Below are 217161 nucleotides of genomic sequence, written 5' to 3'. Positions count from 1 at the left end.
ACAGGCCTGACCAGAGCCTTTATCCTCAGCGCCATCTCAATGGCCTATTGGAACTTTCTGTTGCACATTAATATAAAAGATAAATACATGTGTTTTTGAAACAGGGTCTTCTTGTGTAGCCTATGCTGGTCTCAAACTAGAGATCTTCCTGCCTCAGGCTTCCAAGTGCTAGGACTATAGGCGTGGTGTGTGCTCTTACCCAGCTCTCCTGTTGATTTTATTCATGAGAGAATTTTATTCCATGGCTCAGGTTGGCCTCAAACATGGCAACCCTCTGCTTGACTTCCTAAGGATTCATTTACCAGCTCTAGTGACCTAATTCTCTCTCCCTCTCCCTCCCCCCACCCCCGCCTCTGTGTGTGTGTGCCTGTGTGTGTATGCACGTGTGTGTGTGCATGTGTGCACGTGTGTGCGTGTTGTGTATGTGCACGTGTGCCTGTGTGTGCACATGTGTGTGCATGTGTGCACGTGTGTGTGTGCGTGTGTGTGTGTGTACACCCGTGTGCGTGTGTAGGACCGAGTTCCATCTTAGGTTTCTTTCTCATTTGCTCGTCGTATCTTTTTCTACCGTCTTCGTGTGTACACTGTGTCTAGTTGCCAGGTGTGGTGATACAGAGTCTAAGGATACCTTTAATCCCAGGACTCAAGAGACAGAGGCAGGGAGCAGGGTCTCTGCAAGCTGGAAACCAGTCTGATCTACAACATAAGTTCCAGGCTCGCCAGACCGATAGGCCAGCCTGGCTTAAGGGGGCCGGGGAAGGGGGAGGGGGGTATTGGAGAGATATCTCAGCGGTTAAGAGCACTGACTGCTCTTCCAGAGGTCCTGAGTTCAAATCCCAGCAACCACATGGTGGCTCACAGCCATCTATAGTGGGACCCAATGCCCTCTTCTGTCTGATGCTCTTCTGCCATGCAGACACACATGCCAATAGAGTGCATATGTACATACATACATAAATAAGTCTCAAAAATTGATAAGGATGCTGAAGTGTGGCTCTCTACAACTGATGGCTTTTGGCAGGGGAGTGGGTGGAGAAGGGCTCATCTTCCCTTGTGGGGCTGGCCACTGGGAGTCTGTCCATGCTTCACTGAGTATACAGACAACACGAAATGGACTTGTTTTTCTCTTTCTTTCCCTTCTCTTTCTTCTGCAGGGCAAGGTCACAAAGGAGGGGGATTGGACCTGGGGGGCCTTGGAAACAAGCATGCCGGGGCCCGTGATGTGACATTCCCAAATAATTCATAAAAACACTGTTGGAAAAGGAAGAGGAAGGAAAAGGGAAAAAAGAAAAAAGCAAAGGAAGGAAAGAAAAGAGAGAGAAAACAAAGCAGAGGCTAGAGAAATGGCTCAGTGGTTAAAAGCACTGGCTGCCAGCAGAGAGCCCAGGTTCAATTCAGCACCTACATGGTGGTTCATAACGGTCCGTCACTGCAGGGATCCGAGCCCCTCTTCATCCTCCTGTGACACTGAATGTACCAGAGGCACAGACACACATGCAGACCAAACACCCAGACACATTAAATAAACAACTTTTAAATGTGTGTGGCCACATGTATGCCACAGTGAACAGCTCTGTGGAGTTGGTCCCCTCCTTTAACCTTTGATGTGGCTTCCAGGGAGCAGTGCTAGCTCTCCAGATGCCTCACCCAGTCTTTACCTAGTGGTGGAGACCTCAACTCAGACCCTTGGGCTTGCAAAGCCAGCCCCCCAACCCCTGAGAATCCACTGAGTCTTCTACATAAATGATCACTTTTTTTTTTTATTTCTTTTTTTTGGAGCTGGGGACCGAACCCAGGACCTTGTGCTTGCTAGGCAAGCACTCTACCACTGAGCTAAATCCCCAACCCCATAAATGATCACGTTTTATAGATGTTGTTGGCTTCTTTTTAAATTTTATATCATATTTATTTCCTTATGTATTTGGGGGAACATATACATCCCACACCACAAGTGCGGAGGTCGGAGGACAGTGCTAGGAAACCAGTTCCCTCTTCCCACCACGTGGGTTCTAGGGATCAAACTCCAGTCCTCAGCCTTGGTAGCAGGCACTTTACCCAGTGAGCCATCTCACTGCCTCCGGATGCTCTTGGTTTGTCTTGTCTTACATTGTCTAGAGCAGTGTTTTCAACCCTCCTAACCCTGGAACTTTTACTACAGTTCTTCTTCCTAATGTTGTGACCCTTTAATATAGTTCCTTATGTTGTGGTGACCCCTAACCATCACATTATTTTTGTTGCTACTTCATAACTGTAATTTTGCTACTGTTATGAATTGCAATGTAAATATCTGATATGCAGGGTATCTGATATGGGACCCTTGTGAAAAGTTGTTTGACCTGTTGTCTGCAGGTTTGGAAGTTTAGTTTTTATCTTCTAGAAGTTCTGACTATTTTGTCATTTGTTTTTTGAGATTGGGCTCAGAAGGAGCCCAGACTGGCTTAGAACTCACCTGGTAGCCTATCTAGCCCAGTGTGGTTTACTCCCAGCGCTCAGGAGGCAGAGACGGCTGATCTGTGAGTTCATGCCAGCCTGGTCTACTTAGTAAATTCTGAGACAGCCAGAGCTGTCACAGAGAGACCCTGTCTCCAAAAAAAAGCTGACCTTGAACTCATAACCCTCTGCTCCTACCTCTTTCGTGGGTCTGCAGGAGTATTCCACTACACCCAGGGTTTCAGTAAAAGGTCGTTATCAGACTGGAGGCATTCCATTCTATTTCTAGTTACCCAGAGATTTCATCAAATATGAACACAGAAATAAAATGCTAGCAAGGCGCTCTTTTCTGGCTGGAACCATGCAGGCCTTTGCAGGGAAGAAAGAGAATGTTCCTGCTGTGCCAGGAACCTTTAAAATAAAAACAAAGGAATTTTTGCAGAGTTGAAGGTCAAGTGCCTGTAAAAGAAATTTTCCCAAAGGTTGCTTTGAAAGACAAGGAGAAACTTATCTTCGGGGGTGGGGGTGGGGGGGGAATCTAAGCAGAGGACTGGAGAGACTGCTCAGTGGTTAGAGCACTGGCTTCTCTTCCAGTGGTCCTGGGTTCAGTTCTCAGCACCCATGAGGTAACACATTTCTGGTTCCAGGGAATCTGACGACTTCTGCCTTCAACAGGTGCCAGGCATATATGTGGTGTACAGACTCACAGTCAGAGTACCCATGCATATAAATGAAAGGAAAATAGAAAATAAAAGGCTAAGCACTGTCACAAGGTGCACTAGCAAGTGTGCAGAATTGAGAGGTGAAAGGACAGAAAGGCAAGAATGGTGGTGTGTGGACAGTTTCACTGATGAGCATACTCCTTGCCTCCGGAGGGCTGAATCAGCCACCACCATCTACCATGCCCACAACTTGGCTCTCCCTGGCCTTTTTATTTTTTTAAAGATTTATTTATTGTATGTATATGAGCACGCTGTAGCTGTCTTCAGAAGATTACACTACACTACACTAGAAGAGGGCATCAGATCCCATTACAGATGGTTGTGAGCCACCATGTGGTTGCTGAGAATTGAACTCAGGACCTGTGGAAGAGCAGCCAGTGCTCTTAACTGTTGAGTCATCTCTCCAGCTCTCTCCTGGGCTCTTATTTCTTGCTCCAAGCCTAGGAAAGCCTCTTAATCTATCCCTTTGCATGTGTTCCCCTTACCCATCAAAACCATCAATGTCACCCTTCCATCTCCCTAATCAGACTCAGTCTTCCCTGTGGCGTCTCCTGCCCAACCCCTACCCTGAGCCTTGTCCCACTATTATCTGCCCATCACAATTACTGGCTGGTCCCCTCCATGGATCAGTCCTCCCCTGTATCTCATACCATGTTGGAAGGTCAAGAACTATGCCCTTCCAGAATTCCGCTCAATTCCAAAGCCCTTCTGCCTCCCTTACATTGTGCCCCATGAGGGAGGGTCGCTCAGCACCAGAAGCTAAGAAAGAGAGCTGACACCTGAGTTAAGAGAACAGGAGTCTTTCTCAAGTGCCAGTGCCTAGGCGTCCAGTTAAGTGTCTTTGAAGTGGCTGCCCAGGCATGGAGGTAGGGTGTGGACTCCCAAAGAAGGTTCTGAGCCTATGGCAATTGTGGCCTTTACAACAGGACCCTCCAGCTGAGTGCAAAATCCAGCTCTCTCAGTAAGTGGTGGTCCCCACTGGGTGGGTTTTACAAGCTCTCTGAATCTGCTCATCTTTAAAATGAGGTAAGGGGGTGTGGGGCTGGAGGGATGGTTCAGTGGTTAAGAGCACTGACTGCTCTTCCACAGGTCCTGAGTTCAATTCCCAGCAACCACATGGTGGCTCATAACTGTGTGTAATAGGATCCGATGCTCTCTTCTGGTGTCTGAAGACAGCTACAATGTACTCATATACATAAAATAAATAAACAATTCTTTTTTAAAAAGTGAGGTAAGGGATATAAAAATACCAGTCTATAGGAAGTGGATGTCCTTAAGGGAGTGGTTCGAAACCTTCCTAAGGATTTAACTCTTTAATTAAAACAGTTCATGTTGTGGTGACCTCCAACCATAAAATAATTTCATTGCTACTTCATAACTGCAATTTTGATACTGTTATAGACCATAATGTAAATATCTGATATTTAAGATATTTGATGTGTGATCCCCTCTGAAGGATCGTGACCCACAGGCTGAGAACCACTGCCTTATGAGATCCCTGTTTCAAGCTATTGTTGTGCTAGGTGCCCTGTCAACTCAAGGCTTTTGCTCAAGGGTTCCTCCCAGGTGGGTGATTCAAAACTTTACCTTGTGAGTTTGGGTCACTTCTGTAGCTGGGACTATTTGTTTATATGCCTCTGCTCCAGATCCAAAGAAAGAGTCCTACACAGTGGGGACCATGCTGGTCTGTCTAGGGAACCCTGGCTGCCTTCCCAGTGAAACTCCCCTCTGGTCCCTGGTGCCCTGGGGGAACTGCTGTCTCTCCTCTAAGCAGACCCCATGAGAATTCACCCATGCCTGCTCAACTTCATGGGCTCATGGCCTGGTGCCTGGCAAAGGCAGGTAAGGGAGAATAGCATAGGCCAGAGTGAGCCAGGTTTATTTGGGTTGGGTCACGCTGAGGTACCGGCTTCTCCCATCTCCCTTGTCTGTGAGAACTGAATCTATGTGGAAATGAAGGCAGGGTGAGCACCAGAAGCTTGCCCTGGGGAGAGCATGGAGCCACAGGGCGTCATATCATCCACACGATGTGGCAGAAGATGCTGGCCACTGGTCAACCATTCCATTCTGTGGTGAGCCCGGACACCCATTGCTCTGCTGGCTCCCGGCCAGGCACGTCACTGCAGTTCCTGGCATCCAAAGGGATACAGAATTTACCTTCCTTACCGGTTTCACACAGTGCCTGTGACGAGCCCAAAAGTAAGAAATCATGAAAAGCTATGAAGGTGCAAGGGGCTGGTGCACTGGTGACAATTCCTGTGGTGACAGCCTTTCCTAGGGCCATCCCAGAAGACAAGAACCACAGACCCACTCCCACCAGTGACACAGAGACCTGTCCAGGCTTTAGACTCAGGTCAACCTCTGCGGGATTCATCCCAGTCATGTACAGGGCAGAGTGGGGCCCATACCTACCCCAATACCCCAGATTTTCTTTGTTTTGTTTTGTGTCCTTTTGAGACAGTTTCTCTGTGTAGTCCTGGCTGTCCTCAAACTCACTCTGTAGACCAGGCTGTCCTCAAACTCAGAGATCTGCCAGCCTCTGCCTTCTGGGCACTAGAATTAAAGGCTTGCACCTCTACCGCCTAGTTCCACTCCCAGTTTGTCCAAGATGTCAGGGAAATAACCAGTCTCCAGCTCTAAGCTGTGCTCCAAGGAGGTTTATTAGGATTCCAGGGCTGAGAGCTTACACACGGGGAAGCAACACCACCACAGTTCTGCAGGCCTGCCTTACCATGCGCATGGTAATGTTTCTGTCTCACGCAAAACTAATGCATTGGCCTTTGCCCTGTAAGTGTCCTCTCCAGGGAAGACACACACACCGGAGGTTTCTTTATTTGCCATTACCCACGAGCATCCTCCTCATTCCTCTGGAAGTTTAAAGCCAGACCGTTTGTCTGTTTTCTGACCTCAGCCGGGACTGGGCACCCACATCTGGTAGAAGCAGGGTTCGCCCGGTCCATCAGTCTCTGCTCACCCCTCAAGCCTCAGCGCTGAAGTTTGGCATGAATAAATTCCAGAAGGTTCTCCAACTGATCCTCCAGGCACTGTTCATCTCCGTGGTTCTCAATGACCCAGTCAAAGTCCCCAAAGCTGTCCAGGCCACATTCTGACTCAGCATCGTCCACCCCTGGGAGGAAGAATAGGAGTCAGGCCCCAGCCCCACAGACAGCAGGCATCCACCCTGTGCCTCTCCTCTGAAAACCTCCGAGAGGTAGGCACGGCCCCCCACCATGGCAGCCCCTGAAGAAATCACTCTGCTCTGGTCATCGCCTACAGAGAGAAGACTGGATCAACAACGCAGACAACCCAAAGGGGTGTCACACTGTTTGGCAAGCCTGGCATACGCTGGACCGGAGCCTGTCGGGAGGCATATGCTGTCCTTAAGGCTGGAAGCAGGGTGAGAGTGTGGCTCCTCCCACTCTTCACGGCCTTGAGAAGGAAACCTGACCTTTGTGGGCCAAGGTGCTCATCACCAGGAACACGGGAAGAGCAGTGTCCACACGGTAGCTGTAAAGCATGGGTCTCTAAGAGGGGGCATAAGAAGCACCACACACAGGCTGGCCAAGAGATACACTGTTAGCTCTCACACTCACTAGATCTGAGTGGATCTAAGAAACAGTGACCTGGGGCAGAACAGAGGCCTGAGCCGCGCTTCAGAGCTATCTGCAAAGCAGGTCCTCGGCTGGTGCCACTGAGGCCTCTGGAAAACTTCTTGTCTGGTCCCATGGCTTATCCAGGGTTTGTTTGGCTTGCTCACTGTACTGGCTGGTTTTGTGTGTCAACTTGACACAAGCTGGAGTTATCACAGAGAAAAGAGCCTCAGTTGAGGAAATGCCTCCACGAGGCCCAGCTATAAGGCATTTTCTCAATTAGTGATCAATGGGGGAGGCCCGGCCCATTGTGGGTGGTGCCATCCCTGGGCTGGTGGTCCTGGGTTCTATAAGAGAGCAGGCTGAGCAAGCCAGGGGACGCAAGCCAGTAAGTAACATCCCTCCATGGCCTCAGCATCAGCTCCTGCTCCCTGACCTGCTTGAGTTCCAGTCCTGACTTCCTTTGGTGATGAACAGCAATGTGGAAGTGTAAGCTGAATAAACCCTTTCCTCCCCAACTTGCTTCCTGGTACTGATGTTTGTGCAGGAATAGAAGCCCTGACTAAGACACTCACCAACCACTATCAGTCCCCAAAGCCTAAGGGCCAAAAGAATGGGGCCTAGCCAGACAAGTTCACTGGCCTTAACAAGGCAGCCAAAGAAGATACCCTATGACCTTGACCTTCTGCCAACTCGTTCCCTTTACAGCCTCTCACTCACTCACTCTAGGCCTAGAGCACAGGGGTGGCTGAGCTGTGTGCTGAACCATGGGGACAAATGCTATTTGCAGCCTACCTCGTGTGAACACCCAGCCCCGTTGCTGTCGACTCTGCTCCGAGGCTACTACTCGGACGGTCTGTGTCAAAGCCCCGTAGGCCTCCTGAAACCACTGGATGTCAGACATCCTCCGTGTGTCACTCACCAGCTGCAAAGAAGAGACACAAATAGGTGACCATTAGGACAAAGTGCTATAGGGAAGGAAGGCTGGGAGGCGGGGAAGCCAGAGCAGTGGTGCAGCTCACTGAACACCTCTGAGTACTGCCACCTGCCAGACAAGGCTATCACTCAGCCGCAGTTCTAAGTTAGGAGCACTGCAAGAACTTACTGTGCACTGTGCCAGGCACCGAGGATGGTGTCATACGCAAAACACACCCTTGCCCTGCTCTCTTGGCGCTGAAACACACAATAGAGCAGGAGATGCAATACAAGACACACAGTAGCTTTTCCAAATGGGACCACAGAGCAGTCTGATGAATGTTAGCCCAGACATGGCTGAAACATAGTTCCTCACCTCCTGATCCCTCCAATCCTGACCCTTCCTGCCTCTGCTCAGAATAAAAATCATAGTCCTTCTGCCCCAGAACCAACTCATCACCCACTCGACTCCTAATGGCTCTATCCTTAAAATCCATGTAAGAGTTCTCAAGTCTCTCACAGCTCTGAGGCCAGCCTGTCACTGACGGATCATCTACTGGGTCGGACCGACCATCTACTGGGTCTCTCTGCTTCAGCTCTTACCCGCCCTCCCGCAGCCAGAGAAAGCCCGTTACATCCTTTCTTTGGTTTTGAGACAAAGTATCACTATGTAGCCCTGGCCCGCCTCAAACTTGTTACATAGGGAAGGCTAACCTTCAACTCCTTGCCTTTGCTTCCTGTGTGTTAGGATTACAGGCCTGTGCACCACATCTATAATGCCAGATGTAGGAGAGGTGTGTGTGTGTGTGTGTGTGTGTGTGTGTGTGTGTGTGTGTGTGTGTGTGTAAATAATTCAGAGGAGTCAGTTTTCACCTTCCACCATGTGGGCTCTGACAGTGGATGTCTTTATCCACTAAGACATCTCGCCAGCCCCGCCTGACTTTTTTATGTGGGTTCCAGGGGATCTGAACTCCAGGGCTTTATCCATTGAGCCATCTCCTGTCTCAGGTTCTTAACCACACTCCTTCCAAGAACTATATCCAGATACTAAAACATGCTCCATCATTGGCCTACACCCTAGTAATTAAATTGCCCCTTAATTCCTAAACCATGTCTTTCCTCTTCTCAGAACTTCTCAGTGACTTCTAGTCTCTTCCAAAGCCTTACATGATTTGCTCTTAACTTCCCACAGGCAACCACAATGGCTGCTTTTCAGACATACCAGGAACAGGCCCCTCTCCAGCCCTCGAATTCTGGTCCTTCTTTCTAGAAAGCTCCTTCCCTTACTAGCCTTTCAGTTCACTCCTTCACTTCCTTCCTCATGCTCCGACCTTGCCTTAAGAAGGAGGCCTTTGGGCTGGAGAGATGGCTCAGGGGTTAAGAGCACTGACTGTTCTTCCAGAGGTCCTGAGTTCAATTCCCAGCAACCACATGGTGGCTCACAACCATCTGTAATGGGATCTGATGCCCTCTTCTGGTGTGTCTGAAGATAGCTACAGTGTACTTATATACATTAAATAAATATAAATAAATAAATAAATCTTTAAAAAAGATTTAAGCCTTAAAGCCTTCCTATGCCTTAAAAAGAAGTCCCTAGACAGCAGGCTTTAAAGAGCATCCTTCCCGGGCCTGCCCGCACCTCCACCTGTCTTGTTCACCCTGCCTGGCACCACCTACACTTATTTAGAACATGGCTCCCCAACTCCTAACTATAACAGGAAGTTTCTTGAAGGTGAACTCTTCATTCCATTTTGTACCAGCACATCCTAAGAACCTAGAAAGGTGCCTGACAAAAGGAGACACTCGGAATTTACCACAAGTATGAATAAGGAAGGCCCAGTGTAGGGTGCTGTGGGCTAGTTAAGACCTGGGGAGGTGGAAGCAGGAGAATCAGGTGCTCAAGGTCATCCTTACCACCCAGAGGTTCCAGGCCATCCTGGGTTACATGAAACCCTGTCTTAGGAGGAAGGGAAAAAAAGAAAAAGAAAGAAAAGACAATGATGTATGTCAAGGAAGGCTTCCCCGTGAAGGTGACATGAAAAGTGTCAGAGTAAATCGGGTAAAAGGGTCAGGAAAGGGCAGCCAGGCAGAAAGACACGCAAGGGCATGTGTGGTGGTGCATACATTTAATTCCCGAACTTGGGAGGCAGAGGCAGGTGAATCTCTGTGAGTCTGGGGCCATCCTAGTCTACAAAGTAGCTAGCCAGGGTTATATAGTAAAACATTGTCCAAAAAAAAGAAAAGAAAAGTAAGGAAGGAGCTGGAGAAATGGCTCAGTGGTTAAGAGCACTGACTGCTCTTCCAGAGGTCCTGAGTTCAATTCCCAGCAACCACATGGTGGTTCACAACCATCTGTAATGGGATCTGATGCCCTCCTCTGGTGTGTCTGAAGACAGCTACAGTGTACTCATATATAATAAATGAATGAATCTTTAAAAAAAAGAAAAAAGAAAAGAAAAGAAAAGAAAGGAAGGAAGGAAGCAAGGAAAGAAGGAAAAGAAGCAAAGTCACGGGGTTGGGGATTTAGCTCAGCGGAAGAGCGCTTGCCTAGCAAGTGCAAGGCCCTGGGTTCAGTCCCCAGCTTCAAAAAAAGAAAAAAAAGAAGCAAAGTCCCTGCTGCATGGTTGATGTAAGAGAAGCTGGTGGCCTCAGCTCTGTTAGGATGGAGGGGAACACAGGAGCCCCAACATTCACAGCAAAGCTAGGACTTTGCTGTGAGAGGGTGGGAGGCACCAGCACTTCTAGATCTGCCAGTGATCTATGACTTGCTTTGAAAAAGCCACTCTGACTCACAGAGGCAAGAGGCATCAGAAGAGGACTTCTGAGATGCTAGCAACGTGTGCAGAAGGTGGCAGTGAAGATGAGAGATGACCACAGGAGAGATCTGGGAAGAGCTGTTTTGTAAGCCAAGGCAGAGCCCCCTTACCCAGATAGGCTGGGACACGCCTTCCACAATCTTCCGGCAGAAGAAGCCTGGGTCAGCCTGGCGCTTCTCCTCCCCCCAACAGATCATGTCCCTCCGATAGGTCTCCTTGTAAGTGCTTGCGTCCAGAAGTTTCTGGAAGTCCAAGCCATGCTCCTGCAACACACAGTCCATCTATGACACAGTCCTTCCTAAAATGGGAAGAACCAGCCCCTCCTGGCACCTCCCTGCAGTCACTAGCCAGCTTTGAGAGTGACAAAGCAGCAAGGAGGAGAGCCCTACCAAGGGAGCACCCCAAGATACTCAAAGCTGGGAGGTCTTAAATAATTCCAAAATTGTTTGACATGTGTGGTGTCATTTTTCTCTTCTGAGAGTTTCATCCTCCCAATTATTTCTGGCTTAAACTAATCCCGAAGTGAATTTGCAACCCCTGGGCACAGCCTTAGTCTATTGCATTCCAATAAGAAACCCTGTGTCCTTTTGCATCCACCAAAAACCCCAGAGAGAGATGTCTCCCCTTCTTCTCCTTCCCCATACCCAAAGTCCTCACTTGGCTGACCTAGCATTGCTTCATTTGGCTCTGGGCATTCCTAGGACCTTGCATACCTAGAGAAACCCTTAGACTGGAGGGACTACTCTGACCCCCAGGGAGCTGTTTCTAAGCCTTCCCTCCCCTTCTCCAGAGACAATGACAAGCAAAGGCTCTATCCAGAAGGCTCCAGAACAGAAAGGCATTCTCAAAAACATAACCCATAACCAGGCAGTGGTGGCTCACACCTTTAATCCCAGCACTCAGGAGGCAGAAGCGTGTGAATCCCTGTGAGTTTGAGGCCAACCTGGTCTACAAAAAGTTCCAGGCCAGCCAGAGATATATAGCAAAACCCTGTTTCAAAATAATAATAATAAAATAATAATAGTAATAGTAGTAGTAGTAGTAGTAGTAGTAGTAGTAGTAGTAGTAGTAGTAACAACCAGAACTCAAAAAAGATGCATTTGTTTACAATAAAAATCTCTTCTCCCCTCTCCCTTCCTCTTCCTGTGGCAGCCAGCACTGTAGTTCCCATGGTGTCTTTTCTAGCAGTGCAGAAACTCACATCTGGAACATCCCCCACAGCTGGAACAGTGTTCAAACACTGTATATATGAACTGAATATAGGAGCAAATATAATAATAATTTTTTTGGTTCTTTTTTTTTTTTCGGAGCTGGGGACCGAACCCAGGGCCTTGCGCTTCCTAGGTAAGCGCTCTACCACTGAGCTAAATCCCCAGCCCCAATAATAATTTTTTTGAGACAGGGTCTCACCCCATAACCCTGGCTAGCCTGGACTCTCTTTGTAGACCTGGCAGGCCTCAAATTCACAGAGACCTACCTACCTCTGTCATTCAAGTACTGAGATGAAATATATGCACCACCACCTACGATTCTAATTCTCAGTCATTAGTATTGTTTGTCCCCACCAAATCTCCTATTTAGCCTTGCCCCCAATATGGTGGTATAGGGATATGGTGCCTCTGGGGGATTGTGGCTCTCAGGGAGGACTAATGAGTTTCCACTTCTGTGGGACTGGATTGGTCACCCTGAAAGTAGGTTGTTATATAAGGATCCAGGCCTCTCCCCTCAGTCCTCTTACCCTGTGATCTTTCTTTTGTCCACTGTCCTTCCACCATAAGGCCTTTACCAGAAGCTAAGAGGATGCCAGCACCCTGGCCTTGGACCTTCACAACTGTGAGTTATATCTCTTTTCTATATGAAAGTACCCAGTCTCAGATGTATTATACCAAAGCCAAACTGATTAGGGCATCTGCATACTGCGCTGCTTCTGCCTGTCTGACCACGCGTTTGATAATTCATGTGACTATGCACCCGTTCATCTGCATGTGATTGGAGGTCGGCAACCTCAGGTGCTGTCCATCCACCTTGAGGCGTTTACTTTTGTTTTTGAGATAAGGTCTCCCACTGGGACCTGGACCTCACCAATTAGGCCAAGCTGGCAGGCAAGCAAACGACAGAGATCTTCCTGTCTCTGCCTCCCTGGTGCTGGGATTACAGGTGTGCAATGCCATGCTTGGCTTTTTATGTAGGTATTCAGGATAGAACCCAGGTCATGGCAAGCATTTTATCAACTGCACCATCTTCCTTCCCAGGCCCTGAGAATTCCAGGGTTGCATCAGGACAGCTGGGTTTGAGAACGGGGATTAGAGCACAGATCCTTATTAGTTACGTGGCATCAGAGCTACCAATTCAAGCACCTACAGCCCTTCCTGGACCCCTTCCTTTTCTTAGGGCCTCATACCTAGACTCTCTTGAGCCACTGACTCAAGCAGCAGCCATTGCTCCAAGAGCAGGTTCCTCCCAGCACCCCCCGATGCCACAAGCCACCACCTACCCGAGCGTACTGCTCCTTGAGTGGACCAGAGAGCCGCAGGACAGCACAGATGTTACCTCCAAGTCTATGGGACAAGGAATCAGAACCCGGTTAACCCTGTGCTGCCGACAGTCTCCAGTGTCCAGAAGAGGAGTCCAGTGCCTCTGTTGCTCATCTCTACCTTAGGAATTCCTACTCTCGGCCTCCCCTCCCCTAACCGCCTTTGCTCGTTTATAATAATGGCATCATCTGCCCTACAGTCACATAGGATTATTGCAAAAGCCAAAGAACTATCACGGAGCCCTGAACTAACAGCAGAATGTATTAAGTAAGTGCCACGGGAAACTCCAGGCCTGCTGAGATTCTGGTTGGATCAGCTTTCTGCTGGGACCCCAAACTCATTCACTCAGAGCCACAGAGACCTTGGTATGCATTGACCTGGTCACCGCAACATTAATAATTTGCCCTCTGAGTCACTTGGTGTACGTATTACCATTTCCTGTGTGCTATACTTGGATCCAAGCAATACCAATGTAAGAGTCACAGTTTCTACCTGTCCCTGAGATGCCCAGGAGGGCACTTAAATGCCTCATGGTGAAATAGGTGCCCCCCCCCGCCCCTGCTTTTAGAAACATTTCGTGGGGGTGGGGAGGAGTCAGAGGACAACTTTCAAAGGTCAGTTCCCTACTTCCATTGAATCGGGCTTGACAGCCTTTGCCTGCTGAGCCGCCTCACGGCCCTGGTTCTTGTTCCAGATGAAGAAAATGAGGTTGAGTGAAGAAAGTTAACTAAAAGTAACATTGTGGGTAACAAAAACAGGGAATTAGCGGACACTGTATTCCCGGCCAAGAATCACTCTAATTCTAGTGTTGGCTCCTTTAATTCTTCTAACCATCCCATATTACACCCACTTAGCACGAGGCAGAAGTGGAATAGAACGGGTAAGACGTCTGTAGCAAGTCATGCAGTAAGCACTGGGGCGGGCCGTGAACTCCTAGCTGTCTAACCCCAGCTTCTAGGCTTCTGGGTGGTCTCCAGACTATCTGTGGAGGTAAGAGCAGGTAAAATTTACACATTGATGGTGATTATTTAGTGATAAAAGTTGGACCTCTTAGAACAAATGTGGTCCCTAACACTTGTCCCATTGGCCTTGGAGAGGAGCCTCACTGTTCTCTCTCTTCCTTCTCTGCCTTCCTAGTCCAAGTTCCTAGAAAAAAAAAAAAGTTTCCCAGAACATCTCATCACTTAAGAAAAGTAGAAGGCTAGGGAAAAGGCGAGCCTCATAAGCCGGATGATCTTAGTTCAACCCCTAGAACCCATGCTTTTTAAAAGCTGGAGGTGGGCCAGGTGTGGTGGCACAGGCCTTCAATCCCAGCACCCGCACGAAGGCTCACAACCATCTGTAACTCCAGTTCTGGGGATCATGTGCCCTCTTCTGGCCTCTTCTTGGTGTGAACACCTGCACACACAAGGCACAAACCCAAACCCATAGCATAAATACTTCTTTGAAAACAAATAACTAGAAAGGAAGGACAGAACAAGTGAAAGGTATTACTTCAAGGCAAAGCTGAATTTAAACCCTCAATTTGCTACTTTATAACCCTCACAAATTTTAACACTTTAATACTCAAAAAGTCAGCATGTTGTTGTCCACTCTGGCCTTGAACTCCTAGGTGTATGAACTTTCCCTGCTGCTGGAACACACACACACACACACACACACACACACACACACACACACACACTGGGTTTTAGCTCCTAAGGGCCCCTGCTTCTGCATCTGTGACATGGGAATGCTAATACCACTATTTGATAAAGGGGCTATGTGGGTTAAATGAGATGATATAGACGTATAATGCCTGGCATAGAATATTCCATAAATTCCTGCTATTGCAGGGTGTTCTGGGAAGATTCTCTTTGGAACAGACACGCTCGTGGTCTTGAAAACCCCTTAGAGTCACGTTAGTCTCCTTATCTACACCAGTTACCTCCCACCAGAATCATGAAACAGGAATGGCACGTTTGAAGGTGCCTGGATGTAATAGCAATCCATGTTTCTTGACGACAGAGTTCTTCTGCAGAAGCAGTCTCCTGGTTCCTAGAGGGGTACATGTGCAGGCTGCTGTTTCACTGACCACGAGGATCTACCTTCTTCCCTGTGTCATCCTGTCCCTCCTTGCCCTCAGTGAGCTCCCTCCATCAAGCCCTCCCTCCATCACTTGAGGTAGCGCCCTTCCTCGGCTTCCCTGTACCCGCGGACACCTGCTCTGCAGCCTCTCGGTCACGAAGTCCTTCCCGGATTTTCTCTTCCCGCTAAACAGCAACACCAGACGCGGGGAAGCTCCGAGCGGGGCCATGGGGCCACCAAGCTTCACCAGGCCTACAGCTGACACTTCGGACCCCTGAACTCCAGCCAGGCACGAAGTGGACTCGCCCCAGTAGGAGCAGAAGGGAGGAAGGATCCCGCCCCTTCTCCACACTATACAGCCCAGGTCGAAACCAGCGCGCAGAGAAAGGGCGCAGAAACCGGAAGGGAAAGAGCCTTGCAGCCTGGTATCTAAGAAGTCTCCCCCGCGGCACGCACTTAGAACAGTCTACGCCCGCCCAGGTGTGACGTCATGGCCCCGCCTTCTCGGCTGACACCCTGAACCGAGAGGGACACCGGGTGGAAAGACTAGCCTCTCTTTCTCTTCTACACAACCGTACAAACATAAAGAAAAATAGTAATGTTTAAGGCATTTTCAAATCTGCCTTTTAATTTGTGCGTCATAACACCAGTTTATGTTCTAAAGCAAGTATGTGTTTGCTCGCACTAAAAATAGCTCTTTCCAAAGAAGTAGCCAGACAATGACATGATAGGGTGTGTTTCCTGATGTCATAGCGAGGGAGGGGCTTATTGAACAGTATGCTATTTCACTGCGGAAAGGTTTTGTAACTGCTGAAGCCGCCAGCCAGAACTAAGTGATCTCTAGCCGTATCCTCCTCTCTAAAGCTTTTCAGAATCTAGGGAACATCGGTGACATTAGTAGCTTAGGTTAAGGAGCTTTGACGCCACTCTAATCAAGATTACCCAATTTCCTCCGGAGACTAACATCCAGCCAGAAGTTGAGAGACAGAATTAGGAGTGTTCTGACACACACGTGCTGTTATCTGTAGATAGAAATTACTGTCCTGCCTTTTTCTAAGCTTATCAAAATAAACCCTGCTACCTATGACATTTCCATTGTATGACCTCTGCAAAGTCTTGTGAAAACCAAAGTGAAAACCATGAAGAAACCTCTTAGGAAAATCATTTCCCTGCATATTCCAAAGAGGCTTGGAAGGGTTAGGGATTTAGCTCAGTGGTAGAGCGCTTGCCTAGCAAGCGCAAGGCCCTTGGTTTGGTCCCCAGCTCCGAAAAGAAAAAGAAAAAGAAAAAAAAAAAAGATTCTGTCCCAAAGAGGCTTGGAGCGGAAGAGATGGCTCGGCGGTTAAGGGCATTGGCTGCTCTTGCAAGAGCACCCACCTGGCTGTCCATAGCCAACTGTAACTCCAGTTCTAGGAACCCTAAAGCCTCTGGGAATTGCATGCACAAGGTACACAGTCATACGGGCAAAACACATAAAATAAATCATTTTAAAATAAAGAGGAACAGGAGTGATCAGATCCAGAAGGAACAGACTCCGAGAATCACCAGAACTGCACTCATGGGCTGAGGCTGCCCCTCACTTGGTAGAGTACTTGCCTAAGCCTGAGGGAAGCCCTAGGTTTGATGGCCAGCACTAAATAAACTGGGCTTAGTGGCAAGTGCCAGCACTGGAGGTGGAAGCAGATAAGTTCCAGGCCAGCCTGGGCCATAAAATAAAATAAAACAGAGAAGGAAGTGAGAGGCTGAGTAAACAGAGGGAAACATGACTGTACAACAAAATGCTTTATAAACTTTAAAGTGTCCACTCACAGCCGGCTGCTTACTTGGTTTAAGCACTGTGGTTTCACAGTCTGTAAGTCAGCACATTGTCCAGCCCATCTGCAATAAACATTTCTCTGGGTCCCACTGAAAGCTGGCCCTCACCAGGCCAGTAAAACCTATATAGGGTAAAGTCACTCTGGCCTCCTACTCACTAATCCTCACTCAAAAGAAATCAGAACTTCCACCCAGAATTCTGAACTTGCCTGAATTGAATAGTTTACCCCTCCCTCGGCCACACCCTGGAATCAAGCTTTCTTGGAATTCTAGTCCCAATCACAAAGCTTCCTAATTTATTCGCCTAAGCCAGGCAGTGGTGGCGCACACTCTGGATTCCGGCACTTGGGAGCCAGAGGCAGGCAGATCTCTGAGTTCGAAGTCACATGGTGATTCACAGCCATCTGTTACTCCAGTTCCCGGAAATCTGACAGCCTCTTCTGGTCTCCACAGGCACTGCATGCATATGGTGCACAAACATATATGCAGGCAAAACACACACACACACACACACACACACACAAAATGAAGTAAGAAGCTGAGAGACTTGTGTCAAGGTCTAGACCACTAAGTGATGAGACCAGCTCTTTCTGGTTCCAAAACCAGATGTTTTCCAGTCCAGGCATGGACATCTCCAGTCCTGGACATGCCTGTCCAGCCTTCAGGGGCAGGCCCAGCCCATTCCCTCTGCTTCTTCCCCCAAAACTGCATCCCATGCCTTCCTCGGATGCTTGAAACATATCAAGTACTATCAAAGGCAGGGCCAGGCACAATGTGGGTAGAGTCCCAAATGACTGGTCAAGAAATGAAGGAATGTTGGGGATTTAGCTCAGTGGTAGAGCACTTGCCTAGCAAGCGCCAGGCCCTGGGTTCGGTCCCCAGCTCCGAAAAAAAGAAAAAAAAAAAAAAAAAGAAAGAAATGAATGAATGAATGAATGGGTGCTCCACAGGGGAGACTAGGAGGACAGGACTGTCCCCCTAAGGTTAGAGGGGACCTCTATGGATGGATATACCCAAGACTAGGTCTGTGCAATCCCAAACCCAATTGCTCAAGGTCCTGGGGCAGCTCCTTGAGGCACCTCCTTCCCTGCCTCCCTCCCATTCCCATCCTGAGCAAGTCCCCACCCACCTTCAGCCTGACCTGCTGCTGCCACCCTGTGGTCACAACCACTCTTCTCTGCAAAGAGCTATCTGTAAGGAACAAGAACCAGGAGGAGCCTGACCTGTGATGCATACTCCTCTGGACTTCAATTCAGAGCCCAAACTCAAAGGCCATTGTGTATGTGTGCGTGTGTGCGCGTGTGCGTGTGTGCATGCGTGCGTGTGTGTGTGTGTGTGTGTGTGTGTGTGTGTGTGTGTGTGTGAGAGAGAGAGAGAGAGAGAGAGAGAGAGTATGGTGTGCGTGTGCGTGTGTGTGTGTGTGGTGATGAGTGGGAGGTAGAGATTTGGAGAGGAGAAAGGAAGCACACTGCCCTGGGCTCTTGGCCTAACTCTCTCCTAGCAAACTTTGGGAGCCTGCACAAGTTGCTATTCTCTGGGCCTTTCTCTACCTCTGAAATGATGCTCAGAAGACTGTTCCAGAGCTGACCACCTACCCACAAGCCAGAGCCACTGAGATGGAAGCTGGTAGACAGGGAAAATGGCTTCCCTAACCAAGAGCCCAAGGAGCAGAGGTTGAAGCTTCTTTTGTTTCTTCTCCAAATGGCAAGTGACACAAATAGATCCAGGGAGTCAGAGAGAGCATAGTAGGACTGAATGAAGCTCAGGGGAATTTCTGGCCCTGAGCCAAGTAAGTCAAGGCTCTGGGTTCTTGCCCAGGCCCTTGCAAAATAACTACACAGTGTAAATTCAGATCTGACTGACTGCTCGACTCTGTGAGAGATGGAGAGGCCACGGTCCCCTGTGGTCTACACACTGCCTGGGTCATTGCTCACCTCTCTCTCTCTCTCTCTCTCTCTCTCTCTCTCTCTCTCTCTCTCTGTGTGTGTGTGTGTGTGTGTGTGTGTGTGTGTGCATGTACATGCACATGTGTATATGTGTTTCTTCCCCTGTTAAAATAGTCCTGAGTTCAATTCCCAGCCACCAACATTCTGTAACTCCAACATCTGACACTCTCACACAAACATCCATGCCGGGAAAACACCAGTACACATAAAATAAAAATAATTAAAAGAAAAGGAAAAAAAGGAAAGAGAGAGGGGAAGAATAAGGGAAGGAGAGAGGAAGAAAGGAGCCTAGTGTGCCACACATGCTTGGAATCCTGGCTCTTGGAGGCTGAGGCAGTCGGATCAGGTCAGCTTTATCTATACAGTGAGTTCAAAGCTAGGCTGATTCTAGGAGAGCCTGACTCAAAAACAGCAGGGCATGGTGGTGCATCCCTTTAATCCCAGCACTCACTTGAGGCAGAGGCAAGCAGGTCTCAAGCAGATTTTTGTGAGTCCAAGGCCAGCCTGATCTACATAGTGAGTTCCAGGACAGCCAAGATTACATAGTGAGACCTACATAGTCTCACCGTCCACCCATCCTAACCACACACACCCCCCCAAAAAAAGAAAAGAAAGAACTGATGCAAAAGAAAATGTTCTGAGCATGTGCAAGGGTTTTCCTTGTTATTCCCTAAACAATACAGTGTAACAAACACTTAGTGTTTAGATCGATCACATTGGGTAGCACCATCAGTAATCAGGAGATGTTCCAGCTGCACAGGAGGTTCTGTGTGGGGCATATGCCAGCGCCATGCCCTTTTATATAGGGGACTAGAGCATCAACCATGGGTAAGCATCCACGAATGACCATACTCCACCACTTGAAGAGCCCTGTCATGGATCTCACAGTGGCTCACTAAAACGGGGCACTGCCACTTCTAACTTGCATGAGAGTCTGGCTGAGTCCTAAGGGAGTCTGGACATCTTACCCAGGGCCTGTAGGTGATCAAGTTGGAAACCTGACACACTAGGTTTTCCAACCCCAAACTTACTCAGCCAAAGTTCTAGTTAGGTCTCCTGGGCCGGACACTGATAGAAAAGGAAGCCATCCCAGGGTGCGGGGCCAGCAGACTCAGAAGTCTAAGTGGGATTCTGTGGCTCAGGCTGATCCGAGATGAAGCAGCAAAGCTGGGAGAGACCTGGTGTGTCTGGATTCAGGACATCACTGCACTGAAATGGAGAAGCACCAAGGCCCTTGGTGTAAGCATGTGAAGGGACCAGACACATCTGTGACCTAGAACAGGGATGAATATAAAGAGCTTCTGCACCTGGGTGCCTTTGAGAGGTTACCATGGCAACACCTAGCTAGTCCTGAGGTCTGTCCTTGGGCCCAGCAGAGGAGACTGGGAGCATGGAGGGGGTCGGGGGATGACAGGCATAGGCTGGTGGTAAAAGGCTGGGTTGAGGCCATGTGGAGCCATGTGGAAAAGTTGTGGCCCCTGGGAAAGCAGTTTTGGGGGCTGGCTAAATGAAAAAATGTTTTCCACTTAAAAGTAGAAGGCCCTGAAGAGGGTGTGGTGGTACAGGAATGTAGTTCCAGCCCCACAGGCCCCAGAGGAGGAGGATTCAAAGTCTGAGGCCAGCCAAGGATATACAGTAATATCCTGTCTCTAGATAAAAATGGCAAGAGGTGGGCTGGAGAGATGGCTCAGTGGTTAAGAGCACTGACTGCTCTTCCAGAGGTCCTGAGTTCAAATCCCAGCAACCACATGGTGGCTCACAACCATCTGTAATGGGATCTGATGCCCTCTGCTGGTGTGTCTGAAGACAGCTTCAGTGTACTTATAAATAATAAATAAATAAATCTAGAAACCTTAAAAAAAAAAAATGGCAAGAGGTGCCACTGGGAAATAAAGCCTTTGCCTATCACACAAGGAGTCCCGGGTCTGATGCTAAAAAGAAGGGGAGGGGTAAGGAGGGGAGAAAGAGAAACAAGACAGGAGATGGGAGAGAGAAGTATAGGTGAGAGAAGAGAAGGGGTGGGGAGAGGTGGGGGAGGAGGAGGAGACATCGGAGAGGAGAGGCCCGACTACCCTCAACTCCAGTGACACTCTCACAAAGCTCCCAAGGACACTCTAAGAGCAGCAGCCCCCAGAGAGAGGATAGAAAGCCAAACCAAACACCAAGAACTTCAACTAGAAAAGCCCCAGCACAGACCCTAAGGAGCCAACGGGGACCAGCGGCAGCACCCAGTACCTCCGCTCTCAGGATCACTCTGCCCTGCAGTGCTGTCAAGGTTCTCAGGCACCGTGGGAAGGGAGCAGAGACATTGCCTCCAGCCCTTCTAAACACTTTGTCCCACACACTGGACCCATAGTCAGAGGAGCGCCTGTGGTCACTCTTCAGTGTTACTGTCGGTCATGAGGGTGACAGAGAGAGGGGCTTCAGAGCCATGATGGGGGTGAGGCCCTCCCCATGGGTCCCAATGTACCTGATTCCCTGGCCTTCCCCAGCAAGCCCCTTGGGTTAATGGCTCACCCATCTTTCCTAGCTTGGCAGTTGCAGACCCTGCAGTTCAGCCTATAAAGTCTTGAATGTGTAAGAAGGGGAAGGGGCGGGCTGGAGAGATGGCTCAGTGGTTAAGAGCACTGACTGCTCTTCCAGAGGTCCTGAGTTCAAATCCCAGCAACCACATGGTGGCTCACAGCTATCTGTGATCAGATGACCTATTCTGGTGTGTCTGAAGACAGCTACAGTGTAAAATAAATAAATAAATAAATAAATAAATAAATAAATAAATAAATATTTTAAAGGGGCTGGGGATTTAGCTCAGTGGTAGAGCGCTTACCTAGGAAGCGCAAGGCCCTGGGTTCGGTCCCCAGCTCCGAAAAAAAGAACAAAAAAAAAAAAAAATAAGGGGAAGGGGCTAGAAGGACCCTGAGACTCCAAAACTTATTATCCACCAGAAATGAGCCCTTGACATGGAAACCAGAGGTCAGAGAGTCACATACCAACACCCTCTAGGAAACAAGGCAGGCCTGTGTTCTCCCCGTCTCCGGGCCCAGCACCCTGACAGACTGCCATCCTGCCTGCCTCTGGCTTTGAGCTCTCTCCCAACCACCAAGGTCACCACAGCTGTGTAAGCAGGACAATCTTTGAAGACCTTCTATGGAACAGCAAAAACAGGGTTAAACCTGCCTTACTTCTGAGGGTCACCGGTCCAGAGAGACATGAAATACAATTGTCTTTTTTTTTAATTGTCTTTTTTTAAAAGATTTATTTATTGATTTTATGTACATGAGTACACTGTAGCTGTCTTCAGACACACCACAAGAAGGCATCAGATCCCATTACAGATGGTTGTGAGCCACCATGTGGTCTCTGGGAATTGAACTGAGGACCTCTGGAAGAGCAGTCAGTGCTCTCAACCGCTGGGCCATTTCTCCAGACCACAACTGTCTTTCTAAAACAGAAGGCTTCTTCCTGAAGCCCCCAGCCTACAGCACTAACCTGTGTAAGGTAATGTTCCTTAAGTCTAACCAGAGCTCCTCCGGCTGCAGAGTCTGTGCATATTAAAGGATCTACAGTCCTAGGGCCTCACTGGCTCTGTCTGATACACAATAGACTTTTTTTTAAAAAAATGTAATGGGTGTTTTTGGTTTTTTTGTTTGTTTAGGGTTTTTTTTTTTGTTTTTTTTTTTTCTTTTTTTTTTTTTTTTTGGTTTTTTGGATGTATGTGTACTGTGCTCGCCTAATGCCCAGAAGGCCAGAAGAGGGCATTGGAACCTGGAGACTGAAGTTGCAGACAGTCCACGAGGGTGCAGGAAGTCAAGCCTGGGTCCTCTGAAGAGCAGCCTGTGCTCAGTGGCTGAACCATCCACCCATCCCACACAATAGATGTTTAAACATTTGTGGACATTTGTGGAATGAGCCACCCTTGTTCCATTTCCACCTGGCTTGTCTAGCACCGGAATTAAACAAGCCATTGCACCTAAAAGCCTCTGAACAGTGACACGGAAGTATTGCTAAATAATTCAGAAGTCGATCCCAGCACCTTTCTAGCGCCTACAGTCCCTAATCCCCTCCTTAATTGACCTGGCCTGAGTAGTCACTGACCCCACCCCCACACCCTGGGAGATTTCCAGGTCTAGAAGCCCAGTCAGTGTGCTACCAGTGGTGTAGAGATTAGAATGGAGGGGGGGTTCCTAAATAACCAGGGGGGTTCTGGGAATTCTTAAGAGCTGGTCAGTGGGTAGGGGTCATCGGTGTGGGGTAGTGACCAGTCACAGGAGGGAGGCAAAGTCTAGGAAAAGGTGGGGCCAGAGCGCCACCTAGTGGCTCCCTCGCCTCTGTAGACCCAGGCACCAGGCTGCGCCTGTTCTCTGCCCTCCCCATCACGCTCCAAAAAAGGGACCAACTCTTGTGTGGCAGAAACAGGATGTTTGCTTCCTTGCTTTATTGACTCCATTCTCAGCCCTTCAGCCCTCTTTCAGAAGATAAGAATACCACACTGTGTATTGTGAGACAATTGGTGGCTGGACTCAAGGCTAGATTCCTTGGGAAAGAACATGGGGAACAGACGGGAAGGCTGAGGGCAGAAAGGCAAAAGGGTTGAGTGCAGTGTCTAGATTGTGCCCAAACACTGGAGTGGTGGCTGCAAGGTGTCCCCTTGCACTTAGAGACCACCTCAAGTGACAGAGCCCTATCATGGTGTACAGTTCAGGTGGGGAGGTGAAAGCCACAAGAGGCATGGTGTGGGCTCCTCAGGCTTAGCGACAGCTGTCTCCAAAGCTAACAAAAACCCCCAAGGCAAGTCCGGAGCTAAGTCTCCAACCAGTAGCTCCAGTGCAGGGTGGTGGTAAGCTGTGCTGTGGACCCAGGATAGCCACAAGAAAGGACAGCTCTCTGGCTTCAGAATAAGAGTCCTCCCCAGCAGGCTCCTACAGGATGCTTAGTACCCAGGGCCTTTATCATTTGCATACATTTGTTTAAACAGTTCAGTAGTGTCAACTACGGCCTTTTTTAAGCAAAAGTGGTACCAGTGCAGGGCCGAGTGCTTTGCTCTCTTCTGTGAAGGACGTCCAAGGGCACTAACGAGCCAGGAGGAACCCACTGGACAGTGTGAGCATGGGTCACATAATTCCAGGGATCTTTAGCTGGGTGCATGCCAAGGCCGGTGGTTGCAGCAGGAGCAGGGCTCAGCCTTGGTGGTAGTGGTGGGGATGGCGGCTGTGCTCTTCCCTGGGCCCCACAGCTCTGTGGTTCCAAGGCTGCTTCTCCTTCTTCTTTGACCTATGGGGAGACAGGGCAGACAAGGAATGGTCTTTAGGAAACAATACCAGGTACTGAGATAGGACACTAAGGAGAAGGAGCCCTGTTCCTCAGGTGGAAGCCAACTCAGGCGGCGGCCACCAAACCTGGGAGACACCTGGGCTTCAGGATGAATCCTTTGGGGCAGACAAGAAGGGGCCCTCTATGTACAGGCAAGGTGGGGAAAAGGGGGTCCTAGCTCAAAAGGATATCCCTGAGGACCACCGTAGCCCCTCATGGGAAGATAGGAAGTGTACCCAGAAGCCTTCTCTAAGGCCTGGGGATCAGAAATGAAGAGAGAGACTCAAGCTGCAGACCTCTGCAATCAGGGCCCAATGCCTTCAAACCCCTCAGCTACTCCCTCCCCCGCCGACCCCCAATTCCCACCTCCTCTTCAGTGCCTTGTCTCCAAAGAAGTGGCTGAAGATGAAGTCCTCAAAGTCATCCACTTCATCATCGTCACCCGTTTGTTTCAGTGCCACCTCCTCCAGGCTGTCCTCCAGGGCATCCACAAAATCCCTGAAGCGAAGGCGGTCATGCCTGAAGATGCCATCTTCTCCAAAGTAAGCAGGTGAGAGGGGCAGCTCTTTGGTTAGCTGTCCGGCCCAGGGCAGCCGAGCCAAGTATTCCCTCAGCACAGAGGCCAGCTCCTGCTGCCGCACAGGGGCCAGCTCCACACCAAAGAGGGCCAGGCCCTCCTGCCGGGCACAGTCGGCCACGCCTGAACAGCCCTGAGGGGGCCGGTACTTGCGCCTTAGCAGCTCCTCCCAGGACACAGAGTCAGGGCTGTTGTCTTTCCCCCAAGAATGCTTCTGCCTTTCCCCAGAGTGGGAGTTCCCACTTTTCCTAGGGTGTACCTTGGGGTCCTGTCGCTTGCTGTCCTTTCTGCTCCCCGATTCTTCCGCCCTCGGCCTGTTCTCCTTCCAGTGCCCCGTGAATTCCCTGCCCTCATCCCTCCAGCTCTTCTTCCTGTCCTGGCCAGATTCCTCCTTCTTCAGCTTCCAGTGCTCAGCCTTCTGATCCCTCTGCCCCCCACGCCACTTCTCCCTCCCACTCCACTCCCTGGGATGCTGGAAGCGAGGCTTCTTCTGGTGCCAGGCCTCGGAGTCATTGGAAGATCTGCCAGTGTTAATACCCTGACTCTCTAGGCCCTGCAGTGTCTGAGCCAGCATGTGACCAAGTTCAGCCAGGCCAGCGTGAGCTGGGGCTCCTTGGCCGGCATCCTGCAAGCCCCTCTGCAGGTTGCGGTGCACAGAGCCCAACAGCTGCCACTGTTTCTGCAGCTCCTGCCTTAGGGCCTTGGCCTCGGCCTCAAGCTGCTTATGCTGCTCCAATAAGCTGGTGTCTGGTTCCTGCCCCTTGTGGCCTTGTTCTGTAGTGGCCTTGCCACCCTGTGGACTTCCACCCCAGTTGAGACACACCCCATCCACACCCCGGACACAGTTAGCCTCAAGCCCTTGGAGTCGGGCCCTTAGCTGCTGCAGTTCTGACTCTAGGGCCTGGTGGGAGGTCTTGCCCTGCTGCAGGGCTTCCCGGAGCCGGGCATTCTCCTCTTCCAGCCCTTTGGGCTGGTGCAACAGGCTCTGAAGCTCTTCTTTCTGAGCCTAGAACGTAGTTAGGAACAGAAGAAAACAGAAGAAGTCCTTATCAGGACGGGCACAATGCCTTCTACCCCGATTCTATTCTATTAGAGTGGGCAAGGCCTAGAGATGGAGTTCTGTTGGGAGTGAGCCTGCTTGGTCTGTGCAAGGCCCTGGGTTTGAGCCCCAGTGCTGCCTTGGAGAGCCAGAAGGGTTCCTCCTCCTCCTCTCCACCCCTCATCTGAGGAACTGTCCTGAGATGGTCAAATTCTACCCAGAATGTATGTCCTTACACAGCAAACACTTACTCTTTAGACCCAGCATAGCCACTATCTAGCCCTCCTCGTCCCTCTCCCACCCGCCATACCCAGAGCAGACACTGTGCATTGATCCTAGCACTTAGTAAGAGTCGTGGTTTGTTCTTCAAATGGGAAGATCATACTCGTCGCTCAGAGGTGACCTGACATGTAAAACAGGTATACCAGTCCCAAAATAGCCCTTAGCATGAGGAAAGTCAGCCAGAACAAGAAGATGCCCTTACTACAGTGGCAAACAGGGAGGCTCCAGGATCAGATGAATAGGGAAAACTCCTTCTGGGGGAACCCACTAGGACATACATAGGGTAAAGGTGGCCAGATGAAGCCCTCCCTCTTGCTAGGGCCCACCTGCAGCTGAGCCTGCAACAGCCGGATATCCTGGTTCTCCTTGGCCAGCTTGTCCAGCAGAAGCCCCATGCTCTGCAGGCTGGGGACACTGTCAGGTGGTACTGAGGCCTGCAGCTGCTCTACCTCATCCTGATGACAGAAGAGCAGCTACTCCATGCTCCCTTCCAGGTAGAGCAGCCCAGCTCCTCCCCACCGGTGCTCCCTCGCCCACTATGGAAACCTATACGAACCTGCCTGTTCCCCACGGTCTGTACCAGCTCAGTCTCTGGAAAGACCTGCAATTCGGCTTCCTCCACGGGCTCTGTAGGTAAGTGAGCATCTGAATCTAAGCCCCCGATTCCACAGAGCCCATCACCCCTCTCCCAGTCATCTTCCTTTCCCAGAGCACACCCCACGGCTCCTAGTCCTGCGGACAAGTTCAACAGCTGAAGAGATAACAGGCAACTCTGGGCACCTTACCTGAGAGCCACTCCCCATACAACGCACATTACCGCCCAACCCAGAAAGAAAGCCAAGGCAGAGTCTCCTGCTCACCAGTCTCGGGCTCCAGCAGTGCGCCTGGAGATGAAGACAGTCTGGTAAGGCCTCAGGGAAGCAGCGAGAGGTAAGGGCAGACACGGCAGCAAGGCCCAACCAGTAGTACTCACCAGAGAACAGGAGGATCCCCAGGCCCAGAAGAACCAGGGCCCCCAGGAAACACATGTTGAGAGAGATGCCCAGCTCTCCTATACCCTCGCCCTTGGCCTGGTCCTCTCCATCCACAGCTGCCGTGGGCTGGGGTGGGCTAGGCTCTCGGCCCCTCCGTCTCCGAAGACCCTCCACATCTACATCAGTGTCATCATCACTGCTAGAGCAGCCATGCTCTTTCCAAACTGGAGGAAGGGAAGGGACAGGGCAGTGAGACAAGAAGAGATGAGCATAGGGAAACGGGGGAGGAGGGGGAAGAGGAAGGCACAGGGAGGCCCAGTCCTGGCCACCGAGAAGGCACAGAAGACTGCCCATCTAGGCCTGGGTACTAACTGACTGGCCCTGTCCAGTCATTGACAAACATCTACAAACACAAGAGCCATGTCTATCCTGAAACCCTCCCTCTCCCAGTGTGCCTCACATCAAGTTTCTACACAGGATGCCACCTTCCTGCATCCCCTTTAACCTCCTTGGCTACTGGGCCATTTTGGCTTTTCCAGTCCTAAGGCTAATAACTCCCCTCATAACTTCTTACCCACTCCACTGACCTCCCCTCTGTGGCCTTCCCAGTGTCCTAGGCTTGCCTCTCTGACTATATGTCCTCTAGCCATATTCTTCTGGGTACCGCCGCCCCCAGGAGGAAGGACATCACTGCCTTTCTGGTTAGCCTCAGTCTTCCCTCTCTATCCCACGTCAGATGGACGGCTCTCCACTTGATGGCCTCACAGTCAGTAGACTCTCTTTACAGGCCTCGCAGGTCTTCCGTCTGACTCCTGCAGCTGCCCCGTTAATGGCACCTGGCTCCGATCTCTTCCTCCCCATGGCCATTCGACAGAGATGGAGGGTGTGGGGAGGTGTGTCTCCTGTCACCTCTGCCACTGCCTTGAACAGACCATGGACTAGTCCCAGGCTTCTGTCGATGCCACGTTCTGGGATGTTTTCTCCTGACCTACTTGATGCTCAAGAATCTTCTCAAATGGCACCTCCAACTGTCCCTGCCTCTCCCTCACTCTTACCATCACCTGACCGAGCTGTCTCCCTCCCACTCCTTCAGGAACTGCTGAACTGCATGCCCTTTCTGCATCCCTTGTGGTTTGACTGGATCTTTGGCTCAGGCCACTCAGCTTCTTACAGAGTCCCTGAGCCTCTCACCATCCCTCATCGTGGGTCAGAGCCAGCTCAAGGAAATAAAGGGTATGTCCTAGGGCAGGTTCTCAACCTGTGGGCTGCAACCCTTTGGGAGTCAAATGACCCTTTCACAGAGGCCACCTAAGACCACTGGAAAACATAGATATTTACATTATGATTCTATTACACATATGCAGTAGAAATGAAAATAACTTTATGGTTGGAGGTCACCATGACATGAGGAACTGTATTAAAGTGTCACAACATTAGGAAGGTTGAGAACCACTGCTCTAGAAGCAAGAAAAGAGGACGCATTGAAGAAAAGAAAGAATCAGGCAGCATGGGCCCTCATTCGAGCTCCCTAACTTCTCTTGTCTGCAGTTACAGACAGTTTTGAGCTGACATGTGGGTGCTGGAATTGAACTCAGGTCCTCTGGAAGGGCAGCTAGTGCTCTCAACTGCTGAGCCACCCCTCCACCCCTCCAGAACAGAAGGCAAGATGGCCCCTGACCTGCTCTGGGACTTGAGGGCAGGTTCTGTGGGTGGATATTTCTCTCCAGGTCCTGTGTGTCTGGTCCAAGGCTTGTCACCATAGGAGTCTCCTGCAAATCTTCCTGGACCGCTGTGTCTCCTGGGCGCTTCGTCCCATGACCGTCATCACCACCCAGAGCACCCTGATGTGGATGGAACTATGAGCTGTGCCCTCTCCACCCTCCTCCCCACCCCAGGGAAGCTCCTCACCTTGGCCTCAGACTCTTCTGGCAGCGCAGCACCTTCGCCCTGGGAACTTTCCGTCTGGAAAAGCATCTCTGCAGTGCAAGATAAAGCCCAGAAAAACCCGCTGCCCTGAACTGAACTACAGGGCAGCCCTCTAGCACCCTCAGGCCCCAACCACTTCAGTGTGGCAGCTCATAAGGCAACACTAGCAAACAGTGATCACCCTTCCCCCAAGTAAGAAGACAAGAGGAGAGGCTACGCCCAGCCCTCCAGGAGCCCCATTACCTTCTCCATTCAAGGTCCCAGCTGATTCTTTGCCATCTGCCTTGGAGGAGTCCTGAAGGGCCTGGGGGGCTTCTTCTGATTCTGGGTCCACCCTGGACTCGGGGCCCAGAGTCTCTACAGGGAGAGTCTGGCCAGAGGGAGACGAGCACTAAGATACGTTATCAGGACAAAATCAGGGGTGGAAATTCCCTGACAGGATCTGAGGGGCTAACAGCACTCATACTACAGCCCACATCTCAGAAACTGCAGCCTGCTCTACACCGGTGCTGTCCAAAGTGTTTATTCTACTCCTCAACTCCCCACCCTTCCCCCACTGCCCCAGAGGCCAGGCTTCTATAAAATCATAGCCTCAAGCAAGGATCTGGGACCAGGGCATTCACTCAGCAGTCCCTGAGGGAGGCCAACAGCCCCCTATCATCAGTGTTGTGCTCCCCATAAACCAGCAACCCAAACCCAGACCCAGACCCAGACCCAGACCCAGGTCATGGTAGTTACGCTCTCAGCTGTTCTCTCTTCTGCCCACCCACACATCCATCTTGAGTTCTCTGGCCTTTCCCATTGGCCTATGTGACCCCAACGGCCATTTCCCAGCAGCTACTGGCAGAGGCCCAACAACTGCCCCCAGCCACAGCCAGCCTGGCCCTTGGTGTTGGCTCACAGCCTGGTCCCGTGGGTATGTGGCAAGTGCTTTACCACTAAGCCATCTCCCCAACTTAAAAATATATATATTATTAGTGTGTGTGTGTGTGTGTGTGTGTGTGTGAGAGAGAGAGAGAGAGAGAGAGAGAGAGAGAGAGAGAGAGAGACTCTCTACATAGTCCTGGCTATCCTAGAACTCACTATGTAGATGAGGTTGGCCTCAGGCTCACAGAGCTCCATCCGCCTCCTCTGTCTCCTGACAGCTGGGATTAGAGGTGTGCACTCCATACCTGGCTTAGACTGACTTTTGACCTCAGTATGCTGTTTGGCAATTTACAAATCACGTTTATTTTTCTCAGGTTACCCCTGCAAGGCAAGGATCACAAGGCTGGTTTATAGTAAAGGATGAGCAGGTGAAATATTGGCCCAGGTCCCCTGCTGTCAGCAAAGGCACCATGACAGGAGACCAGGCCCCACTGAGCACAGGGCCTATCTTACTCCCCACCATTGGGCACTGGTCCTTGTAGTCTACTCTAGGGTCACTGCTGAGGTCAATTCCTCACCTCCTTCCCCTGTTGGTCGGTCTCCTAAAGGGCACCTCAAACCCAGCAAGTCTAAATGGAGTTCTGTGGCTTCTTTAGCTACCGATTTTTATTTGTTCCTTTATGATACAAGGTCTCATGTATCCCAAAACTTGCTATGTAGCCAAGGATAACCCTGACCTGATCCTCCAGCCTCCATCTCCCAATTAGCATGATCGCAGCTTTTGCTCCACTCTGTCCAGCTCCTCCTAGTAGTTTTATTTTTTTCTTTTTTTTTCGGAGCTGGGGACCGAACCCAGGGCCTTGCGCTCCCTAGGCAAGTGCTCTACCGCTGAGCTAAATCCCCAGCCCCTTCCTCCTAGTAGTTCTAAGGAAGCCTGAGATCCTTCGACCCTTCCTGTCATCCCTCTCTAGCCAATCCCCGTACCAGCAGCCCTCCTGTCTCCTGCCCTAACCTGGGAGCTGTAGGAGCTCTGAAAGCACTGTCCCTGTCCTCACCCAGCCACACAGAGGCTTGGTCCCCTGCCAATGACACTGAATGTTAGGCTACTCTCCAACTCAGCAGCCCTGCACTGTCTACTCATCAGATGACACATGTGCTGGCTAATTTTGTGTCAACCTGACACAGGCTCAAGTCATCTGAGAGGCAAGAACCCCAGCTGGGAAAATGTCTTCATAAGATCAGGCTGGGGTTGGGGATTTAGCTCAGTGGTAGAGCGCTTGCCTAGGAAGCGCAAGGCCCTGGGTTTGGTCCCCAGCTCCGGAAAAAAAAGAACCAAAAAAAAAAAAAAAAAAAAAAAAAAAATCAGGCTGTAGCCAGTCTATAGAGCATTTTCTTTCTTTTTTTTTTCCCCCTTTTTTCCTTTCTTTTTTTTTCAGTATTTTTTATTGCATTTTTAATTTACATTTTAAATGTTATCCCATTTCTCTGTTTCCCCTCCATAAACCTGCTATCCCCCCACCCCCCCACCCTGCTTCTATGAGGGTGCTCCCTCACCTACCTACCCGCTCCCTCCCACCTCCCTGCCCTGACATTCCCCTACACTGGGGCATCAGTCTTGACAGGGTCAGGGCCTCTCCTCCCACTGATGCCTGGCAAGGCCATCCTCTGCTACAGATGTGGATGGAGCCATAGGTCCATCCCTGTGTTCTCTTGGGACGGTGGGTTAGTCCCTGGGAGCTCTGGGGTGGAGGTCTGGTTGGTTGATAGTGTGTTCTTCTTATGGGGTTGCAAACCCCATCAGCTACTTCAGTCCTTTCTCTAACTCCTCCAATAGGGACCCTGTTCTCAGTTCAATGGTTGGCTGCGAGCATCCACCTCAGTTATTTGTCAGGCTCTGGCAGAGCCTCTCAGGAGACAGCTATATCAGGCTCCTGTCAGCAAGCACTACTTGGCATCTACCATACTGTCTGGGTTTGGTGGCTGTATATGGGATGCATCCCCATGTGGGGCAGTCCCTGGATGGCCTTTCAGTTTCTGCTCCACACTTTGTCTCCATATTTCCTCCTGTGAGTATTTCTGTTCCCCCTTCTAAGGACTGAAGCATCCACACTTCTGTCTTCCTTCTTGAGCTTCACGTGGTTTGTGAATTATATCTTGGATATTCCAATACAGAGCATTTTCTTAATTAATGATTGATGGGGGAGGACCCATCCCATTGTGGGTGGTGCCGTCCCTGGGCTAGTGGCTCTGGGTTCTAGGAGAAAGCAGGCTGAGAAGCCATGGAGAGCAAAGCAGTGAGCAGCATCCCTCCAGGGGTACATCAGCTCTGGCCTCCAAGGTCCTGCCCTGTCTGAGTTTCTGATCTGACTTCCTTCCCTCAGTGATGGATTGTTACCTGGGGTATAGGCTGAAATAAACCCTTTCATCCCAAGTTGCTTTGGTCATGGTGTTTCATCACCCTCGAAGAGGCCCTTCCAAAATGGTGTATAGCAGGTCTTCCCCTGATCCTAAGGCTCTTCAGTCTCAACACGGCTCCCCTTTGTCACCTCACGACCCTACTCTTGCTGGGGTTACACCAGAAGTCCCTCTCTGCTTCTCTCAGCCTACCTATCTGGTCCCTTCTTCCCAGATTAGCCCAAGCCCCACACCAGAGCTCTGTGCCAGATCTCCTCCCTCCTCTGGAGCCTCAGGAGAGCCAACAGGGACTCTGCCATGACCATCCGGACTAAGAAAACAGGACAGATCCAGAAAGCAGTGTGGGCAGCCAGGACAACCCAAGACTGATCAAAGGACAAAGGAAACTTTAGTTCTGTGTCCCTGTTCATGAACAGACTTGGCAATGCTTGTCTAGGACTAGAGCCAGTGTCTTGAAGGCGTCAAGGTTGCAGTTTCTGGTGATTTGACTCTTTCCCCTAGACTGTGGTTATCAATCCCAAGGCAGCGGTGTCTGAGGTACCCTGTGTTCTTTGCCAACACCGTCTGATTTAGCTTGCTGCTGACCTTGGCCATCTCCCTGTAAATTGTATGTACGACGCTGTACTTCTGAACAAGCTCATTTCGCGGCAGTCATCCACTGTGTGAGACCTCTTGGTCCCAGATACTGTGTCCATCTTCTTCAGTCCCTAATCCCTGGTGCTCTCACGCAACACCTTGCTCTTCTGGACACTCATTCCTGCAGGTTCCAGTCAAAGCAGTCCACCCCTGTAGGAATCCCCTCTCCCATGGAGTTCCCAGGCCCACTCTTCCTACCTCAGAGCCAGCAAGCACCCAGCTATTATCTGAGTCCGGGCAGGAGGCCATAGTTGTGGAGGTCCAGTGCAGCTAGAGTGGCCGCCTGCAGAGAAAAAAGCTCTCTTAAGAATGGAGTTCCTGGGCATGGAGGCCTACACTTTTCATCCCAGTGGCTCTTTGAGTGTGATGCCAGAGTAAGTTCCGGATAGTCAGGGTAATGCAGATGAATTTTGTTTCAAAGACGCAACCAAAAAAGAAGAAAGAGGAAGGAAGAAGGAAGAAAAAGAAGAAAGAAGAGGAGGAGGAAAAGGAGGAGGGGAGGATAAAGAGGAGGAAGAGGGAGAGGAGGAGGAAGGGGGAGGAGGAGGAAGAGGGGAAGGAGGAAAAAGAGGGAGGAGGGGGAGGAAGAGGAGCAAGAGGGGGGAGGAGGAAGAGGGGGATGAGGAAGAAGAGGAAGAGGGAGGAGGAGGGGAGGGGGAGAGGGAGGGGGAGGGGAGCTTCCTTCAGGAGAGGCAGACAGCGGCAGCAGGATTCCAGGCATCAAAAGATGTGCAATCTCCTCAGAAACCCAGGCTGGTCCCAGTCCTTCTGCCCTGCACCCCACAGCTTTCCTGGCCGTGTTCACCTTAACAAAAGTCACAGAGAAGCTACCTCATTCAAGGATCCATAGGGCCTTGGGAAACTGCACTGGCCTTAAAAATTCAAAGAAGACAAGGGTTGAAAAGTCCAGCCCCTGGTGTTCTGGCCAGGAAGGAGGAATCTCACAGGCTGACTGAATAAAGAGAGACCTGGGTCCTCCATAGTCCCCAGTGTCCTCCCACAGAGCCCAAAGAGAAGCCTACCAACCTCCTTAAGGCCTAAGTGTCCCAGTACCCATCCACCATCAGTCCTCCATGCACTTGGTTCAGTGCAGCACTTTCTCAATCTGTGAGTCGACACCCCACAGGGCTTACATGTCAGATGTCCTGCATATCAGACATTTACATTAGGATTCATGACAGTAGCAGTGTCACAGTTATGAAGTAGCAATGAAATAATTTTATAGTTGGTGGTCACCACAAGGGACTGTATTAAAGGGTCACAGTGTTAGGAAGGTTGGGAACCACTGGTTTTGGGGTTCTCAGCACTAGCTGTGCAGGGCTCGGCTAGGATCGCCACTGAAGTGAGCAGGATCAGGTCAGGCAGGAAGCCTTCTAACACTGCAGGGCCCAGTGGTCCACCTGGGTCTCTCTCAACCTTAAAGTCTAGAGAGTTTGATCTCAGGGATCTTAAAAGTAATTGGGGAGAAGGGGAGGGGTGGCAATTACCATCAATAAATCACATTAAAGTCTGCAAAATGGGAGGGGGCAAAACTGGGTCTCTGATCTTGTCCCTTGCTAATCATCTTGGAGGGCAGCTGGGGTTAAGGTATCGCCCCCCACTTCCAAAGACCAGCGTGAAGCAAGGCTGTGCTAGGGAAGTGCAACTGGGATCAAGCAAGAGGATGGAGTGACAGACAGCTGACCCACAGAGTCCTGGACTGTGATTCAGACACAGGTATGTGACTGCTTCCCCAGTGGCATAATGTAGAATTTGACTGTACCAGTCAAAGGCTCCCCATCTACTCCAGCTGGGTTTAAGTCCTGTTTGATTACCTTAAAAAATCCTGTGGCTCTTGTTGGTCAAGATTCAAGCCCAAGATAGGTAAAGGACATCTAGTGGCATCTTCCTCAATGCTCATGTCTCCTAGACACCGGCACCCATCCCACACAGGGACAGAACAATTGCAATGACTTCCCTATACCAAGTCCCAAAAAAAAAAAACGAGCTCCCCACACTCCTTCTTCTAGTGACACCCACACAGCCATCTTCCTTCAGCTTTCTGCTCTCACCCCTCCACTGTCCTGCTATCCCCAGTTGCTATGTGTGACTGTTAACAGGTGGCAGCAGGAAGGAAGTGGCCACAGCCGCTTGAGCAGAAGTCCCTGTTTATCCCTGGCTGTTTACAGCCTGCTCAGGTCCTCCAGAACTAAGCCCCATGGCAACCAGGGTGATGTCAGACCCACTGTCTCCATGGAAACCGGCAATGGTATGGTATTTGGGTCAACAAGACAAACCTAAAACCTAAGAAGACTTCCTAGAAGCACTGCTCTAGGGGTCCCAAACCTTGATACCAAAAAGCATCCCCGCTCTCCTAGGCCGCCACATCGATACCTTATTAGGAAGCTGGTCTAAGAAATCTAGCGGCTACTTAGCTGCCACCCTTCCCAGCTGTGATTTTAGGGCGCTTAGTCTTTGACCTCTATGAAGAAAACACACTCCCTCCTCTCCCCTCTTCACGCAGACAGGAATCCACAAAAACTTCTGCTGTTTTAAAAACACGGCTAAAAAGAGAGTGTTCCCAGTCTGCACAAAACTGGGAAGTCTGGTTTGATATGCCCTTGATTCTCTCTAACATCCTTCTCTGACCTTTAAAGGGAAGGACCTGGGACCACAAAAACTTGCCTGAGTTCCTGCTTCGGAATCATCTGTCTCCCTCCTTCCCCGCCCTTCGGTCCTGTGTTGGGCAGTATGTGGACGCCTGGGGTTTATACAACTTTGCCCTCCTTTGTTATCTGGGGATAAAAGTGGGAGTCTGTCGGCCCCTTCCCAGTAAGGGATTTACCTGAACCAGCTCTCGCTTCAATCTTCTGCTTTAACTTGTTGCAACCTCCCCTGCTTTCCAGCCCAGGAAGACAGGAGGGGAGTCACGTGGCTAGTGTTTGACCAGTGAAAAGTCGACTTCCCCGCGGGGGTGTGTGAGGGGGAACTTTTGACCAATAAAAAGCGGGACTCGAGCGCCTAGGGAGGGGAGAGGAGATCTACGCAGTACTTCTCTCTTGGTTTATCTTTTGGTGGGCAATTGTGGTCCCCAGCAAAAAAAATTTGGGGGGGAGCTCCCCTCTTTTCTCAATGTCTAGTGTCTAGTAGGAAGACCTAAAACCGAAGGTACTGTCTGATAAGGCAGCAAGGACCAGGGGCCATGTTGGTCCCAGGATAGACAGAGACAGCTGTAGGATGGGGGATGGGGTCCGATGTAAGTTGTGGGTTTAGAAATAGCCCTCCTGCCACTCCTATCCGCCCCAACCGAGTCTGAGCATGCCACTACTTTGGAAATGGAGGATGGCCAAGAGTGGTGGTGCACGCTTTTAATCCCAGCCCTTAGGAGGCAGAGGCAGGTGTGCAGGTGGGTCTCTTGTGTTTAAAATCAGTCAGATCTGAATTCCAGGCCAGCGAGGGCTACATAGTAAGATCCTGCTACAGCCGTTAAGAGCACTGACTGTTCTTCCAAAGGTCCTGAGTTCAATTCCCAGCAACCACGCAGTGACTCGCAACCATCTGTAACGGGATCCAATGCCCTCTTCTGGTGTGTCTGAAGCCAGTGACAGGATACTTAACATACATAAAATAAATCTTAAAAAAAAAAAAAGATTCTGCTACACACCCTATAGGATGGCTCAGGCCAGAGGAATGTCTCAGCTGGGTAAAACCTCCACATGTGTACATGCCTGCACCTCAACATGTCATACAAACACAAGGTAATACACTTTTAAGCAATCAATGGAAGGAGGTGCTATAATCCCAGCCCTTTGGAGAATGAAGAAGAGGATGTTAAAGTCCAGCCTGGGCTACAAAAGTAACACTGCACAAATTCCAAATCAAAAACCAAACTATAACAAAAGCAAGAAACTCAGACAAAAACAACAGGAGACTGAGGCAGAAAAGCATCCAGAAATTAAATGCAGGGCTGGATGTGACTTAGTGGTGAGCACTGTGGAGAACGAAGCACTTAAAAGCTTTCGAATTTTTATATATATGGTGTTTTGCTTGCATGGCTGCAGATTCAAATTACAGATGGCTGTGAGCTTTCATGTGGGTGCTGGGACTTGAACCTGAGTCCTCTGGAAGACTAGCAACTGCTCTTAACTGGTGAGCCATCCAGAGGACAAACTGCTAAGTCAGTTCTATCCTCCCACTCCGTGGGTTTGGGAGATCGAACTCAAATTCTCAGGTCAGCCCAAAGTATCTTCACCTTCCTGGGCACCCCAAATAAAATTTTGAAATAAAAATCTAGGCGCAGAGGAACTGAAAAGTTTAAATCCAGAGCTCAGGCAGATGCCAGAGGCCTTGGTTCCAACTCCTTCTGGCTTCCAGACTAGCCCAAAAATTGCTCCAAAAGCAGAGGTCCCCATATTGAGGACCTACAAAGTGGAACAGGGAAACCAGGGGCCTCCTCCGCTCAGCAGCTTAGAGCGGGGACAGCCTCACCCTCTATGCATCCTCCTAGCAGTGGCTTATCCCAACGTTCTTTGAACATTAACAAAGGAGTCCTTGTTTGGATTTTCATGTCATTTTATTAATCCAACCGTACAAAAAGATCCTGTAACAGCATCCCTGCCAACCCACTCTCTTCCAAAGAGCAGCAGAGAAGAACAAGGGGATGGGCCCTCCCCGGGAGCATTTTACAAACCATGGAGACAACACAAAAGTAGTGGCAGGTAACAGGTGCGAACAAAACCACAGCACAACACAGAGCTAAGCAGAGAGGCTTAGGAGCTGAGGGGCGCAGAGTAAGAAGCAGGTCCACCCTTGCCGCCTTCAGCTTCAAAGGCTGCCAACTCTGAGTGTCTTCTCTCTCCCCATGCAGGAAGCATGAGGACTGAGATGGGACGTCCCAGAGGGTAGCCTTTATCATCAAGATGGGCACCTCTGACTCTCTCAGGAGGGCCACACCCAAGCCTGCCTTCCCCACCCAGTTGAGGAATGGACATTGGGGTTAGCTGGAGAGAAGAGCAGCTGAGAGGGTCTCCTGATCAGGCCACAATCCCATTGCTGGCAGAGAGTGGTACAAAAATAAAAATACACCAAGCCTAGTTGCTGGATCACCAGGCCCAAGATGACATCGCAGGATAAAAAAGGGTAAGAGAAAACTTCGGGTTCTTTCAGCTCATAGTGTCATGGCTTTGAGGGTCCTACTGCCCAGCCTGTCCCCAAAGCCATAGCAGGGCCTCCCTTGGGTCCTTTCATCAGGGACGGAATGAGGTACAAGGTACATTTCCCCAAGAGAGACAGAGAAAATGAGTACCAGGAGCTGAAGAAAAGCACTGTCACACTGTGCACCAGACAAGCGGGGACAAAGGGGCTTAGACCTCCAGTCCAGATTTCCAGGGGAGCCCAAACTTCAAATACTCTGGTCACTCAGACCACATATCCCAATTTTTGGCAAAACATATGGTCACTGAGAGAAAACCACAAGAGAAGCTGAGAGAGGACCAGTGACTTTGGTATGAGGAAGGTGTCTTCTCAGCATCTTACCTACAGTCTTGAAGCCCCAGACAGACAATTGCTCTGGTCAGGAACGCTCCTGTTTCAAGGTATTTGGTGCTCCACAAGGAATGGAGTAAGTCAGGTCCAGGGGAAGCAAAGGGACAGAGAGAAGAGAGAAATCCCCACTTTTGTTTCCAGGACTGAAGAAAGGGGCTCTATCTCAGGGAGCGAAGAAACCTTGAACGCATGACTCCAAGAACTACAGCAGCAGCCATGGGGCTATGCAGGGATTGTAGGCACGGGTGTTGGGGTCATCTGCGCACAGGACATCCTTGCCCTCTGAAACTTCCTCCAGCCCCTTTTCTCTTGCAGCCTCGAGTTGGACTCTAGGAATGGCTCTGCTCAGCAAGACTTGTTTCCTGTGTCTTGGGAGGTACTCAGTGCACAAGTTCCCAGAAACAAACAAACAAGCAAGCAACCCAGGCTCTTCTGCCTGCCTGCCTGCCTCAGTTCCTTTTCTGCTCCCAGGAGCCATGCTTCTGCTCCATGGGGATGGGGAGCCAGTGGAAGACAGGAGCGAGAGTCACCCTGCAAGAGCATGGTGGAGATGTACACTTCCCCAAGCCATCGCACAGTCACCCATCGTTGGCAGCCACCAACTGGCCCATGCCCTCACGGATGTAGACGGATTGGATCTCCTTGGTCTTGAGGCAGAGATCACAGGCCCAGACGGCAGAGGCCTCGGTGGTCAGCAGGCCGTAGGCACTCTCGGTCATGCCGGTGCACTCACGGTGAAACCACTTCTGGCAGGAGGCCTCACACAAAATGGCATCCTGGTCATCATTCACCTCGCTCCGACAGGCACCGCAAGGGTACACCAGGCCCGGGGGAGGCTGGGGCCCTGAGCCTCCACCTGCCTTGCCTGGAGGTGCCAGACTGTTGGCATCTGGAGTGCCCCCACCTCGACCGCTGCTGCTAGGGGGGAAACTGGGCTGATTCCCATTAACAGCAGCAGCTGGGGAGCCTGAGTGGGGCTCCTGGGGAAAAGCAGTGGGGGCGGGTGGATTCAAGGGCTTTCCACCATCTTCACCACCAGGGCCAGGAAAACCAGGGTCTGGACCAGGGAAGGGACTTGTGTTGGGAGGCAGGCTGGGGAGTCCCTGACCAGGTCTCTGAAGAGAAGGACCAAAGGGTGCTCCTGGTTGGGTAAAGCGTTGGGGGAGAGGAGGAGGACCGAGCTCGCCTCTAGGGGGCTGCCCCATGGTGGGTGAGATCATGGGACCAAATCCCCCCACCGGGCCTGGTATCATTTGCCCACCAGGTGGACTAAAGTTTTGGCCCAGAGACTGGTTGAAGGGCTGACTGGGAAAGTTCATATTGCCTGGGGGCGGATAGCCAGGGCCCTGAGGAGGCATATTAAAAGCTGGACCCATAGGGTTGGGAGGAAAAGGAGGTGGCTGCCTACGAAGCGGCTGGGGACCCCCTCCTCCTCCAGTGCCATAGCCTGGGGGGACCTGGCCTGCCATGCCCCCCTGTACACGAAAGCCTCCAAAGGGTACAGGACTGCCAAGGAACGGAGGGCCCGCACCCCCCATCTTAGGGGCTCCGAAGTCATCCTCAAAAGGGTTAGAAGCGACCAGATGATCCACCATGGGGGTCGGGGGTGGAGCGAACTCCGTCAGATGTGAGTATGCAGGACCCTAGTGAAAACAGGAAGAAGATGAGAGACAGATGCAAACAAGGAGAGCACCTCAGACACAGCACACTCTCTGGAAGCTGACACAGCTCGGATCCAAAACTCTGACTGACATTAGACATGCTAGAGGGGGCAAGGCAGAGCCTGCGGTGCAACGACACTGTTTTTAAAAAACCAAAACACCGGGGTTGGGGATTTGGCTCAGTGGTAGAGCGCTTGCCTAGGAAGCGCAAGGCCCTGGATTCGGTCCCCAGCTCCGAAAAAAAGAACCAAAAAAAAAAAAAAAAAAAAAAAACCAAAACAAAACACCAAAAGGCAGCTCCCTTCAGGAGTTGTAGTCACATACACATATGGCTAAATACAACAATAATAATTTAAAAAACACCAAAAATCTCAAAAAATACAAAACCCAGGTCTGACCCCAAAGTAATTTTCTAAAATTTTTAATTTTGAGACAGTGTCTTATATAACCCAAGCTGACCCTGAACTTCTCACTCTCACCATCCTCCTACCTCTTTCTCTGGGGTGCATATATCTGATTTATGTGGTGCTGGGGTTTGAACTCAAGGCTTTGTTGCATGCTAGCTAGGCTAGCACTCACAATATTTAACTTTTTTCTTTTTATTCTTTTTTTTTTTTTTTTTAAACAGTTTCTCTGTATAGCCCCCTGGCTGGCCTGAAACTCACAGAAATCTGCCTGCCTCTGCCTCCCAAGTCCTGAGATTAAAGATGTGCACCACCATGCACAGGGAAGTATTTAACTTTTTAAAAGCCTTGTATTTTCTAAACTTTTATAAGAGAACAACTGTCAAAGCACTGTAGCATTGTGACACTTAGAAAAGACTCAGTAAGCTGGGCCTGTGATACATGCCAGTCATGCCAGCAGAGATAAAAGCAAGGCTGGGCACCTTGTCTCAAAAAAAAGTAGAGTGCGGGCGGGAGAAATGGCTCGCAGGTTTTGGGCCCTTGCGGCTCTTGCAGAAGCTCTGGGTTCTATTCCCAGCACCCACGTGGTAGCTCCTAGGTGCCCTTCTCCTCCAGTTCTGGGGAATCTGACCCCTTCTTCTAGCCTCCTAGGGCACATGCACTCATCCAGGGGGTCCCCAGCACTGCAGAAACTGGTATGGTGTTGCACGTCTGAAATCCCATCACTTTGGAAAGCTGAAGCAGGAAGATCATAGAAACCCAAAGTCATTTGGCTACACAGCAAATATGAAGCCAGTCTGGGACACATGAGACCTTGTCTCCAAAAGGAAGGGAAAAAGGCTGGGCTAAACGTCATCAAGACAGAACTAGGACCCAAAAGGGAAAAGAGAGAAGAGTATTTCCACTTTTTCTTGATCCTGCACCTGATGGAAAGCACAGAAGAGCAACGGGGACACACTAGACAAAGCAGGAGGGGCTTCTAGGAAACACTCCCACCACAGACCTCCACTTACCTGAGTATTGGACTTTCTTCGCTTCTTTTCAGGGCTCTTCATTTGCAGACCTGGAAGAGCAGCAATGGGCAGACGGAGGCAAGTTTTCCTGAGGTTTCTACAGTCTCTTTCCTCCCAGCCACTCTCCAGACTCTAACTTCCACGCACACTTGCTTACTTATTTAAGAAACAGGGGTGAAATATGAAAAATGGCTAGTATGACTACACTCTCAGCTACATCTTCCTTCAAATCAAAGATGACCCAATCTCTTCAAAACTACCAAGTTTTCTCAATTCAGTGTCCTCCAAAACCTAAAGTGTTCTGTGACACCTGTCCCCAACCACTGACCCTTCTCCCCTGAGGCTACCTCCAAGCTTCTAGGCAACTTCCCCCATCCCCCAACCATTCCATCTGAGGTTCCAGGGTCCTAGGCCTCCATAGCCCCTGCCCTTCTCTGCGCTCTCACCGGCCTTGCCCTGCTTCCTCCCGGTGCTGGGCGGCGCGGGGGGTGGTGCGGGGCCGCTGCCTCCCTCCAGCTTGTCCGGTGGGGGCGGCGCCGAGGCGGCCATGGATTGGGGGACCCGAGTCAGCGTCGGCGGGGGATGGAGGCGTCCTCAGGCCGCACCATCGCCCAGACGGGAGTCAGGGGCAGCGCAGCCCCCCCGAGCAGCAGCAAGCCCTAGTCACGCCGAGGGGGAAAGCACAGAGCTGGAGCACCAACTGCGCGCCTGCTCCAGACTCACCGCCCGCCCGCAGCCACAGCAACCGGAACCGGAACTCCAATGGGTTACCACCACCAAGCACCGTGAGGAGGGAAAGCTGGGAAGGGACCAGACGCCGCACCCAGGAAGGCTGGGCCTCGTCACGCCACTCCTCCGAAGTGCCGCTTATCGCCACCCTAGCTGGCTGTAGTTGTGTGAGACGTACCACTCAACAGGGGCAGCGTAAGCTCCGGGTGGGCCTCGGGGCGGCCCGGACACGCCCCTTCCCGCTGTGAGCCAGTAGCCTTGCAGACACGTCCCCACCGCACAGCCTCACAGCTCCCCACTGTCCCCACTGGTGTTGAGCGCTGGCTTTGAGCCCACTCAACCTAGCCCCGACGGGGTCTGCCGCCATCTCCCACTGACAGCCCCCATCAATCAGACTTTTCAGAGGTGTTGAGAGGCCGAGGTAGAAGAAATACGGACTTTAATGAAGACTATTTCCCTTTGGTATAAGACATCCAAACCAAAAATAGGCGACAGCCAAGACTGAAATCCAGTCGACCACTCCTTGTCCAGAAAGCCTTCAGAGTAAGCTTGCAAGGTTTCTGTGCTGGCCTGGCCGCATCTGCCCTCAAGCAGAAGGGAGGATCTAAAGCTATCACATAATTCCACAACACTGTTCAGCCAAATTTCTGCTCAGGTGTCTTGAGGAAGAAGGAGGCGGGGGCGGGGGGTAGGGGGAGGTACGGGACCCTGTCCTAGTTAGGCCAGGGAGTAAAATTCCAACAAGATGTTTTAAAAAAAAAAGTTTGGAAACGTCAACGAGGTGATGTATAAATGTAATTGATTATCATAATTCTGTGCTCAAAAGTCAGCAACGAAAAACAAAACTAGGAAAATAAATCTACAGCCCTAAAATGTATACTTTTTTTTTTCTATAAAAAAGAGAGAGAGAGAGAGAGAGAGAGAGAGAGAGAGAGAGAGAGAGAGAGAGAGAGAGCGAGCGAGCAGTTCCAGACCTGCAAATGGTATTGGGGATTGTCTACTGCTTCAGTCTCCAGGCCTCCATAAAACCCACTTGGACTGCACACATACTGGAGGCCCAAGTGAGCCACACACACCTGTCCCAAAAGAGGGAGACTGATGGGGTTACAGTAACGGCTACACTTTGGCTGTAGACTATAACACACATGCAAACATGGGAGGGGTGGGCTTAAGAAATGTATACAGACCCCTTGGAAGGAAGGCATTGAGGTCAGGAGGCACTGAGCAAGATGAGTCCAATCCTGCCCCTCCCCAAGGCTCTGGGGGTAATTGTTCTTTTTGGTTTTTTGGAAACAGGTCCTCTCTCCATAGCCCTGGCTGTACTGGAACTCACTGTTGTAGGCCAGGGTAGCTTCACAAATCCTCCTGCCTCTGCCTCCTGAGTGCAGTGATTAAAGGCATGTGTCACCACATCCTGGCCTGGGGCAACCTTTAAAGGGCTGTACATCCAAAAGCAGAGGAGATGGTGGCCACTCCTGCCCTATTCTCCCCAGACACAGGAAGGGATGCTGAGCAGAACAGGGTTCCAGAAGTCAAGGTGTCAGTAACCCCTGTCCACATCTGAAGAGCCTGAGAACTCTGCATAAAGTATCTGCAGACCTATGATAGTCGAAGGCACAAAGTTTTAAGGAGATGCATAGGGAGTAGGATATGTTAAAAGGGGTCTGGGGTACCCTGAAGACCAGGAGTAAACCAGAGGTATGATTATTTCCCTTCCCCCAAAGGGCAATTACTCCACTGGGTCTAACACCACAGGGTATTTTCCATTATAAAACCCACCCTTTTGGGGGAAGGGCATCAGGTTGGCACAGGCAAGGCCCAGACAAGGGACCACTCTGCACATTAATACTTTGGTGAGGTTTGGGCAGAAGAAGGATGCTTTCCCAGGCTCCTAAAAATCCTCTCTCAAGTGGGCACTAAAGCCGTGTCCTTGCCGCTCAGTTCCCACCAAGCAGCGGCCCCACGAGTACACGGTAGAAGGGAGTGGAGAGCGTCCTCCAGGAGAGGCTAAGAAGGATCACACTTTTCGATCCACAGGTTGCTGTAGACACAGCTCACTGCCTGCAGAGATGATGGGTAAGTGATTGTCCATGTGGTAGCTGATCAGGTGACTGACACTCTCAAAGCGGTGATCCTTTGTCCGAACCTGGGAAGGGGCAAATAAGACGGTCAGTTCAGGAGAAGAGCTCAGTAAGACTTTAGCCTCCAAGACTGAGGAAGATGGGCCAGGTCAGCCATGATTATCTAGGTTTCTTTACAGAGAAGACAGTCACACAGGTGGGAAGGGTGACCAGAAGTCACAGAAGCCGACGGTGAAAATCCTGACTTGAAGGAAGCTGGAGTCTCAAAAGTGAATACACAATGCTGAAACAATGTGGAAAGAATGCTGAGAAAAGAAAAGCTGGGCAGTGGTGGCACAGCCTTTAATCGCAGCACTCGGGAGGCAGAGCTAGGGGAGCTCTTGAATTCGAGGTCAGCCTGGTCTACAGAGTGAGTTCCAGGGTTACATAGAGCACCCTGTCTTGAACCCACCACTACTCCTCGCCTAAGAAAAAGAAGAAGAGGAGGAAGAGGAGGAAGAGGGTGAGGAGGAGGAGGAGGAGGAGGAGGAGAAAGAAGAAGAAGAAGAAGAAGAAGAAGAAGAAGAAGAAGAAGAAGAAGAAGAAGAAGAAGAAGAAGAAGAAGAAGAAGAAGAAACCAAGGTTGTATGAAGTAGTACAACAGGTTAGATTTGTTAAAAAGAACACTGAGTGTGAGGCTAAGGGGCTCCATCCAGAGATTCCGGACTCCTCTTACGAGAGGAAATTTGGAGTCTCTACCCCCTAACCATCTGACACGGGGCATCACTACCTTTCCAGTGTCATTTCCTCACTTAGTAAAGAGGGTTCAGATCAAGTAAACACTCTGTAGGTCAGGTAGGTTTCACTGGGATTTTTTTTTTTTCCCGGAGCTGAGGACCGAACCCAGGGCCTTGAGCTTGCTAGGCAAGCGCTCTACCACTGAGCTAAATCCCCAACCCCTTCACTGGGATTTGAGGTCTGGTCAGAACTGAAAAAAATACAGCTCAGACTCAAGGACAGCAGGGAAGGAACTTTGAGCCACTGCAGGCTGATGCAAGTAGCTAGCAGAGCAAAGGAGGCCCCCAGAAAGTCTCTATTGAAGAAAGCCTAGAAAGCAATAAGGAGAGGGCAAGGTACCTTTCCTTACCACCCCCTCCCATACCTGTCACACTTACCACACCTTCAGGGTCCACCAGAAGCAAGTGCTTGGGCTGCCCACTCTGCAGACCAGTGAGCACGTACTGGCCAGGTGTGGTTGTACTCTCTCGCACCAAGAAGTCACCGTTGAGCTGCAGCAGCGCCTCAGCCTCCCGCCGGCTGAGTTTCCCATGAAACCAGGACTCCCCTTGGAGCTGCTCAGCCATGGACATGGACTGGGGAGCTGGCGGCACCCGGAGTGCATCTTCGAAGGGCTCTAGGGGTGTAGAGATGGCTAGGAGAGCGAGCTTGCCCAGTATACACCCAAGACCCAGGCTCAGTGGGGAAGCCAGACAGGAGACAACAGGCAGAAAAGAAGAAACAACAGAAGGTGGGGCTACAAGAGACTCACTCACTCATGTCAAAGAGGTCTCGGGGTGCACTGCCATTAACAGAAGGATTTGGGGGTCCAGCCCCACCACCAGCTTGCCGGGCCTTGTCTAGATTCTGGATGTTGACATAGGAAGGATCATCGAAGAGTTCTCTGCCTGTTAAGGATAAAAAAAGACAGCATCAATCCCAGCCCTGCCTTCTGTACTCCTCTCTGTTCTATCAGCAGTGTTCACACCTGGGCACGGTGGTGGAGGCAGCATCTGTTTACGGACTTCATGGTCTCCTGTAACATGCTGCCCTATTGGCTGTAAAAAAAAAGAAAACTGGGTGAGAGCAAGGCCCTAGCCAGCCATTCCCACCCTGGCCTTAAGTATCTCCACCCTGGCCCCTTACCAGTGTAGCTCCCAAGTGGCTGGGCATCTGGGTACTGGGCAGAGTGGGTCGAGCAGCCCCTTCCCGAAGCCTCATATCTACCACTCCACCAAGAGGGGGTTCCTTCCCTGGGAAGTCATTGTAGTACTGATGGTCAGGGGGCTCTTCTTCCTCCTCATCCCAAGCTGAGCCATCAAAGCCAGCCATCCTGAAAAAAGAAGGAGCGAGAGAAGAGGTAGGTGTAAATACGGAGCTAGGAGACCCAGGGAGGGAGGAAACCAGTGACCACATACCAGCATATACTGTGGTCAGCTCTAAGGCTTGGTGCTGTAAGACTGGTATTCCTTCCACAATTTAAGAAATTGCAATAAAGATTGGGGTTGGAGAGATACATACAAGGTCTCTCAACTGAAAGGAGATAGATTTGAGATTTAATTTGGTTTTGAATTGAAAACTCTCACTTTTGACAGCTATGCTACCTCCAAAGAGGGATGGGAGCTCCATCAAACAGAGAGGGATGGGAGCTCCATCAAACAGAGAGGGATGGGAGCTCCATCAAACAGAGAGGGATGGGAGCATTATCAAACAAAGGGAACATCCAGAATGATTTCACATACAAAGCCCCTGGTGGCCACATTGTTTATCTCTTGTGACTTTAAGAAAGCAGCCTGGGGATCTCAGGTCAGAGGTGCTGGGGCTGGGGCATAGCTCAGTTGATAAAGTCTGAGGGTCAGAATTCAGATCCCCAGGTTCCATGTGCAAGCCAGACCACTTTTCCAATGGTGGCCACCTATAACCCCAACACTCTTGAGGCAGACAGGATCCAGACCAATCTGGTTGCTGCTAGCTAGATCTAGCGAGCTCCAGATCAGAAAGAGATCCTGCCTCAATAAAGTGTGAAACACCAGAGGAAGACACCTGACATCAACTTCAGACCTCTACACATACACATACAACATATGCCCCACACAGACATGCACACTCGCACACACGCACACACACACACGTACATACAAAAAAAAGAAAAAGATAGTCTCTTAAACCAGATTCTTTTTTCTTCCTTTCTCTTTCATTCTTTCTTCCTCCCTACTCCCTTTCTTTTTTCCTTACCTTCTTTTTAGTTTTTTTTTTCTTTTTTTTTTTTGTTTTTGTTTGTTTTTTGAGACAGTGTTTCTCTGTGTAGCTCTGGCTGTCCTGAAACTCCCTGTGTAGACCAGGCTGGCTTCAAACTCAGAGATCCACTGTCTCTGCTTCCTGAGTGCTAGGATTAAAGGCCTGATTACGATCCAGACTCATTTGAGTGTCAGAGGCAGGAAAACACAGAACAATGAACGGGGGAGTACGGTGCTCTGGGGTTAAGAAAACTGCTGACGTTGCAGAGGACCCAGGTTTGGCTCCCAGCACTCACATGGCAGCTCACAAACACCTGTAATTCCACTTCTAAGGGATCCAATGCCCTTTTTTGGCTTCCATAGGCAATGCATACACTTGTATATGCAATAAATTACACATATGCATAAAATAAAAATAAATCTTTAAGAAAAGTGAAAGTGTACAAGAACACAGGGCTAGGCCAAAAATGAGGAACTTAAAAATTAAATGTTGGGGGGCTGGGGATTTAGCTCAGTGGTAGAGCGCTTGCCTAGGAAGCACAAGGCCCTGGGTTCAGTCCCCAGCTCCGAAAAAAAAGAACCAAAAAAATAAATAAATAAATAAAAATTAAATGTTTATCCAGTAAAAAAAAGCAGTCTGCTGAGAGGTGCTGGACTAGAACTCCACCTCAGGCAAACAAAAGATAGAAAGTGTCCCTGCAGCAGGCCTTCAAGTCTTTCCCGATGAGCCAATGGAGAGCTAACACAGCAGGAACAGGGTCATATAGGTCACATCTTTTCTGAACCCCTTGTAGCTCAAGCAGGAGAAGAAATCCACTTCTCAACCCCAGTCTGAGGCTCAAGAGCTGCCTCATCCTCTTCCACAGCTCACCTGTCATGGGGGGTGACCAGCTTGGGTGGATTCCTGAGATACTGTTTGAAGCGCAACTCAAAGGCCTGCCCGATGGTGCTGATGACGTCCTGAGCAAGTCCTTCAGGACACTCCAGGATATGGCAGGCTGGGCACAGTGGAGACGCCAGTGAACTGAGGCAGGGTGCTAGCAGAACATGAGGGCAGGAGCCCCACCCCAGCCCTTCCCAGCAGGATAGCCCTATCGAGTATAACTGATCACTTGCTTCTCAGAGAATTGGTCCCACCCAGTGCTGTCCCCCACGCCTCACCTCTCTGATTCACAGGGTCTTTGGCAACATAGGCAACGTACTCAGCTGTGTCCTGGGGAGGGCAGATCCAGGAGGCCAGTTAGCTAGAGTTTACCTCCTGACCCACTAACTCTGTCCTTTTTACATATTTCACAATCCTTGTGCACCACTTCTTTAGCCAGTATTTTCTCCCTCCCTCTTTTGGTTTTTCAAGAAGGATTACTCTGCATGGCCCTGGCTATCCTGCCTCTTGAGTGCTGGGATTCTTGTGTGGCCACCACTCCCAGCCTCTAGCCAGCATCATTTCAGCCCCTAGTTTCTTCTTCCCCACCCGTCTTTTCTCTGTTCCCCAACTCACCGGATCCCCACCAGACGCGAATGAGATAGATTGCATGTGATGGTTGGCAATGATCTGATGAGGGCAGGGTGGAGAAGGAAGGAATGGTAAAGGTCAGGCAGCCTCAGGGCTCCACGTGAACCCACCCCAGCATAGAACCTTGGAGCCCCGGGATCATTCTCTTGGCCTTTTACCCTGCATTCTCCTAATTTCTTTCTTCTTTTGGTGGGGTGAGGCACAAGGTCTCACTATGTAGCCCTGACTAGAACTCAGATTCCTCTGCCTTGGCCTCCTGGGTGCTAGGATAAAAGGTATCACTATACTCAACCTTCCTAACTTCTTCCTCTTCTACTCTCCAGTTCTTCCTGAAGACTGCAAGTTTTTGGCCTCCAATCCCCACTTGATGCTCCCATAACTAACTATCCCTGGTTCCTTCGAGCAGCCTACCCACCTGTTTGCAGTCTGCTGCCATGAGGTTAAGGCTGCTGGTAGACACAGTGAGAGTGATCGGCATTCCAGCAAACTTCAGGTTACTCCTTCCCAGGATAGAGCTGAGTGGGCGGCTGCAGGGCTAGGAAGGGCCCAGAGTCTCAGAATCTGAGTTTTCCCAGCATAAGGAAATACTCACCTTCTCCCGACACGCCCTGCACATGCCTTCCCCTGCCTCCAATCACCCAGCCCCAACACCAACCACACATACCTTTCTCCTCCTCATCGCCCCTTTGGCACCAGGCACAGCTTCACACACCAAACTGATAGCCTCCCTGGAGAAACAGGAGTACTCAGACCCACCATGGGCCTCCCCCTGGCTAGGGCTGCCACAGAGCTGGGGGAAGGGAAGACCAGGCCAGATTCCCAGAGCACTCCAGGCTCTTTGTCGTGGTGGATTGAATTAAGGGCCTTTAATATTTGATGACACTGAGGGGCCGCTTCCTGGCTGATTGGGTTAGGGCCTCAATGGCTGCAGCTCCACCTCTTCCCAGCTCCCGAATGTTCCATCTCCTTCCCTAAAGCATCAGCAACCTCCTACCCCTGCTGCCTTTTCTAGTCCATCTTCCCACAGTCTCCAAGGCTGGATAGTTAGGTGAGGTGGTGCTCCACACCAGAGCTGGCTCCTTCCAGTCAGAACTACTTCTGTAACTTTCAGTTCTCTGACCACCCACGAGAAATCGCCATCAGCACCACCACCAAATGCCCAACTTCCTCCTCTCCCTGGCTGAGATTTCTGTAACTTCAATCCCCACTAACCTGGTGACCTGAGTCCGGGTATTGAAGTCAAGGGCTCGCATTGACTGTAAGACCTCCACGCAACCCATGTACTGTAGGGGAAGGAGGGAAGAATGGATCAGCTGTCCCCATCCCCCACCCCACACTTGCCAGCCCTTTGCAGAAGGTTCTAGGGCTTTGCCTTATCCCTAAGGAAAGTAAAGGTGAAGTAGCTTTCCTACTGCCTGGGGCTACCACCCCATAGGTGTACTGTGAAGGGGAAAGGGGAAAGAGGAAAGAAAGACCGCAAAGAGGAACTTCATGCACCACAGAGACATTATGAGAGGAGTAGCAGGTATTGGGTAGGATGGAGTGACATCTCTGGAAAAAGGAGGAGTCTAAAGGGAAGAATCAAGAAGTCATTTTCATTCAACTTTTACCAAAAGCCTCTGATGTGCTTGAGCATTGTGTAAACTGGGGAGTGGGGACCAAAGGAGGAAAGGCAGAAGATTCGCAGGCTAAATTAAGGGCAGAGAACTGGAGAAGGAATGCACCAGGTTTAAGAACTAAGAGAATGGCACAGATGTTCCAGGGGGAAGAGCAGGAAGTCCCGACAAATCTGGAGGAACTGGAAGGGGTATGGGGAGAGTAGAAAAGGGGATATGCACTCACCCGAACCAAGTAGGAAACCCCAGGTCCCATGACTTTGTCGTTGGGATGCAGCCAGCCTCGTGTGGGCTTATTGACAAAGCTCCCGTGTCTGGTCCACTCCTCGCCCCCCAGCTGGCCCCCTTCTACCCGAGTCCTGCGCCCGCCGCCTCCACTCAGCTTGTTCATGTCCTGGAGGAGGGGCAAGAGGCCTGAGTCCCGAAGGGCTGCTCCTGCACTCCCTTCCCCATCTTCTGCAGCTTTTCCTGGCTCCCCTTTAGGTCCCAGGCGCCCCCCAGCAGGATTGGCCAGCTTCAAGTTGCTCATCCGGGGAAAGAAGGAACACAGGGTAGTCGGGCTATCGTCCCCCGGCAGAGGAGGCAGAATGGGTCCCAGGGATGAGGCTGATGGGGAAGGCAGCTCCTCCGGTGGAGTAGACCCTGAAGCCCCCTCCTCCAGCGATGACAGAGACTCATTCCGAAGTGGGTTGTACTTCGGCTTGGGGGGTAGAAGATCCATGGCTGGGGTGAGAAGGGGGGCTGCTGCCCGGCCCGGCCCCCCTGCCAATTCAGGCAAGGGGGCCAGGCAGGGGGCATCCCCAGACCCTTAGCCTAGTCTGACCTCGGCAGCCGGGTGATAACAGAGGACCTGGGGAGGCGAAGGACAAGTGACCTCTGCTCTCCCAACTCAGACCTAGACAGTTTCAAACCACATCCTGGCCCAGCCCAGCTAGGAAACCTCGTCTGGCTGAGGAGTACAGGCTGGACCCAGAGCTGACTGGCTCCTCCCCAGGGGCGGGGAACTAAGGAGAGAAACCAATCCCCAGGACAGTGCTGACTCACAGGCTCAGAGGGGTTGAGACACCTCCCCACATAATTTGTGTTAGCCAGGCCACTCTCCCCAGCCCAATACAAACAACTAGTGATCTGTCTGGGAAGGAGGAGGTGCCGGGCAAGAAAGAAAGGAAGAATAAGCAAAAGAGAAAAAAGAAAGGAAGGAGTTAAGGAAAACTCTGGACCAATCCAAACAGACCTGGGCAAGCCAAAGAGAGCAGGAAGACCGGGAAGACTGGGAGGGATAGGAAGGAAACAGAAGCTGCTGGGCGGGGAGTGGGGGGAGGGAAGTTGTCCCTCAGAGTTTAGCATTTCCTTTCCAGACCCGGCTGAAGACGTGAATCCCTCACCCCCTAGCCCAGACCACCCCCACCCCCACCATACAGTGAGTGAGGTGGTAGCTCCAGGGAACCTGGGCCATTAGCATCCACCCCAACAGCTGAGGACCAGAGTTGAGAACCAGGAAGGGAAGTAGTCCCAGTGGATGTACTGCGAGGCCCAGAGGAAAGACAAAGCTGAAATAGGAATAAAGGCTAATTCGGGTGGTGCATCTGGGAGCTACCAGACAAGAGCTAGAGCAAGGCTGTTTCTACAAGTCACCAAGGACCAACAGACTTGGGGGTGGGGGTGCTCTTCCAGAGGCCTAGTGAGGAAAGCCCCCAGAGGATATAGAGATCTGGCCACCCCTTAGACCTACAGATATACTTTTACGCCTTATAGGCTACACACCCCACCAGACAGTGTACTTCACACTAGTAGAGGAGTTGGCCTTGGAGGTAGGAGAAAGAAACACACAGAACTGGTGCCTACAAGCCACAAAGGGATAATAGGGCCATAAACAAATCTGTGTTAATAAAGACAGGAAGGAGAAAGGGATATCAGAAGCTGGAATCTGGCCATAAGTGCATAATAATACCAAACCCCTATTTCTTTGCCCACAGTTTCCTGCCACAGCTCTGCTGAAGGCCATTCAGGAAGTTAAAGAAAGTGACCAATCAAAATAGCTCCGGATTAAACTATAGCTTTATTCACTTTTTAAAAAGTAACCAAACACAAGAAGTAAAAGGTACTTTTTTGTTTGTCTGGTTTTTCAAGACAGGGTTCGTTTGTGTAACTACATTGACTGCCCTAGAACTTGCTTTGTAGCTCAGGCTGGCCTCAAACTTACAGAGAATCACCTGCCTCTGTCTCCTAAGTAGTAGCACTTAAAGCAGGTTAAATATCATGCTTCATTCGTTCACCTGTCCTTAGTCCCCATCCCAGAAAAGCTGTTACTGAACACCACGCCTCTTCCTTAAAAGAAATTCTGTCATTCCGTTTGCTAAGACCTCAGCTCTTAGGCACAAGAGGAAAAAAAAATCTGCCATAGCCTTACACTCCCAATCACACAAACACACATCATGCTGTTATCTTGGGAGATGGCTTTCTGTGGTAGCTTTCATATCCAAAGGTCAGGAATGATCAACAGATGCGCACATGTGGAAGAAAGAGTAAGCACAAGCCTTTAAATTTACTTAGAGATTGCCTACTGAACCAAAGGCTAGGTAGTGGGGGCAGGGGAAGAGCCGGGTCAAACACCTCAGCACAGCAGGGAGGAAGCTGGAGTGGCAGGAAATTGCAGGAAATGGCGAAAGCCTCAGGAATGTTTCCAGCAGGGAAGGTTAGGCAAGTGGGGCCAGGATGAATGCCAAACTCGAGTATCTGGTTAGGGGGAGGGGTCTTGTAAAGGACACTAACCCCTACTCCTGTCTCCAAAACAGTTTTTCTTTTGACAGCAGAAAAACTTCCACTGCTTTTAGGCTCACACAAACCATGCTAAGTCCAATCCAAGGAAGGCGCCACCTATGGCTGTCTTTAGGATGGGGTCTGCCCAAGAAAGGAGCAGAATCAAGAGTCTCTAGAAAAGCCACTCCTTCATCCACGCTCCAGCCGTAAACGAAACTCAGCCCCTTCAACTTAATTCACTCTCGTACGTTATAGGAGGGAGAAACGACGCTGCCTATATGCTCACTCCTTACAACCACAATTTTCAACCTCCCACCTTATAGAGCACCAGAGCTCAGGAAAATTAAGCCCAAGGCTTAAAACAAGGAGAGAGATATAGAAAGCGGATGAAACGTCCGGAATTTAAGACCTGGGTTTTGCGGTACTGACCCAAGCCCACCAGGAAGGAGAGTTCTGAGGGGACCAGGTCCCTAACAAGGAGTACGGCACATTTCCCAGGGTCAGACGTGGACAGTGGAAGAGGCGGGTACCAAAGGGGCGGGGTTCCAGAGAGGCGTCACTTTTACAAAGTCAATTCGTTCTTTCTAAAGCAAGGTTTTCCCCCTTTTGGAAGCCAGGCTTTTGATAGACTAGGTTTAGCCGAGAATTCTGAAGAAGCAGTTTCAGAGAACCAGAAAGACTAATCTTGTGGTGCTGGGAAGCATGTCTGGGGTTAGATTCCCAGGGAAGTAAGACCACAGGGTGTGGTCACGATAATAAGAGACAAGTCGGGGTTCAGGGAGCCCCTTGAAGTTGGAAGGTGGGACTTCCGGAGAGGGGTCTCGGGGGCGGGACTTAGACAACAAGACCGGAAGTAGGGTCCTGGGAGAGGGGTTCCGGGGTGGAAGAGGAGTGGGTTGCCCCAGAGAGAAGTCTAGACTTACCAGGGTCTCATGGAGTCTCCGCACCGCACCGCGGGCCGATCTGGTTCCGGACCACGCAACTGTCTGCTTAAGTCACCGCCCCAACTTTCACCCCGGCCTGGGCCTCCCCAGACAAACTTTATTACACTCACTTCCGGCCTCACTAACCCCTGACCCCCTACCTCGCCGTCCCTCCTTTACCCGTCTACTTTCCAAAGCTGGCCAATGACTGCGCGAGCAGGCTCAAGGGGCGCAGTGAGAACCAATAAGAATCCTAGTTTGACCCAGCTCATTCTTCAGAAACCTGAGCACTGCACTCCATTTACGACTTGAAGAGACGCCAGTGCAAGCCAATCGAGGACTTCAAAATGGAGCTGTCCCGCCTTCGGCCGAAGAGACCAATAGGAAGTGCGGGCGGTGTGTTTGAAAGCGAGGCCAAAGAGGGTGGGAGCGCGTGCTGCTGGGAGTTGTCTGGAGGCCAGCAGCACAGGGCTGAGCGCCTTCGGGCAGAGCAGTCATGTCTCACAAACAAATCTACTATTCGGACAAATACGACGACGAGGAATTCGAGTACCGGTTAGTGCTGGCGCGGGGACTACATCCAGGTCGTGCGCCTTGACCAAAGAGAGCACACGAGGAGTTAGATACCTAGGCCGGAGGGGGCGGCGGGGGATGGGGGGGGGCGAAAAACAGTGTAGAACCGGCGCGTGCGCAAGAGATTAGCGAGGAGTGGGGTGGGGGTGGGGGTGGGATTGGGTGCAGCAGCGAAGCGCATGCGCAAAAGGTGGCCGGAGGTTGTAAAACAATGAAAGGGAATTTGGAGTTGGCTGGCTGTTAAGTAGAAGCACGTTGTAGTTCTGATCAGGGAATTCACATCACTCGCACAACCTTGTTGTGGCAGGTTAATTTCCCTAATAGCAAACTGCTCGCGTTGCTGAAATCTCAAAGTCTTCTAAGAGACAGAAGGTAGCCAGTGCAGAGCTGAAAGTTTCGTGCTCTTGATGAAAGGACGGTTCTAAGAGAGCCTCAGTGTTGGTTATTAGCTTACGAAAAAGAAGAGTGGTTGTCAGCCTTGTTTTAGATAAGAGTTTACAGGACTTGAAGTGGCATGAAGACTGTGGACGTAGGGTAGATACCTTTCAAATAACCTGAGCATTCGTGGCGTGCATAGAGGTTTCAAGTGTTCCCTTAAGGTGCAGGGTAAGCTGGTATGATAGCTCACACCTTTAATATTTTCTGGAAATGTGAAGTAATGCCAAGGACAAATTTCAAAATCCGTGGAGTAAACGAACTCTAGAAAGAACCTGACTGGTGAGTATAGGGGTGTAAAGCTAGGGGAATTGTGCTAGAGGAGACTCCTGAGATGAGACCCTGAGAGAACTCGTGTGTGTGTGGTCGTTGGAGAGTCTAAATGCTGGCTATTGGCCAAGAACTGTAAGAAATTCTTGCACCAAATGTGCAAGCATTTGTGAAAATACCATGTCCATGAATTTGAATTGAAGGCGAGGGAAGACAAGCTTCTACAAAGGTTCCTTACTCTGGTGTGTATCGCTTGTAATACTTAACTTCCTAATTTGTATTATCTCTCCTGAGAGAACATAAAAACTACCATTTCAGTGTCTCTAGACATGTTCTACTTCAGACACCCCGGAGAAGTGGGGTGTGTACTGACAGATACAACCATCCTTTATTGGCAAGAAACACCCCCCACACACACAGGGTTGTACTGACAGTCACCTGGGTCAGACACTAAGCCTGTTAGGCTGCTTTGTTATAGGGTGGGATAAACAACCACATGCTTTTTGGACCCAGTTAACTTTTGTACTGTTTTCCTTGTGTGTAACAATGTTACACTTAAGAGTATTTGCCTGGAGGAGAAATGAGCGCTTCATCCCCGAGAAAGCTGAACTCTAGCCTTGCCTCGGGCATTTTGTTTTTAAAGGAGGGGTTTGTTTGGGTTTCCTTTTTGCGGGGGGGGGGGGGGGGGGGTTCTTGTTTTGTTTCTGTACATCAAAGTCACAATTGTGTGCTTGGGACATGTTAGAATGGAAGTTCTTTTCTGACATTTGGATGACATTATGGGGAAGGCTCTTGTTATTACTACAGATGGAGCATTTAGTACATCTTCATTGAGCGTGATAAAGTAAGTCTATTTGAGGGAGTCTGAGTCAAGTCAGGTAATTTTTCGCCATAAACTTTTGGTTGGGGAAGCTTGGGATTTCCCAAGGATAGTAGCACATCCTTAGAGGTGTGAACATTTGCATGGTTCTCTTCATACTTGTTCTGTATCCCCACTCCATTATAGACCTTTCCTCTCCACACAGTCCTCCAGTAGAGTGGGTAGAATGGGGAATCAGCTAGAGGACAGTAAGACCTGTGAAATCAAAGGCTATACAAATACCATCAGTGTCTTATACCCAGTCATCCATTCCAGTTGTTCATTTGTGTTTTTAATAACTTTTATGAAAAATGTACAAAATCCTTGGGTGTTTTTATTTTGGTTTTGGTTTTATTGTTTTTGTTTGTTTGTTGTTTGATTTTATTTATTTATTTATTTTTTGGTTCTTTTTTTTCCGAGCTGGGGACCGAACCCAGGGCCTTGCGCTTCCTAGGCAAGCGCTCTACCACTGAGCTAAATCCCCAACCCCTTGATTTTATATTTTTGAGACAGGGTTTATCTGTGTACCTGTGGCTGTCCTGAAACTTGCCCTGTCAACGAGCCTGGCCTCTGAGATCCACCTGCCTCTGCTTCCCGAGTGCTGGGGTTAAAGGAGTGCACCACCACACTGGGCTTATTTTCACAGATTCTCTGTAGCCCAGGGTAGCCTCAAACTCCTGGTAATCCTCCTGCCATATCCCTGAGTGCCAGGATCGTGGCACATTTGCACTCTTCCTTTCTCTGCCTCTCTGTGTATGTAGGTCAGTGTCTGACAGACTGCCAACTCTGATACAACGCTGACATCCCCATGTTTCTGTTACAGGCATGTCATGTTGCCCAAGGACATAGCCAAGCTGGTCCCTAAAACCCATTTGATGTCTGAATCTGAATGGAGAAATCTCGGTGTTCAGCAGAGTCAGGGATGGGTTCACTATATGATCCATGAACCAGGTCAGTGAAATGTAAGGCGGCATCTCTGGCTGAAGGAAGAAGATTACAGAGCAGAGCAATAGAGGGAGGAGGGTGTCATTCACTGCTGGGTCTTTCCCACACTCAGTATGCAAAGGGACCACAGTAACAAAAATGAGTAAGACATGTAGGAAGATGGGGGATGAGCCTTCTTAGAAAGAAACAAAAGCAATTGCAGCCTTTCATTGAGCCAAAGGGGACACTTTAAGGCCACTTACACCCCAGTTATGGCCCCTGGATAAGCAAAAATAAGCAAAAGTGATCCTATTTCTTGGTAAGACAGTTCCAAATAAGCAAAAGTGATCCTATTTCTTGGTAAGACAGCAGACACCCAGCTGCCAGGTCTGATCAAAGGATACACGAGGCTATGTAAACCAGAGGAGAGACCTAATACTTCTGTACGTGCAGGAAGGCCAGGCTTGTGGGGCTGCATTCATCTGCATGCGGTGGTGAAGCGTGAGTGGCACTGCACTGCACAGTAGCATGCACTGCTGACTGCTCAGAATGCTGGGAGTTTCTTTCTTAGATTTCACTGCTTTTTTTCAGAACCTCACATCTTACTGTTCCGGCGGCCACTGCCCAAGAAGCCAAAGAAATGAAGCCAGCAACCAACTGACTTTGGGCCTCGAGCTTTACACAGCTGTCCTTACTCCCCACCATCTTTCTGATAGCGTGACCGTGTTGCTTTCTTACTTCTCACTTTGATATGTAAAGGATACACTGTTTGAATGTGCTGGTACCTGCTTTGCTTCTGGAGTTGAGCCACCAATGCCACAGCCCTGTCAGATGAGTGTGACCTCAAAGCCCCAGTGTGCTCGGTATCCAGCAGGCCATTTTGCCATCCGTCAGAAGCATGTGAAATCAGATCATGGCTATTACAGGGATGGTGTGAATTTGCTATTGTGGTTTTTACTATTGGGTATTGTATTTATGATGACTTGTGGATTTATGTTTCAATGTATTGGAAACTTTCCATTTTAACTGACAAATCTCTTCCATGTTACAAGCCTTGATTAAAGGAAGTTTTTTTTAAATAACCTTAAGGCTGTGGTTATAAAACCGTCCTATCCCTGTGCTATTGTGTGCCCCTCACCCCTTCATTCCCTCTGAGTCATCTCCCTCCTGCAACCAAGGTGATTGACTGGAATCATTCTGATTCTTACACCCTTCAGGTGGATAATGGAAACCTGACTCTTCACAGTAATGAGGTTTAGTTGAATATTGCAATAACAAATTTATACTGTTTTAATTGGACTTGATGTAAAAACATTCACTGAAATGTATTTCACTGACTACTAGCCTATGATAATTATTTTATTGGAACTGTCTTACCTCATCAAAGCAGATGAACTGTTGTACAGAGTCTGGTCAGTGTTGTCATTTACACAGCCCCAGTGTTTGAAGCGTATCCAAAGACATGAGAGTGGGATTAAGTACCACACAAGACTCTAGCCTCTGAATAGTGGCTGGAGCTGGATTTCAAATGGAGTTGATATTAGAACTGTCATGGACAGTTTCAAGTACTGAGACCACCAAAGTCATTCCTGGAGTAATCCTTTGGCGTGGGCTAAAGACAAGGCTGAGCAGTTAAGAACACTAGTGCTCCTTGAGAGGACCTGAATTCAATTCCCAGCAACCATGTAGGAGTGCTCACAACCACTTGTAACTCCAGTTCCAGGAGATTGAACACCCTCCTCTGGTCTCTACAGAGACCAAACACACCTGGCATATCTATAAGCTTAAAAGGGGGCGGGGAGGGGGGAGTGGATAGAGAGAGGGGTCAGTGGTTAAGAGCACTGACTACTCTTCCAGAGGTCCTGAGTTCAATTCCCAGTAACCACATGGTGGGTCATGATCATCTGTAATGGTATTTGTTGTTCTCTTCTGGTATGTCAGTGACGGTATACTTATATAAATAAAATAATTTTAAAAAATGATTTTAGAAAAAAATCGTGGCATGTAGACTGAGTGTAAGAATGTCTAGCCGGTAGTTATTTACTAAGCTTTGAGAAAAAAGATGTCAACTAGCTGTTTAAAGAAGTGGCTGGAGGGGCTGGGGATTTAGCTCAGTGGTAGAGCGCTTACCTAGGAAGCACAAAGCCCTGGGTTCGGTCCCCAGCTCAAAAAAAAAAAAAAAAAAAAACCTCACTTTGGGGTTGGGGATTTAGCTCAGTGGTAGAGCGCTTACCTAGGAAGCGCAAGGCCCTGGGTTCGGTCCCCAGCTCCGGAAAAAAAGAACCAAAAAAAAAAAAAGAAGTGGCTGGAAAGATGGCTCACCGGTTAAGAGCACTGATTGCTCTTCCAGAGGTCCTGAGTTCAAATCCCAGCAACCACATGGTGGCTCACAACCATCTGTAATGAGATCTGATGCCCTCTTCTGGTGTGTCTGAAGACAGCTCCAGTCTACTCATATAAATAAAAATAAATCTTTAAAAAAAAAAAAAAAGACCAGTGTTTGAGGGGAGACGAGATGGCTCAGTGACTTGAGAGCACTGGTTGCTCTTGCAAAAGACCCACCTTCGGTCCTGTGCTCACAGCCATGCACAACTCCAACGTTGTATTTATGGTACAATGCCTACATGGAGGCAAAGCATTTATACACATTCAAATATAAGAACTTTTAAAAGATGGCTTAGCAAGAGGGCGTTCCTGCCACCACTTCGACCCACTGGTGCAAGGAGAACTCTTAGACTGTTCTCTGACCTCCACAGGTGTGCTGTAGCACATGGACACATGCACAAACACACTCAATGTTTGAATTCTTTTCTCTCCAAGTAAATTATTTTTCATTTCCTTACATAAGAGAGATTGTCATCATTGTTCTTTTATTCCTAGGTAAACTGTCACTATTTTAAAACTTTTTTAAAGATATATTTGGTTTTGAGACAGGCTCTCACTCTGTAGACCAAACTGGCCTTGCCTTTGCCTCCCAAGCACTGAGATTGAAGCTTTATACAACTATACCTAGCTTCAGGTTCATATTGTATGTGTCAGTATTTTGTCCTCACATGTATGTGTTCACCATGTGGTCCCTGGGCATCGGATCTGGGCCTCAGCTGGCCTGGAACCTGGTCCTCTAACAAGCAACAAGTGCTCTTAACTGCGGAAACATCTCTCCAGCCCAACTCACAAACCTCAAGGCATCCACATCTCCTGGAAATGCTCAAAGTGCAGACTCTGGGCACAGTGTTCATGAAATCCTGAGAAATGGCCTAAGCAATGTGTTAAAAGTTCAGTGGTTCTAGCAAGCACTTAAAAACTTGGAACACGGGCTGGAGAGATGGCTCAGTGGTTAAGAGCACCCGACTACTCTTCCAGAGGTCCTGAGTTCAATTCCCAGCAACCACATGGTGGCTCACAACCATCTGTAAAGAGATTTGATGCCCTCTTCTGGTGTATCTGAAGACAGCTACAGTGTACTCATATATAATAAATGAACATTTGTTTAGGAAGAAGTCAGCATTTTTTTTTTAGTAATTTGTTTAAAGATTTATTTACTTAATGTATATGAGCACACTGTCACTGTCTTCAGACCCATCAGAACGGGTACCAGATTCCATCACAGACAGTTGTGAGCCACCATGTGGTTGCTGGGAATTGAACTCAGGACATCTGGAAAAGCAGCCAGTGCTCTTAACCGCTGAGCCATCTCTCCAGCCCAGCATTTTTAATACAATAAAAAATACCATGTATTAGGCAGTCATTAGGCAAGTGGATGTTTGGTGTGTTTTTAGTGGTATTTTTTGTTTATTATATTCTTTTTAGAATTATTGTTGTTTGCTTATTTTGTGACAGGGTCTTACTATATGGTTTTGGCTAGCCTTGAACTCATTCTGTAGACCAGGTTGGCCTCAAACTTAGATCCACCTTCCTCTGCCACCTGAGTGCTAAGATTAAAGGTGTGTACCACCACTCCCAGTTTAAGAATTTCAAACAAGGGCTGGAGAGTTGGCTCAGTGGTTAAGAGCACTAGCTGCTCTTCCAGAGGTCCTGAGTTCAAATCCCAGCAACCACATGGTGGTTCACAACCATCTGTAATAGAATCTGATGCCTTCTTCTGGTGCGTATGAAGACAGCTACAGTGTAGTTATACATAATGAATAAATACATCTTTTTAAAAAGATTTTTTCAGGGGTTGGGGATTTAGCTCAGCGGTAGAGCGCTTGCCTAGGAAGCACAAGGCCCTGGGTTCGGTCCCCAGCTCCGAAAAAAAAAAAGATTTTTTTTCAAACAAGTCTATAATTCTGGTTGCACTCTTCCTCCACCCACCCATCCCCCTTTTAGCTGCTTATTTTTTTTCTTTTATTAAACTAAGGAAATCCCACAGGACTTACTACTTAAAGCTGATCTTTCATTCACTGTAGCATTTTTAAGGTTGTGTGGCACCCCTTGACCTTTCTGAACTTATATCCAACAATATATAATTCTTTCTCAGTCCTGAGATATGAACTCAGATCCTCCCAATGTTAGACCAGTGCTCACCACTAAGCCACGTTGCTAACATTGTTCCTCACGTGTAACAGAGCATATTTATCTGAAAAGATTTTGTGGAATAAAATATGGCCATTTGTGGTTTAGCACACCTTCAAGTCACAACAGAAAATCCCGGGGGAAATGTAGATCTCAGACCCATCCAAATCTACTGCATCACAGTTTACATAACCATAATATCCAGGGATAGTGAGGTGGTTCAGCAGGTAAAAGAGTAAGGTTTGGCCACCCAAATTGGACCACCTGGGTTAGATCCCAGCACCCACATAAAGGTGAAAGAGAAGGGACACCAGAAAGTTGTCCTCTGGCTTCCATATGCCTGCTGTGGCATTGCTGCCCTCCCATCATACAATAATGGTAAAAACGTTTTTGGTTTTTAAAAATCGCAGATGATTAAGCTATTTTCCCCCAGCAAAGCAAAGGGTGGAGGGGCACCGAAATAGGAATTCGATAGGATGTTATGGGTACCCAAAGTGAATACAAGTTACTTCTACTTACTCCTTCTCTGCAGGGGCCCATCACTGAAAAGTGATGTTCTTCTGGAGGGGGTCGGGGCAGGAAAGGGTTTTTAATTTTTAGTGTCAGAGGCTTAAGTAGTTTTTACGTTTATATTAGAAAGAAACGAAGATATCACACTCTGCAACTCACACTCCATTGTGAGATGGATAAACACCGTCTTCATCTTTCTGCTACAAAACAGAACCCCAGGTTGGCGCACTATCTTGGGCTGCCCATCCCAGGGACTCTGAAAGGAAGATCTCCCTCAAATATAAGAGGCAAAACCGGGGGTTGGGGATTTAGCTCAGTGGTAGAGCGCTTGCCTAGGAAGCGCAAGGCCCTGGGTTCGATCCCCAGCTCCGAAAAAAAAGAACAAAAAAAAAAAAAAAAAAAAAAAAAAAAAAAAGGCAAAACCGGGCGGGAGTGGCATACGCCTTTTAAGTCCCAGAACTTTGGAGGCAGAGTCTGGAGGAGTTAATAGGCCTGGTCCACAGAGCGAATTCCAGTTAAGCCAAGCTACACAGAGAAACCATATCTCGAAAGAGGAGAGAGACAGAAAAAGAAATGTGGATGCGACAAACAGTAGTAACACGCGCCATGAATCCCACCACTTCCCAACCAATTCGAGACCAGTCTGATCTGTATAAACAAGTTATTTCCAGGGCTATATACTGGGGCTCTGTCTTAACTGTTTTTTAATAGTTGAATGAAACAGAATCAGATCACAAAGCCGCACCCGACAGTCCTTAAAGCACTTCCCAACATTCTCCTTTCCCGTACCAAACTCTTTAAGTCCCGCCTTCCATGGGCTAAGGGCAGGCCCCTATTTTTATTTCCGGGCAGTGATGACTACGTGGTGTTGCCAATAACAACTTAGCATTTCCTTAGCGCCTAGGATGAAGCGCATGAGCGATTGCCAAATAGACCAATAGAACTATTGTTAAGAGTAAGCGACAGCCAGAGTAACCAATCAACATGAAGCATTGTTAGGTGGGACTTTGAGTTACGGAAGCTGTCCTAGGACATGCGGGAAGGAAAGAGCGAATGACCCTGTGAAGGGGGCAAAATAGAGGTGGAATGATACAAGATCAGCGATCTGAAGCCTGGTGAGAAAAACAGATTTCGGGATAGAAAGGGTGCAAAAGTAGGTTAAGTCCTGGTGAGTGGTGGAGGGAGGAAAGAAATGCATTTAAAGGGACCCTAAGGCCCAGAATAAGGTAGACATTTAAAGGGGCAGGTGATCCGAAGAGAAGAGAGACATTTAAAGGTGCAGATACCCAAGACAGAGCAAATTTCAGACCTGCTCAGCAAACGGAAATAGCTAAAGTGGTAGGTCTTGGGAGAACATGGCACTTTTAAATAAATAGGAATCGAGACGCTTTTAGGAACCTGGGCCTTAAGAATACGTTAAAGAGACCAGAGTAAAGGTGACTAAAGAAAATTGAGCCTTCCTCCAAGAAGGAAAAAGTTACACTCCTGCCATCTTCATTGTCCTTTCCGGCTCTTCCAGGCTCCCTCAACCCCGGACTGAGTACTCAGGGTATGGCCTCCAGTATCCTGTAGACCTGTAGACCTGGCGGCCTCTCAGTACTTACGACCCCAATTTGGGGTTCTGAGTGGCTACTTGAAAGCCTTGCAAAAAAGCAGAGAGAGCAGGACCATGGCATCTAGGGCCTCTGAACTGCCCCCAGGACGCAGCGTGACAGCGGGCATCATCATTGTTGGAGATGAGATCCTTAAGGTGTGTCTGGAATGGAAGAGGGGAAGAGTGTGGCATTCTACTGCTGTGGGCTCTCTTTCCGGTGAAAGGAGGGAAACCAGAATGGGAATCCCCTTTCTTGTCAAAGTAGGGCCCTGGAGTGAGTTCTAACATATTGGAGGAAAATGACCCTATTGGAAGAAAATTAGTTTTTTTGTTGAAAGATGGATAGTAACTTTCCTACAACTTGCCACGGAGAAGCAAAGGGGAGCAAAGTAGCCACATAATTACAGGAGGCAGGGCAAGGAGAGGAAGCACAGGTGTATGTGATGTGTATCCCACGTGTTTTTAAGTTATTCAAGGAGCTCAGCAGACTGGATAGGTGAGCTAGAAGGAAGGTACTGGAAGAAAGGACTCTATTCTGAATGGCCCCAGTGTGGGGAGGTGGCAAGCATAGGTTTCTAACAGTAATAGTTACCCTGATCTTTTTTATTGTCTACCAGAGGCTGGTCTGCACTCACTACATCACATGAAGCCTTACAAACCGCAACAATTCCGTGCAGTTAGGTTTTTTATTACAGATCTCTATAGATTATGAAACAGCCTCAAAGAAATTAAGAAACTTATCCAAGGTCACAAGACTACAAGGTCCTAGGAGCAAGGTGGCACATGCCTTTACAGCACTTGGGAGGCAGAAGCAAGTGAATCTTCATGAGTTTGAGGCCAGCCTGGTCTGCAGAGCCAGTTCCAGAATAGCTAAAGCTACACAAAGAAACCTTATCTCAGAATAAATAAAAATGAAAATAGTGGGGGCTGGAGAGATGGCTCAGTGGTTAAGAGCACTGACTGCTCTTCCAGAGGTCCTGAGTTCAAATCCCAGCAACCACACAGTGGCTCACAACCATCTGTAATGGATCTGATGCCCTCTTCTGGTGTGTCTGAAGACAGCAACAGTGTGCTTATATATAATAAGTAAATCTTTTTTAAAAAGAAGGAAAGAAAGAAAGAAAAAATAAATAGTGGTAGAGATAGAATTCTAGCCCAATTCTTTCTTTTTTTTTTTTTTTTTTTTTTTTTTGGAGCTGGGGACCAAACCAATTCTTTCTTACTCCAGAGCACAAACTTTTTTTCAGAGATTGGGTATCCCAGGCTGGCTTAGACCTCTCTCTCTCTCTCTCTCTCTCTCTCTCTTTTTTTTTTTTTTTTTTAATGTTAACCAGGCTGGCCTTGACCTCACAGAGATTCACCTGCTGTTGTCTCTGCCTCTGGAGTGCTGGGATTAAAGACATAGGCCACCATATGCCTAGGCCACCATATGCCGGGCTTAAAGATGTTAATTTTATGTTTATATGTCTGTGGGGGAGGGGGAGTACTCACAGAGGCAGAAGTTATAGATTCCCTGGAGTGGGGCTTAAGACTCTTATGAGCTGCCCAACCATTCTGAGAGCCAAGCTTGGGTTCTCTGGAAAAGCACTCTTAGTTACTAAGCCATCTCTTCAGCTCCAGAAGATGAACAAACTTTTCATTTATTTTATTTTGAGATAGGGTGCAACACAAACTCTTTAACTACTCATCCCTCTGTAGAGAGAGAAGTAGAAGCTAAGGTTAGGAAAGAAGACAGGGCACACAATATAGCCAGCCAGCTTTAATGATTGCAAAAGAATTTGAACTTTATTCTGTATGCAATTGGAGACAACATGTTTCTGAGCACAGAAGTGATTCGGCGAACACAGTGACGCATTAAAAAGGTCACTTAGAAGGCAGGGAGCAGAGTTTGATGGATCGAGATTGAGGTCTGGGGGTGGGACGCTGGGGGCTGGAGGTGGGGGTGGGGAGTTGGCCAGGAGGCTGTCAGCATCACCCAGGAAGTGAGAGTGTGGAGTAGAGAAGATGGGGAGGGCTTTTAGAAGTGGAGATGACAAAAATGAAAGGCCTGACCATGACTGTGTCCGGGATGCCACTGAGCAAAATAACCAGGGATGTGGTGAGGCTGTCTAACAGGATCCTGAAACTGGGGACCAAAACTGAAACTGTTGGGGTTGGTGACCAAGTCCAAATATCCACACAGAATTAATGACTGAGTGTACATCAAGTCAAGATCAAAGTGTGCAGAACTGACTATGAAATCTTTAAATCCAAGTAAGGCCAAGACGAATGGACAGCCCCAAGGAGAATGCCCTCTTCTCTACATTCAAATGGGTTTTCTCATTCTCACTCCGGTTCCAGAAACAATCCCCCCTTCACTTGACAGACGTAGCTACCTCCCCATCTGCCCTCATTCTCCAGCACTGACAGTCTCATCCTTCCTCCAATTCCTAGGGACACACGCAAGATACCAACACTTACTTTCTTTGCCGGACGCTGCGCTCCCTGGGGGTCCAGGTGTGCCGAGTCTCTGTTGTACCTGATGAAGTAGCCACCATTGCATCCGAGGTCACCTCATTCTCCAGGCGCTTCACTCACGTCCTCACCGCGGGGGGCATTGGTCCCACTCATGACGATGTGACCTTTGAGGCAGTGGCACTGGCTTTTGGGGAGGAGCTCAAACCACACCCTGAGCTCCAAGCAGCCATCAAAACCCTAGGAGGGGAGGGTTGGGAGAAGCTGTCGATGGTGCCCTCCTCTGCCCGCCTTCATTACGGTACAGATCCCGGAACTGGCCACCCCTTCAGATTCCCGCTGGTCTCTGTCCGAAATGTCTACCTCTTCCCAGGAATTCCGGAGCTGCTGCGACGAGTGTTGGAGGGACTGAAAGGGCTGTTCCAAAACACAGCCGTGCAATTCCACCTGAAGGAGTTGTATGTGGCTGCATCAGAGGGCTCTATCGCCCCCATCCTGTCTGAGGCGCAGGCCCACTTTGGGCGTAGGCTTAACCTGGGTTCCTATCCTGACTGGAGCAGCAACTACTACCAGGTGAAGCTGATTCTAGACTCCGAGGAAAAGGAGCCCTTGGAGGAATGCCTGGCCTATCTGACTGCACGTCTGCCCCAAGGATCACTCATCCCCTACCTACCCGATGCTGTTGAGAAGGCCAGTGAGGCTGTTTACAAACTCGCTGAGTCAGGTAGGAGCCTCCTTGGGAAAGGAGTCTGAGTTCTCTAGGTTTAACAATGCTTTCAGAGGGCTTCCCACAGATGCAGGAAAAGGTCGAAGAGAGTTGCTGTTGATCTATTTGTTCTCCCAGTAACTATTGATACCTCCTTTCACCAGCGCTTTGCTGGGTGTCGGGGTTGGTATAGCTTGTCAGAACTGCTGTGCTCTACCACACGGGTTAGCTGGTAAACCAGTGCTTGTAGCTGAGATGTGATTCTGCAGTGGATTCCAGAATTCCACCAGCTTTGATCTGGGGGAGGAGAAGGGTTCTCTGGACAAATAAGCACCGAGGGATGAGGATTTGGTGGCACATGGAGGGAGGCAAGCGCAAACAATATGAAAAGAGGCTGGCAGGAAGCAGGTGGGGCTGCAGAGGGTGAAAGGAAGCCATAATACCCCATACTCCCAGCCCTCAGTCCCTACCCGAGAGGAAAGACTTAAGCCATGGTCATGGGAGGTAGGGTTGAAGAGCAGGCAGGGAGACAGACGATGCCAGACAGCATGGAAGAGTTTGGTCCCAGGACATGGGGACAATAGTGACTCTTTAAGCAAAGGTCACATAACTTCTCTGACAGCCGTGTATACCTAGCTGACATTCTCTTCCCTGCCTGCATGGCAGGGTCTTGTCTGGGGAAAAAGGTAGCAGGTGCCCTACAGACCATTGAGACTGCCCTGGCTCAATACCACCTCTCCCAGATCTGTGTGGGCTTCAATGGGGGCAAGGACTGCACCGCCCTCCTGCACCTCTTCCATGCAGCTGTGCAGAGGTAAGCCTACCCCTGGGAGGCAGGGCCTCAGAAAGACCTACTTGAAACCTCTCCAGCTCCCGATCCCAGAAAGCAGAGCGACAGGGTGTACAGGTGGCGCTCAGGAGGAAGGTAGCTAGGTGATCAGTCAGTGCCGGTCCCCCATATTTATTGAACATCTGGCATATGTCTGACCCCAGGTCTAAGTGTGGAGTCAACCACAGGGAAGTCACCGGCAGTCATAGAACCTGGCTTGGTCGCAGTCCCAGAAGTCAGGGAGTGAGCTTGCTTCACGTGGGTTCTGGGATTGGAACCCAGATTTTCTGCAAGAGCAACAAGTGCTTTTAACTGCTGAACTAACTCTTCAGCCCATGAGGGTTCTTTTTTAAAGCCCTATCTTTAAAAAATAATAATAATAATAATTCTCAGCTGGCTGTGGTGGTGCGTGCCTTCAACCCCAGCAGAAGCAGCAGAGGCTACTGCTATGACTTGAGGCTAGCCTGGGCAACCTAAAAGCCTGTGGAACCCAGTTTTCTCCTCGGGACAGGAGATGTTTTTTAATCTTATTAACAACAGAACTGACCCTTAGGTTTAAAATGAGAATAAATTAGGCAAATTGGCACACGCCTGTCATCCCAGCTCTCGGGTGGTGCAGCAGTAAACACTATAAGTTTGAGGCTGGCTCCTACATAAGGAATTACAGGCCAGCCTGGGCTACACAGCAAGACCCTGTCTCCAAACAAAAGGAAAAGAAACCTGAGCGGGTGTCTCAGGAAGTGGGTGTGAGTTGGCTGGATGGAAAGAAGGGAAAGGGAGAGGTATGGGTATTGGTCCCACGTCCCAAGAGAATATTGAGCTCTCTGGAGAACAATATTCTTCTCCATACTGGCAAGTCTATGGATCCTTACTCTCCCCAGAAAATTTCCTGATGTTCCAAAACCTCTCCAGATCCTGTACATTCGCAGCATCTCGCCCTTCCCTGAGTTGGAACAGTTTCTGCAGGACACCATCAAGAGGTATGGGGACCTAGAGGACTGGGCTCCCAGAGGGGCTCGGTAGAATCCCCTCTGGTCCTCATCCTGTCTGCTTCCTCCCCGAGGTATAACCTACAGATGTTAGAAGCTGAGGGTAACATGAAGCAGGCCCTGGGTGAGCTCCAGGGAAAGCACCCCCAGCTGGAGGCTGTCCTGATGGGCACTCGACGGACTGACCCCTACTCCTGTAGCCTCCACCATTTCAGCCCCACCGACCCTGGCTGGCCTTCATTCATGCGCATCAACCCGCTGCTGGTAAGGAGACAGGACTGACTGCTTCCGGTCCCTGGACCTTCCCAGTGCCTGACCAGTCTCCCAGGGCAGGCAGGTGCTGTCCATTCATCCTCAGTTTGACCAGTTAAACTGAGCACTAATTCAGTGGCAGGCAGTGTGCTTTTCACTGTGGGCAAAACAGTGACCTGGGCCTGTGCTATCCAGTATGACAGCAGTCATTTGTCCATACTTGCAATTGAACTGAAATACAGATTTTGGGGCTGAGGATGAGTTCCTTTGGTGTAGTGCTTGCCTGGCACACCTGAACATCATGTGCTTATGCCTATAATGTCAGTCTTTGGGAGAATCAGGAGTTTAAGGCCAGGGCCTGCTGCCAGGCCTGATGACCTCACTTTATCTCCAGGACCAAGGTGGCAGGAGAAGGGAACTGACTCCCACAACTTGCCCTTTGACCTCACACAGACCTTGCCTCCCCCCAAAACACAAATAAATGAATACAATTTATTTTTTAAGGGTCAAAGAAGGCCTTGGTAACATAGTGAGCCAGTCTAGCCACGTGACCCTATTTCAAAAATAGAAGAAAGAAGAAAATACAAATGATTAAAACCACTGAGAGGGGGGTTGGGGATTTAGCTCAGTGGTAGAGCGCTTGCCTAGCAAACGAAAGGCCCCGGTTCAGTCCCCAGCTCCGGAAAAAAAAGAAAAAGAAGAAGAAAAAAAAAAAAAAAAAACCACTGAGAGGCTGAGGTAGGATTGTATGAGACAGCCCAGCCCTATCTCAGGAAAACAAATGCCCTGATTTATTTACTTTCAGAAGATGAAATTTATGGCATGTGATTCATAATGTCATTTTTTTTTTTTTTTTTTTTTTTTGGAACTGGGGACCGAACCCAGGGCCTTGTGCTTGCTAGGCAAGCGCTCTACCACTGAGCTAAATCCCCAACCCCGTCATTTTTTTTTTTAATTAGATAAAATGCAAAGATCAGTTCCAAGGGCTGGGATGGGCTTGGTTGAATCCTTGCCTAGCATGGACAAAGCTGTAGCTTCAATTCTCAGCACCACATAACACAGGGAAGTAGCCGAGCTGGGGCCGAGCCTCCCTAGATGCACAAAGCCTTGGGTTCAGTGTCTCCCACCATGCCTGCCCGAGCCTGCCCAGCACCACTCTAAGTACAGATCACTGGGGACTTGGGAGGACAGAAGTTCAAGGTCATTCCCAGCTCTACAGGAGTGCAAGGCCAGCCTAAGATGTGTAAGACATGCCTAGTACACACCTTAACTCTCAGCAGGTGTGAAGATTAAGGCAGGAGGATGGCCATCTTGAGAACTGTATGAGGTACACAGTAAGACCTCACTACAAAGATTTATTTTATGTTTGTGAATACACTGTAGCTGTCTTCAGACACACCAGAAGAGGGCATCAGATCCCTTTACAGATGGTTGTGAGCCACCCTGTGGTTGCTGGGAATTGAACGCAGGACCTCTGGAAGAGCAGTCAGTGCTCTTAACCGCTGAGCCATCTCTCCAGCACCCCTGCTAGAAAGAAGGGGAGAGGGGCTGGGGATTTAGCTCAGTGGTAGAGCGCTTACCTAGGAAGCGCAAGGCCCTGGGTTCGGTCCCCAGCTCCGAAAAAAAAAGAACCAAAAAAAAAAAAAAAAGAAAGAAGGGGAGAGAGAAAAGCAGGAAGGAAAGGGGAGAAAAAAATTAAGCCAATATTTTATGTATATGGGTGTGTCCTTACATGTATGTCTGGCTACCATGAGCACACGGGGTGCTTGACAAGGCCAGAAGAGGTGTCAGTACCCTGGAACCAGAATTACAGATGATTGGAGCCACCATGTGGTTGCTGGGATTTGAACTCAGGACCTCTGCAAGAGCAGTCAGTGCTCTTATCCGCTGAGCCATCTCTCCAGCCCACAACTCACATCTTAAGTTATCCTAGCCACATTTCAAATCCTACAGTGTGAGACAGCATGTGGCTAGACACTTCTACCATGGCAGAAAGCTCTATCCTTAAACACAGCCCTCGCCATGGTGTGGGGTTTATACCGCAGGGTCCTGGGATAGAATCAGTCTGGGTAAGGACTTTCTCTGGCTCTCTACTTAGCCCACACAGAGATCCAGACAGCAGGCCTTCCTCACAGCTAGGGGAACAGAAGTACCTGGATGGCCCATTGCTGGGGATGGTAGTGGTAGGTGTGACTGGGGCCAGTTCTAGTGACTGTCATTTTCCAGGACTGGACCTACAGAAACATCTGGGAATTTCTGCGGCAGCTGTTTGTCCCATACTGCATCCTGTATGACAGAGGGTAAGGTTATTGAAGGGCTGGGGTGAGAGGATGCTGAGATAGAAAGAACCCACACATCACCCACGTGCTCCTGTTTCAACACTCCAGGTACACATCACTGGGGAGTCGGGAAAACACAAAGCAGAATCCGGCCCTGAAGTGCCTGAGCCCAGGAGGGCACCCTGTCTACCGCCCAGCATACCTCCTGGAGAATGAGGATGAGGAAAGGAACTCCCGAATGTGATCTCACACAAGCTTGGGACAAGACAGAGGGAAGGGGGCTGGCCTGGGGTAACCTGTCATGTCAGTAAATTGTACCTCATGTACCACTGTTGGTGCCTGTTGCTCTGACTGTGCCTTCCTGCTCTGAGGTCAAGGGAGGCTGCCAGCTCCCGAACTGGCAGTACTCACTCAGGAGGGGGGAGGGGGCTGGAGGAAAGGTAGAACATACTAGAAAGGAGCTTCTAGGAATGAGCCTCAATGTCAACCAAAGGAGAGGAGGCAACCAGGAAGAGCACTGCCTGCTCGCAAGGGAAGCTGGGCTTTCCTGGCTGTGGAGGATAAAGGATGGGGTGGCCAAGCCCTCCCTTCTAACCACCGTCCCCATCTGAAAGGCTGACTCAGCCTGCTCCGAGGCCCCAGAACCTTCTTTTGCTAGACCCTAGAGCCTTTGTTTTTAGTCATGAGGCCTGAGGGGGTGGGGACAGTGGATAAAAGGTCCCAAAGGCAGCGTCCACACCCCTCTGCCGAGCTGCTGTCCACATGAAGCCACCGATGCAGCCCCTGACCCAGGCCCTGCCCTTCTCTCTGAGAGATGCCCTTCAAGGCACTGGTCTCCGCGTGCCTGTCATTAAGATGGGCACAGGGTGGGAGGGCATGTATCGAACCCTGAAGGAAGTCGCCTACATCCTTCTTTGTTGCTGGTGTATCAAGGAACTGCTGGATTAATGGTGGCGGGGAACACCTCCTGTCATCCCTGACACCAAGACCTGCATCACTCAGGTGGGGAGGGGAGGGGAGAGTGTCAGGAGGTGTGGCTGCAGCTTCTGGGCTGGAACCTGCAGCTCAGCTCTCCCCTCTTTTCTATAGCCCTAAGACTCCTGGAGCCTGCCGGCCTTCACCAAGGATGGAGCGCAAACAACTGAGAGGGAACCATGAACCTTGCTTTGAGCCGTTTATGCGTCTGACCTGCCTCATCCTGGGGCATGTATCCTGGGCTCCTGTCTCTGGTGTGGTTCTGGTACTCATGAGCTTGGCTTGCCGCCTAAGACTCCAGTGAGACTACAGCAGGATCTAATATTCTCCAAAATTGGTACAGTGACCCCACCAACCCACACACTTGAAGAACCAGGAATGGACTGCCCCTAAGATACCTGGTAATCACTCAACTATATAATAAATAGGCCTTGAGGCCAAAAGCTCTCTACGTGTAAAGGGGAATTGGGGGCATGTGTGCTTGGAAAGGGCTCAGAGACAGAGAGCAAGAAGGAAGAGTGAGACTGAAAACCAGCTTTGCTGACTCTCTCTCTGGTGCTAGGATAGAAGGGCAAACCACAGGTTCCTCCCAACCTTTGTGTAGAGAGGAGGGCAGAAGGGGTAGAGCCCTGTCCATTCTGTGAGGCCCAGGATGCTAGGGTGAGGGACCGAAGACTCGGCCTTCTCCCAAAAGGAGATGTGACCTAGGCAGCTCCCTGTCCCTAAGGGACCTGGGAAGTGTACTCACTGGTCCCCAGCTGTGAAAGGAGTCTCAGTTCAGACACAGCTATAAGAGAAAACACCTGTGTGGCCACACCACCCGTCAAGCCTATCAGCACACGTGTGACAGGACACAGTCCGAGTGAGTAGACCACCTCCTGACTTCCCCTTGGCAGCCACCAGCTCACTTGTTCTTTGAACCATTCATTAGCAGTCTGTGCGCATGTACAGCAACTCGCTCATGCCCACTTTCTCTCAGAGTGGCACTCTTTGGCCTACCCGTTGCCCACCTCCTTCTTCCCTGCAGCACTGTCCTGGAGGTAGTACATCATCCTGTCCCAGCCCCCGGAGCCAGCACTTCTTTGGCCTTTCTCTTAGTTAACTCCTTTCTCTCTGGGTCTCTTTGTTTTTACTGTTGGTTTTCTGGTTGGATGGATGGATGGTTTTAGTGTTGGGAACTGGTCCCAAGGCTTTGTACCTACCTATACCACAGCCTGATTTTTGTTGTCGTACAGATGTTATATGTACTAGTTGTGGCACCCCACACCTTTAATCCCAGCATTTGGGAGGCAGAGGCAGGAAGATTTTGAGACCATCCCGATCTACACAGCACATTCTTCAGTGAATATGAACTGGATAATCAAACCTTAAAATTAGTGAAAGGAGCAGGAAAAACAAAAAGGAAAAGGAATAAAAGATTTTGTCACGGTTCCTCAGCTCCCTTATCGGAGCCAGGGCTACATCATGAGACCCTGTGGAAAAAAGAAATAAATAAATACCTTTTAAAGAAACACTATATGCCTGGCACTCAGGAAGCTGAGACAGGAGTGTCCCCAGTACAACACCAGCCTGGGCTGTACACTTCCAAGCTATCTCCATCTCAAATAAGACAAAAATGTTGGGATACAGTTCAGCAGTGGAGTGCTGTGCAAGGCCCTGAGATCTCAGCATTGTGCATTGTGTGTGTGTGTATCACATGACAATGTACGACTAAAGTAAAGAATTCCAACCATGCTGGGTAGTGGCTCTTATCTATAATCCAAGCATCTGGAAGGCCGAGACAAGAAGATTGCCTCAAGTTCTAGGTCAGTCTGGGCTAGAGTGAAACCCTGACTCAACAAACAGAAAACAACAACAAGAAATTCTAATAGCAACAGTTTCTCCAAGCCCCCATTATGTACATAATGTACATAAAGATGACATCTCTATCATTCCAAAAATATAACTTTACTGTATACTGGTCTGGGTGTGTTGGATAAACAGGAGCCAAGCCATGAAGGATAAGTTAGAACTGGAGCCTTTGCGGACTTGTTTTTAATTATGTGTATCGTGTGTGGGTGCTAGAAGCACTGGCTCCTCCTGGAACTGGACTTGCAGGCAGAGCTGCCCGAAGTGCAGAGAATCAAGCTCAGATCCTCTTGAGGAGCTGTATGCGCTCTTGACCACTGAGCCATCTCTACAGACTCTGTAACTTGAGCTTTTGTACAGGGCAGAATGGAGAGGTAAAGCAAGGTGCTGAACATGAGCTCATTTGAGGATGCACTTTAGGGAGTAAGCACAAGATATAAGGCCCATTAGGAAGTAGTAGAGGGATGCAGGCTATAGGCTAGTGGCTCTCCTAGAACAGAGAATGGACTGGATTCTCTGTGTGGTTTATGGTTAGTTTGGTTCTTTTGAGACAAGGTCTTACTATGTAGCCCAGGCTAATCTTGAAATGCTAACTCCATACCACCATGACTGGCTTTGGACTGGACATGTTTACTGGTTGGCCCCTTGCATTTTCTGTGAGCTTTGCATAGGATATCTTAACAGTACATTTAGTGCTTAATGCTTCCTTCCTTTTTCCCTTTGAGACTTTCCAAGTTGCCTGCTTTTTTTTTTTTTTTTTTTTTTAAACTAGTACACCCTTTTCTTTCTTCGGTTTGACTTTTGGTTTGTTTTGGTTTTTTGAGACACAGTTTCTCTGTGTAGCCCTGGCTATCCTAGAACTCACTGTATAGACAAGGCTGTCCTGGAACTCACAGATCTACTTGCTTCTACCTCCTAAGTGCTGGGATTAAACATGTGTGTCACCATGCCCAGCTCATTGGTTTGATTTTAGAATCAGGAGTCATAGCTGCCCTTGAATTTGTGGCAATCCTCCTGCCTCAGCTTCCCCAGTCCTGGGATTATAAGGATGAGCCACCACCATATCTGCTCCTCTAAACACCTGCATATTACAGGTCAGAACTGCTGCCTGGCTGCTTCTGACCCCCACCCTACCCCCCTTTGCCCCAGAACACCGCAGAAAGGTCTGGCACAGGTAGGGAGAAGCTGGAGTTCGGGCAGAGATCCTACCTTCTCTTTGAACCTGGGCTCTCCTTTTTCCTGAGTCTGCACTCTGCCTGGCCAGCACTTGCTGCTCCCTAATTCAGCCCATGCTTGCTACCTTCTTTTACTCAAAGTCTTACTCGCACTAAGCTGAGCAGTAGAAGTTGATCCCAGAGTCTGAGGTCTGGCACAAAGGCTTTTGCCAGAGGAGAGGATGTCTGGAAAGGGAAGTGAGTGGTACACAGAGGATGCAGAGCCGAGAGCTGCATGCTGTGGTGGGGACAGGTAGTGGGGAGCTGGTGGACGGAAAGAGGCTCAAGGGGAGCTGCAGCTGGAAGAAGCTGTCACAGGGGAAGACATGTCACACAGCCTGGAAACTTCCTAGCCGAGATCATGCTGTGATCCTTCTCCCTACCGATACTTCAGGCAGGGGGTAGTGCTCATGTTTAGAATCCAGTACCTGGGAGGTGAAGACAAGAGGTTACCTCCAGTTTGGGGCTAGCCTGAGCTATATAGTAAGTTCAAAATTAGCCTGGGCTAAAGAGTGGCCCAGTTTCGAAAAAGCAAAGTAATATTTTATTTATGTATGTGCGTATGCTTTCTTCAGACACACCAGAAGAGGGTATCAGACCCCAATTACAGATGGTTGTGAGCCACCATGTGGTTGTTATGGATTTGAACTCAGGACCTCTGGAAGGACAGCCAGTACTCTTAACTGCTGAGCCCCAAACTAACCAAAAAAAAAAAAAAAAAAAAAAAGAGTCTCACTGTGTAGCTTTGTCCCACTCATCATGTCTATGAGGCCAGCCTCCAGCTCATAAAGGTTGCCTGTCTCTGCCTGAGTACCTGGCTTAAGGATTTTTTTAAAAATTACACTTCAGGGTTGGCAAGATGACTCAGTAGATAAAGGTGCGTGCGGTCAAGCCTGATCACTCCAATCCCCAGGGCACACGACGGAAAGAGAGAACCAAGTCCTGCAAGCCGTCCTCTGACCTCCACACCTGAGTGTCTGTGTGCTCAGGGGGAAAAGTAAACTTCAAAAGTAGGCGGGCTTGAGTAAATGGTGAAACCTTATCTCAGAACCAAACAACAAACAAAACCCACACACACATACACACAGAGAACAAAAGTAGGCAAGATAACATTAAAGGGAATTATATCACATTAATTTGAATAAACAGGTCCCAAAAAGGTGAAGTGATTCATCACAAGGTCAGAAGAACAACACTCTAGTAGAACAGACACTCAGTGAGAGCTTTTCAGATCTCGACTTTAGGGCCTTTAGGGCCTGCCAGGCTGGTAGCACACACCTATTTCCTCTTCTATTCTGGGAGGGTTGAACCCAGGAGCTGGAGAACAGCATGGGCAATAAAGTAAGACTCCTGTCCAGAAAAGAAAAGAAAAATCAAAACCAGGTTCCTCATTAACCTTCCTTCCTCTTCTGATAGGAATGGTTTAATTGAGCCAGGCGGTAGCGGGATAGCCTTTAATCCCAATATTCTTTAATCCCAGCATTCAGGGGGCAGAGAGACAGGCAGATCTCTGTGAGTTGGAGACCAATCTAGTCTACAAAGTGAGTTCCAGGACAGCTAGAGCTACACAGAGAAATCCTGTCTTGACAAACCAAAAAAGAGAGTTTAATGGGCCAGGAGGCAGAGGCATCCCTCCTAAGCTGCACCTGATTCCTGTCAGAGCTCCAAGATCACTGTGTCCTTTGCTCTTCGGATCAACTTAAAGTCTCATCTAAACACCTTTTGACTAGAATATAGTTTTCCTTACCAACGACTCTCCCATTTTCCTAGAAGAGAAAAGGAAATGCAGCAGTGTCTCTCAATGCTTTCTCCCAAAAAGAGCTACTCAGGTCTTAAACACTCAAACTGTTGCTTCAGGAACTCATGTGTGGGATAGTGTGGGTAGAGAAGCAAGATAAGACAGAAAGGGGAGTTACTGCCTACCCCTGGCTCCTTGAAGCCCTCTAGCAGGCATAATCGGTAGGAGACTAGTTGGAGTTGAAAGGAGCTGACTAGACCAACAGGTGACCTTCAAGTATCACAGCAAAAGAAAAACCTATCCAAAATTTCTGTAGATTACATTCCAAGTAGAATCTGGGTACAATGTGAGAAAAGAGTTGGGGGTGGAGCACAAAGAGGTAAGAAATCACAGTAAAATGAGTCTGAGAGCCAAGGGGGACAGTCCCACACTTTCACAGTTGACAGAGGCGATCAGACACCAGGGGACAGACACCCCTAGGCACAAGGAACAACACCCTCATTTGCATTTCATTTACGTACGAGTTATTTTCCCATCCCTAAGGAGAAGCCTTGCCCCTTTTCCCCGTGGCTCTCAGACTTGAGCGTCTTTTCCCAGCCTCCTAAAATATATCCATTTGAATCAGTAGCTATCCACAGCTCCTTACCTATCTCTGAAGAACCGCTACCCTAAAACCCTTAACTGGGTTTAGGAGCCTTGCGCCACCTAGTGGCGAGTAGGAAGCAGGCTACGCGCAGAGGGTTTCTGTTTTGCCTGTCTGGGACCTGGAGTTTTGGAAAATGTTCCCCGGAGCTTCCTGAAGCTAAATTTACCTCCCCCGGCCCTGGGGGGCGCAGAGATCCCAGCGGCGATTAGCCCTGCGCATAGCGGGCTCCAGTCGAGAGGCCCAGAATAGGCGCGCAGTTATAAATAGTGCTACCCGCAGGTGTGGGGGGAGTCGGCGGGAGGGAGTACCCCTGGCAGCCACCGCCTCTTCAGGTGGGTTGGGCGGTCGCGGTAGGGGTTCTGGGGGGCGGCGGGAGGGAGGGGGCTGCGGTCTGAGCGCCCCCAGCGGTTTCCTGGGCGGCGGGTTTTTCGAGGGAAGCGGAGGCAGCCGCGGGAAAGGGGCGGGGGAGCAGACCGAGGCTCTGCTTTCAGCTCAGCGCCCCACCAGAAGCAGGCCCCCAGACTCAGTTTAGGACCCGGACATGGAAAGCCTCGCCTCCAGCCGCACACTTCCTCCAGGACTCTGCAAACTTGAAGCGGCTCCACAGCCACTCTCTGTGTACTTGGACCAGCCAGCCTGTCCCCAGCTTTAGGTATAAAGTCCTTGCTGGGGCTTTTATCCTTCTCAGGGCAAACACCTCATTCTCGGGGAATTTATTCACCTACTTTCCTTGTACATTAAAGTCTAGAATCTAGAAAGTTGCCTGAAGATTTAAGTCTGAATGTGAGGATAAGGGACGCTCACCAGGAAGCCCCTGTAAACCCACACTTGCCTTCCAGTTCCAGCTCAGGTATATAGGGGGGATTGATATGGGGGTGAGGGGCGATGCCAGATTCCCCATAAGGGGACAGGGTCCCACCAGCACTTCTTGGCCTCTGTCTCTGGTTTGGTAGTTACGACCTAAAATTGGGGGGAGGGCAGTAGACAGAAATTTCAAGTCGGTGTTTCCCCAATATGAAAGGAAACTATTTGTACCACAAGAAAAAGAAAAACATGGAATGGAAAAGAGCCACTGAAGAACTAACAGTAGATTTCCAGGAGTACTGGAGAATGATAATCCAGCCGCAGAAAGATCCGGGTTGTGTCTAGCCAGACTCAATTCCAGAGGCAGGGGTGACACAGCAGAGCAGTTCGTGTCTACGTCCCTAAACAGCTAGTGACAAGACCCTCGCTCTTCTGGGCCCCTTTCCTACCTTCCCCCAAATCCTTTTCCTAGGTCTTGTACCCTTCTCGTGGAAACAGTCTCCCCTCTACTTAGGTGTCTAGCACTGCTGCCTTGCTTCGGTACGGCTTATTCCCTCCCTGGTCAGCGAAACCCTGACAGCAGAAGGAAGGGAAAAACCCTAGTCCAGACACTTCAAGCTCGGAATCCTTCCGACAAGAAACAGTCCTGCGGGGCCGCTAAGAAAACCTGGAGCAAAGATCAGACTTGACCTAGAGCGTGCTGGTGTGGGGGGCGGGGGAAAGCGGGACAGAAACGATAGGAAAACCCGGACCGGATTGCTTGAGCCAGAGTTCTTCGTGCTAGCCACTGGTCCCTATTGCCCCCCTAATTCTCCAGTGAGATAATGTCTGGGGTGGGGGGCTGTTTGGTTTGGCTTGAGCCCTCCGGGGCGTCTCACACTTTCCGCCCCTGGCTGAGGGGCAGAGCAGCGGCCTCGAGGCTGAGTCACGTCAGGGGGAGAAGGAGAAGGAGGGAGGACCGACTCCACCCCTCCCCCTGCTTGGGGATCCCGGGTCAGCCCGGGTGAGGGCCAGGGCCCCCCTGGCACCGCCCATTGTGGTCCAACAGGTTGAGCTGGTGTCCTGCGGAGCCACCTGCTGGAAAGGGAGGGAGGCCCCCTGCGGAGGGGGCTGGGGAAAGAGAACAAGTCCGACCCGGTTCGGCCTAGCCAGCAGCAGAGAGCAGAACCTGGCCCTAGAGAGCGAGATCTGATTCCGTTTGAAACCAGTGGGAGGGACCCTTTTGGGGTACATAGCATGGTCAGCCCAGTTGTAAGAGTCCCTCAGAGGCTACCATTCTCTGTTGGACGGGCACTTAAATACCGGTTCTTCCCAAATCCACTTAAGCAAACACCCTAAAACACCCAGGACTCTATCGTCACCTGGGGGTCTGAGTGAATCTGCGCCAAGACCCCTCCACTGTAGAGTCTCAGTTTCTCCAAAGTACCGGCGGGTTGAAGGCAGAGCGCCTGAGCCCGAGAGAGAGCGCACCTCCCCCTTCCCAGTCTCAGTCCCTCCCCTTTGAAAATGCCAAGGCAGCAACGGGCACTGGCTAGAGCGCAGAGGCTCCTTGCCCGGGGCACTGTTCCCTCCCCGCGGGGCGCCGTCACGCGTGGGGAGGGACACTGAGTGCCCGCAGCCTTAACTCCCCCGCTCCTTCTGAGGGGGAGGGATGGGTCAAGAAGTTGCAGCTCAATGTCTAGAGGCTTTCTCCCTTCCCTCCTGGGGCTCTGACCTGGTTAAAACCCCTCGGCGGGACCCCACTTTTTAAATTCTAGGTTTTCATCCCCAGCAGCGTATCCGTAACCTCTCCTACCCTTCCCTCCCCAGGTGGTGACCCCACAGAAGCCCCTCTTGAAGGAGAGGAAGTCCCTGAGGGGGCTGCTCCATTCCCTGGCCACTGCGGACACTGTCTTCGGCCTCCCTCCCCTTCTGGTTTCTGGCCAGCCCCAGGCTCCACCCCTCCCTGGATGAACCTTAGGCGCGTCCCACTTGGGATAGGCGGGTGTTCAGGCCAATGGGTGGGCAGGGCGGTGGCGTGCAGTGGGTGGAGCTGGGCAGCAGCAGAGGGCTGGACGGGGGTCGGAGGCGGAGCTCCAGTTAAGGTGGACTGGAGGAGATAGTGGTAGAAAGCAGAGAGGGAGAGGGATCGCGGCAGGTGAAGGGAGATTGAAGGGAAGAAGGGAAAGGAAAAGGGTGGGAAAGGCGTAGGGAGCGAAGCAAAAGCTCGGAGAAAGGGGGCGAAAAGAAGGGAGAGACCCACATGCTCCTTGCTGGAACTAGCTGTTGGAAGAGGTGGAAGTTTATGTCCTTATTGGGCGGAGGGAGGGGGTGCCTGGGGGGGGCGGATGAAAAACCAGGAAGTGACAGAGGGTGTTGCTAAGGGTGGGGGGGGAGTTTGGGGGTGGCAGGGGCGGGGGGAGGGAGGGGAGGGATGGGGGGAAAGCAAGAGAGAGGACAGGTGAGACAGCAGGACAGGTGAGGCGGGCCCTGGGGGGGGCGAGTGGGAGCCAGGTGAATGTACGGCTCTCCGCGGCCAAGGGGGGGCGGGCAGCAGGAGGAGGCAAAGGGTGGCGGAGGAGGAGCCCCCCAGCAACGAGCAGCGAGCCACTGACCGCGGCCTTCTGACCAGGACCGGAGCAGGGCCCCAAGCCCCCCAGCCTGGCGGGGAACGCGGTTCTTCCTACACTCAGTGCCTCTGCAACACCAGCGAGCGGACCCGACGGCTGAGAGGTAAGTGAACCCCACTTTTGTCCCTTGGCACGGGGTCCACTAGACTCGAGCCTACTGCAGTGTCCTTCGTGCGTCCTGTGAGACCCCTGTACACACACACACACACACACACACACACACACACACACACACACACCAGATTTCAACCAGTCGCATTCCCTGTAGCTTTTTTGGGTCTTTGGAATTGGTTTTAACTTGGAGGAAAGGTAGAGAACTATGGCCTCCCCCCAACTCTGAGCGGAGGGTCTCCAGAAACTTTCTTTGCACTTCTAATATCAGACAGACTGTGAGCTACGGGATGGAAAGAGGGTAAGCTGCACTGAACTTCCCCCCAGTCGCCTTTGTGACTTTAGGGAGAGACCCCAGACTCGACCGAATGGGGGAATAAAAACCCTGACGGACTTTAACTAGGACAACGCGTGTCCCCACCCACCCACCCAGCTCCGCGCCCCCCTGGCACGGTAGGCTGGACACAGGCCAGTGGCATGGCGGGTTGGGGGCGGCGGGAGGAACCGCGGCTTGGGGGAAAGTCACCGGCTGGACTATTCGGTTTCTTGCGCTTCCAGAGCCGCGTCGTCTCTCCAGTGGTAGTACGGCTCAGCAGAACGACCCTCCTCTGCCCCTCCCGCCCCGCAATCACATTCCCTTCTCTCAAGCCGCAGGCCCACCGCCACCTTTTCAAAGTCAGCTTTTGCTCTTACAACTCCTGTGCGCGGCTGGGTGATAAGAACTCGACCTACCAGCGGTCTTGCCGCCGGCGCCGGCGCACCTGCCCTAAGCAGAGTGGGGGTCGCTGTGTGGTCGAAACCTAGTGCGCACCGCGGGCTGAGGTTGGCCATTCAAAGGGGCGGGGGGCGCTCTTTCCATTCCCAGCTTTCTCTCCCCTCCTCCCACCCCACCCAAGTAAGAGAGCGACGTGTCCTGGCCAGAGCGGGGGGGGGTGCGGGGGGGGCAGCGTGGGCAGCGGGTTGTGCCCGGACACGTGCCTGCCCAGGCGCCCCGGCCCTGCTAGTGTTTGGAGAGAGGGCGGGTCCCCTGCCCCCCGCCCCGCACAACCCCCATGTATCAAAGGGCGGCTGAGACGTGGTGAGACCTCGGGGCGCCCTGGGGGGGCGGGGGGTAAGGCGGGGAGCCTGGGTCCGGAGCAGGGGAGGGGCAGAGGCGCCGGTGCTAGCTGACCCACAGGAAACGAGCACTGCTGACCTAGTTTGGGACACCGGAAGTGGGTGCTGGGGAGAGGGGGAGACCGGCAAGCTGTCCTGGCTTCCGGGCCAGGTGGAGGGCGTTCTTGAATTGACCCCCGCCCGAATGCCTTGGAGACCCCTAGCTGCAGCTGAGAATGGGAATGAGTCAGCGCAGCTATTTCTCCTTCCCCCAACTTATTCCTAGAGGAGGGGACCGTTTATCAAGGGTTAGGGGGAGACAGATTGGGAAGTGAGGAGTTAAATAAACCAAGATAGGAACTCTCTGTTCCCTGGGGCAGTGTGTGTTTTGGTGGGGGGGCGCTAAGGCCTGGAGGATTATGGGTTGCGTTTTTGCTACCCCACACACACCAACTGGTTTGGTCACCCCTGTACCCTCCTGGCACTGTTTATGGAGCTGGCATAGAGTGGACATTAGATTGGGAGGAGATACTGGGCATAAGAAGTATTGTGCTGGGCAGCAGAAGGGTATATTTCTGACTTGGTTTGGATGGTAGTGTTCCTCCTTCGTGGTAACTGGGGAGAAGGACAGGGGGCTCCCCCTGGAGCAGCTGATGAAACAAGAAGAAATCTCTGCCAGTGCCTCCTGTCCCTGGCCCCCGGGACCCCAGCTCCCCCAGCGTGCCTATTACATGGTTGCTGTAGGCACGCTGTTGCCTGCTGACACCCCCAGACACTGTCCCCCTCCCTTGGGTACCACCATCCCCAGCTTGGGGTCAGGAAGGGGTTAATACCATCCGAAAGGGGCTCTTGGGAAGAAAGCAAGCAGTGCCCACTAGGCTCAGGTGTCAAGGAGACAGGCCTGCTCTAATGGGGCCCTCTCACTACTACTCAGTCCAGGTGCTACAACCCCGGTGTCTGGGAGACAGGTGCTGTCCTCTTACCCCTTCGCCATGGTGCCCCCTGGCACCCACCGCCCCCAGCTCCTCCTTGGCCTAGTGCCTGCCCCAGGAGGGCGCGGCGGGCAGCGGGGGCTGGGCTAACAATGCACCATCGGGCCCTTTGTGTGCTTGCACTTGGCACCCTGGGGAAGAGTGGGGGAGGGGACCCAGCAGGCATGGGGGGGTGGAGCACCTCTGGGGTGGGGACAGTGAAGGCTTGGGGAGAGAAGCTGAGAGTGAAAACAGGTGGGGAGGAAAGGGAAGTAGGTCAGATAGAGTGTTAGCCCCCCATTCCCAGCCAAGGCTAAGATGAATGGGATCCTGAATGGCATGGTGTTGGTACCTGAGGCCCAGCCCAAGAGTGGACATTTGGTGATCAGAACTTACTAGGCCAGCAGACTGCCCAGGTGGAGGAGGAAAGGCCCTCCTCTTGATGGCTGAGAGAGACCCAGTTCCTTTGGCCCAAGGCCAAAGACCTAAGCTGGGGAGTAAATGGGCTTCAGGCAGGGCACTGCCCTCTGATAGAAGCCTCTGGGCCTGCTTCAGGGCTTCCTGCCTCCAGCCTGCTTGGCTCTCTGACCTTCCTGAGAGTTAAGACAGCCTTGCCACCAGGCCTTGGGGCTTGTGCCTGTTTTGGCCTAGGGCTAAAAAGGAGGGTGGGGGAGGAAGGTGGAGACAGGCAGATGGATAGGACCCTGGCATGGGGTGTGCCTGCTCTGTCTGTCCTCTTCCCCCTCCTGCTGCTGAGTAAACTCGTGAGTAAACTTGACGTTTTGCCCGGACAGTTTGAAGTTGCCTTGCTGCCCCCCCACCCCCTCCAGTCCTGCCAACCCACAAGTGGCCAGGTGCCAATGCGGGCCTGGGGGAATGAGGAGAAGGGATAGAATGACTGATCCACCATCAAGAACCAAAGGGTCAAGAAAGACCCCATTCCCACCACCACTAGCCAAGCTAAGGCCTGGACAATAACCTTGTGGCCTGTCAGCATTTGTCCCAGAACTTAAGGAACCCCAGAAAAAGTGTTCTCAAAGTAGGTCTGTTACCCATTTCTGACCTCCATCCCCACCAGGGAAAGACACCCAGCCACCTTCTGGCTTCCTGAGGTGCCATATCTTTTATGTTCACAGGCTGCTAGTCCAGGTACCTTTAGTAAATGCCTCAGTGAGGCCAAAGAAGGTTTCCTTCTTTCTGGCCCACCGCCTGGGATGGGTAGGAAGCAGGGTGAGACAGGGACCCTTTAGCTGTTTCTGGCCTGCTCTTGCTTGGCCTCACACCTGGACCTAACCCTAATACCTGCCTCCCTCTGCTGTGCTCACCATCAGCCTGAGCCCTTCCTTGCCCCAAACTCTTCCTCTGTCTTTTAGCCTTCCTAGTACCTCAGAGGTTCCTGACCTGCAAACACCTATACCACATCCAGACTTTGAGGGGACCCTTGGCAAAAGAGGTTTGATGGCAAACAAATGGAGCTAGTCTCACACACACACACACACACACACACACACACACATTGGTTAGCACTTAGCATCACTAATTCTTCCTAAACCTTTGCAGGTCACCAGAATGGTAGGAGAAATGCCTTCCCAGTCTCTGCCACACCTCAGAGTGGGGCTCCCCCAAGACCTTGCTTTCGACTTCATGTCTCTGGCTTTAGTTTCCTTCCTGTTTCCACTCCCCCCCCCCCCCAGCTCCTCCCCAACCATATACCCCTTTCAACAGACATCCTCTCCTCCTTCCTTCCTCCTTTCTTTCCTCTTTGCCTGGAGTAAGGGGGTCTTCTCTCTCCATCATGGACCTACTAACCTGTCTTACTTTTCTTAGTGTTCAACTTAAAGAGGTCTGTGACCATTCTTTCTCTAACCTACCAGCTAAGCTCTTGGAAAGAGAACCCAGAGCTTCTTAAGGGAACTACAACTCCCAGAGCACATGCAAAGCAGTTGTGGTGCACACTGGGAGTTGTAGTCCTTGAGCTCTCGGTTTGACGGAGTCTAAGAGTGTTCTGGGTAAGGGTAAAAGTCAGTACTGGAGTGGGTTGCAACATAGAGACCCTCTATTCTCCTTACTGTGTTCTTGTTACTGCATTCCCACATGACACCATGTATTGATATCCATCTCTCATTGCTGAGACATACTACCCATCCTCACCTTAGGATGAGCCCCACCCAAGAGATGCCCACACCCTGCCCTGATGCCCCTGGCAGGGGAAATGAGGGGCCCCATGAACTCCTTCCCTGCCCCCTGCCCTCCAGGCTAGTTCCCTCCCTTTATGGGGATCAAAGGGCAAGGAGCAGCCCCACCCTACTCCCTCACAGGCTATAGGCATTAGACTAGAGATCTTAGGAATCGCAGGGACTTTGGTGCCCAAGCATTTGTAAGGGGATTGCTGGGAGCTTGGCACCTGGTGACAGGAGAGACTGGTCCCCACCTTGGGGTGTGGATCCTTCAGTAACTGCTCATAGGCCTAGCCATTCTCTGTATCAGTCCTAGGCAATATGCTTCCTCTTAAGGAGGTGGCTTAAGGACAGGGGCTTGGGGCTTATCTATAGGACCTCAGGGGCCCGGGCCCGCCTGCCTGGCACCAGGGCACAGAAATGACCCTCCCCCACCCCAGGCCCACAGTTGGCATAGGGCACTGCGAGCAGGGGGTAGGAGGGAGAGGCGGGCAGGACTGCCAGCATCCTGGTGGGTAGCTGCCAGCCAGGCCGGGAGCCGGTGAGGAGCAGCAGGCCAGCGGCACCGAGCCAGCAGCTGTTGGGGGTAGCAGGGAGGGGGTATCTTCAGGGACATTTCTGCCATTCTCTCTGAGCCCAGCAGGATGGCCTACTGCTTAGAGGATATTGGGGTACCTTTCATTCCAAGAATAAGAAATCCCAGGAGTTTCATGACATTTGGTGGCCCACCCAGTTCATCTCAGAGCTTTCCTGAGTTGCCCCCTGAGGCCCAGGCGGGTCCCACCCAACCAGCCAGGGTAGCAGTAGCTTGCGCAAGGGGTGGGGCAAGGAGCTTCCCAGCAGATGCCCCCTCCCAGCTCCTTCCTCTTTCGGTGCCTACAGCTCCCCCAATATGTCTACCCCTCCTTGGCCAGCTCTGTCCCCCTGGTCACTGGGGTCTGGCATGAGTGCTGCCCCCTGGCCTGGTTGGCAGGGCTGGCGCCCTGGCGAGGAACTGTGGTATGTGAGTGGGTTTGGGGTGAGGCTATGAGGAGGGCGGGTGCCGCCTTGCCCAGCCCCTGAGGGCCCCAGCCTGGTACAAGGTGAAGAGAATCCGGACAGCTCCCAGAACGGGGCCAGAGCTTACTTGGGTCTGAGGGGTCTCTAAAGTTCCCCTAATCCCACATACCTTGAGGGGCTGGGACCTAGGCACCTGTCACCCCTGGCACTGACTGTCCAGAGTTCCCCTCCTCCCAATTTGGCCAAGGCTATCTTCTGTCCCCTCCCCTCCCTTCTTCCTTCTCCTGGTCCCACCTCCAACAACCTCTCCCATCGCTCCTCCTCACCTCTGTCCTCCTGGACTGGGCCGCCTACCTTTCCTACCCTCACCTTTTTCCCCTTTTAGGACTGAGTAAGGACAGGCGGGGGTGGGGACAGCTGGGGCTTTGGGCACTGCAGGCAGAGACTCTGGGGCCCTCTCCCACGCTGCCAGTCCTTTTGTAACCCCTCCCTCCAAGCAGGGGGGAGGGGGCAGCACCAAGAGGGTTAAGGCTGTAGGGGGAGGGGCTGGGCCAGGTCGTGGGCGGCCCCTTTGAAGGAGGGAGCTGGAGTGGGGAACAGTTACCCTACCCCCCCCCCAGTTATCCCTCCTCCACCCCTCCCAACGTGCTGCCCCCAGGGGCCAGGAGGAGTTGCCGGCAAGGCCCCTCAGCGTTCAGGTGAGTAGGCCCAGCTCTGGCTCAGGAGGTCAGGCCCCAGGGGAGGCTCGGAGGCCTTGAATTGGCCAAGGGTTAGAGAAGTACTGAAAAAATAGGCTAGGAAGAGGGTGCCCAGATTTCACTGGAGGCTTTAGGGAACAGAGGAGCTGAGGTGCTGGAGTGTGGGGCGGCCTTCAGAGTCTAAGGGATCCAAGAGGACAGAAGGCAGAAGGGTCCTACGGAAGCTGTGCTTGCTGGGCCCGGCCAGGAGGTTGGACAGGCTGGCAGGGAGCTGGGCTCCGGGGACCCAGATGGGGTGTCTTCTGGGGCTTGGGGGGGCTCAGGTTTCTGCCTGCGGCTAAGCGGGTGTGGGGTTACCAGCCAGCTTGGCTACCCAGCCAAAGACATGGCTGGGGGGAGGGGGATACAAGGTAGACCCTGGCACTTTGTGCAGTCTCCTTAGCCCTAAGGAGAGCTGGTACTGCCCAGTCAGACTGCTGGGAACCCTGCTGACCAGGGCCTGTCCAAGCAAATAGTTACCTGGCTCCGGGTGGGCACTCTAGGGAAAGTCCAGCAGCTTCAGGGCTGGAAACTCTGACAGGCAGAGAGGCACTCACTATCCCCCTTACCCCACATCCGCTCTCTCTGCACACCCCATTTCTGCCCCCTCTTTTCTCCAAGCGGCTCCCAAGTTTTAGTCCTCTGCTTCCTCCAAAAAAGCAGGTATGGGTCCCCGAAACCCAGCCATCTCTTCATAAGACCAGGCCTTGCAGAACAAGCCCTGGTCTTGATTCAGTTCCTCTGACCTCTCTTCTCCATGGCGGCGTGGAGGGATGCTTGGAGCATGGTAAATGTTGAGGCTTAGGAGATGTTTCGGTGAGGGAAGTAATGGGAAGAGGGAGAGAAACCCTGTGTGGTGGCAATGCTTCCTAGTAGAAGTCCCAGGGACGGGCACGGTGGAGCGGTCATATGGTGGAGAGCTGGAAGGGCTCAGGAAGGGAACCAAGGTTCAATCTTGTGCTGGGAAGACAAGGCCCACAGAAGGTAGGAAAGAGTTAGAAAGAAGAAGAGAAGTCCAAGCAAAAGCCTAAAAGTAAGGGGCAGCCGATGAGCTAGGGTTCCCAGAGGTGGTGAGATGAGGCTGGAAAAGCGGTGCCCCGTTCCTTTCTCCGCCATCTTTATCTTGCTCCATTCTCCTTGATGGGCTATAAAGAGCTGTGTGCTAGAGTTGATGTTACAGAAAGAAAATACAGAGGAGCAGCTGTGGTGTCCCTCAGTCTAGAGCCCCTACACCAGGATGGGGGACTTGGTGGGAGCTTAACCCCCACGGCACCGGGAAGCAGCCGGCTCCCCTCGCCTCCTTCCCCCTTCGTGGCTTGCGGTCTCTCTTCCCCGCCTCGGCCCCCAGGAAGTGTGAGTGCTGGGGGTGGTGAGGTTAGGAGGGGGGAAGCGTCACATGGGGGATGGGGAAGGCTTGTAGTTTAGAGGGGCTGGAGGGGAAGGCTCCGTAAGTGTCTTAGGCATCCCTGCACCCAGGACCTGTCTTTTGGCCCCCTCTGTGGAGACTCTCCCAATCCTCTAGTGACATGTGGCTTGGCCACCTCACCTGCCTGAGACTGGACAGTTCAGATAACTGTGGTTCTCTGGCCCCAGAAGTCTTGAGAGAGGATGGAGGGAACCATGGGCTAAGGATTCCTGGGTCCCTGAGGACTTTGGATTGGCTGTCCAATTTCCCTAGCCTTCTGGTCCAGCCACAGGCCAGAGCCCCAGCTTCGTGCAAACTGGGTTCCAAAAAAACAGGAAGAGAACCTGAGGCTGGAGCTGGGGTGGGGGGTGGGGGCAGAAAGGAGAAAGGAGGGGGAGGGGTGACCAGCCCAGGCACCAGGAGCACTGGGCATTGCCTTGGGTCTCAGTCATCCCTAGCAGGAAGGTGTTTCAACCTGGCACTTGCCCTCTCGGCCTCCAAGCTACTGCTCCAGAAAAAGCTGGGCCAGGCACCACTCTGGCTCCCTGGCAGAGCTGGGAGAAGGGGCCTTGGAATGGGCGGAGGGGGTGCTCTGTGCACCCACATCTATTTTCTACGCCACTAATCCTGCTTCTACTGGCTGCCCCCCACACTAAGCCTCAGTCCCTAATCCCCAAGGTGGGGAGAAGGGGGGCCAGCTTTACTCAGCTGCCCCATTCAGGGCCTCCTATGCCTGCCCTTCAGCTGGCTCAGGCCAGCAGGGTTGGCTCTCGAGCCCCTCAGCCCTAGTGTGGAAGCTGCCTAAGGTCAGCACCTGGAAGGTTCTTGTTGCCTTTGTCTAAGTCAGCCTGTGCTTCCACCTCTTGGTGGTTTGATGGTGGACACCGTCTGGCAGGTGCCTTTAGGTACTGGGGTAGGTGATCATGATCGGGACTCTCATCCATAGTCAACCCGAGTTTTCCCCAACCAAAGATGGTGCAGGCTTGACACAGGGCCCGGTTTCAAGAAAGCTGCCCACTGGCTTGGCCGGTCTAGCCGGCCTGACAATGAGGGGAGCCTGGGGGGGTGGTGTCGAGAAAGAGGGGAGTGATGGGGCGGGGCCCCCAGTTCTTTCCCCTACCAGGCAAACAGACCAAACAGACCTTGCCTGGTTCCCTGGCATAGCTGCCCCCCCAACTACCACACACACCCATGCCCACAAGGTCTTAGCAAGAGGGGGCATGCCAGGCTGGGTGGGGATGGGCGGCCTACATGGGGCGTCAGGAGACTGGGCCCTCTGGGATACAGATGTGGGAAGGGTGCCCAAGGTGGGGTGGGCATACTGGCACCAGTGCCCCACCCTGGCAGAAAGAAGGGGAGGCCTCCACCCCACCAACTCCTCCCATATGATAGGGCTAGGAGTGCCCCCTTGGCCTGGTTGGCACTATCGTAGTTCCAGGTGGCACCTCAGTCGTATAGGTGCCAGGACTAGGGGATTTCCCAGAACACCCTCTCCTGTCCTGTCTGCCATCTGCGTCTCTAGTCCTTCCTCGATACCTTGTGGCCATGGGCATTGGATTTGGGCCGAAGGAGTTAAAACACCCACCCTTGCCCAAGCCCTGTGTGAGCTGGTAGTGAACTACTCTGAGCCTGTGGCCTGACAGCAAGATCAGCCAATTGGTACAGTACACCTGCCGAACCAAGTTGCCACAGAGATCAGCCCTGGGCTGGGAGAAAGGAGGCAGGTTTACCAACGGGAATGGGTGGGGTAGGTAGGAAAGGAGGGTGAGGCACGTGCCTCCGGGTACCCAGCTCTCAGCCAATGGGTAACAAGGATAGCTACCCTTTAAGATGAACACTTGGACCCTGGAGGGTGCCCACTGCTGCCCACCTGATTTTTACTTGTTCTTAAGTTCTGGGGCCATTTGCCTCTTGTACCATATGTAAAGTACTGGGAGAGGAGCGGACTCCCAGACTGCTCTCCCCCCCACACCCCCTTCCCCGGGGGAGGGAAGTGGTTTGGGAAGTTAAAGTGGGAACAGGTGAACTATGTGAGGATTCCCAGGTGTAGCTTCCAGACAAGTGGATAGCATTCACTCAGTGTTCCTCCCATGCAGGCGCTCTGGCTTTGTAGGGAAGGTGGCCAGCAGGTAGGCCACTGTGACAGTGTTGTGTCCTACAGAGGAAATATGTGCTCCTGACTTACACCCCTGTCCCCCACAACGCTTTCCCATAGATGGCCAGGGTTAGTCAGCCGGACTTACCCTAAGGATCGTCTGACTAGCCTTTCTTATTGCAGTTGAGGAGGAATAGGCCTCTGAAAGGAAATGACTTGTCCAAGGTCAAGCAGGTCCCTAGTAACCTGGCCCCCTCAGGGTACATTCAGGGAGGGAAGAAGCAGCCTTGTCTCCTAGTAGTTTTCTCAGCTGAGGCCATGTGTGGTGTGCACTGGAATCTGCCCTGCGGCCAGAATACTGACTGAGCCCCTACTGTGTGTGTGTGTTAGGTATCATACCACACCTGGCCTGATTTACCCCTCGCCACAACCCCTGCAGTCAGCTGGAATTACCCAGTATTACAGATGAGGAAAGAGGCTCAGAGATAAAATCACTTGCTTAAGATCATGAAGCTAAGAATTCAAACTCAAGCCTGGCTGACTCCAGAGCCCAGAGCTATTCCAGTCTCTTAGTAGCTCTAGACAGAGCCACAGGACTGACGGCCGGGACTGACGGCTCCGGCGGAGCCTTTGCAGCTCCACTTCCCAGCCCCGGGTTTGTTTCTGTGGTTTGTTTTTGGTTTGGGTTTGGGGGCTGGTTGGTTAGTTTGTTGGCTGTTTTTGGTTTTTGTTTGTTTGACATGGCCCTGGTTGTCCTGGGACTTAACTATGTAGACCAAACTGACCTTGAACTCAGAGATCCGCGTGCCTCTGCCTCTGCCTCACAAGTGCTGGGCCCTGCAGGGAAACAATCTAAGGTAGACTATCTGTGGCCTCTGGAGAGGAGAGGCATGCTCCCCTGGAATGGAGAGGGGAGGAGAAGAGGGAGGGAGAGAGGGGGGGGAGGAGGATAGTTTAAGTGGGGAGGGGAGGGGTGGGACTTAGTTTTTTTGACAGTGATGCTTATCTGTGGGGGTGCAGGAAGTACCTGCCCAATGACACCCCAGCATAGGGTAGCTGTTCCTTGGCCCACGAGGGAGGGAGGATGTGGGGAGCGGGGATCTCGAAGGAAAGGTTAACTTTTGGTAGCAGGGGGAATGTAGCTTAGGGAGGGGCACGAAGGGGAAGAGGATGGCTCCTTTTGTTTGTTGGGTGTACTATACTTGCAACAAAACCCAACCTGGCCTGACCTCTCCCGGAGCTACGGGGAGGCTCCAGCACACTCCATTGTTCATTTTTTCAGACGCCAAGCATGGGTCCTTTAGTCAGTTTTTCTTGAAGCCTAAACCAGGACTCCAGGATCTTGCGTCCTGGTCCAGTGCTTCTTCTAAAGGGATGAGGGAATGGGGACGGGGAGACGGAAACCTGTCCAGAGAGTCACAGGAAGGCAGGACTGCAGAAGCAGGCTAGAGCAGTGTGAGACTCAGGAAGGTGGTCTGGGTCTGCTGACTCGGAGTGACCCTGCTCACCGGGCACTTCACCTGGACAGCCAGCTGCTTCATCTGTCCGGACCGCAGTTTCCTTGTGCATGACATAGAAGGTAGTCACATTGGGGAGGGTACGGGATGCTGACAAGCATTTAGAAAAGTATCCAGAAGCATGTGGCCCTCCTTCAATGTGTTAGCCAACCCTAGAAGGGGTTCCCAGCCCCTACCCCCCATACCAGGATAAGTACTCTTAACCTCACCCTCTATTTGAATCCTGCAGGAGAAGATGGGGAGCCCTGAGGATGACCTGATTGGAATTCCATTCCCAGACCACAGCAGTGAGCTCCTGAGCTGCCTGAATGAGCAGCGCCAGCTGGGCCATCTGTGTGACCTCACCATCAGGACGCAGGGTCTTGAGTACCGAACCCACAGGGCTGTGCTGGCTGCCTGTAGCCACTACTTCAAGAAGCTCTTTACGGAGGGGGGAGGGGGGACTGTTATGGGAACAGGGGGTGGTGGGACAGCTGCTGGAGGAGCAGGGGCCGGTGTGTGTGAGCTGGACTTTGTAGGGCCAGAGGCCCTTGGTGCCCTGCTCGAGTTTGCCTACACAGCCACACTGACCACCAGCAGCGCCAATATGCCGGCTGTACTCCAAGCTGCTCGGCTACTGGAAATTCCATGTGTCATCGCTGCTTGCATGGAGATTCTACAAGGCAGTGGGCTAGAAGCCCCTAGCCCAGATGAGGATGACTGTGAGCGAGCCCGACAGTACCTGGAGGCTTTTGCCACTGCCACTACCACAGCCTCAACCTCAGGAATGCCCAATGGTGAAGACAGCCCTCCACAGGTGCCCCTCCTACCACCGCCGCCGCCGCCACCTCGACCTGTTGCCCGCCGCAGCCGCAAACCCCGAAAAGCTTTTCTTCAAACCAAAGGGGCCCGAGCGAACCATCTGGTCCCCGAGGCCCCCACAGTACTCACCCACCCCTTGGCCTATGAAGAAGAAGAGATGGTTGGTAGAGTGGGCAACAGTGGGGGCAGTGGGCTTGGAGACAACTATAGTCCTCCCGCAGGCGCCACCTCACCTGCCGAGGGGCCCCTGAACTATGAAGTCTTTGAAGGTGAGGAAGAGGAGGAGGAGCTGGTATACCCCCCAGCCTATGGGCTAGCACAGAGCAATGAGCCCTCGCTATCACCAGAGGAGCTGGGCTCAGATGAGGACCCCATCGATCCTGACCTGATGGCTTATCTAAGTTCGCTGCACCAGGACGCCCTGGCACCGGGCCTGGATGGCCAAGACAAGCTGGTGCGTAAACGCCGTTCACAGATGCCCCAAGAGTGCCCGGTCTGTCACAAGATAATCCATGGGGCAGGCAAACTGCCTCGACATATGAGGACCCATACTGGTGAGAAGCCCTTTGCCTGTGAGGTCTGCGGCGTCCGCTTCACCAGGTGAGCACCCGGTGGGTGGCCCAGAATGGGCTGAGGGTGGCTATGAGACCTGAGTGAAGGTAGACGATTCTAGTGGGGGCCAGCTCTCTGGTGGCTTCCTAGAACGAGGTGGGAGGCCAAAAGAGACAAGCAAGGCAAGCAAGGGCACGATTGGAGGTGGACTAGTGCCCAAGAAGATTGAACTGGAAGCAGAGGAGCTCATGGTGCCGGGGCCCATTGAGCTAAGGGCCAATCAAAAAGGGTCTCCTGGGGCAGATGGGGGAAACAACCTCGAGGAACCAGTGGGTCAAGGCCTGGGGGTGTGGCTAGGATGGGCTGGGGATCCTGTCCCGCATTCTGAATGTCTACCCTTTGCCCTGCTTGTACTAGGAATGACAAGCTGAAGATCCACATGCGGAAGCACACAGGAGAACGTCCTTACTCATGCCCACACTGCCCAGCCCGCTTCCTGCATAGCTACGACCTCAAGAACCACATGCATCTGCACACTGGGGACCGGCCCTATGAGTGCCACCTGTGCCACAAGGCTTTCGCCAAGGAGGACCACCTGCAGCGCCATCTCAAGGGTCAGAACTGCCTGGAGGTGCGTACCCGAAGGCGCCGCAAGGATGATGCACCGCCTCACTACCCACCGCCCTCCACCACCACCTCATCCCCTGCCGGCCTTGACCTCTCCAACGGCCACCTGGACACCTTCCGCCTCTCTTTGGCTCGATTCTGGGAGCAGTCGGCCACCACGGGACCCCCAGTCACTACACAAGGGCCCCCCGAGGAAGAGGAGGAGGAAGGGACACCTACCACACCACAGGCCGAAAGTGCCATGGAGTCCTCTTAAAAAGAGAGATGAATGGCCAGGCTGGGACAGCACAAGGCCTGGGACACCATGACAAGCAGTGGGGAACACATAAAACAAGTGGTATTGGGGTCAGGGATGCTGAACCTTGTTGGCATCAAAATCAAGGCCCTTCCCCCAGAGCTTTCATTCCAGTTCCAAGCTGAGGTTTTTGGGGCACAAGCTCTCTTGATTGGGGTAATCACCCAAGGAGTTAAACATGAAATATATGTGTGTGTGTGTGTGTGTGTGTGTGTGTGTGTATATATGTATGTGTGTGCGTCACACACACACTCTGCACATATATATATATACACACACACACACAGTAAAGGTGGAGTCCCTGCCCCCAGCCACTACTGGGGAATTGAAGCAATAATCTATCTCTGATTTGTGGGGTCCCACTTCGGCTATGCGGGTTTCTAGGAGGCTGGGGCTTGGGACCAAAGCCTTGCCCTACTCCCATGCCCCCTGGGATTTGGCTGTGTGAGGGGGTGGACTGCCCCTCCCTTCCGAGACCCCTCCTTCCTGGTTTCTGTTCCTTTTTCCTGGCCGTAAATTATGCAAAGGGGGGTGGCAAAGGAAGGGTATGAGGGGGAAACAAGGTGGAGGCTTGAAAGACTAGGGTGGCGGGGGACTGGGCCTGTAAGGACGGAGCCATCCCAGTCCCCCTCCACCCAGTTCCAACGCTGAGTCATGGGGTCCTGGAGAAGAAGAGGGCAGGGTGGCCTGATTGGCTCGCCCGCCCCTGAGGGTAGCAGAAGGGCTCCGCCCAGCTAAGGGAGATCTCCACCTCTCCCCTCCCGCGTCCTGGGGCAGGGAATGTCTTGTTCCTGGCGCTCCCTCCCTGGGGCCAGAGGGCAGGGCGGGCCGGGCGTCTTACCCTCTTCTCCTCCCTACCTCCCCGCCCAGGTGCAAGCCGGAGCCGCCTCTGCTGCTTGCTGCCCCTGACTCACGCCGCCCCTGGGCTGGCGGGCGCTGGGTGTGGGATGGGGTGAGGGGTTGAGGTAGCCTTGTGGGGAGCGGGCACGCTAGTGCCATCTGGTGGCCATGCCCTGTAAGGGCGAGCGCCCCCCCCCAGCGATCACTTTCAGTGAGCTGGCGTCACACTTAGCCATCCTGGCCTGTGAGCGGGTGCCCCCTTGCCAACACAGTGGCTAGGCAACTCACTTGCCCCTGGGAGAAGTGCGCTGCGGAGCAGACCTAGGGGAAAGGGAACCTTTCCTCAGACCTTGCCTAGCACTCTTAGGATTGAGTCCACCCCCGTTCTGTACATAGCCTCTTCTGATGGTCTTATTGAAATTCAATTTCACATTTTTAACTATCAATTTTCCCCGGGGTGGGGAAGAATCTTCACCTCACCCCTTCCTCGCTGGGTGCTGGACCCCCATTGCGGCCTGGGCTCTGCCTTGCACTATTTAACCCTTTGGCCTAGTGGCCCTTCCCCCTCCTGGAAAGGGGCAGGTTCAGGGGCCCGGTGCTCTCCTCTCCCCACGCACCTCCATGCCCATTTGCACAGCTGCCCAGGTACCCCCAACAGTGGGGAGGGGTCACACAGGGAGGGGTGGCGGGACCAGTCCCTGTATCTATTTAAAAAGTGATGTAATATATTAGGAGGGAGGTCAGGTGCCCTGGGCCTCATCTTAGCATTTCAGGTGATAGGGGAGCCCGCGGCTGGAGAAACCTGGGGCTAAGTCCCAGAGAGTGGGGACAGTGGCCTCCACTCTCTCTCCTTGTGGCTTTCCCACTCAGTGCCTTAGTGGGGGAAAGCATTCCCCCTACCATTCCCTTCATCTACCCTTGCCCCCTCCCCCTGCCTCGGGTGTAAGTGACAGGAAGAAATAATAATAATTTAAGATTCATGTGTGTCCACTTTTGCTTCCTTTATTTGGGGGTAAGTGGGAGGGATCCGGAGGTTCTGGGGCTGGAGAGGGGCTTCTTTGGGGATAATGGATTTCTGAAGTGGTTTCTGGGGGATAGGGGGGACCTCAAAAAACCTGATGATCTTCCGGGAGATGCTGTGGATGCTTCCTTTGAGTTTATGTCTTTGTCCTGGTCACTGGGAGGAGAGGAAGGACCAGTGAGCTCAAAACCTAACCTTACCATTGTTCCGCTCAGGCCCTAGCAGCTGCCCTCCTGGCATCTACCCCTGTTCTTCCTTTCCTTTCTGCCTCCGTTTTTGTTTGTTTCTGTTTTTTTGAGACAGGGTTTTTCTGTGTAGCCCTGTCCCTGTAGACCAGACTGGTCTCGAATTCTGAGATCCGCCTGCCTCTGCCCACCAAGTGCTGCGATGAAATCTCAGCCATCCCTCCTTGGCCAATGCTTTTAATGAGAACACAGCAGATGGAATATCCACCCTCCAACCAGCCAGACTTCAACTCTCAAACTTGTGGCTACCATATTTGCAAGGGAAAACAATGGAATCAGCCTTCAGAAAGCCAAGATAGGACAGTCTCTACATATTTCAAACCAACCTGGCCTACAATACTGAGACCCGGTCACCAAAGGAAAACAAACAAAAAAAACCCTGACCAAGAACAAAGGCTTCACTTATCATCTGCCCTTCACTCCACCTGGAAATCCCTCAGCCTCCCAGGGCCAGCTTCTTTGCACACTCTTCCCCACGGCAGTCATTTCGTCCTCTACCACCCACTCTGAAAACCGTCCGCCACTCCCAGCCACCTCTCTGGTTTCAGCAGGTGTCCTTGCCGCCTACTCCCTAGAGAAATTGAGGCTGGAGCAGGCTCACATCTGTTTAGAAGGGTCTCTGTTCTTCAGTCTCAGAGCAGCCTCTCTGACACTACCTTATCCTTAGTCACCTGGCCAATCTCTTCCTCTGGTACAGTAGTCCAGGGCTGGAGATTGAGCTTGCATTCTAACTACCTGCATTCATAGACCTCAATCTCTCTCTCCCATCTCCTAAATGCACTGGGATGTGGAAACATCTTTTGGTGCTGTGCATCTTGTAGGCAAAGCCAATTCTTTATCATCAGGCTTCCTTTTTTAGAGCCAAGCATGGTAGCGCATAAGTTCCATTCTATGGAGACTGGGGGAGAAGGGTTATAAGTTCAAGGCCAGCCTGGACCACATAGTAAGACTAGGAAGGCAAAGGCAGGCAGTTCTCTATGAATTCAAGGCCAGCCCCAATGTTGGGGCAACCAGGAGCTACATAGTAAAGCCCTGCCTCATTAAGTAATTAAGCCCTTTTTTTAATTGCAAAAATTGTATTAAAGGGAGCCTAAACATCTCCCTCTTTAGAAGCCAGTCTCCATTTCTGAGTCTTCTTTGTCCGTTGCTTTGTGATCTAGTTTTAGCTATCCTGAGACCATAAGAAAGGTTCCCACAAACCATCCAGTTGTCTGGTCCCTCGCCTATGGAGTGATCATCGGTCCCAGCCTGCTGGCTCACAGTTTGCCTTTCATGGGCCAGGCTCTCCTGTTCTCTTGAGCCTCTTCCCTCAGGTCTGCAGTTGAGTTCTTTAGGGTTCTGCCCCTGCCCCCCTCTTTCTTCCCACAGAAGGGGACTGCAGAGGCCATTTCTCTTAAGTTGGCAGCGCCTTAAAGAGACACCTCCAGGGCAGAGCCCTGCTAAGCTCCTTTGCACCCGCCCCCTGGGTGGCTAGAGCTGGAAGCCTCTGCAGACATCTCCTTGGCTAAGTGTAGACCCAACATTCTCAGACACTACAGCTTCACGCCCAGCTCTTCTGCCTCCTTAGCCTGTATGGTAGCTCCCAGTAATAGATTCAATGTCTCTGTCCCCTTACTTTATTGTTTGTTTGTTTGTTTTTTGTTTTGTTTTTTTTCTGTGGCTGGGGACCGAACCCAGGACCTTGCGCTTCCTAGGCAAGCGCTCTACCACTGAGCCAAATCCCCAACCTGTCCCCTTACTTTAAAGCTTCTTATTGTACGTGTCTGTCTGTCTATATCAGTATCTGCCAAGTGGGTGGGTGCTTGTTCACCGATTCCCCCGGAGCCAGGGTTACGATTGCTTATGAGTTCCCACCCCTTAACATGGGTGCTAGGAATTGAACTCAGGTCCTTTGGAAAAATAGAAAGTACTAACTACAATGCCATCCCTGCCCCTGAATCTTCATTACATATATGAATGTTTTGCTTGTTTACGCGTGTGAGCACTGTATGTATGTCCAGTGGCCACAAAGCCCAGAGGATGGTGTTGGATCCCCCTGGAATTACAGATACTTGCTAGTTGCAATGTGGGTGGGTGCTGGGAACTGAACCTGGGCCCTGTGAAAGTAGGGCAAGTGGTTTGGTTTGGTTTGGTTTGGTTTGGTTGTTTGTTTTTTGAGACAGGGTTTCTCTGTGTATACTTGGCTGCCCCAGAACTCACTGTAAACCAGGCTGGTCTTTGATATCTATCCATCTGCCTCTGCCTCCCCAGCTGAATGCTGGGATTAAAGGTCAGTGTCACCACTGGCTACCAACTGCTCTCAACCTCAAAGCTGCCTCTTCATAGCCTCATTCCTTCTTGTTGTCTCTCTGGTCTTGCCAAAATGATCTGGTTAGCCTGGAACTCATTTAATAACTTCAGACTTCTTTGATTGTTAAGCCAGGGTCTCACTATGTAGACCTTACTGGTCTGGAACTCACTATATAGACCAAACTGCCCTCTCTCCCTCCCCCCAACAGACACCCACTTATCTTTGAAGACCACAAGCTTGAGCAGGGTGTGAAATATCCAGCTAATCCTAGCCTTAGGGAAGGGAAGGTTTTGGGCCATTCTTGGCTACATAGAAAAATCCTATTTCAATGTCAGCAAACAATAAATAAACAAAAAGAACTTAGGCTATGGTGTGTGTGTGTGTGTGTGTGTGTGTGTGTGTGTGTGAGAGAGAGAGAGAGAAAGAGAGAGAGAGAGAGAGAGAGATAATGGCTTGATGATAAGAGTAAACCTTTAATCCCAGCATTCCACTGAAGCAGATGCATATCAAAGTTCAAGGCCAGCCTGATCTACATAGAATGGAATTCCAGGCAAATCAGGGCTACATAGTGAGACCCTGTCTCAAAAAAAAAAAAAAAAAAAAAAAAAAGTCGCCACATACCTTGCACGTGCAAGGAAGGCTCTGGGTTAGACCCCCTAGCACCACAAAGGAGGAAGAAGAGGAAAAAGGAAGAGGGCTACAGAAAACAGAAGTAGACACAGCAGTGTGTGTAATGCCAGCATTCAAACAGCAAGGACTGCTAAACATTTGAGGCCAAGGCCAGGGATGATCCTACACCTTTAATCCCAGCACTGAGGCAGTAAAAGCAGGTAGATCTCTCTTAAGTTCTAGGCCAGCTGGTCTACACAGAGTTCCAGGACAGCCTGGTCTACCCATCCAGACTACATCCCAAAACAAAAACAGACAATGTAAACTTATCCCTCAGCCACCTGAGATCCTCCAGAGACCAGTGCTTTCCCAGGTCCTTCACACCCTGCCCCTAACGCGGAGGTCCCACACCCAGCACAAAGCACACACATGCCTTTAGGCTTTATTTACCCTCCCAAATATTTTGCATTCTCCAAACTCAAAGAAGGTCACTACTTCCTTGCCTCCCTTAGCATGTGCTTGACTAACCACCAGGTTCCCCAAACCCTAGCTCATTTCTCTCCTTTTCTGTGAAGTCTTTTTGGTTGGTTGGTTGGTTGGTTGGTTGGTTGGTTGGTTGGTTGGTTGGTTGGTCGGTTGGTCGGTTGGTTGGTCAGTGTTATGTTTGCTTGTTTTGTTTTGGGTTTTTGTTTTGTGCCCCACCCCAACCCCAGACAAGCCTTCTCTGTATAGCCTGGCTGTCCTGGAACTCTGTGTACACCAGGCTGGCCTTGAACTCACAGAGATTTGCCTGTCAGTGCCTTCCTAGACCTGGAACTAATCATGTGTCACTCTACCCCCTGCTCTGAGAAGTTTCTATTTTCTTTTTTGAAGAGGAATGGGGGGTTTGAAACACCACTCCCCACTATACACACTGTAAGCTTAAACTGCTGGGCAAGGGGACAAACTCTCAGGAAATTCAGTCTCCTCTGCCTCCCATCCCTGTCCCGGAATCGAGGCAGCCTATGTAGATGTGACAGAACAGGTACTGTTCCCACCTGCTTCCTGCTCTCAGGCTGGGAGCCAGGCTCCTCTGAAAGGTTTGTGCCTAGTGCTTCCTGAAGCTGCTGTCGAAGTTCCAGCTCCTGCTCAGGGGCCCTTCTTCGAGCTGCAGCCAGCCATAGCTGAGGACCCTCCTCATCACTGGAGTCTCTGGAAATGCCTACGTCAGTGATATCCTGGAAGAAGGGCACTATTCTCTCTACCCCCACACACTACAGCCTCCCCATCCCTGACTCACAGCTCCAGGTCTAGGCGCCCCTGGTTGGAGAGGGGAGACGCACATACAGAACAGGTGTTGTCCAGGAGACGAAAACAGGTAGGGCAGTAGAGACCTAGAGGAGACCAGGAGGGAAGGAGGCTTGAGCTAACCCCTCACACCTTGTGCTCCCTAGTATTTGGCCTTACCTCCCCTTCCCAGCCTGGAAGGACCATCCTTGTCAAGTATACCCACTAGGGAGCTGCTGCAGTACCCCTTGCATCCAGGGGAATCGAGGACATTATAGGGGAAAGGAGCTAAATGAAGGCTGTATGTAAACGAGAAGGTGCATAGTAATAGAGCTATGTAAATGAAAAGGTTCTTAGTAATAGAGCTATGTAAATGAGACAGTGCATAGTAATAGAGCTATGTAAACGAGAAGATGCATAGCAATAGAGCTATGTAAATGTGAATGTGCATAGTAATAGAGCTATGTAAATGAGACAGTGCATAGTAATAGAGCTATGTAAACGAGAAGATGCATAGCAATAGAGCTATGTAAACGGAAGGTGCATAGTAATAGAGCTATGTAAATGAGAAGGTGCATAGTATAGAGCTATGTAAATGAGAAGGTGCATAGTAATAGAGCTATGTAAATGAGACGATAGTAATTGAGGGGTACAGACATATAACGGTACAGGAAAATTCCCTAAAGGAAGGACTGTGGTTGATCATCATGTTCAAGTACCAAGAATCCTTCAGGAATAGGGGTACTCACCTCTGCAGCCTGGGGTACTGCAGGACACAAAGTTCTCCATGCCCCCCTTTTCTTCTGGCTGCCCACAACCCAGGCAATAAGTCTGATGCAACAAAAACCGGCCGAGCAATGGACTTAGGGAAGGGTACCTTAAAAGAAAGGTCACAGACGCCAAGCTCAGCTATCGTTGTCTTTCCCACACCCACACCAGCCACCAGAAGAGAGGGAGGCCTTCCAGTGCCCTAACCACCATCTTTTTGACTCTAGCCTGTTTCTCCATTGTCTGGCCCCTCCTCATTTCCTTCACTCCTCCCTCTCAAGAACCCTTAGCTCTTTGGAGCCAGAGAGATGGCTTGGTGCCCATCACAAGCACAATCACTTGTTGTTCTTGCAGAGGGCCTGGGTTTGGTTCCCAGCACCTGCATGATGGCTCACAATCATCCGTAACTCGTTTTAGGGAATCCAATATCTTCTGGTTTCTATGGGCACCAGACATGTGCTTAGTACACATAGTACGTACATGCAGGCAAAACACTCAGACACATAAGAAAATCTTTAAAAAAAAAAAAATCTTATCCTTGGGTCTGGAAAGGTGGCCTACGTGCAGTTAAGAGCACCAGCTGCTCTTTCAGAGGACCTAACTTCAGTCCCCAGGATATGGGTACGCAACATCTGTAACTCCAGTCCAAAGGGATCTGATGCCTTCTTATGGCCTCTGCCAGCGCTGCGTACATAAGGCGCACCCACATGCCTGCAGGCCAAACACTCATACACATATAATAAAAACAAATATCTTTTAAAAATAAAACTCCCATCATTAATTCTCCCTCCAGGACATGAAAGTTATGGGTTAGATACCTTCTTTGACCAAACTTCTTCTTCTTCTTTTTTTAAGATTTATGTATATGGGGCTAAAGAGATGGCTCAGCAGTTAAGAGCACTGACTGCTCTTCCAGAGGTCCTGAGTTCAATTCCCAGCAACCACATGGTGGCTCACAACCATCTGTAATGGGATCTGATGCCCTCTTCTGATGCATCTAAAGATCGCTACAGTGTACTCATATAAATAAAGTAAATAAATCTTTAAAATAAAATAAAATAAAGTAAAGATTTATGCCTATGAGTACACTGTGCCTGTCTTCAGACATACAAGTAGAGGGCATCAGATCCCATTAGAGATGGTTGTGAGCCACTATGTGGTTGCTGAGAATTGAACTCAGGACCTGTGGAAGAGCAGCCAGTGCTCTTAACCATTGAGCCATCTCTACAGCCCCCTCAACCAGACTTTGTATCACTTGGGAAGCACAAGGACCCATTCTGACCTCTGGCTCTTTATCTGTCTATTGCCACCCTATACCTGTAGGGAAACACAATAGACTCACCGGGTGGCTAGCACCTGGAGGATACTCATGTGACCCTGGTCAGCTGCCCGTCGCCTCACTGCTCGCTGCACTGCAGCGGGTATGTTGGTCCGACGACTCAGAAGCATGTTATAGAGGTAGGTGATCCTTTCCTGGGGGGAGGCGGATCAGGGATGGGAATAAGTGACCCCAGTTCCCCCAGAACCCACATCAGGCAGCTCACAACAGGTTGTGACTTCAGTTCTAGGGGATCTAACACCTCTGGCCTCTGTGGGCACCCACAAACACGTGGAATACACTCACACAGGAAAAATATATACACATAATGAAAACTTTAAAAAGTAAAAGAATACTTTAAGTGCTCTAGAGGGACTAGAGCAATGGTTCCGTAGCTAAGAACACTGGCTGCTCTTCCAGAGGAGCCGGGTTCCATTCCCAGCACCCACACGGCAGCTCACCACTGTCTACAACTCCAGCTCCAGGAATTCTGACAACCTCACACAGATATACATGCAGGCGAAACACCAATGCACATAAAACAAAAAGCAGTGATAATAATTTAAATGCCTGTCTGGCAGCCTGACAGACTCTCTACGTCATCTTGTAGTCCCTGCACAGCAACCGTCATACAGTACACCCGAGTATGTCACACTGCCCTGCCACCAAGGGTTTAGCAAAGCCTTGAAGGCATGATGTACTTCAGGAAGCCCCGATTCAAAGGATATGGTTCCTCCTGGCTCCACCCAAGGGCTTGGTCTTTGCTCTGGGCTCTGGCAGAGGACTAAAGGCTGGGCTGCCAAGGACTTCATTATCCTCAAAGCCAAGAGACAGCCACCGACTTAGCAGCATCCAAAGCACTGATGGAGATGGCTCCCTCACCTGCTCCCTGGAGGGGTAATAGGAGGCACAGATGACACGCCGCAGCCTGCTGACATAGCTGCCAAACAGAGTGACGAAGAAGCACAGACCATACATGGTACCTGGGGGCACAGCACACGGTGAGCACTACCCGCTGCCCAAGGCACTAGCCACACTTCCACACTTCGGTCCACGCACTCCCCTCATCCCCTCACTCTTAGTGAGGTAACTACCGATAACGATGTAACCGTTAGCATCTGGTTCTGAGGGACGAAGCGCGCAGCGCCGGGACAATATACTGACGTTGCCTTGTTGTAGAACGTCAAAAGCTGACACCAGGTCACGGTAAATATTCCCCGAATAACCGGTCCCTTCCACCTTTATAGACACTAACACAGGGCCTGCAGGGCACAAAGGTACTGTGAGAGACACTCAAGGCAATGGCCCAACCTCTGCCACCTTCTGCAGGGTGGAAAGTAGACAGAACCCTCCATAGGTACCTCTCAAGGTACCCTAAGGTCCGGCCTCTGTCCTAACACCATGATCCGGCTAGCTGGCACTGCTACGATCATCATGACCATCCCAGAACCACTGAAATGTTGGTTGAGAGCTGACAAATTTTCCTTTGTTTTTAAAGACTGGGTTTCACTATGTCACCTCATCACTCAACCCTACAGTACTGTCTCAGCCTCCCAAACACTGGGATTACAGGTACAGAGCACCACTCTCAGGTTTGTTGTGCTTTACTTTTGGGCTGAGTTTCGTTTTTCCTTTTTTTGGTGTTTACTCATTTGTTATTAGTACATGAGCATCCATGTGTGCATGCATGCGTGAGTATGCATGTGCACACCTGTGTACACCTATGCGTGTATGTGTGTGCATGTGTGCATGCATGAATATGTGTGTGGATGCCTGTGTGCATGCATGAGTGTATGTGTGTGCATGCATGAGTGTATGTGTGTGCATGTATGTGCATGCATGAGTGTATGTGTGTGCATGTCTGTGTGTGTGTGTGTGTGTGTGTGTGTGTGTGTGTGTGTAGCTAAGGTGGTATATATACCATAGCATGTGTTTGGAGGTTAGAGGATGATTGGGTGGGGTCAGTTCTCTCTTCCCACATTTCCAAAGGTTTTGAGGATTGAACTCAGATTGAGCCTCTGTGAGAAGTGCGTTACTCACTGAGACACCTTATCTTTGGGTTTATTTTTTTCTTCTGTTCTTTATGTCCTGATGTACAAATTCAGGTTAATTATATTCCTTAGCTTGTGACTTGGTCTCAACCATGGATTAAGGAGGTGCTAAACAAAAAGTCTGACTCTTTTTTTTTTTTTTTTTTTGGAGCTGAGGACCGAACCCAGGGCCTTGAGCTTGCTTGCTAGGCAAGCGATCTACCACTGAGCTAAATCCCCAACCCCAAAAAGTCTGACTCTTTTACAGTAACCCAGTCAGCAGCCATTGCTCCATTGTTCAGGTGAGCAGACTGAAGCTCTCAGAAGTTAAGCAATTTGTCCTTTGTATGTGGATGTGTGTACTGGGGGTTGAACCTGGGGTATTAACTGTGCTGGGGCTCTGTCTCCCACTCCCAAGCAAATTACTTAAAATCACATCCTGATAAAGGGCAGGGCTGGGATTTGAACCCAGGCCAGTTTGACTTAGAGCTTGTGCCTTTAGCTATTCTGTTATGCTCTATCCTTGACCCAGATAGGAGGTGGAGGCTGGAAAAGTGACATGAGGATTCCAGAGATACCCCCAGGAGGAGCAGCCAGGGACGAGAAGGATGCATGGGGTGAGTGGACGGACACAGGACAGGTGGGCACTCACTGCGGGCTACAATCTCGCCCTGGAGGTGGTACCGGGCCAGATCAAGTATCCAGAAGACGCCATAGTCCAGAAAGACCAGGAGGAGCACAAGGAGGAGATGGCGGGCGAGGTTAAAGGTCTCCACAATATATAAAATCTGTTCCCATCGGGTCAGGAAGAAGGAACCTGAAGGAGTAGGTGTTCAGAAGTTCCCCAATGCTCCTGCCCATATATCCCAGCCCTTGGAAGGGGCCTGCTCCTACAAGCTCAGCCTAGTTTAACTGTTCGCCCAGAAGACAAGGAAAGAGACTGGAGGACCATGTAAGGGGGAGCACTCGTCAGGGGTAGGGAAGCACTCTTCATAGTAGGGGAGCACTCTTCAGGGGTAGGGAAGCACTCTTCAGGGGTAGGGGAGCACTCGTCAGGGGTAGGGAAGCACTCTTCAGGGGTAGGGGAGCACTCTTCAGGGGTAGGGGAAGCACTCTTCAGGGATAGGGAAGCACTCTTCAGGGGTAGGGAAGCACTCTTCAGGGGTAGGGGAGCACTCTTCAGGGGTAGGGGAGCACTCGTCAGGGGTAGGGAAGCACTCTTCAGGGGTAGGGAAGCACTCTTCAGGGATAGGGAAGCACTCTTCAGGGGTAGGGGAGCACTCTTCAGGGGTAGGGGAGCACTCTTCAGGGATAGGGAAGCACTCTTCAGGGATAGGGGAGCACTCTTCAGGGGTAGGGGAGCACTCTTCAGGGGTAGGGAAGCACTCTTCAGGGGTAGGGGAGCACTCTTCAGGGGTAGGGAAGCACTCTTCAGGGGTAGGGGAGCACTCTTCAGGGGTAGGGGAAGCACTCTTCAGGGATAGGGAAGCACTCTTCAGGGGTAGGGAAGCACTCTTCAGGGGTAGGGGAGCACTCTTCAGGGGTAGGGAAGCACTCTTCAGGGGTAGGGGAGCACTCGTCAGGGGTAGGGGAGCATTCTTCAGGGGTAGGGAAGCACTCTTCAGGGATAGGGAAGCACTCTTCAGGGGTAGGGGAGCACTCTTCAGGGGTAGGGGAGCACTCTTCAGGGATAGGGAAGCACTCTTCAGGGGTAGGGAAGCACTCTTCAGGGGTAGGGGAGCACTCTTCAGGGGTAGGGAAGCACTCTTCAGGGGTAGGGGAGCACTCTTCAGGGGTAGGGGAAGCACTCTTCAGGGATAGGGAAGCACTCTTCAGGGGTAGGGAAGCACTCTTCAGGGGTAGGGAAGCACTCTTCAGGGGTAGGGGAGCACTCTTCAGGGGTAGGGAAGCACTCTTCAGGGGTAGGGGAGCACTCGTCAGGGGTAGGGAAGCACTCTTCAGGGGTAGGGGAGCACTCTTCAGGGGTAGGGGAAGCACTCTTCAGGGATAGGGAAGCACTCTTCAGGGGTAGGAGAGCACTCTTCAGGGGTAGGGGTTTGATGGTTTATGGACAAGCCTTGCAGCTTTACCTGGGATCATCAGTATCTCATCCCTGGACCCCCTCTGTGCTTGCTTGGCTCCTGCTCCTAGTCAGTCTTCCTTTCCCTATTAGGTTGTCCACCCCTCCTGCCTTCACCTCAGAAATCCTTCCCAACCTCATATCACTGCTCCATGTCATTCCATGTGTCTTCATCTCAGCCCGAAGCCATCCCTCCTCTCTCTAGCCCCTTATGCTCCAAAATACTCAGAGACATACGGGGCTGTGGAAGGCCCAGGCTGCTCCAGAGCCCTTCCTTTCTATCCTCAGCATCCTCACCTGGCTGCACGTAGTGCCTTGCCTCGTGAGAACTGAGTGGCAGCACCGTACGCAGCCCTGCCAAGGAGCGCACTGCCTCCATGTCCAGAAAGCGCCTGGTGATATAGACGTTGTCAAAATTGTCCCAGTTCAGGTAACCATACCGATAATAGAGGGCTCTGAGGAGAAGAGCATATGAGATTCCTTGCCTCTCTTTTTTTTAATTTTTTAATTAATTTTTATTTATATGAGTCTTCAGACACACCAGAAGAGGTCATTGGATCCCATTACAAATGGTTGTGAGCCACCATTTGTAGCTGCTGGGAATTGAACTCAGGACCTCTGGAAGAGCAGTCAGTGCTCTTAACCACTGAGCCATCTCTCCAGTTCTCCTTGGCTCTCTTTACAGACCTCCAGGTACCCCGGGCTATGCTCTCCTGCCAGTTCCCCTCCCCTCACCCCCAGGATGCCACGGATGGCCAGCCCTACAGCCCATCTCTCCCACAGGCCCTTAGTAGACCCTCACTGGATGTAGAGAAGTCCAAAGAGCAGAGGCATGGTGTATCCCATCATAGACAGGACCTCCCTAGCAGTGTACAACTTCATGCTGACAGCCTCATGAAGATCCAAAGCCACCTGGGACAGGCTCCGAGAGGCATTGAGGTCCACAGAGAAGTAGTGGGTGGCTGTCATGTTGAACTCAAACTCACGACGTACCCGATCGAGCAGTTTCATCACGGCTGAGACCAGTGGGGTCAGAGGGGACATGAGCCGGGATAGTTAAGAGGACATAGGGCATGGGGTGGGGGTGTCCAGGCCCAGGAGTTACAAAACTCACAAACCGGCTAGAACTCCCAGGGCCCAGACCTAAACTAGGAAACAGTGACACCTTCCAGACACACAGCACTAGACTTGGCCTAAGGCTGCTGCTTCATCGAGAGTGAGCCATGACCTAAGCTCTGGTGGGAGGCCCTGTTCCTCCCGGATTCTGCTCTGAAGTCTGACTTTGATGGGACACCTCCCCCACGTGCCGGGCCTCAGTTTCCCAATCAGCTCAACTGCAACATTAGTCTGGGTGACCCTGCAAAGTCCTTCCCTGCTCTTGGATTCTCACGTGTGGACAGACCAGGAGACATCAGCTGCCAGTGGCCACGGTAAGACAAGAGCACTGGTAGTGGGGGCAGAAGGGGTCACTTACGGGTCTTGATGGTCTTTCGCAGAAACTGTTGGAGGTACATGGGGATGACACAGAACAACTGGACCACTGAGAGGCAGGGGAGCTCAGGGTCAGGAGGCTCAGCCCCTGCCTGCCCACCTCTGGAAACTTCCTCTCACGGGGCTCTCTCAACCTTTTGCCTTTCCCATCAATCTCTTCATTTGCTAATGGTTTTTGACCTTTCTCTACTGTGCATCTATCTTTCTTAGCATCCATAAGTCCTTCTTTCCTGCTCACCTTTCTCTCTCTGACCCCAGAATCCTCATGGGCTCAACACTCAATGCCCCTTATATGATCCCCTGTGCCCACCCTTCTGACTGATCCTGGGTTCTCACACACCCCACAGTGCTTCACTCCCCACGTCCATGCCTCCCTGCAGGGAACCCCTGGCTTTCTCACAGTTGGCAAGTCCACAGAACACCAGTTTGAATGGCAAGAGCACATAACACAGCTGATGGAATCGCGGCACGACCTTCATACAGTTGTCCTTGGCATCATCAAACACCCGAGCACATTTTGTGTAAGGGTTGCCCAGCTCTGAGTTGCACACATCGCCAATATGAAGGAGCCAATACCACATGTTCTGCAGGCACCTGGCTGGGGACAGCTGTGCCATCAGTACCGGCCTTTTTCAGTGACTTGGGTAACACCAACTAACTCCCCAGAACTGGTCAGTGGTCAGATGTGTTGTGTATGATGAGACCCAAGCAGGCCTGGAGAGGCACTAGGATAAGGAGATTGGGGGCATTTTGACCTCCCAAACCAAACATGTAACACACCTACCTACATGTTTCACACCATCCATGACAGACCGGAAGAACTTGCGTACCCGGTCAGCCACCACTTTGGCCTTCTGGGCAATAGCTTTAATCTTGGTCAGAGCACCTGAGGACAAAGGGCAACATTGCTTTAGGCCTCTTCCAACAGGAGCTGATTCTCACCATTTCCTGGGGGGAGGGAATAAAAGGGGGCAGCTATCAGAGCAGTTAGGGAGGCAGGGTGCTGGGCTGTGAAAATAACCAGGTAGAGGAAGAGGCTGGAGGGCAAGGGGAAGAGGATTTAGCCGGACTAGAAAGTGACTTTCCAGGTCCAGCCCCTCTTAGGGTGGGACACAGTTCTAGCAGAAAGCTATTAAGCTGAAGGAGAGAAGACCTGCAGGGTGGGAACCCCTGGTAGGCAGAGGTGGGCCTTACTGACGAGGGGCTGCTTGACCCGCTCTAGCACTTCAGCTGTCTGGTTCAGTGCCAGCTCTGCCCCACAGGCCACAGCTTCGCTTGCCCGGGTGAAGTTGCGCAGGGTGTTGGCACAAGGCCCTTGGAGCACCAGCCCAAAGGCAGCCACCAACAGCAGCAAACGGCTCTGCTCTACGGAGACAACTCAGTTACAGAGCAGGACCCCCAGCCGCAAGGCAGCTATTAATCCTTAACGTGAGTTTTTACAGTACTTCCCTCCCTACCCCAGCCCAGCCCTGCCCTGCTCCCAGGCTCACTGGAGAAGACCTGAGGAAGCAGCAAGAAGACAGAGACCCGGACCTGGCGAGAGAACCCCATGCCCAAGCCAAGGAAGGCAGCCAAAGTCACAGTGGTCACCAGGCAGCCAAAGGGGCTGTGTCCTTCCGCTAGAAGCTCCAAGAGCCCATAGGCTGTGGCCAAGGACAACCCCAAGGTAAAGCCACAGGTACTTCGGACCACAGCCCGTGCCATGCTGGACTTCTCCTCCCCAGAGGGCCATTCTATGTCAGTTTTGACCATGGCTGCTGGGACCAAATGCCAGTGTGTCTCCTCCTGGAGATTCTTCAGGTTCTGTGGGGCCTGGAATTCTTCGTCCTGTTCTAAGTTCTGCAGGCTTGTACGATGGGTGTGTCTCAGAACCCGCTGCTCCCCAGTTCTGAGGGCTCAAGGAGCTGAGGAATTGAAGGACACAGGCCAGTCGTGGGCTGTGTGTGAAGCAAAGCACACGGGCGACATGTCCTTCCTCTCATCAACATTTCACAGCCTGGGAATCTTTGAAAAGATTTCTGGGATAAAAGAGGCTCTCAAGAATAGGCTACTGGACATTACACAGCGTCAGTACCGAGCAGGAGGGCAACAAAGGAAACGGCCCCACACCAGTGAGACAGCCCTGAGATGCCTGCCTCTTTCCATCATCCCCCAGACTCCTCTTGTCCTTTCTCCTCTGCGATGGGGCCTGGCAACCTCTATCCCTCCTGTCCTCCCTCAGTCCCGCCCTCTTCTCTTCTACCCCACTCAGACCTTATTCCTCAACATCCCTCCTCCTAGTGTGCTCCACACCTTAACCCCCACCCCCCACCACCAGGATTCCCCAGTATCTGATCCTCTCAAAATCTCAAAGCTTGGGGCTGGAGAGATGGCCCAGCAGTTAAGAGCGTAGGCTACATTTCCAAAGGTCTTGAGTTTAGCTCCCAGCACCCACATGGCAGCTCACAACCCTATATAATGAAATCGTATGCCCTTCCGAGCATACGCGCAGACAGAGCACTCATATACATAAACTAAATAAATAATTTGGGTGGGGAAGGTTTCAAGACCCTCAAACTTTGAGGGCTAGAGAGATAGCTCAATGGTAAGAGCATTGACTGCTCTCCCAGAGGACCTGATCCAACATCCACATCCAACAGCTCACAACTGCCTGTAACTGCAGCTCCAGGGGATCCAACATCCTTTGACCCCCTGCATCAACACGATGCAAATAAACTCAGGCACACATGCACTCATAAATAAAAATAAAGTGTTAAGCTTAATGAGCCTCATTCAGCTAGAAGAGGAGGCTCTGAGCTGAACTGTCTCCCCTCCAGTCATACAGGGGCTCCTACGCTGGGGTCTTCCAGTTTCCTGGAGCCGGTTCCTGTGGCGCCAGCCAGGAGAGTTCCCAGTCACTGCTTTCCTGCTAGGAACAGGCACGGGTGGGCTCCTGGCCATAGGCAAGTATGGGAGCAGAAGGGCAGATTTGGGGCAGGGCTGGAACTGTCCGTTGACTTTGGCTTCACCTTGTTCCTTCAGGTCTCTTTCAGCTCTTGGTGAACCCCATGAACATTTACGAGGAGCAGAAGGTGGTGGCGTTGTATGGCTTGACAAGTTAGTAGTGGGTAAAGCCGGGTGTTAGGGGCCTGGAGAAAACTGGAGCTTGCTCCTTCTGTGCCCCAAAGTCCACAGCTTTAGCCTCCTCTTACACATCAGAAAAGGAAGACAGGAAGCTCAGAGGAGAGAGGCTCCCAACCGCTGCCTTCAATAAGTCCTGGAGTCCTACTGCCCACACAGCATAGACCAAAGCCTAACCTATAACCTCTGTTGACCACTGCAGCACACTTATTATTTTTTTTAATATTTATTTATTATGTATACAACATACAGCTTTCTGCCTGCATGTATGCCTGCGGGCCAGAAGTGGGCATCAGATCTTAATACAGATGGTTGTGGTTGCTGGGATTTGAACTCAGGACCTCTGGAAGAGCAGACAGTGCTCTTAACCTCTGAGCCATCTCTCCAGCCCCACACTTCTTATTTTTAAGTAACTCAGTTCGTTTGTTCATTTCTTCATTCATTCATTCCTTACTTACTTACTGAGGATTCAGAAGTGAACAAAATTGACAAGCACCAGCCATTTTTGGAGTTTACATTTAGAGAGAAAAAAAAAATCCCAAACCAAAATGCCTTGCGAGTTATGGGCCAGCCTGGTCTACAGAGCTAGTTCCAATTCAGCCAGCCATGACTACACAAAGAAACCCTGTCTGGAAAAACCAACCTACAACCCCAAAACTTATAAGGCCAAGGCAGGAGGATTGCCATGAATTCAAGATTACCTACTCACTATGTTCCAGGCCAGTCTGGATTGTCAAGTAATGACCCTGGCTAGAGGTTTCTAGGTTACAACACATCTGCCACAGCTCCAGGTATCACATCTCCATGCATTAGCTTCAAAATTCAGAGAGGAAGCATGTCTCTCCTGCCCCGGTCAGGAACCAGGAAAACTTGCCAGCAGCCATTTCACATCTCTCTCTACAGCAGCGGATGCCCTTCCTAAGCCTGTCCCAAAGCCAGGGGGATGGAATTAAAGCTTAATTAAAGCTTATTGAACACATGAAGTCTTTGGCCATAAGACCAAGACTACAAGAGACCGTTTTCTTGTCTGACCTCCGAGTTCCTGTTTTGTGGGTGACCTTTCGCTCACACATGCACAAGTCCCAGGTATGCTGACTAGTTAGGGCTTATTTTAAGGGGTTACAGGACTTCAGACTCCCATACTTCTAAAATGTCACCACCTCTCCTTGCTGCTCCAATCTGCCTCACCTCCATCTGCCCCTCAGTCCTGGGTCCTGCAGTGAAAGGGCCCTACACAGCTCCCCTTCTACTCAGTTCTCTCCTTCTTTCTCTTTCTAGTGTAGCTTTGCTCCGTGCCTCATTTCGAAGCACTCACTGATAGTTTCATATATGCATATAATGAATTTAGTCCCCTCCCCCCCTTTTTTTTGCTTTTCCAAGCAGGGTTTCTCTGTGTAGCACTGACTGTCCTGGAACTCACTCTATAGACCAGGCTGGCCTCGAACTCAGAGATCTGCCTGCCTCTGCCCTCTGAGGGCTGGGAGTAAGGCATGCACTAACACACTGGAGTGAATGTTAGTCTTTTTAACCCCACCTTCCCTTCCCTCACCCTGCCCTACCTGTGAAACCTTTCTTCCTAGTAAGTCCTTCCAGGGCTCCTACAGTGTGTGACCTACTGTGTTTAATTAGAATTCCTCCAGCAAACATGCGGAAGTTAATTACTGGAGCAAGGGCAGTTTATCAATAGCTACACCACTCCCTCTGGCCGCTCCTCCCAATCCCCACTCATCCCACTACATTACCCTGCACCCTTTCCCCACCTAGACAAGGTCTCAGGTAGCCTAGGCTGGGCTTGAACTCCTAATCCTCCTTGTCCTCACCTCGAAAGTGCTAGAGTTACAGGCTTCCTTACTGTTTCTTCTGATGTCAGAAAGGGAAGAGGAAGGATTGGAGGGAAAAGGACAAAAATCTTTATTTTTTTACGATGGGGAGGGGCCAAGTCTTAAGCCGCCAATGCTGTTATAATCCTTCACCAGTGCCCTTGGCATGCCAGGTTCTTTTGGGGGTACTCAGATGGACCCCCGTAGCTTCTGTGAGCCATCCGTAGGCTCCTCCTTTGAGATGTGCATCCCAACCCCCAGCAGGCTGTCTTTGCGGATGGAGAGCCTCAGGCCTGCTGCCTTCAGGAACTGCTAGGGACTTTGTAGTTGCCCTCTTCCCTAGAGAGAAGTTGCACACTCTAGGATCTACACAGGACAGGGCCTGGAGCAACCCAGCCAGCTGCTACAGTTCTGCTGGAATCTAGTCCACAAGGAATGAGGCAGGGTCCCTCCCTGAGATAGTCCCTAGAGGGTCTGGACTTGACCTGTGATATCCCATCCTCAGAATGTCCTCCTGTGCCTGCCGACACTAAAAGTTACCCTTCACTTCCAGAACATTCACATTTCTGGTTTATTTTTATTAATTAAACTTTTGCTCTTGTAGCTTTGACTATCCTGGAACTAGCTATGTAAACCACATATGGGTGGCCTTGAACTCACAGATCTTATCTGCCTGCCTCTCAAATTCTGCCATATCCAGCCCTCCTCCTCTTCCTCCTCTTCTCTTCCTCTTCTCCCTCTCCCTCTCCTCCCCCCTCTTCCTCTCCCTGTCTCTCTCTTTCTCTCTACCCCCTCCTCTTTTTTGGGCAGGGTCTCATATATCACAGACTGAGGATGGCCTTGAACCTTTGTTTCTTCTGCCTCTACCTCTTAGGCTAATATTAAAAGCATAGACCACCATGACACCTAGGTTTGGGGTTGGTTTGGTTTGGTTTTGGTGCTGTCCCCAGCACATCAAACTCAGGGCATCACGAATGTCAGGCAAGCGCTCCATCAACTGGGCCACATCCCAGTCCTTTTTACTTTTTGAGAGAGTCTCATGGAGTTGATCAGGCTGATGGTAAACGTGCTCTACAGATCAGGTAGGCCTTAAACTTTTCTATCCTCCTGTCTCAGCCCCTTGAGTAATTGAGGTGCTAGGCATGTGACACCAGGCCCAGATCTCTCTATTTAAAATTATTACCTACTTAGTATTGTGGAGTATAATGACCCAGCCCTCTGCTCCTTCTATAAACTGGCTGGGTTAAGTAAAAGACTAGTTTTTTTCCCTTTGTATGAAGCTGAGGGAGCTCTTGGGACATAAAACAGCGATCAGCCTGTCTGTCAGCCATTGTCTCAGCTCCAGTCTTTGGCCAGAAGGCCAAGACTACAGAACAAGTTTCTTTCGCTGCCCTGTAATGCATAGATTGGTTTAGGCAAACCCAGACTCAACCCCCAGGGGCCAGGGCAGAACCAGGCTATTGTCCTTGAACAAAATCCAGTTGTGTTAACAAGTGAGAAGGCAGAAGGGAAAAAAAAAATTGCTGGGTGGCATCCAGGGTCTGCCACAAACCTGTATGTCTAGGTGGAGCCACGGGGGAGGAGTGCAGCTGACAGGGCACAGGGTAACAACACCCTGAAGACCTGGTGAGAAATGGGCATTGGCCAGGACCCCATGAACTTATAGGCAAAGACTCCGTGGCCTGGGATCCTGGGAGAGAGTGGGAGGGGCCGATCTCCAGGGTCTAATGGTTTGGAGTCTATCCACCAAGTGTGATAGAAAGACAGAATTGAAAAATGGATGGGCCATGATCAGAGTTATAAGCTCATCTTGGCCACTGAAGTGGAAGGTGGTGAGGGAGGAAGTAAGAAGACGAGTTAGGAAGTTCCAGGCAGCGGCGATGCAAACATAGCTCAGTGGTTAAGAGCACTGACTCTTCTTCCAGAGGACCTGGGTTTTATTCCCAGCACTCACATGGTGACTCACAACTATAACTCTAGTTCTAGGGATCCGACACCCTGTTCTGGCCCCCATGGGTTAGGAGTGTGCACGGTGTGCATAAAGGAAAAACCAGTTATCCACATAAAGTAAAATAAGAAATAGGGGTTGGGGATTTAGCTCAGTGGTAGAGCGCTTGTCTAGCAAGCACAAGGCCCTGGGTTCGGTCCCCAGCTCCGGAAAAAAGAAAAAAGAAATAAACAAAAGAAGTCTCAGTCTAGGAATTGGGGGCAGAGCTCACTGGTAGACACTTACTTCGCATGTGCAGGGTTGGAGCAGTAGGCTCTAGTCCCAGTGAGAGAGCACGAGGACTGTGGGAGGACAGTGGAAATGGTGGGAGTCTAAGTATTTGGGGTTTGCTCTGGCCACCATTAGGCAAAGACTCCCTCTACACGGGGGATCGTCTTGTACCCTGACTAGCTCATGCTGTTCCTTTGTCCTGGACTGCCATCTGTGTCTCCTAACAACAGTTACTCATCTCCCAGGCCCAGCTGACACATCATCTCCTTTGTCCAGCCTTCCCAGCCGCACCCCTCCCTGCAGAAATACCCACACCCTCCTTGGCTCCACAGCTCCCTCCATAAGCCCCTCCCTGGTGCACTGAGCACGTCTGTCCCGCAGTAGTCACTTGTTTACATGTCTGTCTTTCTCTCTGGATTATGAGCCTCACAGAGCTCACTGTCTCCATGCAGAGACCGCATGTGCCTCTGCTGTCACCGACCAACCACCACGCGTGATTAAGGGCGACCACATGGCAAGGGTGGGGACTTGAGTGCTGTAGGTGTCAGAACACGGGGAATGGCCAGGTAGGACACTGACTGCTCCTCTCACCACCTTGCCCACCAATGCTCACTTCCTCAATGTCTCCTTTGCCTGCTCTGCTCCCTCATCGCCTAACGTAAATATGCATCCAGCCTGGCACCCACAGGCACACTCACAGGCACACGCACGTGCGACTGTGCCTTTTCCATCCCTCCTCGTCTCCGCAGGACCTTAGAGAGACACACACACAGCTGTGCTCTATAAATGGCTGGTAAATGAATGAGTGAATGAATAAACGAATGAATGGGGCCTGAGGAGTCTATCAGAGCCAGTGTAAATGGAGATGAGGGCAGTATAGATTCAGGAGAAGGCTGGAGTGGGTGGCGGCCTGATAAATGGAATTTGAGGCTGTCTCCTTACTTCATCTCCCATGTCCTGGATCTCTCAATAGGCTTGGGGGCCATAGGCTGGGGCATCTCCCCTCACATCCGCTGTGCCAGTCTCCTGTTGGTACCCAAGATGCTGGGCAAAGAAGGCAGACTCTTTATCATGGGATATGCTCTGGCTTCCATCTACAAAGGTGAGAAGGGGCTGTCCCAAAGTGCCAGCTGGTGATACCAAAGCAGTGATGCTGGGCAGGCCAGGGTCCAGTGGGGGTCATGTTGCTGAAAGAGGAGAAATTGTGTGTGTGTGTGTGTGTGTGTGTGTGTGTCTGTGTGTGTGTCTCTCTGTGTGTCTGTGTGTGTGTCTCTCTGTGTCTGTGTGTGTGTGTGTGTCTCTGTGTGTCTGTGTGTGTGTCTCTCTGTGTCTGTGTGTGTGTGTCTCTCTGTGTCTGTGTGTGTGTGTCTGTGTCTGTGTCTGTGTGTGTCTGTATGTGTGTCTGTGTGTGTGTCTCTCTGTGTCTGTGTGTGTGTCTCTCTGTGTCTGTGTGTGTGTCTCTCTGTGTCTGTGTGTGTCTGTGTGTGTGTCTCTCTGTGTCTGTTTGTGTGTGTGTGTGCGTGTGTGTGTGTATCTTCCACCTTGCTGCATTCCTCAGAAAGTGTCTCTCCACATTTTAGCCTCCTAAATGGGGATAAAATGACAAGGATTGAACAAGGTCTCTCACAGACTTGCTCAAGGCTATCATTGCACAGCCCTAGAAGGTGACCTGTGGTCTAGTGGGTGGTCTGCATTCAGAGAAGTTGCTAGGGGAGGCTTTAAGAGGGCACTGACTCTGCAGGAAGGTGATCTATTGGGCCTCTTTTGCTAGGGCCGGTGGCCAATCTACAGTACAACATCAATGAGGTGATAGCATCCCTGGGCTGCACCGTGGAGCTGCAAATCAACAACACCCGATCTGCCTGGCGCGTCTCCACGGCCCCTCTGCGGGCAGTGTTCAAGGATATGCTGGTCAGGACCCTGTACAGTCTTCATCCCCAGGACTGAGTTGGTTCGGTCTGGGAGCATGGCCCTGGATGTATGGTCATCTAGTAGGGATGCTCCTAGTATATTTTGATACTGGGGCTGGACTATCCTCAAACACTGCAGAGTGCTTCCTGATCCTGGGGCCACTGTACCATAGGGACATACAGACCTACATTATTTCAGATACCCACATGGGCAGGACTCAGTTCTGCAGCTGGACTAGAATGTTGGGAAGTTGGGAATATTGACTTTCGAAGCCCAGAGGATCTGAGAATGGGATGTTTAGGGGCTATCGGCTGGAGCGGGGGGTTGGGAATATTGGAAAGATGAGGATTCGGGGAGGGGAGGCCATGGGGCTATGGGAGATTAGCATTGAAGGGCAACGTTCACAGTTGTGGGAACCACTAAGCAGTAAGGATGGAGGAAGAGAGTGGTCCAAGGAAAAGCTGAGGGTCTGAGGAGTGTGGAAAGGCTACCAAGCACGAGCACGTGAACTGTGGGGAACCGGCGGGTGGCTTTGCCTCAGGACTCACCCCTGTAGATGTTGGCAAGAGCATTGCCAGGAGACAAATTGGGAAGCAGACTCTGTAATTCCCTCTCTCCCACTCCCTCCCCGCTTCCTAACCCCAGAGCAGCAAAGACTCACTGAAAACAGAGATTGCAAACGTCTCGACCTCCTTTGAGGACCTGGATGCCCAGGTGGAGAGTAACATTGGCTACTCACCTGAGGACAAGGACATGGACACAGCCCCAGGCACGAAGGCCCTCGGAACCGGAACCTCCAGAGCCAGACTCCACCTGTCCACACAGATGGTGTATGAGCTGAAGACCAAGCTGCGCTGTTCTCGTGAGGAGTGTCCCTGAGCAGGGCAGGGGCGGGGCAGACTTTGGGGCCAGGCTCTAGGCCAAAGCCTGGGAAGCCCAGACACCTCTGTCTCTTTTGCTATAGATGTAGTGAATAAGGCCATACTGAGCTGCTACCGCTGGTTTGACAAAAAGCATCAACGGTGCATGCAACGCATCCAGGTCCCACTCCTGAACAGCCTGCTCTGCCTGCCAATGAAGTTCAAGTTCTTCTGTAACATTGCCAAGGGTTGGTGGCAGGATGGGGGGAAGGGTTACCCTAGATTGGAAGATTGAACCCTGGGGACCCCGATAGGTTTAAGGCAGGAGCGGAGGCAGGTGAAGAGTGTGGGTGCTGTGGGTACAGGAGTTCACTCCCTACTTGCTCTGTAGTAAAGATGACTGCATCCCGCCTCTCCACTGGAAAGACGGAGATAATAATAGTTCTCATTCCCCGTAAGGGTTTCGAAACGTAATGGGCTGATGCATGCCAAGTCCTAACAGCAGTGGTACCCAGAGGAACTGCTCTAGAAACGCTGACCATGATTAGTATTCAGTATGGTTAAAGACAGATGCAAAGATAGGAGTGAGGCGTCAGGCCACGGTGCTGGGTGGGAGAACCCAGGACTGCTAGAAGAGGGAGGAGTGGGTGCCAAGGAAAGCCAAGGGCAGAAACTCCTAGACGAAGAGGCTCAAGGGAGGGCAGCCAGGCCTGGGATGCAGCCTCGATGAAGAGGCCCTGACTTGGCCCCGCTGTCGACCAGTGATGGAGATCTGGTGTCACAAACGCATCCCCGTGGAAGGCAACTTTGGGCAAACCTATGACTCGGTCAACCAGTCTATTCATGGTCTGTCTGGAGAATTTTCAGCCAATATTGACATTAAGGTAGGAGGCCAAGGTGTGGAGGAGGGAGAGGTGCAGACAGGAAACAGGGGGGTGGGGGAGGAAGGTATCCCAGCCAGGAGCAAGGCAGGAAGAAGGACAAGAGAGAGGGAAGAGGTGTCTGAGTGGTGGAACAGGCCAGCCTGCGGAACATACTTGTCTGGCTTGGGGATGGATGGACAGTGTCATGAGATGGTGTCAACTGATGTGGGTGCAGGGAAGCAAGACTGTCACAGAAACTAGTGAGCAAGTGAAGGAGCAAGTCCTGGAGGTCCTGGGAGAATCAGGGGCTTACGCAGGGTGCCAGCGGAAATGTGTCATCAAGAGGCTGGTGGGGTGTGGCGAGACTGTAGCAGGCTGTTTGCACATGTTCCCTTCCCAGGAGCAGAAGCAGTCTGCAGTGGTGGGTCTCAGCACGAACTGGGAACACGTGAGCGTCGAGGTGCGGGACTATGCTCACCAGCAGGAGGCCCGTCTGCAGTGGGCTGTGGGGCTGATGCACGTGCTCCTGTCCTGCACCTTCCTGCTTGTCTTCCATGCGTGAGTCACCAGCTCCACCTGTTGCCCCTTCCTCCACCCCGGACGGGAGCCCTGGTATGCGAGATGCAGAACCAACACCCCCAATTTGGATTCTGACTCTGATCTGCCTGTTTTTAGGGCCAATGGGCATGTGGACATTTTGTAAGAAGAGATATTACCCATGTCCCCACTGTCTTAAAAAAGCAACCCTCTTCATTCATCTGCCTCCTTCCGGCACCCATCCTGACACTGGCTTTCCCACACACACATTTAGCTTTGACTGTAGACTTTTTTCCTTTGCCCTTCATATTCCCCTTGGCTCTGACTTTGTGCCGTTTTTATCGCCTAGTCTTGCTTTCATTCTCTCCCGCCCGCTGTGTTGGCAGCTGCTTTCCTTCCATTTAGAACAAAGTCCACAACCCTACCCAGCCTGGTGTCCACCTGGGGCTGCCCTGGCCCTCACTGTGCTGGGGTTCTCCCACTGACTTTGGACCTTCTCCTCTTTTCCTCCACCCTCCATTGGGCTGGGCAGGAGATGGACAAGGGCAGACATAGAGACCCTTGCTGTCTGTCCCTGTTCTTCAGGCTAGAGTGGCTCCAAGTGAATGATTAGGTAGCCCGGGCCCCATGGAAGGACAAAGGTGAACAAGCCATGTTGCTACCCTGGAGACACTCCTTGTCTAGTTGAGATGGTGAAAAAGACACAAAACACAGATGGCTCGAGGGCCACAGGATGGACCGGCAGTGGGAACAGGTGTGGGAGATGAGGGGGTTCCACCGGGGTGGCCATAGCTAAGCTCCAGAAAGCTTCGGGTAGGATCTGTGGTCAACAGAAGGAAGGTTGGTTCTCGGAGCAAGGACCTCCACATCGCTGCATCTGCAGGTTACAGGGCAGTGGCTGGGTGGAGGGCTGAACTGAGGCTGGCTTGGCTAGAACAGTCTGGAAAGCTCTGCAGGAAGACCCTGAACAGGAAGGTAGCCACAAGATGGATGTGGATCGGGCGTAAAGGGGGTGGGGCCACAGGGGCAGAGGCCAGGCTAGGTCAGAGGTTAGGGAATGAGGACAGAGTGAGGTGGGGCAGGAAGATGGCCCAAAATGGAAGGAAGTGGAAAGACGCGGCTGTTCTGAAAGCCAAGCTTGGAGAGGGAAGGGAGAGTCTAAAGTCGTTGCCAGGCTTTCAACCTGGGTGAGATCACTCAGAAACAGGACAGAGTTGGGGCGGGGAGGGGGCGGGGAGGGGGCGGGGAGGGGGCGGGGAGGGGGGGATTTCGCCAAGCAAAGAAAACCCAGTACTGCAGTGGCCGGTCTCTCCACAAGGGGGTGCCCCGGTCTATCTTTGCATTTTCTGAAGACTCCAGTGGCATTGTTCTTTATTATTATTTTTTTTTTTTGTGGTTTTTTTTTTCGGAGCTGGGGACCGAACCCAGGGCCTTGCGCTTCCTAGGCAAGCGCTCTACCACTGAGCTAAATCCCCAACCCCGGGATTGTTCTTTAAAAGTGGGATTTATGTTTCACATTTTGCAGTTTAATATATTTCTGCAATTTTTAAAAATATTTATTTATTTTTACTCATATGAGTACACTGTAGCTGTCTTCAGGCACACCAGAAGAGGGCATCAGATCCATGGTGGTTGTGAGTCACCATGTGGTTGCTGGAAATTGAACTCTGGACCTCTGGAAGAACAGTCAGTGCTCTTAACCTCTGAGCCATCTCTCCATCCCTATTTCTGCAATTTTAATATGTTTCTAAAATTATAATTCTTTTCTTAGAAGCAAGTATTATATGGGACTTTGGGAGCTACACAGAGAACACTCACATATGTCCACATATGTCTACACACACACACAGCTCAGGGGAAGTCAGGAAGGGCAGGCATGGTGTGCTGGAAAGACAGGAGGTGTCTGGATATGAGTTTTGTTTGAGGTGTACAGCAGGTAAAGCTGGAGGGCACGGTGGAGATCTCCTTTAGTCCCAGCACTCAAGAGACAGAGATAGGCAGATGTCTATAAGTTCAAGGCAAGCCAGGGCAACCTTGTGAGACCTAATCTCAAAAATAATCAAATAAATAAAACAACTATGGGGCTGGAGAGATGGCTCAGCGGTTAAGAGCACCAGACTACTCTTCCAGAGGTCCTGGGTTCAATTCCCAGCAACCACATGGTGGCTCACAACCATCTGTAAGAGATCCGATGCCGGGGTTGGGGATTTAGCTCAGTGGTAGAGCGCTTGCCTAGGAAGCGCAAGGCCCTGGGTTCGGTCCCCAGCTCCGAAAAAAAAAAGAAAAAAAAAAAAAAAAAAGAGATCCGATGCCCTCTTCTGATGTATCTGAAGACAGCTACAGTGTACTTATATATAATAAATGAATAAGTCCTTAAAAAAATAAAATAAAACAACTATGGGAGCCATAGCACTGAGTGATTCCTGCAATCTGGAGAGTTTTCTGATTCTGTTCATCTATTTCCTTCTTCCTGCAAGACAAACGTTTGTCTGCCCCTAACTCACAGACTGTCCATGCCTTCCTCTGTCGGGTCTCTACAATCTCATAGGTGGACATCCGCTGTACAACCAGAAGGCAGGGTGGAGTCTGCCTGCTTCCTTCATCACCAGGTCACCTGGCCTAGGCTTCAGACACAGGGATGCTCAGTGAATCCCCGTTGATCTGATGACCGTGTCTAAAAGAAGCCCATGGTTGGGTGTGGATGGGGAGACACTGATACAGAAAGATGGAGACAGCCCTTCCTCTCCCTCCCCAGAGCCTTCTCCTACATGGATAACTACAACTGGGACATCCGCTTTGACAACATCTACATCAGCACCTACTTCTATCAGATCGATGCCCGCAGGAAGAAGCTGGTAAGGGAACTTAACCCTGCCAGAGGATGTCTTGTTGTGCCCTGTATGGCTCCATAATCCAGGAGAAGGAGGGCCCTTAGTTCTTTTATCTGTGAAGATATTTAAAACTTTTGTGTATGGGTATATGCCTGCTTGTCTGTCTGTGTGCCATGTGCACATGTACAGTGCCCTCGGAGACCAGCAGTGGGTGTTGGGTCCCCTGTAACTGGAGTTACAGGCAGTTTCAAGCCACCCGATGTGGGTGTTGAGAACTGAGCCTGGGACCTTTGAAAGAGCAGCAAGGCCTCTTAACTTTTGTCAGGGCAAACAGAGTCTGTTGCCACTCCGCAAGGCAGAAAAGACATCCGTCATCTTCCCTCTCAAGGCCACTATCCAGGCCACGGAGATGCGCAATGTGGTGAGACTGGAGTGGGAAGTGGGTCTCGGGATGGGGCGGTGCAACTTGCTGTTGAGACTCTGAGGGTGGAGGGCAAAGGGCAGAGAACACTCCAAGCTCCAAACCAGGGCAAAGGGTACCCAACTGTAGGGTACCTGGGCTCCCTACAGATAAGGGAGCTCCTAGAGACACTGCCCATCCTCCTCCTGCTGCTGGTGCTGTTTGCAATCGACTGGGTGCTCTACTCCATCTTTGACACCATTGGTCACCACTCCTTCGTGCAGTACTCCTTCCGCAGTAAGCCTGGGCCCCGGCCGGAGCCCACGTGGCAACCCCCTCCCTCCTGTCTCCCATACCTCTTCCTTCCTTTTCTGCATCCCAAGAAAAACCTCAGCCCCATAATTCCAGTTCTTACCGGACACCCTCTCTCCATTCCGCCAGGCAGTCACAAGCTGGAGATAAATGTTGAGGGAGACTCCATACTTGCCAGGCTCCTTCGGAAAACCATCGGAGCTCTGAACACCACCTCGGATACAGAAATGGAGACAAACAACATGCGTGAGCGATGCCAGAGGCTGGGCTCGTGTGCAGTCTAGGGCTAGCATTCAATCAGAATAGGGTAGGACTGAAGACTGGACTTTACAAGTGGAGAGAAGAGGTCTGGCAGGCTTGAACTGGGAAGATTTGACCCAGGCAAGCTTGGATCAGAGAAAAATGGTTGCCAGAGCTTTCAGGTCTTGCCTCCTCGTCCAATAGACCTTTCTGTCACAGCGAAAAACTGAAATCAAGCAACCTCCAGAGGTGGTGATGGTGGGGTGGGAGAAAATGGTCAGTAGCTGTGTTATTTACAGAGCTTTGCAAGATGGACGAGAAGAGGCAGGGGAGTCAAACTGGAAGTCCACCCTGTACCTGGGGTGCGGAGATCAACTTAGCACTGCCCTCAGCTGGCACCGACTAGACTGTTGATTGTCTGCCCTCTCCCCCAGCCTGCCTGCCCCGAGCCGTGGGCCTGTCTGCCGGCGGCTACTTTAGAGCCTCACTGCCAACCTGCCTGCTTATGTGTGTCTGCCTAGCTCAGGCCTTTGGCTACCGACTCCGGAGGGTCATCGCAGCCTTCTACTTCCCCAAGGTGAACCGGCAGATAACTCCACCCCCTAAACATACACACGCAAACCCCCTACCAGCCCCATGTCCTCCCTGCTATGATGAATCACTATTATGGTTCCTCTTGCTTCCCACCCAACCCTTCAGAGAGAGAAGAAGCGGGTTCTCTTCCTCTACAATGAGTTACTGAGGAAGAGATCAGCTTTCACAAAGCTGAGGAGGGCGGCCATTGTCCGGCGGGCACGGCAGCAGACCACTCCAGTAAGTACAGTTCCAAGCAAGCCTGCCAGCTCTCCACAGGGTCTGAGGACTCTCGGAGAAGGAACATCCTTTTTAGTACACCCAGCACCCCCAGTGTCCTGGGCCCGTTGGAGCTCAGTGGGTCTGGCAGGTGCAGGGTAGGTCAGGGCTGCGTCTGTCTCTGTCTCTGAAACTCAATCCTCAGCACAGCTTGAAACACACATGGGGCTTTCAGAAGTGGCAAAAAGGAGAAGTGAGATCTGATGGTCTGTTTGTAGGGCAGCAATGACACCATCAGAAAGAGACCGCAGACGAGCCCAAGGTGATTCCGGAAAACGGAGAGGAGGCAGGTAGTCAGGGGTCAGTAGGGCTTCAGGAGGAAACATGCAGTCTGTGGAAGAACTGGAACGAGGTTTGAGTCCACACTTTCTGAAGCTGTAGGAGCCTATGGGCCTCACTGAGTCTGGTTTTCCGTCGGAAGAACAGAGAGCGTAGACGGGTCTGTGAGGCCATTCTTCAGAGTTGTAGGAGTGGTATGGTGGTTGGCTGCTAGAGAAGCTCCATCTCTACCATTGTATGTCAGCTGTGTGTCCCTGTCAACTGCTGGGCCTGGTGTTGTCTTTCTGTAAGACGACTTCATTCCTTCAGTTGTCACAATAGCTGAGCTGTACTTCATTGATGCTGGTATGAGAATAACATTCTACGGGCAAGTTAGTTGCTGCTGTGTGCCCTAAGCAAACAACATCAGCTCTCTCCCTGGAAAGAGATGGTAACACCACCACACACGCACGCGCGCACACGCACACACGCGCGCGCACACACGCACGCACACGCATGCACACACGCACACGCGCGCGCGCACACACACACGCACACGAGCGCGCACGCATGCACACACACGCATGCACACACACGCACGCACACACACGAGCACGCACACGCACGCACGCACACACAGAGCACGCGCACGCACACACACACGCGCGCACACACACCTGAGCAAGTGCACACTGAGCCACCAAGCCTGATGACCTGAGTTCAATTCCATCCACCTGGCAGAAGGAGAGGACTGCCAAGCTGTCCTCTGACTGTCACACATACCCCATGGCACACATGAACATGGCATGCGGGCTGGGGTTCCTTGACCTGGTCCTGAAGTAAACTGAACTTGAATGGCCAGATGAAGCAGGGGGAGACGTGCTCTAAGCTGAAGGAGCAGGGTGTGAAAAATGGACTCAGAGACCAGAGGGGATGCCCAGACCGAAGGCTAAGGGAAAAGCAAAGCGCACTCAGTGTGGCGGGAACTGGGGAGCAAGGCTGGAAAGAAACAGAGCTCGGAGCGCTCTGAAGGGCAAGTCCAGATCTGCTCTTATCTGGCAGGATTTCTCCAGCAATGGCCAGGGAAGGATTCCTGCAACTGTATGAAGAGGGTATTTGGGAAGTGACACACTGAGTGGATTGATAGCAAAGTTTGGGGCTTGCTTCCTGCCAGGTTTGACTCAGATCTGACTTAGGAAACTTACAGCATCTTTCTGAGATTTTTTTTTTTCGGAGCTGAGGACCAAACCCAGGGCCTTGCATTTGCTAGGCAAGCGCTCTACCACTGAGCTAAATCCCCAACCCCTCTGAGATTTTTTTTTAAGACTTAATTAAAACTTATACGTATTTAATGTGTTGGTGTCCAGGGAGGCCAGAAGATCATCCGATTCCCTGGAACTCAAGTTACAGACAGTTGTTAGCTCTATGTGGGTGGGTGCTGGGATTCAATCCTCTGGAAGAGCAGTCAGGGTTCTTAACCACTAAGCCATCTCTCCAGCCCATCTGTAAGGTGTAAATTACCATAATCTGTCTGCCCTACTCCTTTCTAAGCCTCATTGTAAGAACCAAACTCTGTATATGATTGTTGTGGGTCATCCTTGGGGAGTGAGTTTGGGCATGACAGGCTCCGCATTCCATCATGGAGAAGACTCTTTAGACTTACTTCCATATCACCCTCACACTCCAGGGCTCTTTTTGTCCACCTCAGCTTCCTCCAATACAGCACTGTCAGGCCTCGGGACTTCCTACACAAAGAGCTGCCCTGTGCCCCTGACAACCCTTTCTGCTCAGCCCACCTGGCATTAACCAATCCACTTCGCCTCCCAACAGCGCCCCCCCGTGGTGGACGCGCTGTACCGCCGGTGCCCGCTCCTGCGCCGCTTGACGCGTCGGCGCTGCGTGGTGTGCCAGGCACTAGAGACGCCCGAGTCCTACGTGTGTCCCACGCCGGACTGCAAGGCCCTGTATTGCCGGTCGTGCTGGGACGACATGCAACGGCAGTGCCCGGTGTGCACGCCCCGCGAGGAGCTCTCTTCATCCGCCCACAGCGACAGCAACGACGACACTGTATACGGCGAATGAAGGGATGCTGCCCATCTTCTTGTTTAATAAAGTGTGATGCACGCTCCTGTGGCTGGTGCTTCTCAGGGATCGGGGACTGGGTGATCCGGAAGAATGGGCCCGCACAACCCGCACGAAGTCGGGCCACAGACCGGACGCAGGATGGAGAGAAGGCGCGAGCGAGCCTTGTAGGGTTCAAGTCGATCCCTGTAGTTGCCGGAAAGTGGCTGCGCTGGGCGGCAGGGGCGGAGCCTCACCCGGGGTTGGGCGGAGCCTTAGCCGGGGCGGGGCGGGGCCTAGTGGCTGTGCTGCGCGGAGCTGGTGTCCGACGCGGCCCCGGCTGCTCCTCCACGCTTAGCCCCGCACCTGCTGCCCTCGTCCGGCCCGGAGCTCCGCGGCCATGCGGCTGGCGCTGCTCTGGGCCCTGGGACTCCTGGGCGCGGGCAGCCCTCGGCCCTCCCCGCCGCTGCCAAATATAGGTGAGTTCCCAGCCGATAGTGGGTCGAGGGGATAACTGGAAAGCGGTACAAGGAAACCCGGAGGCATAGGGGTACTGGGGTCTGACGGAGCCTAGCCAGAGAGCAGCCTGCCCGGTCTACTGACCAAAGCCTAGGGCCAGGATATTTGGCGGGGAGGAGGAGGATGAGGAGGAGGAGGAGGAGGAGGAGCAGCAGCAGCAGCAGCAGCAGCAGCAGCAGCAGCAGCAGCAGCAGCATAGGGAGGATGGTGTCTTCTCCCCAGAAGTCCAGAGTTATCCCCGCAGACACTTTGAGTCTCCAGCACTGAAGAGCGTGCCCGGGACCCCCTCTGATCATGGAAAGTCACTCCGTAGGACTGACGTCTCTAGGGCCTAGCTGTCAGTTCTACTCTATGAAATGGCAGGACTAGACACGGCTAGTGGGGTTTTAGTGAAAAGGATTATTTTCAGCCGTTCATTCCAGACCTGGGCGGCCAGCACCGCTCACTCGGGTGCGGTTGCCACCAGAAGCCTGGTGAAGCGGGAGGGGCCCGGAGGAGCCAAGGGAGGGAGCATTCGCCAGGAAAGAGACTGGGACACCAACTCCTCCTTGGAACTTTCACTTCCCGCTGCTGTCTTGGGCTGGGGGCCGAGAGGGTAGGCGGGGGGGGGGGGGGGTGGAGTGTCCGGAGAGGAGCGGGCCATTGTTGGGGGGTGCTGGCGGAGGAAGCGGAGGCTGTTGGGAACGGGTGCGCCTGACTGGGCATCAAGGCTGTTTAGAGAGGTCGGAGTGTTTGCACTGCTCACCCAGAGATGGGCGTTCCCGGTAGGCATCTCTACTGTGAGGGAAAAGGAAGGGCAAGTGGGCACCAAGCCATAAGGCTTCTCCTAGTCCTAAGAAAGAGCATTCCTGATTGGGTGGGGAGTGTGACTGAGAAGGGATGGGAACAAGGGAGCCACCCCCGTCCCTCCCCACCCCACCTCCGTGAAAACCTTGGGATTGGCCAGAGGGAAGACAAGGAGGGGCTGCAAGTGGATAAGCTGAACTTGCTTTGGAGACTTATGGGTGAAATCCGTAAGTTGGGAAAGAACCCCTTCCTTCCCGTACCCTCCTTTAAATCCCAGCAGGCAGTGCAGGAGCCCTTAAGTCACTGATAGCCTCATGTTCTGGGAGTCAGTAGGTCTGAGGACACAAGTGACTTCAGCCTTGCTAGGGATTCCCTTAGCAATCTCTTAGGATGTTCTGGGACCCTGCAGGAGGTACTGAGGAAGAGCAGCAAGCCAGCCCAGAGAGGACCCAGAGTAGATCCTTGGAGAACCAGGTTGTTCAGGACAGCCCCCCAATTAACCTAACAGAAGTGCTTCAGGTAAGTCCCAGCCTGCTAATAATATTTTCTCCATTCTCACCCTCCACATCATTAATCATCTTGAGGGCAAAGTTTGGCTATATGGCCAGTAACAGATCCATCCAGGTCCCGGTACTTTCCCTCAGCACCTGGCTTCACTCAGCTCTTTTCCCTCTACACATACATGTGTCTGCCCCAACTGGTCCATCCATGTACACTGGGAGAGTTCTGACACTAAGCCTCCTTCTTTCAACTCCTGCTGTTCTCTTTTTCAGTGGGGGAGAGGTCTGGAAAGGGACAGGGACAGACAGACAGATGCACACTTTCTGAAGCTGAGTCAGAGGAAGGGCTGGGGCCTGTGCTGGGTCCTTCATGGTGCTTCCTCTCTGGGCAGGAAGCCGAGAAGGGGTGGCTCAGATACCTTCCTTGACCTCCCCACATAAGCCCCTAGAACAATGCCCCAGTCCAGGCAGGGTTTCCTGGACCCTCCCATGGGATCCCCCAACCAGTGACCTAATCATTGGTTCTCTCCTGAGAGCCTGAGGTTTTCTAGTTATAAAGGATAGAAGTCGTGGGCAGGGCTAGGGAGGTGACATGCCTCTGGTGTCCACAGACTGGTTTACCTGAGACCCTGAGGATTGGATTGGAGCTGGACGGTGAGAATCATATCCTGGAGCTTCAACAGAATAGGTAAGGTGGCAGGCATGAGTACTTACTGGGAGGTGATTTACATAACCTTTCCCATGCACCGAGTACTAAGCACCTACACTCAGGGACTCCTTCACCCCAATCCTATAAGGTAGATGCTATTATGTAGTTATCCTGCTTTAACATCTGACGACGTTACAGCCCAGAGAAATTAAATAACTTGTCTGAGTTCATACAGTTATAGATGTCAAAAGTCATACTGGAACTCAGGCAAGAGGAGATAACAGCTCATCCTTCAGACTCTGTGGCCTCAGGGGAACTGAGTGGTTAGATTGGTGGCATTGCCTGGTCCTTAACATATCCTTGTCCACCTCAGGCCCTTGCTTTCACTGCAACACCCTGTGAGGTGGCTCAAATCCTGCTCTCTTTTCCTCACAGAGATCTGGTCCCTGGCCGCCCGACTCTGGTGTGGTATCAGCCTGACGGCACCCGAATGGTCAGCGAGGGGCACAGTCTGGTGAGTCAGGCTTTCGTGCTGTTGCAGGCCTGGGCAAAAGAGGGAAGGAAGAAGAGAGGATGGCAGCCCTGGAGGAAATGGGAGGGTTCTGCCTGTCTGCCTGTCTTTTTTTTTTTTTTTTAAAGATCTATTTATTTTATGTATATAGTTCTATAGCTGTCTTCAGACACACCAACAGACAGCATCTGATCCCATTACAGATGGTTGTGAGCCACCAAGTGGGTGCTGGGAATTGAACTCAGGACCTCTGGAAGAACAGCCAGTGCTCTTAACCACTGAGCCATCTCACCAACTCCAGGTTCTGCCTGTCTTTGCTGGCTTTGTCTCTAGGGTTGTCTGGTCTTCCCTGTGAGCTGGTGCTTACTAATGTGGTTTCCCTGCTGTAGGAAAACTGCTGCTATCGAGGACGAGTTCAGGGCCGCCCCAGCTCTTGGGTCTCCCTCTGTGCCTGCTCTGGGATCAGGTACTGTGAGTGGGTTATATATCAGGGGAGAGGATAACACAGTCAGGCAGGGTGTCAAAACACTCTGACTCTCCATCTTTTTCGTTAGGGGGCTGGTAGTCCTGTCCCCTGAGAGAAGCTATACACTGGAGCTGGGACCTGGAGACCTTCAGCGTCCTCTCATTGTTTCTCGGATCCAAGACCTCCTCTTGCCAGGCCACACCTGTGCCCCAAGCTGGCATGCATTTGTGCCCACCGAGGCAGCACCAGACCTCCTTTTGGAACAGCACCACCTTCGCAGGGTGAGGAGACAGACTCAGAGCCCAGACCCCAGGGTGGGTAGCTGCTGCTGCTGACTGAACCACCTCCATGTTCCCAGCACGTGTGAACACTGCCTCCTTTGCTCTTCCTAGCAACCTGGGAAGCCAGTGCTGCCCAAAGCTCTATTATGAAGAAATTGTAATTCACAAAGATGGAGGCTACACTATAGTGTGAAAATGAAAGCAGGTTGCTATGTCAAGTGCTCAGAACTGTGCCAGAATACTACTGTTATGTGATGTCAGCTGTTATTCGGTTGTTTTGGTGTTTGTCTGTCTGCCTCCTGAGTACCGGGGTTAAAGGTCTGCACCGTCAAACCCACCCATAGTAGGTTTTGGTTTGCTTTTGTTTGTTTGTGTTTGTTTAAAGATAGGGTCTCTCTATGTAGCCTTGGCTGTCCTGGAACTTAACCAGGCTGGCCTTGAACTCACAGAGATCCACCTGCCTCTGCCTGTGCTGGGATTAAGGACGTGTGCCAGTATGCCTGGCTTTAGTTCGTATTTTTAAAAATAGAAGGAAGACAGGTTTGACGGTACACAAGTGTATCCTAGCAGTTGTTTGGGAATCAGAGGCAGGAGGGGATCGAGGTCACTACCGACCTGAGCTGCACCTCAAGACGCTATCTGATAAAAACCCAAAGTTTGGTTTTGTTTTCAGTGAGAAGCAGAGTTTGGAGTGGGAAAACACAGTCCCATTATCAGCTTCTTAATCTGTTCTTGGTCCACTATGGGCAGGTCTCTGACCTCTCACGCTCCCCACAAGGTCTTTATCCTCTTAACTACTCAAAGTAGGCATAGACTCACCATGCCTAGCCTGAGGCCATGGCCCTGGGGAGAATCTGCCTGACACATCCCATTTCTTGTCCACAGCTTAAGCGGGATGTAGTAACAGAGACGAAAATTGTCGAACTGGTGATTGTGGCTGATAATTCAGAGGTGAGTGTGTTGACACAATAGCCCTCTCCCTCTCCCTGCCCCATCCCCACTTTCCTATCACATTTCAAGGTAACCCCACTTGGCCCCCAGGTCAGGAAGTACCCTGACTTCCAACAACTGCTGAACCGAACACTAGAAGTGGCCCTTCTGCTAGACACAGTGAGTCTGGGGCTGGGTAGGAAGCCCATTGCTCTCTTACTGCAGCCCCGCCCCTTTTCTGAGCCTCCGCCCATTCAGTTCTTCCAGCCCCTGAATGTCCGGGTAGCACTTGTGGGCCTAGAGGCATGGACCCAGCGCGACCTGATAGAGATGAGCTCCAACCCAGCTGTCCTGCTAGACAACTTCCTCCGCTGGCGCCGGACAGACTTGCTGCCTCGACTGCCCCATGATAGTGCCCAGCTTGTGACGTAAGGATCCCAGTCTCCGCTCGGAGCCTGATGCTATCCTGTCAGGGCCGAGTGCGCCTCCCTTCTGTTCCCGAGGCTCCCGATGGCTTTAGACTGATCTCTCACCTCTGTCCCACAGTGTTACTTCCTTCTCTGGGCCCATGGTGGGCATGGCCATTCAGAATTCCATCTGTTCTCCTGACTTCTCGGGAGGTGTGAATATGGTAAGCGATCTGCAGGTCTCCTCATTTCCGGTTACGCCTTTCCACTGTCTGGGGGCCTTTATTCACCGAACACTCTCTTCAAACTTGTCCAAGCTCAGAGCTGTGGGGAAAGAAGGCAGAGGGCCACAAAGTGGCCTTTACTTGTCCCAGAATTCGTGTGTGACCAGTTCATCATGGAATACAGAGTTGTCACCTTTGCGTTTCTAGGGGGAACAGGAGGCCCAAAGGCAGAGGTGATATCTAGGGGATATATGGGGTAGGGAAGTTGAGCTAGAACTTAGATTCCGTGCAGACAGGCTTGGGCTCTCCCACTTTAGTAACAATTAAGGAGGGAGCAGTATCCAGGGGAACAGATGTGGAGGGAATGGAAATAGTTGGGGTTGGCTGTCCATTGTGTTGAGTCCAGGCTGGGGTCAGACCTGGGGTGTTTCCCTCCCCGATGACAGGACCACTCGACAAGCATCTTAGGAGTTGCCTCCTCCATTGCCCACGAGTTGGGTCACAGCCTGGGCCTAGACCACGATTCACCTGGGAACAGTTGTCCCTGTCCAGGTCCAGCCCCAGCCAAGAGCTGCATCATGGAGGCCTCCACAGAGTGAGTAACAGTGGGGGTGGGGGGGGGGATGGGATGTTAGGACGAATGAGAGTAAGGCAAGGTTGGAAGAGCCTCTAGCCCAGCTCCCCTTGCTACTCTCCTCAGTTTCCTACCAGGTCTGAACTTCAGCAACTGCAGCCGATGGGCCCTGGAAAAAGCCCTCCTAGATGGGATGGGCAGCTGCCTCTTTGAATGGCCACCCAGCCGGGCCCCTATGTCCTCTTTGTGTGGAAATATGTTTGTGGACCCTGGAGAGCAGTGTGACTGTGGCTTCCCAGATGTGAGCTCCTGACCCCAAAGCCTTGCCCACTCCCATCTGTGCCCTCACCCTGATTATTCAGTCCTAAGTTTCCTGGGTAGCTTTCTGGCTCTGACCTGGGTTTGCTCCCTGGGTGGACCGACCGGATGGCCTGTGTGCTGGAGCTGCTCTGAGGCTCAGCTCCCTCTGTCCCTTGCCTGCAGGAGTGCACTGATCCTTGCTGTGACTATTTTACCTGCCAGCTGAGGCCGGGAGCACAGTGTGCATCTGACGGACCCTGTTGTCAAAACTGCAAGGTGGGCACAGACTAGGCCTCCTGCAGAGCTCACCCTCCAGGTGCCAGGGTCAAAGACTCACCCTGAGTTCTGACCCTGAGCTCTGACTCTGAGCTCTGACTCTGAGCTCCTGGCTGACTCTGCCCAGTGCCTACTTTGATGTTCTCCACCCTCCACAGTTACAGCCAGCTGGCTGGCAGTGCCGCCTTCCCACAGACGATTGCGATTTGCCTGAGTTCTGCCTAGGAGATAGCTCTCAGTGCCCCCCTGACATCAGGCTTGGGGACGGTGAGCCTTGTGCTAGTGGAGAGGCTGTGTGTATGCATGGGCGCTGTGCCTCCTACACCCGGCAGTGCCAGTCGCTTTGGGGACCTGGGGCCCAGCCTGCTGCACCACTTTGCCTCCAAACAGCCAACACTCGGGGTAATGCCTTTGGGAGCTGTGGGCGCAGCCCCAGTGGTAGCTACATGCCTTGCAACCTTAGGTAAGTGGAGAGAACTGGCTTTTCCTGAGTCTGTGGGAACCTTGGTGCTTCTTCTACCAACCCTGCTTGCCTTTCTCCCTACCCCCAGAGATGCCATTTGTGGGCAACTACAGTGCCAGTGGGGTAGGAACCAGCCTCTGCTGGGCTCAGTCCAAGATCAGCTCTCGGAGGTCCTGGAAGCCAATGGGACACAATTAAACTGCAGCTGGGTAGATCTGGACTTGGGCAATGATGTGGCCCAGCCTCTCCTGGCTCTACCTGGCACTGCCTGTGGCCCTGGCCTGGTGAGTAGTGACTGAAGCCAGGTGGGAAGGCATCTGACACACAGCAAGCTGTGCCCGGGAAGCCAGATTCTTCAGCTTAAAGTCTTGTTTTCTCAGCCAGCTTCAGTTTCATGTCTGTGAAAGGGAGCCTCACAGCCTCACAGGCCCCTGTCCCTCTAAAGCTTTGAGATGTGATCTCTGCTTTTCTCTCTATGGAGCAGGTGTGCATCGGCCATCGATGCCAGCCTGTGGATCTCCTGGGAGCACAGGAATGCCGCAGCAAATGCCATGGCCATGGGGTGAGCTGGTGTGGAAGGGATGAAAGGGGAAGGGAGCCTGGTGAAGGGAAATGTACGGACTTAGAGGCAGACATGCCTTGGTTCCAGTCTTTGCCACTTCCTGGGGCATGATGTTAGCCTCCTGGGGGTGTTCCCTCTTCCAAGTGGGCATTAAGAGTGCTGCCCGTATCCTGAGAGCGGCTAACTAGTGACCAGCCTATTAAAGGTAGTGTTAGCTTGCTGACATTTCCCCTGGCATGGATGAAGATGCCCCCTCTCCACGACTGTCTGTCTATCCACTATCCACAGTGCTCCTGTCAATCTGAGAAGCCTTGGGGTAGGGGTGGGGTGGGGGTGAGGGTGGGAAGAATTCTTGAAAAGCTGGCAGTGGTGGTGCATGCCTTAGTCCCAGCACTTGGCAGGTAGAGGCAGGTGGATTTCCGAAGTCGAGGGCAGCCTGGGCTATAGAGTGGATTCTAGCAAAGTCAGGGATACACAGATAAATCCTGTCTTGGAGAGCAAGAACAAAACAAAACAGAAGGAAAAGGAAAGTCACTCACAGGGAAGCGGTCCTGTCTTACAAATGCCTTCATCGCTCACTTTTGTACCTCCAGGTCTGCGACAGCAGCAGGCACTGCCACTGTGACGAGGGCTGGGCACCTCCTGATTGCATGACCCAGCTCAGAGGTAGCTAGAGGATGGGCCCATGGCATGGGGAAGGGTGGGAGAGCTTTGACCATCTCCTTTCTCCTTGGTCCCCTTCCTGACCCCTTTACTCTGTGTCCCTTGACTCTGACTCATGAAGCTGTCTTTGGTTCCTGAGGACTTGGCCTCCTCCCTACCTCTGTTCCTCTTTCAGTAGAGAGTTCTTAGCCATACCTACCCTCAGTTTGGACCTCTCTCCATAGCAACCAGCTCCCTGACCACAGGCCTGCTCCTCAGCCTCCTGTTGTTATTGGTCCTCGTACTACTTGGTGCCAGCTACTGGTACCGTGCCCGCCTGCATCAGCGGCTCTGCCAGCTCAAGGGATCCAGCTGCCAATATAGGTATAAACATCCTGTTCCTGCTGCTATTTCCTTCGATTAGGGACAGTTCTGGAACCCTGATTCTAAAGGCTCCAAGCCATGCAGTCCTTATCCCTTGTTTCTAAGTCCCAACTCTCAGACCGTGAGTTTTCTGACTACCATTCCTACCTACCCACCTATCATCTCTGCCCATTTCCCTTAACTTCACCCCCAGAGACTAGGGCCACTTCTCCCAGGACTCCAAGGTAGGGGAAAGGGAGCCTTCTTCTTCTTAACCACACCCCTAAGCCACACACAGCTACCCTCCAAGGGCCATGGGGTTAATTTTTCCCAGATCAGCAGGTAGGTGGCTAATTCCACTTTCCCTTTGCCTTTCTTCATATTCAGGGCAGCCCAATCCGGTCCTCCTGAGCGACCAGGACCTCCACAGAGGGCACAGCAGATGCCAGGCACTAAGGTAAGCCCTGGATGCCAGAGGAAAGAGAGTCCACGTTACTTGCTACCTACCTCAGGGCCTCAGAGGTAGCACTAAAGGTTCAGGACTCAGAAAAGACATGAGTGCTCAGTCAATTCAAGGAGTCAGGACCAGTAAGTAACCAGGCAGAGAAACAAGTACAGCAAGAGTGGATGAGCCAGTCACCCCCAGGAGGCTCTGCTGAGCTTTGAGCTGTCCAAATCAGTGGCTTTGAGAGGTGGTTCTAGCCGTGCCCTTCACCATGACCAGAGCTATGGGATCATGGGGCCTTGTGCAAAAGGATCTTCCGAGTTCTAAGATCTGATAAGGCCCAGGACATCATGTGTGAAAGGATGCCAAGTGCCCAGGGCCTAAGCCCCTCTACCTTTAATGGAGTCAGCCTTCGTGTCCCACCATCACATGCCACTCCCCGCATGCAGCTCATTGACCTCCCACTGCCTCTGGGGCCCCGCTGCCCTGTCTGAACACTAACCCCTTTCTGCCCACATCTGTCTGTTTCCTCCTGCCCATTCTGCCTGTCTGCTCCTCCTGCCCTCTCAGCAAGCTAATGTCAGCTTTCCAGTACCCCCCTCCAGGCCGCTGCCACCTAACCCCGTGCCCAAGAAACTCCAGGTAAATCTGGGCTGGGCCTTGCCCTGGCTCAGGACAGGTGGGAGGTGTGGTGCCCAATCGCAGTTCTCATCCCTGCTTCCCCCCAGTGGTGTTCTTCATTAGGGGACCAGGGTGCCCCCTCAGCCTTCAAAGTCCCAGAAGCAGCAAAGGGTGAGCCTCCCGCTATGGTCTCTACTACCACCTGGTGGTCAATAGTAGGACTACAGCCATCAGGGGCTCCACGATTGATCCGCACCTTCCTTCCCCGAGCCTCCTGTCAATTGGCAAGCACCCAAAGCCCTCTGCGCATGCTCCCATTTTCCCTCGAGCCCCCTGGCTGACTTTGCATGTTGACCCCTGGGTAGCGTCTGCATGCTCACTTCCTTTGACCGCGCTTTCGATCCACCGCTCCTCTCTTTGTTCAGGCTGAGCTGGCTGACCGATCCAATCCCCCCACTCGCCCTCTGCCCGCTGACCCTGTGGTGTGGCGCCCAAAGGTAACAGTAAGGGGGAGCAGGACATTGCCTCTCCTACCTAGAGCCATGGTGGCAATGGGCCATGGGAGACAGGATACCTCCCTCTATGTCTGAAGGCATCTATCCCAGTGGCACCTCTGGTAGTGACAGGTTTGTTTGGAGACAAAGGTGACCTCTAGCACTGCTCCTAGACCCCTGCATTGTGGGTGAGAAACATGACATCCTTCCAAACTGGCCTTCTCTCTCAGCCTCAGGGGCCTACCAAACCCCCACCCCCAAGAAAGCCACTGCCCGCCAACCCACAGGGCCGGCCCCCGCTGGGTGACCTGCCTGGCCCAGGAGATGGAAGCTTGCAGCTGGTAGTGCCTTCCAGGTAGGTGAAGAGGGTGTTGCTGAGGATAGGTGCCTTGCTGCCCGTGAGGCATCTAGGTAAAGAGTAATGACCCTTTTTTCTTCTTGGCTTTTCTAAACTCCAGGCCTGCCCCACCACCCCCAGCAGCATCTTCGCTCTACCTCTGACCCCTCGAGATTCGGCTGTCTCCTGCTCAGTTCTAGGACTTAAAGTGGAACCTCTGTCTGAATCTCCCACAAAACACTAGAGAAGCAGAAGCTTAGACAATATGGCATCCAGCCCTAAAGAACCACCAGGCGCTGTTCAGTAGTACCTGGGACCCACTGAATTACCTGCAGCTGAGTGTTGGGAAGGGGCTGGGGCTGGAGTAGGTGGTGGAAGGACGGGAATGTGGTCTGTCTCTGCTCTGTTGTAATAAATGTGAGGTCTTGGAATATGTCTGCTCCTGGAAGCTGGGTAGTTCCTGCTGTGTTTGCAGGCCTGGCCACTAGGAGACGCTGCTGGGTCAGACCAGGGCCTGTCAGAGAGGACGACTTCCCTGAAAGGGTCAATAAGAATGTGTCATTTGGGATGCCTGTAGCATGTTTCTGCCCAGTCTGGGACGGATGGCCTCTGGTCTCCCAAGTTCTCCCCGACAATGCTACTCAGCCCCCACCACAGCTATAGACCAATGACCTAAGTCGTCAGACCTGCATCCCCACCCTCTGACCAGTGGCTGGGAAAATGGATCTAACTGGTGTTCTCAGAGACCTGAGCCTGGGCGGAGCAGGGCAGCGGCTGCTTGGATTCCAAGGCTTCACACCTGCCTCCTCCACCTCCCTGCCCCCACCTGAAGTTTCCAGAACAAAGGTGCTTTGTACTGATTGCTACCACCTCATCATTTAGACCTCAGGACTGAAGCCTCCTGGGAGAGAGAAGGTGTGTGTGGATAAGGGGCAGGCCCCCCACAATGGTCACCCGGCACGATGCCTAAGGCTCTAGAGGAATGTCTGGGGGTGTCCCCAGAGCCACTTCAGTCCTTCCTCTGCCAGTGCAAAGCAAAAGAACAATGCATGGAAGGGAATTCTGCTTCAGCCTCCAAAAGTATCTGGAGTTTCAGATGCTAGCCAGTGTGTGTGTGTGTGTGTGTGTGTGTGTGTGTGTGTGTGTGTGTGTGTGCGCGCGCGCCTGTGTGCACACACTCCCTGCCCCCAGTAGGATCTTCCTGTGTAGTTCAAGCTGACTAGAATGCTGGATTGAGACTCTGGGTGTAATTCATGTGCCATCCAGCTCCAGCCTCCCAGACTTCAGTAGGGCTTTCTACCTTGAACCAATGCAGACACAAAGGACAAGATCTAAACAAAACCAAACCAGCCTTCTTAGCTGGTGGTGCATAAGCGCGTGGGTGTAATTCCAGCACTGGGGAGGATGGGGTAGGAGGATCATTGCCAGTCTGAAGCCAGCCTGGGTTACAATATAAGTTCCAGGCCAGCCAGACTTTAGTGTTAAGACCCCGTTTTAAACAAAATAAAGCACAACATAGGATTTGAAAGAAGACAGCCTTGGTAAAGTGGTTACCTGAATTTGGATAACCAGCACCAGTGTAAAAAGCCCTAAGTTTAGTGGTTTACTTCGGTTAACCCCACCGTGGGTGGGAGGGGTGAGGTGGGGCTAGGAAACAGGAGGCTCCCTACCCCCCTCAACCCCAAGCTTACAGGACTGCAAGCTGAACCAATCAGCGAGCTCCGGGTTCAATGAGAGACCCTGTCTCAAAAAATAAGGTGGAGAAGGAATAAGGCAAGACCTCCGCCTCATGACAACTCGCGCCGACACGTACACACACACAGAAAACCAAAGCGGTCAGATACTAATTCCTTAGTGGAATATCCCCTATGCCACCCTCTCCCAGCACAGTGAGATAACAAAGGGAAGCTTTGGCTAACCTGGAGCGCACAGGAAGCGCAAAGGGTTAACAAGAGTTGGCTCTGGGTGGAGAGGCGGAGACGAGTTTTCATTGGTGGAAAGTTACCCAGGGGTGTGGTCTAAGAGTCTCCACACCCCCTCCTCCTTTCCGTACCCCCCACCCCCCTCCACTTTTGTACCTTTCTCGCCGGGACAGAGAAGTGGGCCGGGACCAGCCGGGCCAGACCAGACTGGACCCCAGGGGCGATGCGGCTGTTGCCCCTGCTGCGGACTGTGCTCTGGGCCGCGCTGCTCGGCTCGCGCCTGCGGGGGTGCTCCAGCCTCCGCCACTCTATCTACTGGAACTCCACTAACCCCAGGTAGCACGGCCGAAGGAGGCGAGCGCCAAGCTGGGCCCGCGCGCTCCCAGGCTGTGCGCGTGCCCGCTGCTCGCCTTTTTGCAAGGCGCTGTCTGAGCCCTGCCCAGCCGCGCGATGGGGCTCCTTTGTTTGAGCCGGCGGGGGAGGGGCGAGGCGTGCCCGGGGTCCCCCCCGCCCGCACGTGTTGGGGGGGCGGGCGGAGGACCCTAGTCCTGAGGGTGGTAGGTTGGAGTCTGAAAGCAGGGAGCGGAGGGGGCCTGGGCCCGTATTCTGGGTCCCGCCCCCCTTTTCTAGGGAGCCCTAACCTCCGGCGGGCAGAAGCTGGGGTGGACCGCTGAGAACCAGGGAGGGATCTTTACCCTAGTGAAAGAACGTGAGTTCCTCTCTGGTTCTGAGAGCCTCTCGGGCCCCTGATATCTCTGCTTCCATCTTGATCTTATTTCTGTCCAATCTTGGCCCTGCCCTTCCAGCTGATTCACCTGTGGGCCAGTCATTTGACCTTGCTAACCTCAGTTATGTCACCTACAAAATGGGCTAATAATACCCAGTACCCTGGGAAGCAAGCGGACGGTGCTGAGGTCAGGCTTGTGAAAAGGTGCGCGGTTGTACAGATTTAAATGCTTACTTCTTCCTCTCTGCTGAGCTGGCTGCCTTTGAACCTCGGAATTTTTTGTTGTTTGCATCCTGCTTCCCATTTCTCCCTGCCTCTCTGCCTTCCCCATCTGTTTTCCTTTCTGATTTTCTACTCAGACAATCTGTAGCTCTGTTCATTTATTCACTAACATTTGATAAGCACATACTGTGTGTCAAGACCAGCGCTGAGCCGCTGGGCATTACTAATGAAACCTGCCCTGTGGGAGGCCACAGCCCCCAGGAGGGCAGGCCTAAAGGCTGTCATTCCAATAACAGTCCTGAGTGATAAGAACTATTGTCCTGGACTCTGACTTCTAGAAGCTCGGTTCCAGACCCGTGCCTCAGCCCCCAGCCCTTGAGTTTCCAGTTCATTCACCAAATCCACAAGTATTTACTGAGTTCTAGCTTCACAGGGGGTCCTTTTCCACACCCAGCGTAATGAAACATACAAAGACCCTATCTTTCCTATCTTGCTTTCTAGTGGTCTGAGCTAAGCCGGAGAATCCTTCTAATCAGGAGTTCCTGGCCACCCATTGAAGGATGTTTAGAGGCCTTTTCTAAACCACGCTTTGTTGTGTGTGTGCTTGGGTTGGAGGCAGGGCTCATTCAGTATTTGGTGCTGTGGGGGTGGCTATCCCGGCCCTTCTCACCTGTACTGAGTCCCTCGGGCTGCTTCTGAGAAGTGAGGAAGAGGATCTTGATAGTGTGCAAGGCCTGTCTTTGTAATCCGAATTTACTGGGCTGGTCAAGAAAGGAAGCTGGGCTGTGTCTGGTGTCACATACCTGTGATCCCAGTCTTTGGAGGACTGAGGTCACACATGGGGCTCTGGGAACTCCACCTCCAGAGAAGCCTCCATCACATGTACATACCCACGTACACATCCATACATAGCTAAAAAAAAAAAAAAAAAAAAAAAAAAAAAAAGGATAAAATGAATGAAGACTTAGGTAAAGCAGGAGGATCATGAGTTCAAGGCCAGCCTGGGATCTCTAAAGAGAGAAAAAGAGCCCACCTGCCCGTTTTCTTTGTACCATTTTTTTTCACTGTGGGAGGGGGGCAAGAGTCTGCTTGATGTGTCTGATACTGAAAACCCTCAGAACTCCCACTTCATCTTGGTAACTATGCTGTGAGCATATAGCTGCTCCCTGCCTTAGCCTCCTGGTAACTTTCACCCTCTTAGCACTTACCAAGCACAGATGGTAAGCCAGGCACCAAAGGGGGCCCCAGGGAGGATGGGCTGCAGGGAAGGTGTCCCCTCAGCAATAAGCAAGCCTCATGGGCTGGACACTGCAGCTCTGGCCTCTCCAACACTGACTTAATGATCTTATTTCTTGCTTCTCCAGTCTCCCGAGGTATTCAGTCTGGGCATTGGCACAGGCGTGTAAGCTCAGCTACTTGGAAGGCTAGGACAGGAGGATCGTAGGTTCAAAGCCTGCCTGAACTATAGAGTGAGTTCATGGACAGCCTGGGCAATTTAGCAACACCCTGTTCCAAAAGAAAAAGTAAAAAAGCTAGTTATAACTCAGTAACAGAACATTTAGTTCAATCCTAGCTGCCAAAAAAAAGGGGAGACATTTTCTTTTTGAAAAGGGGTGGATCGTTCTTAGAAAATCATGCCTTCCTGAGCTATCCCATCTCTAGTGGTTGTGACAGAGGTGGGCCCAGACCCACATGTGCCCCAGTTGTCCCGTGCTACAACCCGTCAGCCTACACTCCCTCGTGCCCACAGGTTGCTTCGAGGAGATGCCGTGGTGGAGCTGGGCCTCAACGATTACCTAGACATCTTCTGCCCACATTATGAGAGCCCAGGGCCCCCAGAGGGCCCGGAAACGTTTGCATTATACATAGTGGACTGGTCAGGCTACGAGGCCTGCAAGGCAGAGGGGGCAAATGCCTTCCAGCGCTGGAATTGCACGCTACCTTTTGCGCCTTTTGTCCCTGTTCGATTCTCCGAAAAGATTCAGCGCTTCACACCGTTCCCGCTGGGCTTCGAGTTCTTGCCTGGAGAGACTTACTACTACATCTGTGAGTGAGCGGCTCACGCTGCCTCCTGGGGAAAGTGGGGAGAAGAATGGGGCTCTTTGCCTTTGTGTCAGAGCCTAAAGTAAGGAGGAAGGCAAGGCTGTGGGGAAGGGAGCTGTGGCTCCTAATGCTTAAGAGAGTTGGGTTTTGCTTGGGACGAGAGAGGTCAGTGAGCAGTTCAACTGAGTCTGGGCAGAGAAGAGAGTGTGAAAGCCAGGAAGGACTAGGGAGATGCCGAGAGCTGTGGATGGGCCACTACGTGGTGTGCCTCCCACAGGAAGAGGGCCTGATACAGCCTAACACCAGGGAATGGTTTTCTGCACTAACTTTTTCCTCCCAATTTCCTACAGCGGTGCCAACTCCGGAGAGTCCTGGCCAGTGCCTGAGACTCCAGGTGTCTGTCTGCTGCAAGGAGGACAGTAAGTGAGCCAGGGTCTCCTAGGCAACCCTTCTAGCCAGGTTGGGAAGGAGAAAAGGGTTGGGGAGGAAACAGGAACATCAGGCCTAAGGGGTCGAGACAGAGCTTCAAGCTTCAGACCCTTCTCCCATAAGTCCTCCCTGTAGGAGCGCTGGGCACAGACAATGGGGTCTCCAAGGACAAGGCCCTTCAAAGTCTTAATTGGACATGAAGACTGCTGACTAGGAAGACTTGGGAATTGGGGTTTGGGAAGGCAGTCTTTGGAAGACTCTAGGAAGTGGGAGCGGCTGGGAGGAACCCGCTGAGGAAGCAGGCAGACCCAGCAGTTCCATCTCCCTTACAGGATCCGAGTCAGCTCATCCTGTCGGGAGCCCTGGAGAAAGTGGCACATCTGGGTGGCGGGGAGGACACGCCCCCAGCCCTCTGTCTCTCCTGCTGTTGCTGCTGCTCCCAATACTCCGTCTTCTGCGAGTTCTGTGAGCCAAGTACACCTTCCCAGTCACCCCAAGGAGCCAGAGCCCTTCCCAGGATCCTCTGTTGAAGGGGTTCCTGCCACCGTACAGGCGATGCCAAGCCAGGCAGACATGATGAAGCTTTGATGTGCAAAGTCGGAGGATCTGAGGTGACCCTTGTAGGTGACTGCTCCCTCACTACAGGCTGAAGAGGAACTGCAAGGAAGCTGCAGACAGTCGGGCACCCAGAAGCATAGCTGCTTTGATGGTCTTGTCTCCTCCCCCTGGAAGACTGGGATTTCAGGGGATCAAATCCTTGAGACACTGGGGGCCAAAGCCAAAGACCTGGGAACCGGTGGGTTCCTGGCCAAGAGCAGAGAAGCCACGGTCTCTGTGGCCTCCAGGCCTCTTCCCAGGAGCAATTGTTGCCCCTTCCAGGGAGCCACTCTCTTGTCTTCTGTGAAGACGGACTTGCCATGAGGTTGAATTTCATGCTGGTTTGTATTTTTTATAAAGTGTTTGGACCAAACCTTCAATAAATCACCCGTTCTAGTGGGGGCATGGTGGCTCACACCTGTAATCCCAGCACTGGGGGTGGGGGGTGGGGGTGGGGACTGTGAGCGGGAAGTCAGTCTTGTATGGGAGGCCCTGTCTCAAAAAGACAATTTAAAAACCAAACAAAACAACCTTGAAGACCAGTGAGAAGGCTCGGCAGGTAAAAGTGCTTGCTGAAGAAGCCTTGATCACCTGAGGTCAATCCCTGGAACCCCCATGGTGAAAAGAGAGAACACACTCCTAAAAGTTGTTCCTTGAACATGCTACATGACACGTCAATGAATATACCACACACGCACACACAAATAATAAACTTAGGTTAAAACCCACCCATCTTTGTGCGGCCCTCCCTTGTGGCTTCTTCCCTGACACCTGAACTCCCTGGGGTCTCAGCTTGGCTTGGCCTGACCTCCATGCCAGCTGTGCCCAGGCCATCCATGCCAGACATCAGTGGGCACCCTTCTGGGCAGTTTGGGATAGGTGCCAGCAGCAGCTGTGGTGCTTGGCACCCTCTCCCACCTCCCCAGCCATCTTCCTGTGCTAGGTGGCAGATGCTGTCGACAATCCATTCTGGCAGTGCCTACTCGCGGGTACTAGGATAAAACCTACGGGAAACAGAAAAGCACCTGGGTTTCAGAATGCGGGAGTCTTAGCTTCGCGCCCTCCAGCCCCCCACCTCCCCAAGGGCACTCTAGGCGGTGCCTGGCCTAGAACTGGGAAGGTGGGGTCAGATCAAAGCCTTCTTCCCCAGCGGCCTCTTTGTTCTGAGCTTTTATAAGGAGAAGGGGGTGGGGCTCAGGAGGGAGGGCTCTTTCACTCTTAGTCCGATACTGTCTCTCTTCTCTCAGATAAGACTGACACCCCTTAATCCGACCAGGTCCATTTTTCTTAACCATGGCCTAGATGGAAGCAGGGGAGCGGGCACCCCTTCCCCTGTAGCTGAGCTTCGTCCTCCCCGGTGCCCCACAGGCTCCTTTGGCTTGGTGCCGGCCTGCCTGGCATGGGGCCAGCGATCGATAGGTGGATGTTGTGCTGATTAGTCCGACCCGGCTGCGGCAGCAAGAGGCAGCGTGTGAACATTATGGGGTGGGGGGTTGAGGAGCAGGCACCAGGATGCTGGGGATTGCGAAGTCTTCCCCCATCTTGCACACCTAGGTTAGACCGGTTCCTCTCTCTAAGGGAATGGAACCTGTCTGTCACACGACTTTGGCTCTCACAGTTCGTGATAATTCTGTGGCTCTAGCTAAGGCTCAGGGTTAAGGACTGTTGCTGCAGGCAGAATAGATTTTGAGTTAATAATCCCTTTATTTGAGGCCACTTTCAGAAAATGCCGCGTTATCAAGTGTATGTGTTAGGGTCCTGACCCTAAACTTTGATCTTTAGCAATTAAAAGATGTTTGTGTGAGGAAGAGAAGGCAGACTAAGAACCGTGGGAGGAGCTGTGGGCTGAGTCTTTTGGTCCAGCGTTGGAGTTCCCGTCGCTACCATCTTCCTGGAGGGCGTCTCTGTTGCCATGGAAACCGAAGATACAGTTACCTCGGTCCCTCAAAAGAGAAACCACAAGCAGGGCAAGTCCAGGGCAACCGTTTAGCAGCCCCTGTTCTGGATTCAGAAAAACGGGGTCTCCCCCAGCTTCCCGTGGCCTCATACACCTCTTCGTGGACCCAGCAGGAGCACTGGCAAGCAGCATCAATCCCATAAGCAAAACTTATGGAACTGGGAACCTAGTTGAAGTTCAGACGTATGGCCTCAGTTTCAGACTGCACTTAACACAGATTCGCGCATTTGCAGACATACAGCCCAGGCCTTTGCAGATGCAAGGGCGGATACTGGGGTGGGCACAGGTACCAGGCTTAGGTAGTTGCAAACTAATGCCCTCAGACTGTAGGCCTTCAGGCCAAGCCAGCCCTCTCTTTTTCTGTTTCCTTCCTCATAGTCGTGGGCCCAGATACTTCCAATACAGGCTGAAAGCTCTGGGCGGCCCTACCACACCTGGCTCTACTCATGAGAAGTCTTCGCGATGTGTTCAGAGGCACAGTTCCAAGAGGTTAGGCAGGCATGCAAGTTTTGGGGCGTCGCCGGTCTCCCCTAAATTCAGCTGCGCTAGACGGCTGAGGGTGGGGCCCTCAATTTACTAAGCCAACCCTAGTCTCAGCGGTACAGATGCGAAAACTTCATCTCTCCCTGCCTCACTGATTTGAGAGTCCTTTGCCCAGATTCTGCTCCACACCACGTCGCAAATTGCCCTTCACATTCTGAAGCTGTTTTTACTGTGACGCCCTCCCACCCCGCCTCCTTTTCTTCTTGCTTTTCTATATTCTCTTCCTCCATTCATTCATCCAGTGCTCTGTGAGCTCGTCTGCTATTCTTTTAGCCACACTAACTGGGGCCGTCGGGGGATCCCCAACAGTGACGCAGTTGAAATCTATGGACTCTGGCTTCCAAACAGCCAATAGAATTCCGGAACCTGGGGCATGAGGTCATCAGTGGCAATCTGCATTGGTTCAGGCCTGGGAAAGAAGGTCCCCATAGCAACCGACGGTGCGTCCAAGCATAACCTTGAGAGTGGTCATTGATCCAGCTGCTGGACTCTGTCTACTGTAGCTGCTTTAAGAAAGTAACGGGATGAGGAAGTTGAAGTGGAGTTCAACGTCCTAGGTTCTGTAGCCTTCACCCAACCAAGTTCTTGTCTTACTTAAGATTCTTTTTCTCACTCAGAGCAAAGGTCAGAGTCACTTACCTCAGAAAGTTGAGGTAGGGGTTATTTGCAACAGCCGTAGTGCCTTGGGTGCAGAGCTACTGACGAGGGGAATGTCAATTCTGAGATCTGTGTGTTCATCTGCATATCGTCTGCATCTCATTTGCATTCTGTTCATTTAAGGTCAAATTGGGCAGACATCTCCACCTCCCTATCTCTGTCACTTGTCTGTATCTGCTACCTATCCCCTGGTGGCTCTGTATTCCTGCACTATCCAACTCCACGAGACCCATCCCTCCTCCTGCTCTCCAAAAATCTCCCGGGGGTAGGAAGTGGCAGAGACTAGCTAAAGGAGAAAGAATAAGGTGTCTGCCTCGCCTCTAGATGTTGGTGACAGATGGGGAGTGCTGGTCTATACTGCCTGGAGACTAAATTGGCAAAGCTAGTGGTGGGGGGAGGTGCCCCGGCTGGGTTGAAGGTCTCCAGGGCCAAATCACCCACATGCCTGGTGGGATGCTGGGACTAGGGATGCTGGGTTCCAGCAAGGAGCAGGCTTGTCCACCTGTCTGGTGCCAGGGCAGCTTCCTTCCCCCCAATTAAACACTAATGAGGTGTCATTTAACCCTTACCTTGCCTACTGGCTATCATATATATGGAACTCAAATTCATGGTCTCACACTGATGAAAAAGAGGAAAAGAAAGCCTCTGAGGAAACCCAACCTGTGAGGTTAGGGCACCTGGACACAAGAAGGGAGGCACAGATACATGAGTGCCATGGACAGAATATTCTTTGTGGACTCTCAGGAGATTTTTCTAGGAATGAGTGGCATGGTCCAAATGCATCCCCCCCACACACACCCATGGATTTACAATTATCTATTAAACACCTCTGCTAAGTAAATACCAGACTGCTGGATGCTGAGGATGCACACTGGCACAAGACAACACCCTTCCCTGAAGTAATCCTCAGAGACAAGTCGGCTGAGTTTGAGGCCAGCCTGGTCTACAGGGTAACTTCCAGGATATCCAGGGGTACGCAAAGAAACTGTGTCTCAAAAAAAGAAAGAAAGAAAGAAAAGAAAAAGAAAAAGAGAGAAATCTTCAGAGCCAGACCAGCCAGACCAGCCATTAAGTAAGTATAATCCAAGAGCATGCATTAATACAGAACTACATACAAATGATTGGGACACAAGGGAGAATGTGCTCTAAGAAAAGGTTTTGGTCAAGAAGATCGCAATTTATGCCAGGGAGATGAGATGTGTACATTACAATTAATGATGTTTCTGTGTTTCGACATAATAAAGGTCTGCCTCTCTCTCTCTCTCTCTCTCTCTCTCTCTCTCTCTCTCTCTCTCTCTCGTTCTCTCTCGCTCCCCCCCTCCCCGTACATTCATGCAGAGGTAAACACACTGTGAAGGCATGTACCAACAGTCCTTAAAGTGCATCTCAACATGGACCTCTGTACCTCAGTCTCTTCTTGTGAACACATACTGTGGTTTTATTACAGATCAATGTTTTGCCGTGAAGCTCTTGTGCAGATTGGCCTGAACCTGCCCAGCCCAGGGAGAGAAGTGGAGAACTGATGGGAAAGGTGGGCCGACCTTATCTTCACATGAGAGGGCAGAAACCTAACTCCTAAAGCAGCAGCAGTCTGGCCAAGGGAGACAAAGGACCGGGCTCCAGGCTGTAGGGTACTCCTAGGCATGGTGGACCATTCTGCCTCTGATTCCCCAAATGACATGGGTGTTACATCTATCACTCTCCACCGGGAGCCCAAGTCCCCTCCCCTGCCACTCTGTGTAAAAGAACAGACCAGCTCAGACCTGTCTGCTGGCTCTCTCCCTGGGGAGCTGATCCTTTCCAGGGGACAGGAGAGGGCTGGGGAAGGGCTTGCTGAGAGCTTGCCAGATACTCCACCCTGACTCTACCGCCTGGATTTCTCCCCACCCACTCCGGTCTTTGCCCAGGCATAAACTCCATTGCCAGGGATACCCTGATTGTTGGACAGAGGGTGGGGGCCAGAGCTCTGACAATGAAGATGAGGTCTGGGTGGTGATACCCGACTCAAAGACCTCTGCACCAGGTCTTCCTGTCTCTTCATAACCACTTTCTAGAACTCAAAACTTTGGTGAGCATCAGATCTAGGAACAGTTTGAGGAGATTAAGAAGTGGCTGTGGGGTCTGAGAAGGTAGAGAGGGCCTTCTCCCACAGTATGAAGAAGGGTTATTTCGTATGTATGTAGGTATGTATGTATGTATGTATGTATTTATTTATTTATTTATTTATTTATTTAGACATAATGTAGCCCTCACTACCCTTGAACTCACAGAGATCTACCTGCCTCTGCCTCCTGAATGCTGGGGTCAAGGCTGTGTACCACCACACAGGCTAAGACTTTTTTTAAAAATATGACACCCCTTTCCTTTGATTTATTCAATCTTTTCCTACTCTCTAAGCCCTAGGTCACATTTCTCTGTCAAGAAAGCTTTAAAATTAAGGAAAACAGTGGAAACGGATTCTGGGTTGGTCTAGGTGGGCAGAGCAAGGAGGTAACCTCTTAACAGTTCTGACGAAGCCCCCATTAATCAAGCATCTCATGAGCCTTAAGCACTGGACTAAGTGCTTCCCAGAGAGTATGGATCTTGATCTTGGCGACAGCAACTTCTCGAGTCAGGGAAGGTATGATTGACCCCACTGGAGAGAGGAGAAAAGCAGACTCGGAGAAGCTAAATGACAAGGCAAGCCACTGAGTACTGCCTACTAGGTTCACGATAACATTGCACATGTTTCCTCCTTCTCAGTCTTTCTTCAGGTACCACCAAAGGTACCTACATCCCTAATTTAATACCCCAGAGATGTCACCTCCTACAGCCCCCTGGCTTTCTAGGCCCAGTAGAGGAATCAGGGCCTGGGTAGGAGTTGAGGTTATTACACTCTGACCTCACCACCTAAGTCCTGCATCCGAATTTCCTGTATCCTAGACAAGGGGCCCTGTGTCCTCCACTGTCAGTCAAATTGTCATCCCATGTATGTCTCCATGTCACCTCAGGTAGTTGAGCATACCACAGGGCCCCGTGGACACACAGCCTCAGAAGTCAGAAGAATGGAGCACCTGGCCCCGCCCCATCGTGCCCAGGTGACTGTGGTACTCACACAGCAGAACACCCGTGACCCTGCGAAAGGTGCAGAGCCGTGAATTTTTCATGTCAGGAGCTGGCGGCTGCCGCTCCTGCTCACACCATGCCTAAGCTTCCCTCTCACAGGCTCCTTGTTTATTTGTTTAATGAATTATTTATCCAGCCCCCTCCTCTTGTAGTCGTCCCCTCCCCCAGGCCCTAGCCGCCATGATTTATTGAACTAAGCTCAGCTCTGTGGTTGCTACTCCATGTCCTGGGAGCTGCCTTGGGCTACACAGCCTGTGCCCTAGACCTGCTCAGCTTCCTGATTCCTTGGCTCCCAGGGGTGGAGAGAATGCAGTAGCACCATGTCAGAATTTTTGAGGAGTCTGGGGAGGTCATGGCACCCAGCCCTGGGGCCAGCGGGGCCTGAGGCGCTGAGGAGCAGCCCCATGGAGAAAACTCCAGCTTCACAGACAGCAGATCAGAGTCTGGCCTAATGTTTCAGAGTTTCACACTTAAGTCTGTGACCTACATGACCTACTGTGGGAGATGAAACCAGGAACTGATTTTATTAGTAGCAGGCAGCTTGATCAAATTATCACTTTGAAACAGAGTCTCATTTAGCCTGGGCTGGCCCCAAACTCATTTTGTAGCTGAAGATGAGCTGGAACTTTTTTTTTTTTTTTTTTTTCGGAGCTGGGGACCGAACCCAGGGCCTTGCGCTTGCTAGGCAAGCTCTCTACCACTGAGCTAAATCCCCAACCCTGATCTGGAACTTTTGATCCTCCTTTCCTCTCCCTCCAAAGCTCTGGGATTATAGTTACCACTCTACCTGATTTATTTTAAAAAAATGTAATTGGGTGGCGGTGCTCACCTTTAATCCCAGCATTTGGAGGCAAAGGCAGGTGGGTCCCTATGAGTTGGAAGCCAGCTTAGTCTACAGAGCGAGTCCCAGGACAACCAAGGCTACAGAGAGAAATCCTTTCTTGAAACAACAACAAACCAACAAACAAAAAAGACTGGGTATGTTGGTACACAACTTTAATCCTAGCAGCCAGGAGGTTGAGGCAAGTGGATCTCTGTGAGTTCAAGGTCAGCCTGGTTTACATAAGGAGTTCTAGGACAGTCAGGACTACATAATAAGACCCTTTCCTCAAGCAAGCAAACAAAGCCCCTTATTTTATAATTTTATGTGTATGGGTGTTTTGCCTGCATGTATGCCTATGTACCATGTGTGTGCCTAGTGCCTGAAGAGGCCAGAAGAGGAGGTGGATCTCATGGAACTGGAATTACAGGTGGCCATAAGCTGCCATATGGGTGCTGGGAATCAAACCCAGGTCCGTTGCAAGGGTAAAAAGTGTTCTTACCTACAAAGCCATCTCTTCAGCGTACAAGTATACTTTTTTTTTTGTTCTTTTTTTTTTTCCCCTGGAGCTGGGGACCGAACCCAGGGCCTTGCGCTTCCTAGGCAAGCTCTCTACCACTGAGCTAAATCCCCAACCCCACAAGTATACTTTTAAAGAATGAAACAAAAGACAACTATCAGGACATGTCCTCTGCAGCAGTGGTCAGTATTGTTTTGTGGAACTTCCTGCCTGTGGCCCATGTCACAGCCTGCAGTGCCATAGGTGTGTATGCACATGGGTGCTGGCTGGCAGTGCCAGTCAGATAACCCATTCCTACTGGTGTCAAGTCAAGAGTGACTGGAGTCACAGATACAGACAAAGGCCTACTCCCCACTGATAGAGGACTTCTCCTGCCACACACCAGGCCCTAGGCATAAAGAGTAGCTCATCCCATTCACAGAGACCTAGTCCTTCAAGAATCCCAGCCCCCGCCAGGCATGGTGGCACACACCTTTAATCCCAGCACTGGAGGCAGTGGCGAGTGTTTGAAGCTAACCTGGTCTAAATAATTATAAATACTCAGTTCTAGGACAGCCAACAATACATGGAGAGACACTATCTCAAATAAGTAAATAAATTAGTAAATAAATACATAAATTATTAAATACATAAACCCCCAGTCGCCTTGAGGCTTTTGAACAGCGCTGCAGCTGGAGGAGTGTATACTGCATGTTCTGTACACAGAACTGCCACATACCCTTGTGAAGTTTGTACTTGGTACAAAAAGTTACAACCCAGGGCAAGAAGAAGCTGACATTAGCTCACACTCCCTTACTAGGACGGAGAGACACATAAGCCCACTTCCCACCAAAGGATGTTGCACCTTTGTTTTTGTACAAAGCACCACTTCCCAAGAGCTCACACTCTAGAGACAAAATCTTCACAGAGGGGCCGAAATCAGTCAGCCAACACTTCCATGGAAGAAGCCTGGATACTAGAGGATCAGACCCCACAGACACAGGCCCCACAGACAGACACGGGCCCCATAGACAGACACAGGCCCCATGAAGTGTTGAAAGTCAGATTTTGGCCAGAGAAAAGAAGGATGATCTTAAGCTCAGGGTTAAACAAAGAGTGCCCCAGGTTCAAAGGAAATGTCTCCCTTTTTAAAAAAAATTATATTTAATTATGTGTGGACCCTCTTGTGTGTGTGAGAGTGTGTGTGTGTGTGTGCACAAACACACACACATGTGAATATATGAGTACCGGTACCCATTGAGGGTATAAGATCCACTGGAACTAGAGTTACAGGCAGTTGTGAACCATCTGGTGTGGGTCCTGGGAATCGAACTGAGGTCCTCTGGAAGAATAGCAAATGCTCTTAACCTGTGAGCCACCACTGTGAAGCTCTATGTATGATTATTGGACAGAGAGAGTAGAGTCCTACAGTCTAGAGAGAAATGTCTGGGCTCTAGGGTATGGGGCCCAAGCCACACAAGTCTTTACATAAAAAACAGGCTTTATTATTTATTTCCGGTAATGGGGATTGAACCTAGGGTCTCGTACAAATGCTGTGCCAATAAATACATTCCCAGTTTGGAGCCCAGATTCTAGAAACAGGAACCTAAGGTTTCAAACAATGGAAGTCAACGTTGTGGACCAATCCAGCACCCTGAACTCACTCTGCTTATTAGACAGGTTCTCTGGTTACTCTGCCTTACAGAGAGAAGCTTATGGTTTTGAAGCAAAGGCATGGCATGGAAGGCCAGAGTTGGAACTTGTGCTCCCCGGAGTAGGCAGGTCAGCATTATTTGGGGGAAGCAAATCTCTTTGGGAATGAAGAGAGCTGCTTGCAAAGTCCCTCGTTCCCATCTCAAAGGACCTCATTTGTTTTCTGGCTCCCAAGAAGAGAGAAGATATCTCCCGGGAGTGGAGAAGTATCCCGTGAGGACAGCACCCACTCTTGCTTAGCAGCAGGGAGGCAGAGCACCTACTGGGCATGAACTGCCCTGCCCCCAAACACAATGCCCAAGGCAGGCTTGTGGTCGGGGCCTTGTACTGCCAAAGGTAAATTGATAGAGGGTGCTGCTAACTGTCCTGCCTCTTGAAGCACAAGGAAACAGCCATAGGCCAGCCTCCCTGGGCACAGGTGCTATGGGTTCTAAGAACCCAGTCAGGCATGGTTCTGCTTTGCCTTTCAGGCTGGGCTTCTGGAAAAGAGACAAGATAAAGGGTGAATGCCTACTAGATCTGTATTCTGGATCTCTCACAAAAATAGTGTGTAGATCAATTATTTGGGAGAAGAGAGACTTACATACTTCAGCGTCTCTGTCTATAGGCCTCTGTTTCTACCAATTTCTTCTTTCTAGGCACCTTGTGTGCCTATATTGGACTGTGTGTCAAGCATTCATTGGTTCCTGCTTCTGGGTATGTATACCTTAATTTTTTTTTTTTTGTCCCATCCCTGTGTGCATGTCATCTTTGTGCCTACATGTCCCCAGGAAGCCCTAGGAGGACAATTGCTGTGGCAAGTGCTGGAATATAAGGTGCCCTCTGTCCTTAGAGAAAGCATCTGTGGAAGCAGGAATGAGCATGCCTAAGGACATCACTGAGGGAATCGGAGGCAGTCAGGGGCCCTTTGTGGGCTTGCCAAGAAGACTACTCCATTCCTGCTCGGCTCCAACTGGCTCCTGCCTTGACAACTCACCACTACCACCAAATACCTTTGCCCTGGATTACCATAGAAGGGTTTTGGTTTTTTTTTTTTTTTTTTTTTTTTTTTGAAACAGGGAACAGGGTCTCACTATGTAACCCTGCCTGGCCTGGAACTTGCTACACAGACCTACATAGGTGCCTTCGAACGCACAGAGATCTACCTGTCTCTGCTTCTAGAGTGCCAGGATTAAAGGGGTGTAGCTACTATCCCCAGCCCCTAAAAGGTGAGCTACTCTGCTTTGGCTTCAAGAAAAACAAGCCTTCATGCCCAGAGAGGGCCAGCCAGTCGTCAGGCAGCCAGCGGTTAGCTCCTGGAGCCACCTGAGGGCTTCCCCATCTTGTGTCCATTTAACTCCTTGCACACATGGAAAGGGGGTGGAGGAAGGAGAGGTTCAACTTCGTTTAGATATTGGTCTAGTCCTTCTTACTCCAGACGTAGACCTTCGCTCCTCAACACTCCCATAGTCCATGGAGAAAGGTGTAGATCTATACAAGATGTATGTCCAGGTCTTGGCTTCCAAATTCTTCTGTGAACTCCAGCCTGGGGGAGCTAAAGACGCAAGCTGCTGCAGCAAATCACCTAGGAGAGAGGAGAGACGCGTTGTTCCTAAAGGGGCTACACAGTATGGGTCGCCCACGCGCGGCGCGCTCTGGGCTCAAGTGGGGCGGAGCCCCGCGTGAGCGCGCCAGGGGCGGGGCTTCGGGGGCGCGCCCAGAAGGGCGGAGGGAAGGATTGTGGGCGTGACTAAGGTTGGGGGCTGGCAGCGGCGGCAGCAGGGAGCTGGGAAGCTGAGAAGCCGGGAGCGCGGGGCTCAGTCGGGGGGCGGCGGCGGCGGCGGCTCCGGGGATGGCGGCGGCTCCGCTGCTGCTGCTGCTGCTGCTCGTGCCCGTGCCGCTGCTGCCGCTGCTGGCCCAGGGGCCTGGGGGCGCGCTGGGAAACCGGCATGCGGTATACTGGAACAGCTCCAACCAGCAGTGAGTCGGGGACCCGGAGAACCCGTGCGTCCCGCGTCAGTGATGGGGGAGCTGGTGGGCCCGAGAAGTCCTAGGGGAACCTGGCGGCAGTCCTGGGAGACAGGCTTGGTGCCGAGAGGCGAGGAAGAGGGGACGCACTACGTGGGCGTCTGTGAAACTCGGGGTGTCTGAGAGAAGCTGTTGGGGCATAGTAAAGAGCGCTCTAGCCGTGCGGAGGAGGCTGTTGGGGGTCCCTAACCCCATCTTGGTTTCTCGCCTCTGGAATAGTGTTCTCTGTCCCGTAGTCTCCCCCACAATCCACGCTCTTGTGGGCTAGGTTGAAGTCTGAGTACCGGTGTGCTGGGGATAGGCCGCTGCATTTGGGAGCTGAAGGATGACCTGTTTTCAGCCTATAGATGTTGATGGGGCTCTGCTTAAGACTCTTGGTTTTAAAAGTGGGGTTCGGCATTAAGGCAGGAACTCCGATTCGCCGCCTCCTCAGAACGAAGGGGAATGGGTTGCTCTGGTTGTGTGAATAAGCCCTGCTAGGGTGAGCCGGGGCAGGGTCGAGAAGTTGGGGGGCCCTGGGAACGCAGGGTACTGGTGAGAAGGAAGAAGGCAGAGATGTCGGCATGTCACACACACACACACACACACACACACACACACGCACTGAGGGTAGGGACGGCGTATGGCACTGAGTGTGAACGGGCGTGCGCGGCTGTCAGTGTGCGTGTGTCTGTGTGTGATTTGTGTGTCTGCGTCGGCGACCGTCTAGGGGTGGGAGCGGGCGGCAGGTCGGGGAGGGGGCTGCGGTCGGTGTCCGCGTGGCCAGTCTTGTCTGGGCTAGGGTGGCTCTTGGCGCCGCCGCGGTCTGGGCGGGTGTCAGGGCGGCCGTGTGGTTTCCTCCGGTGTGTGGCGCGGCGGCCCGGTGCCGGCTGCCGGACCGGGCCATCATTCTGCACAGTCCTTGCTGCCCTTGTCTTCTCCCTGCCGAGCGGTCGTGTGTATCACTCTGGCCACCCTGGTGTATTGGTAGGGGGATCCCTGGGGACACGGGGATCACTGTCACACCTGCCCGGGCGGTGGCGGCAGCTTTGCTTCTGACTCTCCGCCCTGGGGGCCGGCTAGGGAACAAATGGTGAGACCCCAGGGGAGGGGACCTGAAGGGCCTCGACCACGACCCCCAACCTTCCGGGGGAGGGGCTCCTGCTTGCTGCTCTGCTCTTTGTTGTTTGGGGCTCTGCGCCTCCCCCTCTTTCTCCTCGCGCCCAGAGTGTCAGACTGGGGGTGGGGATGAGCTAATGACGCCCCCCTTTCGCTTCCCATGGAAACCTCGGGGGTGGGGTTGCAGCCCCTCCCCCCCGGAGCGGGACTCCATCCTCCCCGGGGGGCCCTGAGGGCTGACTACCCTCCTGTATCTATCTTCCTCATTCCCCCCACCCCCTAAGATTTACACGTCCGACCCCCGCCCCGCTACAGTCTGGCACGAGCAGAGAGCTCGCAGGTGAGAGACCCTGGGTTCCCCGCCACCCTTGGGGAACCCCACTGCTCATAGCATGCCAGAGCCTAGGGGGTGTGGAAATAGCCTTGAGGGGAGCGTTGATCAGGTTCCCCTCCCCCGCATACACCTGGGCGCAGGTGAAAGCTCCGGAACGGGATGGGAGAGCCTGGTTCCCAGAACCTCCTTTCGCCCTCTCCACTCCGGTGTGGGCAGGGACCGACGGAGGTAGGAGGCGGCGCACACCGGACCAGGAGGCCGCTGCCGCCCCCGCCCCGCTTCCCGGGCCTTTGTTGCCGCTGCGCCCGGGCTCCCCAGCTCTCTCACTGCGGCATCCGCGGCCCCATAAATCGTGAGAGCGACGTGCTCCAGAGCCGGGAGTGGAGAGGGCCGGGGAGCTGGGGGCGGGGCCGGACTGAGCCACAGGCTCCCAGGCCCCCCCCCATAGTCACGTGATCTACGCTCCTGGCTCCCACCTCCCATCACGTGTAGAGGGTCTCTGCCCCCTGGGGTCACGTGGGGAGGGTCTGCGACCCCGCCTCTTGGGGTCACGTGGGAGGGTGCTGGTGGGACACGTGCAGTAGCCTCCTTTGACAGACCTGCAGTAGCCTCCTCCGACAGACCTAGGGCGGGTTGTTCTGCCCTAGCTACCTAGCCATCACCCCTTGCCCCATTCAGCCCATTGAGTTAGTCCCTGGGAATAAGCGAGACCTTTCCCTAACCTGGCCCAGAAACTAGGTCGCGGTGGGAGCAACCTCATTGGAGGGAGTGATGAGAGTGTGAAGTCGGGGGTCTCCTGAGTCGGGGACTGAATGGGGGCGGTGTTGAGGGCCAAATTGTCTATCTCCCTTGCCAGCGCTTCATTTCTGTAAACTAAAACGAAGGTGTTGGTACTCTCTCAAGAGCATCTTTTTCTCGTGCTCTCCTTACCTATCTAGGAAACGTTGCTGCTGATGATCACTTTCATTCACACATTCATTCAACAAATATTTATTGAGACCTCTGCTTCGTCCGTGGTGGTCTGTTTTCATCTGCTCGCCAGTGTGTCCAGATGTCTCTGCGCTGTCTCCTCTGCTGTGGGCCTCCCTGGATCTGATGCTGACTCTTTGCCGTCCCCCCCCCCCCATTCATTTCCTCCCTCTCCCAGTTTCTGGCTCTCTCTCTCTCTCTCTCTCTCTCTCTCTCTCTCTCTCTCTCTCTCTCTCTCTCTCCTCTCTCTGTGCCTCCCTCCCTTTCCCCTTTCGGGCGAATCCGTCTGTGTTCGCCTCCCCTCTGTATATGGCAGAGTCTTTCCATCTCTGCGTGTCTCGCTTTCGGCGGGTCCTCGCTCTTCTCCGCCGCTGCAGATCAATAAACCTCCGCCGCCGCTGCTGTCGCTACTGTCGCAGGGTCGAGGGGCGGGGGTGACCGGCGCGCTGCTGCTCCTCAAGGCCGGAGCTGCCGGGGCGCGGGGGTGTCAGTGTGCAAGCGCCGCCCTGGGAGCGTTCCCGCCGCCGCCGCTGCCCACCCCCACCCCCCAGCTTTGGCGCGCGGACTCCACGCCGCGCACACGTGGTCGGGCCTCGCCTGCTGGAGCGGGCGGCGCGCAGCCTCGGGGGCGCGCACTAGAAGGGAAGAACCTAGTCTCTGCGTTTTTCTCCACTCCCTGAACTCTACATCTTGGCTTCTAAAGCCGAGGATAGGGGTTTAACAAGTTTAGAATCTCATGGGAACCTTCCCTTCTCCCGGGTCTTGTTAGGCACCCTGTTTACCTGCCCCTAATTGCCCCAGGGGGAGACGTTTGCTCCTTCTCCGCTCCCCCATCTCCGAACCGTACCCCCCGCGGACACTGAAAGCTGAAGGCTGAGTTCTGCGGACCTAGGAAGCAGGGGCGCTGTTGATGTGGGAAGAGTTGGGATGCACCGGGTCGTTGCAAGCCGGGTGGGACCAAGTAAGCCCTGTAGAAGAGCAGTGAGGACGCCTTTCTGCGGAGAAGTGGGAGGCAACAAGGGGATGAAATGGAGGGAAGAATGGAAACTCCCTGAAGGAACTGCGCACACAGTCCCCAGATGCTGGCCCACCACACGCTGAGCATAGGAGGGGGTTAACCCTGGAGGCGTGGTTAGCAGCTGGGGCCTATGTGCATGTCCCTGAACTGCTAAGGCTAAGTAGGATGACAGATTCTATTAAAGAGGTTGTGCCTAACAGACAGGTCGGGTCTCCTAGGAGTTATGATTTGGGATTTTTGGCACCCAGCCTTCTGCTCTCTCCACCAGATACCAACTGGATACAACTAACTTCCCAGCAGGTTTTGAGCCACATGAACACATGGCCACGTTGGAGGGGGATTAATTTCTGGGGCTTTTCTGCCATCGATGACAGGGATAGGTAAACAACCACCACTATATACCCAGCTCACCCTCTTGAGGAAACTGAGGCACCACCTGTAGGAATATCTCTGGAGTTGGCTTAAAATCCACTGTACTGGGGTGTGTGGTTGGAGGGGTAGGGCAGCTGTAGGGAGGAGCTGCTTCAAAATCAAACCGGATACATGGGGGAGGCCAAGGGAACAAGGCCCCAGGGTAACTGTGGGGCTGCCCCAGGCCTGGCACCTTGTGCTGGCTGGCTGGTGGCCCCCTCCCCAGGTCCTTAGGGAAGGAACAGAGATGATGGTTTGGGATGGACATAAAATGCATGGGTGGTGCCTGGGAGCAGCCGGGCCTTGTCTAACCCGTTTTCCTGCTCCCAGCACCCTGGCGAGACTCCTGCCCACCTGAGTGCCAGGGACAGGGAGGGGCCCGAGTGACCCATCACTCCCATGGGAACCAAGTGGGACTGGTGGCATTCCTGATGACTCAAGAAGGCTGTGCCCGTTCTTACTAGAGAGTCCAAACACCAGCTGTTACCCATCTGCCTCGTTGCTAGTCTTGGGGACCGGGCAGCACAAGTATAGCCAATGACATTGGGTAATGTCAGAGAGGACCCTCAAGGCCTCATCCTGTCTAGAGACCTCCACACTCATTTCCCTAATGTGTCTAATTACTGTTTGTGAAACAAGGTACTGCTTGGTGACATGGACAGCCAGTTCTTTCCCTCAGTGAGTTCTCAGGGCCTAGGGACCCCAACAGTTTAACATCTTACCAAGAGGCCCATGCTCTCCCGTGTCCTATAGTTCCATACCAACACGTGTGGTACTTGCCTTAAAGAAGTTAAAGAAGACTTCTACCCACTCCACACGTGTGCATTGAGCTGCCTCTGTCATCCCTATACCAGTCTATGCCACCACGAAGGAGCAGCACTTAGATGAGACTATCAGGCAGGCGAGGGCTCCAGGGGACCTGTCCCAGAGACTCCTTACTCTGCCCAGCATTACCGTGGTGGTGGTGGTGGCAGTGGCATCTAGGCGGAGAAAGGTGTGGAATGAAACAGAAGTCTTGGCACAAAGACAGGTAGAACCTGACGCTGAGCTCTTCAGCTCCCTGCTCTGTGTCAGGTTGTTGGGGACTTCATTGTTTATTGCCTCAGGATGGAGGTAAATGGGACTCAGAAGCACAAAGATAGAGGTCTTGCCATGTAGGAAATACAGGGGGAACCCCTAAGATTGTTGGGGCCAGCTAAAACTGGCATAGGGTTCGCACACATGCAATCTAGTTTTTCTGAGTGTCTGCCGCTTATGAGTGGGTGGTGGACATTTTTGTGTTTGTGCCATAGAACTTGTGCATGTATGTACACGAAGCCGCCATACATGTGTGTATGAGGGCAAGTCCTGTCGGACTGACCTGGAGGGTGGACCTGCAGCAGCAAGAAGGCATTCTGGGAGAAGTCATAGGCTTGGGTTCCAAGGAAGGGATCTCTCTACTTTCACCCTACCCTTCCATTCCTTCAGTCCCTCCTCCGGTCTGCTGAACTATGGGGAATGGACTGAGGAAATCCGGGCCTGGGGTCCCGGAGTCGTTGGGGCCTGTGCTGTTTCTGTGGCAACCAGAGCTAGCTTCCTTCTTTCCTCCGCCCCTCTCCCTCTCCTCTCTTAAGAGGTAGGCCAGGCTTCCTTGTGCTTTTGCTACCCTCTGGTGGCCACAAGTAGAAGGACAGTCCAAAAAGGCGAGGACACCCGGGACTGGAACACTGGACCGTGGGTTCAGAAATGGGTGAGAAAAGATTGTAGGAAAAGCCAAGAGAGTGTGGAGCTGAAGTTTTGAAGTTTTATGGTGTGTGTGTGTGTGTGTGTGTGTGTGTGTGTGTGTGTGTGTGTGTGTGTAGTGTTCTAATGAAGGTCTGCAGGGTGTTGACATGAAAAGCATTGGAGAATTGAAATTTCTTCTCTGACCCACTTCATTTGTCCACAGCCTGCGGCGCGAGGGCTACACGGTGCAAGTGAACGTGAACGACTATCTGGATATTTACTGTCCTCACTACAACAGCTCAGGGCCTGGCGGCGGGGCGGAGCAGTACGTACTATACATGGTGAACCTGAGCGGCTACCGCACCTGCAACGCCAGCCAAGGCTCCAAGCGCTGGGAATGCAACCGGCAGCACGCCTCGCACAGCCCCATCAAGTTCTCCGAGAAGTTCCAGCGCTACAGCGCCTTCTCGCTGGGCTATGAATTCCATGCCGGCCAAGAATACTACTATATCTGTGAGTGCTGCGTCCTCCGTCTTCTGAATGACAGGGTGGAGACCCGGGGATCCTGGGCCAGACGTTGTAGTGGTCACCAGGGAAAGGCTTCAGCGGTTCAGTTCTGAGAAGTTGTGAGGCTGGGGGCTGGGGGCGGGCGGGTTGGTGACAGTCCCAAATTAGGCTGCATAGTATTTCTGTTGGGTTGGGTTGGCTACGAAGTCATGGTGACCAATGCCCAAAGAAAGGTTGGAACAGTTACTCGGGGAGCAGCCGGATGCGGGAATTTGGAGGGGGATGAGAGTCTGTTAAGACTGCAAGGGCACCAAGTGAGTGAAAGCAACTCAGGCCCAGTCTCCTCCCCAGCCACGCCCACTCACAACCTGCATTGGAAGTGTCTGAGGATGAAGGTGTTCGTCTGCTGCGCCTCCAGTGAGTAGCGTCGGTTTCCAACCATGTCCGCATCCTTGCCTCCCTGCTTTGGGGCTCCCTTGGCTTCCTGGGGCTGGGGGCGGAGGGCACAGGCGATCGGGATAGCTCCCCAGCTGTAGCAGGGGGAGGGGGTCCTGGCCCTGACTTTCCCCTCCTCTCTCCCCACCCGCACCCCACCCCGCAGCATCGCACTCCGGGGAGAAGCCGGTCCCCACTCTCCCCCAGTTCACCATGGGCCCCAATGTGAAGATCAACGTGTTGGGTGAGTCTGCGCAGCGCCCTCTGGTGGCCACTGCTGGAATCGCAGCCCCCTTCCCAGTGCCTGCTCTTTTTTTCCGCATGCCTTCCCTTGGGGCTCGAGCCCTTCCTGTCCCTCCCCCCGTGGGTGGTCACATCTCTGGCTCCACTGCTGCTGCTGCTGCCGCCGCCGCGTGCCCCCCGCCCAAGCGCACAGCCCAGCCCTTACCAGTGCACCTATTTATCTTTCCACAGAAGACTTTGAGGGAGAGAATCCCCAGGTGCCCAAGCTTGAGAAGAGCATCAGTGGAACCAGCCCCAAGCGGGAACACCTGCCTCTGGCCGTGGGCATCGCCTTCTTCCTCATGACGCTCTTGGCCTCCTAGTTCTGCCCCTTCCTATGACAGAGAGAGGTGGGGCAGGGCTGAGAAGGAGCAGGGAGCCAGCTGTGGGGCCTACATCCTTCTGCTCATGGTTGGGAGTGGGGTCTGCACTGTACACTATCTGTGCCTGCCCTCTTTGCCCACACTCTCTAGGACAAGCACCATGGTGGATCAGGCACAGGGACAGCCACAGGTCCCAGGTGGCCTGTGGCTTTGGTAATGTGTGGTACCAAACCTGGGGGCTATAAAGGCAGTGCTCAGGACTCCCTGGCCCCTGGTACCTTTTCCTGACCCTCAGTGCCCTCCCTCTTTGTCCGCTAAGAGACAGATATGCCCCAGAGAGAACAAATGAAGCATGGGAGATGCCCCCTGTCACTCTCTTCTGGGGCAGAACGTGGGGAGGGGGACTAGATGGGTGAGGGGTGGAGCCTCGGGCTGCCCCTTCCCCTGTTTACAGCAATAAGCATGTCCTCCTCCCTCCACTCCCACATAGAGGACTGTGGTTTGGATTGAATCCAAGTTTACAAATAGACACCCCTGGGGGGGGGCAGGCAGCGGACAGGGGTGGGCATTGGGGTGCCAGACAGGCATGTACAGACTCTATATCTCTATATATAATGTACAGACAGACAGAGTCCCTTCCCCTTCTTAACCTTCACCTTTCTTGACTTCCCCTTCCATAGTCAGACCCCTTCCCCACCAGGTTAGGCCCCCCTTGGGACCCCCCTGGCCCCTCTTTTGTCTTCTGTGAAGACAGGACCTATGCAACGCACAGACACTTTTGGAGACCGTAACAACAACGCCCCCTCCCTTCCAGCCCTGAGCCTGGAACCAACTCCCAGGACCTTGCCCTGCCCACCCTCTGGTCCCCACCCATCCTGGGCCTTTTTCAAGTGCTTTGGCTGTGACTTTCATACTCTGCTCTTAGTCTAAAAAAAAAAAAAATAAACTGGAGATAAAAATAACTGAGTGTGTGTGGTTTCAAGGGGCTATGTCCCTCTGTTTCACTGGCTGAACCCTGTAGGGCTCAGGTCCTGGGCGAGCAGGCATTCTAGGTTAGAGTCCATGGAGTGCTGGCTCTGGGGTCCAGTTCTGTGTGGAGAGAGGGACAGAGCTTCAAGTTGAGCCTGGGTGATTTGGGGCAGGTTCCTTTACCTTTCTAGGCTCAGGCTTCCCGCAGGGAGAGCGGTGTGAGTACCCATTTCCCAGAGTTAAGGCTCAGACTGGTGTGCTCTATGCTGTAGTCAGAAGCTTTTGGCTGGGTCCAAGGATTTCAGGGGATTTGTGAACCTAGATAGGAAAAAAAAAGTTACATCGTTATTTTCACTCACCTGTGACAAATTTAACATTCCCTATGTACTTGGGCAACCGGCCACAATAGCATTAACAGTATGTGTGACTTTGTAGCCAACGGAAATCCCAGATGTTTTCAAACCTGCTTTATATCTCAGAATATCACTTATGTGTCACTACTTTGAAATGATCATAGTTGTTAGACTTTACTTGTTTTTAACATGTTAATAAAGAAACATATATATTACATACCAAAAATGTAAATGTCTGTTAACTGTGTTTCAATATATAGCTGGGTTCCTTCGTGACACTTGGAGGTTTTATTCGTTTGAAAACCTGCTCCCTGCTGGGGCCTGGGCTCTACATAACCACAACACTGTATCAGGAGAGCGGAAAAGGACAGGTTATGCGTGGGACCATCAAAGGAGTTTCTCGGGGCAGGGGGGTCCGGGGAGGGACTTTCTCAGCCCAAGGGATCTTACCCCACCCTGCTTCTCTTACTGGTGCTGAGGACAGGCGATCCTAGGTAAGCATCTCTCAATGTGCTTCTGTGGCTATCGGTTGCACTGCGACAGCCCTAGCTAAGTATGGTGGTACATACCTATAATCTGAGCACTCAGTGGAGCTGAGGCAGGAGGACTGCTGCGAGTTCAAGGACAGGCTAGGCTCCTGAGCGAGACCCTGACTGAGGGTGCGCAGGCACTTGGTAAGTTTTTGCTATCACTTAACAAGCTTGGAGTGGGGCTGGGGATTTAGCTCAGTGGTAGAGCGCTTACCTAGGAAGCGCAAGGCCCTGGGTTCGGTCCCCAGCTCCAAAAAAAAAAAAAAAAAAAAAAAAAAGCGTTAAAAACAAGCTTGGAGTGGAGGACAGGCAGGAAAAGAACCTAGGGCAAACAGTGGACCAGTCTGACATTGCTGTACCAAGAGACAGGACAAGGGCAGCCATCTGGTTTTCCATGCTCCTGGTCGATATTCAGGGAACACCTGCCAAGTGCCAGCTACTGGTGGGACAAAGAAGACATTGTCCGGACTTTCAGACACAAAGATCTCCAGGTGCGGTGCTGTACTGTAATCCTGGTGCTTGGGAGACAGAGGTAAGAAGACAGAGTTCAAGGACAGTGTGGGCTATGTATGCTTTGTTAGAACACAACCAGGGCCAGTCCGATGGCTTCGTGGTAAATGACTTGTTATGAAGGTCTGATGACCAGCATTTGATCACAGAAGCCACATAAAGGCAGGAGGGAACTGTCAGAAGGTGTACTCTGCCTCCACATATACTCAAGTGCACGCAGGTGCACATGCACGCACACACACAACTGCACAACCATTAAAGTTCTTGTGCTGGCTAGTTTTATGTCAACTTGACACAGGCTGTAGTCATCTGAGAGGAGGGAATCTCAAATGAGAACCTCCATAAGTTCAGGCTGTAGTAAGGCATTTTTAAAATTAGTTATTGCTGGGGAAGGGTCCAGCCCATCATGAGTGGTGTTATCCCTGGGCTGGTGGTCCTGGGTTCTATAAGAGAGCAGGCTGAGCAAGCCATGAGGAGCAAGCCAATAAGCAGCACCCCTCCATGGTCTCTGCATCAGCTCCTGTCTTCAGATTCCTGCCCTGTTTGAGTTCCTGTCCTGACTTCCTTTGATGATGGACTATGATGTGGAAGTATAATCCAAAATAAGCCCTTTTCTCTGTCTTGTGTGTGTGTGTGTGTGTGTGTGTGTGTGTGTGTGTGTGTGTCTGTCTGTCTGTCTGTCTGTCTGTCTGTCTGTTTGTGGAGGCAGAGTTTTTCTTCATAGCATTGACTGTCCTGGAACTTGTTCTGTAGACCAGGGTGGCCTCAAACTCAGAAATCCTCATGCCTCTGCCTCCCAAGTACTGGGATTAAAGGCATGGGCTACACATTCATATTCTCTCTCTCTCTCTCTCTCTCTCTCTCTCTCTCTCTCTCTCGTGGTGCCAACTTGCCTTTTGATTATGGTGTTTCATCGAAATAATGATGACCCTAACTGAAACAGCTCCTATTTAATTCCATATCTGTTAGGGTGAACTGGCTAGTTTTATGACAACTTGACACGTAGTCATCAGAGAAGAGGGAACGTCAACTGAAAAAACACCTCCATACAATCAGGCCGTAGGGTATTTTCTTAAGTAGTAATTGATGGGAGGAGGCAGCCCATTGTGGGTGGCACCACCCCTAGGCTGGTGGTCCTGGGATCTATAAGAAAGGAGGCTGAAGAAGCCATGATGAGAAAGCCAGTTGGCAGTACCCCTCCATGGCCTGTGCATCAGCTCCCACCCCCAGGTTCTTGCCCTGACTTCTTCAGTGATGGACTATGTATGACACGGAAGCACAAGTCAAGTAGACCCTCACCTCAGGCCTGGAATCTGACCACAGCATCCCATCACAGCAATGGTAGTCCTAACTATGGTAGACTATCACAACACACACACACACACACACACACACACACACACACACACACACACACACAGAGTGAGCGGCAGGTGCAGTGTAGCATGATTAAATGCCAGGGGCGGTGGAAATAGCCAGGAAACCCCATTTTTACCTGGTCAGAGGAAGCCTGCTTCAGGGAGGAGTACACGGTGCTCTCTTGTGGAGCACGGAAGGCCTTGCAGACAGGAGATCACCCATGAGAGAACAGGGGTCAGCTGAAGATCCCTGAACTTTCTAGACCAGGCAAGGCTGGTGACTGGAATAGGGGGTGCTTGTGGTTTCAACACTTAGAATAAACGTCTCAGTCACCGTTCTATTGCTGTGAAGGGACACCATGACCAAGGCAACTCTCAAAAAAAGAAAGCACGTGGGTGTTGGTGGCTACTTACATAGGGTTAGTTAGTCTGCTATCGTCATGGTGGGGAGCACAGCAGCAGGCAGATGTGGAATTAAAGAAGTAACTGAGATCTACATCCTGATGCTCCGGGAGAAAGGGGGAGAGAGACAGGACCTGGAATGGATTTCTGAAACCTCAAAGACTCTCTTTCTCCAGCAAGGCACACCTCTTAGTCCTTCTAATCCTTTCAAACAGTTCAGCTCCCTGATGATGAGACATTCAAATATATGAGCCTGTAGGGACGTTCCCATTCAAACTATCACAGTAGGGCTTAGCAAGAGGTAAAGATGCTTGCCACCAAGCCTGATCACCTCCGGCTGATCCCTGAGTAGCACATGGGATAAGGAGAGGACGATATTCTGGAAGCTGGTCTCTCACCATACCCTGGACAAAACAAGTAAAAGAAAAACTTTTTTATTTCAAGACAGGGTTTCTTTGTGAAGACCTGGCTGTCCTAGAATTTGCTCCGTAGATCAAGCTGATCTTGAACTCAGAGACCCACCTGTGCTGGGATGAAAAGTGTGTACCACCACTGCCCAGCAACAAAATTTTTAAATATAGAAATAGTCCAAATATGAGGGGACTGTGGTTCGTGGGTAGTGAAGTAAACAAGGTTTTGTTTTCTCAGCCCTGTGGCTTCTTAGACCTTACTACTGTGGTAACACAAGTGTCTAATAAAATTATTTTTGTTGCTACTTAATGTTTATTTATCCTATGTATTTATCGTATATGAGTACACTGTAGCTGTCTTCAGATACACCAGAAGAAGGCCTCAGATCGCATTACAGATGGTTGTGAGCCACCATGTGGTTGCTGGGAATTGAACTCAGGACCTCTGGAAGAGCAGTCGGTGCTCTTAACCTCTGAGCCATCTCTCCAGCCCTAGACCCTTCATTTTTACAGGAGGGACAGCCACAGGCATTCAGGTGTCTACCTCAGAGCCAGAACTAGAACTCTGCATACTGAATCTTCATCTTCTCTTCTGTCATACAGAGTCATCAGAGGGGAAAATGTCCACAGTCAACAAGGAATGACAAGAAGGAGGTGCCACTCCCTCAAAGACCCCTTTCCAGTTCCCTGACCCTCGGGCATGAGCATCCTCCCTCTCAGTCAGGAACTCTTCTAGTTCCTTTCTTTTGCTGTGACAACAACAACAAAACAAAACAAAGCGTCTGATAAAAAAGCAACTTAGGAAAGAAGGGTTTACTTCAGTCCGTCACAGCAGAGGTGCTGCTGTGACAGGAGGTGGAAGCCCCGGTCACATTACATCACACTCAAGCAGAGAGAAACCAAGTTTGAAGCCAAGAATCCCAGCACTCAGGAGGCAGAGGCAGGTGGAACTCTGTAAGTTCGAGGGTAGCCTGGTCTACAGAGTAAGTTCCAAAGCCAGTCAGGACTACATAGTAAAATTTCACTTTAAAAGAAGAAAAAGGTGATGGTGTACTTACATACATAATAAATAAATAAATAAATAAATAAATAAATAAATAAATAAATAAATAAGGCTGGAGAGATGGCTCAGTGGTTAAGAGCACCGTCTGCTCTTCCAGAGGTCCTGAGTTCAAATCCCAGCAACCACATGGTGGCTCACAATCATCTGTAATGAGATCTGATGCCCTCTTCTGGTGTTTCTGATGACAGCAACACTGTACTCATACATAACATAAATAAATCTTTAAATAAATAAATCAAAAAAATTATAAAAAAAAGAAAAGGGAAAGAAAGTCAGTAACAAAGAAAGAATAAGAAGAGAGAAATCAAGCATCTTGCTTCGTTGGTTTATTTATTTAAAGATTTATGTATCTTAGTACACTGTTGTTGTCCTCAGACACACCAGAAGAGGGCATCAACTCCCATTACAGATGGTTGTGAGCCACCATGTGGTTGCTGGGAATTGAACTCAGGACCTCTGGAAGAACAAGCAGTCAGTGCTCTTAACCGCTGAGCCACCTCCCCAGCCCTTGATTTATTTTTTTATTGTTTAAGACAAAGTCTCATTGTGTAGACCAGGCTGTCCTCGAACTCACAGTGGTCCATGTGCCTTTGTTTCCAGAGTGCTGGGACTAAAGATGTGTACCACCATAACCAGATTGTTTGCTACTTTTTTTTCTTTCTTTCTTTTTTTTCTTTTTCGGAGCTGGGGACTGAACCCAGGGCCTTGAGCGTGCTACTCTACCGCTGAGCTAAATCCCCAACCCTGTTTGCTACTCTTAATTAGCTTTCTGCTATCTTGCACTGTTCAGGACTCCCTGCCTTGGAAATGCCACCCACAATGAGCTGGGTCTTCCTACTTCAAGGAGTCATGACAACCCCATGCAGACATGCCCCAAGGCCAAGTTGATCGACCTGATACTTGATTAAGACTCTCTTCCCAGGAGATTCTGGGTTGCGTCTAGTTGGCAGTTAGAATTAACCAGCACAGGGCGTTGGTTGGGGATGGGCTCAGTACTTAGATAAACACAGGCCAGGGCCGTCCAGATGCTGTCCTAGGGCTTAGTCTTTGGCTAATTTTGCTGTGCCCATCCTTTTTTTTTTTTTTTTTCCGGAGCTGGGGACCGAACCCAGGGCCTTGAGCTTGCTAGGCAAGCACTCTACCACTGAGCTAAATCCCCAACCCCTGCTGTGCCCATCCTAAAGCACGGAGCTCTGAGGTAAGGCATTACCAAGCCAAGGAGCTGTCTGCACACTAGGAACGCAAGCTCCTGATGGGCAGGCAGTACCCTGAGAAGAGTCTTCCTCCTTCTTTATCTTCATATCAACACCAACAAGAGTCGCAAGTGAATCTCTCCCATTCAGCACTGCACTGCGTCACAGCCCCAAAACAAAGTTGGCATGGGCTGTGAGGCTTGGTTCGAAGTAGCCATGTTCTCTCCTGCGTGAGAGAGTATGCTCCGGCTCCAGGCAGCCAGAGAGATCATGGTTCTTTGCAACCCAGACCTGGGAACGGAGTCCTGCTGTTTGTGGCTGGATGCCCGACCAGAGCCTGAAGTTCTGCTTAATGTCCACCAGATGGCGGTACATCTAGCCTGAGGGCTCAGTCATGGTGGGCATAGAGCTTGAGAAGTGGGGTTTTTGTTGGTTTTAAGGTTTTTCTCCTCCTCGCCCCGATCCTCACCCTTCCTCTTCTGTCTCCTCCACCTTCTTTCTCTTTCTCCCTTCTCTTCCCTCCTCTTCCTCCTTTTTCTTTCATCTTCTCCTCTTTCTATTTCTTTCTTCTCCTCCTTCTGTTTGGGTTTGTTGTTGTCGTCGTCGTTGTCGTCATCGTTGTGGTTTGGTTTCTTTAGGTTTGGTTTTTTGGTGGTGGTGGTTATTTGTTTTGATACAAGGTAGTCCTGGTTGTCCTGGAACTAGCTATGTAGACCAGGTTGGTTTCAAACTCACAAGAGATCCACCAGCCCTCCCAAAACAGGATTAAAGGTGTGTGCCACCATCCGTTTTTGTTTGTTTGTTTTGTTCTGTTGTTGTTTTTTTCTTTTTTAAATTGAGAGAGTCTTGTGAATCCCAGGTAAATCTTTTTTTTTTTCTTTTTCTTCTTTTTTTCTTTTTTCTTTTTTTTCGGAGCTGGGGACCAAACCCAGGGCCTTGGCACTCTACCACTGAACTAAATTCCCAACACCACCCCCCCCCCCGGGTAAATCTTGAATTCACTATTCGTTATGGAGGACAGCCTGAATGAAATTCCTGTTCCCCCTGATCCTAAGTGTTGGGATCATAGGAATTACATGCCATGCCCAGGTTTTTATTTCTATTTATTTGTCTACCTATTTATTTACTTATTTATTTTGATTTTTCATGACAGGGTTTGTCTTTGTAGTCCTGGCTGTCCTGGAACTCTGTAGACCAGGCTGGCCTTGAACTCACAGAGAGTGCTGAGATTAAAAGTGTGTGCCACCACCCGATTCTTGTCCAGGTTTTTAAAATTATTTATATTTAATTTTGTGTGTATGAGTGTCTAGCTGCATATATGTATGTGATTCTGTGTGTGTGTATATGTGACTTTGTGTGTGTGTGAGAGAGACTCTGTGTATGTGTGTGTGTGTGAAACTCTGTGTTTGTGTATGTGACTCTGTGTGTGTGTATGTGACTCTGTGTGTGTATATGTGTGTGACTCTGTGTGTGTGACTTTCTATGTTTGTGTGTGTGTGACTCTGTGTGTGTATATGTGTGTGACTGTGTGTGTGTGACTTTCTCTGTTTGTGTGTGTGTGTGTGACTGTGTGTGTATCTGGACTTTCAGACAGCTATGAGACACCTTGTGGGTGCTCAGAACCAAATCCAGGTCCCCTGCAAATGTTCTTAACCAATGAGCCACTCTCCAGCTACAGCTTTCTTCCCCACCCCCAGTGTCTTGCTCTATACTTCAGGCTGGAAGTGATTTCTCTGCATAGCCTCCGGTGTGTGTGTGTGTGTGTGTGTGTGTGTGTGTGTGTGTGTGTGTGTTGAACAGAGTCTTATACTCTAGCCCACTGAACCATCACCTACTCCTGGATTGGGAAGGATTTGTGAACTATGAAAGGGTGAAGGGTGTCATGGAGGAGCAGGGGCAGGCTTGGGCCAGACCTGTCCAGTCTGGAGCTTCTCAGCCCCTGTATCTTATGCATCCTCTTCCCCCTCCTTCTCCCTTTTTCTCCCTCCCCTCTCCCCCTCTCCCAACACACACACACACACACACACACACACACACACACACACACACTGCTTTACTGCTTTTGTGGGAGCTGGGGAATCTCAATTGAATGTGGTGGTGACATCTGAGGCATCTGGGATGGGCACCAGCTGGAACCAAGAAACAAGGACTGCACTGAGAAGGAGCAGAGGACATGACTGAAGATGGAGGTGACTTTGGTGGGGCATAGGGGTTGGCATGGAGAACATGGGTGGGAGATATAGGGACACAGCCCTAGGACAAAAGACTGGGAGAGTGTGAGGCTGTCCCAAGGGAGGGCCCAGACCTGCTGGAGCCAGCTCAACCAAAGACTCTTCAGGAGCAGAGCAGCAGGGAAACCCTGTGCTATGGGTTTGCAACCTGATCTGGGAGTCCAGCTTCCTCTGGCCATCTCTGGTTGGCCAGTAGGGGCAGATATGGCTTCTCCCCTGGAGGGTCAATACCAATCTCTAGGCCTTCATCACAGCCAGCATCTGGCCCCCAGTAATTGTAGGGTTGTCAAGCCTGGCTATAAAGGCATGGTTAGGCCAGCTCAGGAACCAGGGAGAGCTAGGCTCCCTGCCCCTGAGAGGCTGGGATTGTCTAGGGAACACTCTGCTTAATCCCCATTCTAACTCTGCACACTTCAGCTCTCTCTTGCTCACAGAATCTCACAAGTGCACAACCCCCACCCAATCAAACTCACTGCTCAGTGGGGAAAATGGGGCGACAACCCTGAAGGGGCCTTAGAAAGGAAAACATGGGCTTGTTTACACAGCTGAGGTGCAAGGGACCTCACACTATGCCAGAGGGACTAACTAGCTCAGGTCCCCATAGGCAGACTCAGTGCCATAGACCACGGACATACCGCACACACAGGTGTGCCTGCTGGAGCCGCTTCCAACCGCAGCTACACACACAAAGGAAGGGGTTTAGGAGCAGCCCAAGTCACACTTCTATCCAGGGTCACACAGGGTGGCTGACACAGAAAATGGCACAGTTGTCCATACAGATCAGCTGACAGTCCCAACAAAACAAACAGTGTGGGGTGCCAACAAGGGCAGTGGCCAAATAAACGTCTGGGAAAGGGCAGAAAGGGAAGAGGGAGTATTGCAGCCGCATTCACATTCCTGGGATCTGCAGGGCACAGGCACAGCCACTCACAGGACACAAAAGCCACTCTGAGTGTGCACTCAGGCACAGTCACAAACCCGGGGTGGAGCTCCCAGCTTCTTCCCATATACTCAAGAGACACGGCCCAGGCCCTGCACCTTGGTGCCCACACACCTCCCCCCAGGGGCTGGAATCCTCCGCCTCCACACTGTTTTGCAGATAGAAAAGACAATGAAGGACTATCTGGAAGAATTTAGTCTGAGGTCAGAGAGACCTTTCTGCCCACACCACAGACAGACTTACCCAGACACACACACACACACACACACACACACACACACACACACACGCACGCACGCACGCACATCAAGACCTCGAGCCTCAGGGAAGGGCCTATGGAGACCGAACAGTGTCTGTCTCACCCACGTGGGGCTATGCCCATATCTGCCTACCTGGGTCCCACAAGGGACCATGAGGAAACAGCCCACGCAGATTCCCCTGACAGAGAAAGTTGATCCTGGTATTCCTTGGTACACTGAGGGCAGTCACTTAGATAGCTTCCAGGGGTGAGAAAAGAGAGGGACCCCCCACAAAGGCCCCCACAACAGGTCTTGAAAAGGGGACTTACTCCCTGAGTGTCAATCACCCCCACACGGACTGACTGGAGCTGCACTTTGGGTTTAGCTGGGCCTCTAGGTACAACTATGTAAGCTCAGCACTTGACAGTGGGGGGGGTCCAGTGTTCAGGGGTAGCCTCAGCTATACAGAGAGGGCAACTGGGATACAAGAGATTCCCTCTCAAAAGAAACAACGCACACCTTTGGATGTGGAACCCAGACTAGAGTGACTGTGTGGGTTGTCCGAGGTGGCTATGAGAAGGATCTGAGGCCTCGGGATGGTGGACAGCTTCCTAGTAGTGGGGAGGGCGCACCACAGGGGGACTGAACAGCCAAACTGAACCAAAGGGCAGAGCCTGTTCTTTCACAGTACCTACAGTCACAAAAGCATTCCCCCTCAGAGCAGAGCGGAGCACGCCCTTTTTACACAGAGTGCTTCTGTGAACAGCCTCCTTGAGCAAGAGGTTACCTCTCACTCCCTAAACCACCGCCACCTTGGTCCCACCCCGCCATGGCAGCACTGTTCCCAAGCTGCTGGAACTGTGAAAATGGAGTCCCCTGGAGATTCTCCCTTATCTGTGATGCCTTGTCTGTCAGGCAGCCTGTCTGCTGGGACCCACAGTTAATGAACCTCCTTCTTTGACCACTGACAGAGGAACCCCGACATCATCTAACAGTCTCTGAGATGTCCAGGTCTAAGGTGAGCAGAAGGTGCGCCCCCCACCCCGCACCCGCCCCACCCCACCCCACCCTGAAGCTCTTTGAGAGTTTTTTCTTTTTTTTTTTTTTTAAAGATTTACTTATTTTATGTATGTGAATACACTGTATGTGTCTTCAGACACCAGAAGAGGGCACCAGATCCCATTACAGATGGTTGTGAGCCACCATGTGGTTGCTGGGAATTGAACTCAGGACCTCTGGAAGAGCAGCCAGTGCTCTTAACCTCTGAGCCATCTCTCCAGCCCCTTGGAGGATTTTTTTAAAGAAACATTTCTTACAGTGCAAACCTGTCTCTGACTGATTGTTTCAGCCTTTAAACCTCTGGAAGTGCCTTTCTTCACTTCCTGTTCCAAAGGCACCAACACAGACTCCCGGCTCAATTGTCTCCTGTGCTGTTGGCTTCTGGAGAGGGGTCAGCTCCCGTCCTGTCTTCACACGGTGGGCTTGCTACTAAGTCTTTCCTCTTCCCTGGTTCTCAGCAGCTACAAAGGCAGCCTAAGGAAGGCAGAACCGAAAAAGCAGCCAGCGACCAGGGTGCTCAACCTGGCCCGATGCAACCTTTGTAAGCATTCACAAGCAGCCCTAGGACAGCAAGCGCATCTACACAGACAGAGGGGTGAATGCAAAATTTCAGTAGCCACGCTCCTTAGATTGACCCCGCACCAGCCTTTGGACATTTTGTTTCAGTGAATAAGAATGGAAATTATAGCTGGGGGGATTTAGCTCAGTGGTAGAGCGCTTGCCTAGCAAGCGCAAGGCCCTGGGTTGGGTCCCCAGCTCTGAAAAAAAAAAAAAAAAAAGGAAATTACTTTAATCCCAGCACCTTGGGGGGGGGCAGAGGCTGGTGGGTCTCTGCATTTGAGGCCAGTCTGGTCTGCAGAGTGAGTTCCAGGATGACCAAGGCTACACAGAGAAATCCTGACTTGAAAAAACAAAAAAAGAAACAAAAGAAAAGAAGAGAAAACAGAAATCATAAGCAAGGTGTGGTGACTGGCACACTGACACATGCACACACACACACACACCCCTATACCCTCAACACACAATTTCCTGGAAGTTGGTCATGGTGGCACACACAGCAATTAAGTCATAAAGGCATGTGGATCAGGAGTTCAGCCTCAACCTTGTCTCAAAACAAAACAGAAAAACAAATTAGGGCCAGCGGGGCTCAGAGGGTAAAGGGACTTGCCTGTCCCTGGAGTTTGATCCCTGGAACCCACATAATGGAAGGAGAAAAACAGCTCTCACAGATTGTCCTCTGACTTCATATGTGCACTTGCAAACACACACACACACACACACATACAATACATAAATAAATATTTAAAAAGATTAAAAGCCACCCCTCCTCACCCTGGCTCTGTAGCCACAGTAATCAGTAGCTTTATTGTATTTCTGTTTTATGGTGTTTATTTATTTTACGGGTATATTGCCTGCTTATATGTCTGTGCATCGTGTATGTGCCTAGTGCCCTCAGAGTCCAGACGAGGGCACGGGATCCCCTGGAACTGGAATTATAGACAGGTGTGAATTAACATTGCTGCTAGGAACCAAACCTGGGTCCTGTGCCAGAGCAGCCAGGGTTCTTAATCATCGAGCCTCCTTTTTACCTTTTTAAAAAATATTTCCCAGATCTGCCTGAGCGACAGCTTCAGTGACCCGTCTCTCTGCGTCCTGTGACACCTATGGGGTTACAAACACAGCCCAGTGCACTCTGCTTTGTATGTGGGTGCAGGGATCCAGCCCGCTTCTCATGCTTGCTGGACAGCACCTCACCTACCGAGCCATCTCCTGGGCCTCTCCAGGGGTATTTAAATGTTAAGTTTGTGCTGGGACAGGGCTCAGCACCTGACAGTTCACATTGCTCCCACAGATGACTCAAAGGCTTGGTTCCCGCCACCCATACTGGGCAGCTCAGGACTCGAGGAACAGCAGTTCCAGCGGCGTCTGGCATCTCCTTCACTGCCATCGACACTCATGTGCACACACACTCCTACAGAAACACACGAGGCATACGATAAACAAAGTAAACCTTTAAAACCCCACATTAAGTTCTACTGTAAGTATAAATTCCTAACAGTTAGCTTCAGGGACTGGGAGAGTTACGAGGGTTTGGTTTTGTTTAATTAATTAATGTTTTTGTTTGGTTATTTGTTTTGCTCATTTGTTTCAAAACAGGGTTTCTCTATGTAGTCCTGGCTGTCCTGGAACTCCCTCTGTAAACCAGGCTGGCCTTGAACTCAGAGATCCTTGAGTGCTTGGAGCAAGGCATGTGCCACGGTACTCCACTGCCAGGCTTGCTGGCTTGTTTCCAGACAGAGTCTCTCTATGTAGCTCTGGTTGGCCTTGAACTCCAAACTGGTCTCCAACTCCCTCCACCTGCCTTCGCTTCCCAAACGCCTGGACCAATGGCATATGCTACTATGCCCAGCCCATAGGTTATCTTCAAGAGCTCTTTGTTATTTTCCTTTTAAAACAATGGATCTTCGGGGTTGGGGATTTAGCTCAGTGGTAGAGCGCTTGCCTAACAAGCACAAGGCCCTGGGTTCAGTCCCCAGCTCCGAAAAAAAGAACAAAACAAAACCTTGGATCTTCATTGGATGTGTGCTGTGAATAGATTAACGATATGTGTAAAGGACTCTAGCAGTGTTCCTGAAACCGTACCACTCAAGCGCAAAGTGCAAGTCAAATTTTTTTTTTCGGAGCTGGGGACCGAACCCAGGGCCTTGTGCTTGCTAGGCAAGAGCTCTACCACTGAGCTAAATCCCCAACCCCTCAAGTCAAATTTTATATTAAGATTTTAACCACAATGGGGCTGGAGAGATGGCTCAGAGGTTAAGAGCGCTGACTGCTCTTCCAGAGGTCCTGAGTTCAATTCCCAGCAACCACATGGTGGCTCACAAGCATCTGTCATGGGATCTGATGCCCTCTTCTGGTGTGTCCGAAGACAGCTACAGTGTACTCATATACATAAAATTTCTTAAAAGTTTAAAAATGAATAAATAAAAATAAAAATTAACTTCAACTTTACAACTACTTTTCACTTAAAAACATGATATAGCTTCATGAAGACTTACTTTTAAAAAGAACTGGGTGTATTTGTGTTTTCCTGCATGTATGTGTATGTGCTGCATATGTCTGGTGCCTTCAGAAGCCAGAAAATGTTGTTGAATCCCTGGAACTGGAGTTACAGATCGTTATGAACTATCATGTGGGTGGTCAGAATCAAAACCAGGTCCTTTGTAAGAGCAGCAAGTGCTCTAACCACTGAGCTGTCTCTCCAGCCCACGTAGGCTTCTGTGCAGTGCATCGGAAGTAGCTCCTGCCCTAGGGGATCTGACTCCCTCGCATACTTGACAGTCATTAATTAATGACACAGTAGGCTAGAATTATTTTAATATTTATTAATTTATTTTTATGTATGGGGGCTCTATCTGCATGTACATCTCCATGCCAGATGGCTGTGAGCCCCCATGTGGTTGCTGGGAATTGAACTCAGGACCTATGGAAGAGCAGGCAGTGCTCTTAACCACTGAGCCATCTCTCCAGCCCTGATGAAAGGTTTATAAAAATACTTCTTTCAGTATGTTTACGCCTTCCTCAGAAACTTACATGAGTTTCTTAGAATAGATGAGACCATGGTTTGACTTTGGGTGAGCGCAGGCCACTCGTGACAGCCTTGAGTGTGCTGTGAAGCTGACTTTGAACTTGTGACCGCGCTAATTGCACTTTCCCAGGTGTGTGCCAGCACATCCAGCTTGGACTGACCCTTCTAAGGTTCACTGCTAAGCGATATTTGGCAAGAGCAGAACAGCCTTTGACCTAGGGCTAATCTAAAGAGGCAATATCACCCTGGAGTGTGTGTTGCTACACCAGCCAACGAACCAGTCAGGAGATAGAAACCACACAGTACTTTGAGCAGGGGAAGTTTAATGTGAGAACTTATTAACCATAATAAGGGATTAGAGTGGGGAGGGATTGGCTGGCAAGAAGTCAACAGGAACTCCAAAAGAATACGGGAATTGTCAAGCACACTTGTTGTTCAGGAACTCTGGAAGTTGAGGCAGGAGGATTACTTAATTCCAGGAGATCAGGGCCCACCTGGGCAACATAGTTAAGTCTCCAAGTCTAAAATAATAATGATAAAAATAGCGATAATAAATGTTTTAAAGAGGGGTTGGGGATTTAGCTCAGTGGTAGAGCGCTTGCCTAGGAAGCGCAACGCCCTGGGTTCGGTCCCCAGCTCCGAAAAAAAGAACCCCCAAAAAAAAAAAAAAACACCTAAAACATAAATGTTTTAAAGGAGAACACAGGGAATGGCGGATATAAGGACAGACAGCCACTTCCAGAGTGGTCCAGCAGCAGGGGCAAAAGAGCTGCAGCTGTTGCAGAAATCATTGGGGATGCGTCAGCATCGGGAGGAAAGCTCCCTTCTCTGACTGCCTCGCCAGCGCCCCCTCCAGTTTTGCAGAGCTCTGGCGATGAAGTTTAGAGCTAAGAGGTTGTGCGTCTGGAACCGGCCGGCTGAGAGTAGTCATCACAAGACTGACTGCCTTTCAGCTCTGGCTTGTGGGAAGGTGAGATATTGGTGGCCCTGGGGCGAGCTCTGCTTTCCTTCTCCCACGGTTCTTAGCAAACAAGACTGGCTTCCCTGCAGGCTGCGTTACTCATCCAAAGCCTCGTTGAAGGACGCCGAGCAGGTCTCCGAAGTCTCTTCTCTGGGCAGCTCCTCACGAGGACTCTGCTGCAAACTATTAGAGCAGCCTTGATCTTCCTGGGCTCCAATCCTTCCCTCCCATCCTCAGACAGACCAGCAGGCTGCATCTCCCACAGACAATCCTGGAATTTCCACCCACCCATGAACTGAATAGTCTTGGGGCTCACTTCATTTGTGTTTGCCCTCTCAGGGAGTACAGTTTTTCCTCTTCTCCTGCGTCTGATTATCAGTAATGGAAGCTATCTATTTATTTGTTTGTTTTGGTTTTTTCAAGACAGGATTTCTCTGTGTAGCCCTGGCTGTCCTGAATTCACTCTGTAGACCAGGCTGGCTTCAAACTCAGAGATCCACCTGCCTCTGCCTCCTGAGTGCCAGATTTAAAGGTGTGCGCCACCACTTCCAGGCTATGTGTTTAGTTATTTAAGGCCATAGAGAAGAAAACGGTCCCCGTGCTCCATCAGGCCAGAATCCAGAGGCCTATGTAGCAGGGATACAGAATGGGCGCAGTGAGAGAATATGCGTTTAATGTTTGGAAGGCCCGAGGCACGTCCTCGGGTGTCAAAATAAACACACAACAGAGCTGAGGCCACACAAATGGCCCTTTCTACTCTTTTTTTTTTTTAAGATTTATTTATTTATTATTTATAAGTACACTGTAGCTGTCTTCAGACACACCAGAAGAGGGCATCAGACCCCATAACAGATGGTTGTGAGCCACCATGTGGTTGCTGGGAACTGAACTCAGGACCTCTGGAAGAGCCGTCAGTGCTCTAACCACTGAGCCGTCTCTCCAGCCCGCACTTACTACTCTTGCAGAGGTTCAATTCCTACAACCATCTGTAACCCCAGGCCTAGGGGAGCTGACGCCCTCTTCTGACTTTCGAAAGCTCCTACATACACATGGAACACATATGTGCACTCAGGCTCACACACATAAAAAGACAGAGTCAATAAATGCTTTTTTAAAAGAAAACTCTAGTCTGAGTGTGAGGGTGCGTGCACAGAGTCAAGTGACCCTCTGTTAGTGAAAGGTCAATTTGGTCCTTTATATAATGAGTTTGAGGCCAGCCAGAGCTACACAGTGAGACCCTGTCTCAAAAAACAAACAAACAGGGGTTGGGGATTTAGCTCAGTGGTAGAGCGCTTGCCTAGCAAGTGCAAGACCCTGGGTTCGGTCCTCAGCTCCGGAAAACAAACAAACAAACAAACAAACAAAAACCAAAAATCAAGCCCAAGACCCTCATCCCATTCACAACCACCCTGTGATTTTGGGAGTCTTTCCTCCCAAAATGACTGTGACTTTGGTTGCTTTTTAAATAGACTTTGCAGAAGTCCTGCACAGCAGACCTAGGGGCTGGAGAAATGGCTCAGTCGTGGAGAATGCCTGTTCCAAAGGACCTGAATTCTGACCCAAGTCCCTGAACTAGGCAGCTCCTGTAAGGCTCTGTAACTCTGCATCCCCAGAGTTCAATACCTCCAGCTTCCGCTGATACCTGCACTCACATGTACACACCTAAAAGCAGACACACGCTCACATGTAGTTTAAAAGTATAAAAAGAAATCTTTAAAAGAAGGAGGGGGGAGAGATGGGTGTAGTGGTCCATGCATTTACTCCCAGCACTTGGGAGGCAGAGACAGGTGGATCTCTGAGTTTGGGGCCAGCCTGGTCTACAGAGTACGGTCCGGGACAGCCAGAACTATTGAGACCCTGTCTTGAAAAAACAAAAACAGAAACAGAAAGGAGGAGAGGACGTGGAGCATGGAGCTGCTTCTGATTCCTGGCTGTGGTTACTAGCACGAAGCCTCTGCTAAGACCTGTGATGTGGCTCAGTGGTAAGAATGGCAGCCTAGCACGCTAGGCTCTGGATTCCACCCCAGTACCAAAACAAAAAACAAACGAAAACACAGCTCTATATCTCAAATTTTATAATATGCCCCTCTTTTATAACAGGGAGGCCTTGCATTATAATGTACACATCACCCCTTTAATTGTCTATAGTTAATTTTACTAGACCACAGCGATAGTTTTACACAGTTAAATGGGACCAAACAACTTTGATGGGAAACCATAGCTCCTGCTGTTGACGGAGGAGCTCGGTGGGGGAGCACTGTGTGGGGATGTACAGGGTCCTGAATTCAGTCCCCCGAGCTGCTAAACAAAACAAACAAACAAACCCAGCTCCCTTGACAACCTCTCATAGCCCCCAATCCCACAGGCAAGCCCGCCACTAGATTCTTTTCTATATACCTTACATTTCCAAAGCTGTGGTCTACAAGGAAAGCTGTCGTCTTGTGCTGGTGTTAGACTTTAGTACCTTCCCCCAGGAAGGTGAGGGTTTGATTTTTTTTTTTTTTTTTTTTTTTTTTGTCTTACCCCGACCTGGTTCAGGGCTGACACCCCTTCCCGATGGGTTAAATGAAAAGATTTGGTTAGATCAACATTTAGCTTTTAGTTGGTTATGAAACTGTAACACTCTTCCCCATCGAGCATGTGTTTGTCTGTGAGTCATTTCTATTTCTTCAGCATTTTCTTTCTCTCGGAGCTAGTAATTAACAGGAAAGACCAACCACCCAAGAGAGACAAGGCCAGAGACTACGAACAGTTCACAGGAAGGAAATGCAAATGGCTTTTAAATTTTTAAAAAGATGCCCAACCTCACACAGAAGATAAGTGAAAATTAAAACTACATCGAGAGAGCGTTTCTCATTCTCAGCTTGGCAAAACCCCAGAAGTTTACAACACAGTCTGTTGATGTGGTCTTGGGGAACAGGCATTTTCCTGCACTGCCAGGGGGAAAGCAGGAAGTGAGACTGGGAGACAGCAAGAAAATTATCTATGCATGTCCCTTCTACGCAGCATTCTCACTCTGTGGAGCCCTTCCCTCAGCTGGGCTTGTGTACATGGACATGATGTGTGTGTGTGTGTGTGTGTGTGTGTGTGTGTGTGTGTGTGTGTGTGTGTGTGGTGTGTACTCATTGTGGCACCACAATAGGAAAACACTGGAAACAACCAATGTGTTCCTCTCTGGAGGGCTGCTTAAATAAGCTAAGGTATGTCCACATAGTGAAACATTAAATCACAGAGGAAGCTCCCCGTGGAAAGACCATGAGGATAGACATTGAAGTGAGACTAGTAGACCGGAAAGCAGTGCATTAAAAAAAAAAAAAAAAAAGATGGCCCTTTCCTGAGCATCAGTGCAGTGCGTGCAACCAACTCTGCTAAACTGCTTATTTTAGCTCAAGGACAGAATGGTGGAGATGAAAAATTTGGTCATAGTTTCTTTTAGTCACAAGAAATAGTAATGCACCAGAAGTATATATAACAAACTAATGAAGAAATTGACTGCTTGTTTTGGGGGGGGGGGGGAGGTAGGTACAATTACTTTTTTTTTTTTTTTTTTTTGGAGCTGGGGACCGAACCCAGGGCCTTGCGCTTGCTAGGCAAGCGCTCTACCACTGAGCTAAATCCCCAACCCCGGTACAGTTACTTTTAAAAATAGTTTTGGTCTGGTTTGTTTGTTTGGGACTTGTTGGTTTGGTTTTGGTTTTGGTTTTTCATGATGGTTTCTCTGTGTAACAGCCCTGGCTGTCCTAGAACTCACTCTAGACCGGGCTGGCCTTGAACTTACAGAGATCCACCCGCCTCTGCCTCCCCATTGCTGGAATTAAAGGCGTGCACCACAACGATCAGCTACGTTTTAAAATTTGGTTTTAATAGGGGGTTGGGGATTTAGCTCAGTGGTAGAGCACTTGCCTAGCAAGCGCAAGGCCCTGGGTTCGGTCCCCAGCTCCGAAAAAAAGAAGAACCAAAAAAAAAAATTTTTGGTTTTAATTTTCTGTGTGTGGGTGTTTTGCCCGGGAACTACACGCATGCCTGCTGCCTGTGAAGGCCGGAAAAGGCCCTGGGTCCTGGAGAACTGGGATTACTGATAATTGAGACTCACTATGTGGGTGCTGACCCATCTCTCCATCTTCTGGGTCCAGCAGGACTTGGCTCTGAGAACTCTGGCTAGGGGACTGAGGAATAAAATACACAATCACATGTTAGGATAGGGTGGCTGGCTCATGGGGGATCCCCTTGTCTCTACTTCAACAGTGCATGGATCCCGTGTGTGCTCCACCATGTCTGGCCTTTATGGTATGTGCTGGAGGTCAGGCTCAGGGCTCCACGCTTTCACTGTAAGCAAATCACTGACTGAGCTGTCTCCCACCTTCTGCTTTCTGCTGTCTGGTTTGCTGTTGTTGTTGCTGTTGTTGTTGCTGTTGTTGTTGTTGTTGTTGTTGTTGTTGTTGTTGTTGTCGTTGTTGAGATAGGGTCTTACTATATGGCCCTGGCAGGTCTAGAACTCCTGATCCTACTGTCTCTACCACTCAAGTGCAATGGTTAAAAAGAAAAACTGTTACTCTTTTTCTTTTTTTTTTTCTAAATATCATTGTTATTTCTATTATGTGGGTGGGGTTGGGGAGGCAGGTTCTGCATATGTGTGCAGTACCCTCAGAGGCCAGAAGAGGGAGCTGGGTTCCCTGGAGCCACAGTTATGGGCAATTGTGGGTGTCCCATCTTGGGTGCTGGGATCAAGTCCCAGGTCTTCTGACTCCTGAGAAGGCTTTCCAATCCCACCTCTCTTAATTTTTGGTTCCCCCCTCTCTGTGTGCTGTTGTTGCTACATTTACTTACCATGCATGTAGTGGGTGGATACATGTATCATGCCACAGCACGCATGTAGAGGTCAGAGGTTGGAATCGGTTCTCTCCTTCTATCACCTGAGTCCCGGGGATCAAACTCAGGTCTTCGGGGACTTGGCAGCAAGTGCCCTTACCCACTGAAGTACCACACTAGTCCCTCTGTGTGTTTCGACTTCTTTGTCCCATTAGGAGCTGGGGGCTTCCTCAAATGTTTACCCTCATTTATGTCTTTTTGAGGAATTAGTCTTAAAGGTGTGGGAGAGCAAGGGTAGCAGCCTGTCCTTACTGTATGTTATCATAACCCATCCCAGAGCGAGAGCTGACAACGGCGAAAGAGGCCTTTGCAGGCCTGCCTTGTTGTAAATGGAGCTCAGATCTGAACGTGCGTCTGTGGACTTTGGATCTTCAGCTGTCTGGTGACACTCAGTTCCTGTTCTTCAAAACCTCAGGGGGCTAGGATGGGGCTAACCACACAGGCATTTTCTCAAAATCACCTGAACATGATTGAGTGTCACCCTGTGGACAGCAGCACAGCTCACCCAATGACAGAAGAGGCCACAGTACGTGCCGGCTTCCACACATCTTGGAAGATACACAGCAGGGTGGGAGGGAACAGTTTTGGAGAGAGAAACCAACTTGAAACTGAGGCTGCAAGCTGAAGTTCAACCGACGGCGAGTTTGCCCGCTTCCTCCAGTGCCAGGGAAGCCTGAGGGCTTCGGGGGGAGTCAGGCATCTCAAGGCTACGCATAACCCAGGCTCGAACTGGGGCTGGGGCTGGGTTTGGGAAGGAGGAGTGAGGGCATTCAGGCTCTTTCTTGAACCCCCCCCCCCAGAAACGAAGCAATTAAATCCCACTGTAGCTTTCTTGATCCCCCTTGGCCAGTCACATGTCAGCCTCAGGGGATTTGCTCTCCAAACATTAGGCTAGCAAGTCGTCCCCAGGTTAGATGTGTAACCCACTCAAACGCACAACTTCCCTTTGAAGGCTTGAATAGGCTCACAGCAGCCAGTGCACAAATCCACAGACAGGCTGTTACACGCCTTCTATTTTTTCTTTTAAATTTTATTTATTTTTTACAAGAATTATTTATTTCATGCATGTGGGTACACTGTAGCTGTCTTCAGACACAACAGAAGAGGGCATAAGGTCTCATTACAGATGGTTGTGAGCCACCATGTGGTTGCTGGGAATTGAACTCTGGACCTCTGGAAGAGCAGTCAGTGCTCTTAACCACTGAGTCAGTGCTCTTTTTTTTTTTTTTTTTTTTTTTTTTGGTTCTTTTTTTCGGAGCTGGGGACCACCCAGGACCTTGCGCTTCCTAGGCAAGCGCTCCACCACTGAGCTAAATCCCCAACCCCTGAGTCAGTGCTCTTAACTACTGAGCCATCTCTCCAGCCCAAATACAATAATTTTTAAAAAAATAGACAAAAGGGAGATGGAGTCAGACCTACTGGCCTGTGATTCTAACTCCTGGTGAAACTGAGGCAGAAAGGCCAAAGTTCAAGGACAGTCTAGGCATAGATGAAACTATCTCAAAACATAAGAGAGCAAGAAATCGGGGCTGGGGATTTAGCTCAGTGGTAGGGCGCTTACCTAGGAAGCGCAAGGCCCTGGGTTCGGTCCCCAGCTCCGGGAAAAAAAGAACCAAAAAAAAAAAAAAAAAAAAGAGAGAGCAAGAAATCACATGACTGTCATCTCAAGACTAGGGGTAGAGGCCAGAACAACAGATGTTCAGGGTTATCCTCCACTACATAGCAAGTTTTAGGACAGCCTCAGCTATGGGAATCCCTGTCCCAAACCACAACAACAAAAACAAACCAGTTCAAACATAGCTAGAGATGTAGGACAGTGGGAGAGCATTTGTTTGGCAAGTGTGAGACCCTGGATTCAATCCCAGCATGAGAAACAGAAGAGGGGCTTGAGAAGCAGCCAGACCCCTCTTGAGAAAACGGTCTCCAAACTTCGGAATCTGTACAGCTATACCCATGGAGAGCTGGTAACTTCTCCTGTCCTGGGAGCTATCAGACCCTGCCTTCTCTGGCTAACTTTGAAGCACAAGCCAGGAAGTAACATTAACAGAACAGTTACAGTTCAACAACAGAAGGTACCAAATTCCCATTCACTAACACTAAACCTTCCCCAAGTCCAGGAATGTATAAGCACTCGTGTCTCTGTCCTTTGCGACCAGGTGACATCAGATAGCCACTAAACGAAGACTGGGGGTTAGGTCTGGGCAGTGGTGGGGACCTGTGATCACCTGCGCTAGAAGCTAAAGAGGGTTACAAAGTAGAAGCCAGTTTGGGCAACTCAGAAAGATCTTATTTAAAAAAATAATTTAAGGGCCAGGAATATAGCCCAATAGAGTGTTTGCCTAGCACCCATACGGACCTACTTCATCTCCGTCACCGTATAAAGAAAGAAAATGAGAATAAAAGAAAAGAAGAAAGGAGAAAAAAGAGCGAGGCTCACTCCTATAATCCTAACACTTAGTAGGCTGAGGCAGGAGTTGATTTTGGAGGGCTGAGTTCGAGGCCAACCTGGACTACAGAATAAGAACCTGCCTAAAACAACAGCAGCACCAGAAAGTGCTCCTTAAATATAATAATGTCTAATGTCCTCTTGAAAGAGGCCCAAGCTTCATTCAATACTCCCAAACTTAAACCAGCAAAGCCCTTAGCTCGTGTGTGTGTGTGTGTGTGTGTGTGTGTATGTGTGTGTGTGTGTCCGTCCGCCGTACGCCATGACGAGCCCTGGGTCACACATCACGCCACACGCATCCCTAGCCATGTCCAGGAGGACTTTGTTCCGAGGCCAGTTTCACAAGACTTCAAGCAGCAGTGCAGGGTTCACACAAGAGCAAACAAGCCCCAGAAACATCTACCGCCCAGAAACTTCCCTGTTTGTCTGAAACCCACGTGTTTGCTACAACATGGGTTAGGACTTGGGTAAGAGATATTCATGACACAGCCCTTCATGCTAGGATTTCTTTTCTGGGAAGGAGAACCTTTGTGACCACAGGGGAGGGGGTTACAGATGCCACTGTGTGGGCACTGGCAGGCCATAGGGTCACTGCCTGCCAGGGGCAGCTCTGCTGGCTTTGGGACCTTGACAGTGTCTCCATGAAGACACTAACTCTGGCCACTGGAGTCACTTCAGGATTGACTGCCAGGCTGTATAAAGTGCCTACGTGCCTGGCAGATCATATGATCAACAAGCAGTCATAGTTACTGTCACTAGTAAGTAAAAGTGCTCTGTTTCCTGGATATCGGTCTAGTGTTGAGTCATGAAGGCCATAGGAGTTCAGACAGGGTGGCTGTCGCCAAGCTGGTCTTTGTAGAGGACAGGCCACAGAACTCCGGGTTGGCTTTTAAAGAAAGGGGGGCAGTGGGGTGGCTCAGCAGGCAGGTTCTTGGACCAAGTCCAACCACCTGAACTGACTCCTGAACGTCTTTTCTTTGGTTTGGTTTGGTTGTTTGTTGAGACAGGTTTTACAGTGCTTCGGCTGTCCTGGAACTCCTATGTAGACCAGGCCGACCTTGAACTCACAGAGATCTGTCTGCCTCCGCCTCCCAGTGCTGGGACTAAAGCTGTGTGCCACCACATCTGACTGGAAAGTTGTCTTTTGACCTCTACGTACATACCCTCACACACACACACACACACACACACACACACACACACACACACACACAAATGAATGCAATCTATTTAAATATATGTGGGTATGTATTTCCAGTATTACATCAGACATGTTTATACTGGAAATTTTTTCATTGTTTATTGAAGTCTGAAATTCAGACTGGGTATCCCACAGTTCTATGCGGCCATACAGGCTAAGCTGTATGAATGGGCTGTACGGCTAGGCCAGGAGGAGAGTGGTGGGAACTCTAGACTGACTGAGGGCTTTGGCCTGTGTGTACACAGCTGCCAGCAGCCGGAGCGGGGCAGTTTATAAGAACCTCAGTAACCTCCTGAGGGAGTCATTCCTCCTGCTGTACAGATGAGAGAGCTGAGAGCTGAGAGGCTCCCTGAACACCTGTTTCTTCTGTGGCCACATCCTGGAGAGCAAGGCAGAAAGGGCATGGTGGGGGAGGGGGTGGAGCTGGCCCAGGTCCCTTTCAGCAGGGGCTTACTGGATAATACCAACACCGCTGCCGCCATTTCTCCTTCCTTCCCTCTGTGTTTCCTTCCTTCCCTCCTTTTAACATTCCCAGGTAAGTAGGCCGCATTTTGGGAGATTTTGAATTATCTGTCTGTATGAGTATTTTGTGCTCCACAGCTCTAGGAGCATGTCAGGTGGCTAGAGTGTCACCATCCTTCATTAACCAAGGGCCAGGAGGTTTCACAATGAAGACAAGCCTACCAAAGGTCTTTCCTCCCCCACACATATATGGTCCCCGAGCAGATAAGATAACAACCTTATACAGCCCAAGTAAAGGCAAGCCTCCTTCAAACAAATTTTAATTTTACATGGTGTGTGTGTGTGTATGTGTGTGGTGTGTGTGTGTGTGAGAGAGAGAGAGATATGCATGTGAGTGTGTGTGTGTGAGATGCATGTGTGTGAGTGTGTGTGTGAGAGATGCATGTGTGTGTGAGTGTGTGTGTGTGAGATGCATGTGTGTGAGTGTGGGTGTGAGATGCATGTGTGTGAGTGTGTGTGTATGTGTGTGAGTGTGTGTGTATGTGTGTGAGTGTGTGTGTGAGATGCATGTGTGTGAGTGTGTGTGTGAGATGCATGTGTGTGAGTGTGTGTGTATGTGTGTGAGTGTGTGTGTGAGATGAGTGTTTGCGTGAATGTGTGTGTGTGAGTGTGTGTATGTGTGTGTGAGATGCATGTGTGTGTGAGTGTGTGTCTGTGTGAGTGTGTGTATGTGTGTGAGATGCATGTGTGTGAGTGTGTGTGTGAGTGTGTGTGAGTGTGTGTGTGAGATGCATGTGTGTGAGTGTGTGTATGTGTGTGTGAGATGCATGTGTGTGTGAGTGTTTGTGAGTGTGTGTGAGTGTATGTGTGAGATGCATGTGTATGAGTGTGTGTGTATGTGTGTGTGAGATGCATGTGTGTGTGTGTTTGTGAGTGTGTGTGAGTGTATGTGTGAGATGCATGTGTATGAGTGTGTGTATGTGTGTGTGAGATGCATGTGTGTGTGAGTGTTTGTGAGTGTGTGTGAGTGTGTGTGTGAGATGCATGTGTGTGAGTGTGTGTGTATGTGTGTGTGAGATGCATGTGTGTGTGAGTGTTTGTGAGTGTGTGTGAGTGTGTGTGTGAGATGCATGTGTGTGAGTGTGTGTGTATGTGTGTGTGAGATGCATGTGTGTGTGAGTGTTTGTGAGTGTGTGTGAGTGTGTGTGTGAGATGCATGTGTGTGAGTGTGTGTGTATGTGTGTGTGAGATGCATGTGTGTGTGAGTGTTTGTGAGTGTGTGTGAGTGTGTGTGTGAGATGCATGTGTGTGAATGTGTGTGTATGTGTGTGTGAGATGCATGTGTGTGTGAGTGTTTGTGAGTGTGTGTGAGATGCATGTGTGTGTGAGATGCATGTGTATGTGTTTGTGAGTGTGTGAGTGTGTGTGAGATGCATGTGTGTGAGTGTGTGAGTGTGTGTGAGTGTGTGTGATGAGTGTGTGTGAGATGCATGTGTGAGTGTGTGTGTGAGATGCATGTGTGTGTGAGTGTGTGTGAGATGCATGTTGTGTGAGTGTGTGTGAGATGCATGTATGTGAGTGTGTGTGTCTGTGTGAGTGTGTGTATGTGTGTGAGATGCATGTGTGTGTGAGTGTGTGTGAGTGTGTGTGTGAGATGCATGTGTGTGAGTGTGTGTATGTGTGTGTGAGATGCGTGTGTGAGTGTGTGTGTGAGTGTGTGTGAGTGTGTGTGTGAGATGCATGTGTGTGAGTGTGTGTGTGTATGTGTGTGTGAGATGCATGTGTGAGATGCATGTGTATGTGTTTGTGAGTGTGTGAGTGTGTGTGTGAGATGCATGTGTGTGAGTGTGTGTGAGTGTGTGTGATGAGTGTGTGTGTGAGATGCATGTGTGAGTGTGTGTGTGAGATGCATGTGTGTGAGTGTGTGTGAGATGCATGTGTGTGAGTGTGTGTGTATGTGTGTGTGAGATGCATGTGTGTGTGTTTGTGAGTGTGTGTGTGAGATGCATGTGTGTGTGAGATGCATGTGTATGTGTTTGTGAGTGTGTGTGTGTGTGAGATGCATGTGTGTGTTTGTGAGTGTGTGAGTGTGTGTGTGAGATGCATGTGTATGTGTTTGTGAGTGTGTGAGTGTGTGTGAGACGCATGTGTGTGAGTGTGTTGTGTGAGATGCATGTGTGAGTGTGTGTGAGATGCATGTGTATGTGTGAGTGTGTGTGTGATGTGTGATGTGTGTGTGAGTGTGTGTGTGAGACGCATGTGTGTGTGTGATGTGTGTGTGTGTACATGCTTGTGAGTAGGCACTTGAAGGGGCAGAAAATGAACAACTTGCATGTCACTTCCCTCCTTCTACCATGTGAGTGAGTTCCAAGATCTGGGTGACAAGTCCTCGCTGAGCCATCTTGCCAGTCCAGTCTCACCAGTTCTAAATCTAAAGTAATTACATGAGACAAAGTGAAGAGCATGAAAAAAATTTAAACACCGTCAATGTGATGGCTTTTACCAACTTAGTTCTACCTCAAACACACACACACACACACTAGCAGTAATTCCCTTTTAGAAGAACAAGACTAGAGCAGATAGCATCAGCGGTTCAGATCAAAAGTACACCTGAGTTCAGCGGCCCAGCACGAAGCCCGGGAACAGGACAGCCAAGGAAGACCTGTTTCTGCTCCTCCAAGGCCTGGATTGGAAGGGACACATTCAGTTACAGTTACAGAGGAGAAGGGACAAAGGGGTCTGGCGAGGACGTGACCCTCTGCTAAGTGGGATGGCAAAGGGAGAGCTGGGTTGTCACCTCTGGGGAAAACATCACAGGAAAAACTGGATGGACACAGGTGTGTGCGAGAGGCAGGGGACTGCACACCCGGCTTATCTCCGTGGTCGGATTGCAGGTAGGACGTGCAGTTGAACAGTATCACACAGACCTGTATCACTGTCCCTCAGGGCCATTAACTAATGATTTATAATATCGTGGTTTTTCAAAGATGCTAATTTCTCAGACTAACTAAACCACCCCCCTGAGGCTACAGGTCCTTTATAGGCATTCCAACACTACGAAGGCAGGTCTCTCCCCAACCCCTTGTTTGGATGTTTGGGGCCTCCCGGCATCTCTACCTCTCTCTCATTAACAGGACCTCCAGGCCACACAGACATATGTATTACCAATGCCTGTATACAGTGCCAGACAGGAAACACACTGGAGGATTTGAAACAATTTTAAAACGCGCCTTCAAATTTTACAGCTTACTTTACTTGCCCCAGGGAGGAGCCCAGCGTCTTATATAAATATCACCCCAAACAGGCCTGTGCTGTATCCCACCCAGCTGTTAAGACTGAGATGGGGAGCGGGTGGGGGAGGGGAGGCTTTTATGGAATTTGATTACTTGTTCCATTTCTTCTGTGTCTTGGTGGTCACTGGCTTTCCTAATCATGTGTATTTTATAGGCACTGCCAGTAGCCAAAGTGGGGTGGCATGTTCTTTGTTTCTAAGACTACTAACTAACCACCCAGTCAGCCTGAGACAAAAATCCAGGAGACTCCCGGTGGACCTATGGAGAAGGAAGTTAAAGAATTGGCTTCCCCAGCCTCAGAGTCAGACAGGGTCTAGAATCAAGGCAAGCAGAGACAGGAACAGAGCGCCCTGGGCTGGGATGAGCTACTCCTTAGTCTCTAGCTTCTAGCCGACCTTTACCCGAAGGCACTGTAGATCTCATGACTCTCACAAACGTGGGTCCTGCTGTCTCTACTTCTTTTATCACCGAAGTATGACATAATATCATGCAGTAATATTCACACACTTTGTTATTGTTTTGCTTGTTTCTGGGTTCTGGGGATTGAGCCTAGGACTTGCAAACCTTTGAGCCAAGCCCCCAACCCCTTACTCAGAAGGGTTCTTCTCTATTCACTCAGCCATAGACAAATCATTTTCAAGAAGGAAAAAAAAAATGTGTCTATATGGAACATATACAGACTTTTTTCTTGTTGATCTTTCTTTTTCTTTTTTTTTTTTTTTTTCTTTTTTTCGGAGCTGGGGACCGAACCCAGGGCCTTGCGGTTGCTAGGCAAGCGCTCTACCACTGAGCCAAATCCCCAACCCAGATCTTTCTTTTTCTAATCCCTCCCCCATCGCAGTCTCCTCCTCATTTCTACTCTACACCTGGCATCCCCTTCCCCTTCCCTTCCCCTCCCCTCCCTGTTTGCCCTCCACCAGAGAAGTGCAGGCCTCTGTGATAGTTGGTATTTCATTTTAAAAAGTAATTTGGGGGGGTTGGGGATTTAGCTCAGCAGTAGAGCACTTGCCTAGCAAGCGCAAGGCCCTGGGTTTGGTCCCCAGCTCCGAAAAAAAGAAAAAAGAAAAAAAAAGTAATTTGGGGGTGAGGTTTTTCAAAGTAGGGGTTCTGTGTGTAGCCTGGGCTATCCTGGAACTTGCTAGGAAACAGCTAGACAAAGCCATAACTTTGGGGGGCTGGGGAGATGGCTCAGAGGGTAAGAGCTGCTCTTCCAGAGGTCCTGAGTTCAATTCCCAGCAACCACACGGTGGCTCACAACCATCTGTAATGGGATCTGATGCCCTCTTCTGGAGAGCTTCATCCAGAGTGATCATATAAAATAAATAAATAAATCTAAAAATTGAAACAAATCTCTCTAAGTAGCCTTGGCTATTCTGGAGTTTGCTATGTAGACCAGCTGTCCTTAAACTCATAGAGGTCCTCCTGCCTCTACTCCTGAGTGTTGAGATTAAAGGTGCGTGCCACCATATCCAACCTCCTGTACACATAACTACGATCCCTCCCCTCTCCACTCCCCCTGCCCCGGATACCTAGGAGTACTCTGTACACACCAGTGATGACTCTGGCAAGAGTACACCAGTCTGTAGCCACCTCCCAAAGGACTCTGTGGCCCTTTCCCACCACTCTCCCTGCCAGCTCTACTCCTGGCCCAATCTGTCTGCCACTGAGCTGTCTCCTGTCATTACAGACTAGACTGATCTATTCTACAGTCAAGTCCCCTTCCTCTATGGGGCAATAGATGTCTGACAGCAACCCTCCCTCACCCCCTGCCATGCCATCTTCTAATCTTACAGAACATTCCAGAGCATCTAAGGACACACAGGGTTCACGTCTATCAGGAGAGGGGTCTGCTGAAACAGGCATCTGGGAGACAGAGTGAGTCTGGGAGGGGGTGCAGGGAGTGGTGGTCATGAGTTTGTCCTCTGCCTGGCAGAGATTGGGCACAGAAGGTGAATAAGCTGAAGTAAGGTGACCTACAGTTGGAGAAATTTCACTTCAAGCTGTGCAAGGGGTCTGGCTCCTTCTGATGCTGACAGATTGAGCCCTGGGTCTTCAACCCTGACCCCTTTGTTTTGGGGTGCTCTTGACCACAGCAGAGCTTAGCTTGTTCAGCTTTCAGCGGGAATGGGTTGCCGTCCAAGGAGGGGCCATAATAAGTCACTCATGAGAACCTGACAGCTTGTGTACACGCTGGGGTCAGAAGTCACCGAGCAGTCAGGAGTGACGGCCAGACAGGCTGAGGAAGTTTCCAAGTGACTCATTGGAAATATGTTGTCCCCAAGCAGAACTGAAATCCTAATACAAGCCAGCCAAGGGGCAAGCATCCAAAGCCACCCTCTGTCCGGTTCCATGGAAGGTGGTGGCACCATCCATGTGCTACTGTGAATGAAAAGTGACACATGGAAACCAACGGCTGTCATGGGAACCTCCCTACAGAGGTGACACGAGAAAGCTCCTGCTGCCCCAGCCCCTGTCAGCAGGAACACAGTACCACACTGTAGAGGGAATAGCTGCCACCATCAGCAAGCACAGACACATTATGAACCCACGAGGAGCGCCCTCTGAGGAGCGTGGCAGAGTTTGAGTGGAACCCTCCAGGGCAGTGGAAGGCTCACATGTCATGGTGGAGAAAACCCACTGGGTTGAAACCTGCTACTGCCATTGTAAGAGCCACCATGAAACAGCTCGTACAAAGTCTCTCTGTGTGCCAGATGTGCCAGCCGCCGAGCACTTTAAAACAAAATGTCACTTAATACTAAGCACAGACAGTTATATCCCTTTTTCCTAGGGGAGGAAGTAGACAGGGCTGTGACTTACACAGGGTTAGGGGTACAATGGGATGAGGATTTGCATCCCTAAAAGTCCGCCTCTAAGGCCCATGCTTTGCAGGGGTAAGGACTAAAGAAGCTGATGACTGCAGAGCTACCACTCTCTTCCTCTGTCTCCCTTCCAGCCCCACTCTGAGAAATAGCCCCAGTGGCTTGACTGTCTGCTCCTAACCAAATCCCTTCCTAATCCCTCTTGGGGCCTGCATCCTCACTTTACTGGTGCATCTCCTGGATCTCCTGGATCTCTCTGTGGCTTCCTCCCTCCTATCCACAGCTTGGCCCAGATTTCCCCAACCCAAAGGAAATCCTTAACTGAGCCTGCTAGTACACGCCTGCAACCCCAGACATTAAGGGTCTCCTGGGACTCCCCTTTATCCTCAGTGCATGGAATACCTTAACTCTCAGGTACCATAGGTATCGTAAGTGTCCTGAGCCTGGCGACTCTCTCTGCAGCAGCTCTTGGTCACCGGAATAGGTTGGGGAATGACCTTAAAGGCCAGAACAGGTTGATAGGAGCCTCCTTTGGCAGTAGCTGAACCACGAGAGGGGCCTCTTCCTTCAGGACACTGGCCTGTCATTTGCTTCTCTAACAGAGCGCCCGTCTTGCCCTTCCTTCTCAAGACACCTGCCTGGCTCCTCAAGGTAAGGTGCTGCCAGCTCTCTGCCCTTTCACATGGTGATTGCAGGAGTGCACAGTTAAACCCTATGCTGGATCTCCACCCCTTGAACTGAAGGAAATATACCCAGATCTGGGCCCCAATTTGCAGCTTCTTGACAATTCATTCTTCAGGAAATTCCAAGCACTGAAATGTGACCTGCTAAAACGGAACTCCGTGTCCTTCCTACAAACCCAGATCTGCCTCTGATTTCCCCCCTTACCCACGGTATGCATGAGACCTCCATCCTGCCTCATACCCGTTACCTACTCCCTCTCTGGTGGTCCAGGTTCTGGCTTGTCAGTGACAGAAATTGATCTGGGTCTCCCTTGAAGCAAGAAGAACTCACTGGAGGGAAATGGAAGAGTTAGCAGGTCATAGACAGGAAGGAAAGGGTTGACTTATCCTGGCTAAGGAGTAGAACCCAAAGAACAGAGTGCAGCCACAAGAATAATCAGGACCATGACTGATCGGTGAGAACTGAATTCTAAACTCAGCGATTGAGCGATTGATTGAGCTTGTCCGGTGCATCGGGAGTTCTGGGCTTGGGGTGCGGGGAAGTGTCTAATTGCCTGGGCATCGGCAGAATAGACCTGGGCAATCAAATACTGAGTCTCAACTTCCCTAACAGCGCCTACCACCACAGCTCCTGATGCTGCTTAAAGGATGGCTCAACTCTTCACCACATACGCGCGCACACACACACACACACACACACACACACACACACACACACACACGCATTCCAAATAGACTCCCTGAAATGGTCTTGTGCCTGTTTCTAGTGGGCTTCCCCAGGCCTTAGTATTTCTCTCAAGGAATGGGTAACGCAGGGCTCTCAAGCTATTGCCTTGCACTGCCAGCTTCTCTGTGCTTTCATATGCAAAACGAAGACCCCAGTAGAGTCTAGCTCTTAGGCTGACTGCAACAGTGAAGGGCCTTACTGACCACAAAGGGCTTCAAGTGAGTCTGGACTGGAAAATGCTTCTGCAAACATGAGCTAACACTGTTATTATTCCCCAGACACTGGCCACTATCTATTCTTCAACCCTCTCCAGTTCTGTTTCCCTTTTGCCTAGGGAAACAGTCAAATCCATCCTGTAAGCTTGTTTCTGAGGCCAGCTTTGGATGGCCTTAGGGCTCCTTCTCCAGACCAATTTAAAATGTCCCAGCTCAACTGGGGCTGGATAGGTGGCTCAGTGGTTAAAAGCACATGTCACGAAGGACCTGGGTTTGGTTCCCAACACCCATGAGGCTTACCTTACCACTTCCTTCAGTACCATGCACGTCTGTGGTCCATGTACCATACAAAATAAAATAAATCTAAAAAGTATGCCTCAGCATATTTCAGCTCAGACTCCTTTTGCCGAAAGACCACCCCAGAGTCTATCTGGCATATACCCTGACACTCACACACACACACACACACACACACACACACACACTCGAGCACACGCGCACACTCGCGCACACACACACATGCACACACACTCGAACACACACACATGCACACACACTCGAACACACACACACATGCACACACTCGAACACACACACACACACACACACACACACACACACATCGCTGTTTATTTAACCTTGTGTTCTATTGTATCCTTCTGCCCAAACCTCTCTGAGTAGTTCTGGTCCCTTCCTTGCACCACCCCAGCTGTGTCTCCCACCTATGTCTCATGTATCATCCCCAACATTAGGAGGTCCATTCACACTCCTGTTTAACAACTAGCACAGAATATGCTGTGCAGACCAGTGTCCAGTGTTAGTGCTAAGGCCATAGCAGGAGAGGGACAGACAACTAGAGAGGAGCAGGAAGAACAGACAGGGAAGAGACAAGTATGGTCCACAGGACAGACACTTTCTCCAATCTTTTCCTCTCACTCCCACAGGTGCCAGACCAAACAGTGGAGCCACTAGAGTTTCTCTGGTTATGCCTTGTCCCTTCCTGTGACACGACTTTCACAAGCCTTCCTGCCACCCACTGTCTGCCAGGCTGTAACCCTGATCTCTTAGCTGCCATGGCCCTAGGGAATCTGTCACATCCTTACTAAGACAACAACTATTTATGCCTCCTCCTCCCACCACACCTGTGTTCTAGAGACCCCCCCTTCTCCTCCAGGAACACAGTATCCAATCAACCTGGAAAGCCTAGGACCACACTCTGCTCTAGGATGCCTCCTCCCACAGGTTCCCCACTAGGCCTTCTTCCAGTCAGTGGTTTATTCAGTTGCCCTATTTCCAGGGAGAAAGCCTCCATTTCACAAGCAGGGTCTGGGGAGGCAAAAACAGCCAGTGAGGCTCAGAATAAATAACTTTCTTCAGTTTCCACAGCCAAGACACAAACCCAAACTTCTTGGCACCATCTTCTGACTCATGGTCAGGCATCCTCTGAATCATGTCTCTCAGTAGGTATCTAACACACAGGTGAGCACTATCAGGACCAGTCTAGCTCGAGCTCTGGGGACAGTGTCAGAAGCTGTGGTAAGAAGGTCCTCCCGTGGGCTGGAGAGATGGCTCAGCGGTTAAGAGCACCCGACTGCTCTTCCAGAGGTCATGAGTTCAATTCCCAGCAACCACATGGTGGCTCACAACCATCTGTAAAGAGATCCGATGCCCTCTTCTGGTGTATCTGAAGACAGCTACAGTGTACTTATATATAATAAATAAATAAATCTTTAAAAAAAAAAAAAAAAAAAAAAAAAAAAAAAAAAAAAAGAAGGTCCTCCCGTGTAGGGCCTCCCACCCAAGCCCACTCTTCTTCTACATACAATGCTCTGGCTCTGGGGCAGAGATCCCGCTCTGGCCCTTTCCTTCTCTGAACACCAGCTCTCCATTTTCTCATGGTAACTTTCTCAAGGCACTTTGAAGCCTTTCTTTCATTCCTGGGACTGTGGCTATCAGCTGTGGATGGGGACAGAAATAGCTCCTTAGGACCTAAGATCCACCGAGGGCACCAGTCTGAGACCCAAATAGCACCTGTCCTATCTGAGCCTCATTCTCCTTAACTGCTCAGGTGTTTGCACTGGCCCATAAAGACCAGAGAGCGCACATCAAAGGCACAGATGAACAATACTATCATAAATCCTACAGCAAATATAAGAGAATCTACCCTGGCCCCCTGAGCATCGAGCCATAACGTCTCAGGGTGTTTGCCACAAGAATTATAGAATCTGGGAAGGAGTCAAAGTTCATGCATTTCAGAGGCAGCTCTCATGGGTAATATTGTTCTCTGTTTTTCCAAACTTTCCAAGGTGATCATCTTATTCATAATTGGAAAAGTATTATATGGTTGCTCACACCTGCAAGCCCAGCTACCTTAGAGGATGAAACAGGAGGGTTGAGAGTTCAAAGCTAGTTTGGGTCTTCAAGGGTAGCTTGGGCAATTTAGCAAGATCCTTGGTCTCAAACAAAATAGCAAAAGAGGACAGAGGTGTACCTCAGTGGTAGAAAGCTTGCCCGATGTGTACATAAAAGTCCCTGTTTGGGTCCCACACTGAAGAGCTGAGGCTAGCCTGAAGCTGCACCAAACCTGAAAGAGAGCGTGTTCTGGGGACACTTGCCACCTTTCCTTACTGTGTGGCCCCTGAAGCGTGAAGATGGCTCTATGAGGCAGTGTTGTGTGACTTTTCCTCAGGAGATGTGAGCATCTAGTCATACCAGACTGAGCAGCAGTGGTGGTCCCATGTGGTGAGCCAAGAACTTACAGGAACATGACAAAGGGTTAGACAAGGTTAACCCCGGGCAGGAGAAGTGGCTCAGCAGCTGAGAGCACTGACTGCTCTCCCAGAGGTCCTGAGTTCAATTCCCAGCAACCACATGGTGGCTTATAACCATCTGTAATTGGATCTGATGCCCTCTTCTGGTGTGTCTGAAGACAGCTACAGTGTACTCATATAAAGAGAAGAAGAAGAAGAAGAAGAAGAAGAAGAAGAAGAAGAAGAAGAAGAAGAAGAAGAAGAAGAAGAAGAAGAAGAGGAGGAGGAGGAGGAGGAGGAGGAGGAGGAGGAGGAGGAGGAGGAGGAGGAGGAGGAGGAGGAGGAGGAGGAAACCCCCAAACAATCGCATCACCCAAACAAACAAAAGACAAAACTCCACCATGCATGAGGAACCACCTCACAAAAGCCTCCCCTTTAGTTAGCATTCTCTTTCCTATAAACGCTAACACACACACTCACACACACATGCACACACAGAGACCAGGGGCCATAAGCTGTGGCAGGATTACATACATGTGGGAGTGCAGGGCACACAGGAGTCCTCAGATCTCAGGTGAGGGGTTAATGAGACTTCCTTCATCTCTCAGCTTTCCACAGGGGCTATTAATATCCCTGATCCTGTCAGCTACTCTGATTTCAAGATGGTGAATGACCATGCCATTCACAGAGGACGGAGTTCCCTTCCGGCACGGACCTTGTCAACCAGGCTCCTGAGACAGCAGAGCAGACAGGTAGAGAGGATTGGACCTCTGGTGTCCTCTAAGGTGAGGAAGGGTTTCTGGGTTTGTAGTTGCTTTTTAAGACAGGATCTCTCTGTGCCTCCTGAAACTCACTATGTAGGTCAGACTGGCCTTGAAGTCCGCAGATCAGATATCCCCCTGCCTCTGCCTTCCTGGTACTGGGATTGTAGGTTGGCCTAGGGTTTCCGGTTGAAGTACTGTTGCTGTCTATTATCATGTCACTTCCAGCCCACAGCACTGGTGCAGCGTCCTGGGCCCTTGCTCGGCAGAGTCTGCGGAGTCTCCTGCCTCTGAGCTGCATGCTGCTAGCCACTGCCCCTGAACTCTCCCTGCCTGTGCCCACTGTTCAGCTCTGACTGCCTCCATCCTGTCCTGCAAGCACCTGTTCACAAGCCAGATCACACTGGAACCCTTGTCACTGAGTTCTACCCCTCCACCCCTGACCCCCACCTCCATCCGGCTTCCACTCCCCACAGCGACTGATTTTCTTTTTATTAAAAGACAACTCTGGGAGAGGAGAGATGGCTCAGTGGTTAAGAGCACTGACTGCTCTTCCAGAGGTCCTGAGTTCAAATCCCAGCAACCACATGGTGGCTCACAACCATCTGTAAATGAGATCTGATGCCCTCTTCTGGTGTGTCTGAAGACAGCTGCAGTGTACTCATATATAATAAATAAATAAATCTTAAAAAAACAAACAAACAAAAAAAAGACAACTGAGTGTGGTTCCCAGCTAAGCACCTTGCACTTAAGCAGTCTTCTGAAGCATGGTATTGGGGTCCTTGGCAACATGATCACCACATCAGCTTCTGTCTCCTCTCCTCCCACTCCACCAGATTTGGTCTGATATTCCAGGATGTCTGCTATGCCAGAGCACTCTCTGCACATCCGTTCCTCTATCCTGTCCTCTTTCATGTAGATGAGAATGTAAGTATCCTCTAATGTCTTTTCAGGTAAGACAAAGCTTTTGACTCTGACTTGCAATAGCAAACGCTTTTTTCTTCTTTTTTTCTTTTTTCTTTCTTTTTTTTTTTTCTTTTTTTTTGCAGCTGAGTATGGTGGCTCATGCCTGTACTCTCAGAAGTTAAGAGGCTGTGGCAAATGGATCGTGAGAGTAAAGCCAGCCCATGGACACCAGGGAATGTAGACCAGTATTAGAGGGTTTGTCTCCGATGCATGGGTCTTAGGTTTGAAAAATAAACCAATTCCAGGGCTGGGGTGTGGCCCCCTGGTGGGCAGAACTCGTGCTTAGTGTGTTATAACAAGCTTCTCATTTCTGGAGTTAAATGTATGGTATGTGAGTTTGTATGTAATGGAAACAGACTCTGTCGGGGTGGTAATCAGAGGAAAGTCCTGTATTAATTACTTTTCTCACAGCCAGGACAAAAATACCTTCCAAAAGCAACTGAAGGAAGATTTTACTTTGGCTCTGAGTTAAGAGTACAGTGTACCACAGCAGGGAGGACTTGACGGCAGGAATGGGAGGCAGCCGGTCATGGGCAGCTATGGTCAGAAAGCACTAAGAGGACCCATTTGTTTGCTTTTCCTTTTCATTCAATCCAGATGTCCCCGGCCTAGGGTACAGTGGCGCCCACATTCAGCCCAAGCCTTCCTCTTCCCACCTTTGTCTCCTGCTGACAATCAAATATTAAGCATCATTGTCCCAGCAGAAATGAGTCATGTTCATAATTCTATCCAAAGAGTGCTGTCAGATGATTGACTGTTTGCTGGCTTTGGTTTTGGTTTTTCCAAACAAGTCGAGTGCTGGGATGAAAGGTGTACGCCACCACCGGCTGGCTTGTTTTGATTTTTGGTTGTGGGTCTAGCCTTTGTGTTTTGTTTTTTGAAACAGGGTGTCTCTGGGTAGCCTTGTCTGCCCTGGAACTTGCTCTGTAGACCAGACTGGCCTCAAACTCACAGAGATCCTCTGGCCTCTGCCTCCCAAGTGCTGAGGTTAAAAGCCTGTGTTCCCACCAACCCGATAGCCCAGCCTTTTAATGACTAATCTATCCCTTCAGTCCATGTGATTTATTTAAGTTTTTTTTCCTCTTTAAAAAAAAATGTGGGGGCTGGGGATTTAGCTCAGTGGTAGAGCGCTTACCTAGGAAGCGCAAGGCCCTGGGTTCGGTCCCCAGCTCCGAAAAAAAAAGAACCAAAAAAAAAAAAAAATGTGTGTAGATGATTTGCCTTGCACGGAGTTCTCTGCACCACTTACATGTCCCTGCCTCAGAGACACAAAGTGGGCCTTGATCCCATTGAACGGGCTTCAAGCCACCAAGTAGGTACTGGGATTAGAATACTGGTGCTCTGGATGGGCAGCCAGTGAGCTTAAATGCTACACCAGATCTCCAGCCCTGTAACTCTTGCCTATAAAGCCAGCATTCAAGAGGCAGAGGAAGACAGATCTCTATAAGTTTGGGCCAGCCTGGTTTATATAACAAGTTTGAGAACAGTCAGGGATACATATTAATGATGCCCTATCTAAAATGGGGGGGGGACCCTCATTAGAAACTCTTTTCTTTACTCCCTCTATTTTCCAAACTGGAAAAAACAAAAAACAAAAAAACCGTGCACACATCTTGCTCTGTATACAGAGTGAGACACTGTAGACTTTACTTTCCTAAATTAGTTTCAGAGTGAGGCAGAAGTGGCTCCGAATTCAGGGCCCACTGTTCTACTGCCTCATCCAAATACCCAGAGATGCCCTGGGGCCTGAAGCATCAAGTCATGCTGCTGAATGTTTGTGGCTGCTCCAGTCTGGAAAAGTTGCCTTAGGGTAGACAGTGCTCTCTGTGGGAACAGGCTCTCCCCACCCCCACCCAGCACACCCAGAGTTAACCCTACCCCCCAAAAAATTCCCAGAAGAGATTCACAGAGGGATTTTCCCCAGACAGACACCTCATACATATTTGCCACTTAGCACAGATGTTTGCCTGGGGATGGGAGTGCTGAGAGACAACGCAGGTACACAAGTTTAGGGTAACAGGTAGCCCCAAACAAAGCCAGACACGCCAGGGCAAGCTAGAACTGCGATGCCCAGGAGGCCTAGATTTATTCCGCGTTCTGAAGTCCCTCCTATTGTCCACGTCCCTGTCTCACAGAGCCTGAAACTCTCCTCTCCGCCCACCAGTCGGCGCAGCGGTTCCAGGAGCACTCGTGCGACTGTGCGGTGACAGATCTGAGTTTCAGCACTTAACAAGATTGTTTTGCCAGGCGTATTTCCTCTACTACCCAAGTCCAGGAAAACATGTGCCCAACTACCGACTTCAGGACTCCCGGAGGGCAGAGAATTTGACTTAGCCTCATTCTTACGCTCTAAGGGGCAATAACCAGTCAAGGGGTAGCCAAAACAGATGAGCTACCTCTAAAAGCGCAAATACATGGATAGGATCAAGGTCTGAAGTGAAAATTCTGGCGACCGTCCTAAACCAGAGGCTTTGCGTCCAGTCGGTGGCAAGTTTCCGGCACCCTCTCCATCTAGCTTACTCTAGCCTTACTCTCCGGCAGGCAGGAGGCAGACGTGTCTACGCTAGGCTGAGCCCAGGGAGACTGGCAGCCAGCAGAGGTGATCGGGCCTAAAGCCGAGTCTCCTCTGGAGGCAATCTTGGGCTATTTTCTCTAAAGATGTACCACTGCCTAACTCCCTGCGAGTTTCTCAGCAGCCACAGTTTACACCTTTATAGTGAGTGACATCACTCAACAAACACTGTCCGGCTACTTTTAGTGCTTGCGCCCGCAACTCAGAAAAGAACAAAACAAAATCCTATGAAGCAAAGGAACTGGGAGGGAGTACTCGCACCAGGAGGGGCGCGTGGGAGACTTTCACCTAGGTGTTCCTCCAGGTGAGCAAAAAGCGCGTGAGGTGCTTCCCCAGGGCTGCGGTTAAACTTCGAACCCGGAGGGAGGGGCGAGCCGCACCTAGTATCTGCATGGGACTCTAGCACGTCCTCTAGGGCAGGTGTGCGCGCAGATGGCGTGTGCTAGTGCAAAGCCGGACCCTGACCCAGGCGCGGGGTTACGGGGCGCGGCACCTAGTTGGAGCTCTGTAAATATTTATGGTGAGAGCCACAAGCAGGGCCCACCTCCTGGAAGGGGAGGAGGAAAGCCAGAGCCCTCCTCAATTCCAAGCTCCTCCTCTGCAGGCTCAGCACCGAACTGGCCACGGCGTCTTGGCCCGATGTAATTACAGGGTCTGCCGCCAAGCCTGGCCGTAAAAAACCGGGATGAAACGGCCTGGAAGCCTAGGAAGCTGGGCCGGACACTGCAAAGAGCCCCGGGTCTTCGGCTTGCTCTGATGCGCAGCCGCAAAGAAGGGAGGCCAGGGACGGAAACCCCCGCCCATCACACCCTGCAACGCACACAGGCACATCGCCACACACGCGCAAACTACCAAACACTCAGCTTTTGACTTTACAGCTCCAAGAATGCACTCGAGCCTAATCAAACACCTGCCCGCCAGCTCCAACTCAGGCGCAGACGCCGCCAACCCCTCTCCAGACAGCTGCTGATTCGAGAGGTGAATTCCTGCAGGGTTGTTTACATGGAGCGGGGGAGGGGTTCTGAGCCTGGTACTGAGCCCACCGACTGGAAGACCCAAGTCAGACGTGGGTCAAACACAGCCGCCCAAACTACCCCCACTCCAGCCCACCCCCGCTGCACGCCCAAACACGTCTCTCCTCATCTTCACACACTGTTCACAAACATTAGCATATGTATGTCAGGCGTTTCACACGCTTCCACACACAAGTGTCTTTACACCTACCCGCCATCACACGCATTTACACACGCCATATGTACATGTGTCGGTTAGTTTGCCACCCTTCATGACTATATTCCCACATTCCATCTGCAAGAACGCATTCGCTCAAGACACACGTGAAACATATAAACAGATCATTAGTGTACTTTGGCGCTATAGAAAAAAATTAATAACACCCCCCACACCCCGTGAGCCCAAGGGTCCTGTGAGTTCTCGCATAAAGTACTGATGGGCTGAGGAGCCCTTAGTCCTGACCGCACACGTTACACACTTGATCACATACAACGTCGTACTTTATTCCCGGCATCGAAGCGATGACACAATCTCTTGAACAAAGACAACATTGACAAACCCAACAAAAACAAACAGTCGCGTCTGTGTGGGGAGGGGCAGCCAAGCCAGAGTCTAGGCATGGAGGAGTGATATGGGGGGTGGGGATGATCACGAGAGAGTGTGAGAAGACGAGTGCACGGACCTGGGTGTGAATCTCAGGAAAGGTGTGGTTATATCCCCACCTCGCACCCTGACAAGATTGGCGCCCCTCGCTGCAATGGTTCCCAGACCCACACGTGTAAGTTCTTCCCTTTTTCCAGCTCCCACAAAGCCTACAGAGTCTCACATAGAACCCCCCCGCGCCCCTACACTCGCCGCCCCCGTAAGTAAACACACAGCTATGGGAGGATCTGTGCAGACCCCGGAGCGCTCTCCGTCCCTGAGGTACCGGAGTCCTCCCTTCCAAAGCCTTTTCCCTTCCTCCACCTCGGTAGCCACCAAGCCCTGGGGCAGCGCGCGCCGGGCGGGGCGGGGGCGGGGCGGGTGTCGAGCGGCGCCAGCCCAAAAGGCGGAGTCGAGCAGCAAAGAGGCCAGATTTGTGATCGTGGTGCCTACTGTACCGTGGAGAAGCCAGTGGGAACCTTACACTGCGGAGCTTTCGTCCTGGCCTGGCCCGGCCCGGCCCCGCGCTATGGAGTTCCTTTGGGCCCCTCTCTTGGGTCTGTGCTGCAGTCTGGCCGCTGCTGACCGCCACATCGTCTTCTGGAACAGTTCAAATCCCAAGTAAGCCATGGGACTCCCTGGCAGCCTGGGTGCCGGGTTGGCAATGCCCTTTCCCAGGGTAACTGTCCCTGCCAACCCCTGGTCAGGGGTGGGAAGGATTCTATAGCTCCTCACCTCAGTCTGTATCTCCCCTTAGTACCTGGCAACAGCGGACCAGGGCAGAAACCTGCTCATGCCTACTTGCACAGGCGCTGTTTCAGTCCTTTGGCATCCTATCACTCTAAAGTAAGGCTCTCATGCTGAGCGCTCCTGCCTTGATAGTGGAACGTTGGCCTGGCCTCTGGGGGTTCTTTAAGTACCCCCTCGAAACTTCTGTGGACTCCCTTTTTGGTGTGCCACTTGGGCATTTGTATCCTGACAGGCACCTACTGACGACTCTTGCCATCAAGAGTAAGCACAATGCTCAGAGTAGCCCTGGGAAGACCCTTAGGAGAGACCCACGTTTGGGGTATTAGGTATGCAGTCTGTATTTAAGATGAGTCTGGAGAGTACCTCCGAGGATTTTGGAGAGGGAGGCATAAATTAGGCACATGCTGAGCATGGGTAGACCAAGGGAGTGGCTGAGGTGGTCACACTAAGGAACCGGTAAGAGGAGTAGTGTCACTGGAAAGCTTGGGGAGGAGCCGAGTGGGGCTTCACAGGGCTACAAAGGCTGTAACAGGAAGGAGGTAATTTCTCCCGGGCAGGTTTTAGGGCAATGAAGCAAATGGTATTGAGAGGAAGACACTGCCGGGCCCTTTGTTCTTGCCCTTGAGTTTCCTCAAGTTAGGAGAACAGTAATGGGCAAAACCTAAGAGGGAGGTATGGTGGACCAAGGAGAAAGCGGCCTAGCAGTTGAGGTGAGGGGTCGAGGCCACAAAATACCACTAAACCACTCCTAGCTCCAGTGAGCCAGTTTCCTCTGGCATTGCCTATTGAGGGTCTGTTGTCTAGGGCATGTCAGAGGGCAAGATGAAGCCAGCTGCCACCCCTAAAGGGGGTGCCTTCCCAGCCCCGGGTACTAACTACCACCTCCCAGCCAGCCCTTGGGCCTTGCCCCTTGCCTCCCTGACCTAGTCCCGTCCTGGTAGTGGGAAAGAGCAAAGTCCCTGTTTATGCCCATGCCAGGTGTTGGCTGAAGGAGGAGGAGGGGACAGGAAGCCATGAGTAGGGAGGGGGGAACCCTGGCCTTTTCCGTTCCCAAGCTCCCAGGTTTCCTCTCTTTCAGGAAGGAGCCTCTTCCTTACCCCCCTCCCTGTCTTCTCCACCACTAATGTAACCCCCTTTTCCAGATGGAGACTAAGTGTCAGGGGCGGGCTAAGTGTAGGAGATAGGACGCTAAGTATAGCTTCAGCCCTGGCCCTCTGGACACACACATACCCTGTCTTATTTACAGCTACAGGAAAGTCCGTCTAGAGTGGAGGTCATGGGCGGTCTAGCCAGGCCCAGCTTGGGGGAAGAGATGAGGTGGCAATGAACAGGGCGGGTGTAGGGTTGCATAGGTGACTCAGGGTAGTGGGCATTAGTCCTGGGATCACCAGGCTCCAGGCAGAGGCAGTGTCAGAGAAAGGTGCCACTGTGAGCTGGACCCTGGTCCTGGAGAGAGGTACCCTAGCTCTTCAGACTTCTCTGCTCCTTTTGCCCAGAAGCTGGCACTGGGCAAACCGGTACTGGGCTGTCCTGGGGTCCAGGGGGCAGCTCACATTTGACAAGGTAAAATCTCACATGCTCCCAGGAGCGCCTGGGCGGGTAGCAGAGGTGGATGAGGCATGAGTGAGTCAGTGCCCATCACGGGAATAGGGGAAAGACGCCAGGCCCAGAGCTGAAATACCTGTTCTGAAATGGCTTCTATGTTTATCTCTCCAGAGAGGAATTTTAAAAGCCTCCCTCTGCTTCTCTCTCTTTTCCCCCGGGGTGGGGGAGGGGCCTGCTAAGCCTAGTTCTAGAGGCTGCAAGCTGTTGCAAGGCCAGGGCTCTAAAGGATCATGATGACCGGGTGGTGGGTGGCCACCATGGAACCCCACCATCACCATGGGCACCACCCATGCCAAGGACTTTGGTTTAAAGCAAGTTGGCAGCCAGCTCTGCAGAGCATCTCCTGGCGGTGCTTGGGGGAATTCAGAGAAGCTGACTGGCTTTCAGCGGGAGGAGGGAAGCACTTTCCTACAGCTAAGACCCTACCCAGCCTGGAGCCAGGTGTCTGGGGCTCATGGGGAGGGGCCGGTGGGCAGTCAGGCTGGAGCCTGCAGGGCTTGAGGGGACCAACTGGGGAGGGGAGCTGGCTCCACCTGGGGAGAAGAGGAGGGCAGAGGCAGTCTCTGGTCTCAGAACTGCAGCCTCTCATCAGGGGAAGGTGAAATTGTTACTCTTGGAGATAAAATCACAGCGATTTTCAGGAGTGAGAAAATGGAAGGAGGAGATCAGGGCATAAACACAAGTAACAGGAAAAGGAGATCTGAGGTAAACTGATAGGGTTTGATTATCTGTGAATCTGGGTTTGGACTGGGGATCGGGGTGCTGAAGTATAGTGGGAATCTGAGGGAGAATGGGTGAGGGGCAGGACGGGGTAAGTACAGACAGAGATGTGACAGGGGCTCGGCAGTGTGGTAAAGAGAAAGAGGCCTGGGCTCCTAAGCACAGACCAGCCACGGTGCAGTCTACCAGCATTTAAGGAAGTCCCCGGGGAAACATCCATCAATAGAATAGAAAGGCAAGTGAGCTCCTGAAATGTTTAGAAGCGAGTCCTTGGGGAAATACCTGAGGCGTTCTAGAAGGCTTCGGTACCTGAGAGATGCTTAGTGGATGTTATTTGGATTTTGAGTAGGAGATGGTAGTGAGGGAATGAAGAAGCCAAGATCAGTAAATATGGGAGTTGAGGTTCTGGAGACGTCTTTGGGACCCCAGTGTGAAATACGAGGGACGATGTAATACACTGGAAGCTCGAGGCTCTGGGCTGACTTCTGACTGAACCGCTTCCTCCTGCTTCACCTGGGCTCAGGTTCCGAGAGGAGGACTACACCGTGCACGTGCAGCTGAATGACTATCTGGACATCATCTGCCCACATTACGAGGACGACTCTGTGGCAGATGCTGCCATGGAGAGATACACGCTGTACATGGTGGAACACCAGGAGTATGTGACATGCGAGCCCCAGTCCAAGGACCAGGTTCGCTGGAAGTGCAACCAGCCCAGTGCCAAGCACGGCCCGGAGAAGCTGTCTGAGAAATTCCAGCGCTTCACGCCTTTCACCTTGGGCAAGGAGTTCAAGGAAGGACACAGCTACTACTACATCTGTGAGTGCACAAGGGACCGGCCTCAGAGCATGGGTGGCCGAATGCTTAATGGGGAATCAAGTAGCAGAGAGCCTCCCCTTCCAGGTCTAAACTCCTCAGGGGTGTGGTTTGAGCTTCAGGTGTGTCTTAGGCGCTGTTGTGTAAATGGGCACACAGATAAAAAGTACTCCCAGCCCCTGTCCTCCGAAGCTAGGAAGGACTCCGAATAAATCATCGGGCCAAGAGAAGGGCGTGTGATAGACAGCACCAGACACTTGGGAAAATGTAAATGAGTACCCTGTCTTCAGACACACCTGAAGAGGGTATTGGATGCCATTACCACTCATGTGGTTGCTGAGATTTGAACTCGGGACCTCTGGAAGAGCAGCCTGTGCTCTTAACTGCTGAGTCATCTCTCCAGCCCTGACACTTGGGAAAATAACCCGTGTACCTGCCCAAGGTCAAAGACAGAAAAGGCCAAGTACGGAATGACTTGGACAGGAGGGCGCACGGGCAAAGGGAGGGTGGCAGCTCCAGAAAAAAAGGCGAACAGGAAACCAAGTGCTGGGCTTAGAAAGTGGGTAGGACAGATTCTTGGGCCCCAAATACCAGTAGGGGTTCAGACTTTTCTCCTGAGAGTGGCAGAAACCTGTGGATGAATTCCGAGACCTACCAGGCCAGGGGCTTTGTAAAGACTAGATCCAGGCCTTACTCTTCTGGCTGAGTCTAGGTCAGCATGGTAGAAAATGGTCCAGGGAAAGGGAGATTACACCACGAAGACCTCACCCAACTTCAGCTGGGAAATGTGAGAATGGGACGTGTGGAAGGGACAGGGACGGCCCTGTCACTCCACGGCTTAAGCTGAGCGTTGTTCCAGAGAATAGAATCTGGGGCTGCACACTGATCAGAAAGTAGTTAACGACTGAAGGTAACAACAAGGGTAGCCAGCCAGGCAGGTCGGGTGTGGGCTGGAGGAGACTGTGCCTAAAAAGGATTTAATAGGAATGGTCCATCAGGTCAGAGCACTGGTCGAATCATAGCACCACATAGCAGCTCAAATCTAACGTATCTCTGGCTCCAGAGGATCCAGTGTCCTTTTCTGACCTCTGAAAGCGCTAGGTACACAGCACAGTACTCAGGCAAAACACTCGCATGCATAAAATTAATTTAAAAATATTTTATTTTATTTATTTATTTTTTTTTTTTGGTTCTTTTTTTCGGAGCTGGGGACCGAACCCAGGGCCTTGCGCTTCCTAGGTAAGCGCTCTACCACTGAGCTAAATCCCCAGCCCCAAAAATATTTTAAAGATTAAATTTTCAAATCAAGTGCAGAGAGGAGAATGAAATTAAAGCGACCAGGTCCAGGTCTGGCGAAACACACCTACAGTTTCTAGCACTGCGGAGGCCAAAGCAAGAAGGCCTGGGAAGGTTAGTTTAAAGCTAACCTGGGCTACGTATAGAGACCTTGTCACAAAGGGGTAAGGGGTGTGTGTGAAGAGATGGCTCAGCAGTTAAGAGCACTGAGGTCCTGAGTTCAAATCCCAGTAACCACAATGGTGGCTCACAACCATCTGTAATGGGATCTGATGCCCTCTTCTGGTGTGCCTGCAGACAGCAACAGTGTATTCATACACATAAAATCAATAAGGTCGGGCTGGAGAGATGGCTCAGTGGTTAAGAGCACTGACTGCTCTTCCAGAGGTCCTGAGTTCAATTCCCAGCAACCACATGGTGGCTCACAACCATCTGTAATGAGATCTGATACCCTCTTCTGGTGTGTCTGAAGACAGCTACAGCATACTTATAATAAATAAATAAATAAATAAATCTTTAAAAAAAAAATCAATAAGGTCTTTTAAGAAAGAGAGAGAGAGAGCCAATGAGATAGCTCAGCAAATAAAAAGGCGCTTACTGCCAACCTGACAACATGAAATTGATCCCCAGCCCCCACGTGACTGAAGGAGAGAACTTGTTTTCACAAACTGTCCTCTGACCTCTAAACATGGGACACACACACACACACACACACACACACACACACACACACACACGCTGAATACATATCTTATACAGAAAGGAAGGGAAGGAGGAAGGGAGGGAGGCTACGCTTACCTATGGTTCCAGCTCTCAGAAGGTAAAGGCAGGAAGATCAGCAGTCCAAGGGCAGCCTCGACTGTATATAGTGTGCTCAAAGCCAGCTTGGGCTTCATGAGATCCTGTCATCCCAAAATTTATTTAAGTTTTTTTTAAAAAGCAGTTACTACACAAGCCTTAATCTAAACTTTGTCCAGAACTCGCATAAAAAGCCAGGGGCTGTGGGGTGCATCTGTAATCCCAGCCCTCTGATGGGGAGGTGGAAGGCGGAGACGAGAAACTTAGCCTTAGTGGGGTGTGGTGGCGCACGCCTTTAATTCCAGCACTCAGGAGGCAGAAGCATGTGGATCTTTGAGTTTGAGACCACCCTTGTCTACATAGTCAATCTCAGAGCAGCAAGGGCTCTGTGCAGAGACCCTGCCTCAAATTAAATATATATATATATATATATATATATATATATATATATATATATAAATAATCAGGGCACTGAGAAAGCCGTCAGACAAATCTGAGCTCCTGTCTTCTAGCAAAGGCTCCTTCCTTAACATCTTATGGGTTTATTTTACAGCCAAACCTATCTACCATCAGGAAACCCAGTGCCTGAAGTTGAAGGTGACTGTCAATGGCAAAATCAGTGAGTGTCTGGCCCTCTGCCTCCTTCTGTCCATGTGGGATGGGGAGGAAGTCGCCTCTCTGCCTCCCGGTGCCAAAAGCCTGATCTACTTCCATTCTTGTCTTTCAGCTCACAGCCCCCACGCCCATGCCAACCCACAGGAGAAGAGACTCCAAGCAGGTAGGTACCCTGAGCCAGGCTGCCTGGGTCACAGGAAGGGGTTTGCTTAAGGAGGCTGAGGAGTAGAGGTGGCTCCTTTCTCACACACGGGCTGGCTAAATCCTGTTGGGCCGGAAGCCGATACAAACACTTACCTTGTCTCTCTTTGTCTTCTCACCTGGCAGATGACCCGGAAGTGCAGGTTTTGCACAGCATTGGTCACAGCGCCGCCCCCCGCCTCTTCCCATTGGTCTGGGCAGTATTGCTCCTACCACTGCTGCTGCTGCAAACTCAGTGAAGGTATTTGCTTGCCCTGGCTTACGGATTGGAACGGGACTAAGGGGCAGGGTTAAGCACCCCCAAAGCCCCAGCCCTGGGAACCTCTCCCACTACACGCACAAGACGCCACCACGAAGCCTCAGAAAGGTTCAGTATTAAGGGTTTTAACCGAAAGGAGTTCAACCAGCCCAACTGGGCCATCCCTGCCTCCACTTCAGAGGGATGGAGAAAGAAGTGGAGAAGGTCCTTTCCCTGTGGTTTCTACCTTTAAGCCAAAGAAACAAGCTGTGCGGACCTGGCCCATTAAGAGCACCCACTGGGAGATGCGCTGAAAGAGCCTGAGGCCATGCAGTTGGACACTGAACTTGGTAAAAATGTCCTTCCCCAAGGAAGCCATAATGTGCAGATGAACTGACCAAAGGAAAAGCTTGAGACAGCTTCCTGCGGGGAAGCCAGGTACAAGAGAGACAGCTTGGGCTGACCCAGCATCTCTGCAAGATTTCCACCTGCTGGGCTGCCAGAGAGTTTTGTAGCCCGGCACTGACTGCATCCTCCCCTTCCCTGGGGCAGCATTCCCTGAAGCTGTGCCAGCAGGAGGACTATAGCAGCCTGGTTTTGGAGTATAGCTGTAAGGGCAGTGCCCATGTGTATAGTCTGTGGAGTTTAGCTTAAAGGGCAGGGCCCACATGTACAGTGTCTGTATATAAACGTGCTGTCTGTTCATTTCTACGACTGGAGGTTTTTTATACAGTGTTCTTGGATTCATAATAAAGTGATGTTTTTGGTTTTTTAATGGACATGCTTTTCTGCCCCGCCATGTTGACTCGTGACCACTCTGTCCCTATTGTATGTTAGGCTCTGCGTCAAACAGAAGCAACGGGGGCAGGTATGATGCACAGCTCCTCTGGTGACTGAGGTGGGAAGGTTAAAAATTTGAGATCGCATGAGCTACTCAGACCTTGCCTCAAAAGCAAAAATAAAGGGCTGGAGGTGTACCTCAAAAAAAGTAGAATGTGGGGTTGGGGATTTAGCTCAGTGGTAGAGTGTTTGCCTAGCAAGCTCAAGGCCCTGGGTTCGGTCCCCAGCTCCAAAAAAAAAAAAAAAAGGTAGAATGTAACCTAATGTGTGTCAGCCCTGAGTTCAGTCCTCAGCAGCACAATACTTAAGTAGCCAGGCATGATGGCTCTGACCTATGACCCTAGCACTCAGAAGGTTGAAACAAGATTTCCATAATTCCAATGCCAGCCTAGGCTACGGTGTGAGACCTTGTCTCACAAAAACAAAATAAAAGACAAAATAAATAAATGGCTAGGATCAGAAAAAAAAATATGACCCAACTTAGTTTTAATTTCTTCCTCTTTCTAAAAAAATACGTGCGTCTTACCAGGCCAAAGGAGGAGTGTTTCCTCCTCTGAGGGTTCTGCAGAACTCCCTGTAAGAGTGGGCAATAGATTCTTCTCCTCACCCACTCTAAATTCTTCCTGTCGAGCCTCACCAGCCTCAAGTGCTGGGCTTTGGCCTACCATGCAGGTAACTCGTGCTGTCTGGGTGAGTCAGTGAGCTGGATGCCAGCTAAGCATGTGCGCAGCCCCACCAGAACAGCTGCGTGGGAGGCTGGGAGGGAAAGTTCCCAGCAGCAAGTATGTTGGAACAGGGGGCCAGGGGTAGGTTGTCCATGGATAGGGTAGGTCTCGTAGGGAGGCTATCTGAAGGAGATGGCAATTCCTGCTATTTGGGGGACATACCAGAAAGAGGTTTCAAGTACCTCCAGAGAAAACCTCCGGAAGCTGGGTAACCAAGTTTCTGATACGGATTGGAAGCACGTTGAAGACTTGTGAGACTAAATTTGGGGTTTGTGGTCCAGGACACAAGAACATACAAGAACACAAAAGTTGAGACTAGTGGTCTAAATGATACAAGGAATGTGAGGTGTGAGGAGAGGCCGGGTCGGGACCAAGGCAGGAACCATATTAAAACCACTAAGTGCAATTTGAAGGGCAAGATCAGGACCCAGGCCCGCAAATTTCAGCAAACCACCCGGCCAGCACGCGGCGCTGATTTGGCAGGGTCCCCAGTTCCGGTGCAGTTCGGGCGGGGGCGGGTTCCGGCGCAGTTCCGCGAGGAGGGGCGGGGCTTCGCCTTCGGCAGCTCCCGGCCTGAGCTGCTGGCGGGCTGCACAGTGCGAGGGAACAGGCTCCGGTGGGATGGAGGCGGGCGGCGTGGCAGACTCTTTCCTTTCCAGTGCCTGCGTGCTCTTCACCCTGGGCATGTTCTCCACTGGCCTGTGAGAGTGCGGATGAACTGGGCTGGGGCAGGACCAGGAAGTCAAGAAAGGAAAGTGGTCAAGAGACGTGGCTACAATTTCTGGCTGCATTTGGAACCCAGAATGATAGTGGAATAGGGTTGGATGATCTGGGGTCCGAGGCGAGGCTGGCTGCTCGGCCTGAGGGGGGAGATCTGCTTGTCGTTCAGGATGGGTGACAAGCACTGAGGAATCTTTTACCCACTCCTAATAATTTCCTTTGGGTCCCCTTCCAGCTCGGACCTCAGGCACATGCAGAGGACACGGAGCGTGGACAACATCCAGTTTCTGCCTTTTCTCACCACGGATGTCAAGTGAGAGTGTTGTTGGCTGCGGTGGGAAAGGCTGAGGGAGATGCAAGAGAACCCTGGGGACCCACTGCAACCCCAGCCCCTTGGACCATAATCCTCCTTCCCTCACAGCAACCTGGGCTGGCTGAGTTATGGAGTCTTGAAGGGAGATGGGACCCTCATCATCGTCAATACTGTGGGTGCAGTGCTTCAGACTCTATATATCCTGGCATATCTGCACTACAGTCCTCAGAAGGTAGAGGCCCTCCCATGTACCCACCTCTGCCCCACACCTGGCCATGTTGGCAGAGCCTACAGTCTTATTTCCTGAAAGACTAGCAGGATGGCATTATTTCCTTTTCCTAGAAGGCCCTTCTGCTTCTCCTTCCCATGAAGTCAACCCTTCAAAATGCACACAGGGGGGTTGGGGATTTAGCTCAGTGGTAGAGCGCAAGGCCCTGGGTTCGGTCCCCACCTCCGAAATAAAGAAAAAAGAAGAAGAAAAAAAAATGCACACAGGGCCACCCACCCTCCCCTTGTTGGAAAGGCTGGTGGCTTACCCAGCCCCGTGGTGTCAAGGATACTTTGTGCTCTCCAACAGTCTACGGAGAGAGGGCTAAACTATCTGATAGTTCCTTTAGGGTTAGGACCAGGGCCAATGGCTAACGGCCATTAGCTCTGCTTCCCCATTCAACCACACCAATATTCACTAGCCTCTTATTGTATATGTATGTGAGGCTCACATAAAAAAGGGAGGGAGAAAAAAAGACGCTCTCTCCTTCCCCGGAGACCCTCAGTGTTGTGTAGATGACACTTCCTTCAAGTAACGGACTGGTGAGAGACTGACATAAAAAAGGCTGGGATAAAAGCTGATTTCCCCATTAGAGCATGGCCGAAGACAGAAAGAGGCAATTCCAGCAGAGATCAGTGTTCTGGGTACACACACATGTAAGACGCCTCTCCCCTGCAGCACGCCGTGCTCCTCCAGACGGCAACCCTGCTGGCTGTCCTTCTCTTGGGTTATGGCTACTTTTGGCTCCTGGTGCCGGACCTTGAGACTCGGCTTCAGCAGCTAGGCCTCTTCTGCAGTGTCTTTACTATCAGCATGTACCTCTCCCCACTGGCCGACTTGGTGAGTCCCTGAGCCGGCCACTGGCTAATACTCCAGGGGTGGGGTGGGGGACCAGCTCTTGGAAGATGTCAAGGCGGCAGCAGAGGTGGGTGAGTGGGATACAGGAAAGGGCTGGATGAAAGACACATCTCAGGGATCATGGTCCTTTTCATGAGGAAATTCCTCTGGCAAGGATTCAGGAATGGTTCTATGAAGCTGAACCAAGAATATTTTTTGCCATAGGCCAAGATCATTCAGACTAAATCAACCCAGCGTCTCTCCTTCTCACTGACCATTGCCACCCTTCTTTCCTCTACCTCCTGGTCTATCTATGGGTTTCGCCTCAAAGACCCATACATCACGGTAAGCAGACTCTGGATGGGGCATCCGGTCTACAGAGCAGAAACTAACATGGTCTTTATAGCAGCTTTTTGATTGCAGGTGCCCAACCTTCCAGGAATCCTTACCGGCTTTATCCGCCTCGTGCTTTTCTACAAGTATCCTCCAGAGCAAGACACAAAATACCGCCTTCTGCAAACCTGACCCCTGGCACCTCAGTGCCAACTTGATACCAAACAGAGCTCCTGCTTCCGCTGGTCCTTGTGACCATGGATGAAATGGTTGTGAGAAAAAGATGACTTTGTAAATAAAGGGACCAAAGATCTTAGATCAGATGGGACTTATGGGATGAAATCACGCTTTTAATAGAGATGATCTTTGTTCATTGTGGAGGCTGGGGGTATCTGTAGAATGTGCCTTAAAATAAACCGTTCCCCACCCCTGCCTGCAGGGCTAAGTGTTCTTCACCACTCTCAACCTGCCTGACTTGACAGACCAAGAGTCTAGACTGGGTCTGTAGGATTGGCTCAGACTTTCTGCACGCCGGAAGTGTACTAATCCTTGAATACCAGAAAAGGTATCTGAAAGAACTAGAAGTTAGAAAGACCCTGGAAGGGGCTGGGGATTTAGCTCAGTGGTAGAGCGCTTACCTAGGAAGCGCAAGGCCCTGGGTTCGGTCCCCAGCTCCGAAAAAAAAGAACCAAAAAAAAAAAAAAAAAAGAAAGACCCTGGAAGACCTTTAAAATGTGAAAGCTATAGAGAATGGAAGTTAGGGATACATGCTTCTGCCCAGCCTTGGGTGGGAAGCCTGTAGTCCCAGCACTTAAGAGGGTGAAGCAGGGGTTGGGGATTTAGCTCAGTGGTAGAGCGCTTGCCTAGGAAGCGCAAGGCCCTGGGTTCGGTCCCCAGCTCTGAAAAAAAGAACCAAAAAAAAAAAAAAAAAAAGAGGGTGAAGCAAGAGGATCACAGGTTGAGGGTAGCTTGGGCAACACAGCAGGTTGTAGGCCAGGTTGGACTACTTATTAAAACAATATACACAAATAAACCTGTTTTGGGAATATGGTTCAGTCGAGAGCTTCCATGTTTGAAGCCTGGCACCACATAAACTAGTCATGGTGGGTTTAGCCTGTAATTAGAGAAGTTAAGAGGTAGAGAATCAAGATAAGCCTCGGCCACTTGGCTAGGGTCAAGGCCAGTCTGGGATACATGACATCCTATTTCAAACAGAAAATAAAAAATCTTGAGAAGGGGACAGAATACCACCAAAACGCAAAGCTAAGGCCTGGTAAGGTGACTCTCCTGCCCCTCACTTCTTGATCTCTGGTATACAGAACCACCCACCCACCCCCATTCGCTATCTTCCAAACTCAAAACTAAACAAGATTAGAAAATAAAACTGCATTTTAATGGGGAAAGATGTCCAAACTGGAATGGATTCAGGTGTCAGAAGCGCAGGCCCTTGCGGGCTAAATCAGCTCGGGCCTCCAGGATCTGGCTCTGCAGCTCTCGGGCGGCGTCCTCGCAGTCGTGAAATGTAGCTACGCGATAGCCCACAGTGCCCAGGGCATAGCAGCCAGCGGACACCAGCAGATAGGCAGGCAGTGGCCACAGGACCTCCCGGCAGGGTAAAGGTAGCTCCAGACCCAGAGCTCCCATGGTCAGGGCAGCCCATGCAGAGCCCAGGAGAGCCAGTCCCCAAAGCCACTGTGTTAACTTCGTCATGTTTGCTGCAGGGAGAAAAATCAAAGCTAAGGATTACTTTTGCCATTCCCCACTCTGCATCCGACATTCATTCCCAGTCACTGCCACCCTCTTCCACCTTTCCACTCTGCCCGCCATCTAAGCGTACCTCTGTCTGTCGCGCTAATTAGGCCTGCATCAGCGTCCGGAAGTCCTTTTTCTACTACCGCCCTTGTTCTGCTCTGCCTTCTGGGAACTGTAGTTCTTAGGACAATTCCGGCTCCGCACAGATCCAGGTTAGGTTACACAGCGCTCTTCGAAAATCTGACTACAGAGTTTTTGCGCTGTTTTGTTCTGGAGAGCCAGATCGATACCAGCTGGGACTTGCGGAAAGTCTGAGAATACGCCAAAATGTTGCATTAAGTTGGGAATGTTATATCGCCCCCTTAAACTCAGTTTTCCAGAGCAGAAAGCCCACTCATTCAGTTATTCAAGCATCCTTCCAACACGCCCACCAAGAGGGAAGATGAACAAGCCGTCTCACATCTGCTAGGCAAGTTCTCAACCACTAAGCACGTTTTATTTTGAAACAGGATTCTACAGAGTACTCAGAATAAAGTACTTGAGATCCTGTCTTGAAGAAATAGGCTGGTCATCAAATTGAATTGCAAATCACAGCCCCATATACCTGTGATTCCAGGGCAATTTAACAAAAGAAAGAGGACCACTGCGGGATATGATAAATGTTTGGTTGCCTTTAGATAGAGATAGCAATTTAAATAAAACAAAGGGGTTTTCTTTGGCTTGATTTTCAGTTTGTTTGGATTTTGAAACTTATGTGTGTGTATGTATGTCTGTCTGAGCGTATGCTGGGTACATTAGGTGCCTGCAGAGGACAGAAGAGGATATTATATCCTCTGGAGCTGGAGTTACAGGTAGTTGTGAGCTGTCTGACATTGGAGCTAGGAACCAAACTCAGATCCTCTGGAAGAGCAGCAAGTACATTTAAAAGCATGGTATGTAGCTAAGGATGGCCCTGAGCTCTTGATTCTCCTGCTTCTGCTTTCCAAGTGCTAGAATTAAACACATGTGTCACCAAACCTAGCTTGAAGCAATGCTGTTGTCAGAAAAACGAATAAATGAGGAATCAAGAAGTCCTGGAGACATACATGTAATCCCAAGACTCAGGAAGCAGTGTTACTCCAAGTTCAAGGCCAACATGAGCTACATAAGGAAGGCCTTGATTTAAAGGGAAAAAAATCTGGTCTGAGTAGATTGAGGGTCCACTTGTAAATCACAAAGTGGAGACAGGCAGATTGTAACTCTGATACCTACACCCTCAAACAGACTTACGTGCAGGCAAAACACCAGTGCACATAAGATAAAAATTAATAAATGTTCAAAGATGTATTGTTCAAAGCTTTGTAGCTGGATTGGAAATTTAGTCTACTTTGGTATGTCAAAAAGTAATCCATGGGTGCTGGAGAGATGGCTCAGCAGTTAAGAGCACTGGCTGCTCTTCCACAGGTCCTGAGTTCAATTCCCAGGATTCACATGATGAACTTAACCATTTTAACTCCAGTTCCAGAGGATCTGACACTGTCTTCTGACTTACTGAGGGGACCTACACAGAAATACATTCAGGCAAAATAACCATACATATAAAATAAAATAGAAATGAAACCCAAACCTTTATTTTCTCAAAACTTTCCCTATTTATCAACAATTATTAAAAAAAATTAATCCATGTCATTCAGACCACCAGGCAAGAGTTAAATGGGCCATTTTCTTCTTCTTCT

General features: G+C 51.1%; 16 protein-coding genes, 3 long non-coding RNA genes and 1 other non-coding gene across 60 annotated transcripts; 13 read left to right on the top strand and 7 right to left on the bottom strand.

Annotated features, from left to right (window-relative positions):
* Nucleotides 1–5794: 5794 nt before the first annotated feature.
* Pmvk (phosphomevalonate kinase) lies at nt 5795–15527 on the bottom strand. Of its 3 annotated transcripts, NM_001008352.1 has the most exons (5): nt 15209–15351; nt 12968–13031; nt 10584–10736; nt 7538–7667; nt 5795–6279 (listed from the first exon to the last, which is right to left on the bottom strand). In NM_001008352.1, the coding sequence occupies exons 1-5, from the start codon at nt 15301–15303 to the stop codon at nt 6137–6139; spliced, it is 585 nt and encodes a 194-aa protein (NP_001008353.1). In that variant the 5' UTR covers nt 15304–15351; the 3' UTR covers nt 5795–6136. The 3 variants fall into 3 exon arrangements, with proteins under 3 accessions (NP_001008353.1, XP_038958269.1, XP_017446383.1); XM_039102341.2 differs by lacking the exon at nt 10584–10736 and having other exon boundaries at nt 15209–15527; XM_017590894.3 differs by lacking the exon at nt 12968–13031 and having other exon boundaries at nt 15209–15521.
* A 6533-nt stretch (nt 15528–22060) lies between these two features.
* On the bottom strand, nt 22061–35815 carry Pbxip1 (PBX homeobox interacting protein 1). Of its 8 annotated transcripts, none has more exons than XM_006232668.4 (11): nt 35686–35814; nt 33060–33144; nt 29187–29334; nt 28926–28993; nt 28696–28858; nt 27017–27241; nt 26904–26927; nt 26600–26670; nt 26370–26498; nt 24512–25728; nt 22061–24106 (listed from the first exon to the last, which is right to left on the bottom strand). In XM_006232668.4, the coding sequence occupies exons 2-11, from the start codon at nt 33108–33110 to the stop codon at nt 24013–24015; spliced, it is 2190 nt and encodes a 729-aa protein (XP_006232730.1). In that variant the 5' UTR covers nt 33111–33144; nt 35686–35814; the 3' UTR covers nt 22061–24012.
* Nucleotides 35816–37394: 1579 nt separating this feature from the next.
* Pygo2 (pygopus family PHD finger 2) lies at nt 37395–42464 on the bottom strand. 3 transcript variants are annotated; one of them, XM_006232616.5, is made up of 3 exons: nt 42186–42464; nt 41463–41512; nt 37395–40027 (listed from the first exon to the last, which is right to left on the bottom strand). In XM_006232616.5, the coding sequence occupies exons 2-3, from the start codon at nt 41502–41504 to the stop codon at nt 38963–38965; spliced, it is 1107 nt and encodes a 368-aa protein (XP_006232678.1). In that variant the 5' UTR covers nt 41505–41512; nt 42186–42464; the 3' UTR covers nt 37395–38962. The 3 variants fall into 3 exon arrangements, with proteins under 3 accessions (XP_006232678.1, XP_006232677.1, NP_001099917.1); XM_006232615.4 differs by lacking the exon at nt 42186–42464 and adding an exon at nt 41909–42047 and having other exon boundaries at nt 41463–41618; NM_001106447.2 differs by lacking the exon at nt 42186–42464 and adding an exon at nt 41909–42065 and having other exon boundaries at nt 37398–40027.
* A 149-nt stretch (nt 42465–42613) lies between these two features.
* Nucleotides 42614–54222, bottom strand: Shc1 (SHC adaptor protein 1). Of its 3 annotated transcripts, NM_053517.3 has the most exons (13): nt 54078–54179; nt 50621–50788; nt 49991–50061; nt 49443–49506; nt 49194–49313; nt 48764–48817; nt 48427–48478; nt 48137–48263; nt 46175–46361; nt 46017–46086; nt 45805–45936; nt 45427–45665; nt 42614–44337 (listed from the first exon to the last, which is right to left on the bottom strand). In NM_053517.3, exons 2-13 carry the CDS (start codon nt 50783–50785, stop codon nt 44209–44211), a joined length of 1410 nt encoding a protein of 469 aa, NP_445969.2. In that variant the 5' UTR covers nt 50786–50788; nt 54078–54179; the 3' UTR covers nt 42614–44208. The 3 variants fall into 3 exon arrangements, with proteins under 3 accessions (NP_445969.2, XP_038959202.1, NP_001157532.1); XM_039103274.2 differs by lacking the exon at nt 50621–50788 and having other exon boundaries at nt 54078–54222; NM_001164060.2 differs by lacking the exon at nt 54078–54179 and having other exon boundaries at nt 50621–51323.
* Nucleotides 54223–54537: 315 nt separating this feature from the next.
* Cks1b (CDC28 protein kinase regulatory subunit 1B) lies at nt 54538–59120 on the top strand. Its single transcript, NM_001135749.2, has 3 exons — nt 54538–54632; nt 57038–57165; nt 57730–59120. Exons 1-3 carry the CDS (start codon nt 54574–54576, stop codon nt 57780–57782), a joined length of 240 nt encoding a protein of 79 aa, NP_001129221.1. The 5' UTR covers nt 54538–54573; the 3' UTR covers nt 57783–59120.
* A 4100-nt stretch (nt 59121–63220) lies between these two features.
* Flad1 (flavin adenine dinucleotide synthetase 1) lies at nt 63221–72688 on the top strand. Its single transcript, NM_001110138.1, is given in 8 exon segments — nt 63221–63278; nt 63683–63913; nt 66191–66935; nt 67584–67731; nt 68628–68726; nt 68810–68999; nt 71214–71287; nt 71375–72688. Coding segments are annotated over 7 exon segments (1473 nt in total). The 5' UTR covers nt 63221–63278; nt 63683–63832; the 3' UTR covers nt 71511–72688.
* Lenep (lens epithelial protein) lies at nt 72012–72700 on the top strand. The gene is made up of 2 exons (NM_053614.2): nt 72012–72268; nt 72356–72700. The coding sequence occupies exon 1, from the start codon at nt 72029–72031 to the stop codon at nt 72212–72214; it is 186 nt and encodes a 61-aa protein (NP_446066.2). The 5' UTR covers nt 72012–72028; the 3' UTR covers nt 72215–72268; nt 72356–72700.
* Nucleotides 72701–77976: 5276 nt separating this feature from the next.
* Nucleotides 77977–96302, top strand: Zbtb7b (zinc finger and BTB domain containing 7B). Of its 6 annotated transcripts, XM_008761136.4 has the most exons (5): nt 77977–78019; nt 80301–80765; nt 81103–81203; nt 92437–93608; nt 93978–96302. In XM_008761136.4, exons 4-5 carry the CDS (start codon nt 92443–92445, stop codon nt 94441–94443), a joined length of 1632 nt encoding a protein of 543 aa, XP_008759358.1. In that variant the 5' UTR covers nt 77977–78019; nt 80301–80765; nt 81103–81203; nt 92437–92442; the 3' UTR covers nt 94444–96302. The 6 variants fall into 6 exon arrangements, with proteins under 6 accessions (XP_008759358.1, XP_006232676.1, XP_008759359.1 ...); XM_006232614.5 differs by lacking the exons at nt 77977–78019; nt 80301–80765 and adding an exon at nt 80895–80931; XM_008761137.4 differs by lacking the exons at nt 77977–78019; nt 80301–80765 and adding an exon at nt 80898–80948.
* A 2-nt stretch (nt 96303–96304) lies between these two features.
* Dcst2 (DC-STAMP domain containing 2) lies at nt 96305–110297 on the bottom strand. Of its 9 annotated transcripts, none has more exons than XM_008761240.3 (15): nt 109931–110297; nt 109635–109805; nt 109225–109326; nt 108841–109038; nt 108424–108489; nt 107752–107965; nt 107247–107404; nt 105522–105686; nt 103934–104101; nt 103722–103822; nt 102864–102994; nt 101503–101630; nt 100767–100860; nt 100525–100678; nt 96305–96499 (listed from the first exon to the last, which is right to left on the bottom strand). In XM_008761240.3, exons 1-15 carry the CDS (start codon nt 110190–110192, stop codon nt 96497–96499), a joined length of 2115 nt encoding a protein of 704 aa, XP_008759462.1. In that variant the 5' UTR covers nt 110193–110297; the 3' UTR covers nt 96305–96496. The 9 variants fall into 9 exon arrangements, with proteins under 9 accessions (XP_008759462.1, XP_063138788.1, XP_063138789.1 ...); XM_063282718.1 differs by having other exon boundaries at nt 109635–109800; nt 109941–110297; XM_063282719.1 differs by having other exon boundaries at nt 109941–110268.
* On the top strand, nt 109957–126788 carry Dcst1 (DC-STAMP domain containing 1). 3 transcript variants are annotated; one of them, XM_017591306.3, is made up of 16 exons: nt 109957–110106; nt 111257–111382; nt 111462–111536; nt 116572–116700; nt 117370–117509; nt 118155–118371; nt 118474–118617; nt 119132–119253; nt 119633–119790; nt 122525–122624; nt 122926–123021; nt 123171–123297; nt 123442–123558; nt 123987–124129; nt 124252–124365; nt 126493–126788. In XM_017591306.3, the coding sequence occupies exons 3-16, from the start codon at nt 111488–111490 to the stop codon at nt 126742–126744; spliced, it is 1908 nt and encodes a 635-aa protein (XP_017446795.1). In that variant the 5' UTR covers nt 109957–110106; nt 111257–111382; nt 111462–111487; the 3' UTR covers nt 126745–126788. The 3 variants fall into 3 exon arrangements, with proteins under 3 accessions (XP_017446795.1, XP_038959692.2, XP_008759465.3); XM_039103764.2 differs by having other exon boundaries at nt 110017–110506; XM_008761243.4 differs by having other exon boundaries at nt 110017–110551.
* Nucleotides 126789–126991: 203 nt separating this feature from the next.
* On the top strand, nt 126992–137508 carry Adam15 (ADAM metallopeptidase domain 15). Of its 8 annotated transcripts, none has more exons than XM_008761203.4 (23): nt 126992–127202; nt 128438–128547; nt 129140–129216; nt 129613–129691; nt 130078–130154; nt 130243–130468; nt 131321–131386; nt 131477–131545; nt 131624–131793; nt 131912–131996; nt 132443–132591; nt 132697–132871; nt 133054–133146; nt 133305–133609; nt 133698–133893; nt 134094–134171; nt 134765–134837; nt 135059–135197; nt 135564–135633; nt 136192–136263; nt 136668–136739; nt 136967–137091; nt 137195–137506. In XM_008761203.4, the coding sequence occupies exons 1-23, from the start codon at nt 127124–127126 to the stop codon at nt 137235–137237; spliced, it is 2628 nt and encodes an 875-aa protein (XP_008759425.1). In that variant the 5' UTR covers nt 126992–127123; the 3' UTR covers nt 137238–137506. The 8 variants fall into 8 exon arrangements, with proteins under 8 accessions (XP_008759425.1, XP_063138493.1, XP_017446545.1 ...); NM_001399128.1 differs by having other exon boundaries at nt 127022–127202; nt 130243–130435; nt 137195–137508; XM_063282423.1 differs by lacking the exons at nt 136967–137091; nt 137195–137506 and adding an exon at nt 136350–136413 and having other exon boundaries at nt 127005–127202; nt 136668–136687.
* Nucleotides 137509–139157: 1649 nt separating this feature from the next.
* On the top strand, nt 139158–143408 carry Efna4 (ephrin A4). The gene is made up of 4 exons (NM_001107692.1): nt 139158–139331; nt 141695–141990; nt 142338–142406; nt 142749–143408. Exons 1-4 carry the CDS (start codon nt 139219–139221, stop codon nt 142883–142885), a joined length of 615 nt encoding a protein of 204 aa, NP_001101162.1. The 5' UTR covers nt 139158–139218; the 3' UTR covers nt 142886–143408.
* On the bottom strand, nt 140912–142755 carry LOC120100864 (uncharacterized). Its single transcript, XR_005501087.2, has 3 exons — nt 142315–142755; nt 141886–142015; nt 140912–141450 (listed from the first exon to the last, which is right to left on the bottom strand). It is a non-coding gene; the product is annotated as an uncharacterized LOC120100864 (long non-coding RNA).
* Nucleotides 143409–154032: 10624 nt separating the features above from the next.
* Efna3 (ephrin A3) lies at nt 154033–162943 on the top strand. 2 transcript variants are annotated; one of them, NM_001427478.1, is made up of 5 exons: nt 154033–154266; nt 160072–160361; nt 160707–160772; nt 160957–161034; nt 161265–162943. In NM_001427478.1, the coding sequence occupies exons 1-5, from the start codon at nt 154139–154141 to the stop codon at nt 161393–161395; spliced, it is 693 nt and encodes a 230-aa protein (NP_001414407.1). In that variant the 5' UTR covers nt 154033–154138; the 3' UTR covers nt 161396–162943. The 2 variants fall into 2 exon arrangements, with proteins under 2 accessions (NP_001414407.1, XP_038959690.1); XM_039103762.2 differs by lacking the exon at nt 160957–161034 and having other exon boundaries at nt 154040–154266; nt 161265–162357.
* Nucleotides 162944–171779: 8836 nt separating this feature from the next.
* Nucleotides 171780–175656, top strand: LOC103691619 (uncharacterized). Its single transcript, XR_591201.4, has 3 exons — nt 171780–172611; nt 174505–174690; nt 174810–175656. It is a non-coding gene; the product is annotated as an uncharacterized LOC103691619 (long non-coding RNA).
* On the top strand, nt 175117–175197 carry Trnav-aac41 (transfer RNA valine (anticodon AAC) 41). The gene has a single exon. It is a non-coding gene; the product is annotated as a tRNA-Val (tRNA).
* A 21652-nt stretch (nt 175657–197308) lies between the features above and the next one.
* LOC102550325 (uncharacterized) lies at nt 197309–198666 on the top strand. Its single transcript, NR_110715.1, has 3 exons — nt 197309–197449; nt 198262–198352; nt 198475–198666. It is a non-coding gene; the product is annotated as an uncharacterized LOC102550325 (long non-coding RNA).
* Nucleotides 198667–201195: 2529 nt separating this feature from the next.
* On the top strand, nt 201196–210437 carry Efna1 (ephrin A1). Of its 3 annotated transcripts, XM_063282651.1 has the most exons (7): nt 201196–201267; nt 201842–201941; nt 202778–203240; nt 206218–206513; nt 209158–209223; nt 209332–209382; nt 209547–210433. In XM_063282651.1, exons 3-7 carry the CDS (start codon nt 202858–202860, stop codon nt 209657–209659), a joined length of 909 nt encoding a protein of 302 aa, XP_063138721.1. In that variant the 5' UTR covers nt 201196–201267; nt 201842–201941; nt 202778–202857; the 3' UTR covers nt 209660–210433. The 3 variants fall into 3 exon arrangements, with proteins under 3 accessions (XP_063138721.1, NP_446051.2, XP_008759450.1); NM_053599.3 differs by lacking the exons at nt 201196–201267; nt 201842–201941 and having other exon boundaries at nt 203050–203240; nt 209547–210437; XM_008761228.3 differs by lacking the exons at nt 201196–201267; nt 201842–201941; nt 202778–203240 and adding an exon at nt 203259–204932.
* Nucleotides 210438–211746: 1309 nt separating this feature from the next.
* Nucleotides 211747–214127, top strand: Slc50a1 (solute carrier family 50 member 1). Of its 2 annotated transcripts, none has more exons than NM_001106445.1 (6): nt 211747–211924; nt 212179–212256; nt 212365–212488; nt 213203–213364; nt 213587–213706; nt 213785–214127. In NM_001106445.1, exons 1-6 carry the CDS (start codon nt 211845–211847, stop codon nt 213884–213886), a joined length of 666 nt encoding a protein of 221 aa, NP_001099915.1. In that variant the 5' UTR covers nt 211747–211844; the 3' UTR covers nt 213887–214127. The 2 variants fall into 2 exon arrangements, with proteins under 2 accessions (NP_001099915.1, XP_063137685.1); XM_063281615.1 differs by having other exon boundaries at nt 211752–211924; nt 213771–214126.
* Nucleotides 214128–215065: 938 nt separating this feature from the next.
* Nucleotides 215066–215581, bottom strand: Dpm3 (dolichyl-phosphate mannosyltransferase subunit 3, regulatory). Of its 2 annotated transcripts, none has more exons than NM_001109331.2 (2): nt 215532–215581; nt 215066–215409 (listed from the first exon to the last, which is right to left on the bottom strand). In NM_001109331.2, exon 2 carries the CDS (start codon nt 215402–215404, stop codon nt 215126–215128), a length of 279 nt encoding a protein of 92 aa, NP_001102801.1. In that variant the 5' UTR covers nt 215405–215409; nt 215532–215581; the 3' UTR covers nt 215066–215125. The 2 variants fall into 2 exon arrangements, with proteins under 2 accessions (NP_001102801.1, XP_038958890.1); XM_039102962.2 differs by having other exon boundaries at nt 215502–215534.
* Between the last annotated feature and the right edge of the window lie 1580 nt (nt 215582–217161).

This window comes from Rattus norvegicus, chromosome 2, assembly GCF_036323735.1.
Source record: "Rattus norvegicus strain BN/NHsdMcwi chromosome 2, GRCr8, whole genome shotgun sequence".
In the NCBI taxonomy this organism is placed as follows: Eukaryota; Metazoa; Chordata; class Mammalia; order Rodentia; family Muridae; genus Rattus; species Rattus norvegicus.
This window is presented reverse-complemented; position numbering and strand designations above follow the sequence as displayed.

What these genes read in the sequence shown, in the direction of transcription:
- Dcst1 (XM_008761243.4), top strand. Translation starts at nt 110,143, where the DNA reads ATGCTGGACTTCTCCTCCCCAGAGGGCCATTCTATGTCAGTTTTGACC. An exon ending in CAGCCAATATTGACATTAAG is followed by an intron (nt 119,254 to 119,632) that starts GTAGGAGGCCAA and finishes TTCCCTTCCCAG; the next exon opens with GAGCAGAAGCAGTCTGCAGT. An exon ending in TTCCTGCTTGTCTTCCATGC is followed by an intron (nt 119,791 to 122,524) that starts GTGAGTCACCAG and finishes CTCCCTCCCCAG; the next exon opens with AGCCTTCTCCTACATGGATA.
- Pygo2 (NM_001106447.2), bottom strand. Translation starts at nt 42,011, where the DNA reads ATGGCCGCCTCGGCGCCGCCCCCACCGGACAAGCTGGAGGGAGGCAGC. An exon ending in GAGGAAGCAGGGCAAGGCCG is followed by an intron (nt 41,513 to 41,908) that starts GTGAGAGCGCAG and finishes CTGCTCTTCCAG; the next exon opens with GTCTGCAAATGAAGAGCCCT. An exon ending in GAAGAAAGTCCAATACTCAG is followed by an intron (nt 40,028 to 41,462) that starts GTAAGTGGAGGT and finishes TGTTTTCACTAG; the next exon opens with GGTCCTGCATACTCACATCT.
- Slc50a1 (XM_063281615.1), top strand. Translation starts at nt 211,845, where the DNA reads ATGGAGGCGGGCGGCGTGGCAGACTCTTTCCTTTCCAGTGCCTGCGTG. An exon ending in GGCATGTTCTCCACTGGCCT is followed by an intron (nt 211,925 to 212,178) that starts GTGAGAGTGCGG and finishes GTCCCCTTCCAG; the next exon opens with CTCGGACCTCAGGCACATGC. An exon ending in TGCACTACAGTCCTCAGAAG is followed by an intron (nt 212,489 to 213,202) that starts GTAGAGGCCCTC and finishes TCTCCCCTGCAG; the next exon opens with CACGCCGTGCTCCTCCAGAC.
- Dpm3 (NM_001109331.2), bottom strand. Translation starts at nt 215,404, where the DNA reads ATGACGAAGTTAACACAGTGGCTTTGGGGACTGGCTCTCCTGGGCTCT.
- Lenep (NM_053614.2), top strand. Translation starts at nt 72,029, where the DNA reads ATGAAGCCACCGATGCAGCCCCTGACCCAGGCCCTGCCCTTCTCTCTG.
- Shc1 (NM_001164060.2), bottom strand. Translation starts at nt 51,115, where the DNA reads ATGGATCTTCTACCCCCCAAGCCGAAGTACAACCCACTTCGGAATGAG. An exon ending in ACCCGGACTCAGGTCACCAG is followed by an intron (nt 49,507 to 49,990) that starts GTTAGTGGGGAT and finishes CTGTTTCTCCAG; the next exon opens with GGAGGCTATCAGTTTGGTGT. An exon ending in CTGGTCACCCCCCATGACAG is followed by an intron (nt 46,362 to 48,136) that starts GTGAGCTGTGGA and finishes TTCTTTTTTCAG; the next exon opens with GATGGCTGGCTTTGATGGCT.
- Dcst2 (XM_008761239.3), bottom strand. Translation starts at nt 110,192, where the DNA reads ATGGTCAAAACTGACATAGAATGGCCCTCTGGGGAGGAGAAGTCCAGC. An exon ending in CAGTACCCCAGGCTGCAGAG is followed by an intron (nt 100,861 to 101,502) that starts GTGAGTACCCCT and finishes GGTCTCCTCTAG; the next exon opens with GTCTCTACTGCCCTACCTGT. An exon ending in GGGCGCCTAGACCTGGAGCT is followed by an intron (nt 96,500 to 100,766) that starts GTGAGTCAGGGA and finishes CTCTCCTCCCAG; the next exon opens with TGACCAGGACAAAGACATAA.
- Efna3 (NM_001427478.1), top strand. Translation starts at nt 154,139, where the DNA reads ATGGCGGCGGCTCCGCTGCTGCTGCTGCTGCTGCTCGTGCCCGTGCCG. An exon ending in TGGAACAGCTCCAACCAGCA is followed by an intron (nt 154,267 to 160,071) that starts GTGAGTCGGGGA and finishes ATTTGTCCACAG; the next exon opens with CCTGCGGCGCGAGGGCTACA. An exon ending in GTTCGTCTGCTGCGCCTCCA is followed by an intron (nt 160,773 to 160,956) that starts GTGAGTAGCGTC and finishes CCCACCCCGCAG; the next exon opens with CATCGCACTCCGGGGAGAAG.
- Cks1b (NM_001135749.2), top strand. Translation starts at nt 54,574, where the DNA reads ATGTCTCACAAACAAATCTACTATTCGGACAAATACGACGACGAGGAA. An exon ending in GACGAGGAATTCGAGTACCG is followed by an intron (nt 54,633 to 57,037) that starts GTTAGTGCTGGC and finishes TTTCTGTTACAG; the next exon opens with GCATGTCATGTTGCCCAAGG. An exon ending in CTATATGATCCATGAACCAG is followed by an intron (nt 57,166 to 57,729) that starts GTCAGTGAAATG and finishes GCTTTTTTTCAG; the next exon opens with AACCTCACATCTTACTGTTC.
- Efna4 (NM_001107692.1), top strand. Translation starts at nt 139,219, where the DNA reads ATGCGGCTGTTGCCCCTGCTGCGGACTGTGCTCTGGGCCGCGCTGCTC. An exon ending in TGGAACTCCACTAACCCCAG is followed by an intron (nt 139,332 to 141,694) that starts GTAGCACGGCCG and finishes TCGTGCCCACAG; the next exon opens with GTTGCTTCGAGGAGATGCCG. An exon ending in TGTCTGCTGCAAGGAGGACA is followed by an intron (nt 142,407 to 142,748) that starts GTAAGTGAGCCA and finishes TCTCCCTTACAG; the next exon opens with GATCCGAGTCAGCTCATCCT.
- Pmvk (NM_001008352.1), bottom strand. Translation starts at nt 15,303, where the DNA reads ATGGCCCCGCTCGGAGCTTCCCCGCGTCTGGTGTTGCTGTTTAGCGGG. An exon ending in TCAAGGAGCAGTACGCTCGG is followed by an intron (nt 10,737 to 12,967) that starts GTAGGTGGTGGC and finishes TGTGTGTTGCAG; the next exon opens with GAGCATGGCTTGGACTTCCA. An exon ending in GGGCTGGGTGTTCACACGAG is followed by an intron (nt 6,280 to 7,537) that starts GTAGGCTGCAAA and finishes TCTTCCTCCCAG; the next exon opens with GGGTGGACGATGCTGAGTCA.
- Pbxip1 (XM_006232668.4), bottom strand. Translation starts at nt 33,110, where the DNA reads ATGGCCTCCTGCCCGGACTCAGATAATAGCTGGGTGCTTGCTGGCTCT. An exon ending in CAGAAGAGTCTGAGGCCAAG is followed by an intron (nt 28,859 to 28,925) that starts GTGAGGAGCTTC and finishes CATCCACATCAG; the next exon opens with GGTGCTCTGGGTGGTGATGA. An exon ending in GGGGATCCTCCTGTTCTCTG is followed by an intron (nt 26,928 to 27,016) that starts GTGAGTACTACT and finishes CTTCATCTCCAG; the next exon opens with GCGCACTGCTGGAGCCCGAG.
- Adam15 (XM_008761203.4), top strand. Translation starts at nt 127,124, where the DNA reads ATGCGGCTGGCGCTGCTCTGGGCCCTGGGACTCCTGGGCGCGGGCAGC. An exon ending in TACATGCCTTGCAACCTTAG is followed by an intron (nt 133,610 to 133,697) that starts GTAAGTGGAGAG and finishes CCCTACCCCCAG; the next exon opens with AGATGCCATTTGTGGGCAAC. An exon ending in CCGTGCCCAAGAAACTCCAG is followed by an intron (nt 136,264 to 136,667) that starts GTAAATCTGGGC and finishes CTCTTTGTTCAG; the next exon opens with GCTGAGCTGGCTGACCGATC.
- Zbtb7b (XM_039102042.2), top strand. Translation starts at nt 86,298, where the DNA reads ATGCCCCCTCCCAGCTCCTTCCTCTTTCGGTGCCTACAGCTCCCCCAA. An exon ending in CGCCCTGGCGAGGAACTGTG is followed by an intron (nt 86,454 to 92,436) that starts GTATGTGAGTGG and finishes TGAATCCTGCAG; the next exon opens with GAGAAGATGGGGAGCCCTGA. An exon ending in TGCGGCGTCCGCTTCACCAG is followed by an intron (nt 93,609 to 93,977) that starts GTGAGCACCCGG and finishes TGCTTGTACTAG; the next exon opens with GAATGACAAGCTGAAGATCC.
- Efna1 (XM_063282651.1), top strand. Translation starts at nt 202,858, where the DNA reads ATGGGAGGATCTGTGCAGACCCCGGAGCGCTCTCCGTCCCTGAGGTAC. An exon ending in ACACAGCTACTACTACATCT is followed by an intron (nt 206,514 to 209,157) that starts GTGAGTGCACAA and finishes TTTATTTTACAG; the next exon opens with CCAAACCTATCTACCATCAG. An exon ending in GGAGAAGAGACTCCAAGCAG is followed by an intron (nt 209,383 to 209,546) that starts GTAGGTACCCTG and finishes CTCACCTGGCAG; the next exon opens with ATGACCCGGAAGTGCAGGTT.